This window comes from Rhineura floridana, chromosome 6 (genome assembly GCF_030035675.1).
Source record: "Rhineura floridana isolate rRhiFlo1 chromosome 6, rRhiFlo1.hap2, whole genome shotgun sequence".
Classification (NCBI taxonomy): Eukaryota; Metazoa; Chordata; class Lepidosauria; order Squamata; family Rhineuridae; genus Rhineura; species Rhineura floridana.
Window position 1 is genome coordinate 148944121 of NC_084485.1, and position 266719 is coordinate 149210839.

Below are 266719 nucleotides of genomic sequence, written 5' to 3' on the forward strand. Positions count from 1 at the left end.
AAAAGGGATCCAGAGGGGATCCCGGAAATTACAGGCCAGTTAGCTTAACTTCTGTCCCTGGAAAACTGGTAGAACGTATTATTAAAGCTAGATTAACTAAGCACATAGAAGAACAAGCCTTGCTGAAGCAGAGCCAGCATGGCTTCTGCAAGGGAAAGTCCTGTCTCAGTAACCTATTAGAATTCTTTGAGAGTGTCAACAAGCATATAGATAGAGGTGATCCAGTGGACATAGTGTACTTAGACTTTCAAAAAGCATTTGACAAGGTACCTCACCAAAGACTTCTGAGGAAGCTTAGCAGTCATGGAATAAGAGGAGAGGTCCTCTTGTGGATAAGGAATTGGTTAAGAAGCAGAAAGCAGAGAGTAGGAATAAACGGACAGTTCTCCCAATGGAGGGCTGTAGAAAGTGGAGTCCCTCAAGGATCGGTATTGGGACCTGTACTTTTCAACTTGTTCATTAATGACCTAGAATTAGGAGTGAGCAGTGAAGTGGCCAAGTTTGCTGATGACACTAAATTGTTCAGGGTTGTTAAAACAAAAAGGGATTGTGAGGAGCTCCAAAAAGATATTTCCAAACTGAGTGAATGGGCGGAAAAATGGCAAATGCAATTCAATATAAACAAGTGTAAAATTATGCATATCGGAGCAAAAAATCTGAATTTCACATATACGCTCATGGGGTCTGAACTGGCGGTGACTGACCAGGAGAGAGGCCTCGGGGTTGTAGTGGACAGCACGATGAAAATGTTGACCCAGTGTGCGGCAGCTGTGCAAAAGGCAAATTCCATGCTAGCGATAATTAGGAAAGGTATTGAAAATAAAACAGCCGATATCATAATGCCGTTGTATAAATCTATGGTGCGGCCGCATTTGGAATACTGTGTACAGTTCTGGTCGCCTCATCTCAAAAAGGATATTATAGAGTTGGAAAAGGTTCAGAAGAGGGCAACCAGAATGATCAAGGGGATGGAGCGACTCCCTTACGAGGAAAGGTTGCAGCATTTGGGGCTTTTTAGTTTAGAGAAAAGGCGGGTCAGAGGAGACATGATAGAAGTGTATAAAATTATGCATGGCATTGAGAAAGTGGATAGAGAAAAGTTCTTCTCCCTCGCTCATAATACTAGAACTCGTGGACATTCAAAGAAGCTGAATGTTGGAAGATTCAGGACAGACAAAAGGAAGTACTTCTTTACTCAGCGCATAGTTAAACTATGGAATTTGCTCCCACAAGATGCAGTAATGGCCACCAGCTTGGACGGCTTTAAAAGAAGATTAGATAAATTCATGGAGGACAGGGCTATCAATGGCTACTAGCCGTGATGGCTGTGCTGTGCCACCCTAGTCAGAGGCAGCATGCTTCTGAAAACCAGTTGCCGGAAGCCTCAGGAGGAGAGAGTGTTCTTGCACTCGGGTTCTGCTTGCGGGCTTCCCCCAGGCACCTGGTTGGCCACTGTGAGAACAGGATGCTGGACTAGATGGGCCACTGGCCTGATCCAGCAGGCTCTTCTTATGTTCTTATGTTCTTATGTTCTAAGCTGTGTATTGAACTCTTGGCTTTTCCACCCCAATGTGATGATCAAGCTGGTCCATTTCGGGATGAGCTGTGATATCCCCCGTTGGGCAGTATCCCTATACGCTCAACCCACATCTTCTTAAATTCACCAGACGTCAAGTAGTCATTTAGCTAAATCTTGTCCTACAAGTAATGTAGACTTAAGAGTTTGAAGGGAAAATAATTACTGAAACAAAACCTTTTTCAAAAAGCAAGAAACGATATGTGCTTAATCTGATCTGTACACAGGGATTGTTCTAGATGGAATAATTGTAGTATACTATTATGCTCTTTCCTAAAGTGGGCGTGTTGCTGTTTATCAGCTGGTCTGATAATATATAGCAATGGGTGCAAATTGACTTGATTGTTATTCTGGCCTTTTTATTTGTGACTTTAAATATTGGTGGTATGATGTAGCGTGACCTGTCTAGGAACCCCTAGCCTGGTTCCGGTTGCTGCCATCTCTTCTTTGAAAGATTAAATACACCTGGTAAAATGCCTTAGGTCTTGATATGGCTCTTTGGAAAAGCCAGAATCTTGTTGCAGAAGCCAATGTGGAAGTATCCTGATATGGATATTTCTGACTTGGCCCTCAAGGTGTGGTATACATGGGTATCCTTGGGGGGTCCTCTCAGGCACTGAGACCCACACTTACTTAGCTTCAGCAAAGATACTTTGTCATGTGTCTTCAGACCATGCTCTGGATCCTAGCCTGGTGTGGTTGCTGCATTTGGTCCATTGGCTTACACAATTCTTCCTGGAAGGCCAGATTATACTGTGATGATGCAAGTAAGTCAGAAATGCCCATGTCATATTTTCCTTTAAGAGTGTGTAGTGGAGGAGGGTGCATTCTTGCTCCTCCACCATGCTATGATTTTCAAGCCCCCTGACAAATTAATTGATAACTGGACACCAGGAGCTTGATTCTTGCATTCCCTCAGCAGTGTAACTGCTATTTCTGCATAAGCTGAGTTTATGCTGTTCACAATTGATGTTTACTTTCCATGCCAGGGAGGAAGAGTAACGATGTAGCCTGGACCGTTTTGGTATCCTGTGTATAGATGTTACTAAAGCAACATGAAACATAACCATTGACAAGTGCAACCATGCTACTGAAGTAATGTGAGACTTGATCCTAAGCTATCTAATTACAGCAGGGGCGGAGAATTGGCAACCTTTATGCCAGTTCCAGCCCGCAAAGCCTTCTCAACCAGCCCACAGCTTCCCACTCTCTTCTTGGCCCCCCACCTTCCTCCTTAGCAGCAGTGATAAAAAATGCACCCCCAAAAAAATGCAGTAACCTGCTCATGAAGAGAGAGACCGCTCTTTCTGCATGAGCAGGATACTTGCTTTGTGTGCTGCGAGGTGAGAAAAAGGCTCCCCTTTCTCACCACGCAATACAGACTTGCTGCAAACTGCTGTTTCGCCGGAGGCACAGGCAATTTCTTTCCCCGTGACTTCACTTTGCTTCCTTGGTATTTCTCCCCTCCTCCAGCCCCCTAGCCTTGGCCTTTGTGTCGGTGTTCAGTGTGATTGACTGGGTATGTTTTAAGAGTGTCTGATTGTGCCTGTGCATCTGGCCCTGTCCACATTTTGGACAACTGCTGCTGCTGCTCCCTGCTGGAATGTGGCTCCTGGCAGCTCTCGACCAGGGTAATGCAGCCCTCGGGCTGAAAATGGTTTCCCACCCCTGGCACAGACCATCCCTTCCAAAGCTACTCGCTGTCCTGTAATAAAATGATTTTGTCCTTGAAGGATTTACCTGTCATCACCATTGTGCCTGAACGTTTCCAAATATCCTTAATGCACGCTACTTGAGTTTCATCCATCTAGCTGCTATGTTGCAGCCTACCCTGGCTCTGGGTATGCGCTCCAGTGTTTCCTAAAAATGAAGTCACAAACTGAAGAAAGCTAGCTGGCATTCCTGCTACACTATAGTGTCCAAAACCAGGCAGATAATGCCCACGGAGAGAGAATGCGGAAGCCCAGACTATAGTGGGGCTCTTTGGGCAGACTTAAAACTGCAGCAGGGAAGAGGAAGCAGGGTTTGTATTTCCTAGGGCATATTTAGGGAGTGATCAACCTTGTTCTTGGTAAAACAAGCCATGCACTTGATTTACGCTGTGGTTTCTCTGTTTTCATCCCGTTACAGTTCATCACAACGGTGGTGGGTGAAAGTGGTGGTAAAATAGTTTTCTGGTATGGTGTAGGATTATTTAAATGCAGCACAGGTTTTTGGAAGGGTACAAATAAAATGAGGGAGAATAGGACCATGGTTCTCCCCCCCCGCCTTCTGGGGTTAATGAAGAATAGCTGCTAGGCACACTTGTATTCTATGATATAGTCTTGTCACTAGATGAGTTTTTTAAATAAAACAACTTTTGTTTTCCTTAACAACAGATGTTACTAAAATCTTAGCACAATATGTTTTCATTAAAAAAAATTACTGGGAAGTGATGTAGCAATTTTCATGGCCAGCTTCTTGGGCGGGGGGGAGAGTAAAGTTTCAATCAGTAGCCAAATACATACACAGTTTAATGAAATAGCTGGTGGTTTGCATTTAACAATAAACAATTCTGAGTGGTTCCCTGTTTGGAAAATAGCATGTTCCTTTAATTGATGACATTAAATGGAATTTTGTGATATGGGAATGATGGTGAAATGCCATTCAGAGAATGAAGCTCTGCCCTTTGTGGAGGAGAGAGAGCTCAGCTCAGAAATGGCAAGCAGATCTTAGGACTATGTGGTAGTGGGGAAGCAGAGAGAAAACGAAGAACTTAAGTCATGTCTATGAGCATGAACATCTATAACTGTGCTATACTACTACAGTAAAAATTATCTGAACTCTAAGACAGCTTGATTCATTTTTAAAAAATGAACTGCATATTTTACCCAGACTGTGTAATACATAAAAAGGTAAAGGTGTCCCTGCACTTGTAGTGCAAGTCGTTTCTGACTCTTAGGGTGACATCTTGCGACGTTTACTAGGCAGACCGTATATATGGGGTGGGATTGCCAGTTCCTTCCCCGGCCTTTCTTTACCCCCCAGCATATGCCGGGTACTCATTTTACCGACCACGGATGGATGGAAGGCTGAGTGGACCTCGACTCCTTTCACCGGAGATTCGACTTCCTCCTTCTGTTGGAATTGAACTCCGGCCGTGAGCAGAGCTTCAGCTGTGTTACCGCCGCTTACCACTCTGCGCCACGGAGGGTCTTGGCTGCTTGCAAATAGCTAGTTTGTATGGGCCAATCATACTGACTTATAAGAAAGTCAATGAACTTAGATGTGTCTAGCACCTGGGGGGAGAGAGACAGAGCTTCCTCTCTATAACATGTAGGAGAAGTTGTGTTGTGAGATAATTTTGCATTTCCCCTACACTACACATCACTGCCTGCCAGTGTGGGTGGGAAATATGAACAGTGATGTCATAATGCCATGCTAATTTCTACTAGAAGTTAATGATAGAATGAGGTAACGAAACCTTGGAGAGCTGCTGCCAGTCCGTGTCAACAATATTGAGCTAGATGGATTAATGTTCTGACTCTGTATAAGGCAGTTTCCTAGCTTCTGGTGGTTTTAATACTTAATATGAATTGTGACCATGATGGATTGCTGATATTTACTATTTGATAGCTTATCAGAATTCATTATTTGACACCTGCCAAAATTAAAACAATTAAGACTCTAGTAAGTCGGGAACACTTGAATTCAAAGATAATTTTACATTCAAAACTCAATGTAAATTTGAAATTCCACATCCAAAATTTGGATTGTGAAATTAATGTGAATTTTGAGTATTTACAAGGATAGGTTGCTGAAAAACCCCCAATGGTAGGTTAAAATATCTGCTCATTGGAAATGGTATATATTAGAACTTAAATAAATAAAAACTCTTTACTCAGCAATTGTTAATAATTCTCACTTTTGTTTAGAAATACTTTTTATCATCACAAGCTTAACAATATAAAAATCTAGCTGATTCTACAGATATATACAGAGTGTGAGTATGTGCATATACTTACTCACACATGTAACACATTCATTGCATTGCTTCTTTTACCAGAAAACAAATAGAATGGACCTTGGTTGTCAGAAAATCCATCCTAACTCTGGACACTTTTAAGGCTCAGTTTTGAATCTCCTCTAGGCAATAACACCATGCAGGGATTAAGTTACATAAACCAAAACAGAGTGTGTTTTGAAACAGAAAAGTTTCACATAGTGCAAAATGCATTATCTGATAAAACCAGATGGATTTTAAAAACACTTAACTGGTGAGTTGTTACCCAGGGCCGTGTATACTCTGCTAAAATAAAGTTCAGTGCCAGAGTAACCAAAGTTCTGCAAAAGAAAAGCTGTATTCTGCAATCCATATGCATGATTCCTCTTACTTTACAGAACTTGCTTAGTGTGTTTCTACTGGCGCTCATTTGGTAATTCCTCTGGCTTCTGAAATTTCACTAGGCATTACCCATACACTTTTCCAAGCATATCTCTGTGACCATAAGGCCACAAATTGGCTTTTTTATTATTAAAATGAAAACATATTTTAGGAAGCTGAATTCTGCACCCAGTTTACTTTTTCTTTGCTTCTGCAGAACTGCAGTGTTTACACGGCTCTGATTATGATCATAGTGCCATGGCTTAATAGATGCGCCAGGGTCCCAAGAATTGTGAAATCACTGCCATGAGCCCAAGGAGACATTCAGTTTGTTTTTCTCAAACAGCAACACTTCCCTACTGCAGGGCAAACCATATTTGGAATTGATAATTACTAAAACGTATGATGGGAAGGAGTAACGAGTGCTTTGTGTGAGGTCTTTGGATCCAGGCCCTGGTTTTTAATTAGTGCTACAAATGAAACAAAACCTTGCCTTCCATGTGTAACTATGGCTGCAATCATAAGCATTCTCAACAAGGAAGTAAATCCTATTGGCCTGGGTGCAACTTGCTTCTGAGTAATTGCTTGGATAGCTGTGGTTCTGCTTGGCTTTTGGAAAGAGATATTCTGAAAAGCAACTGCAATCTGTTCTTGTAAAGGAAAAGGCTGTTCCAGCAGCCACCGCCAATGAGATGGGGGGGGGAGATGAGCTGGTAAGAAGTGGCCACAGGTGCTGAATGGTAACCAAGGGGGAAAGGAGCCCCATCTCCAAATCAACAGGAGAGAAAAGGCAGTAAAGAGGGGGAAGCCTACTGGGAAGGGTGAGAGCTCCTCTGCTGCAGCGTTTGCCAATCTTCTAGTTTGCAATCTTCCCAGCCACCATTTCACAATCCAGCACAAATGCCTCCACTATGGCTTTAATTTCAACCCTTCCTGTGATTATACATCAGTTTAGTGTGCACTCTGAAATTTTGTCACTGAATGTGTGACAAAATAAAATACCAATGGGGTGGAGGCAAAATGATCTATTCCTTTAAGGATATACCACATCAGGACATTATTCAGCTAAAGGATATCTTCTAAGAGAAGGGAGCTTCTGTAAATCTTTAATAATTACAAATTCCACAAGGCTGTGGTTTTCTCAAATGCTGGCTATTAGTTAAGTTTGGATTTTGTTTTTTAGACTATAAAACATTGCTACATTGTTTACTGTGCTGCCAATATGGCTGAATACAGGTAAACAGCTCCACACCTGGAAGGGAGTAAAATTGCACAGGCCAAAGAAATATACTTTGAGTTTCTTTTGATAAATAGGATAACAAAGCAGAAGAAAAACAACATCGTGGCATTAAGAGCAGTAGTGTGTGTTTGTACAGTAGGGCCCCACTCATACGGTGGGTTACATTCCGAACCCCCGCTGTAAAGCAAAAACTGCTGTGAAGCTGAACTCATTGAATAGAATGGTGCCCGAAAACCGCTGTAAAAGCGGAACAAGTGCCGTATGAGTGGGGCTTCAGTCTAATTGTGTCTAATTGAGACAGCTGTATTAGCAAATCGCGGTAAAGCGAAGCGCAGTAAAGCGGGGCCCTACTGTATTGGCTTTGCCTTGTCCTCTCTACCCAAGTGAATAAGGCATTCAACTGGATCATATTTTCTTAATGGTCGGGGGGGATGTATTTTTTCCAGCTAAAATCACAGAGCAGGCAAACCAACACTATGAAGCTGCATTGCCTGGGATGGCTCCAGAGATGGAGGGCGCAGGGATATTCTAGGACATGCTAATCTCTCCTGGCTTTCAGCAGCTGTGCTACCTCCTCTGAAATAGCAGTTGGGCAGGTAGGGAACAACCCATCAGCCCCTCTACACCATCCATCCAGCAGTGTTATCATTCAGCCAATGGGCACCCGGATGCTCTTCCTCCTCCTGTAAATACAGGTGGAACTAGTAAAATAGCTTTCTTCCATTTATTAAATAAAAAAAGGAAATCTCTCCAAATTAATACTGGTATAACAAAGGCTTGAGAATAATGGGGAAGGCCACAGTAAAGTTAAGATCAGGTGTACTGTTCTTTGACTTCCTGGTAGAAAATGGCCTTGTATTCTTGAAGACTGTGCAAAGAAAAAAAAAAGTGCCTGTAGGCTGTTTTTTCCACTCAGGTCCATTTTGTTTGCATCTCAATGCGTGTCTCTTTATACCAAAGGTTAGCTTTGCATTCCCAAAGCTGAATACTGACACATTCATTTTTAGAAGAGATTGCAAGACTGGATAGCCTCAGCCATTTTCTTTAAACCCCATCACTTTTGTCTTGGCTTATCCATTCTCAAAGTGTGATTTTACTGTTTCTGTTGCTCCAGCACCCCTTCTTGTTGGTCCTGGGAAGAGTCAAGCTGGAACGGCTTCTCAGTTTGACTTGCCCGTCGAAGGAGTTTTTCTTCCGCAGGATGAAGTCAAAATTCACCTGGCTGTTCATGGCATAAAAGACGTTGGCACTGTCCGGGATCACTAATTCTGCAAGTCAGGGAAACAGTCATGTAACAGCTTGTGACACACTCCCCTATTTCTTAATACTACCAATAGAAAGTGCTCTAGCACTTTAGCAGGGGCTTCCTATGAACTGGTTTGGGAGCAAAAGAATATTATACAAAGAACATGGGCGAGTCCTCCTGAACTCTCTGTGCTATGGAGCGAATAGGGAAATGCCCAACATAATGATGAGCAGGGTAGCCTGTGAATGGTCCCTATATTGCAGAGACCCCTGCTCAGCCAGCCCTCTAGGATCCCTTACCTTATGGGCACCTGCCTTTTTCCCCTCCAAGGCTGTTAGTGTGCATGTGTGTGAGATTTTAACTGAACAAACTACGTGGAGAAGGGTGTGTGGACTGTCCAGCACTGCAGTCCCAACGCAATTTGCCATTCCCCATACTTCGAACCTCTAAACAAAAGATCTCAAAACTACAGTGTGATCTCTTGCACCATATCTAGCTTGACCTTCACTCTGCCCCTAGTGACTACTGATTCTTTGAGGGGAGCAAGTTCTGCCTGCCTCCAGCAGCCCTGTCAATGGCAACACGTTTATTTTGTCTTACAGAGAGCCTGGCTGCCTGTTCCTTCATTGCTGCTGCTTCTCTGGCTCTCAACCCCTAGTGACACCTAGCCAGGAAATAAGAGGCATGATAAGCAGTGAGAAACGCCAGAATGAATGAGAAACGGGCCCAGTGGCCCATACGTTCCTCATTGTTTTCTCTGATTCCCTCCAGCCTCCTCTGACTGTTTCTAAAGGGGGAGGCTTCACAATTATCAAGTCAAACCAGTACCTACTTTTCAGGTTATGAATGTAACATGTAGTTATTCTCATCTGCATACCCTCTAACTAGAGTTCTCTTTCCTGGGGCATGACACAAGCCTAGAAATGGTCTTTTATACTGATGGATCTGTTCTGGAGCTCTCCTCTAGCCTTGAGAAGAAACCTTGATTGACTCTTCCCATGCATGACAAAGAGTAACATTTATAAGCATAGAGTTGATCAGCTCATCATTTTAGGTCATTTCTGTGATTGCATGAATTTGCAAGGCTGATACATTCCAGTGTGTGTCGCACCAGTGACTTCCAGGAGTGATATAGTGCAGGGCTGTAGCCCCATCACTTTTAAAAAATTATTTTTAAAAAAATCTCCTCATGCCTTCTATTTCCTTTGCCCTACCAAACATTGGAACATATGCACTATCAAAGTCTGAATGGTCAATTGGATATAATATAACAGCAGAGAGAGGCTGCATCTAGCTGAACTCTCCGGCAGCTGAACCCTCTGCCTTCAGAATAATGGGCAGGTTTTCTGAGGACCACGCAAAAGATGCAGTTTTACTTACCTTTGTCCTCAGAGATGATCTGCACCAGCTCATAATCCTCTGCAGGATCAGATTCCAAGTTGTGTTTCAACATTGCTCTCTGGATGACGGCTGGAGTCTTGTCTTGGCTGGTCAACTGGAAAGAAAATGTTGCATTCTTAATTCTCTGATCCTGAATTTCAAACAAGCTTTAACTGCTTGTTACTTAGGCTGTCTACACACCATGCATTTAAAGCACATAACTTCTCCCAAAGAATCCCAGGAACTGTTGTTTGTTAAGGGTGCTGAGAACTGTAATGTTGTGAGGAGTAAACTACAGTTCCAATTATTTATTGGGGGAAGTCATGTGCTTTAAATGTATGGTATGGACATGACCCTAATACTGGTCTATTAAGCTTGGTAGTTGAAAGAATAAATAAATTTAAGGTTTATTACAACAAAGAGGTAAAGTGATACATGCTGAAGCAGCCATGCAGCTTTTACTCAGGGAGCCATTACTAATTAACTGAGAACAAAGACAGAAAGAGAAGGGAGAAGAGGAGGAGCAAAGCCTGCAAAAGTAACAAACACTTTAGAAGAGGAATCAGCAGAGGGGAGAACAGATTCCCAACCCCCCACCCCCACTAGTTCAGGTCACTTGTAACATGCATTGGTGCTTTACTCCCAACAATATCAGTTATGGCTTAGTCTTCAGATGGAGTCCTGTGAAAGCACTTGTTGCGAAGGAATTATAACATTCCAACTTAGATACCCCTTACCTCGCCCAAAAGCATGTATCCTGAGTGAGAATTTATGGAAAGATATGATGCCAATCTAGCTATGAATTGCCCACATAAATGCATATTAAAAATGACATGAATGGGTGCTTTGAAAAACTAAGCTACGTTGCTGAAGGCTTTGTACAGCAAGGGTGGGAAACCTCCAGCCTTTAGACCAAATCTGGCCCATCAGGCCTCCCCATTTGGCCCTGGAGGCCATTTTTTCCAAACCTCACCCAACTGCCCCACACCTGACATCATATGTAATGTTAGGTGCAGGGCAGGTAGAGACACAGTTGGATCCTGCATGGTTTGGGTGCAGGAGTGAGTTCCCAGAGGAACCTTGCTAGCTCACTTGACCCCTGTACATGGCAGGACTGAACTCCCAGTGATGCACAGAAAATTCAATTCTGCTTGGTCACCGTGTCACCCCATCCTTGTGGGCCAGCTTTGACAGGTAGATGGGACCACCCACCTGTCTATCACCTGACACGGTTATGACAGATGTCTGATCTGTCCACCTGTCAAAGTTGGCCTGCAGGGGTGGGGAAATATAAAGATCTGGTCTGCCAAGCCAAAAAGGTTCCCCACCACTGCTGTATAGCATCAGTTCCCCTTGCCTCTGTTGTTACCTGGGCACTGTTATAATCCCATGAAAAGGAGCAGGGTTTCCCAGACGCATTGCCACTGCCTAGAAAGTACAGTCCCATCCCGGATTGACTGAGCAAAAGCGAAATGGGCCAGATGATAGGAGGCAATATTAAGTGAGCTGTCTTGCAGTTGCCCAAAGGACATCTGTCCCTTGTTCTGGGAAATGACTGAGAATAGATAAGTGAGCCTTCCAATTTCAATCTGGAAAAACACTACATCCAGGGTCTGGGAAATGCTGACCTATGCAAATTTCTGACTATTGCTCTGGGGGCATCAGTTAATTAGAAAGCTCTAACTAACTCTTACATTTGTTTAGTCCATGAAGTGGCTTTGTTTATAGAGGGCACAGAGCTTTATTGACTAATGAGTCCCCACAGATACACAGAGAGAGCACTGCCTTTCTTTACGGCTACTTTGGGCACTCCTCTTTTTAAACGACAGTCTTCTATGTACTCCAAACTGTTTGTTCAATTCTGTGGGGAGGGAATCACAAAATGTTTGTTTAAAGAGCTCAAAGTAAAGAAATGAGGTGAGTACTGAAATAAAAGAAAAATGCAGACATCAACTCTGCTCAGAGAGAGAGAGAGATCTCCCCCTCCCCCCCCTTCATTGGTCTTGGTGTGGGTGGATTCTGCTGCCAGCAAGAGGAAAAGCTGTTTTGCACAATCAGCTGGCGAGGGCATCAGCAAAGGAGGATACAGAAGCACAACTATGGGGATATTCACCCTGAGCAACTTGTATTTTAGCCAAAAGCCCCAATCAAAATGTTTGACTGTTATTTTAAGATGCCTACTCTTTTCATTGGGGATTTTTTGTTTTTACAACGTTGGCAAATATACCAAAGAAGAGACTCCAGCGTGTCCTACATATTGCCAGCATAACTTCAATAATTGTACAGACTTTGCTTGATCAAAAGGCTGGCCAGATGCCTGGTTCACATGCAACGTTAAACTGGTTTAGGGTTAAAAGAGCAAGAAGCAGTGAGCCTCTCAGGCTTGCCTGCTCCCTTCTTTGGTCTCCTCCTCTACTCTGGCAGCAGAGAGGAGACTGGAAATTTCCACTTCTGTTTTAGAGTAACCAGTTTAATGTTATATCCAAACCCTAAAGTGTGGTTAATGTTAACTGTGGTTCATTGGAACAAACCAGCTTCTTAGCTATGGTTTGTGGAAACAAATCTACTTCAGACCATAGTTTAAGATTAATCACAGGTTTTTGTGTTCAGATGACATGGTAAGCTGTGGCTAATAATCTAAAGCAAAGCTTCTCAACTCCTCATCAAGGCTGTGCTGGATGGGGAAAGAAGAAGTGCATGAGCCCAAGACTTGCCTTGTCTCATTCTCATAATGAGTCTGAGGGCAGGGAGTTAGTACTGATTTTAGTAAGTTGCTCTGGGATCCTTTTTGGGTAAGGGGTGGGATATAAATGCCTTATATAACAATTCATGCTGAACGACAGCATTGTGTAACTGCATATCTATCTGCACAGGTCTTTTTATGTCTAGTCTCCTTGAGCTAATTCAGTGTAACATCTCTGCAAAACACAGGCTGTACAGATTCCCCATGCCGATCTGCACAGCTGGTACAGCCCATTTTGCTAACAGGTAGCACAAAAGGTTGATAATGCAGTACATTTAGGACAGGCAAAAGAAAACATGTCTCTATTCATTGGGTCCCTCCAAACAGCCTTTTATTGTGCATTCATGATATTAGGGCGGTTATATGTGATCCTGCTCCCAATACTGTTTGCAGCTGCAAAAGTTCTGGGTTGGATATACTTCTCTGTTTCAGTCAATGCACGTCCCAGAATCTCCTGCTGAAACCTTCTAATCAGAAACGTTCCAGTTTATTTTTTGTCCTACGTAATGTGCTATAGCGCAACAATACCCCTCCAAACAGCAATAATGTGATAACATCAAGGAAGCACTGCGGAATAATAAAGCAGAATTATGGATGGATGGTCCAGGATAAATCCACCTCTAATCCACTTTTATTGCATCAATGACATGTTGCAGAATACACCCACAGAAAGCAAGCAAAGACAGTCTGGAGGGGCCCCTTCTGTAATGTTTGGAATTTTCTGCCACCAGATGTGTTGATGGCCACTAGCTTCACTGACGTTTTAAAAGGGATTAGAAACATCCATAAAGGACAAGGGCCAACCACAGCTGTTAGCCAAAAGGAACCCATGTTCAGAGGCCAGACATTGGGGACCAACAGTAAGGGAGAGCCATTACTTCCGTGATTTGTTTTTGAGCTTCTAGAGCAGCCTTTCCCAACCAGTGTGCCTCCAGATGTTGTTGGACCACAACTCCCATCAGCCTCAGCCAGCATTGCCAATGGTCAGGAAAGATGGGAGTTGTGGTCCAACAACATCTGGAGGCACACTGGTTGGGAAAGGCTGTTCTAGAGGCAATTGGTCTGCTGGGATGTAATCATAATACTGGACTAGATGGATGATGATCTGTTCTGGCAATGTTCATGTGAAACATTGCCATTTTCTCTTTTAGATAACGCTGCTTGCAATTTTATGGTAAAGCAATGAACCAAGATACCCTAAAACAACTTGTGTTTGTTAAGGGGAGTGGAACAAAGTTATGCCTAATAAGCAAATGCACACAGAATTACTCAGTTTAAATGAAGCACGGAATGTAGGAACATATATAGAATTAGCTGATTGGCAGCAGGTCTCCAAGGTTTCCCAGCTCTACCTTGAGATGTCAGGGATGGAATATGTGACTATTTGCATGCAAAGCACTAAGTCGCAGCCCTTCCCCAAAACAGGCTGGTGCCCTGATTGGATGGATAGCTACCTGGAAATAAGCCACCCTTAATATGCATTGCATACCATGATGCTCTTGTACATATTGCCATTATTGTCTTCTACACTGATACGAATGATGCAGGTGTCTTCGTTCTGCTGGTTGTAAACAGGAGGCGAGACGGTTGAGGTAATGGAGGTGACCGAGATGGAGCGTTTGTGGATTCTGGGGTTGCTGACCAGTGAAGGAGGAGACGAGAGGGTACTGGTGAAGGATGACAACCCTGATGAAGATGTGTCCATGGAGTGGATGGAGGAACAAGAGGAGGAGGACTCAGAAAGCTAAGGGGTGAAACACAAAATAAGAAAGATCAAAATATTCTGGCTTTACTAACGTTTGATACTGTGGGAATGATCAAAGGCTCACTAAGTGTTGAGGGCTGGGGGAAGATGAAGAGCAGATCTGAGATTCCTGCTCTTCATGTCTCGCTCAGCCCACCATGGGTAGAAGGTAATGACTACCACTGAATGCAGCGATAGGGGACAGTGCATAAGTCTGAGATTCATCTGTTCCAGATCTTGCTGCGTGTAGATTCAGGGCGAAAGTAGAATCTGAACAAGGCATGAGATTGTGCTGGGTCCAGAGAATGAAATACACAAAATGGGTGATGCCACATATTGTGGATCCCATCTTTCTATGATCCCATAATATACTGCATGAGCCATTCTGTGTACCATATTTCCATTAAAAGAATAACAAGGGCAATTAGGAATGTTAGAGCTTTATTTTCATGCTGTTCCATGATCATTCCAGATTTGCTATGGTTTTTTTCCTTTTTGTTTCCATCGTCTGAGGCAGGGATGGGCAACCTGTGGCTCTCCAGATGTTGCTGGGTTACAATTCCCATCATCTCCAACCAGGGGCTGATGGGAGTTGGAGTCCTGGAACATGTGAAAAACCACAGGTTGTCTGTTCTTGCTCTAAGGAGAGACTGTTATTTACTTCATTAAAAAAAAAAACCACTCCTCCTTTCATCAAGTCTGCGAGAATTTAGTACATTGTCACTCTAAAAACTCTTTCCTGCCAGCCCATCCCATTTTGTGAATATCACTATTTTCTTTCATGCATTTAGAAGAATAGGCCAGCAGATGGCAGCAGACTCAAAGTTGTTTTGGAAGCCTAGCAAAAAAAAAAATTCTTGCTGGCTTGCTTGCTTGCTTGCTTGCTTGCTTACTGTTTAAGCCTCAAGGCTCTCTCTGATCTCATCTGCAGGAGAGTGTTTTGCACAGTTTTTTAGGGATTTCAGTTGGCATGACTGTACTGCTAGAAACTCAGGGTTCATTTGTTGTACTTTAATGGATCTTACGATGCTCTGTGCATGGCAAAAAAGAGACAGCTCCGTGTCCCAAGAAGCGAATGATCTGAATATGGCACAGGGATAGCAACACATGGAGGAGGATGGAAGCAAGGGAAAACAGGGGGAGAAGGTGCTTTCAGTTCAGTTCCACATACTTCAACTGGGCATCAGCACAGGATGAGTTGTGCCAGGAGTGGACTCTGCTATGGCATCTGTATTCAATACGGGGTGTGAAATCTGGAACTCATAAAGAAAGAATAAAGGAGGTGCCCTTAAGCAAGTACAGAGCACATAACTATAGAAGAACTACAGGGATTGTTCACAAATCAGGGATTACGAGGAACTCAGAACTGCCAGATCACAGAACAGTGTTCCGGACAGACTTGAGTCCCATTACCTCTTCCTTCTAATCAGGGGTGGCTATCCTTTTTTGGCCCATGGGTGGCCCACTGTTCCAGGTTTGCATGGAAGTGGAAGGCGTGGACAAAATGAAACTAGGCACCACCAAAGTTGCCTTTCTGCAGCCATTCCTAGCCATACACACTGACTGGGAGACATACGGAACCTGTCTCACACACTCACTCACACACACACACACACTCTCATGCACACACACCACACATGTCCCCATCACAGCATTGGGCTTGCTGGAGATATTTAAACCTCATCCCAGCACTGTCATGGGGAGGGAGTTGGGAGCTGTCAGGCCTGACCCAGCGCACAGGCTCACCTGCCTCCGCTATAAATTAAGAACAGCCTTTTCCAGACATTGACAAATACATACTTTCTTCTGGGGCTCGTCAGGAGTGTCAGTGGGAGTGATGCAGATGTCCTCCGTCTCAGAATGGTTTGAGTCACAGGATGATACGCTGACAGAATCCATGCTTTCACCAGAGCTCCCACTTGGTGTAGACTTGGGCTGCTCTTTGGTAGGGGTGCTGTTGGCAATTACATCAGATCCCAGAAATAACCTGGCAAAAAAAAAGGGTGAGCTAATGAAAGGATGCAGGGTGGCGGTGGGAGTAGAGACACTGCACATAACCCAACAGAGCTAGGTCCAACGTTAAGGTTCCCTCCTCATAAGGCTCTTGCAGCAGTTTTATTCTTTGATGTATTTTTCTGTGTCATCAGTAGGGTATTTTGTGTTATTCAGATATATCCAAAAATACCTCTACACATAAGATACATGCTGCTATTATGTGTAAGCCAGTGTGCCGAAGTGGTTTGAAAGTTGGAGATCCGTGTTCAAATCCCCACTCAGCCATGAAGCTTACTGGGTGACTTTGGGCCAGTCATTGCCTCTCAGGCTAACCTACCTCACAGGGTTATTGTGAGAATAAAATGGAGAGAGGGACAAACGTACGCCATCTTGAGCTCTTTGGAGGGAAGGGGGATATAAATGCAAAAATAAAGAAATAAGGAAATACACTTTTGTATCCCAAATTTGTAAATTCAGAGGTGGGGTATAATATGTTGTGAACTGAAGCCATCAAACAGGTCAGCACAATTTGTAGCCTACCAAAACAGTCACACCCCTCAACAAACTATCAGTATCAGCCCTGAAGAAAAAAATTTAAACTCATTTTCAAACAGTGCCTAATCCTAGCTAGACTTAATCATATCTGTCAAGGTTCAAACAATGTCGGTGATGTAAAGCTATGAACGCTTTGTTGTTATGTGCCTTCAAGTCGATTACGACTTATGGCGACCCTATGAATCAGCAACGTCCAAGAGCATCTGTCTTGGACCACCCTGTTCAGATCTTGTAAGTTCAGGTCTGTGGCTTCCTTTATGGAATCAATCCATCTCTTGTTTGGCCTTCCTCTTTTTCTACTCCCTTCTGTTTTTCCCAGCATTATTGTCTTTTCTAATGAATCATGTCTTCTCATGATGTGTCCAAAGTATGATAACCTCAGTTTCATCATTTTAGCTTCTAGTGATAGTTCTGGTTTAATTTGTTCTAACACCCAATTATTTGCCTTTTTCGCAGTCCATGGTATGCACAAAGCTCTCCTCCAACACCACATTTCAAATGAGTTGATTTTTCTCTTATCCGCCTTTTTCACCGTCCATCTTTCACATCCGTACATAGAGATCGGGAATACCATGGTCTGAATGATCCTGGCTTTGGTGTTCAGTGATACATCTTTGCATTTGAGGATCTTTTCTAGTTCTCTCACAGCTGCCCTACCCAGTCCTAGCCTTCTTCTTCTTCTTCTTCTTCTTTTAATAATTTTTATTCAAATTTTTCAAAAGACAAACAAAACAAAGTCAAAAAACATAACAATACAACAAAAAAATAAAAATAAAATAGTTGACTTCCGATTTGTCGCAGATCAGCTATAAGTATATAATATACATCAAACCTGTCCCTTAATATATACATACAGGATCACTTTTCTCCATAGGCTATCTTAGTTAATCGTCAAATCCCAATATCATCATTTTATTTTCATCTTTCAACAAAAAGTCTAAGAGAGGCTTCCATCCCTTAAGAAATGTATCTCGATTTTTCTCTAAGTAGACATGTCAATTTATCCATCTCTACTAAGTCCATTAATTTCAATAGCCATTCTTCCGTTGTTGGTGTTGATTCCATTTTCCAGTCCTAGCCTTCTTCTGATTTCTTTACTATTGTCTCCATTTTGGTTAATGACTGTGCCGAGGTATTGATAATCCTTGACAAGTTCAATGTCCTCATTGTCAACTGTAAAGTTACATAAATCTTCTGTTATCATTACTTTAGTCTTCTTGACGTTCAGCTGTAGTCCTGCTTTTGTGCTTTCCTCTTTAACTTTCATCAGCATTCGTTTCAAATCATTACTGGTTTCTGCTAAGAGTATGGTATCGTCTGCATATCTTAAATTATTGATGTTTCTCCCTCCAATTTCCACACCTCCTTCATGTTGGTCCAATCCCGCTTTCCGTATGATATGTTCTGCGTACATATTAAACAAATAGGGTGACAAAATACACCCCTGTCTCACACCGTCTCCGATGGGGAACCAATCGGTTTCTCCATATTCTGTCCTTACAGTAGCCTCTTGTCCAGAGTATAGGTTGCACATCAGGACAATCAGATGCTGTGGCACCCCCATTTCTTTTAAAGCATTCCATAGTTTTTCATGATCTACACAGTCAAAGGCTTTGCTGTAGTCTATAAAGCACAGGGTGATTTTCTTCTGAAATTCCTTGCTCCATTCCATTATCCAATGTGTGTTTGCAATATGATCTCTGGTGCCTCTTCCCTTTCTAAATCTAGCTTGGACGTCTGGCATTTCTCGCTCCATATATGGTAAGAGCCTTTGTTGTAGAATCTTGAGCATTACTTTACTTGCATGGGATATTAAGGCAATAGTTCGGTAATTACTGCATTCTCTGGGATCCCCTTTCTTTGGAAGTGGGATATATATTGAATGCTAATAGAATACATATATTTTGGTCATGCCCTAAAATAGAATCTGGAGTGCTGTATTAGGTGAAATCAAGTGCATTAAGAAGATACACTACCAATAAATCCACAAACTGTGCTATTGGGTTACATAAAGGACCACATCCTCTTAGAAGAGAAATGATAAAACATCTCTAACTGCAGCCCGTATGGCAATTAGTTATAACTGGAGGAAAATTAATGCTGGGTGATTGGATTATAAGGATATGGGAAGGAGTCCAAGTGATAAAATTGACTAAAGTAGTTAAAGTAAGAAAAAGGAGACAAACTGACAACTGGATTATTGAAAACTGGAGTCTCTTTTTAATGATCTAGCACAACAAAACACAAGAGAATGCAGAACCATTACTAGGAACACTGTAAAATTAAGTAAAAAGCTGGACACGACTTCACCAAAAGGGAAAAATCATAAAAATGGATATCCCTCCCCATCCCCAGTAAGCATATACACTATGCATTTTCATTTTATTATTTGTTATTTGCTAAAATTGTAATAAAAAAATAATTTCTGGCCTGCCAGGCCAAATGCAGTTTGTGCCTGAAGCTCTTGACAACCCCCCTGTTCCCAGCAAGTAGAAAATAGACATTTGGTCTTATCATGAAACGGTCTTATCTGTGCATGTAAAGATGACCTCAGGTGGGTAACTAGCTCCACCCAGTGGTTGAAGGCACAAAGAGTGCTGTTTGATTTACAGAGACTACCTGCTCTCCCTGGCTACATTCCACAGTTCTTTGATGACAAACCAAATAGATGAGTAAAATTACAAACTGGAAAACACAAAGAAAAAGACACAGAACAGCACTCACACACCCTCTCCTAATAAAAGAAAAATAGAGCTTGGCATCCCAGCATCCCATAGAGAGTGGCTCTGACATTATCTTTACATGCACAGAGAAGACCGTTTCATGGTAAGACCAAATGTCTCTTCTCCTGTGCATGGAGGATGATCTCAGGTGGGACATACCAAAGCTGACCCATGTATGGCGGGAATGAAAGAAGATGGGCTGTAGAATACTACTTTCCTGGGAGAACATGCTGTAGAGCTCAACTCCAAAAGGCAGTCTTGGCTGATGCATCAGCATCTATTTTGTAATGCTTGATAAAAGTGTTAGGGCAAGCCCAAGTTGCTGCTCTGCAGATTTCATAAAGAGAAGCATTGAGGGAAAAGGCTGCAGATGTCGCCACTATTTTAGAAAGTGGTGTTAATTTCAGAGAAGTATATGCTAAGACAATGCATGCTTTAATCCACCTGGATAGAGTGGAAGTGGAAACTTTCTTCCCCAATGAAGCAGGGTGGAAAGAAACAAAGAGGGTATCCATTAGGCGGAAGGGTGAGTTCTAGATATATAAACCTTTAGAGTCCTCCAAACATCCAGGGAGTGCCATGCCTTCTCTATGGGATGAACAGGGAAAGGACAGAAATAAGGTAAGACGAGTTCCTGCTGACAGTGAAAATTAGAGACAGGCTTAGGACAGAAGAAAAGACTAGTGTGGAGAATGACCCTATGCTTATCAAAAACACAGCAACTCTTGTCAAAAGACAAGGCATTCAACTCAGACACTCTTTGTGCAGATATAATAGCTACAAGGAATACCACTTTAAAGGAAAGCAGATGGAGAGGCACTGTACTGAGTGGTTTGAAGGGAGGCTTCTGAAGGGCTGTTAGTACTGGGAAAGTTTTTTTAAAAAACCACAAAGAAATTACACTGACCAAACGTAGGGAAAAAACAATGAGAGAGTAAAGAACACAATAAACAGAGAACCAAAAACAAGACTGAACCAAAGGTAAGCAGAGAGCAGAATCAACCATCTTTGGTGAAGGCAGAAAGAGAACTGTGGCAAGTTGCCAGGGAGAGCGGGAAGTCTCTGCAAATCGAACAGCGCTCTTTCTGCCTTCAACTGCTAGGTGGAGCTAGTTACGCATCTGAGATCATCTTCCATGCATAGGAGAACAGAAGTATTTTATTGAGTCTCCAAAGGGCCATGGTAGGCTTAGCAAGACACAAGGCATGCCATATATTCATTGAGAAAATGGCAAAAGACTTCTGTGGGTGTTTACACAATTGGACCTCAATACACTGGGATTCCCAAAATGCTTTAAACACAAAATCTCTTTTTGAAGCAAATTTGTTGCATTAGGACATTGCCTCTCAGATCAATCCATTTAGAGCACAAACCATTCACATTTAAACACTTTTAAGAAGGGCTGTTGCTTGATCAAAAATACCTTAGTTGCATTTGGGATTATTAATCAATTGCAGCAGTAAACTAAATCTGCATATGCATGAAACCAATATTTATAATGGAAAGTAACATATCTCTGTTACTATAAATGCTATGCTTAATGCTCTTCTCAGAACATAAGAACATAAGAAGAGCCTACTGGATCAGGCCAGTGGCCCATCTAGTCCAGCATCCTGTTCTCACAGTGGCCAACCAGGTGCCTGGGGGAAGCCCGCAAGCAGGACCCGAGTGCAAGAACACTCTCCCCTCCTGAGGCTTCCGGCAACTGGTTTTCAGAAGCATGCTGCCTCTGACTAGGGTGGCAGAGCACAGCCATCACAGCTAGTAGCCACTGATAGCCCTGTCCTCCATGAATTTGTCTAATCTTTTAAAGCCATCCAAGCTGGTGGCCATTACTGCGTCTTGTGGGAGCAAATTCCATAGTTTAACTATGCACTGAGTAGAGAAGTACTTCCTTTTGTCTGTCCTGAATCTTGTCTGTCCTGAATTCCTGTAAACAAAATTGGTGCTTGTTTGGATAGCTGCTTGAAGCAAAGACTTGAAGACTGGTTGACATCATTGATATCTCTATCTTCAAGGCACAGCACAGGTGAAGGAGATTCCTAATTAATTGCGGGTCTTTTTTGATTCTTTAATTGATTTAATGACTTAATGTTGCAGTCCTACTTTTAAGCCCCTTTGTTTTGAAGGGAGAGTTAAGACCATGCTTAAAGCAGTGGGGTTTAAAAGTGCCTAAATTTGGTTGCATGGCAGCCTTAGTTTCGAAAATTAAACATACATCAAGTTCTGAGCCTTAGAGAGGCATAGATCAAAGCATATATTTTAAATGGAATGAACAAAATATGAATAACTTACGTTCTTCTACAAGCTAAACCATGACTTAGTGCAAATGCACAAGTTTTGTTCTTGGCTACAGATTATGGTTGAGAGAGCTTAACCATGATCCTGGAAGCCAAATCTTGGCTTAGCTGCCACATCACACTAATCTAAAAGGGACGGGAGGGGGGGGTAAAGAGGGTGTGAGCTCCTCTTTCGGGGTCAACACATTTGTGCTGTTCCTGTAAGTCATAATTTGGCTTACTGAAATGCACAAACCATGCCATTGTTTCTAATTCTCATCCACGCTCTCCCCTTTGATACTGATTTGCAACAATAATGGGGGAATTAAAAATCACATTTCTTCCTGTGAAAATGGAAGGGTATTTGTAAAGTCACTTTTATAAGAGAAATTCAGCTGTGATGGAGAAAGCAAATGGTTTTGGTGGAGTGTGGTTATTCATAGTGCCATTTGGAACATCTCTACCCCAAAGCCAAACCAACCCCTTTCATGGCGTACTCACAGGCTTAGCCGCTTCACCATGCTCTTTCGAGGTTTTGGTGAGGTGGTAGTGGGGTCGACAGCTGCTTCAACCTCGCAAGAGAGGGCATAGCTGCAAAATAGAGGTCACCTTGTGGTTAGGACTACAGAAAATCTTGCAACCATGAAATAAAATGCCTGAATCGAAGCAAAAATTTGGGTGCCAACTGTGAACGATAGCAGCTGCATAACTTCCTGTGTAGCATTGGTCAAAATTAAATTACTTGAGACAAATTGAATAAACACTGAGTTTTAGTTTTTGCTGCACAGATGCAATCAGTAATTACTTTTAAGAGTTATGATATATGGCAGAATCATAAAGAAAACCCTTCCTCTTTAAAATTAGGATATATCTTTGGCTTAGTCTTCTTGGGGGCCCAGGTTAACAGTTGGCCAGGATGGGGGCTTGCCATTTTGGTATGTAACCACGTAACCATGTAATCCATCCTAACCCCATGGGCAGAAAATATTAATTTTACCAGAGCAGAGTGGGAGCAACTATACTTGCTCAAGGTAACGTGTGAACCAGGCCTCATACTCTGGTATAAGCGTGTATCAGGAAGAGAGAAGCATCAGTTTTGGTAAATGCACATGCACGTGCATATAATACCCATTATTTAATGCATTTGTAAAAACATCTAAAACTTACTAGGTATTGTATTGCAGAAAGAGAAAAGAAAATAAGTCTCTGTTTGCAGGCTCACACTCGAAATTTAAAAAATGACACAACCAGGGGGGAAAGGAAAAATGTACATGTGTGTTAATCTAAAAGAAACACAGAAAATAATAAGAGTAAAAGGAAGTCTCTACAATAGCTAAACCCAAAACATGGTTGTGTCTTGTCATGGATGCTGGGTGACCATCCTTGGCTAAGCTGATCACTGATCGGACAAGCATCATATATGCACATTTCAAAGTTGTTACACTGTCATGTACTTTCACCAGTGGTTTCTAAACTCTATTATCTTGGTTAATGGATGGGAACATCTGAGAGAGAGGGAGAGGGAGGGAGAGGGAGAGGGGGGGAGAGGGAGAGGGAGAGGGGGGGAGAGGGAGAGGGAGAGGGGGGAGAGGGAGAGGGGGGAGAGGGAGAGGGAGAGGGGGGGAGGGAGAGGGAGAGAGAGAGGGAGAGGGAGAGGGAGAGGGAGAGAGAGAGAGAGAGGGAGAGAGAGAGAGAGAGGGAGAGAGAGAGAGAGAGAGGGAGAGAGAGAGAGAGGGAGAGAGAGAGAGAGGGAGAGAGGGAGAGAGAGAGAGAGGGAGAGAGAGAGAGAGAGAGAGAGAGAGAGAGAGAGAGAGAATGCATTTCTTGGGGGTGGGGTGGGAGGAATCCCACTATATTAATTATATAGAAAAGCGTCACCTCACCTTTCCTCCTCTGTTAAATGTCGTTGTTTCCTGAACCACTGGATGAATTTTCTGTCTGAAGTCATGCAATAACTATTACAGGAAGATTGCAAGAGCTTAATCTGAGCAATTACTTCAAACTCCTAAGAAATTAAATAAGAGAATTAGAATCTTAATAAGGGAACAAAGCCAAAGACAGAGTTGCTCACATGCCAGAATGGAAGACAACTACATTAGATAGACTGCATTATGCAGATTCACTTACAATGGCCTGCACTCTGGTTTTGAAAGGTGTCAAAACCGTGTTGTTTCAACTGAATTAATGGACCTGAGGGGCACTCCTGGCTCTGGGGGCTCCGCTGAAGTGTGGTGCACACATATGTGGGGTTTATCATGACAAGAGGTCGCCCAAGCTCTGGTGAGAGGGACAACCCCAGGGCTGCCTCCAACGCTGGAGCTACAGAGCAGGAGTGATGATCCTGAGCTCCAAGCATGGGTGCAACCAGAGAGCCAAAACAAACCTCTCTGGCTGGCTCCAAACAGGAGGGGGATGGTGGAGGTACAGACGCTTGTCCATGAGCTTGGAATTTGCACCCTTTTTGCAAGTTTTCACTGCCCTCACTAGCTTTGAGCTGAAGGGTAACAGCAAACATGCTTCTGTTCCTCCTTGACCTTCTGTGGCATTTCATAGATGCAGGGAGACAGCAGGGATAAGACCCCACCCCTTGGGGCAGGGCTATATGCCAGTGACAATGACAACATTTTAGTTGGCTACCGAAGCCACCCAACATACATCAACCCCTGCATATATTAAACCTTTTAAACAAACAAATAAAAGCAATCCCCCTGGCAGGCAAGACTAAGTAAAATACAATCATCTAAGGTCTATTTCAAGCATTAGAACTTCTTCCTTGCAACATTTTTTTTTAAGTATAAGGCATGCCCTAGAGGACTTCCGTAAGAGCTTTCTTACATTGTACAACCTAATTTTTAGGACGCACCTATAGATGGAGGCTTTTCTTCATGCAGCAAATCAAAGCAGTTTGGGAAAGGGGTGGGAATACACACAACTGCCCTCAAAGCATTCAAGTTTGGGTTAGGAGGAGTTGCATCTTCCCTAGCTAAAGGTGATGTCGTCTGAGGACTGCCTTGCAATTCCAGTATGAAGGGTTTATAAGCATTTGTGTCCTGCCTTCCTCTGAAGCCAAGAAATTAAATCCCTAGAGGATGAGTTGTGGATCATTAAAATGCCAGAGAATACTGGGAAGAAAAAGCAAGCTTACCCTCCTTCTCTTTTCAAAATTTATTAGCCCTCCCTGCAAGAAACATGGTGTACAAGGATTAGTTTCAAAATCCATTTGTCTGTATAATCACAGTTTAACAATTATACACCATGCTTTTGTCTTTTTGTAAAAAATGAGGTGCCTTGATATCATACCTTGATAAAAGTGCTGTGGATTGGCACATATCAACATAACATGGTTGCCATGGGCAGCAAAAAAAGAGGCAACAGTACTATGTACCAGTGAGTACAGTCACAAAAAAGCACTGATTATACAGTTTTTAACAGTGAGATAGTTATCTTCAAACAATTTTTAAAGGGATTACATCCTTTCCTTACTTTCCACAAGAACAAATATTTCAAGACTGGATTTCTACGATAGTGCTTTTTAACTTAAATATGCCAGGATGGCCAATATGGTGCCCTCCAGATGTTTTGGACTACAAATCCCATCATCTCTGGCTATTGGCCATGCTGGCTACAACTGACTGGAGTTGTAGTCCACAACATCTGCAGGGCATCATGTTGGCTATTTCTGTTCTATGCTAATCTACCACAAACTGAAAGCCTTCTTAACACCCCATTCAATTACCCTGGTGTTCCAGCGGATGATGTCATTGTTCCTGCTCTGAAAAAAGTCCCAGAATTGCATTCCCCCTCATTCCTCCTCCACTACACCACTGGTATAGCCTCTGTGTAGAGGTGTTGGTTCTCACAAACAGCACCTCCACATGAATGGACTCCAGCTATGAGCACTCCAGATCTTCCACAGCCTGAGGTGCTCATGTGAGGCCATCATAAATGTAAACTGGCTCTATGGGTGTCCAGAACTTTTATTTAGATACCTTCATGTACCTTCATCCACCCAGCTTTATATATACTACTGCAAAATACTATTCCACCTGAGTAACTTACATATAACCCAGAACTCTCATATCCTTTCTGAGGCTAGTTCCTAGTCTCTGGAACTGAATGTACTAACTTACTTATTTAAGTGATTTCTATACTGTCCTTCAACAGTTTTCAGTGGTTCAAAAATAAAATGATTTTTAAAAAATCAAAACAAAATACAATCAAAACATCAAAAACAGCAGTCTTGAGCACAAACCTACCTCCACATAGTCCTGAAGAGCTGTGTCAAGCATCGTCAGGTCAGTCAGAAAAGTACCAAGGTAAGGAACAGTGCCTTGCATTACACCCTGCACAGGATGAAGGTGGAAATGTGTTATTCATCTTAGCTCAGCTTGAATGGCTGCCGATTGGCTTCTGGGCCCAATTCAAGCCCTTCATTGCTGGGCCCAGCATACTTTATGGAGTACCTTCTCATATGAACCTTCTTGCCCTCTTAGAACTTGGCTACACGTTACAAGCTTTCCCCTATGTCAACCCAAGATAGTAGTGGGGAATCTGTGGGCCTCCAGATTTTGCTGGACTCCCAACTCCCATCAGCTCCAGCCAGCATGTCCAACAATCAGGGATAATGGGAATTATAGTCCAGTAACATCTGGACGGCCACTGGTTTTTCACCCTTGCCCTAAGATCTCTTCCATGTTTCTCTGCTATCTCTTAGATAGCTTCAGAATTCTCAACAATCGATCCTGGCTTACATGGGGCTGGCTTTCACATGAGAAATGTAACATGTAGCCAGGCTCTGAGTCTGGCTGGTGAAGCTGTGCTGTACCATTGATACATGGAGATCTGGCAAGGCATGGAGCGGAGCTTGTTGTGCTTTCACTTCTGTTTGACCTTCTATCGCCGCCTCCTTGTCTGTAGTAGCAGATGAGGGGGCATGTTATTTATTTCTACCCAATTATACTTTTATATAGCAATTCTGCTTTATTCCCTCAGCCCTTGCTATATCCACCAGCTTTACAGGCAAGCCTCACCCCCCTGTACCTCTTAGTATCCTTTCTTATGTTCACTGCTATGGGTTTGCTATCTCAACCTGCTACTGTACTCTGAGGTAATTTCGCTGCCATCGTCTGATACTGTTTCACAGTCATTGTTTACTTTGATATCAATCTTTATATGTTTTATAGTAGCTAGCCAAATAAATTTTGAACCAGAGTGATTTATTAAATAATACATGTGAACATGAATAAGCATACTTTGTGCTCAGATTCTTAAGCATATGGTTACAAATAAACGTTCTTTACTTCTACATGAGGTACATTCATTAAATTGCTCTATTAACACCAATAATTGTGTCCTGCTTAACTACCCACACTACATCCACTCTTCCCACCCTCTTCCTTTCAAGCCAAAACCTCTATCTCTTCACAAACTATTCCCTGTCTCCTGTTCAACTGCCACCCACTCAAATATCAAACTCTCAACCCCCATTCACTCAATCAATCATAAAACCAGCCTGCACCAACATTCTATCTCACTCATTCCCCCGTCTCAACACTCACCACTTACCTTAACCATTCTAATAAAACCCACTTAGCATAAATACCATAATACAAACACATGCAACATTTTACATAAAAGTGTGGAACATCACATAGCTCTTTCAGTGGTGGCACCTATCTTGTGAAATGGCCTCCCCTAGGATGTTTAGTGGGGAAACTTACTCTTTGGTTAAAGAGGACTTTTCATTTAGCAAGGCATATATCTAACTTTTAATATTCTGTTCTGTTTCAGTAGCTAGTATATATATTTTTTATTTTTTCTCATTTTATTGTCTGGTGCCGTTTTGAAAACTGAATGGAAAGAATGTGGGAAGGAATGCCTTTCCTACTTCCTCCCTGCTCTACTTTCAAAATGGCAGCTTGGAGCAGTTGTTTGGATTTTTTAAAGTAAAAAAAAAAGGCTGGGGAAGGAAATTTCCCTCACCACCTCACAACTGTAAGTAGTAGCTAATCCCCCTGCAAATATTCCCCCTAATGTTTACCCCTCCACCCCCACCTTCACCATTTCCACCCATCCCATCCACAAATATAGCCAAAATGTTCCTTCTGAGAACTTGGCATGACCTAATTTTCAACTATTCTACCCTGAGTGAGCCTTTTCCACACTAGCTTGTTTACCACTTCTGTATTGCAGAGAATTGCAAGGCATATTGCAAGGCACTGTTCAAACCTACTGGATGTCACTACTGCCTTGTGTAACCTGAGTGTAGTAGTTAGAAAGCTGTTTTCCAAGGAAGTTTGCCCACCATTCCAAATCTTTTCATGAGGTTCCCCTGATAAGCTTCATAGGAACCCAAGGTTGCACAGAACACAGATTAAAAACCTCTGCGGTATAGCAAAAGCCCAACAGCCTGAAGATTTAAAAGGTAAGGCAGGATCTCCAAGTTCTGGCTGGTGCCATTCAAGCCTAGACTTCCTGTGATCAGCACCCACACCCAGTCAGATTCAAAATCGACTGTAACATAGAACAATCTTGGTTCTAGAGTATATGTTTTAACTTCCAATACGTATCAATTTCTTTAAAAACATTAAAAAATCCTGATTCTAACTTGTTTCCCAAAGTTAGAGTTTCATATCCTGGCTTGTTCTGAAATTGCAGCTTAAGCAAACCACATTTCCTAAGTTCAGGTGTCACAGGGAACTATGGTGAGTTTAAAAGCATACACTTTTGATCGATTATATTACGTTACAATTATATTTGCACCAGGACTAGGTAATTCCTAAGACTGCTTCTGCAATAGCTCTATTTTAAACTCTGGCCACTGGGAGGATAATATAGACCACTCAACAGCCCACTGTCAAGAATTTGCACGGCACTTTGCAGATAAAAGTTGCTCAGATTCGCTCCGACTTGGACACTAAAATTGATACAGTCTCGCGATGTAACTTTGGCTCCTGCTTGTCCAATAATAATGGATTCCTTTCAATTTGTACAGCCCGAGGATGTGGACAAGATCCTTGGAGAGGTGAGAGCCACCACATGTCTGCTGGATCCTTGCCCTTCCTGGCTCATCAAAAGTGCCAGAGGGGAACTGGTCAAGTGGGTGAGGGGAGTGGTTAATGCCTCTTTACAACAAGGCAGAATTCCATCGTGCCTAAAAAAGGCAGTTGTACGGCCTTTGTTGAAAAAGCCGTCCTTGGATCACTCTATAATGGGAAATTATCGGCCAGTCTCCAACATTCAATTTTTGGGCAAGGTAATAGAGCGTGTGGTGGCCGCCCAGCTCCAGAGATTCTTGGATGAAACGGATTATCTGGATCCATTTCAGTCTGGTTTCAGGCCTGGTTACGGGACAGAGACAGCTTTGGTCGCCTTGGTGGATGACCTTCGCAGAGAGCTGGACAGGGGGAGTGTGTCCCTGTTAGTTCTATTGGACCTCTCAGCGGCTTTCGATACCATCGACCATGGTATCCTTTTGGACCACCTTGCTGGGATGGGACTTGGGGGCACCGTGTTATGATGGCTCCATTCATTTCTGGAGGGACGAACTCAGAAGGTGGTGCTGGGGGACTCCTGTTTGACTCCTTGGCCGTTGACCTATGGGGTCCCTCAGGGTTCAGTTTTGTCCCCCATGTTATTTAACATCTACATGAAACCGCTGGGAGAGGTTGTCCAGGGGTTTGGGGTTCGGTGCCATCAGTATGCGGATGACACCCAACTCTATTTCTCCTTTCCACCTAAAGCAAGGAAGCTGTCCTGGTCCTGAACCAGTGCCTGGCATCAGTGATGGACTGGATGAGGGCGAACAAATTGAAACTAAATCCAGACAAGACAGAAGTGCTCCTGGTCAGTCGAAAGGCAGATCAGGGAATAGGGATTCAGCCTGTGCTGGATGGGGTTACACTCCCCCTGAAGACACAGGTTCGCAGTTTGGGTGTGCTCCTGGACTCAGCACTGAACTTGGAGGCCCAGGTCTCGGCTGTGGCCAGGAGTGCCTTTGCCCAGTTAAGTCTAGTGCGCCAGCTGCGCCCGTTCCTGGAAATGCCTGATTTGACTATGGTGATGCATGCCTTAGTTACATCCTTTTTAGACTACTGTAACGTGCTCTACATGGGGCTGCCTTTGAAGACTGTTTGGAAACTTAAACTGGTACAAAGAGCTGCAGCCAGAGTATTAACAGGGGCTGGTTACAGGGACCATACAACTCCCTTGTTACAACAGCTCCATTGGCTGCCAGTTTGTTTCCGGTCACAAGTTCAAAGTGCTGGTTTTGACCTATAAAGCCCTATATGGCCCAGGTCCAGGCTAGTTGTCAGACCGTATCTCCCTATATGAGCCTGCCCGGGCCCTGAGATCTTCAGGAGAGGCCCTTCTCTCAGTCCCAACACCCTCGCAAGTGTGATTGGTGGGGACGCGAGATAGGGCCTACTCAGTGGCTGCTCCAAGGTTCTGGAACTCCCTTCCTAGGGAGGCACGAATGGCCCCCTCCTTGCCATCCTTCCGTCGGCAAGTAAAGACTTTTTTATTCCGACAGGCTTTTGGGATAGAAGGTGTTTAGGATTGGGCTTTACAAGGCTTGTTTTATTGTTTTATATTATTATCTGTATTATTTTAAATTGTTTTTAGATTTTTAAGTGCCTTTCACGGTTTTAAGGTTGTGCATAGTTTAATTGTATTTTAATTGTATGTTTTTCTATGTTTTTAACTACATGTAGTTCTATTTGTAAGCCGCCCTGAGATCCAGTTTGGAAAAAGGGCGGAGTAAAAATAAAGTTTCAATTCAAAATAAAGTTTCAATTCAATTCATATTCTTCAAAGAAGGGCAACTTCTGATCTGGATCTTAATTTCTTAAAATTCTGATCGTCTCATGGAGAAAATTGAAGGGAAAGACTCACCATATCTTTCTGTAGTTGAAGCCTCCTCTGAGTTCTCTTCTGGTTCTCTTTCACGTTGCTGTCCAAATTAGCAAACTTAGATGTTCCTTCCTACAGTGTGAATAAAAGGGCAAATAATGAAAGAAGCTACTGAACAGGCTTGCAAATATTTCTCATACCAATTGCAAACGATATACTCTGCTTTCAAATCCAGAGAACATGTCTTACGGATGAAAGAAAGAAAGAAAGAAAGAAAGAAAGAAAGAAAGAAAGAAAGAAAGAAAGAAAGAAAGAAAGAAAGAAAGAAAGAAAGAAAGAAAGAGAAAAAAGTTCATACTTCTGTGTTTCCTGGCACTGTGAAAGAATGGTCATTCCAAAATGCCAGAAGCAAGGTTTGTTTGCAAAATACTTCTAGGCCAGTGCATGCGTGATCCTGTCTTTTACCAGTCAAACACATCTGGTCTACAGCTTTCTCACTTCTAGACAATTAATGGTTCCTCACCCCTTAAAACATCTTGTCCCTAACTTATTTCAAAATATGTTATTAATAAACATTTTCTCCTATATTATGTAACACTATATTATGAAAAACACCAGATTTTTTTTGTACATTTGCACTGGGATATGATGACTAAAGTCTCTGGTTTGCTGACTAACTAGGAGACAGTCAGGAAATGAAAATGCTTGTTTTTACATTCCAGCAGCTTAGGCCCTGGAGATCACTTTTCCAATAACTGCATGAATGGGAGCCATATTTCACAACACTTTTTGAACTTTTGGCACAGACTGATTAACCTACTGCCATTGTTCCTTAGGCTGCTTTGATCTGCAATTGTAGGGAACAGCAGTTTGACATTCCTTCTAAGATGCCTCCCTGAAAACAATGGTTCAGATGTGGGTCTTTCTCCAACATCTCCCACAATGAAGACTAGTGCAAATAATTCATTTAACTTAACTGCATCAGTTCTGCCTCACCCTGGCATCTCCCTCATATGATATGCTCATAGACGTTAGTTTTGCTTTCAGCAGATCCTTGTTTGCAGCATTTTTTTTTAACATCCGGATCACCAAAGTGCAATAAAGTGCTTCAGAGTCCCGACTTTGGTTCAGGTCACCTTAGACACATTCAGGATCCCCCTGAAGTGCCTCATTTTGGTTCTGGATTCATATGAATCTGCTGCACACCCCAACTTTGTATGGCTCCCTTTACACTGCTATTTAACTATGCTGTCATCCTTTTGGATGTTTTCATACTCTCCCTAATCACTGGTATAAATTGTAACTTTTAAAAAATTTACAAACATGCTGAGGGGATTTGATCCTCTTGACTCTCTCCTTCAACTTTTTAAATTAATCAGCTCATTTTTATGAATGTACCTCCTCTGAAATTAAATGTGACTTTGCTGGTCTTTCTAGGGAATTCACCACTCACACTGAATTTCATAGTGCTGTGATCATGGTTCTTAAGCATTTTAGTTACATCTCCAAATCCTGGGCACAACTCAGTATTAATTCACAGGTTGCTCCTCTGTTATCAGCTCCATAGCTAACTGTTGTAAAGCATAAATATTTATCATATTAAGAAGAGTTGTTTCTTTGTTATGATCTGAATGTCCATTTACTCAGTTAATGTGAGGTTAAGTGACTTCATCTATTTTCACAACATTTTTGGCTGCCTTCCTGATTCCTTTATCAAGCTCAGAATCACTACCAGAGCTTTCTTACACACAGTGATTCTATCTTAATTTGTTTCACTCAATGCTCTCTTTGACATGTAGAGCAAAAGCACTGCCAATACAGCTTTCTCTTTAGAATTTCCATTCAGAAATAATTGTATCCGATTGACTATTGTCATTCTAACAAATTTCTGTTATTGCAAAAATTTGTATGTTCTCTTCTGCTAACTCACCCACCATTGCCTTTGAAGCTTCCAAGCACCTATAACTTTTGTCCCCCTTTCCACGTGAGGTACCGTTGAATATTTCACCGGCTTTCCATTGTCTCTGGATGCTTGTTATCGTCTTCTGTCTTATCTCAGTTGGACAGAATGGAATATTCAGATCATCCCTTTAAGGAATGAGTTGTCCTAAATCAGATGCACTTCAGATCCTGTTATTGGCTTTTCCCATAAGTACACTCTGCGTATGGCCTTTATGATTTTAAGTATGAGCAATCTGGCCTGATTTTGATTCAAGTGGAGCCTATCTCTTTTGTACAATGTAAAGAAAAAGCCGACAGCAGCATTCACAACTTTTAAAAAACAAATGTACAGTAGGGCCCTGCTTACCGGCGCTTCGCTTTCCGGCATTCCGCTAATGCGGCGGGGGGAAATTCCCCAATTTAAAGCCAGTTTTGCGCTTTTGCAGCATTTTGCGGCATTTTCGTGCGACATGCCCCATTATACTCAATGGGTTCCGCTTTACGGCGATTTCCGCTTTACGGCGGCAGTCCAGAACGGAACCTGCCGTATAAGCGGGGCCCGCCTGTATTAATGTACCACTGACATATCTACTACTTCTTACCCTCATTAGCAACTCCCGGCTTGTTAAATAGTTGTCGTGATCTGAGAAAATTTCTGACAGTTCTTCGAACATCAACATTCTGTCCCTGTGAGGAAGAGAAATTGAGTGAAACTGAGGTGCTTGGCTGGTGGTTGAAATTACACAGTGGTGTTGCTATTGTCTTGTCAGGACTTGAGCGCATGGCTAGAATCAGGACAAAACAGGACACGACAGTGGGAGATTTATGATCACAGATCACATCTCGTTTAATATCACCCACTGGGGGATGGGTTCCAATTCACATTATGCTGTTGGGTGAGGGGGTGTTAATCCTGTTCTCCATTAACATTTCCTGATGAAAATCCTCCACTCTTACAACTGTTATGTGACTGCAGGGGGAAATGTACAGGTGCCAGTCACAGATCTCCCAACGACTTGTCTATTTACTTCCTCAGTCTGGTGACCCTGGAGAGGTGTCAGGTGGGGTTCAGTTTGTATGCCTCCAACTCTGGCCAAAGGGGGAAACTGCAAGGAGATCAGCCACACTAGCCGAGGAAGCTTCCTTGTCCTCTCTATATAGAGGCTTTTGCGCCAGGCTTATTCACAAAAGTCTGGATAATTAAGAGTCTTGCTTTTACTGGCTATTAACCACCTTTGTGTCCCCCGCCTGACCCATCCCGTTGTACCGCCTCATCTTGCTATCATCTGTGCAGGAACTGGGTATGAGACTTCTTGTTCAGGACACCCTCACTGGAGCAGCAAGATTAATAACAGCTAACAAGGTTCCTTTTTATTCAAGTAATGGAGAAGAAAGTGAGAAAGTCTTACTTTGCGACACACGCCCAACACTTCTTTAACCGATAGATGGAGTTGGACTGTAGTGCTGAAACAATGGCTCTCAATGAGGAAAAATTCTTTAGGATCCTACATTCCTGCAAAGGGGGGTGAGTAAGAAACAGAAGAGGGTTAAAGATCAATATTACACACCAATGGGTGATTTCCTGTTTTAGGAGTATTGCAGCTGCTATAAATTCTGACTGCTACAAACACCTGAACAAACATTGAGCATTTTTTTAAAAAGTCTGTCTTGCTCTTTCCAGTGTCTAAAAATATTTTGTATAGATTTTGGCACTTTATTCTTGTTTTCTTCACTTTTAAATTTGTGTGTGTGTCTGTGGTGTTGATTCAGTTTTATATTTTTCAGCTTCTCTCATTGAAAGGATAGCAAAGGTGGGTCTCTGTAACCAAGTTAAAGAGAACTAAAGATAATTTATTCAAAAACATATTTATATTGCTGTCTCCCCTGGAAGCTTTCAAGTGACACAGCACTCTTCATCATTACACAGAACGTTCTGGACATGGAAAGGAGTGGAACTGTCAGCTACTCAAAAAGCAAAATACATATTCAGTTAGGGATGGAAAGATCTGCCAGTTTTGGTTCTCTCAGTTTCTCATTTTTCCAATCTTAAATTCAGTCCTCCACGTTTCTGCAGCAATTTGCGATTTTTTAAAAAAAAATCCTGATGAGAACCACATTTAGTATACAGCTTTGACTACACATTTTTTGCAAGCAGATTCTCCTAATATAATGCATTTGTGTATGTTATTTTCACTAATATATAATCCCTTTAGGAGGAAGGGCAGGACATAAATTATTGTTATGAGCATGGGGGTTGGAACGGATGATCCCTGTAAGTTCCCTTTCCAGCTTCTGATTTGGAATCCTGTGCCTTGGAATGAGGAACTCGCTCTGCTGGTCAGATGAGTCTCTCTTTTGTTAAGCTAACAGAGTGACCAGGTAGGAGAATGGGTCTATCAGTTGCCCAGCAACTGGTGAATGGGCCAGGAAGACCCTTTTGTCATTGATACTCTTCAGGAAAGCCTTCCCCCCCCCCTTCCTGGCAGCTAGCAGAAGTTTGTCCTTTGAGTGTTTTTAGAATTGTCTAGAGAATGGCTGGAGCTGGAGGCAGGCAGAGAGGATATCCCTCTGCACCATGGCTTTAGGATGCCTCCTGCAACCCAGATGGAAAAGCTGGATATTGGACTGCTGATGCATTGAACCCCTCCATCCTAAGCTCAGGTTGGAATGTGAGTAAATAAATAAACCATATTTCATAAAGACACCGCAGTCTCTGCTGACCTTCTTCCCAAAGGAAACCAAACCCTGGGTGAGCTCAGGGACCCCGGAAAACTCACTGCTCGGAGATTGGGGAGGCGCGCAACATTATATTATTATTGTTGTTGTTAACAACAACAAAAACAACAACATTTCTCCCTAACGTCTGCATTTTTGCTGCTAAGCACGGCATAGCAAAATTTAGAAAAGGGCAAATTTTGAAGGATGGCTATGTTTCGGAAAGTGCAAAATTGATACAACTGGTTTTAAATGGAAACTGAATTGAATTTCTCCCCCATCCCTAAATTCACTGTGCTTCTCTTAATGCTAGGCATATCACTGTGAAGACCTGAGAATATGGGGACAGTGCCGGGAGAGTTTCATAAGAAAATAGGGAAACTGTCCTATACCAAGTCAGACCATTGACCCATCTAGCTCAGAATTATTGACACCAGTGGTAGGGGAACCTTTTCATCCAGAGGGCCACATTCCCTTTTGGCAACTTTCGCCAGTGGCAGAAGAGCTAAAGGAAAAAATGGGTGGAGCAATGAATGTAAATTTTACCTTTGTGTATTTATTTTATTTAATAACATTTATATACCGCTTGAATGTAAAGACCTCTAAGCGGTTTACACAAAAAAATTCTATTATTATTATTGACAGGACAGTAGTACAAATCTTGAAATGTGAAACAGAAAAGGTTGGTTTATATACCTTATTAATTTTATTTTAAAAAAATTAGTATAGTAGGCTCTATCCTTCATTCATTCAGCAAGAGGCATTATCAGGATTCAAGGACACATTCCAGCTAGACAAAAACATTCCGTGTGTGAAAAAGGGACAGTGAGGGGTGTGGCTTGGGAATAGGGGGTGTGGCCTGGGGAAAGTTCCAAGGGCCAGATAGAAAGGCCTTTGTCCTTTGGTCTTGAGGTTCTACACTGCCTGGCAGTGCTCCAGGCCTTCAGACTACCACTTCAGACATTAAAATAAAGATGGTTAGAGAAAGCACAGGTGACTTAGAGAAAGTACAAGTCAGACTTGCAATGAAACAGGCAGGCTCCACCCTCACCTGTAATGTGGACCTTGTACCAGAAGAATCTCAAGTTATTCTGTTCCCTGTTATCTGCATGCCAATGTGGTGCAGCGATTACAGTGTGGGACACATTAGGGAGACCTGGTTTAAATATCAGCTTGGCTGTGAAGCTCATCAGGTGACCTTTGGCCATTCATAATCTTTCCACATAGACTACCTCTGAGGGTTGCTATGAGGATAACATAGAGTAATTGTATATATACTTCCTTGAGATTCTTGGGAAGAAGGGTTGGAGGAATACAAATGTGATTATTAACAACAGCAGCAACAACAACATCCAAAGCTACCCTAAAGAAGAAGACACATTGCCCACTGAAAAAAATGTAAAAAAAATTAGATCAAATGTACCACAGGACTTAGCATTCTTGTAATGAAAACAGATATTATTTTTTTCCAGGGAGACAATCTTAACAAAATGGATATTTACATGTGCAATATTGATCCACTTCTCTATGATCTTGGCTCGCTGCTGCGTTTTCAAGTCTCTACCATTCAAAATGGTTCGGACGACACATTTGGTGACTGCATTGAACTGTGCGATGGTGGCTCTGATGGTGGGGGCCAAGTGTTTGTTTTCTTTCTTATCCCTACGAGACCAGATGCAGCCCAAACAGTGATGTGGCACCATTCTTTTAAATAGTTTCTAGAACAGCACAAAAGAAAGACACATTATCAGCGCAGGAGTCTTCATATTTCCTATTGTTGTCATGAAATGCACATCTGTGCAGCAGACTTCCCCAAACTTGAGACAACTAAGACATACTTCTTCTGAATTTAAACCTGGAGGCACATTTCACCCTCAAACTTAAAAAGGTCTACCCATGCCTGTGCACGAGTCAGGGCAGTCAAAAACATTTTGCCACCTGAGGCAACCTCTCCTGATACCTCTTCCTGTTTCCCCCAATCTGCAGCAGTTCAACAATAGTTCAACAGCTGGAATCCCAGTTACCATGTTCATTCCATCCACCAGTGCTGACTTGCAGCTTACTGCTGTTGCTGTTCCTCTTGCTGTTCCCCCTCCTGGCAACTGTAGGAGTGCATTAAACCAGAGGTAGGGAGTCTCAGGCTCTTGGGCCAAATGAGGCCCTCCAAGACTCTCTATCTGGTCTTTGACTCTTCTCCGGCCACACCTCCCACCTGTTCTGTGCTCTCCCCCCAAGAGTTTCTGACTGGCTGGAACGTATCCCTGAGCTGTGATAATGCCCCTTGCTTGCCTGGAATGTGTGTAGAAACCTCTGACTTGTGTGTGTCTGGAATGTAGCGTGTACAAAAGGATCACATCCATTGTTCCACCCACTTCTTGAATCTGGCTCCACCCACCACTGACATGAGGCCGCCAAATGGCTGCCCACAAGAGAATGTGGCCCTCAGGCTGAAAAAGGTTCCTCGCCCTTGCTTTGAACAGCTTTTCTACCATGGCAAAGTGATGACAGGAGCGCCCCAAAGCACTCTTGTCACCTCAGAACTCATCCCACACTGCCTTGGTCTGAGGAAGGACAGCTCAGTTCAAACCCATACAAGGGCTTCCATCTGTCTTTTCTCTTGGGTGGTGGACAGACAGTAGTGGTGAGTGGCGCCAGCACTCCCTCCACTGCTCATCCCAATCTGCTGCCTGAGCTCCCTTTGGGTTATGGTACGGCCGGCCTTAATGAGTCACTATATCTGTGTGTAACTGCTACTTGGTTGGAGGCAAGTTTATAACATGCATGTCTCCTGAAATCTATGCACCCGTTATTTACTACCAATTTTTTAGTATCATAGTTTTACTATATATATGGTGTAGCTCTTTCCTGCAAATTCACACTCAGAATGGCAACAAAGCGTTTGCTGTGATCTGAAGTAGTGTGTAAGGGAATAATTATGGATATATCCCAAGCTTTATTTGATGCAGTATTTCCCACTTACAGAGAGATAAGTAACTGTTCAGTTTAAAAAGAAGCTTTATTCTTTGGCAGGGGGAAAGAACTGATGTGCCAAAGACCGGCTTGGTTTGCCACATTTGGTTTTATTTTTTTCTCAGCCATTTTTGTCTGGTTTACTCCAATACTGGGGAAGCAGACTACGCTTTCTAAACATTCTAGAAAGTCAGTCTGGAACCTATAGCCAAGCTGGGTCCTATTTGATATCTGAGATCATCAATTAAACAATAGTTCAACAGCTGGTATCCCATTTATCATGTTCATTCCACCCACCAGTGCTGAGAAGAGGAAGGGCAACATGCTCTGATATGGAATCAAATAACTATTTATTATTTATTTCACTTATTAACCTGTATTAGCAGACCAGACTTCCAGCAGTCTGATTTCATAAATGTTTTAATGCTTTCAGCTGGCCATGCGTTAGTGGTGTTTGGTCATCTGTCGAGGGCTCATACATTACTTAAAAATACAATAGAATCAAAGGAAGCAAGAAAACATCTCTTTTCTGCAGACAAACAATGCTAAATCAAGGTCTGCCTTTTTGTTTGGAAGCTCAAACTATGGTTTTACATTATTTCTGAATTCAGTCATCATCTCCTAATATGTTGCTGCTTTCCCGTACATTTTTTTTTGGCAGCTATTTCAATTCTTTTTTTGGTTCCAATGCATGGAAAGGCACCTAGTAACCAGTGCGCTTGGTGTCCATTGGGGATAATAGGGCAGAGGGCAGGGAGGCCAACAGTAGGTGGAGCCACAGCCAATGGCAGGCAGTGTCCACTAATTCTGTCGCCATCCTTCTCCCTGCTGAGTTCTACAAGGTTAACACTGAGACTTAGGAAGAGGAATCTGACAGCCAGTGCCACTCCCTGGGCTGGTTGTGAGAAGGTTGAAGCACTGAAGCTCACTGTGTGACTTTGGGCCAGTCACTGCCTCTCAGCCTAACCTACCTCACAGGGTTGTTGTGGGGATTAAATTAGAAGGGGGAAAACCATGTACACCACCTTGAGCTCTTTGGAGAATGGGTGAGATATAAATTACATAAATAAATAAGCTTGGCTGGGAGTTGGTGGGACACTTCCTAATGGACAAGCCTCCACTGTTAGTAACCTAGTACAGGTTTATGCCTACTAACACCATACAGGATGAACACCACAAAAGCCTCAAACTGGCACTAGTGGGCATTAAATAAATACAGACAGCGGCGTCACTAGCGGGAGTGCGGGGGGGTGCGGACCTCCGGCACGTGCCCTCCCAGGGGCATGGACAGGGGTGGCTGGTCTCGCACGCACGCACACGTGTGCTCACCACACGCTCCAGGCTGACGGTGGCAGGCCCGTGCAAGCTTCACCGTCAGCGAGCAGGCGCCTGCTTTCGGCGCGCACCAGACCGGGTGCCGGGGGGCAGCGGCGTCACTAGTGGGAGTGCGGGGGGTGCGGCTCTTGGTGTCACCCCCCTCATGGTGTCACCCGGGTGCGATCCGCACCCCCCGCACCCTGGTAGTGACGCCTCTGACAAAGGGCCTGTTCACACAAACCTTGTTGTGTGATGAGATGCGGCTCGTGAATACAAGTGTGCCTAAGAAGTAATTTACTTGCTTCACCATTTAGCTGGACATTATACAGATGAAACGAACTTTTGCAAAATTTTGAAGTTGGACACATTTTTAGTTACAGAAAGTTAAGATTTTGGATGTTGAAATTTTAATGTACATCTTGCCAATTGGACTCCGCATGCCAGTTGCACTCCCACTAACAGATCCTGTCAAATGTTGACTGGAAAATTTTTGGATTTCAAATGCAGTTGCAGAGTATTTTTTTAAAAAAAACCACCAGATAATACCCAGATATTCAGAGAATATTCACCAGCAAAACTTACAGAGAATTCTGAGGAGAGTTTGGAATGCAAATTTGTTTTGGCTCTCCCAACTGCGAAAAAACAAAATCAGCTTATACCATACAAAAAACACACCAGACACATGATTGGAAGTAATCTAACAACTGACATCACTATGTGGTCAGCTTCAGTAAGAACCAATTCTACCTTCATTTTAATAAGCAAGTGGAGCACTTGGGCTCATCTTCAGTCCAAAGAGGTAAGGGAAACAAAGGAAGTGAGCACAGTGCTTGCAAGTAGGTCTGAAGGGCTAAAGGCTTCAGAAGAACTAACTACAGATGGAAAAAAACTTTGATGAATAAGGAATCAACCTTTTTGGGCTCCGGTCTCAGCACAAATGAGGAAAGCACAGCTGCCCAAGTTGTGGGAACAGATGGGCATTCTGATTCCTGATCTAATGGAAGCTATCAACACAGAGTAGCCTGGGATGCATCCAACAGAAATCTGTGCCTCCTCCTCAGTACGCATTTCAGAATCACAGTCTGAAGCATATTTTATACTTACAGCATCCATGTAGGTTAGCTGTTCTGCCACAAGATCTTCCGGGAAAGAAGAGAACTCTTCTGAGCCACTGTCCTCCATTTTTTCTTCAAGGGCAAGGGTATCATGAATCCCATCTGTCCAGAATAATAACAGCGTGAGGAATGGCAAAGCACACCTACTAAGTCTATTCCATGGAGGCCCAATTGAAGGTGGCGCCCTGTTATGCTGAGTAGTATACTGAGACAAAAAGCAAGGTTATAGTTTCAGTCACTGAAAGAGGGAATAGGACACAGCTAAGTCAAATGACCAATGGCAGGTAAAAGGATTCTGCTTTAATGAGGTCCTGTGAAAAGTCCATTTCTCTAGATTAGGGGTTCCCAAACTATAGTCCACAGACCACCAGTGGTCCATGAACTTCAGTTAGTCCACAGCATGTCTGTAAAAACTGAATTAAAAACCATACAGCATCTGGCACAGTGCATTACAATTGCTACAACAGGCAGAAAAATGATTCAATGGTCCACCAAGACCCTTAGTAAGTTTTAAGTTGTCCATGGGGGAGAAAGGTAGGGAACCACTGCTCTCTAGATAAAGATTTCTTAGGCTGCTCTCAGACATAGGGTTTATTGCATTAGTTTCAATCAATCAAACATTTATTATGGTCGATGACCAGCGCTATTGCATTAGTTTAATGGATTAAAATGGCAGTGCTTCTGTCCTAATTTTTAAAATTCCTTTCATGCTGCAGTACCAATTGTGTTAAGAAACAATAGCTTTTTCAGCCGATATACTGGCATTTCACGCAACTATCTTTCACATGGCTGCAATGAACATCTTGTTTTCATCCCTCACCCATTATGCACATGCACACTGTGTTCCCCCTGTGTGAGAGGTCTAAGATCTCATCCCATCACCATGCAACCCCTCTCCCTTTAGCATCTGACATATATATATATATATATTAGTTGTATAGACACAGAGGTGTGCATGGGAAATGCTGCTGCTACCTGTGCCTATGTGGGGATACGGGTACGATTTTTGTCAGGCAAAAAAAAATAATGCACATCTAAAGGGTGGGAACACGCTGGATGCTGGGATGCCTGTCATGTGAACGACTGCAGCTAGCAAAAAACTTCCATTATTTTCCAGATTCCCAAGCTTGCAAATGGATTGTTTCTGGTATTATTTATCACAAAACTAAATCTCTGCTATATTCCACTAGTGCTAAACTTCTAGTATATTCCACTAGAAATCCAGAATTAGCTTGTATGTCATGAAATATCAAATATAATGCACAAATTACCAGGTAAGAAATTGTCAGAATAACACAATAAAGTGCAGTGTGAAAGCAGCCTTAAAAAGATGCAACAATGCTGACACCACAGAGGAGGATCACACAAGTATTGCATCAATGAGACTTCTATCTTTCATTCTGCACTAACTCACCCAAATGGCTGAGGGGGAAGCAAACAGATCTGCCTATGTGGGGCATGGAGGAGACTAAGGGATTAAAAGCAGCAGCCATTAGGAACTTCCACTGCATACGCTCCACTGAAATGCATGACAGCTGTGGCCTCACATGGATCATATTTATTTTCATGAGGTATTTTCAGGAGAACTTCCCAGTGGATGATGCCTAGAGACAACCCTGAAATTGACAGTTCTAGAAATAAGGTGTGTCCATGGAGAGGTAGAACTAGGCAATGGAACCTCAAGTAGTTATGGAACACAGATTCCCTTACATGATAAAGACTCTCTCTCTCTCTCTCTCTCTCTCTCTCTCACACACACACACACACACACACACACACACACACACACTCTCTCTCTCTCTTTCTCTCTCTCACACACACACACTCTCTCACTCTCTCTCCTGATTTTCTTCTAAGTCCAAAAATTCTTTCAAACACAGCAGAGCTTCAGGAAATCTTTGCTTCTAAGCCATATATTTCATAGTACAGAAGAGGTTAACTGTAAGACCCAAGCATGCTATTTCAACAGATTCAGTGCAGCAATGTACATGAAATTATCTGACTTTTTCCTCACAGTAAACCTGTGAGATCAGTTAGGCTGAGTGACTGACTTGCTGAAAAGCATCCAGCAAGCATCATTAGCAGGGATTTGAACCTCTTTCAGCCTAACCTAACTTGCAGGAGGAAAAAAGCCATGTATGCTGCCTTGAGGTACTTAAAAGGAAAGCAGAATATTTTATTTATTTATTTATTTATTTATTATTTTATTAGATTTTTAAACCGCCCTATAGCTTTCTAGCTCTCAGGGCGGTGTACAAAAGGTAAAAACAGATTAAAATACAGTAAACATGATAACAATACACTGTAAAATATAGAAACAAAATCAAGACAAAGACAAATTAAAATTAAATTAAATTAAAATGCCTGGGCAAAGAGGTAGGTCTTTACCTGGCGCCGAAAAGATAATAAAGAAGGCGCCAGGCGTATCTCATCAGGGAGGGCGTTCCATAACTCGGGGGCCACCACTGAGAAGGCCCTAGCTCTGGTTATTACTCTCCAGGCCTCCATATGCGTTGGAACCCGGAGAAGGGCCTTCAATGTCAAACGTAGTGAACGGGCAGGTATATAGCGGGAGAGGCGTTCCACCAGGTATTGCGGTCCAATGCCGTTAAGAGCTTTATAGGTAAGAACCAACACTTTGAATCTGGCCCGGAAACATATAAATGTAATAACCTGAACATTGACTGGATCTTTCCAGTCCAGGTCCAACATTCTAACCACTGCACCTCACTATAGCTGCCGACCTTTCTTTGTGGTGTTTCTGTTTTGCTTTCTCTTCCTTTTGGGGCCAATGACCTTGTAGACTGTGGGAATGCTGTGGACATACTATATCTCGACTTCAGCAAAACTTTTGACAAAGTGCCCCATGATATTCTGATTACCAAATAGCTAAAGTGGGCTGGATGGAACAACTATCAGATGGATCCACTGGCTACAGAATCATACTCAAAGTGTGCTTATCAATGGTTCCTTCTCAAACTGGGCGGAAGTAACAAGTGGTGTACCACAGGGCTTGGTCCTGGGCCGTGCTCTTCAACATTGTTATTAACGACTTGGATGAGAAGGTACAGAGCATGCTCATCAAATTTGCAGATGATACAAAATTGGGGGGGCACAGCTAATACCTTGGAAGACAGAAACAAAATTCAAAGGGACCTTGACAGGCTGGAGCATTGGGCTGAAAACAACAGAATGAAACTCAACAAGGATAAATGCAAAGCTCTACACTTAGGAAAAAGAAACCAAATGCACAGTTATAAGAAGGGGGTTACTTGGCTCAGCAATACAACTTGTGAGAAGGAACTTGGAATTTTCATTGATCACAAGCTGAATATGAGCCAACAGCGTGATGAGGCTGCAAAAAAGGCAAATGCTATTTTAAGCTGCATTAACAGAAGTATAGTTTCCAAATTGTGTGAAGTATTAGTTCCCCTCTATTCAGCACTGGTTAGGCCTCATCTTGAGTACAGTGTCCAGTTCCGGTCTCTGCACTTCAAGAAGGATGCAGACAAACTGGAACGGGTTCAGAGGAGGGCAACAATGATGATCAGGAGACTGGAAACAAAGCCCTATGAGGAGAGACTGAAAGAACTGGGCATGTGTAAGCTGGAGAAGAGAAGACTGAGGGGAGATATGATAGCACTCTTCAAGCACTTGAAAGGTTGTCACATAGAGGAGGGCTGGGATCTCTTCTCGATCGTCCCAGAGTGCAGGACACAGAATAATGGGCTCAAGTTAGGAAGACAGATTTTGACTGATCAACAGGAAAAACTTCCTAACTGTTAGAGCCATACGACAATGGAACCAATTACCTAGAGAGGTGGTGGGTTCTCTGACACTGGAGGCATTCAAGAGGCAGCTGGACAGCCATCTGTTGGGAATGCTTTGATTTGGATTCCTGCATTGAGCAGGGGGTTGGACTTGATGGCCTTATAGGCCCCTTCCAACTCTACTATTCTATGATACAATACATACAGAATAATTGCTGTAGATCCCATAACATTGCCAAGAGTAAGGATCCCTCCAGATACCCTTTTTATTGTGCATCCATGATTATTTGAGCATTCATGATGGTATCAGGGCAGCTATATGCAGTCTTGCTTTCAATACTGTTTGCACCTACAATACCTTCAGTGTAATTCTTGACTGGAGGTAGGAACATCTGCCCCTCACCTCTCCCATTCCTCTCGCAGAAACACCCTCATCACCAATCTCAAAACAATTCCCATCCTGATTTGTTCTATGCTTCTCTCACATCTCAGAGTTGAATAAGCCAGTGTGGGGAATGTGGTGCCAGTCACAAGATTAAAAAGCTACGAGAGAAAAAAAGGTCCCCAAAAGGTCTAAGCATGTGGATTGTTGGAGCCAATGACCAGGAACCAGCAAGCTATTTGGGTTCATGCTTGCCGAAACAAAATTGAATTCTCAACTTTCTCCCCCTCCCCGCTTTGAACAGCTGGTGCCTGCTCCCATACATATACACCCTATCAGAAGCTGCTTTGGAAACCCCCTAAGCTTCAAAAGCAGCATGCCACATGTGACAAGAGATTGGGAGCTGCTGTTCAAGGCAAATTAATATGTTGAACTCCCCCTCCCTCGTGGAATTATTTTCATAGTGATTTGTATCCTGACCTAAATTGCGCAGACTGCCTAAACTGACCATATTTCTAAAACTTTGGAAATGTTTATCATTAAATCAACAAGTTCTATTTATGAGCAACATAATATCCACAGTGTGGTGAGGGGGGAACCATTGATTCTATACTGTGATATGGACACAACCATCCAATACAGAAGGAATATACATAGCACCCTATCTTTTCCCCAAATTATCTACATTCTTATTTTATTGTTATGAACTTCCTTTAAGTGTTCAAGATCTGGATTAATTGTTCTCACTGAAACATCTGCAACTCAGCTGAGAAATGCTTAAATCTTTTTACAGAGGCAAGGCTTCTGTACTAGCCTATCTGCTACACCTAGGAGGTTCTGTGGGAACCATTGCTCAGACTGTAAAGATCTAATTATCTGTCAGACCGTATCTCCCTATATGAGCCTGCCTGGGCCCTGAGATCCTCAGGAGAGGCCCTTCTCTCAATACCTATGTCCTCACAAGCACGACTAGTGGGGACGCGAGATAGGGCCTTTTCAGTGGCTGCCCCGAGGCTTTGGAACTCCCTTCCTAGGGAAGCAAGAATGGCCCCCTCCTTGCAGTCCTTCCGTCGGCAAGCAAAGACTTTTTTATTTCAACCAGCCTTTGGAACTGAAAGCTGTTAAGGACAGGACTTGAAGGGTGCTGCATTGCTATTGTCTAATTGTATTATTTTAAACTGAGTTTGAATTATTTTAATTGTATGTATGAATGCTTTAGTACTGTAAATAGTTTAATTCAATTTTAATCTAGACTTTTGTATGTTATATGTATGCTTTTATCTGGAAGCCGCCATGAGTTCCAGTTTTGGAAAAAGGGCGGGGTAAAAATAATGATAATAAACAAACAAACAAATAAATAATTATAGATCTCAGTATTTAGACTTCCTTTGTTTGATCTGCTGGAACCAAATCCAGAAAAGAACATTCTTAGACATAAATTAGCAGTACTTGTAGGCTCCGGAATATCTGATGGGAAGAATCATTTAGGTTTAGGTTTAATGCAGTCAGCCTTAACATAAAATAATTTGGTGCCACATCTGATTAACAGCATAATTTAGTCATAATTTCTGGAACATTCAAGTAGGTGAAGTTTAAGGGGAAGAGAAGGACTGATCTTTATTGTATTCCTTTTTTTATCCTGTGCTATCGCTTCCTGTCCACTTCCTACTGCCTTTCTGCGAAAGCTGGACACTGATATTGTTACGTTCATTGCACATGTTCCAACAGCCTTTTAGCAATGTTAAGTTTTGCCCATAGGAAGCTTTCTGTCTCGGGAGATGGGAAAGACTATTTGTCAGGCTTGACACCTCACACAGCATTCCAGTGTCACTACTGTGCACAATGGTTCCAGTGGCCCTTTGACCTGGTAACGTAAATTTTCCCTTTGTCCTTGGATGTTAGAGGCACACCACTCAGACAGGAAAAAACAACCACAGACGCTTCCTTTGTCATGACAGCAGCTAAGAAAAGACGTTGCATGACACAAATGCTGTAGGTGAAAAAAGCTTGCTTGATCAAAGGAAAGTAATGTTAGATAGAAGACTATGAAAGAAGTGAAAAATCTGATTAGGGAGCAACTGTGAATTGACTTGCAAGTGGGAATGAAGCCAATGGTCATGCCAACATCTCCTGAACAGTGTAGTTTTTAGAAATGCCGGCGTTTATAATTTTCAATGAAGAAACACTAGGCATGTGACTTGGTGGCGCCTGCTTGGATTCTTACTCTCCCATGGAGAAGGAACAGATAAGTGATTTACCACACACACAGTGCAAAGTATACAATCCACTTGGCCACTGAAACCCCACTGATATCAGAGCATATACAGCATTGATTGTTTCTTTTTAACATTCTGAGATAATATCGTAAACCGCCCAGAGAGCTTCGGCTATGGGGCAGTATATAAATACAATAAATTAATAAATAATAAACAAATAGGAGACAATATACTTACTGTCTTTTACCAGTTCTTGCTTCTGAAACTGCTCCAACAGGTGTCGTGCTCTTCTCTCTGGGTCTGACCCTGGCATGATCCGTGTCAGATAATCCAACAGTTTCCTCAAACAAAGGTAATGGGGTGGCTCTTGGAAGTCTTCAGAGCACTGGTCTAGCCAGGCCCTCAAGATGGAGGCTATGGCGCTGTAAAGAAACACATAGGAAAAGGTTAGATTTATCATCAGGGTTCCAGCTAGGTCCCAGGTATACTGCACCTATCACTTCCCTCAGTGGAACAATAAGACCAAGGTTTTCTCCTTTTTGAAAAACAGGGCATTAAAAAATCATGTAAATCTGATTGGCTGCCATTGGTATTCATCAGAACCTCTGAGAATTCCCCTAGCAATGGCTAAAGATTAGTTTTAAAACTAGCGTTAAAGACATCCCTATGCACATTGATATATCTAAATAAAGACTTTCAGGCCCTCTGGGTTGAGCTATGGGGGTTTGGGGGATGGAAGAGATTTTTGTATCAGCTTGGGGGTTCTTTTTTAAATATTTTTGTTTTGGCTTTGTTGTTGAGCTTTATGCTCGTTTATGCTTTGATGTATATATTTTTCTTAATGTAGTGATTATACTTTTTATTTTGTGTTGTGTTTTGGCATTTTGACTATTTGTGTGAACTGCTTTGAGCATGTGTATTTGTGGAAAATGTGGTATATAAATAAATTTAATAATAATAATAATAAATAATATGAGGGCTTTTGCCTTGTTGGAATGTGTCCTTGAATTTTGATTGCGCTTCTTGCTTGCCTGGATGGAGAGGTGTGTATGTGAGTTTGAATGCACACGTCTTACTTTTGTGTGGCTTGAATGAAGACTACTGTAAAAAGGTAAATGTCACCTCTGTTGCTCTGCTTACTTTGGCCTCTCACCCCACATACTGCTGCCCCGTGGCCCCCAGAACGCTGCCCCTTGGACTGAAAAAGTTTTTCCCCCCCACTACCCTGCTTTAAAGAAAGTCATGGACGTTAAACCGTAACAAAACTCTTTCCAGTTTAGACAGGCCCCTAAAGGCACTTTCCAATGAAAAGGAAGAAGGGAGGTGCTGAAATAACTTATCATTCTTTTCTCACGCAACACTGAACCTTTAAGCTGTACTGTCACTCTGATACAGACTCCCCCCCCCAGTATCTTCATGCTACCCAGTTCTCCTCCAAAATTTAGGGGCTAAATCTCATCCTAGATATCAAGTGAAGGCTCGTCCAATGTTTTCCATCAGAACTAAGGTTCAAATCCCTTGTGTAACCATAAATAAAAAGCATTCAGTGCACAGTTACACTTATAGTAAGGAAGTACCACTGAACCCAAAAGACTGACTTTTCTTGTTATTCTTAGAATGGAAAACAAAGTACAAAAAAAAGAGCCATATAAACCCAGGAGTTTTAAATACTTTAAGCTTAAAAGCTCCCCTCACAAGGATACAGGCATTGTAAAGGACAGCAGAAAAGCACTCGTTAAACAAGGGGCCCATCAGCAAGCTGGTGCTGCTGGCAAGATGATGGGAAATATTTCATAGTTGTCCAGCAGAGGAGTGGTTCAACTTTTGCTCTCTGACAGTAAGCCCTAGTGGGAGTGGGACTCATCACAGCACAGTCTGGAGGCATGCTGTCAGAAACACAAATGAAAGAAAGGTTTGCCCTTCCATTTCCAGCTTCCCCAATTCATGGGAAGGGAAAGATAAAAGGGTGGAACATTCAAAGCTCTTTCCTTGAGTTTTTCTATTTTCATTAAAAAAGGAAAAAGAAAGTTTCCAGCACTTTTACACGCTGAGATATAAGTCAGTCAGCCACATTTATTATCATATGTAACCAATGACCGTTACAATATAAATCACGAAAAACAAACTAGACAATCCCAAGAGTAAGTTAAAACACAATTTTCAGGAGTCAAAATGATCAAAACTTAAATTGTCAAGTTTCCCATGTCATTCAGATTAAAAAAAAAACACTTGGCAGTCAACACTGTTGTGGGTCAGTTAAGAAGCCCATTCCTTTCTCATTGTTAATGCATACAACACTACCCTATAGATATACGGGGAAATGTGTAGGCAGCTCCCTGTTTCTGATAAGGATGGGACCTTTTGGCTGATGCCTCTTTGAAAGCATGCCATCAACCTAACAGGCAGTATCGATTTGAGTTCAGTTTTTCCCCACTATTCACCTTTTACCGGTCTGATTTTTTTTGTTCCCCAAAATATTAACAATACTTTTGGGGGTAAAACAATGAGCTGACGGTACTCATACCTTGATAAAATGCTGTGGGTGCCAGCACGCAATAGTTGCCATAGGCAGCCAAAAAAGAGATGCTGGGACTACATACCGGTGAGCACCACCACAAAAAAAGCCCTGGATATTAATATCAATATTTTAAATGAAGTATCAATATTTTGAAAGAACTGAGCCTGGTCAGTTTTCATGTTAGCAAGTGAAAAGCAGCTTTCAGTGCCCCCCATCCCCACCTGCTCCTCGGCAAGCCTAGAGTCCTTAATGTGGGAGACTCTGTAAAAGGCTCGCCTTTTAATCTCTGTTATATGCTTGGCTTGCTTCCTGAATGAAATTGTAATTCCTGGTTTAAGAATATGATTGTTAATGCTATACCCTATTCTCTTTTATTAATGAATCCTTAATGCTCCCAAAGGCTTTGACAGCAAGTAATTTATATATCCTGAATAATGATTTGGTTTTACATAGTCCATTTTACAGTGTGACTTCACATGCTACACAGAAGCACTGACAGAGGATGAGTAATGCTGGAGACAAATAATTGCGTTTAGAGCAAGGATGGGGGACCATACAGAGGAGGAAACCATGTGGCAAGGTCATAGCAAAATGCATGTAGCAGATTCTAATGCATTTTACTACTGTGGTTTTTGTGTGATTTCGCTCTTCATACTCTACCCTGTAAGTGTGGGGGAAAGTGTGGATGTTACTATTTACATAAAGAACAGAGCTGCACTCACAGCGTAGTTGAAAAGTTCAAAGCTTCCAGAGTCTGTTTTCCCAACATAATAATGTCAGTCTGTAAGGACTTAAAAAGACAAGCTATGCAGACAGCGCTTGTAGCCCACTGACCTATCAGCTGACTATTTAATCAGTATATTAGGGAGGGACACTTTCTGGAAAAAGTTTGGACAAGGGCCCAAACCTTGCAGCAGCTTGAATGTTTGATGTCCCTGAGAAGAAACCCCCTGTTCCTGCCAAGTCAAAGACACAGATACAGCTAGGAGGCTTGATCTCAGACAGAAAACTGACATCATTGATTCTGTTCTTCATGAGCAGAAGACTGCTTTCTGCCAATTTAATGTACCTCACTATTATGAACTGTTCATTTGTTTAAAGTGTAGTTTATAGTATTTGTCTTGGCCACTACACATGGTTGATTCTTGGATGTGAGAGTTCTAGCTTGCAGATGTAGGCCTAGAATCTTGGGCTTCAGATTTTACACCTTAATTCCACCCCTTTGTGAGCTGAGGTTCACCTTTTGATAATGCCCTCTATGGGCAATAGCAATCCAGGCTGAGGAAGGGAGGAAGAAGAGGTCACTTTCTGCAAAACTGGAGTTCACCTAGCTTTAACCCATATTTTGTTTGATATTTGATGTTTTAACGCAACCAGATCATGAACACTGATACAAACAAGACACAGCCCCATTTCTTAGGGCTAGGCTGAGCAATGAGGGGTGGTCAGCTTGTGGAGTATCAGGAGCCGCATACTTTGGCACCCATTGGATCCAGAGGCAATTCATTTGGGCACTCTGTACCACTCAGAAAGGCATGTACAGACTGCCTTTTCCTTCCCAATGAACTACCAGAGTTTCAGTTTGTCTCCATCACACACAGATTAGGGTGAATTCTCCATGGCACATGCACATGCACACGTGCGTACACACACAAGTGATTTCCCCCCAACACTGATACTGAAATGTAATGGAAATGGACTGCCTTCAAGTCGATCCCGACTTATGGCGACCCTATGAATAGAGGTTTCATGGTAAGCGGTATTCAGAGGTGGTTTACCATTGCCTCCCTCTGAGGCTAGTCCTCCCCAGCTGGTGAGGGCCTGCTCAGCTTGCCACAGCTGCACAAGCCAGCCCCTTCCTTGTCTACAACAGCCAGCTGGGGGCAACTGGGCTCCTTGGGACTATGCAGCTTGCCCACGGCTGCACAGGGGGCAGGGCACATAACCCCTGAGCCACTCGCTGTGGGGGTGATCTTTAGCTGGCCCTTGACACCCAGGAGACACGAGTGGGGATTTGAACTCACAGACTCTGGACTCCCAGCCAGGCTCTCCTCCCCACTGTGCTATACCAGCTGTTATACTGAAATGTAGGGAGATTAAAATGCAGGACATATTGGAGGCAAGACAGCCCACAGGCCACCATCACTATTCTGACTGTGAACATTTTAAAAGCCTTCACGTAATCCAATTACAGGTTGTCATTTTGCCAAAACACATTCCTAAGAGTTGGGTCCTATGGAGCATTACCAGCGTCAACAACAGCCATACTGCAGAGAAACACCATGAATTGAATCTGGGACACTATACATGTACAAAGCATGTGTTCTACCCCAGAATGGTGGTCCTCGGTTTTTATGTGGGCATGCATGAAAACTAAAGCTCCATGAAGCATCTGGTTTCCCCATAATCTTAACCGACGGCACACATAGGTCCCCAGGGTGCAATGTTGAATGTTGCGCTAGGACTCTCAAGTTTCATGATTTTTGCTTTTATGTTGACCATGCCACACTGTTGCCATTACTCACTTTTTCTCCTTGTTTTCCCATTGTGCAAATAATTTGGCTTGTTTTTATAACCTTCCCCATTTTCCAGTTCTCTTAATTGCCACCATTTGGCCCTTTGTCTCCTCACTTCAACCACACTGGTTTCTTTTGTTATTTTACCCTTTGCTGGAATGAAACTTGATTGCATTCAACTCACAAACAAAACATTCAGTGTATCCCACTGTGGGTTTCCCAGGCTTTAAAGAACTTCAGCCAATATTCTTTCACTCATCTCACATTCATTCAGTGGCTGCTTCTCTTAAGTCCATTCCTTTGGTACAAGTATTTATGTAACACTGAAACAAGACACTGTGCTTTACTGGAACAATAATAATTGAAGAGGAGACAAAAGGCAAAAAAAAAAAAATCCTGCCCACAAAAGAATCTGTGAGCTGCTGCTGCTGCTGCTGCAGCAGATGATGATTTTAAAAACGACAGTTAGGGTGGCTAATTAGGCATTGCCAAGAAAGAAGAAATGAATTTCCAAAAACAGGACACAGGTTGAATACATTTGGCTACGCCAACGTATATGTCTAAATGCCAATGTAGAAATTATTACTATAATGTACATAAAAATACATGTCACCTGTGTAGAGACTGTGCTCAGGTGATCAGTCTGCTCAGTCTGATATCCAGGGGCTAACTGTTGATGGGTAGATTTGAGACTTCTTTTAGACCACCCTTCAGAGAAAGGACTGTCTTCTGACAGCCCATCAAATAGAGGATTCTTCTCTAAAGTAGGACACATGGCCACCTTAACCACCATTTTTCATTAAAGTAGCCCAAATGTTCCATTGCAGATTTGCTGTTGCAGGCTCTAATATTCTGCAAGATGATCATTAACATGTGAGAGCTAAGACCCTGTCTCCTGTCTCCTTGCAGTATGCAACTATATGACAGTATTATTTGTATATGTTTTATTTATATAGCACCAAATAATAACAAAAAGAAAAATCCCTGCTCTGAGGAGTTTACAAGCTACACTTTTATACCAGGAAGGCAACTTTAAGTAGGAGAGGAAGAAAGATTGTGCCCTCAGTCCATTTACAAATAGTAGGGACCAAACTAGATGAGATAATGGTAATCTCCTGTCTCTTTCTTGTAAAAAAACCCAATTGTGATGGAGGAGAGGGCTGATTCAAATTGAAACCCTCTCACTTGCACTGTTTTCCTTTGAAAATCCCATCCCCCAGCAAAGCTGCTAATTGCTCCATTAAGGAAAATGTAGAGGTCACTCTGCAACCTGTACATGCAGGGGAACAAGACTGTGGTCAAAACATCACCAAATATGAGTTATTTTCTTAAAACCATTTCAAATCTTGGTATTGCATTCTGCAACAAGCCCACATCACCAAGTTTCATATTTACAACAACTTTCCCATGAAATTTAGCAAAACAAATATTCATTGTGTTTGAGAAAGAGGCAGGGGGAAACCCTTTGACAACACTTTAGCTCAGAATTATAGCTGGATTGACCAAAACACACAAAGGTCAAGAGACAAGGCCAATGTCAGAAGAGAATCAATGGCTCAGGCTGGAGCCATGCCCAGGCCCCTTTTGGCTGTCAGCCAGTTTATCTATCTACCATATTATGCTACAGTCTCCTTGGCATATCTGACATAGCTTAAATTGTCTTTTGAAATACAAAGTACTTCATGACAAAAGGGCAGAGGGAGAGAATAGAGCTAGTCAGAAAGTCAATCTAAACTGGAAAACTTCATGTAGATGCCAAGGCGGTACATTTCTCAAGACCTGAAAGGTTATTCAGTTCGGCTGGAGCCATACTACTCTTTCTGAAAGGGCAAGGAAGACAGACTACAGGACTCTTCAAGTGCTGGAATACAACTCCCCCAAGTTTTATCCTTACTGTCAGGATTTTAAGTTCAGTGGAATCTAGCAGTTAGACTGAAACCTGGATAGGTGAGGTTCAAATGCCTCCTCATTCTAATCTATTTCACAAAGTTGTGAGTAGGAGTGTAAGATGGTATTTGTTCCATGCAGCAGAGTTTCCATCTTGCCTCAGTTCATCGCCCACCCAACTACATGATTTGCCTTTCTGTTTGCTGTGGTGAAATACTGTAACCTTCGTAATTAATTACATAAATTATGTAAGTTACAATTGTCATTATGTTATTCCATCCCATTCATTTCAAAGGAACTGCAATGCAAATGTGGGGAAAACATAATCAATTACATTATCCTTTCTGGTCTGAAAGCAACAACAGTGAATACTAAGTGTATTCAATGGACTGATTTCATTTCTGGATATGGGACAAAGAAACAAACAATGACAATTTCCACTCCCACTTCTGTTTTCATTGGACTTCGGACTGTTTTCCTCCGACTTTTTACCCCACTCCTAGGAGTGAGGTAAAAAATCAGAGAACTGCATGCAACCTGCCTTGAGTTCTTTAAATGAAGGAAGAAGTGTCCTGTGCTACAAGATTTCAAAACCAGCAGCCTTATTTATCAGATGCTTCAAAGTGGACCAAAGTATGAAATGAAATGGACTGCCTTCAAGTCAATTCCGACTTATGGCGACCCTATGAATAGGGTTTTCATGGCAAGCGGTATTCAGAGGGGGTTTACCATTGCCTTCCTCTGAGGCTGAGAGGCAGTACTGGCCCAGGGTTGCCCAGTGAGCTTCATGGCTGTGTGGTGATTCGAACCCTGGTCTCCCAGGTCGTAATCCAACACCTTAACCCCTATACCACACTGGCTCTCCCCAAGGAAGAAGGGCACACTTAAATGGGATGAAAGTTAACATTGGAAAAATGGACATGGACTGCCTTCAAGTCGATCCTGACTTACGGCGACCCTATGAATAGGGTTTTCATGGCAAGCGGTATTCAGAGGGGGTTTACCATTGCCTCCCTCTGAGGCTGAGAGGCAGTGACTGGCCCAAGGTCACCCAGTGAGCTTCATGGCTGTGTGGGGATTTGAACCCTGGTCTCCCAGGTCGTAGTCCAACACCTTAACCCCTACGCCACACTGGAAGTATTCACAGAAATGTAGCTTAAAATCACCCTGGCAGCTAAACTATTATTCCTACCCTCCTTTCTTCTCTTCCAATGTGACTGAAAGGAAAATGGAAAATTTCACTTCCAGTTTCAATTTACCTCAGTAAATCTTAACTATGGTGCATTGAAACAACCCATGGTTTGAAGTTGCCTTGTTTCAAACAAACCATAGTTTAAGATTAACTGCAGTTAGTCAGGTTTGAACAATATAACAAGCCACGGTTAATCTAAAGGTAAAGTGAAAGCTTTCAAATTCCTTTCCTTTTGGCTGCTCAGGAGGAGTGGGAGGGAAGAGCACATGAGTCTGGGAGGAGGGTAGGTTGGATTATTGTGACTTCCAAATGCAGCCTTAAGGGCTGGAGTATAAACATTAATCCAGGCACCGCCTCAACATTTAGCATGACTATCCAAAGGTAAAAACATCAGTTCAGACAGTAGCACTCAGTTGATGGTCCAAGTCAGCAACCAATTTTATTGCTTGCAAAGTAGACGGGTGGCAAGAGCCATGGTTGCAGCCACCCCTTCCATCTTTTCGTTGACAACAGGAGACCTAATCTGGTCCAGGCCTCGAAGGGCAGGTTGAATATGGCAAAAGGAAAACAGCAGAACCCTGTGAGTCGGCAGCAAACATTACGGAAAAAAACCAGACCAAAACGATGACTCCGACACACTTACGCCCAGCAGCAAACATCCCCAGAACACGTGGGTGCTGCAATTCTCCCAGGTAATCCCGCCCACTCATTTACTGTGTGGAGATCTTGGGAGAATATCAGGCATGCAGCAATAGGCGGAAATAGGCTTCTGGTACCAGAAGCAAAATTGCTAGATTATGCTCAGGTGAAGACCAAACAGGTGTGGCAATAGAGACCACCCACCAAAACATCACAAACATGACAATAAACCTCATCCTCCCACCCCAAAATGTGGTAACAAACTTCCACACATGCAGTGGTTACAGATGTACTATGGGTCATTTTTACTTATTAGATTGTCCACAGTAAGGGGAAATCTGGATCAAATATAGAAAAAAGTGGTGTCTGGCATTTTGATGATGACAACATTGTCTGGATACTGCAAGAAAAGCTTGTCAGCATAAGCAGCACCAATTCCCATCTGGAAAATGGAAATGGACTGCCTTCAAGTCGATCCCAACTCATGGCGACCCTATGAATACGGTTTTCATGGTAAGCGGTGTTCAGAGGGGGTTTACCATTGCCCTCCTCTGAGGCTGAGAGGCAGTGATTGGCTCAAGGTGAGCTTCATGGCTGTGTGGGGATTCAAACCCTGGTCTCCCAGGTCATAGTTCAACACTCTAACCACTACGCCACACTAGCTCTTTCCCATCTGGAAGCACCCATATTTTTACGTATTTTAAGACGGGGTACAACTCACAATAGCATTATCAGTTTTTTTCAAAAAGGTTCCACCAGTGCACCCTGCAAATTACTCTGCCCATTCAAGATCTATTCAGGCCTTCAAGCTTTCCTTAACTCATGCTGCCCTCGTCTGCTCCAGTGCACGAACTCTCAGCCAGGTTTATGGCTGAAAACTATTAACATCCCACAAATAAAAATGCCCAGAGTTCACATCATCCTCTCTCCAGAATTGTTATTGTCTAGTTCTGTTGAGGGAGTAGGCATCCTACTTGAGCCAAACTCTGCACCCAAACACACAAAGAAAAATGTTGTAACACTTCACTATTTATTTTATTTATTTATTTATTTATTTATTTAATCTGTATCTTGCCCTTCCTCCCAGCAGGAGCCCAGGGCGGCAAACAAAGCACTAAAAAGCTTTAAAACATCATAAAAACAGATCTTAAAATACATGAAAACAAGACAGCATTAAAAACATTAAAAAAACAACTTTAAAAAAGGGTTAAAAACATTAATAAAAACATATTCAACAATTCTGACAAAGATGCAGACTGGGATAGGTCTCAACCTAAAAGGCTTGTTGAAAGAGGAAAGTCTTCAAAAGGCGCAGAAAAGATAGTGGAGATGGCACCTGCCTAATATTGAAAGGGAGGGAGTTCCACAGGGTAGGTGCCACCACACTAAAGGTCCGTTTCCTATATTGTGCAGAACGAACCTCCTGATAAGATGGTATAGGCAGGAGCCCTCACCTGCAGAGTGCAGTGATCGACTGGGTATATAAGGGGTAAGACGGTCTTTCAGGTATCCTGGTCCTGAACTGTATAGGGCTTTGTACACCAAAACTAGAACCTTGTACTTGGCCCAGTAGCAAATGGGCAGCCAGTGCAATTCTTTCAGCAGCAGGGTGACATGTTGGCAATACCCGGCTCCAGTGAGCAGTCTCGCCGCCGCATTTTGCACCAGCTGCAGCTTCCGTACCAACCTCAAGGGCAGCCCCACATAGAGCGCAATACAATAATCCAGCCTGGAGGTTACCAGTGCATGGACAACAGTGGTCAGGCTATCCCGGTCCTGAAACGGCTGCAGCTGTCTCACCAGCCGAAGCTGGTAAAAGGCACTCCTAGCCACTGAAGTCACCTGGGCCTTTAGCGACAAAGATGGATCCAGGAGCACCCCCAGGCTACGGACCTGCTCTTTCAGAGGGAGTACGACCCCATCCAAAGCAGACAACTAACCAATTATCCAAACTTGGGAACCACCAACCCACAGCGCCTCTGTCTTGCTAGGATTCAGTTTATTGGCCCTCATCCAGCCCACCACCGAGTCCAGGCAGCGGTCCAGGGCTTGCACGGCTTCTCCTGATTCAGATGTTACGGAGAAATAGAGCTGGGTATCATCAGCATACTGCTGACACCTCGCCCCAAAGCTCCTGATGACTGCTCCCAAGGGCTTCATACAGATGTTAAACAGCATGGGGGACAAGATGGTACCCTGCGGCACCCCACAGCACAGCTGCCAGGGGGCCAAAAGACAGTCACCCAATGCTATTCTCTATATTTATTATTTTTGGAGTATTTAATCCTCACCTACTAACCAAAAAGTCTCAAGGCAGCTTACAATATATTTAAAATACAATAAAATAGACAATAGTACAACAGATACTAGGATTGGGCAAAAGTGTACAGAGGCTCCCCCCCCTTCCCCCAGTTCTCTGATGTTCTAGCTGCCACTGTGCAGCTGAATCTCTTGGTCTGGAACAGATTATAACATTTTAAATAAGACTTTGAGAAAAATGATGGTTTTAAGTACAAGACTGAGCATATGAGAACATTCAGTTGCATTTAAGGAGGCATAATATACAAGATGAAATTATGCTTCACTGTGAAGATGACGCCTCCCCCCGCACAATCCTGCTATATTTTTAAAAGCCCATTTATTTCAATGGAGATTTAAGCATATACTTAAAACACCTGTGGCAATAAATGGGACATAGACTGCAATCCTATACCCACTCACATGGGTGTAAGTCCCACTGAATTCAATGAGACTTACTGCTGGGTAGACACGCATAGGACTGTGCTCTTACTTAGCTGAATTAAGAATGCCATTTTACTTTTTTAAAATCCTACTCATTGTGGTCCTTCTGTTTGGTCTCATTTGTGACAATTACCTTCTCTCTTCACCCTTCTGATGTTTGACCTTTTGTACAGTTGTGACAAATTTGCTGCCTTCCTTTATATAATAAGTAGATTGATGCAGTTTACTAAGGACGAACCGACCACATCCTTTTCTTAGTATTCAATCCTGGCTGTGATTTTTGCTGTTCATAGAAAAGCGACACTTACTTCCTGAGTACTGTTTTGGTCTCGGTAGAGTTCTGGCTCCCATCTTCTTCACAGTTTGAGATCTCCAGGTTTCCATATCTAAATAAAACAGGAAGACGTAAACTTCAGACAGTAATTAAAAACAAAAAAGGGGGGGAAACACATTTAAGGAGCTAGATATTAAGAGTTGAGCATAGTGCCCGGCTAATAAATAACAGGAAGTACAACATTTCTTGGAAACCTGCAGCCATAGAACTGGCTAACAAGTTCAAATACGTATGTGAAATTCAGTCTCTCCTCTTTCCCCATCTCCCACCAAGTGATTCTTGGTCCCCAATACTTCCTGAGGGTTAACAGTCCAGGTAGAAAGTTCCGAAGAAAGCTCTACATGTGAATTCTCTTTCATGTAACAAAGATTGTAAAAAATTGATTATGCAAAACTGTCCCTCGGGAACATGAAAACATTCATGTTTTCTAGAGCTCCTTTTATAGCATTGTAATATTCATTTATAAAATATTGCCCACTCTGTTCCAAGGGCTCCAGGCAAGCATCAACGTTTCAAACAAAACTTGACTAAAACAAGTACTTAAAAGTCTCCTAGAAATTCCATCATGTTTCAACTCTTTACCAATATACTCTTCCTGAAGCTCCCCAACAAAGTTCCGTCTGTCATTTACCAAAATGCTTATACATTTAGAAATTTAAACTTTGAACATATTTCACCCCTTCTCTGCAACATCACTTTTCTTCTGTTGTAAAGTGTCAACACCGCATTGGGTATGAATCAGTGTTAAATTTGGCTCAGGCACTTGTATTAATTGGTTTGGTGTTATCTGTGGAACGACAGCACAAGCGTGTGACTATTGAGTTGAACAATTTAGTGTGATCAGGTGCTTCCTGGTGTGAGAAGATTAAAAGGAGCAAAATGGCATGCTTTGCTTTGGGCCACTCAGCCATTTATGGGGGGGAAAGTGTCACATTTCACCACATTTGTATATGAAACAAATAATGCAGCATACAATCAGAGAAGCTGCTACATTGTGAAGAATCTCCCAGACTAACCAGAAAATTATCTTTATTAAGGGTTGCTTCAGAAAGCAGGTACTGGCTGTGGTTCCCTGTGAAGGGTTCCTTTTCTAGTTTATAGTCAGTGGTGTACCAAGGTTGCTACATGATGTGTGAAGCAGCCCTATTTTACATTGGGATGCCTATGAGAAAACTTGGGGCAGGATGAGATGAAAGAGAAGTATTTTCAGCTGAGTGCAAATAAAATATTACTTGATAAGAGAGGAAACTCCGGGAGCATTGTTACCCACTGTCTGCAAAACAAGCCCATTTTTCAATCCCAGTCTTCTCAGTGACTGACTCACCTCCTTTCACTCTGATTGGCTCCAGTCACAAGGAAAGGACAAGGAGGAAGCATGTTAGAAGACTCTTCCCAGTGGCTTACAGACTCCCCCTTTCATTCTGACTGACTACTGACTGTGAGGGGCACTGAGTAGAACTTTGTGTACTTTTAAAATTTCCTTCTGAATTGTTTGACATATATACCTTTTGTAGCGTACTGTAAGCTATATACATATCTTGCACAGGAACATTTTTCACCAGGGTCAAACTCAGGGGGAATCAGTTCTATGAGTTTGCAACAGATTCCTGCTGTGCACAGCTGGGACTGGCTGGCACCTGTGGCATCATGAATCTGCTTCTTCCTCCTTTTATTTTAAAAGATAAGTAAATGTAGAAAGGATAAGTAAATGTACAAGTGGCACAAATGTACAAGACATATAGTTTTAAAAGTGGACAGCCCACCTAGGCTTCCTACTAGGAGGAAGGGTAAGAAAGATGACCGAATCTGAACCTGTGTTAACTGCCTTGCAAAGATAGCAACCCTTGCTTTTATGCCACTTTTGTATATAAGCTTAGAAAGAGAAATGTTAACAAGCTGCACATGATTGTAATCACACATCTCCCTAAAGCCTGTTCTACCAAATAAAGCCTCACATTTGGGCAATTTTGATTTTCAGATTTGGAATTATATACAGAGGAAGAAAGCAGGTTTGTAGTGTGGACACTTCCAGGTACATAGATGAGCCTTGGTAAGTCAATGTGAAACATCAAAAACTTTGATATGTTCAAATCAGTTTACAACATGAACCCAGAAGCAAACCTCATTGGGCACTTATTCCCTCGTGAATACAGGATTGCAATTTTAATCAGTTAAGTTTTTAAGTGCTACCCTGGTGCTCATCTAAGCCCTAGAACCTACGGTGATCACTGATTAATTCCATTCAAAGCTGACAAGTTATGGGTGTCCATCCAATGTCTAACAAAACAATTTTTGCACTTCGCTAACACAAAGCCACAACCTTATTAGCAATAGTAATGATGTTTTATCTACCTATAGTCTGTTCTCAAAAGGAGATACAGCAGAACCCCACCTTCCCCCAAGTCAGACCTTCTGATACCAGGTAGGTAGTGTTAGTGAGGGGAAGCCATTCTGCACCTGATCAAGGGTACACTTGTCAGTTGCACTGTGGCAATAAGAGCAGAGCTTCCCCTGGCATAAAACGATTTAGATCTCTTCCAAAGTTCTTTTTCTGTAGTTTAAGGTGATACAACTTGAGGCAAACTCCCCACTGCAACACAGAGGGGGCAACCCCAAAAGAGTGTACATCTCTACATCTCACTCAAAAATTCTGCCCAGTGCTCACATTTGTTGCTGCTGAAGTAAAGCAGGAGAGGAAGCAAACAAAAAAGAGGAAGAGAAAATAGCCTATGGAACAGGATATACCAGAATGAATTCAGTCAATAAGGGGTTAAACTGATTCTGAAGCAGAGCAAGCCTCAGGCCCAGCCTTCTTGCCTTTTTCCCTCCCCCATCCCTTAAGAGGGAAGGGGGGGGGAATACTGCTTGCACAGTTCCCTGTTACAAAAAGCATAGGTAGCTGTGCTGGTTCTCTAGAAAAACAAAATCTACAATAGGAAAATACCATTCTTAAGAGTAACAAAAATGTCACACATTGGAGAGCAAGCTTTTGAGTTCTCCAGTACTCTTCATCAGGCAGAAACTTCTTCCATCTGAAAATGGGGCTTTACGTTTAAGTATGATATGTCCTCCAACCCCTAGATCAGCCTTTCCCAACCAGCGTGCCTCCAGATGTTGTTGGACCACAACTCCCATCAGCCTCAGCCAGCATTGCCGATGGTCAGGAAAGATGGAAGTTGTGGTCCAACAGCATCTGGAGGCACACTGGTTGGGAAAGGCTGCCCGAGATAATGCTACCCAATTTGGTTTCAATTGACTTTTACCTAGTGCTCCATCTAAAATTTAATATCCAGCTATGCTAATACAAAGACCACCACATAGCTTTTTACTTGTGCTCCCTGTCTCCCAAAGGACCAGTGCATTTCTCTTAGGACTGGAGGCCGAACTGAGTAACTACTAGATGTTATAGTCTCAAAACATGGGGGAAGGCATCCTTTTTTCTTTTCTTTTCCTTGTTAAACACCTCAATAGCCCTGGCTGCATCTTAAAGTCTATCTTGCATCTTGAGAAGCGAATCCAATCATGTCTGCAAAACTCCTGCATTCCAGCTCAAGAGTGTTATAAACTCCATCACTCCCAGGGCTGGTGAGGGTGTGGATTGGGAGGGTGTGTGGCCTGACAGTCCTGACGGCCAGCCAAAGAGAGAGATGTAAAGAGCTGCATTTTGCCCCCTGGGTCCCAGGTTCCCCATCCCTATTTTCTAAGTCCCCATAGGCCCCATGTAGCTAAGGGCCAGGAAGAAAGGCAGATGGAAGCTCTATAACTGAAAATGGTTCTTGACAAGCCCAGTACATTAATACACTTTCACAGCTTGCCAATGGCTGGATTGGAATTGTTCCTCTGAACCAGGTATAGCTAATGTAGCACCCTCCTGATGTGGTGGGACTACAATTCCCATTATTCCTGATCATTTGCCAGGCTGGCTGGGGCTGATAGAAGTTGCAAGCCCAACTATACCTGGAGGGCACCATGTTGGCTATCTCTGCTCTATATACTGTTTTTGATAAACCAGTCTCACTGTTTCCAAAACGTTTGATACATGGAGCACAGTCTTTTTCAGGACCAACTCTGGAGAGGTATTTCACTTGTCTGCATAAAAAGATACATGTATGTTTTCTCAGTCAGTTCCCAAAACAGTGGGCAGGAATCAGGGCCGGATTAAGCTGAGGAGGGCCCCTAGGCTGATTCTGAGCTGCCTGCCATCCCGTCCCATCCCATCCCATCCCCCTCGCTTCACCTAACTTTCCACTTTTTATGGGGTTGTGCACACTGCGCGAGCAGGTTTGCCATCAACCAAGATGGCGGCAGAGGCTTCAGCCCCTTAGGGAAACCTCGGCCGCCATCTTGATTGATGGCAAACCGCAAAAAACAGCGGAGAAAAAGGTAAGTGAAGCAGGGGGATGGCGGGCGGTTCGGAAGCTCTTGTCCTACTATCTGCAGCTCCTGTCCTGCTTCCACGGAGCGTGGGCCCCCAAGAGCTCCGGGCCCCTAGGCTTCAGCCTACTAAGCCTAATGGATAATCTGGCCCTGGCAGGAATCCTCTTGCTTCTCAGGTGCCCCACCCTCCCCTTTGCCAGTCCGGGCTCAGGGACATGACTGTGCTGTCCAGGAAAGGTAATGCTTCTGGGTAACCATGCTCTGGTAACCTCTAAATTAGATTACTGTAATGCACTCTACGTGGGGCTGCCTTTGAAGACGGTTTGGAAACTGCAGCTTGTGCAAAATGCAGCGGCCAGATTGGTAACAGGGACCAGATGGTCCGAACATATAAAACCGATTCTGGCCCGCTTGCACTGGCTGCCTTTATGTTTCCGAGCTTGATTCAAGGTGCTGGTATTGACCTATAAAGCCTTACATGGCTTGGGACCACAATACCTGATGGAACACCTCTCCCAACACGAACCCACCCGTACACTACGTTCAAGATCAAAGGCCCTCCTCTGGGTGCCTACTCCGAGGGAAGCTCGGAGAATGGCAACAAGGGAGAGGGCCTTCTCAGTGGTGGTCCCCAAATTATGGAATGACCTGCCTGACGAGGTGCACCTGGTGCCAACATTGTTATCTCTTCGGCGCCAGGTCAAGACTTTCCTCTTCTCCCAGGCATTTTAGCATGTGTTCTATATTGTTTTTTAAATTTTTAAATTGTGTTTTAAATTGTTTTTTAAAAGATGTATTTTAAATTGTATTTGTTTTTAGTTATTGTAAACCGCCCAGAGAGCTTCGGCTATGGGGCGGTATACAAGTTTAATAAATAAATCTGTCAGCTGAGTCAGGGAATCTTTGTGTGCCCTTCCCATTCCCCACCCTGGATGGTGTCACTATGCATATAACATGAAGAGAGGTGGAGGATCAATACAGCATTGGGCAAGGTTCCCCATATGAAAAGCACAGAGTAAAGTAAGGGCTCATCCAGACGACTGTAAAATGTGTGACATGCCCGCTATGTGTGTTCATTATTTTTCGGTCGTCCAAATGACATCTCGCGCTGTTATGCATTTTCGCGGGTTAAATCCGCTCCTTGCAATACCGGCAAAAATGCTATTTGCTGTTTAAAATCGGGAATCATCTGCTGTGCCTTCAGGAGTTAGGATGCAATACCGCGGACTTTACAGCTGATGGGTGGTTCTTGGGCGTTTCCCCTTGCCCCTTCTCCTCATTCCAGCCAATCACGTATCTGCACTTTTGCACATGTGCGAGAATAAGCCTGGGAAAATTGAACCAATCATCGCAATGGTGGGGTGTGTGGCGGGGTCTGCAACTACTGCACAGATGCATTTTATTTTTTGCCAGCCTGCAAACTGGGCTGCCACTCTGGGTGAGATCTGCAATGCACAGCAAGCGAGAAAGGGGTGGTGGTCGGTTTCAACCTGCCTCCGCAAGCTTTGTCAATTTCATTCTACTTGCTGGGGTTTTTGCTTCAAATCAGAAAAGCATACATTGGTTTAAGTGTAATATCCCAAATACAAAGAAGAAAAGGTTTGCTGGTTGGTTTCAAGCCTGCGAAAGCTTTGTCAATTTCATTCTCAGTGGGAAGGAAAGGGAGAAGGAGGGGGGGTGACACGTTTCTTGCTTTTTTGGAGAAATAAGTGCAATTGCCAGTGTGTGTATCTCCTTAAATATCAATAAAGGCAGAAAAGCATACATTCGTTTAAGTGTAATATCCCAAATACAAAGAAGAAAAGGTTTGCTGGTTGGTTTCAAGCCTGCAAAAGCTTTATCAATTTCATTCTCCCTGGGAAGGAAAGGGAGAAGGAGGGGGGATGACTCGTTTCTTGCTTTTTTGGAGAAATAAGTGCAATTGCCAGTGTGTGTATCTCCTTAAATATCAATAAAGGCAGAAAAGCATACATTCATTTAAACATAATATCGCAAATACAAACAAGGCAGGCGTGAAACTGACCAGCAGCCTTTCCTTCCAGGTGAGAACTCCTTTACAGCCATATTGTGCTTCGTTGCAAAGGGGGAGAGGAGCATACATAATTTTTTTGCTGACCAATTGGTTGATAGGGGGAGGTTTTAGAGGCGGAGCTTGAAAAAACAAAAAGAATGTAGGGGTCTTACCGCTGCGTGTGCGGGTGCAAAAAAACGTTTTTTTTAATTGGGAAAGAGCGAACTAAAAGGCAAAGTGAGGACTATCAGATGACAAACTGAATATGGAAACCGTGGATTATCCCGCTCCATTTGGATAAGCCCTAAGAGATATGGCGGCCAAGTTTTTCTTCAGCCTCTCTTAAGCACAAACAGCTTAGGAGTCACTCTGCAAAACCCGCAATCATTTACAAGTTCAACAAAAGCTGTCATGTTCTTTTACAGTCAATTTCCATCTTCTTTTGACAGAGACATAACTGCATCTTATGATATAAGCGGAACCCCAGTTCACCATATTTAACAGTGTAGCTTGTAATTAACAGTGGCCAAGGGCAGCAAACGCTTCAAAGAAAATCTAAGAAGTGTTCCTCTACAATGGATTATTGGGACTAACTGCATGAACTTCAGAAGACATACTTGGTGTGGGGGGGGAGGGGGATCTGATACAGGGGAATTTGGGGCAGATAATATGAAAGTCAGCATATCTCTAACCCTTTTCAATTTATTCTGCTAATTCTATTCTAATGCACATATCTAAATTGCTAGAGTTTTCATTCTAGTACACATTTTCCCAGTCCTTAGTGGTGTCTGTGAGAGGCTTCTCCCACTCTCTGCTGAGATATTTATGTTCCACATAAACACCTGCAGCTCCACATCATAAATTTCATTATCTCTTTTGTTCCAAGCTATAAAATTCTGGGTAACCAACAATATATAAAATGTTTGAAAGAAAACATCCAAGGATTTCCACCTTTTGATTTTGCAACATTCATGAGACAGGGATAAGTGGTGACTTGCTAGGTCTTCCTGAGGATTCGAATGTTTATCATAAAAGCTAGAGAAAATCAAAATGTTCCTGTGCAAGGTATGTATATCTTCTTGTATACTACAAGAGGTATGTACGTCAAACGAATCAGAAGGAAATGTTACAAGTACACAAAGTTCCACTCAGTGTCCCTCACAGTCAGTAGTGTAGTAGCAAATTCAGAAGTGAAGGGTCCCTTCATGTTAGTCACAGCCACGCTCCATCCCCCCTTTTTGCTCCTGAGTTGAGAATGAGATCCTTATTAATGCCTTTTCCCACAACAACAGATGTCCCTAGGAGGCAATCAGAATAAAAGGGGAGCAATCAGCCACTGAGAAGAGTCTTCTCAGTGGCTGACTCACCTCCTTTCACTTTGATTGGCTCCAGTCATGAGGAAAGGACAAGGAAGCACGTTAGAAGACTTTTCGCAATGGCTAACACAGTCCCCTTTCATGCTTGCCTCACAGGATGCTGGAGATATAGGGACAATGCTGGGACCTTGCTCCCAAAAAAGTAAGGGGTGTAAGACACACACACCCAGACCCCAGATGACTACACCCCTGCTCACAGTATTTTGCACTCTTCTGGTACTTATGTCTCCACAAAGCAAGACATTAGCAATATTTGCCACAAATATCTTCTCATGAGGAATCTGGTAACTTCTGCAGAATTCTGCAGAACCTCAGCCCATTCACATGGAATTCACATGAACAGGCAAAGCATGTTAAAAGGGGCTGCATGGTTCCATCTTTAGCCCCTGCCCCTGATGTCACATGGTACCTCTGGGCCCAGGCCCTGCCATCCACGTTAATGTGGATATCTGAGGTGGAAAAGCCTTCACATGTAGACCTCCTCGCATATAGACTTCCTTGCATCTTGGAACCTCTAACAGTGCAGGGCTCCAGGATCTGGGATGCAAGACAGAGACAGGAGAACCCATGTGATGTTAAGGTGGGCTAAAGGTGCAGCTTCGCAGGCCTTTTCAGTTAGGTATGGATGCATCAGTCTGTTTCCAGTCTGACTCAATTTTGCGTGTGTTCATTCATAAATCCATTTTGTTCCATTACCACACTGAACTATACATACATACATACATACATACATACATACATACATACATACATACATACATACATACACATATATATATACAACATTTATAAAACACATCTGGTACACCAAAAAACACATGCTCAAAAAAACCCAAAATGACCAGCCCCACTATAGCAGAAGCCGGCTTCAGATGGTCCTTCCCATAGGAGGTTTCCAGAAGCTGGCTCTATGGAACAAGGAGAAGAGACAGTCCAACTGAAGTGGGCCCTGATGTGTAAACATTATACAGCCATGAGAACATGGATTTTTCACATTCCGCAATGTTAAATTGAAAATACCCCCATGCCATTCTGATGCTGCCCATAAGCTCATTTCAAAACAAAACGTTACAAAACTTATAGTCCTGAACTCAGAAACGCTTGCTTAACAACCCTCTAAACTTTCATTGCGATACACAAAACAAAGAGAATTGAGAGTTCAAAGTGTAAAAAGAGAGAGAAAAAAACAGAAGCCTGAGTTGAGAGGTGCTGATGCTGAGAGGAGGCCCCCTGACAGAGCTCCAGTGGCCAGAGTGGTTTAACAGTCAGCTGCTCTGATTGAAGCTCTGTGCATGGAAAGTGTAAAAAGAGAGAGAGAAAAACCAGACCCTTTTTGGACTTTTTACTGTCAGAGTTCTCATAATTGGTTGAAATTAATTAAAAATCAGCCATCTTCACAAAGTACCTGTAATTCTGTTACTGACCTTGTCCCATACTCTAACCTTCATCTTCTGCAGTTTAAAAGATAAAAAAATGCCTGGCTGATGTTTAATTAATTTAAGAAATTTAGCATTGAATTCAATGCTAAGTAAGAACCAACTGACAGTGTTCTAAAAGCCAGACTCACAGCTGCTTGGCTTGCCTAATCAGGGGGCCACACCCACACCAGACTTTGATTTCACTTGAGACAGTCATGGCTTCCCCCAAAGAATCCTGGCAAGTGTAGTTTGTGAAGGGTGCTCAGAGGAGGCTCCTATTCCCCTGACAGAGCTCCAGTGGCCAGAGTGGTTTAACAGTCAGCTGCTCTGATTGAAGCTCTGTGAGGGGAACAGGACATCTCCTAGCAACTCTCAGCACCATTCACTACCTACACTTCCCAGGATTCTTTGGGAGAAGTCATGACTGTCTAAAGTGAAACAGCAGTGTGGTGTGCATGTGGCCAGTGACAGCTTTGGTTTAAATTTGGATGGGAGGCTACATGTGCTTGCTGTAGAATAAAAAGGTGGGGGAAACCCTGACAAAGAATGATACTGTTCACAATGTTTTCCTTTTGGAAAGGAAAGGGGCTTCCCCTCTGCCCAGTGCCCACCCATCCAATCTCCCCTCCCCATCCTGCCTCTCCCCAAGGTCAGTTTCACCTATCCTAAGCATGATTGTATGGGAGTAAATCCCACTGAACTCCATCAGCATTCAAATGAACAAATCTGCCCTCCTCCTCCCATCACCTCCCTTTTGCCCCTTCCCTCCCCCTTCCTTCCCCCCTTCCTTCCCCTCCCCCATTGCCTTACAATCCCCACCTTCCCCCTCCTCCTTCTCCCCCCTCCTTCTTCCCCCTCCTCCCCCTCGGTCAGTTTTACCTATCCTAAGCACGACTTTACGGGAGTAAATCCCATTGAACTCAATAAGCACGCAAATGATCAAACCTGCCCTCACCTCTTCCTCCCTCCCTCCCATCACCTCCCTTTTGCCCCTTCCCACACCTTCCTTCACCCCTCTCCCTCCACTACCAATCCCCTTCTCCCCCTCCCCTTCCTAAGTCCTCTTTCCTCCTCCCCCTCCTTCTGCTCCCCTCTCCCCCTCCCTCCTTCCCTCTACTCTCCCCTCCCCTTCGTCCTCCCCCATGGTCAGTTTTACCTATCCTAGCCATGATTGCACGGGAGTAAATCCCAAGATACATTCTTAAATCGCAAGGTTTTATTGCCTATTCGTGTATATATATTTTATCTTAATACAGTGCCTTAGAAAGTAGTCAGACCCCTGACCAATGCTCTCATATTACTGAATTACAAATGATACATTGTAATTTTGTTCTGTATGATATTTTAGTCTGAAACATTGAAACAAAATCAATTATTGTAAGGCGACTCAAAAAGTACCATCTGAAAGCACATCTGGAGTTTGACAGAAAGTATGAGAGTGCCCCAGCTGTGAAGTGGGAAAAGGTTTTGTGGTCAGAGGAGACCAAGATAGAGCTTTTGGTAAAAACTCAAAGAGCTATGTGTGGCGCAAAGTTAACACTGCCCATGCCTCAAGACTCCATTCCTGCAGTGAAGTATGGTGGTGGCAGCATCATGCTGTGGGGATGCGTCTCATCAGCATGGACTGGGAATCTTGTTAAGATCGAAGGAAGAACGGATGGAGCAAAATACAGGGAAATACTGCAAGAGAACCTACTTCAATCCACTAAAAAACTGATGCTTGGGAGGAGATTCACTTTTCAGCAGGACAACGATTCCAAGCACAAGGCCAAAGCAACATTGGCATGGCTCAAAAGCAAACAGTTGAATGTCCTACAGTGGCCCAGTCAAAGTCCTGATCTCAATCCCATTGAGAATCTGTGGCGCTCTATGAAAATTGAGGTCCACAACCGACATCCAACCAACCTGAATGACCTGGAGTGAATCTGCCAAGAAGAATGGGCCAAAATCCCTCCGACACTGTGTGCAAAGCTGGTACATATGTACCCCAAAACCAGAGCTTGGAAAAGTTACTTTTTTGAACTACAACTCCGATCAGCCCAATCCAGTGGCCATGCTGGCTGGGGCTGATGGGAGTTGTAGTTCAAAAAAAGTAACGTTTCCAAGCTCTGCCCAAAACACTTAAAGCTGTTATTGCAGCGAAAGGTGGCTCTACCAAATATTAATGTGTGGGATTGAATACTTATGCAAGCAACATGTTTCAGTTTTTAATGTTTCTTACAAACATTTCCCAACATAAAACCAATGTCACCTTACTATAATTGATTTTGAGTGTCACTGTTTCAAAATAAAATATCATACAGAACAAAATTACTATGTACCATTTGTAATTCAGTAATATGAGAGCATTGGTTAGGGGTCTGACTACTTTTGCAAGGCACTGTATATGTATTTTTAAACATATTTTATCATAAAATGCACATTTTAAATGCGTTTTGGTACTTTTTTGAGATGAAAACTGTGTGGCAAAATTCAGAGAAATGTAAAATCTGGATAATTACATTCTGATTCATGCATTAGTCCAAAAGGTACAAATTAGTTTGCTGAAAAAGGCAGACCAAATGAAATTCTCCCCCTTCCCTGTTTTCAACACACTTTGCCCCTTTGCACATGTAATGTTTTAAAAGTGCTCTCATTTAAAATAGGAAATATGTTTCTAGTCACCATAGCTAGATATCAACCTAGAAATATGTGGTCAATTTTTACCAAATACACAATGAAAAGGAGCCTGGGCATTACTTCCAGTTTTTCAAATGTACATTAACGTAGGTGGGAAATGTACCAACTGCTCTTAGCTCTGGAAGTCCTTCAGCAAATCATACCTGCTAAAAAGCACATTTAAAAATATTTTGAACGCATTTAAAAAGCGAAAGAACTGCCCCATTGGTACGATTGTATTTATTTTTTCTGACCCAGAGGAATTAAAGGAAAGGCCTTACTGCACACTTATGTTAGAGACAAGGTGGCGACATGCATCACAAAAAAGGACAAAGAGTCCACAGATTTGCATAAAATTTGCATGTCCAATTTTGTGTGTGTGTGTGTGTGTGTGTGTGTGTGTGTGTGCATGTGCGCTATCTATAAAAATAATTAGTATAATTTAAATAGAAATACTATAATCACCCCATAGTGGAGAGGATTGTGGCAAGGTGACTTGTGGGCCTGCTCAATCACCAGGTAAGTGGTGGTGATGGACAACATCAAGGCTCCTGCTTCAAGGCTTCTCTTGGATCCTATTCATACCTTCACCTGTTTTCTCCCTATTTCAAAATCCTGCAGCAATCTTGGTTTTTCTTTTTTTCCTTGCATTACTTATGTTTTTCCTTTTCTTTCAGCATGCTCTGCATTGGTTTGATTTCCCAACAGGGTTTAATCTCAACTTCTTTTAACTTACAAATGTTTGCAAGCTCTGGTTCCTTATCGTTTGTCTCCTTTTTACTTTCCTCTCACTCTTTACATTCTAATGATACTTGACTTCTTATCAAACCCAAAATCTCATCTGTTATCTTGTTTCTGCCCTTCCTCTCCTGTTTTCCTTATCTCTGGAATGCCCTGCTTCCTGAGATTAGAACATCCCCTCAGTTTTGATTTTGAAACTGTATTTGAAAAAATGTTAGTTCTTTCTGGTTTTTACCCATCAGTTAATTTATCTTCATTTCATTTCGTACTGTGACCCTTCCCTTTTCCCATTTTTTTTGGTCTATTTGACTGTAAGCCTGTTTTCAATTGTATTTATATTACATAGTGCTCTGTTGTGAAAATGCTTTGGAAGTAATGATTATTGCTATTAACCATTTACCACAACTTGATTAACATTAGTTAGGGCCTTGTAAAATTGCTCGAGGTCTAGATTTGGGCAGCAGGCTAAGGACTGACCATCCCAGCTCCACAATGATAAAAATTTTAAGGATAATTTTTTTTTAAAAAAGGCATCATGCAATCATTGAGGTGTCCTTACTTATATTGAGCTGGGAGTTGGACTAATGATGTCCAAGATCCCTTCCAACTCTCCAGTTCCACAACCCCGGTGAAGAGCAGCAAAAATACACCAGGGTTTTGTGGATAAAAATGATGCTGTTTCCTAGGGTGGATATTGATTGATCCCGTCTTGATAGTTATATGCTGTTTGCATATTTGAGCTCCTACTGGGAGAAAGGGCAGGATATAAATCTAATTAATATTATTATTATTATTATTATTATTATTTTCTTTTCTTTACTGGTTTTCGGCACGCATGAAAGGGGGCAGCAAGCACTGGTGGGTTTTTCTGGGGGGCCATAGTAAGGCCTCCTTTGCGGTTTGCCCCCCCCAGGTGGTAGTTGTTGGGGGAGTCATGCCACCACAGATGGTGGGAGGCAAATAAGGGGCGCTTGCTCAACAGGACCCTGGGCCACGCCAGCTCCAGGGCCGGGTGGCTGATTAGGCACCAGGCCTCACCCCCCCTCGTTAGGCCAGTTTGGCCACTTTGGCAGCCGGGCCCAGGGATCCAGGGACTAGTGAGAGGCACTTCCATGTCAAATCTCCTAGGCCACGCTAGCGCTTGGTTTTAGGCCCGTTTGGCTGCATGGGCAGCGGGACCTATGGGTAGGGTTGCCATATTCCAGTTCCACAAATCCGGGCAGGCTAATTTGCATATTATGTAAATTATTTGCCTATTAAGCAAATATTTGCATATTAATGTTTGGATTGTCCAGTTGTTTTGTTTTTGTGCCTAGGAATTACCACCAAGAACTGGGGAAAGATGTGAGAAATCTTTTTTTTAAAAGCAACATTTTCAACCTTAAATGCCTAGAGTCTAGTTTCCTTTTTTTTTTTTTTTTTTTTTTTCAATAATTTTTATTCAGATTTTCATAAAACATACAAGACGAAATCATAAAACATTCAAAGACAAAAAACAAAATCAAAAATAGTTAAACAAAAAGAAAAAAAGAAAAAAAAAACAAAAATAAAAAATAAAGAGTAAAATATTGACTTCCCATTTGTCAAAGATCAAATCAGTTATAAGTCTATAATATATAACAATCCTGTCTCTTAAGTCATATTATAAAATCACTTTCCTCCAGTAGTTATCTTACTTAATCATCAAATCTCATAAACATTACTTTATTCTTTCCACAAAAAGTCAAAGAGAGGTTTCAATTCTTTAAGAAATATATCTATCAATTTTTTTTTCCAGATAAGCATATCGATTAATCCATCTCATTACTAATTATGATAATCTTATTGTCATAACCATAGTCAAAATAAACATTTCAATTAATCCATCACATCAGAATCTGTTAGGTTCAGTAATTTCAGTAGCCATTGTTCTATTATCCCTATTAGTTCCATTTTCCATCTTCCATCTTCAGTAGTCTTGTTAAGTCCAGTAATTTCAGTATCCAATCTTCCATTATCAGTATTCCATAATAATCTTGCTGTCAAAGCCATAGTCATATAGTAAGAGTCTGATGGGAATTACCTCTATCCCAAATATTTTCTTGCCATCCATTCTGAATAGGTTGCTGAAATACTGCTGTAAAATCATATCTCTGTTCTTTTTTTCAAAATACACTGGGTCATCTCTTGAAAGTTTTTCCATTGTCACATGGCTGCAGTTAATTCCATAGATTTTCTCTATATTGGGCTCCATCACATCATTCCAGTCCAGAAGATTATCCATGCCATTGATAACTTTATCTCTAGAATCTTCATTAATTTCTTCAGAGATAACATTGAGTTCCAAACAATAGATTTTATTTCTAAAGTCCATAGACTCCAAATCTTGTTCCTGTTCCACGTTTGTTCCAATCTCCGGGATCTCCTCTCTCACAGGGACCCCTGTTCCAGTCTCCAGGGTCTCCTCTCTCACAGGGACCCCTGTTCCAGTCTCCAGGGTCTCCTCTCTCACAAGGACCCCTATGTCTTTAATCTCCTGTGTCTCCAAACAATAGATTTTGTTTCTAAAGTCCATAGACTCCAAATCTTTTTCCTGTTCCACGTTTGTTCCAATCTCCGGGGTCTCCTCTCTCACAGGGACCCCTTCCAGGGTCACCTCTCTCACAGGGACCCCTATATCTTTAATCTCCTGCTTCATTTTACTCAATTCAATTTTCAGCTCCTTACAACCCTGTCGCAGGTTTTGTTTCGTTATCTCAATCTCATCCATTATTTTCTGAAACATAGTTATTTCCAGATTCTCAGCCACTTTCTTAATTGCCATTTTAAAAGAAAAATATAGGAAAACCACTTCTTATTTCAGCAACAATTGGGTTAATACTCCAAACTTGGTGACATCACAGTATAAACAGAGCAGACAGCCTTATCTCTCCATGCTTAAGTAAACAAAATGCAGTTCCCAGGATCGAAACAATTAATGGCGGTCGTCAGGAAACAGATTCGTCAAAATAAAATAGACCAAAAAGAGAGTAGTCTCAGACAATATAATATTCTTCAAAATAAAAATCTGGAATAGAAATCCCTCTTCTGTGTATATCTTTAGAATGCAAATCCAGGACAGCTTTTTGCAACAAAAACAGAGATAAGCTATTAATTAGTGAGTAGCAGAGAGAAGTTATGGCTCCCCAGTGAGATGTCAAAAACCGATCAATCTGGCAAATCTCTTTTAAACAGCAACAATTTAAGTCAAGTAAAAGAAAAATATAGAAAGAAGGGTGCTTGCCTGTTAGTGCGTTCTCTCTTAGAAGATAAGATGAACGTTCGCTTTATCAGATAGAGCTTGTTGTTGAAAATCCGTCCCACCTTCGTCGGCTGGACCTCGTCCCATAAATTAATGAGATCTGGTCGTCCCAACAAAAATAGGCTTTGAGGTTAATCTCTTCGTTTCTCCCTACCCGGGAGAAGTTTAATCAGTCAAAAAAAAAAAAAACTGACTGATATATCTGAATAAGCTTCTTTTGAGGCAGGAGCCCGTCTCAAAAGCAGGCACAGGCTAAGTCACCCTTCCCGGAAGTCCCTAGAGTCTAGTTTCCAATACTATGGAGTATTGATTGATTGATTAAGTCAGTCAGTCAGACTTTATTGCGGTCATTGACCAAAAATAAATAAATACAAAATATATCCATAAGAACAAAAGATACAGTATTTAAAAGCTTATCGGGCGATATTAATTTTCTAAAGTTCGTAATTTCCTTAGATTAATAGCTATGGCACAATATTTAGCCACCATTTCAGTTATGTGTGGTGTCTTGTCCGCAAGCAGGTAATTTACATAGAAAGCTTCGCTTCTCCCCGGTAAGTGGCTGATTAAAGGTGTAATTAACTGATGCCTAGATTCACAATAGTATGAACAATGGAAAAGGACGTGAGTTAGTGTCTCTATCTCACCATCACCACAAGGGCACTTTCTAGCAGAATAAGGTGTTTTATTGAATCTGCCTTCTAAAATTGCAGATGGTAGACAGTTGAATCTTGCCATTGTAAATGCCTTACGATGTTTCGGTAAGGATAAATTTGTTAAATATGGCATGGCAAGTTGAGGGTTGGCATTGTAGATGTGTTTTTTAACAAGCATCCAATGATGCTGTAAATCTATATCATTAATACGTAGTAAAATATGCTCCTTGGCTTTTATATATCCCATTTTCAGAATTTCAGAGATTGAAAGGCCTAGGTGAGTCAGTTTGCTGGTAATCATCTTATTCCATGGGGAGTGAAATTTGTCTTGTAATATCTGGGGTGCTAGGCCAATCGGGTTGAACGTCAATTTAAGCCATGTATTTATCCTGAGTATCCATACACGTGACTCTATAGAGGGGAGACCAGCTTCTAGTCTCAACATGAAGCTGGGAACACAGGTGGGTACTGCTAGAATGGACCTAAGAAAGATATTTTGAACTACTTCTAAAGACGTAAGTTTATCAGTAGTTAATACCTGGGAGCCATACAATAGTTGGGGAATTATTTTCGCTTTGAAAATTTTTATGGCTGCAATAGGGATTTGGCCTCCTTTATTATAATAAAAAGATAATAAAGCCTTCATGGTTCTTTTGGCATTTAAAACTACTTGTTTTACATGAAGAGACCACGAACCTGAGGCTTGGAAGGTCATTCCAAGATATTTATATGCATTTACTTGCTCAATTTGATGGTCATTTATACGCCAGGTATGTTTTATTCTTTTATTAGTGAAAATCAAAGCCTTTGATTTTTCGTAGTTAATTGATAGGGCTTCTTGTTTGCAAAATAGGGCTACTGAAGACAGCAAACGCCTGAGACCAACCTGGGTTCTTGAAATTAGGACGATGTCGTCAGCATATAACAAAATAGGTCTAGCAGTCTCCATTAAGATGGGCGAATGGGATGGTATTTGCGATAGTCTTTGGACTATTGGATTAATATATATATTAAATAGTAATGGAGCAAGGATACATCCTTGTTTAACCCCTTTATAGGTGGGAATGGGGTTCGTTAGTTGTCCATTATTACTGCATCTGACTCTAAGAGATGTATTTTTATATAAAGCTCGTATAAGAGACAATAAACGAGGGTCGATGTTAGACTTAGCAAGCTTATTCCAAAGCCTCTCTCTAGAGATTGAGTCAAATGCTGTTTTTAGATCTATGAAGGCAGTATACAGCTCTCTCCTAGATTCACTTTTGTATTTATTAACAAAGTGTTGGAGAGTCAGTGCATGATCTATAACTGAGCGGCCTGTCCTAAAACCAGCTTGTTCTGGGGCCAGTATTTCATTTTGCTCCGTCCATAAAATTAGTCTATCATAAAGGTGTGCCGAATATAATTTAGTGACGATGTTTAGAAGGCTGATAGGACAAAAATTTGCTGGTTCATGCCTCGAGCCTTTTTTATGGATTGGCACAATTATTGCAGTGCCCCAATCGCTAGGTATGTTCATTGAATCATCAATGTGCGTAAATAGAGCAGCAAGTAAGGGGGCCCACCAATCTAAATTTGATTTGAATAGTTTGGCTGGGATGTTATCCGAACCAGGGGCTTTGTTTACTTTTAGTTTGTTAATAAGTTCAACTATTTCGTTTACACTAACTGGATATCACTTATGGATACGTCGATCTCTCTGCAGTTACTATCTTGTTTATAGATTTTAGAAAAGTAGTTTTCCCATTCCTGTGGAGGAACATAACAACCCATATTGGGGCAAGATCTTGGCCAATTACATGTCACCATTTTCCAGAACAGATTTGAATTTTTTAGTTTGGAAGCATACAGAAGATGTTGCCAGGTTTGGTGAAGTCCTAATTTCTTTTTTTCTTTTATTAAATATTTAAATTGCTTTCGTTCTTCACAATAAACTTGTAGCGCCTCTAGATCTTGATTCTCTTTATACTCCTTATATTTTGAAATCAATAGTTGTTTTTTTTTGGACGCAGTCTTTATCAAACCATGTTTTGGAATTTGATATTACATTATTTGCTTTAGATTTAGATTTAGCAATTGTTAATATTAATGTTTTTAAAGAGGTCATTACTTGGTGGAAGGATTTTAGGACTGTTAGAGATTGAGTGGAGTTTTGTATTACATCCTTTAAAGCAAGTAAATCTGGGGCAATCAGTCTTTCCTTCATCTCACTCGCAATTTTAGGAACCCACTTGATTCTGCTTTTAGAAATCTCATATGAATCCCTAGAGAATGTTTGAGAATGGATTTGAGTTGGAGAGCAATTGTGATTTATTGTCATCATGATAGGGGAATGGTCGCTTTCAGGTCTATCAATACATTTAAAAATATTTATTAGATGATACAGTTCCTGAGAAACAATTGCTAGATCTATGACTGAAGCCCCTCTGGTTGATAGAAATGTAAATTCCCCTTCTCTATCATCGTTGGTACGGCCATTTAATAAAATTAAATTTAGTTCTGCGATCAATTGGGCGAGACAAAGTCCTGTATAAGATATGCCTTGGTCTTTAGATTGTCTGATGGATATGGTGTTTAAACCATCTAGAGAGGGGGGCACCAGCCGGAATTTAGCAAATAGAGCCTCATCTGATGAGCCCATTCTGGCATTGAAATCTCCTAGTAAGATGAGCTTTGCTTCCGGATATTGTGATGATAAATCTAAGAGGTAATTTTTTAACTTAGTAACGTTACTGCCACCCGATTGTTTGTCTTTCACTGGGGGTAAATATATATTGATCAATAATAGATGGTGAGGCTTCAATTTTAAACTAACAGCAAGAGCCAAATCCTCTAGAGGGTCAACAGGAGTAATTGTACAATATATCTCAGTAGAAATCAAAGTGCAGATACCGCCTTTCGGTCGGCCATCCCTTTTACTGGGAACAGCCTTAATATAATAAGCCATAAAGCCATCTAGATCCAAATCATTCGTTGACCAAGTTTCCTGTAGGCATACCATATGATGTTGTTTTAAAAAAGAGACATAAGAAGGGTCTGCAATTCTGGTTCTCCATCCCGCAATATTCCATGAGAGAAACTTTAGGGAAGAAATGGAGAAATTTGATTTTTGTCATTTTTTTGAATTACATGTAGATTTTGACGAAGAAGAATTAGGTCGAAAAGGACTTGGAAATTTTCCCACTGCATCTTTGTGTTCATCTTTATACACTATTTTAACATTTGGAACAATATGTGTTATAGTAGTGATTGGCTCACATTGTAGATAGATGTTCTTTAAGTCGCTTTCGTCAGTATTCACATTGGTTAGTGGATTAGAAACCTTGGGAGTTGTATGTTCTGAGTCGACAATTGGATTAAGCTCCGTTCTTCCTATATTCTCTTTTGTATAGTTCAACTCGTTTAGGGTAGATCTTAGCATATCCAATCTGGTTGTAATTTCATCTTGCGCCTCTATGGAAAGTGTGGTAAACGTGTCAAGGAGCATGCGTTCTTCAGGCAAAAATTGAATTTCATCATTAATCTTTTCTTTTCTTGTTTCTTGTATTTTATTTAGATCTTGTTGAGTTCTAGATGAGAAAAAGACGTCCGTTATAAGGCAGTCTTGCTGGACAGATGGATTAAGGCTCTTTTGGAGATTGTCTATTAATAGAGGGGGGAAAGCCCGATTGTTTTTAACATATGTCTCTAATTTTATCGGATCGGCTGTATTTTCAAAAACCCTTGTGACATTTAGGTTCAGAGATAGTAGCCGATCTTTTAATGCAAAGCAGCTTTTTGTCTTAGCTTCATCGTAAAATGTCACTATCGCTCTAGCATTATTATAGTTGAAAAATAAATATTCAATATTTGCAATGTCCCAAGAAAATATAGTTCCAGGCGCTATCTTAGACAGGATTTCCACAAGATGCGCACTTCTTTCCTTTTTGGTAAGCACGCCTTTTATTTTGGGATAATTAATGATGGCTAGCTTTTTTGGATTTAAAACCAGATCCCATGAATTTACTAGTCTCTTTAAAGGGAAGTTTGAATTTTCTGTTTGCTGTGGGGCTATTTGATTTAAAATGGCGTCCTTAGATTTAGGGTTAAGGGGTTGGTCCTGTTGACTGTCAGCTACAATCGGCTGTACCAAGGAAAGATCTGTCCTTGGTGATATACACTGGTTTGGAATCACTTTTTCTTTAGAAGTATCATTTATCAGACATTTCCTTTTCCTTTTCCTATTTTTCTTCTTGTTGATCGAAGCAGAGTTTATTGGTTCTATGAGCCTAAAAAGTTTATTGAAGTTCATCTGTCTTTTGATATGAATCTTAGAAGTTTTAATATTTTTGCTTTTTTTTGTTTGATTTGATTTATTATTTATATCTTTTTTCTTTCTTTTTTTCTTTGTAGGGAGATGCGATGTCTGGGTGCCTTGGGAAATTTTGCTGTTGACAATTGGCCTCATGTTTATTAATCCAGATTTAAGATGAGAGTCCATATTTATAATAAGATTTGTTAGCATTGTTAATAGAGAATTTGACTCATCCACGACTTTAAATAATTGACTTAGAGATTGCGTCAAAATTTGTGACCATTCTTGAGTCCTCCTAGATGATCTTGGGCTAGAGGTCATCGAGTTTTTTGTTTCCTTCTCATGAATCACGTTGCTTTGTTCTCTTCCAGTGTTGTCTTCCAGATAGAGCGAGGACTCCAAAGATGGCATTGAGGTGTAGTCTGTTAAGTGAGGCAATTTTGGCTCAGACTTCATTGAGGATTCCCGTAGTGGAATTAAATCTGGGTCATTTGGATAAGATCGGTCTGAGTTATGGTCTGGATAAAGTAAGTCCGTCAGAGCATCTCCTCCTAAAATCTCCGCCATTTCTTGCGCCAAAGAGGGGGATGCTCCCTTGGAGTTATGAGGTGAGTGGAAAAAATGGTTATTTAATGTCCATTCATTTGCATCTATTTTAGATGTATCATTTTTTGATGCCGCCTCATTCATTGGGGGGGCTTCCAGATGGTTTGTCAATTCATTTGGCTGGTAGTAATTTGTTATTTTTGATTGCTTCATTTTGCAAGGGAGAGTATGGTCAGAGATCAGTTGAAGTCCTAGGTCCTTATAATTTTTCCTTGTTAGGACCATTTTATTTATTTATTTATTTATTTTGATACTGTCACTTTAAATTTTGGGTTTGAGTAAAGGCTTAGCAGTATCAATCTCATCAACGCCAACTTACAGCAGTTAGAAACAGTTAAAATCACTTCTGCTTAGATTTTACTGACTGTTGAGCTTAAAAAGGAGAATACACTGAGCATTTAAAAACAACATTTGTCCAGTTAAAATATTTGGTTAACAGCTGAGTCTTCAAGAGATTACAGCTTGTAATTTACTCCCAGGCCGAGGGAAAGTTGGTGAGTTTTCAGCAAAACTGAGTAGGCTTAAACAAGTATCAAGGTCGGCTTTTCTTAGAAAATAGAGAGCTTCCTATGTAGGCTTTAATTATTAAAAGACGGGATAAACTTACTCAAAGTCCCGCTTGTCTTTTACAAGAGTAATTTGTTTGTTTTCCTGGGAGCTCCGTTTTTTATGACTTCATATGAGCTCCGCGGCCATCTTCTGCACCTGATTGATTCAGAGGATTTATATCCTGCCCTTCTGCTGTTAAAAACAGAGCTCAGCACAGCTTACAAATATAATAAAAACAATAAAAATACACAATCAATATAAAAACATAATAAAAACACAAAATAGCAACAAACATAAAGTAAGTTAGGGCAGCAGTACGGTTAACCATATACGATATATTTCAAAGATGTGGTGGGTGGAGAAAAACAAGAAGCCAAAATGTTAGGAAAAGGAGTCTTTCACAGCACATGCTCAGTTGTAAATACTGTTGCAGCAAGTTTTACAAGTTCCTCCAGTATTCCACTGGTGCAGGCACTCAGACATTCAAAGTATCTGTATGTTTCTTAGGTTTTATAAAAGCAGAGCTTTGCTTAACTCAAAATTTCTTCTCCCTCTGATCAACCACATCTACACAGGTTCCACTTCCATACTCAAAATGAAACTGGGCCTGGAAGTGTACAACAACCCCACACATACCTTGCTAATTAGATTACCAATGCTAGGATGTCTGTCTTATCGACTACTCTCCTGCTCTCCCCCCCCCCCCACCGGGCATCATGAAAGACCCAGTCCTGGACTCAGAAAGAAAATAAATACCTGGCCTCTTCAAAGTACTGATAAGCCTCTTGTTTTAATTAAAATAATAATTATAAGTTCTTGCTCTTATCACTAATGGGAGTTAATTATCTTGCATATGCTGCTGTTGCTTCTATGGCTGTAATGGAGTGAGGTTAAAGATAAGTGAAATGCAGATAGGAAAAAAACAACACAAAAGGCAGTAACACTTTCCTAAATGTAATACCATACCAACCACAACAAGATTCCTATGAGTAAGGCAGAAAACTCAGCATCCCACAACCAGTCAGGATTCATAACCAAAAACCCAAACTAAAAAAATCCTAGCAGACAGTCAGCCAAGGTCACAGAAATCCCCATGCAGCACAACCTGACCTGGGGACTGCAGTTAATGCAGAATGCTGCAGCACAATTGCTGACATGAGTGAGATCCTATCAGCACATAATACCTCTGCTGTGAAATCTGCATTGGTTGCTGATTTGCTACCAGGCCAAGTTAAAGCTGTGCTTTCCATGTTATGGATGCCACATAGTACTTGTTCTGCTCTTGTAAGAAATCAGTCCTGTAAAGTGGCAGCACCTACACTTTGGAACTCCTTGCCTATTGACATTAGGCAGACGCCTCTTTCACCACCTGCTAAAATCACTTTTCTTGAGGCAAGTCTCTCCAGGCATGTGGAAGCTATTGTGTTTTTAAATCTGTTTTTAACTCATTGTTCGTTTTATTATTTTGAATGTTTTTAAGTATCTGTCCTTAACTCTTCTGCCAATAATTTTATTGTTTTAATTCTTTCTGTAAACCACTTTGAGATTTTTTACAATAAAGCGGTATATAAATGTTGTAAATAAAAATAAATAAATGTTGGAGTCACTGTGGCCCTTGAGTCTCTTCCCACTTTTAGGAACCAAGGATACTGATTATACTGATTCAGGCCATTTCGTACCATGATTTCTTAAATGCAATACCATACCAACCACAACAAGATTCCTATGAGTAAGGCAGAAAACTAAGCATCTCACAACCAGTCAGGATTCCTAACGAAAAACCAAAAATATGATAAATGAAGAAATATTTATATAAGCATGACTATCAAATATATTTATTATTTACACAAATTGTAAAGATATTTATAGTGCAATCCTAAGTTTATTTATTCAGAAGCAAGTCCCAGTGTATTCAGTGGGGCTTGCTCAAATAGGGACAGAAATGCAACTTCAAGTGATAAGCAACTTCATTCACACAACCCAAAATTCCGAATCATGCCACTTTACGCTGTTTTGCAACTGTTTATACTTGTTTTTATGGTTATTGGATTTTAAATGGCTTTATTTCTTGTGAGCTGCCTTGGTTTCCAACCCTACCTCACAGGGTTGTTGGAAAGACTCCATACACGCACACGCACACACTGCAGATGTATAAATACATACAGCCCATATAATAGTTTATTGCCAAACCAGTTGGTCATTGCAGAAAAATCAGTATTAGTTTTAAAAAAATCAGTATTACTTTCCTACAGAATAAAAACTGTAATACCTAAGTAAGCCCTGCCTACTTGCTTTAAAATAGGACTGGGGGGGGTACAGAAAGAGTTAGAACACAAACACAATTCTTTTTTACATTCACTCCAAAGTCCCATTGATTTTCAGCACATTCATAACCGTTGGTAGCTGGGCCTCGGGACCTACTGAGGAGCGTGAGAGGCCGGACATGGTCAGGCCTTGGGGAAGTGAGAGGCCCTTTAGCAAGCAGGCTGCATCTGGGTACTAGGCCTAGTGCCGGTTAGGCCACTGGGGAAGTGCTAGGCCTCCTGGTCAGTTAGGCCACATTCCTACACCAAGGGGGGCTGGTGGCAGGGCCTTAGGCCTTGGGGCTGTAGAGCTTTGGGGGGTGATTTAGACCTCAGAAGGGCGCTAGGCCTTTAAGCTAGTCGGTAACATCCCAGTGCCAGGCCTTGGGCCTGTTTGGATGGTGTGGGCCCAGGACTTTGAGCCAATTTAAGCCACACAGGGGCTTGGGACTATCTCGTTGAGGGTTGTTGAGGTGCCAAGTTTGGGCTCGGTGGTCTGCTAGGGAGAGCAGCCAGAGCTAGTCCCCTATAGCCAACCTTGGAAATTAAAGATGCCACCTAAAAAAAGGCAGGGTGGGACAAAGAGAAAAGGCAAGGCCCTCAAGTCTGCAAATAAGCACCCCCCTATGGCCCCGGGAGATGGGGAAGAGAACAGGCCACCTTGGGTGGCCATCCGGGCCCGATTGGAAACTTGGGAGGGTGCTGCACCTCAGCAAGCTGCGCTTCCTGTATGGCTGGCACAGGCAGGATCACAGGGGCCATCAGCTAAACGATCTCGGGTGCAGGAGCAATGTGTGGCAAATAGGGTTAACAAGGCTGCTGTCGACTCCATTCTGGCTCGACTGGATGCAGTCGAGGCTGGGCCCAGCAGGGCCGATCTGAGGATGCCCAGCACAGAACCAGGAACAGCTTCCACTCTGCAGTTATCACGGGAGCCTACAGCAGATGGTTTTTCGGGTAAGTCTCCTTTGACCATGTGCCAATGGGGTTGGCCACAATGGAGCTGGCCCCCATGGGGGGTTCCCAGAGCTTGGAAGATTACTTTTAAAAAGTAATAAATTACAGTTACAATTACTTGGCCAAAAAAAGTAGTAATTACAGTTACAATTACAATTGCTCTGAAAGTAACTGATTACTTTACTTTTTCTCAAAAGTAATCACTACAATTACATTTCAGTTACTTTTTTAAAAAAAATGCCTACAAGGTGCTGGCCTTGGCTGCTTCACATCTAAGTAGCCTAAAACAATATTAAAACTAAACACACACACACAGCGGGTAGTAGAAGGGTTCAAATCCCCACATAGCCATGAAGCTCACTGGGTGACCTTGGGCCAGTCACTGCCTCTCATGAAAACCCTATTCATAGGGTCACCATAAGTCGGAATCAACTTGAAGGCAGTACATTTTTTTTATTTTGAAGATGATGATGATGATAACGGAGCATTTCAAATTAATTCTGTATAACAAGCATTCCATGCCAAGCTTGGAAAACCAAGGAGGAGGTATAAAATGCAGACAAAAATACTTTTGACAAAATGCCATTTATCCTTTATATCTATATCTATAATTAACTGAATGATGTATGTAAAGTATTTTTTATCTTTCCCTTTTTTATTAGTATTTTAGTACTACTGCTAAAGTTCTGATGAAAGAATCAAGCATTCATTAGCCAAATTCAAATGATTAGAACACATCACATAAATTCCACTGAAGTTGGAGTTTTTGCCATAGAAAAGGCAAAAAACACATACCCTATGATAGCCTAATAGACAATCAGAACTAATATAAAACCCTATTGCTTCCCATTTGCAAATGTTGCAAGATCTAAGGTAACTCTAGATCATGTGAGTTCAGGTGATGCATGTTATGTAAATTTGTATAGATATTAGCAGAGATTGTCAACAATCTGAGATGTGTGTGTGCCAATGTGTGCGTTTACCTAAGTGGCAGGCTTTTACCCTGCACTGAGATCACTGAGACTTAAGAGTAAAATAAGAAAAGCTATTTTATTTATAGAAATACATAGTAGATAGGAAAGGCATACCTAGTTCTAACTAACTTGGAGGCGCAACACTCAGGTTTGGGAGTTGCCCTCATGGCTCAGGAGGGAGAGAGCAGAGACAAAGGTGTCTCCTCTCTCTTGGATTACTTTATTGCTTAACTGCATTCTGTGTTTGCCTCTGTAATTCTCACTTTTTTTTACCCACTGTTTGAATGTCTTTTGGGAATGCCTACTGATTATTTGTTATCATTTTGGGCTGATTACCTTCAGGTATTATCTCACCAAAGTTGCATACACATGACAGATTTAAAGCACATTTCCACCACCACCCCAAAAAAAGAATCCTGGGAACTGTAGTTTGTTACGGGTGCTGGGAATTGTAGCTCTGTGAGGAGTAAACTACAGTCCCCAAGATTCTTGGGGAAAAGCCATGTGCTTACATGTATGGTGTCTACTGGGAGACTCTTACGGATTGATTCTATACTCCCAGAAGTAAATCCTATTTACTGCTATGGGAATTACTTCCAAGTAAGTATGCTTGGAATTGCAGCTTTTAGGTCATGCTTAATAGCCACCTTGTATCAAATTGAACAGTTTCCAATCAGATTTAAATACTAAGCACTTAAACTGGTCAGAGTGTCATTCCCTCTATTTCTGAAGCTCAGGCTGGAAGTGTTGTTGCTTATGTGGCCATGGTATCACCATCCATACCACACATAATAAGGAGTATCAGTGGGCAAGAGGGAACCCCAAGTGTTGCAGAATATTAAAAAGTGAGAGAGAAAACAGAAAGGGGATGACTCCCAAAACAGCCCAAATGAGTACTGAGCATGCTCTGTTATGGAATGCTCAGTGGCTGTGTGAGTGAGTGAGTGAAAGAGAGAGAGAGAGAGAGAGAGAGAGAGAGAGAGAGAGATGTCTCAGCTAACAGAAAATTATAGAACAGTAGAGTTGGAAGGAACCTTTAAGGTCATCGAGTCCACACCCCTGCTCAATGCAGGAATCCAAGTTAAAGCACACCTGACAGGTGGCTGTCCAGCTGCCTCTTGAATGCTTCCATTGTTGGAGAGCCCACCACTTCCCTAGGTAATTGGTTCCAATGTCATACTGCTCTAATGACTGACAGTCCTTTTTTGAGTGTTGAAAGGTGTTTCAAATAAAATTCTAACTTTTATAATAGTCCAGATTTTTTTAATGTCCATATGATTGATGGGCAGGCTGGAAAGAAAAATGACTCACTAAGGCTACATCCACACCAGACATTTATTCCACTTTAAACAGTCATGATCTCAGAATCCTGGGAAGTGTAATTTGTGAAGGGTCCTGAGAGTTGTTAGGAGACCCCAATTCCCCCCACAGAACTCCAGTCACAGAATTGTCTGAGAAGAGGGGCTGACTGTTAAACCACTCTGGACATTGGAGCTCTGTCGGGAGAATAGGAGTCTCCTAATAACACTCAGCACCCGTCACAAACTACACTTGCCAGGATTCTTTGGGGGAAGTCATGACTGTTTAAAGTGGCATAAATGTCTGGCGTGGGTGTGGCCAGAAGGTCATCCAGCGAGTTCATGGCTGTGGTAAGAATGTCCCAGCTGCACCCAGCATGGAACTACACTTTCAGCAGCAAATACCAGAAAACCAACTAAATGTGTGCTGTCAATGTGCAAAGCATTTGCTGGGGTGCATTTGGGTAGGTGAAGCAGGAGATAGATGGAAGGGGCTGTTTTCCATGCCTGCCACTTTACCAGTGCAATGCCCCATATTTTTCCTTATTGACCTCCATCAGCTAGGGGAAAGTGGCCAGGGAAGGGGTTGCAGATAAAAAGTTTCAGCAGCAAATTACCCCGTCTCATCACTTCTCCCTAACAAAATGCCCCCCACATCAGTAGCAGACACCAGCAGGGAAGTTCTTGTTTGAGTTGTAATTCAGCTCTCATTCTGTTAATTCCCAAACTACACCAGTTGTCATTTTGACCTACATGCATAGGGAGAAAGACAGTGTAAAGGGTGTGCACAAGGGGGAGGGGATGACAAAGGATTTAGGACTTAAAGATTTAATATTCCATGAGCAGAAAAAAATACCCTATGCAAATGTCTATATTATTGCAGAAAAGTTCAGTTCTACATATGTTTGCCATCTTTTCCTCAAGCACAACTGTTTTTGAGATAACAGTCTTATTCTCTCTTGCTCTTCACCAAAAAGCCATGTTAGTTGTCCAGTATGTGAAATGACTGCAAGTAGGTGCAGCCCAAGACATTTTGCTACTTGAAGCAGAAGAGCAAATGGTGCCCTGCCCCCAAGTCAAGGTCATAGTACCATAGCTTGAAAAGTTACGTTGGCATTTGAGGCAGAAAATCTCACAAGTACCTCTTCCTGACAGTAAATATACAACAACCAAAAATTAAAATAGCTAATAATTTGTTGCATGGTGCCCTAAATTAGTTGCTTGGGGTAGTCATCTCTTGCTGCCTAGTGAGAGTCGCTCTATGAGAGGCACATAACTGAAGCAAAACACACAAACAGAAGTATGAGACTGCACCTACCTCCTAGTCTCTTGCCAGTTCCCAATTTTCACTCTCTCTGGAGGGGTGCAAGGACAAACGGAGGGGATGCAAAGAGGATGCAAGGACAAGCGGAGGGGATGCAAAGAGAGTGCAGGGACAAGCGGAGGGGATGCAAAGAGGGTGCAAGGACAAGCGGAGGGGATGCAGAGAGGGTGCAAGGACAAGCGGAGGGGATGCAGAGAGGGTGCAAGGACAAGCAGAGGGGATGCAAAGAGGGTGCAAGGACAAGCGGAGGGGATGCAAAGAGGGTGCAAGGACAAGCGGAGGGGATGCAAAGAGAGTGCAAGGACAAGCAGAGGGGATGCAAAGATTGTGCAAGGACAAGCAGAGGGGATGCAAAGAGGGTGCAAGGACAAGCAGAGGGGATGCAAAGAGGGTGCAAGGACAAGCGGAAGGGATGCAAAGAGGGTGCAAGGACAAGCAGAGGGGATGCAAAGAGAGTGCAAGGACAAGCGGAGGGGATGCAGAGAGGGTGCAAGAACAAGCGGAGGGGACGCAAAGAGGGTGCAAGGACAAGCGGAGGGGATGCAAAGAGAGTGCAAGGACAAGCGGAGGGGACGCAAAGAGGGTGCAAGGACAAGCGGAGGGGATGCAAAGAGGGTGCAAGGACAAGCGGAGGAGATGCAAAGAGGGTGCAAGGACAAGTGGAGGAGATGCAAAGAGGGTGCAAGGACAAGCGGAGGGGATGCAAAGAGGGTGCAAGGACAAGCGGAGGGGATGCAAAGAGGGTGCAAGGACAAGCGGAGGGGATGCAAAGAGGGTGCAAGGACAAGCGGAGGGGGTGCAAGGACAAGCAGAGGAGATGCGAGGACAAGCAGGGGGTGCCAGGAAGAGCAGAGGGGGCGGGCGAGCAGGCTGAGGGAGGCAGGACGAGCTGGGGGAGGCAGGGAGAGTAGGCTGGAAAGGGTAACACATACACTCACCTCCACAGCTCTTCACTTCCATTCTGCTGCTTCTGCCTTCTACTCCTCCTTGCCCTCCAGCGCTGTCTGACTCTCCACTTCCTCCCTCGTGCCTTCATAGAGCACGAGGGAAGAGCTAAACAGCGCAGAAGCCCAGTTTGAGGCACATATCTTTCCTCCACCATTCCACCAATCACAGCAGCAGATGATTTCCCCTGCTTTCCCCCCCAGTAACGTCCAAATATAACGCAAAAAAGTTACATTTGCAGCTCAAAAGTAATGAAATTACCTCTCGTTCTGTTACATACAAAATGTAACAAAGTTACCCACTCGTTATGCAAAATAGTAACAAATTACAAGTAACTCGTTATTTCTAACGAGTTACTTCCAAGCTCTGGGGGTTCGCTATGGGGGACTGGGGCTGGCCTCGCCCTTTCCCCCCCAGCCAGGAACAGAAGTAGACCAGCAATCAGGGCCATTGCCTGGCTGGGGATAACTTGCCACACCAACAGTCTCTTTTATTAGGGGACAGGTTTGGCAGTCCTCTCCAGGAACATCGGTGGAGGGGGGACTCCGTCCTCCCTGTCCACCACTCTTCCTGCAGATGCAGCTGACCCTCTAGGTGCTGTCCAAGAGGGTGCTATATTGTTTGGGGAGACTTCAGCCCCCTTAGGTTTTCACCTACTTCCCGCTACCAAGGAAAAAAACTGGAAAGGGAAATATGTGGACCCCTTTTATATAGGGAGCCAGTCAGGAAGGATAAAGACAAGGGGGAGGATAAGGACTCGGACAAACCCAAGCGGCAGCACATAGAGTGCACCTGGGCCAACTGTCTGCCTGCGTATTTGACTTATATGGCAGTAGTGATGCAGAAGCAGCCACAAAGGGGCTCAATCCTGATTAAATATTTGGACATCATCTATCGCAACTACTCTGAGTTCGAAGGGGGAGCATGGCTCGCCTATGATGAGGTGTTTTGTATGAGGGCAGCTTCCGATGCTGCCCTCCCCTGGGATACGAAGGATGCTGACCGGTGGCTGCAGTTTATGTCACACTCCAGGCCTGTGGCTGGGGATAGGACAGACAGCGGCCACCTCGTGGCTAGACAGTCAGCAGCAACTCCTTCTTGTGAGCCTGCAGGGCAGGGGGTTCAATCCTGCCTGTTCTGCTGGGAGTTTACCTCCCATGGCTTCTGCTGTCGGTCCGTTGCAGATTCAGACACAAATGTGCAATGTGTGGGGCCCCCATGCTTATTCTAGTTGCCCCAGGGGCCAGCTTTACAGGAATGGTAACTGGGACACCGCTAGCCCAAAGAACAGGGACCTGCTGGGGCAGCTCAGGGAAAAGGGCCCCAGCCCAGTTAAGCTCCTGGAGCTCCAATGATTATTCAATTATTACTCCTTAGTTCAGGATGCACAGTTTTTGTTAGAAGTCTCCATGGTTGGTTTCCAGATCCCCCACTTCAGGAAGGGACCGCCATTTAGAGACAGAGCTACAGGTGCACTGCAATGCCTTCGGCTCTTTTGGTTTTGTAGTTATTTTCAACAAATTCTGGTGCCATAGCAGCTTGCCGCAGGGCTGGGCTCAGGCTGGGTTAACCCGAGACCTGACCTTCCTGGAATTTTTCCCATTGTCGTGGCAGTGCACCTCTAGCTAGACAGGTTGTGTGATTCCACAGTCCACTTTTGGTGTGACAACCTGGCTGAAGTACATGTCATCAACACCCTGTGTTCAAGAAACCCCAGTGTCATGTGCCTCGTGTGTGCTGCAGTGTCTCCTCTATAATATTCTGTTTCTGGCATGCCATGTTCCGGGTACTGATAACAGTATTGCTGATGCTCTATCACGGAACTAGATGGAGAGGTTTCACCAGCTGGTGCCATTTGCAAGGGCCCAGACGGACATGGTGCCCCCAGCATTATGGGAGATTGGAGGCTCAAGTCAGAAAGGGCCATAAGCCTGTCTGTTGCACCCAGCACTATGTCCAGCTATCAGAGAACAGGTAGGGAGCTATCAGTCTTCAGGAAAGCCAGGGGCTACGCCTACGATTGGCCCATCCCCGTGGAGCATCTTATTGAGTTCTGTGTAGAGGGCAGAAGCAGGGGCCTTTTGGTCAAGATCGAGGTAAACTCTCCAGCCTCGCCTTTCTAGCCAAGGTGCAGAGCTTCCAGGATTATTTGGGCAACTTCTGAGTTTGCTGAAAGTTGGAGGGCTGGACTTGCGAACACCCAGGCCCCCCAGATGCTCGCCTACCCTTTTCCCCAGAACCATTGCTTGGGCTACAGGGACAGTGGAAGGACTTACATTCTTCCCCCTTTGAGGCACTGCTATATCACAAGGCTGCCCTCACCCTGTTTTTGGGGCCTTCTGGATCGGGGAGGTGGTAGCAGGGTCTAAAACGGACCATTCCCTGCAGGCTCTATTGGTTTCTGACCTCACCTGGAAGGAGGAATGGACACATCTGCAACTGCGTTGGTCCAAGACCAACATTGTAAGGGATGCTTGATTGTAGTATCCCCCAATGGGAAGAACTCTGCCCAGTAACAGCCCTATGGTGCTTCATGACAGTTTGGGGGCTGCAGACCAGGTACCGATTTACACAAAGGGATGGCCAGCCCCTCACCAAATACCAGTTCTGGGCAGCAGCCAAGGCCATGCTTCGCAACATGGGTGTGGACACCAACAAACTTGGGATGCACTTCTCCCAGATAAGTGAGGCTTCTACAGCCGCCTACCTGGGTTTCTCGCAAGAGAGTCTGCTTGCAGTTGGCAGATGGCATTCTGACACCTACAAAGCTTATATTAGACCACTTACTGGGATCTGGAAAGCCAACTGTTGAATTGTTATTGTGCTTGTGCTAAGCTGATGTTTTTGACAGGCTGCTGGAAGGGAGCAGAGCGGGTGCACATCCTCCTCTGCGGCCACAGTATGGTATTCTGGGCAGGCTGCAGGTTGGTGAAGTCTCATTTTGGTATGCAGCTGGGGCTTAGTCAATGGGCCTCAGTGCAGTGGCTCAGCCACCGAGGGATGCGCTGGGATGGGCTCCTCCCCATGTTGTTCCAGCGGGCTTCAGATCAGGCTGTGCCCCAGTTTCTTGTCGTTCACCTCGGGGGAATGACCTGCATTTGTTGAAGGGCAAGGCCCTTATCTGGCAGGCTTGTTGTGACTTCCAGACCATTGGGCGGCACTGGCCGGGAGTACACTTAGTGTGGTCTGACATCCTAACAAGCAGGAAATGGAATTGCATTGGGGACCGCAGAGGGATAAATAGGACCCGCAAAAAAGTTAATAGGCAAATACAGAAGGCTGTGTGGGACTCTGGTGGTTTTGTTATTCATCATCCAGAGATAAGACATGATAAGCTGGAGCTATTCTTGCCAGACGGTGTTCACCTGACCAATGCAGGTAATGACATCCTGCTAGCAGACCTGCAGAAGGGCTTGCATGAGATTCTTCTCAGCTGTGGGGTAAAGGGAGACAAAGCTGAGGCTTGTCCCCTTTTGTGGCAAGGAAGTGCGGGAAAAGGTTAAAAGGGGAAGGACAACTAGGTGACACCTTTAGGCACCTTTGGGGATGACAGGTGGCTCTGGAGGCCTGCAGCTCAGGGCTATACGACCCGGGGGCAGAATATGGACTGCTTTTGGGGTCAACGTGCCTCATCCACTCAGAGTTTCAGGGCACCGAGGGGCGGTGACATGATTTGGCCCCCCTACACACCTTCAGGGTGTGGCTGGGGCAGGGGTTTGGCAGATTGGCAGGCCCTTGAGCCAACAAAAGTTGGTCGCCCTATAGCTGCAGCAGGCTTTGCCTGGGTCATCAGGATGCTCCCGCACTTAAGTTCCCCTCTGCAGGTTCATTATTTTAATTGAATTTGGTTTAATAAAAGTGGCCCATTATTTTAACCCAGCAGCTGTTGTCCGTGTCTTATTTCGGCCCTAGGCTGCAAAGCTCAGTCCTTATGCAGAGGTAAGCATTAGATTCAGACAAGTTCTGAATCCCAAGTCGAAGGGAGGTGCCTTAGAGCAATTTTTGGCTTGTCAGAGGTGAAGCAGGATCTATATGAGGCGGTACAGGTAAAAGCAGAGACACCACTTCGTGGTGTCTCAGTGATCCAGATGACACAAAATGCTGCAGACAAGTATCTAATAAAAGCAAAGCTAAATATCTTTAAGCTTCCCATATATGGAATAATGCTTGTGCAAGGTGATGAGGGAAGGGAGAACAAACAGCAGAGTGCAGAGAGAGCAAAGGGAGAGCTCAGTTGTGACTGACAAGTCAAGCTTGTTATCAGAGGGAATGATTTTATGTGGAAAGCAAATCCCTTTCAGTTCTTCCCATCCCTCAAACGAATATTAAAAAATGCCTAGCACAGAAGCCCTGGATCTATTCGTTTGCAATTTGGCAGGTTCATACCCATGGGCACCTCTCTTAAGTCTACCATTTTCAGACCAATTCCCCACAAAACACGTGGGGAGATTGTGATTCCTTTTTTACTCACACCGTAACTGTAATTATGTCCTTGCAGAAAAATTACTGCAGCCATCCAATTCTGACCCCAAATAAAAAAGTTAGACTACTTAAAAGCATTATAAAGGTGACCAGCAGAAAAATCCCAAGGCCAGTTGACTGTAATTTAGCCGGCTTTACCCACTTTTGAGAGGCAACTATGCCTGCAAATTTTATCCAATTCTGTCAAAAGGAAAGTAAGTTATAGCCATTAAAACACACACACAACCCAATAATGATTGGAGGCAGGATGAAGCAGACTCATTTGGACCCTGAGGCAAATCAGGCACTCTATAAAGTGCCTTTTACTGAGGTGGGGTATTTCCCAAAGTGCCGAATTGGGGTCAGATACAAAACCTGTAGTCAGTAGTCACCCCTATTATGATGTAAACTATATATAAATAAAAGGGGTGTCCTACTTTTTCTTTTAAACCCTTCGGGCATCTAGCCCCAGGACTATTGAAGACATTTTATAGAGCAGGTTTAAATTATGATTAGAAAGAATGTAAATTAAAGGGTTCTGTACTTCATATGTTTTGGGAGTATTTGTTCAATGTGATAATATAACTTGCAGTGCAGGCCTATACATGTCTACTCAGAAGTAAGTCTCACTGGGTTCACTGAGTCCTCCCAGGTAGGGATGGAGGAGATATTCAAGTCCATACATATTTAAAAGCAAATCTACCTAATTTGCACTTTCTGAAACAATATATGAACTGAAACACAGCCATCTTTAAAAATTCGCACTTCTTTGGGGATGGCATGGATATCTATGGTATGACAAAGTAAAAGTAAATGTAGACTTTAATAATCATTTTATAAGACGTCCTCTGTTGAAAATATGGAATAGATATAAACCAAGGTTTTATTCGAAAATACCATTATGTGTCTCAAGTCAAGAAGCGTTTTACAGAAGAGAAATGGCTGGAAAAGAGAAATGGTTAACTTATCAAGAACTATTAGAAAATGTACATGGAGAATATATAATGAAAGAGAGAGAACAACTGACAAAGGAAGGATATAGTTTTCAATGGTTTGCCTATTTACAATTGTTAGAAAGATATAAAATGGACAAGAAAATGTATGGGTTTGAAATAAGTAAATCTGATTTTGAAATAGGATTGTGCACAAATGATGAAAATATAATTGCGAAAATGTATAAACTCTTACTGAAAATGGATATGGATGAAGAACAAGTAAAAGAGTGTATGGTAAAGTGGGCAAAAAAATTTGGTTATAACATACAAATGGATCAATGGGAAAATATGTGGAAAAAAGGCTTGAGATTTACACTATGCTATAACCTTAAAGAAAATTTCTATAAAATGATGTACCGTTGGTCCATGACTCCAGAAAAGTTGTCAAAAATGTATAGTAATGTTTCTAATGTTTGTTGGAAATGTAAACAACAAGAAGGATCATTTTATCATATGTGGTGGCTGTGTAAAAAGGCAAAATCATTTTGGGCACAGATAGGTAGGAAGATGCAAAAAATTCTAAAGATAAATATTCAGTCAAAACCAGAATTTTTTTTATTGGGTTTTATGGATAAACAAATAGAAAAGAAATATGGAAGAATAATATTATATATGATTACGGCAGCAAGATTATTATATGCACAAAAGTGGAAAATGGAATCAACACCAACAATGGAAGAATGGCTATTGAAATTAATGGACTTAGTAGAAATGGATAAATTGACATGTCTACTTAGAGAAAAATCGACAGATACATTTCTTAAGGAATGGAAGCCTCTCTTAGACTTTTTGTTGAAAGATCAAAATAAAATGATGATATTGGGATTTGACGATTAACTAAGATAGCCTATGGAGAAAAGTGATCCTGTATGTATACATTAAGGGACAGGTTTGATATATATTATATACTTATAGCTGATCTGCGACAAATCGGAAGTCAACTATTTTATTTTTATTTTTTTTGTTGTATTGTTATGTTTTTTGACTTTGTTTTGTTTGTCTTTTGAAAAATTTGAATAAAAATGATTAAAAAAAAAAATTCGCACTTCTTTTAATTTTCCAGTGCAGGTCTCCAGCGAAGTAATGTATACCAAAGTGCATATACGAGGGTAAAGTGTGCATAAATATCTATATCTATATCTAATCTCAATCTCTATCTATCTATCTATCTATCTTGGAGAAAAGGATATACAAAATTAGGGGAAACTGGTATGCCAAAACGTGTGTATTAGGAGAAATTGCATACAACAATGTATGTATTAGGAGAAATTTGAAGTAAAATGCTGGTGAATTATCATGAGGCCTTTAGAAAAAAGCACACTGATGTGAAAATGTAGAGAACTGAATTTAAGATTGGGAAAATGAGAAACTGAGAGAAGCCAAAATTGACAGATTTGCCCATCCCTATTCCCAGGTAAGTGTGTACAGGATTCTCTACAGATTTGATTATACCATCAAGAAGGAATTATTTAAAGGGACACAGATTTTAGTGTTACATCTGGAATCAGAAGCAGGGCATTTATTGCTCATTCCTGGAAGACCAGGAGACATGTAGAGAGGTGAACATTAGGGAACATTCTCATATCAACAACAGCCAACCAACAACCAAAAACCTCAACCTCTCACTATACAAGATTAAGGTTCTTTTAAAGAGCGCTTTTATATTGATTTTCTGGAATGAAAAAGTCAATTCTATTTAAAATGTTAATTGAATAATTGTGGTTTGGCCTATTTTGGTGTTTCCTCTTTTTTTCCTAAATCAAATTGATTATATTCTAAGGGTTTGCAGTTATGTACATACTGTTATATTATTAAAAATGGGGGGGGGATAAAAACAAAATCTCCCAGTAAAACAAAGGCAAGTTTACTACTTGGTAACTTCCTCAACTGGGAGTACAAACGAGTCTTTAGTTCTGCTGACAGAGGCCATACATCTACAACCCCATTTTAAACATACAACTTCATCGTATTTGTCACAAGAAGAAAATCCTAATAACACATGCTACCATCTTTGGTTTGGACCCAAAGCAATCAAACCCACAGCTGTTCGAAGGTTGCATCGGTTCCTGTCCAGTCACTGGAAAAGCACTTCTCTTTTCATCTTTCCACTGACAGTCCTTAAACCCTGATTGAAGGGAGTGAACATACTATATATAGCTCTGTGTTTCATGAAAGTGCTGGATTGACAGTCTGCAAACTGATGTTCTTTGTTAAACTACAAAGGAGGAACAACAATGAACAGCTGCAGTACAAGCACCCCTCTGCCACCCCCAGTTCTGTGCCTCAGCCAGCCAGCCATGACTAAAGCAGACCTCCCCACAGGAAGCTCAACCTTGCTCAGGAGGACAGCATACAAATCACTCCCCTTGCTTTGCAGCATAAGATACCCTTTAAAAGGAAACTGAAAGCCACAGCTTGCAATGAAAATTTATCCTTTTACAATATTTGTAAGGGATTGGTTCCTGGTGTTTGCTTTTAAAATTCTGTTCACTTTCATCTCTGGATTTACAGTACAAACTCCAGGAAAACACATGGATTGTGTGAAGCTAGCAAAGCAGGCTGTATGAAGAGACAAATTCAGTTTTCCTCTTTGGCCATGAGATTAAAGTATGCTTGCTTTGGAAAGGACAAACCAAATAGGATCATACAGCTTCCACTGTTTGGACACTGACCTTCATAAAAGCTCTGTTTCCTTTCAAAATTATATTGGTTTCACAACACTTGAAATGCTACAGCTGCACCTGAATCATCATGGGAATTATGGAGAGTTGATAAGCATGCTGTGTTAGAGATCCTTACACACACACATACACAATTGCCTTGGTATTTTGGAGAGGGCAAAGTGTGTGGCTATTCCCAGGAGCTCTATTTCCTTGCAGAACCATGACTTGCTTGTAAAAGACCAAGGGCAGATGTACCTTATTTATTTCATATATCAGTGGCACCATTACCATCAGACCAAGGGGTATAAGTACAGTGCCCCCAAATAACTGGCAGTGGGCAGCAAGCATCAGTGTGCTACAAAGTGCTGCTCCTAGTACCTGCAGCCTGTCATTGCTTTACTTTAACTGTAAAACGTGGCCTGCCTGAACTCAGTGAGAGTGGCAGTCGAGTTCAGCCACTCAGATGTCACCTCTGGGGTTGCTAAACCAATGAGGGTGCCAGATAAGCGAGGGGGCCTTCAATATCTTTGCAATAGGCTCAGAGGTGGCATCTGAGCACCTGAGTTCACTGCCACTCTCATTGTGCTCTGGGGAAGTTAAGTTTTAAAGTAAAGTGGTAGCAGGCTCAGCTTCAGTAAGCTCACTTGCGAACCTGAGTTAGCTGTCCTGCTGTCTAGGTCTGCAAGTGTGGTAGAGAAACTGAGGTTGAGATACAAAACACATTTGCTGCAGAGTCTCAGGTTCTGGCATTCAGTAACGACATCATTGCCATAGGTCAGGGCCCAGAAACCCAGCAAAAGCATTTTCTCCCACAGAGCCATGTCCTTCATCTGGACTTACCTGCTGTTTTTGAACCCTGACATAGAAGCAGAAGTACTAATAAGTTTTCTGGGCAGCATCAGATTGTAAGCCACCCTGAGAACCTTTTGTTATGACGCAGCTTATACAAGCAGTCAATAAATAAACATAACATTGACTTCTAAACCCGTGGCAAGAATCCATCTACCGTGGCAACCCATCTACAATAATCCCCTAAATCTCAATCCAAATCACTGGCTGGCAGTGGCAGGGCTTGATGGAGCAGAATATCCACTACCACATCCACAGCCCCAATACTCATGGCCTTTGGGGGGAGAGGGAGAGGAAAGAGTGCCTCTTTGCTGTGTCAGCTGTTAGGCTGGTGCAGCGAAGAGACTCGTATTGGCTCTGTTTCCACCGTGTAACGCCAGCAGTGCTGAGTCAGAATCCAGTCTTACCCTGCCCCTGAAGCCCCCATTTCGGGAGTTTCTACTGGCTACTGTTGGTGAGGATCCCACTGGCAGTAGCACCCGCCCACCATTTGGGCAAATGCTCCTCACCAGCAGAGGCAGGTAGGTCTGGACCAAGGGATACCTCCCTTCATCCAAACTCCTCCAGCACAGCAGATCCTCCTGCCATTTGGAAAACTATATTATTATTACTACCAGAAACAGACATTTGGGTTATGCTGACACACCGCCCTGCCTAGAATGACCTATCAGCCTCTTCAGCATGAAGTTGAATCAAATTGAAAAGGAGACATATGGCTGGATCCAAACTTAGGCTGCAATCCAGTACATGTCCACTCAGAAGTAAGTTTCATTGGGTTTAATGGGTTATTCTCAGGTAAGTGTGTATTGGATTGCAGCCTAAGTTAGTTGAACTTAGTTCCTATTGAAATCAATGGGACAAGTTAATCATGACTTAACTTTTCAATGGGAACTAAGCTCAACTAACATACAGTGGATCCAATCCATAAATATTAAAGACAGATGAGCAGGAGGGATATGGGGAAAGGAAATATTTGAGGACTGAATCATGCAGAAGGATACTGCACTAAAGCTCCACCCCAGAAGCAGAGTTATTTTTCCTTTTTCTTTTGCTAAGATGAGGGCTAGAAACCTGTATTTTCAGAATAAAAGCTGATGTAACTTGAAGGCATGAAGTAGCGCACCCAGCCCTGATTATCAAACTGGAATGTCAGGCTGCAGACCCTTCTTTTAAATTCATGTTAAAAGCCCATCACGTTAGCAGTAATTCAGAAAGCAAATTTTACCTCATAAAACAAATCTACAAATCTGTATGTCCCTGCATTTCTTTATGACAGTTTGCATGACATCAGTTACAACAATTTTCCTCTCATCTAGCCACCGAGTCTTACCTGTCAAGAAGAAGTTCCAGAACTTCTTTTGTAGATGCAAAGCCCCTGTATGTTGACAGAAATATGCTGATATAGGTGAAGTCATTGTCCCCAAAAGCTGTTAGAAGGTTCTCCACAAGCTTCTCCAGAGTGCCAGCTTTTATTGTCCTGATCTTACATGTCTCATATTGGCTGATGGTATGACCTGGGGGCAGTTGGTCCCCTTCAACCTATACAACAAACAAGAAAAACAAAAGGGGAAATTAATCACCCCTACCAAGAAGGGAGTGGTTGTACTGAAATACTTTTCACAGGAGATACCCAGGAATAGTCTGAAGGCACACAGCACAGCTTTACTGATTACACTAAATAGGTCTGGCACTTCAAGATGTCTAGGTGGGAGATCCCCTGGGAACCATACAGAAGCCACTCTGAGCTCACAAGAGCAAGTGTAGGGAATAAATAATGACAGCAGAGCTTTTGAGCATTATTAAATTCTCAAAGATCTACTGATCAAGTGCTGGCTCTGGGTTTTGTGGAGTCCTTAGACAAAATGCCCTCAGCAGGTCTCCCTCTCTGACTTCGGTCCACCTCCTCCTCACTGCTCTCACCACGGGCTGTTCCCTTGCTCTCCCTCTGGGCTCAGTCTGTGCCACTGTCCAGATGAACAGGGCAAGAGGAGCAGAGGCTGCTGTTCTACCTTCTTGTTGCTCTCACCTGCTTGGAGAGGGCATGTGAACAGGCAGCAATACATAAAAGGTGAAGCAGTAAGACAAGGGTGCTCTGGGAGTTGGCAGTAGGCCCCCGAATGGGATGAAGGCCTTGTGAGGTGCCTGACAATGCTGACCCTTGAAGCCAGTCCATATCTGAACATTCAGTATACTGTCATATGCTATGACATGTATGGCATGAATATTTCAATAAAATGGAAAAATAGCCTACATATTACCAAAAACACATAATAGATAGCAGCCCCATGTCTGGTGCCTCTTCTGAAACCTGTAGTAATGTAGTGTATGACATGACATCCTCATTCCATGTGTTTCCCCATGTTGCAGCAGCCAATGATGTAGAGCAGGGGTGGGGAGCCTGTGGCCCTCCAGGTGTTGCTGAACTACAACTTTCATCATCCCTGGCCATTGGCCGTGTGGACTGGGGCTGATGGGAGTTGGAGTCCTATAGCATTTGGAAGGCCACCAGTTCCCATTCTTGATATACAGCCCGGTGGGGAAATACATGACATTGTGATGTCGCATCACACAGTTTGTGTTCTGGCGGACCTAGACCTTGGCTGCTGTTCTTGGCAATGGCCACGTGTTTTTAGTAAACGTAATAATGTAGTAATTTATGGGCTTAGTCCTGCTGAAAGACTATACGTTATTTTATTTTCACAACAGGAGGATTGGAAGTAAGCTTCCTCCACATATGCTCCAAAAATGTAACCAAACTTTTAAAGGAAAAAACCAGAATTGGCTGCACCAATGAAGATGAAGCCAAAATCAACACAGGCAACAAAAGCTTGACATAATATCAGTCTAAAACAGAAAAGTCTTGAAAGCACCCAACTGTAATGCTAAGCAAGTATGAACCTGGGCAGTCTTGGATGGGAGACCACCCAGAAACCTGAGATACCAATGTAACAAACAAGGTATTATTATTCAGATATTTTGTTGTTCTGTGGAATGGTGTTCTCTTTTGTTCACACATCTCACAAGGAACGGATGCCATATTTTGCAATTCCTGTTTTATTTTTGTTTAGCCGTTTGCCATGACCAAGACACATTTTTTAACTTCTTGAAATTGAAATTGAAACGTCAAGCTTTTCTAACTGTTTTAGCCTGCTGAGATTCTCATCCAAAAGTTACTAAAGTTAATGAACTGAATATCAAGGATTTCAGTGACTTTGGCAACCAGCCTTTGTAGAACTGACTATTACAGAGAAAGTGGGCCCTTTAGCAAATCACAGGGACAGGAGCACCCATTTTGACAAATGCAGGCACTTGCACAGAGGCCCATAATCAATTTGTACATGTGCAAAGGAATGATGTTATTGTCCTGCAGGAATCTGAAACTATTAAGCAGCCTCTTGTGTAAGAATCTCCTCCCGGTAACTAGGCATGGAAGCCGTTAGAGATGCTATTTCCCCCCTATTTTACTTTACACTCCAGATGGCTAACGTAGGGATCTGAATACAAGCGGATTAGAAAAAAATAAGAATGAATTAGTAACTTTGTTTTTAGGATGGCTGGAGAAGCCAGTCCTCCAAACTCAAGCATCTAACAAAATGCACTCAGAATCTTGCAGAACAACAGAGCTATGGAATCTGAAAATCTCAATATCAAGCTTATCTGCAGAGGTTTTTTTCTAATTCTCATCTCGCTCCTTGATCTTGACAAGAAGCTAGTTCTTTTTTACCAGTTTTGCTAAAACTGCAAACAATTATTGCATATTGTGTGCATTATTATTATACATATAATATTATATGCTTATATACTACAAGTTTCCTAAAGTGATCAGCCCATAAACAGATACATAAAACAATGCATAACTGTATAACATACTTACATATTCACACTAGTAAACTTATGCTGCAAAAAATATAGTGTCACATGGGCTGAATTCTTTTATAAGTATTAATACATAATTTTGGTGTATAATTTTGCATATAATTAGTCAGGCTTTTAAAAAAAGAAGTCAACACATGAGCAAAAGCACTTGATGCAAGAGGCAGTGTGATGCAGGCAAAGCTCAACTGAGGCTGTGTACACACTAATCACCAGATCAACGTGTTTCCATTACCCACATCTGGAGGAGGAACAGGTTGATCTGCCGATCAGTTGCAAAATCTTTTTGAAGCTGAATTTTTAAAAACACACTCTAGCTGTTCCTACCACGTTTTACAGTAAAAAGGGGCAGGGTTTGACTAGTGTTGTGTGCCCCTCTTTTCAGAAGAGAGAGGTGGAGACGCACTGGAACCGGAAGAACAGAGAATGTGTTTCTACCTTGAGTCAGAACTGCCAAATTTAATCTGACATTAAAAACGGATTCCTCCTTCATACCTAGAACAAAGTTGGGGCAGGTATGATCTGGCCCAACCATGTGAGCCAAAGTCACCAAAGCATCAAAGGTTAGTGGTAGGAGGTGGCCTCTATCCTCCTCTATTAAGAGGCTCAGTGTATATATGTGTGCATGTGTGTGGGTAAGAGAGGGAGAAAAAAAGTAACTGTGCAAGTATAGCGAGAATGTGTTTGTGTGATTATGACAGAGAAGAAAGGCTGTTCATAGAGAAGCTGACCTGACAAAGATATCATGTGGGCAGACATTTATATCAACAGCTATGCATGTGGTAGGGCCTTCATGCAACTCAAGTTTTCCAGCATGGTAGTTTCCACAGAGATAATGAGCAAACCAGTACTCTGTGTGGGAGTGGGAAGCGGAGAACAGGGGAGTGGAGAGGAAGAGAAAAAGGATGGATAGGTACTAAGAAGTTTGGGTGGGGAATATATGTGGTTTTTTTCCACTTCTTAATGTATCAAGCTATGCTAGAGATGATTATTTCATATGCACTATTTGGAATAGGAGGCATGTGTCAATCTCTCTTATCAGTAATGGTTTACACAAAGGGAAACATTATCAGGCAACATTTTTTAGCGATGAGGTCTATAAAACACTAGTGGTCTCCCAAGAGGAGTTTCATCACTTACATTTACACTATGAAAACCATCGATGATTATGGTACAGAGAGGGTATGCCAACTGAGGATGGCTCAATGACTTCATTGTTTATTCTTCTTCAGATCCTCTTACAGGATCAAAATGGAATGGGAAGTGTTTAGGCCTTTCTCATCACTGAGAAATACAGCCACTCTCTGACGGATCTCTCTGTCAAGATGAGGCTATCACATCACCAGCTGGTACAAAGGACTGTGGTCCTTTCTATTTCCATCCCACTAGCTTGTACCCAGCCTCAGCAGTTCTTAAGTGTAACACTGTCACAACCCACAGTTCTTTCCCCTGGCTATCTTCTTTTGCAACTAAGATTCTTCAGCCCTTTGCAAAAAATATTTTACTTTCTGCATGTAACTGCTGTAGCAAAAAGGAGGAAGGAGGAGTGCAGTAGACTGTGGTTTCCTCTCTATAAAAAGTGAATCAGAAAGGGGCACTCTATCACTTTGCCAGGTGGACATTAGGCATCAGTTTGCATTTTTTAAAAGTATTTTAATACTAATTTCTCCTAATTTACACATTTTTGTATGCAATTTTCCTTATACATGTTTTTGCACAACAGTTTCCCCTAATATATGCATTTTAAGGCACACTTTAGTATTCGTATTTTGCATGCAATACTGGGCTGAAGAACTGCATTACAAAATTTGGAGAAGTGGGAATTTCAAACGATTGGCTGCATTTCAGTTCGTGTATTGTTTTGGAAAGTGTGAATTAAGTGGATTCACCTTTAAATGTGTACTGAATCAAAGTTCTCCTCCATCCCCACTTCCAAGTAAACATGCAAAGGATTGCATACACACATCACCAAAAAGTCCTTCCTTGTGGCAGTGAAATCCTGGGTACAGCAGAGATGGAAGTCATCAGTGTGTCAGGTGTGATACATAGAATCCCCTTTGAGGCACAGGGTGTGTGCTCAATGAACTCTACTCAGAGAGGTAGGGTAGTAGTCAATGCTAATCCTACTCAGAGTAGACCCATTGAAGTTAATATGTATGACTGACTTAGGTTTATTAATTTCAGTGGGTCCACTCTGAGTAAATAGAGCCGGTGTGGTGTAGTGGTTAAGGTGTTGGACTACAACCTGGGAGACCAGGGTTCGAATCCCCACACAGTCATGAAGCTCACTGGGCGACCTTGGGCCAGTCACTACCTCTCAGCCTCAGAGGAAGGCAAAGGTAAACTCCCTCTGAATACCACTTACCATGAAAACCCTATTCGTAGGGTCGCCATAAGTCAGGATTGACTTGAAGGCAGTCCATTCATTCACTCTGAGTAAGACTTAACTGAATACAACCCATATACTGTAGCCACTCTAACAGGCTTAGTCCCTACTGCTTTGTTATCCGTGTGTGTGCGTGTGTGTTATGTGCCTTCAAGTTGATTACGACTTGATTACGACTTTTGATTATTACCATTACAACTTCATTTTTCTCTCGTCGTACATGAGAAGGAGCCACTATCAACTGAACCCATCCCCCATGTCTCTGCATATATCCCTTCAGCTTCTTAGCTCCACTACATGTTGCATATACTGATGTTTTTAAGAAAGGCCTTTCCCCTTTAGACTTCCTCCTTAGACATATGATGCATGAATCCTCAGGGCACAACCTTGAGGTATATTGGCATTTAGCAAACAATTATGAATGGGGAACAATTTATAATTATTTTTTCAGCTGAGGAATCAGGGAGGAATTATTTCAACAAGGTGATCGGTTTAAATGACAGAAAGTCACATTTAGAGAATACAACCCCCCCACAACTTCCTAATTTGTTAAGAACAGTACAGAAATAGAACCAGTAACCCAGTTTGTCAGTCTTCCTTAGAAGTTTTCATGAAAAAGGTTTTAAATATAATGTTTGTATATTAAAGGCTTACCATGAACGAGTAGCATGCTAGTGCGTGCTGCTAAATCATTCCCACTTTGCTCTTTCCTTCCTGGAGCTGGGAGCAACAAACCTTGGCTTACTGTGGCATGTGAATCAGCACTCATGGTTTATTCTTCTCCAAACAAACCATGATGTTAAACCAAGGTTTGTTCTTGACTTTCTGACTGTGGTTTGTTTGAGAGCAATGAATCACAAGCATTGGTTCACACACTGTGGTAAGCCAAAGCTTGTATTATTGCTCCTGGCTCAATAAAGGGAGGAACAAAATGGGAGCGATTCAGCAGTGTCCACTAGCATGCTGCTCTATTCACAGCAAGCCGTGGTGTATGGCTTGTTATGCTGTGTAAATGCAGAGAGAGTATCCTTTGAAGCAGAAGCCTACAGAGAACAATTCTTGGTGCCTCACCCTCAAGTCTATCATCATTTTTCATTCACTGACTTCCTAAAAGAACAATTAGATCATGCTATTAACAATCGTATTTTGTTCTAAACTCTGCTACTAATGCAAAAACCACAGCTATATTAAGGAAACATATTGCACAACTTGGGATCTATGAAACTGAAAGCAGGCCCGCAGCCATGTAACATATTGCCTGCCAAGTGCCTGACATCCCTGTTTTTGGAGTCCTAAGCAGGCAGCAAAACCAAGAGGTTCATCAACATATATGTGGGCTGCTGCCTTATGTGGCTATTTAGTGGATCACACTTTGTGCAGGCTGGATAGTGACTTAGACCAACCTGGTAATTCTCTATTTCCAGTTCTTTAAGCATTAACTCCAATTTAGTTATCTCTCTGTACAATTGGCTTTAACAATCAATTGTTCAAAATGCACTTTACTCTACATCCTATTTAGGGTCCTCCATATTGTCAGTATTTTGCAGGAGGAATTCAAGTGCATATTGGGAAATTCAGGGTTGTTCAATTAAAGTGGATTAAAGCACTCTGTCACCCTTGCGGAACTAATCCAATGTTAAAAAGAAACTGAATTTTTGTAGCTAGGAAAGTGATGACGAAATCCGTTGAAAAGTTTGGAACGAATCACTAATTGGCAAAAAAAACACCTTGTGGTTTAAGAACATACCTATAGCTAACAGATATTTCTATCAAACTTTAAAAAGCAGGGAAATTGTACAGCTATAGTGAATGCACTATAATAATAATAATAAAATTTTATTTCTAAGCCGCCTATCTGGCCGAATTAACGGCCACTCTAGACGGCGTACATAATAGGATAAAATACAACATATAAAATACAACATATAAGCAAAACATCAACTGTAATCAATCTAAAACCACCCACAAACTGCAACAAGATAGGGGAGCAGAAGACCTGACCTCCTCTCTGAGATACTGGACTGCCCTACAAATTTGTAAAAATGCAAACACAATTTGGGTTGGTCTTTCACAGTCCAATCCACTTCCTGTATAGCTTAAAAAAATGGTAACATGTGCCTCCATGCAGTCATGCTTAGGATAGGTGAACCTGACCATGAGGGAGGAGGAGAAAGGGGAGGGAGGGAGGGAGGGAGGGAGGAGGAGAGTGGAGAAGGGAAGGAAGGAAGAAAGGAGGGGAGGGGAGAGGGAGGAGAGGGGAGAAGGAGGGGATTGGAATGTGTGGGGGTAAGGGGGAAGCAGGGGGAAGGAAGGGGGAGGGGAGGGGCAGGAGGGAGGGTTTAGGAGGGAGGAGGAGAGGTGGGTAGGTTTGATCATTTGCATGCTTATTAAGTTCAATGGGATTTACTCCTGTGCAATCATGCTTAGGATAGGTGAAACTGACCTGAGCGGGAGGCAGGGAGGGGGAGAGAAGGGGAGGAAGGGTAGGGATAGGGACCAAGGAGGAGAGGAGGGAGAGGAGGACAGGAGGAGATTGCGTCAGTGGGCACTGGGCAGAGGGAAAGCCCCTTTCCTTTCCAAAAGGAAAATATTGTTAACAGTATCATTAATTTTGGGGGCTTCCCCCACCTTTTCATTCTACAGCAGACACATGGAGTCTCCCACCCAAATTTAAACCAAAGCTGTCCCTGGCCACATCCATACAAGACATTTTTTCCACTTTAAACAGACATGGCTTCTCCCAAAGAATCCTGAGAAGTGTAGTTTGTGAAGGGTGCTGAGTCGTTAGGAGACACCCTATTCCTCTCACAGAGCTACAATCACCAGAAGAGGGGCTAACTGTTAAACCACACTGGAGCTCTGTCAGGGAAATAGCAGTCTCCTAATAACTCTCAGCACCCTTCACAAACTACACTTCCCAGGATTCTTTGGGGGAAGCCATTACTGTTTAAAGTGGAAAAAATATCTGGGGTGGGTATGAGATTAGCCAAGCCAAACAGCTGTTAGTCTGGCTTTTAGAACACTGACAGTAGGTTCTTACTGAGCATGCCTGACACTATAATAGATTTCGATGTTAAATTTCTTAGATTAATTAAAAATCAGCCAGGCATTTTTTAAACTTTTAAACAGCAAAAGATGAAAGTCAAGAGTATGCGGCAAGGTCGGTAATAGGATTACAGGTACCCCATGAACATATTTGATTTTTAATTAATTTCAACAAATTATGAGCCCAGTGACAGACAAAAGTCCAACAGGGATCTGGATTTTTTCCCTGGTTTGAACTCTAGATTCTCTCTGAGTGTTTTGTACATTGCTTCGGCATGAAAACCTAGACAATTGTTAAGCAAGTATTTCTGAGTTCAGGACTATAAGTTTGATAAAATTTTATTTTGAAATGAGCTTATGGGAAGCAGCAGAATGGCATGGGTTTTTCTTTCAATTTAACATGGCAGAATGGGAAAAATCCATCCTGGCAATAGTATACAGCCACTCTCGTGGCTGTATAAGGAATGATTAAAGGCAAGCAAATCAGGATGAATGCTCAATAAAGACCAGATATAATCTATCCTTCACATAAGCATTGTGCAAGAAAATTAGGACAGTCAATAAATAGATCAACTGGAGGAGCCCTAAATTAATTAGTTCTGTTTTAAACCTCCCTCTTCCCAACAACTCATGGCAACTAACTACAATTAGAAATAAAACAACACAAACACATACCACCTAACTAAATTAAGATTATCCCACACCTGTCTAAACTTGGCTGTTCAACGCCAGGTCAAACAAGAATGTTCTACGGATCTTCCAGAAACTATCCAGGCTTGGACTTTGATGAATCTCTAGGGAAAGGAGTTCCAAAACTGTGGGGAGGCCAACAAGAATGCCTCTGCACATGTGTGCAAAACAACAACAACAACACAAACACATTTATCAGCAGCCAACGCCAGCATGCTAGAAATCATTTTAAGGAACTTCTGGGGTATAATTTTTTGTTTGAATTATTTCAGTAATTCTTCCTTCAGGTCTTTAAAGAGACTTGGCAGGCAACCATTCAATAACACTGACTTATGGAATAAGACACTGCGGGCTGAGTTAGCACGCTAACAGGAAATAGCTCAATCTGGATTCAATCAGAGACAGTCTCTTTTCTGACATGATCAAGATCCATGAAAAGAAAGAAGAGGTTTTGGGTTTTGCTTTCTGGCCAGCTGTCCGCATACTACAAAACTATACTGCTTTTCAAAGGGGTCTTCTGTAGCTGATGGGCAATTTTCCATAAGGAGCACATAGGGCTTATGGCCATATGATACCTACAGAGGTCAGGAGAGGTCATATAGGGAGACTTGGAGAGATGTTTTCAAAATATTATCCTCTTACATACACTTTCACGCTTTACCACTATTTTTTAAAAAGTACCACAGGATGTGCCCTTCACCTATGTGATTTTCTGCATTACCCATTCAATGTTAAAACAGATTTTGCTAATGCTGCAAGTAGCCATTTAAAATATCCCAGGGGAAATCTTTCAGGGAAATTTTAGTATAAACGTTTTGGCAGTAAAGGAATAACTGCAGCTTTCCTTAAAGGAATGTTTCCTTAAAGTACTTTTCTTAAAGTAACATAGACTCACAGAGATGAAGGGTACTCAAAGGTCATCTGGTCCTCCTGTATTACAAACGCAGGAAATTTGTTTATATAGCATTTCTGATAGGTCTCTGCTTATACGTTCTAACAAAAGAGAGGCCACCACTTTCTGAGAGTCTGTTCCACTGCTGAACAGCTTATACCATCAGTATGTTCTTCTTAATGTTTAGTTGAAACCCCCTTTCTTGTAATTTGATCCTGTTGGTTTGGGTCTTACTTTCTGAATCAACAACCACCAACATTTGCTCTACCCTCCATGTGACAACCCTGTAGTCAGACATCCTCTAGATGGGCTAGGTCTCCATCTGGCATCAGAGACCTTTACTCTTGAGGAGTTCGGGCCTGTAGTTGGGCACTCCTCCAGATGTGCTGGGTTCCAATTTGGTGTCGGAGGCAGCGCCTCTCCCTTGAGCTCAGGAGTTGTTTAGCCTTGATGTCAGAGGCCAAACATGACCCAGGTGCAGACAGCCTGTTTTGGACTTTGTCATAGGACCCTGGCCCTTCATCTTTAGATGGAGCCTGAGTCCAAGACTGGAGCTTCCTGGTCTTCGATGAGGACTCCCCTGGCTGGGACCTGACAATGATGCAAGGGTGTTTTCTGATAAGAATATACATGCCACTCAATTATATATAGCATTTATACCACATTTTTTAGCCAAAAAGGCTCTCAGAGTGTCTTAAAAAAACATTAAAACACTCTCTGCCCTCAGGCTTATAATCTAAAAAGACATGGCACATGAGGAAAAAGGAATGGGAAGGAGAAGGGAAAAGCAACCTCAAGAAGAAGTTCTGAAAGTTACAGTTCTGAAAGTTACAGCTGATATCGGTGGTGGTTCTGTCTGTCTTGGCCTATACAGAGTGACAGAGAGAACACTAATTGGCATTTGGAGGCCCTGGAGTCCCCCCCCCATGCCTACCAATATTCACTCCCTTTCTCTTCAAGTGACAGTGGGCTAAAAAGTGGCAGGGAAGAGGAGGTGAGACACACAAATAATGAGTGCACCACATAGTTCTTTGCATTACTTTAGAAAACTCCATGGTGCATTGTCACTGACTTAGCCAGATTGAAAAGAGAGGTGACACATATTATTTTTGATTCAGCCAATTGCTCCACATGAAGTGAGAGCAGAGCTTGGAAGTAACTTGTTAGAAATAACGAGTTATTTGTAATTCGTTCGTTTTTTGCGTAACGAGTGAGTAACTTCGTTACATTTTGCTTGTAACAGAACGAGTGGTAATTTTATTACTTTTCAGCTGTAACTATAATGTTTCCCACGTTACATTTGGACGTTATGGGGGGGGGGACAGGGGAAGTCTGCTCCTGTGTTTGGTGGACAAAAGACATGTGCCTCGCAATAGGGTTCTGTGCAGTGTTGCTCTTCCCTCATGCTCTGTATTAGGAGGCATGAGGGAGGAAGTGGAGAGTCAGACTGCGCCAGAGGGCAAGAAAGGAGAAGGCAGAAGCAGATGAGCTGAGGTTAGTGATGATGGTGTGTGTGTGCACTCCCACTGCTTGTCCTGCCACCCCCTTCCCGCCTGTCGCTGCCTCTGCCGCCACCTGTCACTGGCTCTCACCACCACCGCCACCGGTCGCTGGCTCTCCCCCGCCACCGCCACTGGCTCTCCCCCCAGCCGCCTGTTGCTGGTGTCTGTCGCTGCCTCCCATGATGTGTGGATCAGCTTTCACTGCTACCTTCAGTTTTTAAGGCTACATACTGTCTTTGGAAGTAAGTCCTAAACTAGTTTACCACCTCAGGAAACCTGGTCATGACTGAGCTACAAGCCTTGCAAGCTCCTTTCATGTGTAAAGCACAGATAATTTCTCTGTCCCAGCAGTATTGTACGGGTTCCTGTTTGAGAAGCACTATTTAAGGGTTGCGTCTAGAAGTGGTTTCTGTGTAAAATGAAGCTCCGCCTATGGAAAGCAGACTTCAAAATACCTGGACAGCAGCCCAAACCTAAATGGTGTTCCCCCCCTCCCCCAGGACTGGCCTCCTGTTCCCTCCTGGTAGTCTGTTTGGATATTGTTGGCCTTGCACAAGATTCACTTCTTAGGATGCAGCATGTGCTGTCTTTGTCCTTTCCAGAAAAATAAGAAAGTGTAACGGTGCCATTAATAGACTTTTCTCACTCTTAAAAGAGCCTCATCCAATTCCTTTAAATCTACCACATGCATTTCATTGTCAACTTGAGGTGGTTGTTGTGCAAAATAAGTGATTCATAAGGGGGGGGAGAAATAAAGTTGGTATGAAACTACAACTCTCTATTTTTATTAATTCATGCAATGCCAGTTTTCCTGGGAAGTGATTCAACTGCCTTGCAAGGCAGCCTTTCTGTTATCAATATTCCTCTGCAACGTGCTGCTGCAGAACAGAGCTGGACACATCTGAGGTCCTGTTCTCTGTTCACAGTTGTGACAGCAAACCCCTATAGATTATCCCCCAAAATAAGCAATTGAAAGAAAACATTAACCACAGTCTTTAGTCAGTTTACAGAGATCTCTTTCAGGATAAGTCGTTGCAGACACATTCCCCTGTTGGCGCACTTTATTCCTGATTGAAACCTCCTGAAAACTATCAACAGAACACTGCAGCATCACTATTTGGCTGAATAAAATCTTTGAATAGCATTTCCAAGAAGCTCAACATTTTGCAGAAATACAAACTACTGGAGCAGTGTTCAGCTTTTTTTTGGTTACATCTACAAAGCTTAGAATATTGCACTAACAGTGCAATCCTCTGTGTGCTTATTCAGATGGACTAAATTCAGTGGAACTCCCTGGCTGTTATTATTTATTTAATTAAATGTATTAGTCGCTCTTCTTCACAATAGTGAATCCTAAGCAGCTTACAATCAAAAAATTATATTGAGATTGGAATGCCGCCTGAAAGAGCACAGCTCTTGTGACTGGGAAAGGGTTCTAGAGCATTTGGTTTGCATGCAAAATATGTCAGGGTCAGTCCCTGCATTTTTAGATAGGGCTAGGAAACACCCATATCTGAAAGCCTGGAGATGCACTTTGAGCCAGGACACATAATACTGAACTAGATGGACCAGTGGCCTCACTCAGTTTAAGGCAGTTTTGCTATGTACCCAAGACTAAAACAAGTTTTGCGGGCAGAAAATACAAATTCTGTATTTGGAATCCGTTAAAAAACTGGGAGATGATTCATACATACATGGAGAGGGGTAGGCAGAATATAGACTTTTGGGTTTGTTATCTGAGGTGGGGGGGCTCTTTGCCAGTTGGGTGGAATATATTTCTTAAGGTATTGTGCCAATCCAGAATTCCCCAGACTTGATTATAATAATCTGATACATGTGCAGGTAATACAGCAAGTGCACCAAATGTCAGATAAGGGGCCAGATACACCCATTGGTGCTGGGGTTATCAGGAGGCTTCAGCCATCTTTTCTAGTATGAAATGAATACCTCTTGGCTCATCATGGTAAACTAGAAGTGGGCAGACATTGCACCCACTTCTCACTTGAGGATCTGTCACCAAAGGAAACCAGTGCCTTCTTAGTTCTCTCACGAAGCCAATCTGGCCCTCCAGCTGGTGCCCATTCCTGTCATGAAACAGCTTCTCTTCATGCTCAACTAGTAACTGACCAGGTCTGCAGACATTCTTTTTATTCCTTGAGGCAATGCCTGCAGCTATATTCTCCACCATACTGTATGGGTTGACCGTCAGCCATCCTTGAGGACCATAAAGGTACCATCTTGTCCCCCATACTGTTTAACATCTATACGAAGCCCTTGAGATTTGGGGCAAGGTGTCAGCAGTACGCTGATGATACCCAGCTCTATTTCTCTGTAACATCTGAATCAGGAGAGGCTGTGCAAGGCCTGGACTAGTTCCTGGACTCTGTGGTGGGCTGGTTGAGGGCAAATCAACTAAGTCTGAACCTAGCAAAACAGACACGCTGTGGATTGGTGGTTCCCAAGTTTGGATAATTGGTCAGTTGCCTGCTTTGGATGGGGTTGTACTCCCTATGAAAGAGCAGGTCATAGTCTGGGGGTACTCCTGAATCCATCTTTGTCACTAGAGGCCCAGGTGACCTCCATGGCTAGCAGTGCCTTTTACCAGCTTTGGATGGTAAGACAGGTGTGGCAGTTTCTGGACAGGGATAGCCTGACCACTGTTGTCCATGCACTGATGACCTCCAGATTGGATTACTGTAATGCACTCCATGTGGGGCTACCCTTGAGGTTGGTTCGGAAGCTGCACCTGGTGCAAAATGCAGCAGCGAGACTGCTCACTAGAGCAGGGTGTCACCAACATGTCACTCCACTACTGAAAGAATTGCACTGGCTGCCTATTTGCTACTGGGCTAAGGTTAAGGTTCTAGTTGTGGTGTACAAAGCCCTATACAGCTTAGGACCAGGATACCTGAAAGACCGTCTTATCCCTTATATACCCAGTCGATCACTGCACTTTGCAGGTGAAGGCCTCCTGCAGATACCATCTTACCAGGAGATCTGTTCCGCACAACATAGGAAATTGATCTTTAGTGTAGTGGCGCCTACCCTTTGGAATTCCCTCCCCTTAAATATTGTTGTTGTTATGTGCCTTCGTTGATTACAACTTATGGCAACTGTATGAATCAATGACCTCCAATAGCATCTGTCATGAACCACCTGTTCAGTTCTTGTAAGTTCAGGTCTGTGGCTTCCTTTATGGAATCAATCCATCTCTTGTTTGGCTTTCCTCTTTTTCTACTCCCTTCTGTTTTCCCCAGCATTATTGTCTTTTCTAGTGAATCCTGTCTTCTCAGTATGTGTCCAAAGTATGATAACCTCAGTTTCATCATTTTAGCTTCTAGTGACAGTTCTGATTTAATTTGTTCTAACAACCAATTATTTGTCTTTTTTGCAGTCCATGGTATCCGCAAAGCTCTCCTCCAGCACCACATTTCAAATGCGTTGATTTTTCTCTTATCCGCTTTTTTCACTGTCCAACTTTCACATCCATACATAGAGATCGGGAATACCATGGTCTGAATGATCCTGACTTTGGTGTTCAGTGATACGTCATTGCATTTGAGGACCTTTTCTAGTTCTCTCATAGCTGCCCTCCCCAGTCCTAGCCTTCTTCTGATTTCTTGACTATTGTCTCTATTTTGGTTAATGACTGTGCCGAGGTATTGATAATCCTTGACAAGTTCAAAGTCCTCATTGTCAACTTTAAAATTACATAAATCTTTTGTTGACATTATTTTAGTCTTCTTGATGTTCAGCTGTAGTTCTGCTTTTGTGCTTTCCTCTTTAACTTTCATTATCATCATGATCTGTGGGTGGGTAGGAAGCGACAAGGGAGGAGGTGGAGAGTGAGACAGGGTGGAGTGGAGAAAACAACTGTTTTAAAAAATGGAGTGGAGGGGAAAAGGAACCAGAGGGCAAGAACATGGATAAAGGAGGAGGAGGAGGAAGAAGCAGAATGGAGATAAAGGACTGTGGAGGTGAAAGATGACAATGTGTCTCTAGCTACTGTGCTGCATTTGCAGTTTTTTAACTTTTTTGCATCTAAGGGGAAAATGTTTGCTTGGATAAGTGTCCCTTAGTTGGTGGCAGGGCAGGATCCGGGAAGTGGTTAAGTGAGAGAGATTATGCTTGCTGGCTGAGGGGGGGGGTTGCACTTGATTTGACATGTAAAGATCTGAGTAGTGGCCTCTGCCTCCCTTCCCACCTCGCTTACCAGTGGAGAGCCCACCACTGCTATCTTATGGATAAAAAGAATTATTCTACTACCCCCTGTATGTGTGTGTTTATTTTTAATGTTGTTTTAGGCTACTTAGATGTGCAGCAGCCAAGGCCAGCACATTGATACCATTGACCATGGTATCCTTCTGGGCTGACTTGGTGAGATGGGTATTGGAGGCACTGTTTTACAGTGGTTCCAATCCTATCTCCAGAGTCGCTCTCAGAGAATAGCACTGAGTTGACTGTCTTTCAGCCCCCTGGCAGCTGTGCTGTGGGGTGCCGCAGGGTACCATCTTGTCCCCCATGCTGTTTAACATCTGTATGAAGCCCTTTGGGAGCAGTCATCAGGAGCTTTGGGGCGAGGTGTCAGCAATATGCAGATGATACCCAGCTCTATTTCTCCGTAACATCTGAATTGGGAAAGGCCATGCAAACCCTGGACCGCTGCCTGGACGCGGTGGTAGGCTGAATGAGAGCCAATAAACTTAGTCTCCATCCTAGCAAGACAGAGGCGCTATGGGTTGGTGGTTCATAATTGGTCAGTTGCCTGCTTTGGACGGGGTCGTACTCCCTCTGAAAGAGCAGGTCTGTAGCCTGAGGGTGCTCCTGGATCCATCTTTGTCACTAGAGGCCCAGGTGAGCTCTGTGGCTAGGAGCGCCTTTTACCAGCTTCGGCTGGTGAGACAGCTGTGGCCGTTTCTGGACCAGGATAACCTGACCACTGTTGTCCACGCACTGGTAATCTCCAGGCTGGATTACTGTAATGCGCTCTATGTGTGGCATGCGCTCTATGTGTGGCTGCCCTTGAGGTTGGTCTGGAAGCTGCAGCTGGTGCAAAATGCAGCAGCAAGACTGCTCACTGGGGCAGGGTATCACCAACATGTCACCCCTCTACTGAAAGAATTGCACTGGCTGCCCATTTGCTACCGGGCCAAGTTTGAGGTTCTAGTTTTGGAGTACAAAGCCCTATACAGCTTGGGACCAGGATACCTGAAATACTGTCTTACCCCTTATATACCCAGCCGATCACTGCGCTCTGCAGGTGAGGGCCTCCTGCAGATACCATCTTATCAGGAGGTTCGTTCTGCACAATATAGGAAATGGACCTTTAGTGTTGTGGCACCTACCCTGTGGAATTCCCCCCCTTTGAATATTAGGCAGGCGCCATCTCTGCTATCTTTTCGATGCCTTTTGAAGACTTTCCTCTTTCAACAAGCCTTTTAGGTTGAGACCCATCCCAGTCTGCGTCTGTGTTGGAATTGCTTAATATGTGTTTTAACAATGCTTTTAACCCTTTTAAAAAGTTTTTTTAAATGTTTTTAACGCTGTTTTGTTGTAATGTATTTTAAGGTCTGTTTTTATGATGTTTTAAAGTGTTTTTGATGCTTTGTTTGCCGCCCTGGGCTCCTGCTGGGAGGAAGGGCGGGATACAAATTAAATAATAAATAAATAGAATAAATAAATAAACATCCTGTGCTCACAGTAGTCAACCAGATGCCCATGGGAAACCTGCAAGCAGGACCTGAGAGCAAAAGCCCTCTCCCCTCCTGTAGCTTCCGGCAACTGGTTTTCAGAAGCATCCTGCCTCTGACTATGGAGGCAGAGCACAGCCATCATGGCTAGTAGGCACTGATAGCTTTGTCCTCCATGAATTTTTCTAATCCTCTTTTAAAGCCATCCAAGTTGGTGGCTATCACCGCATCTTGTGGGAGTGAATCCCACAATTTAACTATGCACTGCGTGAAGAAGTACTTTTGTCTGTCCTGAATCTTCTAACATTCAGCTTCATTGAATGTCCACGGGTTCTTATGTTATGTGAGAGGGAGAAAAACTTTTCTCTATCCACTTTCTCCACGCCATGCATAATTTTATACACTTCTGTCATGCTGCCTCTGACCTGCCTTTTCTCTAAACTAAAAAGCCTCAAATGCTGCAACCTTTCCTCGTAAGGGAGTCGCTCCATCCCCTTGATCATTCTGGTTGCCCTCTTCTGAGCCTTTTCCAAATCTCAGGAAAGGAAGTGGAATGCTTGATGGGACATGGCTTTATAAAAATATGTGGTTCACACCTTAATTCATACAAAAGTGCCATCATAATTGCAACATTTTCTTTTGTGACCTTAATAAATAAAAAAAGGTATTGAGAAGAACATTTAAGTTAGCCACATGTTTCTCAGCTTTTTAAAAAACAGCCAATATGATTACAATTGTTTTTAAAGAAATAATTGTTTTTAAAAGCAACCATAATAATTAAAAAATTTGAAAGCCTTATTTTTCCAACACATTGTTTTTGTCAGTTTTCCAGAAGAAAATGGTCACACTCTAAGATTTTATTCTTCTAGAAGTTCTTGTAGGTTGGTGGGAATCTCTTGCTCCATGAAACAACGCCCTTCAGTCTGCTCATGGGATTCCTAGTAACCGGTATGCCCATGGTTGAGAAAGGTTGCTTTCCCACCCTCATCTAATCTACTTTGACTCTTGTTCTGATTTTCCATATTTTTGGCTGTCATAACAAATCCAAAAAGGCTTCCAAGGTCTGGCTCTTCCTGAGGCAAGAAAAAAGTAGTTTTATAAGAGTTCATTATAACCTTAGAAACGTGGGTTCTCCACTGGTTTAAAGCTTCTTTCTTTTTGATTTGACTCTGTATTACCATATACTTACACTACATCCAAGCATTACAGCTTTTCTATTTGCGACTAAAAGGAATTCAATGGCTACTGTAATTTATATCTGCAGAGCTGAAAGACGCCATCTATATATAGTGGGACAATTAATGCATAGGGAGGGCATTTGCTTAAACATCTTTTGATGTCACAGCACCTTAAGGTTTCCTTAGAGCTAACAAAGGGAGAGTTGCCACCATTAAATTTTCCTTTGTGAGCCTAATAAATAAAAAAGGGTGTAAAGAACATTTACTTTACTTTAGCCATGTGTTTCCCAGATTTTTTTTTATGATTGCTCCTCCCAGTGAATTGTAGTTCTGTGAGAGGACTAGGGGTCTCAAAGGAAGACTTCACAGTATACTTATTATTCTTTCTGGAGGGTCATGACTATTAAATTTATTTTATTTTATTTATTTATTTAATTACATTTCTAAACCGCCCTATAGCAATAAGCTCTCAGGGCGGTGTACAACAAGATAAAACCACAATTAAAATACAAAAATAAAATTGGTATAAAACAAATATAAATTTGTGATCTAGACAAGCCCTGTTTAAAATCAGGCTTGACAAGCAGCCAGTATTCAGACCAACAAATACAATTAACACATATCAGTACTGAGGTCTGAAAAGCCAGTCAGTTTCAGATTCTGCCCAGGTTTTGCTACTTCTCTTTCCAAAGGACTGGTACTCTTGAAATAAAAAATAGTCGGCCCTAATTAGAAGGGAAAGGAGCTGGTATAGCACAGTGGGGAGGGGAGCCTGGCTGGGAGTCCAGGGTCTGTGAGTTCATATCCCCGCTCATGTCTCCTGGGTGTAAAGGGCCAGCTAAAGATCACCCCCACAGGGAGTGGCTCAGGGGTTACGTGCCCTGCCCCCTGTGCAGCTGTGGGCAAGCTGCATAGTCCCAAGGAGCCCAGTTGCCCCCCAGCTGGCAGTTGTGGACAAGGAAGGGGCTGACATGTGCAGCTGTGGCAAGCTGAGCAGGTCCTAGCCAGCTGGGGAGGACTAGCCTCAGAGGGAGGCAATGGTAAACCTCCTCTGAATACCGCTTACCCTATTCGTAGGGTAGCCACAAGTCAGGATCAACTTGAAGGCAGTTCATTTTATTTTCATATATATATCTAAGAACAGTTTAAAACATTTTACCATGTCCTCTGGACAGTTTACAAAAATCCCCCTCACAGTTAAGAGGTAGCACTCAGCCAGGCCAACTCAAGACATTTTGGTGCTTTATATGGAAAATACAAATACACACACACAGTAAAAGTGGTAAAAAAGTTAATAACTGATCATTTGTTGACCTACATTGCCACCAGAGGCAGCTGCCTCAATCTGCCTCATGATAAGGGTATGCCTAGTAGCACTCAGAAGTAAAAATTGTATGTATCTCTTCCTCTGAGAAAGGGGTGAGAAGCTTCTAGTTCCTGAGGTACTTCTGTGTGGTCTGCAAGCTCATCTTAGAAGCTGGAGAATTGAATTCCAGCTTTCATTTTTAATCCAACATAAATACATTATATGTGCATTTTCTCAGAGCTCCATACCTGTGTGAGTTTCTGCAAGACCTGCTCCCTGCATTTCTGGCTGATTTCCACCTGGCCTGGAAGGGTGGGGCCCTGTCTCTCTCCAGCTGCAAAAGCAGCAACTGCTGAAGGGGCCAGAGACCATCTACCTGTGTGAGTTTCTGCAAGACCTGCTCCCTGCATTTCTGGCTGATTTCCACCTGGCCTGGAAGGGTGGGGCCCTGTCTCTCTCCAGCTGCAAAAGCAGCAACTGCTGAAGGGGCCAGAGACCATCTACCTGTGTGAGTTTCTGCAAGACCTGCTCCCTGCATTTCTGGCTGATTTCCACCTGGCCTGGAAGGGCGGGGCCCTGTCTCTCTCCAGCTACAAAAGCAGCAACTGCTGAAGGGGCCAGAGACCATCTACCTGTGTGAGTTTCTGCAAGACCTGCTCCCTGCATTTCTGGCTGATTTCCACCTGGCCTGGAAGGGCGGGGCCCTGTCTCTCTCCAGCTGCAAAAGCAGCAACTGCTGAAGGGGCCAGAGACCATCTACCTGTGTGAGTTTCTGCAAGACCTGCTCCCTGCATTTCTGGCTGATTTCCACCTGGCCTGGAAGGGCGGGGCCCTGTCTCTCTCCAGCTACAAAAGCAGCAACTGCTGAAGGGGCCAGAGACCATCTACCTGTGTGAGTTTCTGCAAGACCTGCTCCCTGCATTTCTGGCTGATTTCCACCTGGCCTGGAAGGGTGGGGCCCTGTCTCTCTCCAGCTGCAAAAGCAGCAACTGCTGAAGAGGCCAGAGACCATCTACCTGTGTGAGTTTCTGCAAGACCTGCTCCCTGCATTTCTGGCTGATTTCCACCTGGCCTGGAAGGGTGGGGCCCTGTCTCTCTCCAGCTGCAAAAGCAGCAACTGCTGAAGAGGCCAGAGACCATCTACCTGTGTGAGTTTCTGCAAGACCTGCTCCCTGCATTTCTGGCTGATTTCCACCTGGCCTGGAAGGGCGGGGCCCTGTCTCTCTCTCCAGCTACAAAAGCAGCAACTGCTGAAGGGGCCAGAGACCATCTACCTGTGTGAGTTTCTGCAAGACCTGCTCCCTGCATTTCTGGCTGATTTCCACCTGGCCTGGAAGGGTGGGGCCCTGTCTCTCTCCAGCTGCAAAAGCAGCAACTGCTGAAGAGGCCAGAGACCATCTACCTGTGTGAGTTTCTGCAAGACCTGCTCCCTGCATTTCTGGCTGATTTCCACCTGGCCTGGAAGGGCGGGGCCCTGTCTCTCTCTCCAGCTACAAAAGCAGCAACTGCTGAAGGGGCCAGAGACCGTGTGTGTGTGTGTATGTGTGCGTGAACCTGCTGCTCGGGATGTCTATAGACTACTGGGGTTTTGTTTAGTATTATATGTTATATTTTACTCTATGTTATATTTTAGTCTATGTACGCCGCCTAGAGTGGCCGTTAATTCGGCCAGATAGGCGGCCTAGAAATAAAATTTTATTATTATTATTATTATTATTATACTGGGAGTGACTGTGACCTTGTCATGATTATTATCAAGATTAAAACTCAAAAGGAAATCTAAAGCAAGGGAAAAAAAGGATTAAAATTATGGCTTGTACGCAGTACAAAAATATACTGATTTGTGTTAAAGGTTTGAAGAAAGTTTGGGTAAGTTCTGCATGTCTCTGCAGACTGCAGCTGCAGAAGTAATTTGTAGCTAACATATTGGTGGCACTAAAAAAATGAAGGTACAGTTGGCATACCACTGGCTTAGTGGGTGGAGTGTTTGAAACTTATCACCCTTAGCCTGCAACAATGAAACTCCTTCAGAAGGTAGAGGAGGACATTACTTCCTTCATGGTGTTCCAGCTATAAGGGCTGGGCCACCCAATATTAGCAGGATGGCCAGTTAGGCATTGCAAAAAAGAGAGCAAAAGAGCATAGCAATTTGTTAAAAATTTGCATATTATATATATATAAATTTAGAAATACGATATACTTCACCATAGTGCAGAAGACACCAAGTGACGTGTGAGTCTGCTCAGTCTGTCGACCAGTCTGTCAACCAGATGCTGCTAACTGTTGATGGACAACTTCAAGTCTCCTGGTCTTCCTTTTTATAGTTCCTTATCTTTAAACAGTGTGGTGTAGTGGTTAGAGTGTTGGACTAGGACCTGGGAGACCAGGGTTCAAATCCCCACACAGCCATGAAGCTCTCTGGGTGATCTTGGGCCAGTCACTGCCTCTCAGCCTCAGAGGAAGGCAATGGTAAACCACCTCTGAATACCGCTTACCACGAAAACCCTATTCATAGGGTTGCCATAAGTCAGGATCAACTTGAAAGCAGTCCATTTCCATTTTCATCTTTAAACCAGACTTGAACAGGACAGCACTCAAATGGAGGCCCTTCAAATACAGAACTGTCTTCTGACAGCCATTCAAAATAGAGGACTGTCACCTGCAAAGCAGAGCACATGGCCACCTTAAGTGTCAGGGGTAGTGAGCAGGTTGTGAACCCATTGTGATGTTATTCCCAAGTGCAGAGTGTCATGCCCAAGCTAGACAACTCCTCTTCCGTGAAGGATCTGACCGAGTAGGATCGGGAGCCCCCCCGAAACTGGAGGCACTCAATAAAGTACAGCACTATGGTCAAGGAGGATACAGGATTCTTGCATAATCTGCCATGGGTCTCTTTCTGCAGAAAAAGGAGCTTGGTCTCTGTAGCAGAGGCAGAACACCAGGAGCTATGGTGCCTCAAGAGGCAGACTGAGAACCTCATAGTCAGGAGAAGTGTTCAGTTACAAAGGAGGATTCCTTGTGAGTAAAGGCTACTCATCAGTAGAAGCCTCCTAACGAGGAGACCTTTCTGCAAAAAACTCTTAAGGAGCTTCAGCTTGACCATGGGTTGGGTTCTGACAGTTCTGGCTTAAAGTTAAAAGCCTTAGCACAAAGCTGGGAGAGCTGCTAGAACCATGTCTTTCACCAGCTTTATACCATGCTCTTGGATACCTAGCTGGAACGGTCATTGTGTGATCACACTGTGGGCTACTTCTTGACCTTGCCTTTGCCTGAACTTCTAGCTGTGTGCCTAGTCCCTGGACTGCCTGTGGGTCTAGCTCTAGATCCTTGCCAGCTTGGGCCTGGCCTGAAATGGGACACAGATATATTTTCTTCACAAGAATGAATGGCAACCATTCACATGGAATAAAATAAAGGGGTATTCTGGGCTAAACCTATTCCCTGTTCCTTATGACCCTAGACCAGCCTTTCCCAACTAGTGGGCCACCAGGTGTTGTTGGACCACAACTCCTATCAGCCTCAGCCAGCATTGCCAATGGTCAGGAAAGATGGGAATTGTGGCCCAACAACATCTGGTGGCCCACTATTTGGGAAAGGCTGCCCTAGACATTAAGAATCAAAGCTGTTCATATCTACATAGTCCCACTCTGGGTTCTGTGTCATGGTCAAGCTAAAATGGGATAGAACGTTGGAGTGAGACAGACAAGCTGACTCTTTCATATATAACGGGTAGGGTTGCCAGGTCCACGGCCTGAGACTGATCCTGTATCTTTAGGAAAAGAGAAAGTCAGCCAAGTGCAGGTGTTCTTGCAACCCTGTAATGGGGAAAACCACAAGGTGGAATTCTCCCTTCCCCCTGCACAACTTTTAAAGATACAGAAGACCTCTTGGAGGCTGGGCCTGGCAACCAAGAGGTCTTCTGTATCTTTAAAAGGAAAAACAAGAGGGATTCAGAACTGCTGCAACTAACAAATCGCTTTCAGCGTCTCTCGGCAGACAGCACCCCTGAAGAGCCTCAATAAACTCACCTGCATCAAGAGACACTGACTGCAATGGAAGACTCCACACCCCAGAAGAAAGAAGCTGATGCAACCACCGCTCGCGGCAAAAAGAGGAGGGTGCTGGTGGTTGGAGACTCATTGCTCAGGGGGGTAGAGGCACCGGTATGCCAGCCAGACAAAATGAATCGGGAAGTCTGTTGTCTCCCTGGGGCATGCATCTGGGACGTCGCTGACAACCTGCCGAGGCTCATTGGGAAACAAAATAGGTACCCCTTTCTCATCCATGTGGGCACGAACGACACGTCCAGAAACACCTTGGAACAGATCACCTCGGACTATGAGGCTCTGGGTAGGAAGGTCAAGGATTTGGGGGCGCAGGTGGTCTTCTCGTCAATTCTTCCCGTGAAGGATAGAGGACTACAAAGGGAAAGGAAGATACTGCAGGTCAACGACTGGTTACGCAGATGGTGTCGACGGGAGAGGTTTGGATTCTGGGACCACGGTCTAAGCTTCTTGGAGGGGGGACTGTTGGCAAGAGATGGGCTGCACCTCACGAGGACTGGGAAGAATCTCTTTGGCAGAAGTATGGCAAAACTCATCAAGAGGGCTTTAAACTAAAGCCTCTGGGGGATGGAGATGATAGCTTAACTACCAATCCAAACACAGCGGGTTGTAAACACATCGATTTGAAGGGTACAGCAGACACTGGGAGAGAGAAAGGGATGCACGGCAAACCTCAAGGTATATTAACGGAGGAATCCAATCACGACAAAAGAGACTTCTGGTGTCTATATACCAACGCGCGGAGCTTGGGAAACAAGCAAGGGGAGCTTGAAATCTTAGTGCATCAAGGCAAATATGACATCATAGGGATAACAGAAACTTGGTGGGATGACTCCCATGATTGGAATATAGCCATTCAAGGATATAAACTCTACAGAAAGAATAGAAGCAACAGAAAAGGAGGGGGAGTAGCGTTATACGTCAAAGACAAATACACCTCTATGGAAATCCAAGAGAGCCAACAAAGGGGTCCGGTAGAGACAATTTGGGTAAAAATAAATGGAGAAACAAATAAAACCGACATGGTAGTAGGTGTCTACTACAGACCCCCTGGCCAAGAAGAGGTGGTAGACGAGGCCTTTCTCAAACAAATCTCTGAAATCTCAAGGAGGCAAGAAGTAGTAGTGATGGGGGACTTCAACTACCCGGATATCTGCTGGGAGACAAGCTCTGCGAAGCACAAAGCCTCCAACAAATTCCTGATGGGCCTTGCTGATAATATCCTCTTTCAAAAAGTAGAAGAAGGAACAAGGGGATCGGCAATCCTGGACCTGATCTTAACTAACACGGACGAATTGGTCACGGGAATTAAAGTGGTCGGTACCTTGGGGGAAAGTGACCATGTAATGCTGGAATTCAGGATTCTGGGGAAAGCCAAAGAAGAATATAGTCAAACATGGACCTTGGATTTCAGGAAAGCCGATTTTAGCAAGCTCAGGGAAATGATGGGTAGGATCCCGTGGCTAGATAGACTAAAGAAAAAAGGAGCCCAAGAAGCGTGGGAGTTCATGAAGAACGTATTACAAAAAGTGCAATTGCAAACAATTCCAAAGAGGAAGAAAAATGGAAGACATCGGAAAAAGCCAATGTGGCTACACGGAAGACTGGTGGAGGAGGTAAAAGTAAAAAAGAGCATGTATAAAGAATGGAAGGAAGGACGCATCACCAAGGAAGAGTACCGACGAGCGGCTCGGGCTTGCAGGAATAGCGTAAGGAAAGCTAAAACCCAGAACGAGCTGAGACTGGCGAGGGAAGCGAGGAACAACAAAAAGGAGTTTTTCAGATATGTTCAAAGCAAGAGAAAGACCAAGGAAATGGTGGGACTGCTGCTCAATGAGGATGGCAAAATGTTGACAGATACCAAGGAAAAGGCAGAACTGCTCAACGCGTATTTTGCCTCCGTTTTCTCCCAAAAAGGGAACAGTGTGCAACCTTGCATCAGTAGCAATCTCAGTAAGGGGTCAGGATTGCAGTTCAAGATTGATAAGGAGATAGTCAGGAAATATCTAGTTAACCTAAATGAGTTCAAATCTCCAGGGCCTGATGAACTGCATCCCAGAGTATTGAAGGAACTTGCGGATGTACTCTCAGAACCTCTTGCCATCATCTTTGAGAAATCATGGAGAACGGGAGAGGTGCCGGAGGATTGGAGACGGGCAAACGTTGTCCCGCTCTTTAAAAAGGGTAAAAAAGAAGATCCGGGGAATTACAGGCCGGTCAGTCTGACTTCAATACCGGGAAAGATATTAGAACGGATAATAAAAGAGTCCATTGGCAACTATCTAGATGACAATGCTGTGATTAGAAGGAGCCAGCATGGGTTTGTCCAGAAAAAATCCTGTCAAACTAATCTCATCTCTTTTTTTGATCAGGTCACTAGCTTAGTAGATGGTGGAAATGCTGTAGATGTCATCTATCTAGATTTCAGCAAGGCGTTTGACAAAGTCCCCCACGACCTTTTGATTAGCAAACTAGTCAAATGCGGACTACATGGAAATACTGTCAGGTGGATTCACAACTGGTTGGAAAACCGTATTCAAAGAGTGGTCGTTGGTGGCTCTGCTTCGGACTGGAAGGAGGTCTCGAGTGGAGTGCCACAGGGTTCTGTCCTGGGGCCGATACTCTTCAACATTTTTATCAATGACTTAGATGATGGAGTGGAGGGAAGCCTTATGAAGTTTGCGGATGATACGAAACTGGGAGGGATAGCTAACACAATGGAAGACAGGAATAAAATCCAAAGGGACCTGGATAGACTAGAAAATTGGGCTGAAATTAATAAAATGACATTCAATAAAGACAAATGCAAGATTCTGCATTTAGGCCACAAAAACAAAATGCACGGGTACAGGATGGGAAATACCCAGCTTAGCAGTAGTGCATGTGAGAAGGACCTTGGAATTGTAGTGGACCGCAAGTTGAACATGACCCAGCAGTGTGATGCTGCGGCAAAAAAGGCAAATGCGGTTTTGGGCTGCATAAACAGAGCTATAGTTTCCAGGTCAAGGGAAGTAATAGTCCCACTATATTCTGCATTAGTCAGGCCTCATCTGGAATACTGCGTTCAGTTCTGGGTGCCTCATTTTAAGAAAGATATAGACAAGTTAGAGCAGGTTCAGAAGAGGGCGACGAGGATGATAGCCGGTATGGAGAACAAGTCTTATGAGGAAAGGTTGAAGGAACTTGGCATGTTCAGTCTGGTGAAGAGAAGGCTGAGGGGTGACATGATTGCACTCTTTAAGTACCTGAAGGGCTGTCACATAGAGGAGGGTACAGATTTGTTCACTGCTGCCCCAGAGGGTAGGACTAGGTCTAATGGTTTTAAGTTGCAGGAGCGTAGATTCAGATTGGACATTAGAAGGAACTTCTTGACAGTAAGGGCAGTTCGGCAATGGAACCGACTGCCTAGGGAGGTGGTGGGATCCCCTTCGCTGGATGTCTTCAAGCAGAGGCTGGACAGCTATCTGCGGGAGATGCTCTAGCTGTGGATTTCCTGCTGTGAGCAGGGGGTTGGACTCGATGGCCTACAAAGCCCTTTCCAACTCTATGATTCTATGACTGAATGCCAGCAAAAGTGAAACGGGACAGAATGAAGTTTCTCAGTCCATCCCTAGCTCCCACTAGTGCCTTGGTCATGAGAAGTAAACTAGCAAGCCATATTCTCCCAAAACTGATAAAGACCTGGTCCCAGTTGAGGAAAGATGTCCTGCAACAGCAGAAGATAATCATCAGTGCCTCAAGATCAGGCTCTATGGACAATTCAGTTCTGGGAGAAGATCAATCAAATGACATCATCCCTGGCTGGCCTTGCAGTTCCATCCATGCAGCTTGGGTTCTGTCCAGATGAAAGACGGTAACAGTAGTTCAGAGAAATTCACAAAAAATATTCTAGTAGGTATTCGGTTTCAGATGGTTTTTATTTTGATTTACCTTTGTCAGAAAGAAATCAATACATGCTACAGACTTAAACTGGTCTAATGTTTATTTTCTCACTCCAAGAAACTGTAGTTCTGAGAGAATGGACTACAACCTAGGAATCTCTCTCAACACGCTTATTGAAATGACCAAGATTCTTTGGGGGAAGCCATGATAATTAAACCCGTCTGAATCGAAACCCATATAAGCATTAAGTGTAGATCTGTGCTTAGTGCAAGTATGAAGCTGAGCAATTTGCAGTGAATTCTCATGGTACTTGCATGGCTAACTTCAATCCTGCTTCTATGCAATGGGATTGAAACAGCACATATAGAGTAGTCGAAAACAATGTACAGGTAAACAGGATGCTTCCACACGTCTACTTTTACCATTTTTATTATGTATGCATTTTTATTATATCATTATATATATATATTTAAAATCATTGAGTTTGTGTGGTGGTTAAAAAGGACTGTGAACTGCAAAGTGCTCCCCTTGAAGCTCACCTCGTCATTCATGAACTTACTGGATATGCATGGAAGGGAGAAAACTTATCTAGGCTCCCTTCTCCCTGACTTCTATATGTAGGGAACTTTTTATATGGAGAAGCATTTGCTCTTGTGAGCCTCCATGTGCAATCTGAACTGGTAGTATAGCTCAGATACAGGTTTAGCATCTTATATATGGTGAGCATTAAGCCTCATGGGATAATGGATGTGAAGCATGTCGTGCATTTAGGGGATAAAACTATACATGCGCTTAAGTGTTGTCGTTGCTGAAAAAGCAGGATTTGCAATGCATATGTGCTTTCTCATTAATAGCTCCTTTTTTACCAAATGTTTTTCAAGATAAAAACTGGGTGGGTTGCATGTAAAAGGATGCAAGTGTGCAGATATTCTTTCCCATATTGTGCTGTACAAGTAAGCCAGCAAAATGAAAGCCAATCCAACAGCAATTGGAGCACTCAATAGTAGGATATGGAGGCTCTGAAAACATTAGAGACCAGATTTTCATCTGAGGCATCTCTATGCTTCCCATAACATACAATGAGGTGCCACACAAACAAGAGAGCCTAACAGTTTACAATGTAAGGCAACAACACAAAACTAAAGGGTTTGAGGGGCCAATTCGGATTTTATTTATTTTGATTTATTTATTATTTGATTTATATCCTGCCCTTCCTCCCAGCAGCTCCAGGTCTATGGGAATGCAGCTCCATTGCAATGGGCAGTAGGCCAGGGTTCTCTTGGTCTAGACTCCTGATGGCATTGCTCTCAGTTTCTTCAACACTCTCAAACCTCCTCACCATGTTAAGGTGTGCATCCTAGAGTTCAGTATCACTGAACACCAAAGTCAGGATCATTCAGACCATGGTATTCCCAATCTCTATGTATGGATGTGAAAGTTGGACAGTAAAAAAGGGGATATGGCAAATGTGCCATTCCTGGGCAAGGTTCTGGAAAGGGTGGTTGCATCCCAGCTCCAGGCTCTCTTGGATGAGCCGATTATCTGGATCCATTTCAATCGGGTTTCCGGCCCAGTTTTGGCACGGAGACGGCCTTGGTCGCCCTGTATGATGACCTTTGTCGGGAGAAAGACAGAGGGAGTGTAACCCTGTTGATTCTCCTTGATCTCTCAGCGGCTTTTGATACCATCGACCATGGTATCCTTCTGGAGAGGCTTGCGGATTTGGGAGTTGGAGGTACTGCTTGGCAGTGGTTCTGCTCCTATCTAGCAGGTCGTCTCCAGAAAGTTGTGCTTGGGGAGCACTACTCGACGCCCTGGGCGCTCCAATATGGAGTTCCGCAGGGATCGGTTCTGTCCCCCATGCTCTTTAACATCTATATGAAGCCGCTGGGTGCTGTCATCCGGAGTTTTGGAGTGCGTTCGCATCAGTACGGTGATGATGCGCAGCTCTACTTCTCCTTTTCATCTTCTTCAGGTGAGGCCGTCAAGGTGCTAAACCGATGCTTGGCCACGATAATGGACTGGATGAGAGCGAACAAATTGAAGCTCAATCCAGACAAGACTGAGATGCTGTTAGTGAATGGATCCCCTGACCAGTTGGATGTTCGACCTGTTCTGGATGAGGTTACACTCCCCCTGAAGGAGCAGGTGCGCAGCTTGGGAGTCCTTTTGGACCCGTCCTTGTCACTTGAGGCGCAGGTGACCTCGGTGGCACGGAGTGCTTTTTACCAATTTAGGCTGGTGGTCCAGCTACGCCCATATCTGGACAGGGAACATCTTACTTCAGTTGTTCATGCTCTGGTAACCTCGAAATTGGACTGTTGCAATGCACTATACGTGGGGCTGCCCTTGAAGACGGTTCGGAAACTGCAGCTCGTGCAGAATGCAGCGGCCAGATTAATAACTGGGACCAAGCGGTCGGAGCACATAACACCGATTCTGGCCCGCTTGCACTGGCTGCCTATATGTTTCCGGGCCCGATTCAAAGTGCTGGTTTTAACCTATAAAGCCTTATACGGCACAGGCCCGCAATACCTGATGAAACGTCTCTTCCGATATGAACCTACCCGTACACTGCGCTCAACAGCGAAGGCCCTCCTCCGGGTGCCTACTTATAGAGATGCCCGGAAGGCGATTACAAGAAAGAGGGCCTTCTCGGTGGTGGCCCCCGAACTTTGGAACACCCTTCCTGACGAGGTTCGCCTGGCGCCTACACTACTATCCTTTCGGCGCCAGGTGAAAACCTTCGTCTTTGCCCAGGCATTTTAACATGTTAACATTTTTTTAAACATTTTTAATATTTTGTACTTAATGTTCTAACAGACAGTTAAATTGTAATCTGATGACCAGGTCGTTTTTAAATTGTATTTGCTGTGTTTTTACTTGATGTGCACCGCCCAGAGAGCTTACTATGGGCGGTATAGAAATTGAATCAAATAAATAAATAAATAAATAAATAAGAGAAAAATCAACTAATTTGAAATGCGGTGTTAGAAGAGAGCTTTGCAGATACCATGGACCACGAAAAAGACAAATAATTGGGTGTTAGAACAAACGAAACCAGAACTATCACTAGAAGCTAAAATGATGAAACTGAGGTTATCATACTTTGGACCCATAATGAGAAGACATGACTCACTGGAAAAGACAATAATGCTGGGAAAAATCAGCAGGGAGTAGGAGGAAGGCCAAACAAGAGATGGATTGATTCCATAAAGGAAGCCACAGACCTGAACTTACAAGATCTGAACAGGGTGGTTTATAACAAATGCTATTGGGGTTGCTGAATCATAGGGTTGCCGTAAGTCGTAATAAACTTGAAGGCACATAATGCACACACATTTGTAGGATCCCAGGATGGCATACAATAGACATGAAAATAACTATCAACAATTAAATGAAAAACAAATCAACATTATAAAATTAATATCACAGATAAAACAGGCAGCAGCAGAAGAAATAAAATATAATCATGTACTCCCCAAAAGCCTGGGCAAAGAGGTGCATCTTTAACTGTCAGTGGAATAAAAATGGCACATCTCAGAGAGGAGGCTTTTTCAAAGCTGCAGGGCCACTGCAGAGAAAGCACTCCTCTGGGTCCCTGCACCATGAAGCTCACTCCCCAAGAGGACTGCAAAGAGGGCTTCCTCTGCAGATTTTAACAAATAGGCAGACAATGTTCTCCGCTGCAGCCATCCCAGATGTGGGTGTACAGATTCTAGCAGCTGGTTGTACAGGTTCACTACACGTTTAAGGTTAACTCCAGGATGTTTTGCAGGAGGGATTCAAGAGCTTATTGGAACTTTAGGTTTGCTTAATGAACGTGGATTATCTGTTATCCTGGCACAACCAAGCCACTTATTAAAAACAACAGACTTTTTGAAAGTAACAGGGAAATGCACTGGAAAGTGAGGGATGAACAAATTATTAACTGGAACATGTGTAAACACCATGCAAGCAAATCAGGATGAATACTCATTGTCGTATAACCTCCCTGCAAATAAACTGGAATAAATGCCAACACAGACTGCAAATCAGGATGAATGTTCAATAAATAGGTTGTCTGGAGGAGCCTAAAGTTGCTAAAAGATTGGTTACAAGTTATATGCAAGGAATACAGCTGTTACTAGATGTTCTGGTAACCTGGACACCTAGCAACATATGCACATAACCCTCACTGTGTACCAGTTAAAACTGAGTAGAATAAAACAACCACTACCTTCCTTTAAAAAAAAAGCCTCTATAATGTGCAGTTTAGCTTTCAGTAGATCTGGCAGAATAGGCTGTAGGAGATTTCCAACCTCTGAGCAAGAGGCTATGGAATGGAAATGGACTGCCTTCAAGTTGATTCCGACTTATGGGCAACCCTATGAATAGGGTTTTCAAGGTAAGCGGTATTCAGAGGGGGTTTACCATTGCCTCCCTCTGAGGCTGAGAGGCAGGGACTGGCCCAAGGTCACCCAGGGAGCTTCATGGGGATTCAAACCCTGGTCTCCCAGGTCATAGTCAACTCGCTAATATCCTGGCTGTCCAAATAGTGGAAAAATGGGGGTGGGGTGGGGGGAAGAGACCTGTAAAGTATCTACTTGCCAAGGATTATCGTATTAGATTATTGCAATGCCTGAACATATACAGTACTTCTGTAAGGAAGTGCTGGGTGCTGGATACCCCTGTATAGAGTATGAAGAGGAAGAAAGAGCCTAGTATATCAAACAGAAATGAAACGGGGCTTGGGTAGGAAACAGCTGCACAAAGTATATGAGAAAACAAGAAGAAACTAGCACTCAAGAGTCAGCTGTTCTCTGTTCAAGGAAAACAGAAGAAACAACCAAGAGTAATAATATTATTCAAAGGAAGCGCTTGAAATACACACACTTAATTAACATAACTACAGTTCAATAGGTAGCGGTATTGGCACTGGGCTGCTAAGCTGTGGGGTTCAAATCTTCTGCCAGCACCTTGATCTCGTCCCAACTGCTGATGCTGCAGATCCTATTTCTCAGAAAATATGTTTTTGCATGAGAAACCAGGTTTCTTTTTTTATTGTTGTTGTTGGATTTTGGGGGGTGTCTGACTTGGTGGAAAAAAGAAATTGCAATCCAGACTCCAAAAGGTCTTTATGTATGGCTTTTTAAAGTAAGTGGGTGTGGGGATATGGATAATGATAAAGTGCACAGATGCAGAACTCTGCAAACTGCTAGAGTTCAACAAGCAGATCTTGGTTTCCTTGAGGATATTTCACATGGAAAAAAATTCCTAGAAGATTAGCCATGTTAGACTGTTGCATCAAAAACAGTATCTTGCATCTGATGAAGTGAGTGCAAATGAAAACGAAAACCATTTTTACTATATCAATATGAAGGGGTATTGTGGCTGAGAAAGTGTAGGTCACATTAGCCCTGCAAAGTAGTCTGCTGTTTCTGTACTCATATTGTGAAGGGGGTGCTGAGAGAGTAATTTATTTATTATTTATTTATTTATTTATTTATTTATTTATTTATTATTTGATTTATATCCCGCCCTTCCAGCAGGAGCCCAGGGCGGCATTTTTTTTAAAAAAAAGCTTTAAAAACATCTTTTTTTAAAAGGGTTAAAAACATATTGTTTTAAAAAAACATATTAAAAAGTAATTCCAACACAGATGCAGACTGGGATAGGTCTCAACTTAAAAGGCTTGTTGAAAGAGGAAAGTCTTCAAAAGGTGCCCAAAAGATAACAGAGATGGTCAGGGCTGGCCCTGGGCATGCCAGAGCCCTTCGGCATCAGCTTCCCTCCGGCCCTGGGGTGTGTATGTGTGTGTGTGTACACGTACAAGCATGCCCCCAACCTACCTGTCGCCTGTCTTTTAGCATTGCCATTAACCAAGATGGCAGCCACGGTTCCCCTAAGGGGTGGACGCCACCGCCGCCATCTTGGTTGATGGCATGCATGCATGCTACATGCGTGCATCTCTGCCATCAACCAAGATGGTGGCAGGGGCTTCAGCACCTTAGGGAAACCTCAGCCACCATCTTCATTAAGGGCAATGCTAAAAGGCAGGAGACAGGTATGTGGGGCAAGGGAATGGTGGGCAGGCGGAAGCTCATGCTTTGCGATCTACGGCTGGTGCCGTGGATCGCGGAAGGTGAGCAAAGGGGTCCCTCAGGGGCCCCTCTAGCTCCAGCGGCCCTCGGGCCAGTGCTCCACCTGGCCACCCTTTAGAACTGGCCCTGGAGATGGTGCCTGCCTAATATTCAAGGGGAGGGAATTCCACAGGGTAGGTGCTGCCACACTAAAGGTCTGTTTCCTATATTGTGCAGAACGAACCTCCTGATAAGATGGTATCTGCAGGAGGCCGTCACCTGCAGAGTGCAGTGATCGACTGGATATATAAGGGGTAAAACAGTATTTCAGGTATCCTGGTCCCAAGCTGTATAGGGCTTTGTACCCCAAAACTAGAACCTCAAACTTGGCCTGGTAGCAAATAGGCAGCCAGTGCAATTCTTTCAGCAGCAGGGTGACATGTTGGCAATACCCTGCCCCAGTGAGCAGTCTTGCTGCTGCATTTTGCACCAGCTGCAGCTTCCGTACCAACCTCAAGGGCAGCCCCACATAGAGCGCAGTACAATAATCCAGCCTGGAGGTTACCAGTGCATGGACAACAGTGGACAGGCTATCCCGGTCCAGAAACGGCTGCAGCTGTCTCACCAGCCGAAGCTGGTAAAAGTCTCTCCTATCCACGGAAGTCTCCTGGGCCTCTAGCGACAAAGATGGATCCAGGAGCACCCCCAGACTACGGACCTGCTCTTTCAGAGGGAGTATGACCCCATCCAAAGCAGGTAACTGACCGATTATCCAAACTCGGGAACCACCAACCCACAGTGCCTCTGTCTTGCTAGGATTCAGACTCAGTTTATGGGCCTTCATCCAGCCCACCACCAAGTCCAGGCACTGGTCCAGGGCTTGCACGGCTTCTCCTGATTCAGATGTTACGGAGAAATAGAGCTGGGTATCATCAGCATACTGCTGACACCTCGCCCCAAAGCTCCTGATGACTGTTCCCAAGGGCTTCATATAGATGTTAAACAGCATGGGGGACAAGATGGTACCCTGCGGCACCCCACAGCACAGCTGCCAGGGGGCTGAAAGACAGTCACCCAGTGCTATTCTCTGAGAGCGTCCCTGGAGGTAGGATCAGAACCACTGTAAAACAGTGCCTCCAATACCCATCTCACCAAGTCGGAGCAGAAGGATACCATAGTCAATGGTATCAAAAGCCACTGAGAGATCAAGTAAGAACAACAGGGTCACACTTCCCCTGTCCTTCTCCTGATAAAGGTCATCCATCAGGGCGACCAAGGCCAATTCAGTCCCATAACCAGGCCTGAAGCCAGACTGTGATGGGTCAAGATAATCTGTTTCATCCAAAAGTACTTGCAATTGCTGCACCACAACCCTCTCAATCACCTTCCCTAAAAAGGGGGTATTTTGAACCGGTTGGCAGTTGTCACAAACCAATGGGTCCAGGGTGGGCTTTTTCAGGAATGGTCAGATCACCGCCTCTTTCAAGGCAGCTGGAACCACTCTCTCCCACAACGATGTGTTGACCACACCCTAGATCCACTCGGTCAAGCCCCCTCGGCAAGCTTTAATAAGCCAAGAAGGGCAAGGGTCGAGAGGACATGTTGCTGGCCGCATCATCGCAAGCACCCTGTCTAAATCATAAGGCTGCATCAACTGAAACGGTTCCCAAGAAGTTGCAGCAGACGTTCCACTGGACACCTCATTGGGGACTACAGTAGATGTGGATGGGGCATCAAGATTGCTATGGAGGCGAGCAACTTTATCTTCAAAGTGCCTTGCAAACAATTCACAGTGGGCCTCCGAAGGGTCTAAAACTCCATTTCCTGGAGTTGATGTCAGTAGACCCCTGACAATATGGAAAAGCTCCACTGGACGGCTGCTTGAGGATGCGATGGAGGCAGAGAAGTGGGCCTTTTTTGCCACCACCACCGCCACACAGTAGGCACGGTTGAGATGTTTTACTCATGCCCGATCAGCCTTACAGCCCATCTTTTGCCACTTGCGCTCTAGCCGTCATCCAGCCTGTTTCATTGCCCTTAGCTCACTGGTGTACCAAAGTGCAAACCGGGCTCCACAATGCCGGAGAGGGCGCTCAGGGGCAACTGTGTCAAGAGCCCGATGCACCTTGCTGTTCCACAGTGTGACAAGGGCTTCAACATGGTCACCTGCTCTATCTACAATCATAGAATAGTAGAGTTGGAAGGGGCCTATAAGGCCATCAAGTCCAACCCCCTGTGCAATGCAGGAATCCAAATCAAAGCATTCCCGACAGATGGCTGTCCAGCTGCCTCTTGAATGCCTCCAGTGTTGGAGAGCCCACTATCTAGGTAATTGATCTACTGGGAACTCTCCCATTCAGGAATCCAGTGGATTCCATTAGGCTCTGGGGGCGGGCCATCTTAATCTGTCCACCCCTCCTGCAGGGGAGGATCGGAGCCATAAATCTAAACTTCACCAGGAAGTGATCTGACCATGACAATGGGGTGACATCCACCCCCCTATCTCCAGACCACCCCCTTCCTCCATCTGGAGCAAAAACCAAGTCAAGGGTGTGACCTGCCCTATGTGTTGGGCCGGTGACAACTTGAGACAGCCCCATGGTCGCCATGAAGTTCCAAGCTGGAACACTAGAGGCAGCCTCAGCATGGACATTGAAATCACCCAGCGTTATCATTCTGGGTTGCTCCAATACCACAGCCGAGATGGCCTCGGTCAGAGAAGCTGCCAGGCAACAGGGTGGATGGTACACCAGCAGCAACCCTAGTTTCCTTTCTCCTCGGCCTGACACCAGGTGTAGGCCCTCACAGCCAGCTCCAAGACAGAGTGGTTTCCTGGTGACAGAGATGGAAGTTCTGTAGACCACAGCAACTCCTGCCCCCCCCATCCCTGCAGCCTATGCTGGTGTTGCACCGAGAATTCAGGTGGGCAAAGTTGGGTCAGATCAACTTCTCTCAGCTCACCCACCCAGGTTTCGGTAATACACACCAAATCGGCACCTTCATCCACAATCAAATCATGGATGAGAGTGGTCTTATTGTGTACCGATCTGGCATTAAACAACAGCACATGCAGGCCAGCGAGCACAGCAGATGAACAACGAGGAACCCATCCATGAGAGGAGTGGGAGAGAAGAACAAGGCGCAGATAGCATTGCCCTCGTCTTCTATGGTAATTCACCACATCCCCATGGCTATATTTCCCTCTACCCATGATCACTGAAATTGGGGTGGCATCACCCATGTTCCTCCTTACTAAGACTCTTCCTAAAAGTATTGTGCAACAATCCTTCAGTGTCATCCAATGTTGCTATCCAGCTTCTTGATATGTTGCAGGGATTTGTTTTGCGGTTAGTGGGCTGTTAAGTTGATGATAGCAACAACGGAGGGTGGTGAGTTGCTTTCTCTCCCATGGACAGGGGGAAGAGGGACTCTTAAGGGTGGGTTGTTGCTGCTGGTATAAACATTTAAATGGATATATTTGTGTCATATTCTTTTTGCTAAAAATGGGGAAGGAGACTGGTCCTTGTTGATAACATTGTTCTAGTTATTATGAGGTATACATAATAAATAATGACGTGCTCTTAGAATAAATGGCTTGCTTTTTAACAATTTAATTTTGAATTTATCCAAGCATGGACATCTGACCCTTGGTTGCTGTCAGTCTTAAAACTCATTTGACACCCTCACCCCCTCCCATCTGAAACAGTAGTACCACATCTGGTATTGCACTTAAAGTAGTATTGCCTGCCTGAGGGTACTTCTAGACTGTCATTATTTTGGGGTGAGTTTCAATCTCATACTGGCAAATTCAGGTTGTACAATTAAAGTTGATTCAGAGCTCTTGTACAACAAACCCGCCCCCCCCTTGCAATAAGGAAAGTGACGGGGAAAGGGTGGGATAACACTTGCTTGATTAAATGTTCCCTAACCTCCTTGCAAACAAATCAGAATTAGTGCCTAATAAACACCTGACATTGTCTAACCTCCTCACAAACTTTGGGCAAGCAGATCAGGACGAACGCTCAATAAACAGGTAATCTGGAAACGACCTAAGATCTACTGATGTAAGACCTGCAATAACATAACCAGTTTACAACTTATGACATATGAGTTCATTGCACAGTTCTGGGTTGGCATTGGGGAAAGCAGAGATCTAGTGCTTGTAACAGCTGTGTAGCAGGCAGAAATTCAACAGGTTAAGTCCTTTCTAGTATGGAAATACAATTATTGGGGAAAGCTTCACCTGTTGACATTCTGTCAGTCAGATATCTTACAGATATCTTATTACTTGCATGTGGCCCCTGATTTTTTTTTGTATCCTGTACCCCACCTGCAAAAAGAGGATACAATTTGCATATGAGACAAAGCATATGCAAATTTCATGCAAGGTTTTGTCCTCTATTAAGTGGGGCAGAGGACACAATCCACATACAATGTACAGAGTCCAGGAAATCCAGCTGTCAACCCTGTACTGAACTCTATGGTTGAGCAGGAATATGAAATGTCATGCCTGTACCCAAAGTCCAACACTTTATCTGCTAACCATACTGGATCCTTAATACAATATAATGCAGCAATCAAGAAGGTGAGAGAAAAGAAGATGCTATAAAACAGACTGTGCCATATAGTGCTCATAACAGTGAGCTGTTATGCCAATGATGGGCAGTTTAACTCTTTTCTTTTTTAAAATTCCCACAGTGTGTGAGAATTCCACAATGGACTCAGATCGCAGTAAATTTTATTTATTTATTTATTTCCATTTCTATACCGCCCTTAGCCTATGGCTCTCTGGGCGGTTCACAGCAAGGAATAAAATACAATACAGTAAAATGAAAATCAGGTAAAATCACTAAAAACATACAGCTTGAGCATTTAACAACTTGGTATAGAATTAACTTAACAATAAACATTAAACATTAAAATTAAAATGCCTGGTAAAGCATCTCTTTCCCTAGCCCATTCATGTTAAAAGTGAAAGTACATGTTACAAGATCAGAAATAGCATGCAGAATATTAATAGAAAACAGCTACTATCTTTCTCATATAATAGAACATGGGGAAAGATATGAAGTTAACAGAAAGCAGGTTTATAAAAACAAGAGGAAATACAGCTGCACACACTGTACAATTGTCTTATGAAAATCATTGCCATGGAACAGCAACCCCTTGCTAACTGCTGCTGTTAGCATTTCAGGGCAGAGAGCCAGGTTGCCAAATATCTGCAGTTCAGCAACAGGCCTTGCTCAAAAGCTGTAACCTGGATGTAGATTCCATGGCAATGACCAGTCAAGTAGCCTCAAATAAAATCAATGCTCTACAAACAACAGAAATACGATGTGAACAAAAGAGAGATGGAGGTAGGCAAAGACAACACTAGACCCTTGTTCCAGCTGGACTGTCTCCTTCCCCACCTTACATCCATCTGTCCTGTGTGAAGGGAGACAGGCAAAGACAACATCACATGGCTGCTTCTGGGGGACTGTTCCCTACCCCACCACAGCACCACGTGTAACCAATTGCCCTGTAATTGCCTAGTGGGATATACAGTATATCTCCTAATATATATATATATATATATGAAGTAGGGTTGCCAGGTCCATGGCCTGAGACTGATCCTGTATCTTTAGGAGAAGAGAAGGTCAGCCAAGTGCAGATGTTCTTGCAACTCTGTAATGGGAAAAACCACAAGGTGGAATTCTCCCTCCCCCCTGTACAACTTTTAAAGATACAGAAGACCTCTTGGAGGCCGGGCCTGGTAACCAAGAGGTCTTCTGTATCTTTAAAAGTTGTGGAGGGAGAAGGGAGAATCCCACCTTGTGGTTTTCCCATTACAGTGTTGCAAGAACACCTGCACTTGGCTGACTTTCTCTTCTCCTAAAGATACAGGATCAGTCTCAGGCCAAGAACCTGGCAACCCTAATATGAAGAGTCCTGGGTCCCCTGCAACATCTTCCTTGAATCACTGGTACTTTGGAGACCAAATATAATTTTCCGCAGCTTGTTCCCCCCTCACTCAAACGGTTTAGTTGCAGGATAGACAATCTAAAGCAAAAAATCTACTATGTGCCTTGAGTGAACTGGTAGCTACGCTGTAAGAATAAATTAAAATTAATTGATAAAGCAAATTAATTAAAAGGCTCCTGCGGGTCCCAAGTACTCATCTGTAAAGGAGGCTGCCCTGTCTATAATCCACTGGAAGGAGACAAGGCCAGAACAATCTATTTCCACAGGGGTAGGTAATTTTACTGTGTCTCCAAATTGGGTATGATTGGATCATTCAGTCACTCAATGCAGCAGCACAGTAAAGTTGTCCATCCATAAAGGACGCTGCCAATAACTTCTCTATCCATCAAGTCACAGGCTGGATAGAAAAGGCTGGCTCATGCATCATAGGACCCTTCCAGACTGATGTTCTTTTGTGGGTATATTCTGTAATATGTCATTGATGCAACAATAGTGCTTTAATGGAGAATTTATACTGGACTGTCCATATATCATTCTGCTCTGTTAGTTGTTCTGCAATGCTTCCCCAATGTTATTGCATTATTGACATTTTTCCTCTTCTCCCAGGCATTTTAGCATGTATTTTTAAATTGCTTTCTAAAACGGTGTTTTTAAAATTTGTATATTTGTTTTTAATGTTTTTAATTGTTGTAAACTACCCAGAGAGATTTGGCTCTGGGGCAGCATATAAATGCAATCATCATCATCATCATCATCTGGAGGGGCATTTTTGGACTTTAGCCCAACAAACGTGGGAGGGAAATAAACCAGAACACATGTGGTGTAAATAGTTAAAGGATTTCAGCAGGAAGTTACAGGGCATGCACTGACTGGAAGCAAAACCATATGTACACGCCAAAGGTTTTGCAGGTGCAAACAGTACTGAAAGTGGGATGGTATATAACCACCCCGATGCCATTATATAAGAACATAAAAACAGCCTGCTCGATCAGGCCTATGGCCCAACTAGTCCAGCATACTATTCTCACAGTGGCCAACCAGATGCCTGTGGAAAGCTCACAAGCAGACTAGAGCGCCAGAGCACAAATCATAATGAATGAACAATAAAACAGGCACCTGGAAAGGCCCATTGTGAGGCACACCCAGATCAGTGTCTCATAAAGTACAGCGTGAGGGAGGGACTCTGCTGAAGTTGTCATGCTTATTCATCCAAAGGGAAATCTTTTCAGCTGGAAGAGTGAAGATTCTCTCCAGGTTGCACAGGGGAATGTGCTTCACACACACTTTGGAAACACTAGCCTAATGATACAATGCAACAATCACAGGAGTTTTAGTGCTTCTATTACCTATTAAATACATTTTGAAATGTTGATGGAAGTTGTAGTGGTTGAAGTCTAAGAATTACCAACTCACAATGCTAAATCACTCTTTTGAGCAGATCTACTGCAAATGGTTGACAGCAAGAAGAGAAGTGGAAATACTGCCCTACTAAAGTGCAGGTGGCAATATGTAAATTGATCTTCTTAGACTGGTTTCTGAGATTATATATAAAATGTTTATTTTGTGTATTCTCTCAGCAGAATTTAAGGTGTGGCTCACAAAACCAGATCTGCATGAGGAGGGTAAGTAACTGTTTTCTTAGGAATCTCTGAAAGCATGTTGGAAAGGTAAGGAAACTAAGGCTAAAATCCAATATCCACTTATCTGGAAGTAAGTCCTATTGAACCCAATAGAGTTTACTTCTGAGTAGATATGTTTTGGATTGCAGCCTAAGGCTGCAAACCCATACCCAGATACCTGGAAGTAAACCTCATTGAATTTAATTTGGCTTACTTACTTGTTCGTATTTTAAAATGTGGTTATCTTGTTGTACACCGCCCTGAGAGCTTGTTGCTATAGGGCGGTTTAAAAGTGCAATTAAATAAAGAAAATAAATGATACTTCTGAGTAGGCTTGCCTAGGATTGCATTGTGAAGGTATGTAAAGTAGGCAAGGAAAGCAGTGAGCACTTAACAGCTTGGAGAATTTATAACATTCCAAGCTCCTATGAACTTCTAAGCTAAATAGATCATGAAATAAAAATTTCACAAAATTTTCTATTCAGTGAATTAATTAACCCCGATAAGAACAAGCTGTTTTGTTATTTGCAAGTGTACATACTTCTGATGATGAAAATGTAGCAATCCAAGGAGACCGGTTGTACAACAGTACCCTTAGGTTACAGCCTGAGCCAAAATGGTGACAGGATTCAAATCAAGAGCTTGGTTTATAGATCAACATATGCTAAGGCCAAAAAGGTCTGTTGGATTTTAGCATGGAAGGCTCAAGACAGAGGATGAGTGCACCAGATAGAGCAGATGCTGTTCTGCATATCAGCACTACAGTGAACATGTTCACACCTTGGTGGCAACTACCGAATTTCCCACGTTTCACTTTGGTTTGAAAAAAAAAGATAATCAAAGTCAAAAGGGCAGCAACATTCTAATAGGCTGAAAGAAAGGACAACAGATGGGTTTCAGAATGAAATGCAGAGAACTGCAAAGGGTTAGAGGGACGCCTGTTAAAAAAAAGAAAAAGGGTTACCCTCAATAGGTTACACACTACTGAACACAGGAAGGCAAGGAAAGATCTGAGAGGTTAGAAGAGGCACCTCTTTAAATCTTGCAGCACAATGCTTCACAGCAGAACAGAAACAATTCAAACAGAGTCCCATAACATAAAAAAGAGGGCCCTGAAGACAAATCAAAATGGACATTATTCTTTTGCTGCATAACGAACAGGCAAGGCTCCATGTAGAAAGCACTGCACTCAAATCCATCTGCTACTTTTATATTATTTACTATATTTATATACTGTTTTTCAGCCAGTTTTGGCTTCCAAGGTGGAGTGTGTGTGAATGAGAATAATCTATTGTGTAGTTCATTAAGAAGATTGGCTAAGAGAAAGTAATGGGTGGCATGATTCTGAAAGTTTTCAGAATGTTGGGAGAAGCCGCTGCTCAATGGAAGAGCCATAGGCTTTGCATGCAGAACTTAGTCTCTGGTTCAACCTCTTGGGGAGGGGGGCTACGGCCAGTCAGAGTAGACAAGTGGTCTTCCAACCTTCTATAATTGGGCCCCACCTCGTTTGGTAGGGGGAGGGCAGAAAGCCTTAGCATTGTATCCAATATTAGTCATACTCAGAGGAGACACATTGAAATAAAAGGGCATGACTTATGTCTGTTGATTTCAGTGGGTCTACTCTGAACAGACTTTAATTGGATGCAACCCATTGCTCAGGTGTGGAAAACTACAGCTCTCCAAACTTCGTTGAACTATAACTTTCATCTTCCCAGGCCACTTGCCATGCTTGCTGGGGCTGATGGGAGTTGTAGTTCAACAATCCCCAGAGGGCCAAATGTTCCCTATTCCTCCCATAGCTCAATAGAGCAGCCCCTGGTTTAAACATGGAAGGGCTCAGGTTCAGTCCCTCGCATCTGCAGCCAAACAGATCTTGAATAGCAGGGCTGGAAAAAGCCCGTCCCTGAGACCCTGCAGAGCTGCAAGCAAGCTTAGATGGACCAGTGGTCTGATGCAGAGTAAGGCAGCTTCATATGTTCAACTCCACTTGCAGCAATCTGACTTTTTTTAAAAAAACAAAACTGTATGAATATAGCTATAGTGGAACATGTGTACACATCTAAACAACTTCAAACAAGAGCAAAGTCTTGGAATCCTAGCTACCATTTCTGGGAATCTTGGACAAGAACAAGAAAATCTAGAGTAGACAGACAAGACTGAAGTTACATATATGTTATGAGGAGGAGTGTTATTCATTTTATCTGTGGACTAAATTAAAACATCAACAACTCATATGTCTGTAGGACCAAGAGTTTGGGATGGAGAAACGAAAGGATTTGTAGGGGGTTCAGAGGATACACTGTTATGGTTTATTTACAAAAATGTGAAAATCAACAAAGTTGTTGTTTTTAAAAAGCAAGAAAATTAAGGCTTGGCTTTGGGAGGTACTCTCAAACCAAAAATTGAAACTAAAAAAGTGATGGTACGTCAGTAGAAGAAAATCAGGTCCATAATAAGGCAATACAGGTAGGCAGCCACACAAAAAACAACAATATTGTCTGATCCTGAAAATCTCTCTGGCTTTTAACACGTTTGGGAGACATGAGGTGTGGTGTTCTCATTATAAATCCATTCTGCTTAGCTAAATTACTAATTCAGAACTCACATGTCTGTGTGTGTGTGTGTATGAGATGAGACAGAGCTTATACACACACAACACCAAAAATACATACAAAAAGAAAGAGAAGCAGAGGCCAGATTTAAAATGTTTCAAAGAAAAATACAGAGATTCCCATGACAAGCAATTACAGCATCACTCGAGAACAAAAGATGTTTCTAAATGGAGAAGTAGAGTAATTAAGTTTGATGAAGGACTAAAAAGCCACAACTGCAATTGTTACAGAATCGTGGAGCTTGCTGCCTTTCACCATGGAAGAGCACTTTGCTTTACACTGCAACAGCACTTGGAAGTTTATAAAACATGGCCAAGAACTTTGGATCTGGATTCTTCGCTAACAACACCCCAGCAATCTGTACGGGTGAGGGTCAGCAGAGGCCTGGTTCAGAAGAACCGCTAGAGCAGCCTTTCCCAACCAGTGTGCCTCCAGATGTTGTTGGACCACAACTCCCATCAGCCTCAGCCAGCATTGCCAATGAGGCTGATGGGAGTTGTGGTCCAACAACATCTGGAGGCACACCAGTTGGGAAAGGCTGTGCTAGAGACTGCCCTGCTACAACCTGTTTCCTACCCAGTTGGATGCAGAACCAAGGCTCCATTCCACTAGGGTTGCTGGTACTGATTCTGATACAAAACAGCTGGAGTTAGATACAGCTGCAGGGAATTACACTGAAAATGCCTCAGAGCCTTCTGTAAAAGGAGCTGTGGAAGAAGGAAGAGGGGTAACAATAGAGGAACAGATTGGAGTTCCTATCAGGCCAGAGACAAACCTCCGGAGAAGGAACCTAAGTGCCCGGTGGGCTATAATCCTTAGGTGAAGGAAGAAGCCATCCTGAGTCCCTGAAGGGGGCAAGTGCAAACTAAGGGCTTATACACACAGGAGCATACTTTCGTACTAAAGACACTGCTTTTACCATTGTGATAGATTTGCAAGGTCCACACTTGGTAGCTTCAAATTTGCAGTTTTCCATCCACGCTAATAGGTGTTCCTCTGGGAAGGATTAGTGTTGCTATTTCCTTGTGGCCCCGCCCTCTGATTTTACATGTTTACTCCCTCCAGTTCAAGGAGGAGTGTAGCACAGCTGAGATGGTTTTTCCTTTCCTTTTCACATTATCAGCGGATTGGGTTAAGAGATTTAAAGGGGAAACTGCATGATAGCGTCTGCTTGCCTGCAAAGTCATGTGAACCGTACGAATTACAAGGGGATGCAAGTAGCACCACACACACACTAAATCGCCACGTGGGTGAGCCTAGAGAAGTAGATCTCAAAGGTCCTTGAAAAGAACAGCAAGGGGCTCTTTCCCTTCTTCATAACTGCCCTAGAAAAAGGCTGAGTCAGACCTGTCAGGAACGGACAAGCAAAGTAAGGCCTGCACTTCCTGTTTGCAGCAGAGCTCTTGAGTGGGATCACTGGCATGGACTGAGCTAGTTAGAGTGTACTGTAACACCTAATGCCTAATGAAAGCTGTTGAGTTGTGCATTCCTTGTAACTGTTTCCATTTGTATACGGAAGAGGAGGACAGTGGGAATGGAAGCAGGTCCTTTTCATGTGTCCCTGCCCATGGATGCCCATGCACTGCATTTCTCAATTTTTGTCCAAAGTCCAGTCTGAGAAAAACAGTATCCATGCATGCCCATCCTCCCCAAAGAGGACCTGATGATTGACTGCCCCTGTAGCTTGTAGTCAGGAAACTACAGCCATTACCTTGCGACATCAATCAAGCTAGAGTTGCTGGACTCTAGCTTCCATCAGCCAATGTTGATGGAAAGTGTAGTTCTGCAACATCTGGAGGGCTAGACGTTCCCCATCCCCATTTTGGACAAACCCCAGCCCCCAGGACAGGGTGTGCTGTAGATCAGCCTTGCAAATAGGTTCACAAAGGTGAATAGCCCACTAAATGTTTTACTGGCCTCACTTCATGCCAGCCCTGATACTAATAATTTATTATGACTTAAAGGGGAACCCCAGCTGTTACATAACCTCTGTGCCTAGTCATGATTCTTACCACAAGAAACTAAGCAAGCATCTGCTTACAAGCCAGTTATAAATCTAAATGAAAGAAACATGATTCTCAGTATGTTCCTACTAGACTTCTTACATTTTACTAGGTAAACAGAATCAAAACAAAAGGCTGAAACCAAAGGCTGCCTCTAAGTTTGCAGAACCGCATTACATTTCCAGCAATATTATTTGCCACATTCATTGTACCAGCTTTCTGCTGGTTTTCTTGGATGGTTTATTAACGAAATTTTGATAGGCTGTCTACTTAGAAGTAAGCTCCACTGGGTTCAATGGGACTTACTCCCAGGTAAGTGTGTATACTCACTATACTCACTACTTGGATGTAAGCCCTATTGAGCTCAATGGGAATGAACAGATTAGTCTATTTCCAGTACATGTCAGTTTCGCATATCTTCACTCATATGTCTATTGCATCCTGTACAAAAATTCATGTTATGAGGATTTAAATAAGAATTTTGTCTTAATATATGCATTTCTAAGCATTTTATCCTAAAATATAGTTTTAATTCAGTTTTGGTACTGAGCAGTGTGGTAAAATTCCAAAAAGTTTGAAATCCAAAAGATTAATTATGTTCTGATCCATGTATTAGTCCAGGTGTTGTAGATTTGGCTAGTTTGATCAAAACCAATTCTGCAGACCAACCAAAATTCTCCTCCATCAGTACAGTAGGTATATGTAGGATTGCCCTGCTAGAATCCATCCATGATCCAGCTTCAAGAAACCAGATGGTTAGAAAGCTATCCCTCTTATCTAAGATAAACCACCGTTTTCTATCAGCTTCTCCCAGGAGATAGATATATATATAGTTAAAATCTCAGGGGTGATGTTGGCAAAAGGTAAGTAACCATTTCTTGTCATTTTATAATTTTTACCATTTAGGGATTAATATTATAGTGTGCTGATATGCTGTAACCTGCCTTGGGAAGGTAGACACTCTAAAAGGTGGGCTAAAATCCATCACTTTTTTTAAAAAAAAACTAAAGTGGGAGAGAGTCATGTTAATAAACTTTATTTGTAATAGTATGCTGCTGGTAGCACTACGCCTTGGGATAGGGCACTGTAGGTGCATAAACAAATAAATCTTGCACATCATTACACAGGCAAGCACAGCTCAGGATTCATCTAATGGTATGATCCAGTCTTTGGCCCCATGTGCAAAAGAGCAGGGTGTAGAAGCCTCCATATGTCAAAATGGACAGTGAGGCTAAAAAAACACAGTGCTGCTGGCTACTGCGACCAGCTCCTATGAGAAGCACAGACCACAGCTGTGTCTTGCATGTACCACCACCACATGTGGCAGTGCAGCAATGTCCTTCTAGAAGAGCCTTTGGCTGGCCTGACCACTCACACTCCAAACAGAACCAAGCTGAGGACAGGGCATGCTGCGGAGGCAATCAGTACCAGAGCAATGGGTATGTTGCAGGTCTTACTGCATCCTGGGAACTAGGGAAGACCAGGCTCCACAGTGGCCTCCTGGGTCCTATAAACATGTCTTAGTTGCTTCATCTGGGCAGCCATGGCACACTGGTCTCCTCAGTTCCCACTTCTTTCCCATCTCTTCAGAACATGGCTTGGCAAATTGGGGACTTCCAATAAATGCAATTACACACACCTCCCTCTCTCCCTTTGGACTATGCCCCGCATAGTGCTTGAACATAAGACTTTATTATTATTATTATTATTATTATTATGGGGTTTTACACCAAAATGACTTACAGGATAAAAATTGAAATATCAAGAAACACTTAAATCAAATGTAAAATGTAAAAATAAGCGGTGGTAACGCAGCCGAAGCTCTGCTCACATCCGGAGTTCGATTCCAACGGAAGGAGGAAGTCGAATCTCCGGTAAAAGGGGTCGAGGTCCACTCAGCCTTCCATCCATCCGTGGTCGGTAAAATGAGTACCCGGCTCATGCTGGGGGATAAAGAAAGGCCGGGGAAGGAAGTGGCAATCCCACCCCATATATACGGTCTGCCTAGTAAACGTCCTAAGAGTCGGAAACGACTTGCACTATAAGTGCGGGGACACCTTTACCTTTAAAAAAAAAAAGGCCACAGCCACACTAGTTACCCTCAAATTAAGGACCAAAGGGCTTGGTAAATAAAAACCTTTTTTGTTGGCGCCTGAAAACAGACAACAATGATGCTAGGTGTGCTTCCCTAAGGAGGGCATTCCACAAGCGGGAAGCCAACACTGAAAAGGCCTGTCCTCGTATTACAGTCTGTACCTCCCTTGGAGAAGGGCCTCAGGTGATGAATACAGCATCAGTGTTGGTTCATGAGGGGAGAGGTAGTCCTTGAGAAATTAGGGTCCTGCGCTGCATAAGCCTTTATAGGTCAAAACCAGCACTTTGAATTGAGCCCAGAAGTAACTGGTAGCCAGTGCAGTCACACCAAGATTTCAGATCATGTAGTGTTGATCAGCAGTTAAAGTGTTTACCCTCCCAAGATGGGGTGGGTGGGTTATAGCTTATCAATATGCTATAATATTAACTCCAAAATGTAAAATGGCAAGTAACATAATTTAGTTTTTGCCTTGCACTCAATGCTAGTTCCAGTGCAAAAACTGAGTAAGTGCCCTTTGTGGCCCATGGAAAGAAGTGCTGGACTGTGCCCTAAAAAGGCTCATTGAGAGGGATGTGCTTGAAAATATGGACCACACAGCACAAACACAGAGAAGATGGACTTGGAGCAGATTGGTCTTACAGGAGAAAAACCTATCAGAAAAAAAATCCGGACAAAAATTTAGCTGTTCCTAAAAATAAAGGAGTTTAAATTCCTTTCCTTTCTCTCTCTCTATTTTTTTAATGATGTGCAATAAATTGGATTAAGAAGAATGCTCATTTAACAACTGATCTTAACAGCCATGAAAGGAAGCTAATCATCATCCTTATTAAAACTAAGACATTGAAAAACACAGCTGCACGATAACTTAATTTGCATCTGTCTTAAGAAATAAAGAAAACTATGACCTTAAGTTTCCACCCTCAACAGTAACCGACCAGTTACAGCATGGGAGAAAATTATTATCCATATTGGTCTCTATTTCCAGAGAGAGAGAATACAAATCTGAAAAAAGAAGAAAAAAACTCTTTGAAGAATAAACCAAAAGAATTGTCTGTGGCTGTGGCTAAAACAACAGCTCAGGAATTTGACATTTATGTATCAACTCATTTATTGGGGAGAAGAGGAAAGCTGTAGCTTGCAAACATTTTTGCTCTTGGCAGGCCTTATAGTTACATGACCTCAGCTAAGGAGTTTCCTAACAACCACAAGGAAGAAAAAAAAGTTCCTTCAGTTGTATGGATGTAGACGTGGTTAAGATAGTTCTCTATACACTTTTTGCAGACCCTTTTGCCATAATGAAACCACTGGGACATCTCTCTTTGGATGCTTTCTGAAGGCGGGGAACTGTATTGAAAAAAGAAAGCATCTCAATCCAAGAGCCAAAAGACAAAGCTGGCCAAATTCATACACAGCCAACACACAAATACCTGTGCTCTCATTCCAGGGACAAAACAGCTCAGCTATAAGCTTTTCAATACTCAGGCGAGCACACTCTACTAGGATTAAAATGGAGCGTGGTGTTATATAAAAGCCCATTCTCGACATTCTATCACACTCTAGTGTGACCGAGAAACAGAACCCAGGATAGGGCTGTGCAGATAGGGGCAAGAAACAATTTTAGCCTCTACCCTCTACTTTAGTGTTGCCCGTGAGTATATCTTAATTTTCTCCTATAGAAGTGAGTGACTGCCATTAATTACTATGGTATTGGGAGGGGGGGGGAGAGTGGTAGCAGAGAGCTAACTCCAGAGCACTGTTCTTCAACCTTGGGTTCCCAGTTGTTGTTGGACTACAACTCTCATCAACCCCAGCCAGCTTAGCCAATGGCCAAGGATGATGGGAGTTGTAGTCCAACAACATCTGGGGACCCAAGGTTGAAGAACCATGCTCCAGAGGGATTTGTGAGAAGTGGGATATGAAACTAACCACTAAAGGGGTGTTAGAGGGTAGAAAGAGCACCAGGGAAACTCTATAGTAGGGTGGCCACTTCTGCATCACCAAAAAACAGAGGGCAAAATTTTGCAAAAAAATTGCACATGCCAATTCATATGTATAGATGCAAATTTAGAAAATCGTTACTATAATTTCAATAGAATTATAATACATCTCACCATGGTGGGATGAGTGTGAGCAGGTGACCTGTGTGCCTGCTCAGTCTACTGTCCAGATGCTAACTGTTGATGGACAACTCTCCCTTTTGACCATTCTTTACCTTTATACAGGTCCTTGGACCAGACAGTTCTACAGACAGAGGACACCTTCAAAGAGAGGACTATCCTGTGACAGCCTTCAGACGAGAAGACTGCCCTCTGTAAAGTAGGACACGTGGCTACCCTAATTTGTAGCAGTGAAGGAGACTGAGAAGATGGTTACTAGTCTACATTCCTTATTTTCTATTCACACAAAAGGTTGAAATAGAAGTGAATGAGCATGTCCTGGGAACTAGTAATCTCATCAAGGGAGGGAGGATAATGAATGACAAGGGGGTAGGGCAAAAGAAAGGACAGACTGCAAAGGAACGGAACAAGGAGGCTGGAGCCTCCCTTAAACTGAGCTTCCCCTCCAGCCCATATGCCATTTGACTGGCCTTTCATGAGTGCTCCCCATAATGAAGCCCACATGAAATTATCCTGGAGGGTTAAACTATTGTTGACATGGGAGAAATATAAGCATGACACAACTGTGATGTAGACAAAGTTGGGCAGAATCACTAACATCAACTTTTCAGGCATTCCCCCATGTCTATGAAAAGGGGCAGAGCACATTTAATACCCACTCTAAGAAATTTACTTCTTTATAGCCACAAAAGGAACCTACCAGTTGTTACCAATTGTCAATGTCAAAGAAACTGAATGTCTCAGCAGAAAAAGCAAGGCTGAGTCAACTCTAAACAGGGTTCTAACTGGTATGTCCAGGAAGTCTAGAAAAAACAAACATAGGGACACTAAGTTACTAACAGGCAAATCTGGTTGTTATTCTCATTGGCCAGTATGGAATGGGGGGGGGACACAATGGACTGGGGAGGGAAGCAATGCACTCCAATAGTTTTGCACAGATAAAAACTGGGATGCTCTTGTATATTTGAAAACACTTCCCTCCTCACAACGATGCTCCCCTCTTCTTTACACACTGCAAAAGGGCAGGCTCTCCTCCTCCTCTGAATGCCCTTTGTTCAGTCTACAAGAGGGTATCTTGGCTTCAAAAGCTAGTACCTGCAGATTTCATGAGGGCATGGAGTTTACAGAGGGGGGGGGAAGAGGGAGTCCCATTGTGCAAGTGGAAATCCTTACCCGGTTATATTTGTTTACAGTGGAACCACCTGCCTTGACGTTACCAACATGGTAGCATTAATATTGCTCTTCTGCATAACTGACACATCATCAACCCATTTCCATTATTTTATTTTTTTATTATTTGATTTATATCCTGTCCTTCCTCCCAGTAGGAGCCCAGGGCGGCATTATCTGATGAGTTCTGTACAGCAAATTTTTTCACAGCTTTGTCAATACAGATCAACAAAGTATATTCCCACAGATATTCTGCATATGCAATGAGGGGGAAAAGATTCTATTTATTCTAACATCACAGGAGAAAGCAGCTGAACAGCCAAATTTCATAGACTGGCTAAAACAAAAAGTTAGAATGTAGGGCTGGAAAAGGTGCAAATAACAAAAAAGGCAAACAAAATGACCAAGTGGCTGGAGCAGCAGAGGAAAGGTTACATGTGGGGTTTTTTTGTTTGGAAAAAAGGTGAGTCAGGGGGAGCATGATAGAGGTGTATAAAAGTATACGTGGTACGGAGAAAGTGGATAGAGTGAGGGTTTTCTCCCTCTCTCATAATTCCACAGCTTGAGGTCATCCAAAGAATGGTTAGAAATTCAAGACTAGGGATGATGGCGAAATTCAATTCAGTTTGTATTTAAAGCCAAATATATCAATTTTGCACTTTCCAAAACAATATGGTAACTGAAACACACACTTATCCAAAATTTTAATGTTAACAAAAATATACATATTAGGAGAAAGTGTGCATAATAAGGAACATATTAGTGAAAATAACATACATTGTACATTACAGGAGAAATTTCTTGCAAAAATGCGTACACTAGTCAAAATTGCATACAAAAATGTGCTTATTAGCAAAAAATCACACAAAAATGCTGAAGAATTTTCATGATGATTTTTTTTAAGAAATCACAAATTGCTGCAAAATGTGGAGAACTGAATTAAAGGGGGAAAAGAGAAACTGAGTGAACTGAAATTGACAGATCCTTCCATCCCTATTCAGAGCAGACAAAAATGTGTGCCTCTTCGCACAGCATGTAATTAAAGCTATGGAATTTGCTTCCGTGCTGTGTAGCGATGGCTGGCTTGCACAATCTTATGTTATTTGTGAAGGATATCAATGGCTACTAGTCACAATGGCTACATATCTCCTCCAGTATTAGAGGCCATATGCCTCTCCCAGTTGCTATGAAACATGAGTAGGAAAGTGCTATTGTGCTCATGTCCTCCTTGTGGGCTTCCTATAGGCATCTAATTGGCCACTGTGTGAACCAAATGTTAGACCTTTGGCCTAACCCAGCAAGGCTCTATCCATTAAGTTTATTTATTTTTTATCAGACTTGGCAAACAGATCACCATACACAAGACAGAAAATGGATTGAGATGTGGGTGGGGAGGGACAGAAAAAAATAAGGAAAGCTCAAGTACAGGTTCTTAGTTACAAATGTTCTTAGGACGATTGTTTCCTGAGTCTAGCAGAATCTGTCTTGTGACCTAAAAAGTGAAACGTTCGAAAGAACCAACCACAAATTTCAAAGTACTGAAAAATATTCCTGCTGACTGATGTAAAAACTAATCGTTCCCGTTTTGAAGCTAGATTTGCTGACAGTGTGTAAGTATTAAGTGCTAAATTAGCTGTCCAAACCAGCAACAAGCCTTTAACTGCAACGCTAGTAAACAAGAAGTTTTACCAGAGGGCCACTTTGAGAAGGGTGTGGAGAATGATGGGGTAGGCCTCCATTACTACTCTCCACTGGGGCTGGACTGTCCCTTTGAGAGAGCTAAATTTTGCTGAGGGGCTGTAGATTGCTGATCCCATTACTTATCATTCTGAACTTGTGTTGCTCTTACTAAAAGTTAACTGTAAGAGAGAAGGAGTTGGGTTTTCTATATAGTCAGCAGAGCACAAGGTAATCCCTATAATGAGGTAGTCTGCTTCAAATGGCAGATTTTTTTCCTAGAAGCAGCTGCTACTTCAGCAAACTGTGATTCGCTTCGTCATTTTCATCTCTTCCTCAGCACCATCCTGGCATGCTATTCTGCTCTTCTCCTTCCCACGGTACAAACTAGCATTCTGTCTGCTTTCTGTTTAGTCCTTACAGGTCTTTAGAGAAAGGGAAGGGTTTCTTCTCCACAAAGCAACATCACATATATATACAAAGCCAATTAGGGCTTCCCATGTCTGTCGCAGTTCATGTTCTGTCACGCTTGCTGCATGTCCATGAAATAGAACCCACACTAGCAAATGCATCTCTGTTTAGAATAAGTAAACTACGCAGAGCAACTCCTGCCCCCAACTAGGAATACTGCTGCCATTGCTGCAAAGGATACATGCCATTCTGTAGCTCCCATGTGTTCGCCAGGCCAACCTCCTTTCTTTCCTTTAGGGAACACATGCAACCTGGAAGAGCTGTAGAGCTCAGTGGTATTGCTCATGCTTTGCAAGTGAAAGATCCCAGGTTCAATACCTGCTGTCTCCACGTAGGACTGGAAAGACTCCTGCCTGAATCCCTGGGGAGCCACTGCCAAATAGTGTTAACAATACTGTTATTCACTTGACTTGAAAAAAAATACAAAGCTATCTGGACCAATCGTGTGACTTGGCATAAGGCCGCTTCCTATGTTCCTATGAAATCCAGGTGCTGTGTAGGCAGGAGGAATACAAGTGATCACATTTTGACTGTATGTGAGGAACTGAGACACCTCCCCAACCTACCGTAGATTTTGTGATCCATCCTCTTTCTCCCACAGAATGGTCCCTGTCAACGTCTCTGATATGTTGTTGAGACTACCATTTGGAAGCCTGCTGAAGTGGATGGGCTTCCTCCCTCCAATACAAAAACCCTGAATTAATGATTTTGAACATTTGATTCAAATGTTGTTCAATAAGTATGTAAATTAGCTATAATCCTCTGCCTCAAGATGCTTTTCCAACATAGCCCTTGATGCTGAACTAGCTCCACATTCCTGGGCTCTCACAACTCTGAATTAAAAAAGACAAAAACAGTCTTCAAAAATTCCTTCCTCTAAGAATTTTTTACACTCAGCTTCAGGACAGAGTGTCACTCTCAGTGGCCTTTTACCCCAGCAAAGACTGCCATCTGTGACAAATATTCAGATATTTTATTTTCTTCCCCATCACTAATCCCTACCACAGACAGGAGGCATAGATGGGAAACCTGCCGCTACAAAGGAAGCAGATTTGAAGTCATCTGTTCTGTTGGGAACATAGTGTACTTTTTAGGAATATGAAGAGAGAGAGACATTCTCAGCACCATCTTAGATGCACTGGGCAACATTTGCTAATCTTACCTGACCATGCTGCTTCACAACGATACCTACTTGACAAGGATTCTATTTAAGTTCCATCTCAAGATGGAGCTATTCCATAAATTGTCAGGTCGAGATTTTTTTTAAGAGATGCCTTGCCAAACAGAACTGACAACTCAATTTAATTTTGTTGTGCTTCCCCACAGAGGGCATTTTCATATCCATGATAAATTGATTTTTTAAAAATACTGTAGTTTTAGAATTTCTGAACTGACTTTATGTTATACTGCACTCAGGGCAACTTCCAAGTTATTACGTATGTATTATTTGATTTATTTATAGCCTGCCTTTTCCTGCAGTGGGCATCTTGCAGCTTACAGCAACAAAGCCTCTATACCCTTCCAATACAAAACAATAAAGATATTGATATTACATATAAACAAACAATACCACCACATTCCATGATGGAAATAATACAAATCCCACAGTAAAACCTAATGTAAGCCATATTCAGACATGGCTCTTTGTAGAGCCTATGTGGTTCGAAAGATGTTGTTGTAGTAAAACTCCCATCATCCTTGAGCGTTGGCCATGATAACTGGGGCTGACAGGCCCAACTATAATAATTTATGCATTTGATGCCTCTTTCTAATAGGGCGCTACATGCATAGAGCCAAATACATGTGGCATGTTGCCCTGCCCTGCATGAATAAGGTGGTCAAACCCTTATTTGAGCATGGACATCCAACATGTGGATGTCAGGGGGGTTCAGGGTGGTAACGAAGGAGTGGAAGAAAGGCAGATATGATCTGATTCTTTAACTGTGAGTAGTCTCTACTCAGATATAGCCATGTCTGGATAGGGTTCATTCCAAAACAACCAATCCTTTGGGTAGATCCTATTTTTTTGTAAAATTATCGCTATAACTGAAGAGTGGTAATATAGACAGCTGCTGCCTTGTTAATACCAAAGGGCTAAGAGACATTAAGAAATGGAGATGATTCTAGGGGGGGCTGTGTCCCCTGCTCACTCTGCTTGCCACCCCCCACTCCCCAGGCAACCCCACTCCTCTCACCAACCTGCTTGCCTCACCTGTTCCTCTATCGCTGCTGCCCCATGCCGCCCTGGACAAACACTGCTGCTATCCAGCACTCCTGCCATCGCTGCCACTACTGCCTTCCCGCTGCCTCACCTGGAGAGTATCTGCCACCCTGTAGGCTGCACACCAAGCCGCTGCTGCCACCACCGTGCGTAGGCCACCTGTTCACTCACCAAGTCTGCTGCCACCACTGCCTTGCCTGCTTGCCGAGGCAGGCGGTGTGAGCGGCATGCAGGTGGGGGTGAATCTGTGAACCGGCATTGCAAGCTGCACTGTGTGATGCTTACATTTTTATATAATATAAAATATCCTGAATGACCCAGAACTCTAAACCACTTCTGCATCTAGCGTGTTTCTAAATCAGAATCAATTAAGGCTTCTGATTAACTTCTTTCACATAAAAAAGCTCTCTCATACAAAAAAAAAGTTGGCCGAATTATAAAATATATTTCCATATTTAATTATTTTGTGTCTCATCACCACCAGTGAAACTCCTGGGACCTAGTCCTGTAGAGCAGGGATAAGGATCCTAAGGTCCTGCCAATGCTGTTGGACTCCACACTCCATCAACCTGACCATTGGCCATACATGCTGAGGGTGATGGGAGCTGGAGTCTAGCAACATCTTGAGGGTCACAGGCAACCCATCTTTCCTGTAGAAGGATAATAGAGCTTAGCACACGTAGTTACTACTTGTGTACTTGTACTTGTTTTAATCTGTCACAGAAGTACAGCCTTCTCTATATAGCAGCTGTATAACAGTTAGCACAAAGTAAAAATGCCCAACTGTGCAGGATAGAAAGAACATAGGGAGATGCACATATATCCAATCTTCTTTCAGAAAAAAAGAAAGAAGCTCAGATTAGTTCCCAGGGAGTTCCCCATCCAAATACTGGCAAGGCTGAGACCTGCCCAGCTTTATCAATGTGCCCTCAACATCATTATCTGAAGGAATGTGCTGCTCTTGGCCAACCTGTTGCCCTCCAGTTGTTTTGGACTACAACTCCCATCAGCCCCAGCCAGCGCATGTTGGCTGGGGCTGATGGGAGTTGTAGTCCAAAACAGCTGGAGGGCAACAGGTTGGCCAAGGCTGCAGTATCCAGTCCAAAACAAATAGGAACATCTTTATAACTGGCATTTGGTCTATCCAGCCCAGAAATGTCTACTTGGACTGGCAACAGCCCTCTAAAGTCTCTGCACTGCTCTTTCCCACCCCTGCCATTAGAGATCCTTTCAACTGGACATGCTAGGCTCTGAGCCTGGGATCCTCTGCATGCTATGCCCCCCATCTCTAAAAAGACATGCAAAAGTCCCCATATTTAAATCCCTATGTGGATTAAAACCTTGGTGACATTTTTTTTTCAATTGCAATGAAGCTACAACTGGCCAAAATCCTTACATTTCAGGTCTTGTGCTTAGAGATGAAGAACCAAATGGAAAAGGAAACCAGCAAGCACTTTAATGTTAAAACTAGTCTTTGGCACAGTTTCTCAGAGTAGCCACTTGCTCGGAATTCAGCTCTTTCAACCAGGACTCCAAAGTCCACCGAGCATTTGTACAAGATGCCAGTCTTTTTCTTTTTTTTACTCACCCCTAGCCATCTTGCTCCTTTATTAGCAGCCTGTTGGATCTGCACTCTTTTCAGGGTGACATGGTAAACTGCTCCTTCTTCTACCTCTTCACCCCAATCCTGAATTGAGCTCTGCCACAGGAGGAAAATAAATATTTGTCTTAAAACAACAACAGTTATTTCCCCTTCCTCCCCACTAACACAAACTTAGACCAGCAGTTGTAGAACTTGTTACAGAGGGCTCACTGCACAGGACAAGTGGTACAAAGTAACAAAATATTATACAAAATATAACAATCCCCAAAGAAGACAATATACTTTTCAACAGAGGCAGATCTGGGATACACTTGGCAAGCTGCCCTTGCCTGTGATTGTGATAACAGGATACCATGAGTTTCCATTTAGCTTCCCCCACCCCACAAACTCTGCTAGGACTTGCACATATTTCAAATAGTTTTACAGTGCCTTTTCATAAGGAAATACTCCCTACTTACCACCAACTAGTATTGTCATTATTTTTACTACTGCAGAGATAGGTGCCCTTTTAAAATGATGACTTATTCAGGCAGATGGATAATACTCAAACAGACATTTAAATCACAGTAGATCTTCACTTCCCCTGAAATTATGATCTGAAATTATGTCAGGGATTTTGTTTAAAACATCTTTTTTTCAGGATATGAACGTGTTTTAACATTTTAAAGATGTCCATAAAGTTTTTTTTAAAGTTATAAATGTCAGAAAACTAAGAGGGAAAGCTATCATAACACCTCTTATGAAACTTGATTGGAAATCTGTTCTGCAACAAGCCCCTGGATGCTATTTCCTAAAGTAAGTTCATATATATATATATATTAAAGCACCGCTTTGTGACTACCAGAGAAGACAGTATTCACAGTTTGTCAAAACGTTTATCCAGTTATCTTCCTTTTCTTAACTCTTTCCACCACCTCCCCATTCTTTCCCATACCGAGCGCGTGTACAGAAAAGTCAATTAGTTTGCACCAGAGAAGCATAGTTTTTAAAAATAGCAATTCACACTACGCAGCAATAGTGGTTAACGTTTTAAGAAAGATACGTTGAAATCATTCCCTTGAGAGTGTCAGCGGGGGCGGGGAGAGGGAAAGGAAATGTACACAGTTTCCCTTCAACAAGCAAATCCCATCCTGAAAGAGAGATTCACCACCTAAAAGGGAAGCCTTTAAAAAAAGAAGCAGCAAGGAAGCGTTCATTACCATTTTAGCTCTCCAAAGCAATTTCATCATTAGATTTCTCTTCGGCACATCGAAGGGGCATTGTGGGTCCTGGGAGCTGCGTTCACAATCCTCTCACACGCACTTCTTCAACTCACAGTAAGGCACCACTCTGCTTTGTGCTGCTTTTCGCTCTACAGTGAATTCATGACCACAAAGAGCTGTGAGTGGTGTGTGCAGAGACAGACAGACTCCTCCCCTACACACACACACACACACACACACACAGAGCGATGCACAGTTTTCCTGTTTATGCTTGAGAACGTAAGCTCTCTCTCTTTCGAGGCTTCAAGTAAAGAAATACTATCAAGTAACCTCTTGGCACTCAGAGACTCCAAGTCTGTGCTAAGCCTCTGAAGTTTATTATCTTATGTTTCCTGATAGGCACCAGGTGCCAAGACAGAAATGGGGGCTCCCTCCCCCCATTCCTTAACCAAAAGAGACAAAGGGAAAGGAGTGGTGAAGGGAGAGAGTCAGCTAAACTTCTATTATCTCTGCATGTCGACTCCTCTGAATAATTAAATCTGAATGACCCTGGAGAACTATTCACAATGGGAAGTGGCCTTACGAAGAGGAAAAGGAATACCCTCCTCTGCCAAGTGTATAGAAAATGGTACCTCAAGCTCTGAAAAGCCATTACAACTGAAAATTCACCTGGTGAAATTGGCTGCAGTCAACAAAAGCCATGTTAGCTTTTAGGGTCCACAGGCCCTTGTCATTTTTTAAAACCTGCAAACTATTTCTCATCCAAATAGTCTAGAGTCATGACTTTACCCAAACTAGCATAGGGAAGGTGGCAGGGGTGAGGGAAAGTTAAGAGCATTTTCACAGATGAAGCTAAAAGTGCCATTAAACTTTTTTCATGCAAATATGGCTAATGTGCAACAGAACAATGAACAGAGGTCAAACATATACTGCAGACAACAAACATGTATGTTTTACATTTGCATTAAGGAATAGTCCATTCAAGCCTCACATGGGAAAATGTTGTTAGACCCATGATTTTAGGAGGAATCAAACTTCCCAGAAAGGTAACTTAGGAAATGCAAAAGTAACAATAGGGAAATACCTTTATTAGGACCAGCTGAAATGTCATGCAAAGGTAGTGAGCTCTTTTGAGCTCTCTGGAAGTCTTCTTCGGGCTGGATGATAACCTTCCCCATCCAAAAGAAGGAGAGGAAGAGATAAATAGTTGTTCCTGTCTGTGGTTGAAAATATATTTATTTTGCAGCATCAACACAACATCCTCCCCATCTAAGTGATAGCTCATATGTTCCCCTGTTAAATTTGGATTTTCCTGTTCTGTGAACAATCTGATATAAGGCAGTGGCTCCCAGACTTCTTCCTCCATGGACCTCTTGAAAAGTGCTGAGGGCGTTGGGGGGCCACTTAATTATTTTTCTGCTTGTTGTAGCAATTGTAATGTGCTGTGCTAGTTGCTGTATCATGCCACTTTAAACAGGGGCTCCCCACCCAAAGAATCCTGGGAACTGTAGTTTGTTAAGGGTGCTGAGAGTTGTTAGGAGACCCCTATTCCCCTCAGAGATCTACAATTCCCAGAGTTCCCTGGGAATAGGAATTGATTGTTAAACCACTCTAGGAATCGTAGCTCTGTGAGGGAATAGAGGTCTCCTAACAACTCCCAGCACCCTTAACAAACTACAGTTTCCAGGATTCTTTGGGGGAAGCCATGACTGTTTAAAGAAGTATGATACTGTTTAAAATGTATAGTTCAGAATTTAGAGATGGGATCCATGGCTGGTGCTGCTTCGAAAGCATTCCATTGACTTAACAGGCCATTATCAATTCCAAGTTGCTATTTGTCCACTATCTGCTGCTTTTATCAATTCAGTTTTTATCTTCCCCACAAAAATTGATATTAATATCGATATTTTGAAACAAAATCAGGATATATGAGAGGGAATATCTATAAAATTATCTTTCTTAATATTGATATTTTAGAGGCAGGTTTTTTTTTAAAAAAAGGCATTTTCAAAAAGTCATGGAAAATAGCTACATAAAAATCCAATCCACAACAGAGAATAAGCGAATTAATGAAAATTCAGTTCCAAATCTGAATTGGCAGCATTTTAGCACATCCCTAGTTCAGATGGGGCCTAGGTTAGATCTCTTTATGTGACTGTTATGTCTCAGATAATTACACATCTCTTCCACTACCTCAGGTGGCAGAGGCAAAATTGCCATGTCGAATGAATGGACTATGTATCACTGGGACCATGCCATGGGCCTTCCAAAGCTTATAGGTGGTATTCAACTACATTTTTATACTAGCGCAAGGATTAGCGCTAGTGTAAGGGGATTTCCCCCTCCTTCCCTGTGCACACTCCATACCATCCCCAAATCTGCTCTGGAGGATTGGGGAATACTCCAGAACAGATTTAGGGGGTGTGCAGGGGGAGGACAGGGGGAGATTTTTCTGTTGGGCATGGAGAAATTTGCTTTGTGCTATGTTGAATACAACCCTATGAGTTTATTTCAAGCAACTTCAGGCCCAAAATTCAGCTACCACTGGACAAGAGAGTAAGTGGTGCTATCAAATCCAGCAAGGGAGACAGGACACTTCTACAGCAGCACACAGTCAGAGACGAGCTCCAGTTCCAATTTTTGCCTTCTAGTATTTTGTAGACTCTTTCCTCAGAACCTGAAAGCAAGCCTCGTTGAACTCAGTGAGGCTTACTTCTGAGTGGATATGTAGAAGATTGCACTGGAAATGATTAAGTAACTACCCAATGATGGGTTTATAAGAAATAAAATACATGGGAAGAAGGTTGTACTTTGAGAAAACAAACTCTGTCAACAGCTCAGTCATAGTCAGTAGCCTTACTTGTTGCAGTAGGGTACCATAAATCCAGATGGATCTAGACTCCTCGGTAAGTTCACATCATACTTGAAAATACATGATTTCTGTCTACTTTCAAGCTTCGAAAGCCTGATAGTCATTGCATAGAGATGATTACATAAGATTTGTCTGAATTAAGGAAAGTTAGGATAAGAGTTTGTACATATTTTGTTAAAGCCAGAAATTTAGAGAATATTGTCAATTTGAAAATATCCATTTTCAAGACAAAATAGCTGACAAGATGACAATATAGGGAGGAGGACTTAGAGTCAAACTACATGTTACACTGCAGTGGGAGGGGAACAATTGCTTTGAACCAATGATGGGAGAGAAATGAATGCTTCTCTTATTCCCTAGTACCACTTTCCCCTTGAAACCTACCTCCAACCTACTTTTATGCCCATTGTGCTCCAGATCTCTGTTCACTTAACAAACTTTGGTCTGGAACTCTGTGATGAGATATGCAGCTGGGGACAAGTTGCAGAAGGGAAGGATTAAATCCCACATTCCCCGCCTTCTTAATTGCAAAGCACTCCCTCCTTAAGGCAGGCCAATTTAAAAAGAAATTTTAACAGGTGACCCAATGTCCACCCACAGTGTGACCATGTTTCCTGTCCTTTTCCTAAAATTCCCATTCAGGAAAAATACTTTTCACACGAAAACATTTTTCAAGGAAAAACCAACAACAATCCACTCTTTTTCATGAAAGTAAAAACAAAACAACGCAAATTAGCAAACACTGAATGCAGGCCATTGTCTCATACAAATTTACATAGCAATAGTATTTTTCATCTCACTTTTGGCATAATCCTGATTCTCTTGCACCTCTCAAATTTGTCCCCATGTAGGCCAAGCTTCTTGCAGGAGATATTTGTTTGCCTACCCACTACATTACCTTCCCCCTGCAAGGTTGCAAAGGTTTCGGACTCTCCTTCTAGCCAATGAGGTGGGGTGAGCAGTCAAGCGGTGGGAGAGAGACAAAGAGAGGTTGTAAAACACTACAGTCCAGTAAAAGCCTTTTAAGCCTTTTAAGTTGAGACCTATCCCACTCTGCGTCTGTGTTAGAATTGCTTTTAATACGTTTTCTTTAATATGTTTTAACCCTTCTTAAAAAGATGTTTTTAACGTTGTTTTGTTTTAATGTATTTTAAGGTCTTTTTATGATGTTTTAGAGAGTTTTTAGTGTTTCTGTTTGCTGCCCTGGGCTTCTACTGGAAGGGTGGGATATAAATCAAATAATAAATAAATAAAATAAATAAAAAGACAGTAGTATGCATACAGAAAACCAACTTTCCCAGGTTAAGTGGCTCATCATACAAATGGAAATCTTAAAACACAAATGAGCAACCTGTGGTCTCCAATCTCATATTATACAATTCCCCCTCCCAATGCATCCCAAAGCTGCCCCGTTTTTTCAATCCCATCACATTTCCTTCCTTCCTGTTAATTTCCTGCTTATTTCCCTGGCTTTCAAAAGTGTTTCTCCCCTTCTTTCTACGTAGTTTCAGAACTGGGCTCCTTCTGGGAAGAAGTTATGTGCCTTCAAGTCAATTATGATTTATGGCGACCCTATGAATCAGCAACTTCCAATAGCATCTGTTATAAATCACCCTGTTCAGATCGTGTAAGTTCAGGTCTGTAGCTTTCTTTATGGAATCAATCCATCTCTTGTTTGGTCGTCTTCTTTTTCTTCTCCCTTCTGTTTTTCCCAGCTTATTGTCTTTTCCAGTGAATCATGTCTTCTCATGATGTGTCCAAAATATAACAACCTCAGTTTCATCATTTTAGCTTCTAGTGAGGGTTCTGGTTTAATTTTTTCTAACACCCAATTATTTGTCTTTTTCGCAGTCCATGGTATGTGCAAAGCTCTCCTCCAACACCACATTTCAAATGACTTGATTTTTCTCTTATCCGTTTTTTTCACTGTCCAGCTTTCACATCCATACATAGAGATCAGGAATACCATGGTCTGAATGATCCTGCCTTTAGTGTTCAGTGATACATCTTTGCATTTGAGGACCTTTTCTAGTTCTCTCATAGCTGCCCTACCCAGTCCTAGCCGCCTTCTGATTTCTTAACTATTGTCTCCATTTTGGTTAATGACTGTGCCAAGGTTTTGATAATCCTTGACAAGTTCAATGCCCTCGTTGTCAACTTCAAAGTTACATAAATCTTCTGTTGTCATTACTTTAGTTTTCTTGACATTCAGCTGTAGTCCTGCTTTTGTGCTTTCCTCTTTAACTTTCATCAGCATTCGTTTCAAATCATTACTGGTTTCTGCTAGTAGTATGGTATCGTCTGCATATCTTAAATTATTGATATTTCTCCCTCCAATTTTCACACATCCTTCACCTTGGTACAATCCCGCTTTCCATATGATATGTTCTGCGTATAGATTAAACAAATAGGGTGATAAAATACACCCGTCTCACACCCTTTCCGATGGAAAACCAATCGATTTCTCCATATTCTGTCCTTAAGGTAGCCTTTTGACCAGAGTATAGGCTGTGCATTAGGACAATCAAATGCTGTGGCACTCCCATTTCTTTTGAAGCATTCCATAGTTTTTTGTGATCTACACAATCAAAGGCTTTGCTGTAATTTATAAACCACAGAGTGATTTTCTTCTGAAACTCTTTGGTCCGTTCCATTATCCAACATATGTTTGCGATATGATCTCTGGGACCTCTTCCCTTTTTAAATCCAGCTTGGGCATCTGGCATTTCTCACTCCATATATGGTAAGAGCCTTTGTTGTAGAATCTTGAGCATTACTTTACTTGCATGGGATATTAAGGCAATAGTTGGATAATTACTGCATTCCCCGGGATCCCCTTTCTTTGGAATTGGGATGTATATTGAACATCTGTGGGCTATGGTTTAGTTTTCCATATTTGGTGACAATTTTTTGTCAAAATTTGGACAGATTCAGTCTCAGTAACTTGTAGTAACTCTATTGGTATGCCATCTATTCCTGGTGATTTGTTTCTTCCAAGTATTTTAAGAGCAGCTTTCACCTAGCATTCTAGAATTTCTGGTTCTTCCTCATACAGTTCCTCTGTGAATGAATCTGTCATCCTTTTATAGAATTCAGTGTATTGCTTCCATCTTCCGTTTATTTTATCTCGGTCAGTCAGTGTGTTCCCCTGTTGATTATTCAACATCCCTACTCTTGGTTTAAATTTCCCTTTAATTTCTCTAATCTTTTGGAATAGGGCTTTTGTTCTATCCTTTTTGTTGTCCTCTTCTATTTCTATACAATAACTATTGTAATAGTTCTCTTTGACCCTACATACTAGTCACTGTATTGTTGCATTTAGGGTTCTAACCGTGTTTCTTTCGCCTTTTGCTTTCCTTCTTTCTTTAACCATTTTAAGAGTTTCTTCAATCATCCATTGAGGTCTTTCTCTCTTTTTAAGTAAAGGTATTGTCTGTTTGCCTTCTTTCTTGATAATGTCTCTGACTTCACTCCATAGTTCTTCTGGTTATCTGTCAATTAAGTTTAAAGCCTCAAATCTGTTCCTTATTTGATCTTTATATTCTTCTGGGGTGTTATTTAAATGGTATTTTGGCATTATGATTGCTTTGTTCTTCTTCTTTAGCTTTACTCTGATTTTTGATATTACCAGTTCATTATCTGTACCACAGTTTGCTCCTGGTCTTGCTTGCCAAAAAGTATGGTATTTCTGCATCTTGTGCTACCAATTATACAATCAATTTGATTCCTATATTGACCATTTGGTGATGTCCACATGTACAGTTGTCTTTTTGGTTGCTCAAAAAATGTGTTTACAAGAAACAAATTATTGGCTTCACAGAATTCAATAAGTCTTTCTCCTGCTTCATTTCTATCTCCTAAACCCCATTTCCCCACAATTCCTAGTTCTTCTCTGTTCCTTACTTTTGCATTCCTATTCCCCGTGATTATCAGCACATCTTGTTTTGGTGTGCCTGGGAAGAAGAGCAGGATAGACATTTCATAAATACATAAATAAAAAAATAAACTGGAAAGGGCACTATTTGTCTGATACAAATAAATTGATTTCCTCCCACTTTTTTTTAGTTAGCTTGAGAAAAGAACTTTTGCACTCAGTTGTCTGAGAACAAACAGGCAGGCTTCTGCCATATAATGCACGCATGTGCATGTGTATGTAGTGCACTAAAATCAGAAAGAAATAACTTGCACTTGAATTTCAGGACAGGAGCGGCAGCAGTCTGTTGTACTTTCTTTAAAAAAAAACCCACTGTACAATATACTTTGAGGATAATCCCATCAAACCTGAGGCTTACTTCTGAGCAGACTTGCATAAAATCAGGAATTACTTGTATAAAACCAGGAATGAAAACTGAAAACTGGATTAGTCAATCCAGAACATTTTTGTCTCTGGCTCCACCCACCATTGTTCTGGGTCTACCTACTGTTGGCATGCAGCACCCAACGGATTACCCCCAATGGCATTCAGCCCCCAGCAAGAAAAAAAGGGCTGTCCACCCTGCCTTAGCAGGTAGAATGGCATTACCAAATACTGTGTTGTAGTATTTTGCAATACCAGCTATTAGCTCAAATAAATTGATTTAGCAGAAATGCATGATTATACAGCCACAAGAGAGGCTGTATACTATAGCCAGCAGGGATTTTTCGCATTCCACAATGTTAAATTGAAAATACCCCCCATGCCATTCTGAGGCTTCCTATAAGCTCATTTCAAAACAAAACCTTACAAAACTTATAGACCTGAACTCAAAAACGCTTGCTTAACAACGCTGTCAATTTTCATGGTGATACACAAAACAGAGAGAATAGACAGTTCAAAGTCTAAAAAGAGAGAGAAAAAACCTCAGAGCCCTTTTGGACTTTTTTCTCTGAGAGTTCTTGTAATCTGCTGAAATTCATTAAAAATCAGCCATGTTCACAGAGTACCTGTAATCCTAATACTGATGTTGCCCCATACTCTGACCTTCATCTACTGCAGTTTAAAAGTTGAAAAAATGCCTGGCTGATTTTTTTAAAAAATAATAAATTTTGGCTGGGGCCCTATGATAATGCGGAGCATGCTCAGTAAGGACCAACTGTCAGAATTCTAAAAGCCTCTCAGCTGCTGGGCTTGGCTAATGAGGGGGCCACACCCACACCAGACTTTGATTTCACTTGAGACAGTCATGGCTTCCCTCAGAGAACCCTGGCAAGTGTAGTTTATGAAGGGTGCTGAGAGGAGACTCCTGTTCCACTGACAGAGCTCCACAGGACAGACTGGTTTAACAGTCAGCTGCTCTGATTGAAGGTCTGTGAGGGGAACAGGGCATCTCCTAGCAACTCTCAGCACCTTTCACTAACTACACTTCCCAGGATTCTTTGAGAGAAGCCATGACTGTCCAAAGTGAAATAAAGGCCTGGTGTGGATGTGGCCAGGGACAGTTTTGGTTTAAATTTGGGTGGGAGGCTACATGTGCCTGCGGTGGAAAAAAAAGGTGGGGAAAAGCCTGAAAAAGAATGATATTGTTTACAATGTTTTCCTTTTGGAAAGGAAAAGGGCTTGCCTTCTGCTCAGTGCCCACACACCCAATGTCCTCCCCCTCCTTCTCTCCTCCCTGCCTCTTCACTGGGTCAGTGTTGGACTACGACCTGGGAGAGCAGGGTTCGAATCCCCAAACAGCCATGAAGTTGACTGGGTGACCTTGGGCCGGTCACTGCCTCTCAGCCTCAGAGGAAGGCACTGGTGAAACCACCTCTGAATACCTTTTACCATGAAAACCCTATTCAAAGGGTCGCCATAGGTGGGGATTGACTTGAAGGCAGTCCATTTCCATTTTCAAACATGATTGCATAGAAATAAATCCCATTGAACTCAAAAAGTATGCAAATGATCAAACGCACCCTCCCGTGTCCTCTCTCCTATCCCCTCCCTCTTGCCCCTTCCCTCCCCCTTCCTTTGCCTCTCCCTCCCCATCCCCATCCCCTTCCAATCCCCTCCTCCCCCTTCCCCCTCCTCCCCTTCCCATGGTCAGTTTTACCTATCTTAAGCATGATTGCACGGAAGTGAATATCAGTGAAGTCCATAAGCATGGAAATGATCAAATCTGCCCTCCCCTCCCCCTTCCTTTGCCCCCCTCCAATACGTTCCTTCCCACTCCCACTCCTCCTCCCCCATGGTCAATTTTTCCTATCCTAACCAAGATTGCATAAGAGTAAATCCCATTGAACTCAATAAGCATACAAATGATCAGATCTGCTTTCCCCCTCCTTTCCCTCTCCTCCCCTCTCCCTTCCTCTTCCTCTCCCCTCTTCCTTCTTCCTCCTCCCCTGCCCACTCCAGCCCTCCCTTCCTCCCCCCAGTCAGTTTTACCTATCCTAAGCATGATTGCATGGGAGTAAATTCAATAAACATGCAAATGATCAAACCTGTCCTTCTGCACCCCTCCCCCTCCTGCCTGCTCCCATCCCAGTCCTCCCCTCTGCATTTCCTCCCCTCCCTCCTCCTCCTCCTCCCCTCCCCATCCTCTGTGGTCAGTTTCACCTATCCTAAGCATGATTGCAGGGGAGTAAATCCCATTGAACTCAATAAGCATGCAAATGATCAATCCATTCTCAGCAAACTTGGACAGGATCCCATTTCTTACCTGCCGGATTAAAAAGCAGGGAAATTCACTCATAGGTAAAAAAAAACCTTGCGGTTTAAGAATGTACCTATAGCCCACAGCTATTTCTATCAAACTTTAAAAAGCAGGGAAATTGGGCAGCTTTAGTAAATACACCAGGGGAGCAGGAGACCTGAGGTCCTCTCTGAGATATTGTACTGCCCTACAAATTGGTCAAAATGGAAACACCATTTGGGTTGGTCTTTCACAGTCCAATCCGCTTGCTGTGTAGCTTGGAAGAATTTGGTAACATGTGCCTGAGCATAAGCCGAGCTGTCACCTAGCGAACCCCCACTGTTGGATGGGCTGTCAGAGGCTCACCCCCCCTCACCCCATGCGAGATGGCTTGAGAAGAGGGACTTTCAGAGGGTGGAACTTCGGAGGAGCTGGCATTTACAGGTGAAGACCTTCCCTATTTAAGCAGGTGCCCACCCAGACTCTAGTGCTGAGTCAATTTTCCCCACAAGCTGCAGAGACTGTTTAGGTAGCTTAGCTAGGGAAAGTAGTGAGCCATAGACAATTTCATTCATTCATTCATTCATTCATTCATTCATTCATTCAGGAGAATGGGCTCCAGGAGGAGCCCAGGGCAGCAAACAGAAACACTAAAAACACTTTAAAACATCATAAAAAGACCTTAAAATACATTAAAACAAAACAACATTAAAAACATTTTTAAAAACTTAAAAAAAAAACTTTAAATTTTTTTTTTATGAAGCACACTGCTTTGGATGTAAACATCACCCCAATAAAACGAGAATTAAACTAAGCCTCGCCTCCGTCTCATGTCTCGGGCAGGACAGCTTGACTCAGTCATCACCTCCCTTCACCGACGCTCCCATGACTGACACCATGGAGGCTAGCGGTGCCACCAAAGGGAGACTTCAAAGAACCGCCGAAGCCTTGTGCACTGAAGTCCAGAATCTCCAGGCAGTAACCCACAATTTCTAGCCTGAGAATCAAAACCTTTGAGCCTTGATTGCCCAAGGAGGCACAACACCAGCAGCCGCGCCACCCGTCAGAGTCAAGGTGCCAGTGGGACTACCTCCTCGCTATGGTGGCCAGAGTGACCAGTTTGCCACATTTTTGCCCAGTGTGAACTATATATTTGCCTACGTCACACAGAGTTTCTGAATAATGTGAAGGTGGCGTTTATCATCAGTCTTTTGGAAGGAGAAGCAGCCAAGTGGGCTACCCTGTATCTGGTGAGAAATGACCCTGTCTTGGGTCAATATGCCGCCTTCATCGCAGCCATGACCAATATGTTTCCTGACCCTCAGTGTAAAGAAACGGTTGCCCGCCAGCTAGGAGTCTTGAAACAGGGGAAGGGCTCCATTTTGTGTCTTAGCTCAGGAGGTGGAATACAGTGACCCAGCTTTGATGTACTTCTACTGGAACGGGCTTAGCCCAGAGATGCTGAACGAATTGGCCTCCCCACCCGGCAGAGCTGATCCAGTTATGTCTGCAGATAGACAGTCGGATTGAAGGTTACCACTTGGAACGCAGGGCAGAATTTCCACGTTCTCAGGCTCCCACACCTCTCCCCCGCGTCTGTTTCCTGCCTAGCGTTGGGGGTGGAGCCCATGCAAATTGGAGGGGCTAGACCATGCCTGTCGGAGGAGGAGGAGCAGAAGTGCAGGAGGGAGGGGTTATGTCTGTACTGTGGGAAAGGGGGACACCTGGCCCAAGGATGCCCGTCCAAAGGAGAGAGAGCTCTGGTGCAGGAAAACTTCCAATCCCAGCTCTCATAGAGGCCCAAGAGTTGGGAGCAAAGCAGGCACTGCGGCCTCGCTAGCAACCCCTCCCATCACAGGCCGCCTTTCACTTGCTGGTTCAGCTGACTCTTCCCTCAGGGTGAAGTCTCCAGGTCAGCGCCATGATCAACAGTGGGGCTTTGTCAAGTTTTATGGACTGGAATTTCACTCAGGAGCATGGCATGCCCACCCAAATGCTTAAGCAGCCCTTGTCCATCGAGACCATCGATGGATGGTCCCTAAAGTCAGGAACTGTTACCAGGACAACGGAGATGCTGGAAATGGAAATCCCGGGACAAGTGGAGAGACTGTCATTCTATGTGGCTTCCCTGCCCCGCTTCCCAGTGGTGTTGGGAATGCCATGATTGGTTCAGCACAACCCCACAATTTTCTGGGATGAAGTGGTGGTAGTGTTTACCTCGGGATATTGCCATCATCACTGCTAACTGCGGAAGAAGCCTGATTGTGTATCTGGACGATATCCTAATCTATTCACACTCCCCAGCTGAGCACGATGGACACGTGCAGGTGGTGCTACAGTGTCTCAGGGAACATTGTCTCTATGCCAAGCTGGGGAAAAGTGGCTTTGACTTGACCACACTGGACTTTTTGGGGTATCACATTTCTCCCACTGGGGTGGAGATGGATCCAGGCAAGGTCCACTGCGTCCTCACGTGGCAGCCTCCCAAAACAAAGAAGGATCTTCAGTGGTTCCTGGGGTTCGCAAACTACTACCATCAGTTCATCTCTAATTACTCTGACAAGACTGCACCCCTCACAGACTGCCTAAAAGGCTCGGGTCCCTTTCACTGGACTCACCCCGCATGAGAAGAGGGACTTTCAGAGGGTGGAACTTCAGAGGAGCCGTCGTTTACGGGCGAAGACCTTCCCTACTTAAGCAGGTGACCACCCAGACTCTATTGCTGAGTCAACTCTCCCCACATGCTGCAGAGACTATTTAGGTAGCTTAGGATAGCTCGGGAAAGTAGTGAGCCAGAGTAGACAGGTTTATGAAGCGCACAGCTTTGGATGTAACCATCACCGTAATAAAATGAGAATTAAACCAAGCCTCGCCTTCTCAGGCTCTGGGCAGGACACAGAGGGCACAAGCTTTCTTCCATTTAAAATATATTTATCTGTCTGTCAATATTATTTTGGATATACCTTACCTAGGATCATCCATTCTTAAATGCTTACAGGCACTTCATTTACTCATAAATTTATACAAGGTATTTTCTGCCCTAATGGATTTCCAAGAGACGTCTGAAGGCAAGGGAAACAGAGAACAGGACATTTCGTTACTCTGTTCTCAAATGCCCTCGGTCAGTTGATCCTAAAGGAAGTGTCCGAATTGCCTTGAAGAAAGAGCTTAGAATGATTCTGTGATATTAACTATTGCATTGTAGAGGAGAGAGCAAGCGCAGAACAAGATAAAAAAACATAATAGTCTTATCTGATAATCTGAAATGTTTACTTGTTTTAGATAGCTCTGGTTTATCCATTTCCTAGAATTACTTTTAATGATTCTTTGAAATAACCCTGGGGAAAATAGTAACAATAAGAACATACATGTCTCACAAAATTGCTAGACCCAAAGCCAACAGTGTAATTACCAGAGCAGTTAGAGTAAGGAAATCACAGAGCTTTTTTTCCTATTCCAAAAGGAAAGTCAGAAGGATAAATTTACCAGTATCTATGCAGGAACACAATTTGAAGGCCACTGTGCTCAGGCATAGGACATGTCATGGCCTCAGTCTTATAAGACTCCCTCTCCAGGGAGGCCTGCCAGAATCCAACATTGCAAATATTTATTTCAAAAAAGGAAGGAAGGGCTTTTGTATAATCCATTATTATGTTCAATTTGGAATGAATGAATTCTGGCACTTTTATATTGAACAAATATTCAGATATCATATCCCAGAAGACCCTGTTAGAATCCTTTGAAACTATTTGAAGAGCTTTGTGGGGGAAAGTGGATTTGTAATTGAGATTTTAAAAGCGAAGAAAGGAACTGGAACTTTCACACAGAATGCATGTTCTGAAACTAGCTAGAGATGTCACCTAGCTGTTCTTTAGTGGATCTAATCAGTAAAGCAGCATTCTCGTAAATAACCAGTCTCGGGGGCTGAAAAGCTGATAAATATTAAAAGCATCCCCTAGATCTGCCAATGTTACCTGCTGGCTTGCATCCCAAGCACCATCAGAAGTGATGGCTAATGCATCTGAAAGTGGGACAGCAACGTTCCATCTACTCTCCATCACACCTACCCTTGACTCCAATCACATAAAATTCCTCCTACCTTCCCCAACCCAGCTACGCCCATAGAATCCATTCCTCTCAGTTATGATAGTTAAAAGGTACTTCCATGTTCAGAGCTGCCTTTGAATACCAGCTGCTGGGGACAAACAACAGAGGAAGGACGTCATTTGTGAGTTCCCAGAGATGCATCTCGCTGGCTGCTGTTAAACAAAATAGTGGACCAGATGGTCTTTGGTTTGATCTTCTTATGTTTTTATGCAACAACCAAGTCCAAGGACTCCTCTACCCCTTCCCCGCGTACTGAAAATATTTCCTCTACACATTCATTTCCTCTTACAAAAATTCACTGCCCTGGTCAAATTTCCCCTTACAAAAATTCCTTACCCCTAGATTCTCCTCAATAGTCCCCTCTACTTCCCTCATCCAAACAGGCAGAGAATGGAGGGAGGGAAGTCCACATGAAGCTGTGGAGTTATTGTTGCAAAGCATCATTCAAATGTTACAGAAGCTGACATAATTTTGGGACCTACACTGACATGAAATACCTGTGCCGAATGACATAATATTTAGATCATACATTACAGACACATTTCAGGTACGGATTCTTAAAAAGAAGGGCATCCCTGCAATTTCATCCATGATTTGAATTGTAACAGGGGAAAAAAGCCTTTGATATATTACTTACTACCATGCAGAAAACTCTCAGAATCCCAGTTCAGCATCCAGGTTCAAAAGGTGAGAGAATGAAGGTGTGACATTTTAAAATGACCCACCACAACAAGGCAGCCTGCCTCATCTCCACTCCCCTTCCCTTTCTTCACCCTGTGAGGAAAGGAAACCAGGGACACAAATTTCTTTTTGTGGACACCTGGGCCAAAAAGTGAGAGCAGCACCCCTATACATACACACACATTATTTAATGCCCACCATTCAATGTATTCCTAATCCAACAATGGCTGCCCTAACTCCACCCTTGCAGATGGTGCAGGGTTAGGGACATAGTACTGCCTTCTATGTTGCTAAGACTGGAATCAGAAAGCTTGGCTGAAGTCTTTAGGGCAGAAGTAGGCAACCTGTTGCCCTCCAGATGTTGATGGACTACATCTCCCACCATCATCCTTGACCCATAGTCATGCTGGCAGAGGTTGATGGGAATTGGAGTCCAACAGCATCTGGAGGACTAAAAGGTCCCGTCCCTGCTCTAGAGCAACAGGTATCAGCCTTCTTTCCCTATTTTGCAACAGAGAATGAGGTGAGCTATGCATGCAAGCACAACTTAAGTTGCACAGTATACAAGCTCTGTGAATAAAGTCTAAATTGCATTCTCAATACAGGATTTTCCGAGGCTCATAAATTGTTTAATTCAAAGCCAGAACTCCTGGCACTTCTCAGTGAGAGCAGTTTCCATACCAAACTTCAGAATGCGACCCCCCCCCAACCACTGTGGCAAAAGGAGGCAGCAGTACAGATGCTGTGAAGTGGGTAGGGGGAGTTTTTCTCTCTCCCCTGCCAGAACCACTCTTTCCACATTACATTGCTTGCTCCAGCTTTCCAAAAATCTAATGAGTGAATAGCAGTGGAAGGGCATGATGCTGCTCTCAGGGAATGTTTCTCTTTTTAAATTTAGGTCACCGCTACAGCCTTGGGAGATGCAACAAAATGTACCAGGACCAGAGCTAGCCTATCCATGGAATAGCCATCTCCTGTACATAATGCCACATAGCCCTTCCACCTCATTCGAACTGTATGGCTCATTCTTACATTATCATGGCAGCAGTGGCTCCATCACGCACAATTTAAGGTGACATCAGATGCTCAGCTCAGAGAAGCCCAGAAGTGGCGAGACCAGCTCAGGGGAAAAGCACAGTACAGGCTCCTTTACATGTCCTGCAGCATCCAATTTCATTCTTCATGTCGCAGTAATTGTTCAAGAGGTTCACGCTACAAAGCAGATGTTTTCTGATTTTTTGATGACAGCGTTGGCCACTTTCTTCTTCCTGGCCGCTTATTACTGGCCCTGCTTCTGTGCCTTTACCAGCAGTCTGATATGCAGAAATTTAGCAGGTGGAGGATAAATGAATGGGAGAGCTTAACCTATTTATAGCACAATCCTATACATACCTATTTAAAGGTACTCATTGTTTTCAATGGAGCTTACTGCAAGGTAATGCACAGCAGACCAGGTGGGGGCTTAGTACTGTACGGTCATCCAGGTTTTGCAAATAGATTTGTTGGCAATAGGCTTTTAAAACTTACTGGATTTTCCCCAGAAAGGGTAAAACAGGATTAAATGGGGGTGGGGGGGATGATACGGGCTGGCATTTTTATAGTTTCAGTATGCCGCCCTGGGCTCCTGCTGGGAGGAAGGGTGGGATATAAATCAAATGATAAATAAATAAATAATATGTTGGGTTTATTCTTAAAGGCATAGCTCCAGGGCCAATTTTTCAAAAACAAAACAAAATGTGGAACATGTTTTTCATTAATATATTATACAAAATTGAATGATGTACAAGTTTCTCTTTAGTTTAGTTGTACACAGATATATTTGCATATTTACAGAGTAGTCATCTATCCTACCTAATACAGGAAAAGACCTTCATGGATGCACATAGAGTTGGATGTGACTCTGAGTCTCACCTGGTCCCTGAAATTTTTCATTGGTTGTGGTCCTCTTCCTACAGATACGAGCATAAGTGGGGGTGGCAGGGACAAAGCAGCCTTCACTGATACTGGTGCGGAGTTCTCATGCTAGAAGTCTTCCACTAGAGTTGCCTTGCTATCTTGTTTTCTTGATAGACCTAGGGATTAAGAAATCCCTCAATTTCAGTTTCTCTCCATGTCTCATTCTTAAATTCAGTTTTCCACATATCTGATCGGTTTGTGATTGACTTTTTAAAAAAAGTTCTCATCAGCATTTCAGTGAAAATTTATCCTAATATACGTATTTTTGGATGCAATTTTGCCCGATATACACATTTTTTGCAAGCTATGTTCCTTAAAATAATGAATTGTATACATTATCTTCACTAACATATGCATTTTATGCACGGTTTACCCAATACACGCATATTTGGAGAAGTGTGAATTTTGAATAATAGCTGGTTTCAGTTGGCATATTGTTCCAGAAAGTGTGACTTAGGTAGGTTCACATTAAAATCTGAACTGAATTTCTGCCCCATCCCCACTCTGGACTAACAGTAAAGCTAGAGAAAGACAATCACTTTTCAGAGAAGAGAAGGTGGCATGATGAGCTATTGTTGCTTGTGACTGGTACATAAAACCCTGTAAAACCTGTCTGACTATGGGATGATAGTGGGACAAAAGAAGCGACTGTATACCATCAGCAGTGATGGCTCCATCATACTGCCTATCTTCTTAAAAGAACAATTGTCAGCCTCAAAGATTTCATCAAGTGTCGTTTCCACACACCCTTCCAGCTACTGTAGCAAGCTACACCCCTTGAATTTCTGCAGGAAAGTAACAGAGCACAGGTATAAGAAGTTACTATATTGCCATACTCTCATAGGCCATGCTTTCCCTCATGCAGTTTGAACATAACTGTAAGTTAATTTTTAGCAGCTTTTCTGTCAGGAACCTGTTTCTTGCCTTCTCTCTACTCAAGAATGGATTTTGCCCGCATTTCTTACACATAGCTAGTTCAAAGCCCCTGGACTTTGTCCCTTTCCATCAATGCAGGTGCAATCACTCGGCTCCAGTTTGACTCCATCAGTTCCAGTAACCACCAATTTCAAAGGCATTAATCCGGTCATGTAGCTTTATTGCTTTCAAAAGATTAGTTTTATACCTGCTGTAGAGTAGGCAAAGCCCTACTGGCTTTTCAGTGCTGAAATGCTACAATTAAATTCTGTCTCTTCCAGTAGAAGTCCAGATTCAAACATATATAACACAGACATTCTTGGGTGTTGGATAGATAAAATGGTACCAGCCAAGATCCATAAAACAATACCAAACATCCCTTTTGACACCCCTATCCATTTGCCTTTTACATTACAAGGGAACATATTAGGGTTTGTGGGTTTATTAAAAAGCCACCCTCAAACTGTTTCTTCCGCTCCCCTGTGGCATAATACTTTTTCCTACTCAAAGTAGTTTAATGGTTCTTTTAATAATAATAATATACTTGAGTAGAGCCCCTCCAGAAGAATCAGGACCCACTCTCACAAAACCAAGTGTATTTGTGTTAGGAGGACTTGAACCCATTGGGGCCATCAGGCAGGGATTCAACCTGTGTGCCAAAGGATGGAACAGCAGAGAGATCAACCCAGGAAATCCCCTTCCATCAATAGGCAGGAGCTGGTCAAGTGTCACGCCTCGCCCTATTTTGGTGCCAGACACGGAGTCCTTAGAGGGCAAACAAGACATCCCGCAAGAGAAGGACCTTGAGCAGTAGCGAGGGCCTCCCAAGTCCAATGTGGAGGATTCCCTTGAGGGGCCCTTTGGGTTGGTACCAGATGAAAAGCCCCTGGACATGTTAGAGGAGGACATGGAGCAGCCTCCCAGTCCTCAAGTGCAAAGCGCAAGAAGCTTTTGGTCAAGGCTGAAAAGCAGTGACACATTATGCATCCATGGGCTCAGAGTTGTTGGTCTACTCATGAGTAAGCAATCCCTGCTACTCCTTCACGGCCAGCACCTGTGGTTAGATCTTCCCATGCAGCAAGTGAGGAGGGGCACTCCAATGTTTATGCACAACTTTTAGTGCAATATCAGCATGTGTTTGTAGATCTTATAGGCTGCCCTAGCACAAAGTAACAATGTTCACCGAGCATAACAGGAAGCAAGTGTACTAATTTCCTTTTCACGTAAAAAAAGAAAATCCCATTTTAACACAATTTGTTCTTAAACTACCTATACAAATAAGAATATACATTTTAAAATAAAAAGCTGACATAAAGAAAAGCAGAAGAAGCAGGAAAACAAAATAGGGACTTGCAGCCTTCAGCACTGTAAAAATAATCAGCAGCAACTCTTTCATATAATGCCCATTTATATTAATTTCTGCTGTAGCTGCTGCTTTGCCACATTTTACTGTGCTAAAGGTACCGGATTTTACTGAACCAAATAAATCTTTTTCTTGACATCACCCACCTGTCAATCACATGACGTCATTATGGCATGAGGGATACCCATCTGTCAAAATCCTTTGTGCTTTCCTTTTACATCTCTGAGATTGGGGACTTAAAGGGGGAAGCAGGGAGACTTGTAAAAGCCTTTTCCAAGTCTTCACGTGCTGTTCTTTCAAGTCTCTGATCTCGAAGTCAGGATTCAATAAGAGGTCTGCTCCTGCTGCCTGCAGACTGCCTTACCTCCCCTTCTGCCTTAGCTCAGCTGAACGAGAGCTCAATCTAAGGGTCAAACTTGGATTCTAACCTTGCTAAATGTGTTGGGATTTTTTTTTAAGTTCTAAGCCTGGGGAGTGGGTGATTTCCAGTCTTCTCCAACCTAGTGCCCTACAGATATTTTAGACTGCAACTCCCATCATCTCTGACCACTGGTCATGCTGGCCGGGACTGATGGGAGTTGTAGTCCTAAACATATGAAGGACGCCAGGTTGGGAAAGGCTAGGTTAATCTTCCCCCCACAACTTCTTCCCCTTCAGTGCCCTCCCTGCCACAGCCTGGTATGGGAGAGCATAGTTCTCAAGACAGAATGGTGCAGAATCCGGCTGCGTATTCCTGGCTTTCTGGCTCCTGGCAGGTCTGTGATACTGTAGTGCGTTGTTAGTGGCTTCAGTATGAAACCACTGGGGTCAAAGGAGTTCATCTTATTACAGGAAGAGGGAGTTTAGAGTTCAACCCAACCCAATGTTAGTTGAAATCAGCAGAAACTACTTGCAGTCTCCAGTGGAAAATTGGCAAGCCATCCCTGGGCCTTTCCCATTCCAAAATCTTCAGCTAACTGAACCAGTCCAGCAACAGTGTCATCTTTTTGCTGCATTTCAGTTAAAGTCAAAGTGTTGTAGCCAATGGTGTCACTCGGCTGACAGTAAGCCTTCTGTCAGTGGCAATTCCCCTTTCGATTTGCAGCCTCCCACACTCCCTAAATTTACCTCCAGAGATTTTGGGGGAAAGGCCTCCAGGAACATGGGAAGCTTCCTTATACCGAGTCAGACCATTGGTCCATCTAGCTCAGTATTTTCAACACTGTCTGGCAGTGCCTCACCAAAGTTTATTCCCAGCCCTACCTGAAGACATCAAGGATCGAATATGGAACCTTCTGCACGCAGAGTATCTGCTCTACCATTGAGCTATGGCTGTTCTCCGAAGATTTAGGTGAGCACAAGGAGCTGCAAGGGGTATGGGAACCACCGAAAACTGCTTTCCTCCCTGTTCGACTGACGGAGGCCTTACTGTTAGCTGAGCGACAGCACTGGGTACCACCCAAAGGGGTTAGAATCCCTTCCACACCTGGATCTTTTTTTCAGTATGGAATCAACTTCCATTTGCTTTAATTTCTCTTGTAGCTGTATCAATCCCATACAGCTGAGTCCCGTGTTTACTGTTATTTTTCAGAACATTGTTTTGATTGTTTGTGGTTTGTATGAACTTTTCTACATTTGTGGGGGGAAACTCCACTTGACTAAACCAGCTGCACCCCAGCCAAGGACTGGTCCTCTGTCCACAACCACACTCTCTCCATGAGGGATGGAAAGATCTGTCCATTTCAGTTTCTGTTACTTTCTCATTCTTCCAGTCTTAAATTCAGTTCTCCACATTTCTGCAGCTATTAAAAGAAAAATCCTCATGAAAAGTCTCCAGCATTTTAGTGTGAATTTCTCCTAATAAACACATTTTTGTAGGGAGTTTTGACATACACATTTTTGCAAGCTATTTCTTGTCATATAATGCATTTTTGTACGTTATTTTCACTCATATATTCATTTTTATGCACACTTTCCTCTAACATATACTTTTTTTGTAAACATTGTTTTGTTAGAGAACTGCTTTGCAAATTTCAAATAAGTGCGAATTTCAAAGGCTGGCTGTGTTTAGGTGCTCATACTGTTTCGGAAATTGTGAATTTGATAGATTCAGTTTGAAATGCGAACTGAATGGAATTTTGCTCCCATCCCTCTCTTGCTCTAAAAAAGTCATTGAAGGTGCTTGATTTAAGTGAGTTTAAAACATTAAACATGCACAAAGTATTCCTTCTGGGAGGAAAGGTGGGATATAAATTTACTAACAACAACAACAACAATCTTTTCTTTCTTTTTTAAATAAAGTTTGGCAAACTTTGTTTTTTTGTTCAAACACAGGAATGCAGAACCTGCAGCCCTCCAGATGTTGGACTACAACTCCCTGATGATTGGCCATGCTGACTGGGGCATGCTGGCTGGGGCTGATGGGAGTTGTAGTTCAAAAAAGTAACTTTTCCAAGCTCTGAATTATAAAATGACCTGAGCCCACCACTGCCACCCTAAATCAAACTGCTGAAATGAAGTAGAAAGCTTGGTGTAACCTGGAGAGGATATTTTGTGTGGGAAGATTGTGAGCTATGTTCATTTCTGGTACTCAAAGCATATTCCTGGGCACAAAATTCTTTCTTTCTTAATGTATGTCTTTTGCACTAAGCACTGGTTGATCAGTCTTGGGGTTCTACTACTAGAAAACAAAGTAGGTCCCGCAAGCTTGAAATCTGCCCACCCCATTTAGACTATTTGTACACTGGATATGCAATGTTTCACCCTCCCCCAGCCACTTTAATTGGGGTATGACTCTAATATTACTCTTGATGAGTATATTTTTAAAAATGTGCGTGTAAGAGAACAGATGGAGTACAGACAGGTCCTGCTTATACGGCAGGTTCCGTTCCGGACCCCCACTGTAAAGTGGAAATCGCCGTAGAGCAGAACCCCATTGAGTATAATGGGGCGCATCGTGTGGAAATGACGCCAAAATGTTGCAAAAGCGGCAAAAGCGGCTTTAAAATAGGTAATGAAAGCCGCCACGTTAGCGGAATGCCGGGAAGCGAAGCGCCGGGAAGCGGGGCCCTACTGTACGTAGTAGCATACTTCAAAGGGAAAGTTTTACACACATTTTCCAACAGGATTCAGCTAGGCCTCAAAAGCATGCAAGGATTAGGGCTGAATCCTATATCCATTTAATGGGAGTAAGCCCCATTGAGCTCAGTGGTATTTACTTCTTAGTCATTACAGGATAGTGCTGTAAGACACAGTTCTTTGTTCCTGTTTTCAGACCCAAGCAAAGGAATTGTGAATCTACATTAAAAATTAAGTGTCATTACACTCTATTATAATATCCTTTAAGCAGCACATATGCTGCTGGTTTGCCATCAACCATATTCATAAGCCTTATCAGATAGCACAAATTCTCATGTTAATAACTAATCACATTCAGTTATCTTACCTCCCGCGTCACTAATATATGCCATACTGGTATGTGATCATCCATATACATCAGGACCATATGAATTTTTTTGGTTTTAGATGCTTCAGGACCAGAGTGCCAGACAGCCTCCCAGGAAACCTTTGGAGAACCAGACAGTTGTAGGAATCATTATACACCTCCTATATGAAAGGAAAAGTCATCATGTCAGTAAAAGCAACTTTATTTTTAAATCTCCATATACTTTTTATTTATTTATAATAATAATAATAATAAATAATAATAATAAATTTAATTTTTGTGTCACCTATCCGGCCGAAGCCACTCTAGGCGACGTACAAACTAAAATTCAGTAAATTACAATACAATACAGATAAAATACAATAAAATCAGAACGATCATTAATCACAGCAGCATGAAATCAGTTAGGGCGATCAATAGATAATAAAATATCCCAAAAAAGTAAGCCCTCCCCGGAATTCCTGAAAGCCTGTCCAAAAAGCCAAGTTTTTAATGCCCGGCGAAATATATCCAGGGAAGGGGCATGGCGAAGATCGAATGGGAGGGAGTTCCAGAGAGTGGGGGCCGCCACTGAAAATGCCCTCTCTCTAGTCCCTACCAACCTAGCTGTTTTCGTTGGTGGGACTGAGAGAAGGCCCTGTGTGGCTGATCTGGTTGGGCGGCTTAATTTGTGGTACTGGAGGCGCTCCTTCAGATAAACTGGGCCGAGACCGTATAGGGATTTAAAGGTTAATACCAACACCTTGAATTGGGCCCGGAAAACAACTGGCAGCCAATGTAGGTGAAATAATACTGGCGTGATGTGATCACGGCGGCGGCTGTTTGTAAGCAACCGAGCCGCCGCATTCTGCACCAGTTGTAGTTTCCGGACCGTTTTCAAGGGTAACCCCACGTAGAGCGCATTGCAGTAGTCTAATCGAGAGGTGACCAGGGTGTGTACCACCAGTGGGAGCTGATGAATAGGGAGGTAGGGTTGCAGCCTCCGTATGAGATGTAATTGGTACCAAGCTGCCCGGCTCACTGCCGAAATCTGAGCCTCCATGGACAGCTTGGAATCAAGAACCACCCTGAGGCTGCGGACCTGATCTTTCAGGGGTAAACTCACCCCATTAAACTGTAGGTCAACAGCACCCAACCTCCCCCTGTCACCCACAAGTAGCACCTCGGTCTTATCAGGATTGAGCTTCAGTCTGTTCCTTCCCATCCATCCACTCACGGATTCCAGGCACTTGGGCATTAAAATGGCAAATGCAATCCAATTTAAACAAGTGTAAAGTGATCCACATTGGGCAAAAATCCAAATAATTCACTTGTACAGTTATGAGGCTCTGAGTGACCAGAAAAGAGAGCTAGGGATTTTGGTGGCTAGCTCAATGAAAATGTTGACCAGTGTGTGGCAGCTAGAGATGGGGGGGAAAACGTGATTCAGTTCGCATTTAAAGCCAAATATATCAAATCCACACCTTCCAAAGCAACATGAGAACTGAAACACTGCCATCCTTTGAAATTCACTTACCCAGATTTTGCAATGTAGTTCTCCAACCAAGCAATGTTTCCAAAAATGCATATATCAGGGGAAAGTGTGCATAAAACTGGATATATTATTGGAAATCATATGCAAAGATGCATTATATTACGAGAAATTGCTTGCAAAAATGTATACATTAGTCAAAACTCCATACAAAAATGTGTTTAATAGGAGAAATTTGCTGGAGAATTTTCATGAAGATTTTTTTTAAAAAAAACCACAAATTGCTGCAGAAATGTGGAGAACCAAATTTAAGATTGGAAAAATTAGCATCTGAGAGAACTAAAATTGGCAGAGCCTTCCATCCCTAGTGGCTACTATGAAAAAGGTTAATTCCATGTTAGGATTCATTAGGAAAGGGACTGAAAAGAATACCTTTACACTAATATAATAATGTCATTCTACAAACCTATGGTGGAACCGCTGTTGGAATACTGTGTACAGTTCTGGCCAAAAAGAATATTGTGGAGCTGGAAAACGTTCAGAAAAGGGCAACCAAAATTATTAAGGGGATGGAGCAATTCACCAATGAGGAAAGAAAGTGGATAGGGAGATGTTTTTCTTCCTCTCTCGTAATACTCGGGGCCATCCAATGAAACTGAGTATTGGAAGGTTCAGAAGATATAAAAGCAAGTACTTCTTCACATAGCATGTAGCTCAACTATGGAATTCACCACAAGAGGTACTAATGGCCCCCAACTTGGATGGCTTTAAAGGAGGGTTGGGGAAATTCATGGAGGATAGAGTATGAGCGGCTACTAGTCATGACGGCTATCTCTTACCTCTAGGATCAGGGGCAATATGCCTCTGAATACCAATTGCTAGAGAACACAAGTGAAGAGAGTGCTCCGGTGCTCATGTCCCGCTTGCAGGCTTCCCATAGGTATCTGGTTGGCCTCTCTGAGAACAGGATGCTGGAACAGATGGGCCTTTGGCCTGACCTAGCAGGACCCTTCTTGTGGCCTTAGGGTAGTAGTGAACAGACTGTGGTTAGTCCTCTCCTTTCACCCAGAAGATGGACTTTGTGCTTATATTCCTGCCGACTTGTATCTGCCCAACTACGTGGACAGAATAAATAACTTCTGGATATTGAATAAAGTGCTGACCCATTTCCACCCCACCTTAATACTGCTTAATACATTGTGTTGCTAGACTATATGCCTAAGATGCTTTTTGTGCACCTTTGAAGGACAAACAGTAACATTGGGAAATATATGTACTGTAATAAGCCCTCTTCATGGGTTTGCCTGAATATGCAAGGGTTGGAGGTGTGCAGGATAGAGGCACACATGCAAGCCTCGCCCCACTGTCCTTGCACATGCGGACTCCTTGCAGATATGCAAAGGTCTGGAGGGAGCTTCTATATGCATTGACTGAACACACGTAGAAGCCTCTGTGCATGTTCACCCTCGCCCCTCGACATACTTTTAATCTCTGCCTGGTCAGGAAAGATGCCTGAAGAAGGTGACAGAGATACACTCATTAGAGATCAGGGATTGGCTACTGCCTAGGTTTGTTGCATGATGTGGAAGAGCCTGAGCTCTCATTCCTCCTTTCCAGCACTTACTGTTAGCTAGGGATGGGCGAGAAATCCAATTCAGTCAGCATTTAAAGCAAACTCATCTAATCTGTGCTTTCCAAAACAATACGAGAACCAAAACACCAACATCCTTCAAAATTCTCACTTCTGTGAATTTTGCAATGCAGTTCTCCAACCAGTGTTTACAAAAATGTATGGATTAAGGGAAAGTGTGCAATCAATATATTTGTGAAAATAACATATAAAAATGCATTATAGAGAAAATTGCAAAAAAATGGTACATTAGTCAAAATTTCATTAAAAATGTTTAGAAGAAATCTGCACTAAAATGCTGATTAATTTTTATGAGGTTTTTTTTTAAAAAATTGCTGCAGAAATGTGGAGAACTGAATTTAAGATGGGAAAAATGAGGAACTGACACTACCAAAACTGACACATCTATCAATCCCTACTGTTAGCACAACAGAAAGTTTTCTCTATTGAGCTCTTTCCGTTGCTATAGCATCTGAACATTTCAGGGAGGCACAACTTTAAAAATAGGATCCAATCTGAAATATAGATAAAGCTGGTAAGGAATATATTTTGAATGTTAAATATTAGTTTTGAAACACAGAACAACCCATTCCCTCAATCCTGGGCAGGGATGTAGCCATCTGGGTCTCAAGGAGGGTCTTAGACCCCTTCCTTTATTGGGAGCAGGGTTCCAGCAGAGTTCCTATGTCTCCAGCATGCTACGAGCCACTCAGCATGAAAGGGGAGTGTGTTAGCCACTGAGAAGAGTCATCTAACATGCTTCCTTGTCGTTTCCTGCTGATTGGAGCCAATCAGAGTGAAAGGAAGTGAGTTAGGCACTGAGAATACTTTTTTTTCAGGAGCTCAGACTCTCCCCTTTCATGCTGACTGGCTCCTAGAGGCGTCTGTTGTTGTGGGACAAGGCATTAACAAGGATCTTATTCTCAACCCAGCAGCAAAGGAAAAAAGGGGAGAGGAGGTGTGGTTGCGACTATCATGAAGATACCCTACACTTCTGAATTTGCCACTATACTACTGGATTCCGTGGCAACAATTTTTGTTTAAAAGAGCAAAATGTTTCTTCAACTTTCAGTGGTCTTGTGCATGTTATAACAGCACAGACAGAGCACCAATTTCAAAGCCTCAAACCTATTCTAAGACCAAATTACTTTTATGGCCATATAAAATCCAAGTCTGTACACAGACTCCCATGTCTTGTTTTTCTTTCTCTTTCCTTCCAAAAAGACTTCACTGTCTTTCTGTAAAATAATAATGTTACAAGCTTAACAGATTTTTTTTAAAAAAGTGATAATGAAATTTAAAAATGAGATAATGTAAACAGTCACTATCACATTAAAATAGCACACAGCTCCTTTCTGAAAGGGCAAAAATCTTCTTGTTTCAGGGAGTAAGCAAATTAGCAAAAGGCCAATTCTGATGCAATGTTTGGCTCACATGGGATGAATTCCTGAAGAGATCTCATGAACAGAGAAGAAGAGGACCAGATGTATATCTGGCTAACGTGTCCAAAGAATCCTCAAGAAAATCACAAGCTATTCATGAATTGTGGGCCCCAGTGAAAAGATTTATAAATGCAATGCATCTAGTTCAAGAAAATAATATGTACTATGACTGAAGGTTGCTTTAGAGTCACATTACAAAATGTCTACCGAGAAGTAACTTGGGGCTGGTTCACATGGCGATTTAATGTGAGATTGGTGCTACTTGCATGCCCACTTAATTTGCAGAGTTTACATGACGTTGCAAGCAAAGGGAAGGTGTGTCGCTGCTTTTCCCTTTAAATCCAAATTAAACCAACCCGCTGAAAATGCAAAAAGTGAGGAAGAAAATTATCCATTTCGCTGCGCTCCTCCCATGTAGGCACTTTGCTCTAATGTTTTTTGCTGGGGGGTGGATTTTCTTTCTTTCTTTCTTTCTTTAATTTTGGCACGGTTCGAACTCTTTCAACCCAAACTCCCTCGGGCTTTGCAAAAGCAAAGTTGAACTACCCCTGCGACTTTCTCGCACAGCACTGCCAATCTGCAGGAAGGAAGAGAATGTTGGGCTGTGAAGCATGTGGGGGCATTGTTGTTGTTGTCTACTTTTCATTGCAGCATCGGTTTAGTCTCTGTCTCTCTCTCATACACACACACAAAACCTGTCTCCAACTACCAAATTTAAAAAAAGAAAAAGGAAGAAAGGGTTTTGCTAGGAATAGGAGAGGGTGGTCTAGCCAGTGTCATGTCAATTTCATACCGAGACGTCTCCTGGCTTCAGCCTTGAAGCCCGAACAGTCATGGGGATTGCACCCTCCACTCCATTCTGAGTTCCATAGTCTCTTCTTCTGACCACATTGTGTGTGTGTGTGTGTTATTTAACAGTCTCCTGCATGATGGTCGATGAAACCCCCTCCAATATTGTTGTATCACCCAATTACCGATGTGAGAGAAGGTGCATGTGTGCACGCACACACACACTCCCAATTGCATTTCATAATTACTTAATAAAAAGGGGGTTTTGCTGTAAATATTTCAGGAGGAAATGAAACTAACAGAAAAAAGTTATTCATGTCAATTGCACCTCCCAAACTCTTTCCCCTCTTCAGTGTGCAATTGACAAGAAACAATGAAACAAAAAAGCCCTCCCTTCTTCATTAGCAATGCTCCGGAGGGAGTAAACATGTAAATTTGGGGGACGGGCCAGAAGGAAACAGTGATACTAAATGTGAATGGAAAACAGTGGATTAGAAGGTAGTGGAAAGCAGCGGATTGGAAGGTGGCATGAACGTTCCAAATTTATTGCAATGGCAAATGCTGTGTCTTTAATCTGAAGTTCACCTCCTGTGTGAATCATCCCATATTTGTATAAATTAATGGGCAATCAATTTGAAGACTGCTGCATGTCACAATAGTATCTATGGATTTGTTTGATTTGTCTTGTATATAGCTCCAACACATGCATCCAAGAAGAAAGTGAAGAAATTGTTATAATAAGGTGAAGTCCTTTGCTTGGCTAATCTCTGAGACTGCAATTTTGAATTTAATCCCACAGTGAGGCCCAGATCTTTGATCACAATGCATCAAACGAATACCAGTATGCAGTTTGAAAAATAAGATTATATGCAGAATCAGTAATAATACATAATTCATTTCACACTATCAACATAACAGTTGCTAAGAAATTAGATACAAGCCTATTCTAGATCAAGAGCAGATTTCTCTGTGTTTTTTTCCAGTTGGAAAGTTAACCTTAATATGCATTTACTTTTTAACATTTGAGTGGCAGCCTTTTCTGGAACAGACACACAGATTGGGAAGCTGATAAAGCTGAAAAAGACACTTCCTGCCATTCAACTACGCAGAGCATTGTGTAGAAGTTTACAACACTCTATATATACTCCATGCAAGTATTATTTTAGAGTGGAGTGTTATATCTGTATTGTGAGGAGACAGAGAGGGAAAACAAACAATTAATTATTTTGAGTTGTTAATTTTTAAAAAAAACTCCAGGGTGGAACTATGGGAGGGAAGATCTTGTAAACTAGACCTGTGCATGCTCAGGAATTTGTATGAGGAACCCAGTTCCCAACAAAACTGGGGGTTGGGGGTGGGGAGAGGGAGAGAGAGGTTACTCCTCTAATACACATGAATGGCCCCAGCTCCTATGATCATAAGCAGTGACTTAGAGAGCAAACTAGAATAAAGCATAGCTTGGCCTGATGTATAAAATTGTCAGTTTGGCAGCCATCGTAGAGAAGGAATTTCGCTTATTGTTTTGTTCCACCAACTGCTCCAAAACCATTTGAAAAGTTGCACGATCCTTCTTCAATTCTGTCTCTGTTGAGAAGTAAAAGTCAGACAAAAATCTCTTTTGAGTGTGTGCTCTCCCCCCCACCCCCACAAGCCTTTTCTGACTTTGTCATTACATACTGGAAAGTAAGAGTTTGGAAGAGTGGAATATTCCATTGCTTTCTAAGATAGATTCTTCTCTTCCAGGGGGACTTCATCTTTTTCTTCACCCCACCCTCTAAAAAATAGTATTTGTTACTGGGATTTAATTAAAAAATAGAAACCAGACTGCTTTTGCATTACTTTAGTGAATCTCTCTTGGGAAATTATGTTCACTGCTGAGCAATTCCTATGCAGCACTGAGTTCCAATACTAAAGACAACAGTTACAATGATTTCCCTTTTACCAGTCAGGCCCGGTGGCTCAGTTCTTGAGAGCCAAAACATAGTCTCCCACCCCCACCCTCATCAGCAAAGCAAGCAGCAGCTTTGGCCCCAATGACTACATGCACCAGGGCAATGCCTTCAGTAGAATGGAGAACCCATGGCCCTCCAGAGGCTGGCATGACCAATGATCAGAGATTATGATAACTGTAGGCTACAGGTTTCCCATCCCTGCGCCAGGGTGTAACTTTAGCATGTGACAAGGAAATAAAATGTTGAAAACTGGCCAATTTCAGATATTTATGATGTGAATACAAGACTGGCAGCATTTGCTCATGACTGACAATCTCTACTTTTTGATATTTATTGCATCATTATATTCCTAGGGATAGCCAGCTCTCATCATCACTAACCCTTGGCCCTGCTGGCTGGGGCTGATGGGAGCTGGAGTCAAGCAACGTCTAGAGGCTTCACATTTGCTACCTCTGACTTAAGGAGATACCCACGTATATACCCCTTTATTGAACCAAAATACCAGTAACAGCATTACTGTCCAAACTCTATTCTTCATAATGCTTTGGTATAAAAGATGTATGATGCTATTACTGAATTCAGTATACAAATTTCAGTTACATTTATCAAATCAACAACATGCAAAACAGAAGTCTCTTCCTTGTTGTTACGTACATACATGTTGTATATATATATTACCGGCTTGATAACAAGTGATATTCAACCATGCTGTTTCCATTTTTTAACATGATCCATTCCCAGAGCTTATTATGGCCTCTGTAGACAAGTATAGTGCAGTCCTTAAACAATGATAATACAGTGACCGGGATCAAGTTACTCACAATTTTCAAATCCGTACTGCAGACATGTGGGAAGTAGGGAGAGGGGAAATAGAACTGTGAGCTCTGTCAGTGCAGAGCAAAAATAACCCTCCAGCTAGCTAACTATTCATTAGCATCAAAAACAAAAGTCTCTACATACCCACAGATATTGTGGAGGGGAGACAGACTGTGTTTGCCATCAGAGGATGGCTGCTTCCAGGAGCCTTCATTGGGGAGCAGCTGCCAGAAGGACTATGCGGGGGGGCATTGGGGGAGCACTGGCTTTTGGGGTCTAGGTATAAAAGTTAGAGAGGGGGTTGCTAGTTACTGCTGTGGTTAACTTTGGTTTATGGGCGGGTAGTGGAGGTTTCTCATTTAGGCCAGTGCCCTATTCGAATTCTGAGTCCCCTTCCATTTTAAGGTACGGAATGTGGAGACATCACTCTCCAACTTGTTTCTATCAGGCTTCTCAAATCAGCCAGTGCATTCTTTTCAACTCTTAGGGCCCATCCAAAACCCACATTTTCCATATTCAGTTAGTGGCCTTGAGATCCATACATGTCCTGTGTGTGGTCAGATTATTGTGAAAACCCAATTATCAAGCATCCATGTGTGTGGGCTTTTTTTGGTCTAAATTGCTTTAGCATTGGCCACTCCTCTAAGTCCACCCCTTTTCTGTGATTGGTCCATAATGACCATTTGCTTCTCCTGTGCATTTTCGGAAGAGTGCAGAAACATTTCTTTTTTTTTTTTATTCCCATGCATGTGCAGGTTTGTGGATGTGGTATTGGGTGGGAAGGAGACAGGGGGCTTGGCATATGACAGAGGATCACCTATTGCAGGAAAGTCCGTGGAATTGTGTCTGAGTGCACGGACGTTAATGCAATTGGTCATCAATACAGGAAAGCATATCGGGTTTTTGGTGGTTTCTAATGCGGATTTGTGAATTGCAAAGTCATATGGACGACAGTGAATTAATGAGGACACAAAGCAATAACATTGCAGATTATACAGTCGCATGGACTTAGTGCTTTTGCCTGACTGGAACAGGTCCTTGAACTGTGATCATGTTCCTTGCTTGCCTGGGTGGAGAGACAGGGGTGTGAGGATGCCTCTGGCTTTTGTGTGGCTAGACTGTAGCTTACTGCACTAAGGTAAGTATCACATCTCTTGCTCCATTCATTTTTGCCTCTGCCTCCGCCCACCACTGGCATGCAGCCCAGCCTATGAGGAAAGGTGGCCCTTGGGCTGAAACAGGTTCCCCGCCCCTGCTTCAGGGCTACTTTGGGACATTAACTGGCTTGTGGGTAAGCTTTTATGCTCACTTAATTTTCTTTGATACATTCTTAAAACAAATAATTGTTAAACCATTAGCGCTGTGGAAAATGTGGTATAAACACAGAATTGACTATGACTGTACAATGGGCAATGGTGAGCCTGTCCCCCACCCACCCAGCAATGATTTCCTCAATGGTGAGGAGACTATTTGGAGCCACTGCAATCACAAGAATCAGTGCAGAAAACTTGAACGTAACGTTTCTTCACATGATCCAGAACTGGGTTGGTACAGAAAAATCACCCCACTTATGTATTTTCAAGAGCAGACGTTTATGGCAAAATTCCGATGGAATTTCTCCAACGCACTAATCAGGAAGGGTTTACTTCAGGCCACTGATTTTGCCTGAAGTCCAATTGATCATTTACAGCAGAGTGGCTAACTTGTGGCCCGCCTGATGTTATTAAACTACAGCACCTATCATTCCTGAACAATGGACATTCTGGCTGGGGCTGATGGGAGTTGGAGTTTAAGAATAGCTTGAGGGCCACAGGTTAGCTCCCCCGACATATGAAGTGTAAGATGGGTGGGGGGGTGTCTCTCAGACGTTTTGAAGAGCAGCTTGAATCCCACACCCACAGTAAATGTGCTTCTACTTTTTTTTTTTAATCAGATCAGTTCCTCTCCTTATGCTCCTTTCCTAGTTTTAATCCTGAGGTGGGGGGGTGTTCTAAGGCTGCCACACCCCAGTACTGACATTCTGACTTGACTTCCAGTCACAGTCAAGCTGAGAGTTGGCTCTAGACAAATATAACAGAACACTGGTGAGTACTCATTATCGTGCCTCCTCAACGGCAGTGAAGGCAGGAAAGAAGGCGTACTTTGCTGCTTCCATTACATACTCATTACGCCGTCCAGCAGAGCTTTTCCAGGTTGTTTGGGGCCGTTTGCATTTTGGTGAAAAGAGGTGGTAGAACCAACGGTGGCTCGCTGTGACCTGTTTACAAAGCATTTTGAGGGTAAGATCGCTTGTATCCTCCACGACCTTGACTCCACTGTTATAGCAGATGAGTCTCAAGGAGTGTCCAGTACAATCTCTTGTTCTGTTGGGTTAGATGTGATCCAGTGAGTAAGGCTTGAGGATGTGGATAAGGTGCTTGGTTCTGCCCGAGCAACCACTTGCACTCTTGCCTCTTGCCCCTCATGGCTGATGGGCCAGGGAGGTGATCAATGCCTCCTAGTGAGGTGGGGTGGTCCCTGCCTGTTTAAAGGAGGCAGTGGTAAGACCACTCCTTAAGAAACCCTCCTTGGATTCAGAAAATCTAAGTAATTATCGACTGGTTGCTAATCTCTCCTTTTCAGGCAAGGTTCTTGAGTGTGTGGTTACAGATCAGATAAGGGTTCGCTTGGATGAAAACAGGGTTTTGACCTGGTTTTGGCATGGAAACTGCCTTGGTTGCCCTGTATGATGGCTTATGTCTGTCATGTGCCCCATGGAGAACATTTAGCAGAATTGAGAGAATCGGGGGGGGGGGTTGCAGATGTGGGAGAAGGGGCTGGTGAGATTATGGAGGAAATGCTTCCTGAAACCCCTGTCAACTCTGTGCCCAGTGGTTGTATTAGTGTTTCTGCCAAGGGAGGCCTCAGCAGCCCTCCCTCACCTGCGGTGGAGAATGAGGAATGCTGGCAGCTGGGCCCAGACTTATTCATAGAACAGCCAGCCCTTAATGAATCTGCTGGGCAATTCCAGAGATGAGGGGGAATCTCTCACAGTCAGAGCTGACAGTTTCCCCAAGGTCACACAGAGAGAAGAGACAGTTACAACTTGAGAAATTATCCTCTTCTCCCAGGAGAAGACCCTGCTTTGCTTCAAAGACAGGAAAGTGCTACATTTAGCTCGTGCAAATATGAGTGCCTGTCCTGCTCTCTGTTATTTGGAGTGTCTTGAGGACAGAGCTTCGTTGCAACAACTTTCCATTGTTTCTACCACATAGTTGCACATGCTGGTATTCGGTATTCTGATTCATGCCTAGTGTGATTTGATGCTACGCTCCTGTGCTGACCTCTCAAATAAAACTTTGTGCAAAACTGAGTCTTCGAGTCCTGAGTCTGCTTCTCTGGTCAGGAGCTAGGCCAATGGTAGGAGAGAGACAAGGGGAGGAACAAGGGGAGCGTATCCATATTAATTGTCCTTGAGCTCTCAGCAGCATTTGATAGCATCAATCATGGTATTCCCCTGGAACCACTGGCTGAGTTGGGGTGGTGGTGGTTCTGCTTTGCAATGGTTCCACTCCTACTTGGATGGTTGTTTTCATAGGGTGATGCTTGGGGAATATTGTTTGGCTCAGTGGAACCTTCAGTGTGGGGTTCTGCAGGGTTCAATATTTCCCCCTATGGTATTTAACCTCTATATGAAACCTCTGAGTGGGATCATCCAGAATTTTGGAGTATGTTGTCACCAATATGCTGGTGGCACACAGCTCTACTTCTCCTTTACATCTGCAGGTGTGGTAGTGGATGCGCTAGATTGTCTTGCTTCGGTAATGGACTGGATGAGAGCCAATAAACTGAAACTTAGGACTCATCCATACTTCCATTTAATGGGTAACGTCAGCCCCTTGTATCTCCATTAATTCACCCTCTCATCCATATGACATTCTCCTCCAGTCATAGCCTCCCTTTCCCCTCCCTTAATCCGGATTTCCTCATACCAGGTCTACTCCAAAAAGGAGAGAATGCGATTACAACCCATTGTTAAAGTGGGAGCCCAGGTGCTTTGACCTGCTGTTCCCATGTGAGTGGCACTAATTCCACCTCCTTCTTTTGTTGGCTTCCCTCTGTTAGCTGAGCCAAAACACAATGAGATGGGAAGACAGCAGCATCTCAGGGGCTGCCTTCTCTTGACTATCTCCCCACACCCATTTTGGCCACTGTGAGTGATGGTCAGCTCTGTGCTGGATGGGGAGGGAGGAGGGAGAGGGAATTTGTAAACAAGCCAAACACACACTGTTGACTCACGGAAGGAGGAGTGGGGGGAGCAGATGCAGGCAAACAGCAAAAGAGCAAAGTAAACAAAACACACCTACAAGTACGGATGGTTGGGGGGGGGGAATTAATTAAAATATGAAGGATCAAGATTGGACCACCAGGGGACAACATGGAATAAGAAAAACACGGATTTTTAGCAATTTTACACAACAGTATGAGTGAGCCAATACAGACAAGACTGAGGTACTGATAGTGGCTGGTTCCCTGGACCAGATGAATGGGATGTAACCTGCTCTGGATGGGGTCACACTCCCTCTGAAGGAGCGGTACATAACTTGGGGGTACTCTTGGATCCATTACTATTGCCTGAGGCTCAAGTGGTTTCAGGGGTGCAGAGTGCCTTCCATCAGCTTCGGCTAGTGACCCAGCTGCGCCCCTATTTGGACAGGAATAGCCTGTTGTCTACGCTCAGGTAACCTCTAGGTTAGACTACTACAATAAGTTTTGTGTGAGGCTGCCTTTGAAGACAGTTCAGAAACTGCAGCTGGTACAGAATTCAGCATCCAGATTGCTGACCAGGGTAAGTCAGTGTGAACATACAACACCAATTTTGGCAAGTTTGTACTGGCTACTAATTAGTTTCTGGGCTCAATTCAAAGTGCTGGTTTTGACCTATAAAGCCTTATGTAGCTCAGGACCCCATACCTCAAGGACCACCTCTTCCCATATGAACCAACCCAGACCCTGCGATCATCATCGGAAGCCTTTTTTCATGTTCCCACTCCGTAGGAGATTCAGAGCTGGCAACGCAAGAAGCAGCCGTTTCACTGGTGGTACCCCGGCTGTGGAATTCTCTCCCCAGGAAGGCACACCTGGCACCATCTTTATCCATTTTTAGGTGGCAGGCAAAGACCTTCCTCTACACCCAGGCCTTTGGCCCTTGATGACCTCTTTTAGTGGGGCAGGACTAGTATACCTGCCCTTATTTGTATTGATTGTGTTTGTTTTAATTTGGTTTTAATTGTCAGAGGATTTTTTTATATTTTATGGATTGTTATTTTAATTGGTTATGTAAGTTGCTTTGGGTCATCCGGTGAGAAAAGCAACCCATAAATATATATAATAATGATAATAACCACAACAGTAATAATTGTGTTTGTTTTAGATGGGGCCAGTTGTGCCTCAGAAGCGCTGGCCAGAGCCCTAAGAAACAAAGTGTTTCAGCCACATTAATCTATAGTATTCTTTGGCCAGAAATAATTTCTCCAAAACTGTATCTTTAATTCATGCTGGCTAAGGAGAACATTTCATGAAACTGCTGGCAGGAGCATCTTTTAAGCTTCATTAAGCTACAGGGGAGTAATTCTCTCACCACAATTTGGAGAGAGCCAAAATCTGAAATCATACTCTGATTAAGGTTAGCCATGAGGCCTTGGTTTTGGAATATGTGCTATGCGTTTCTTTTCCCTTTCGTTTAAGCCTTCATAGATAAAATATCCAGCATATACATAAGATCTGGTGGAGGAGACCCAGCATCTACCAAATCTGTCCTGGGAAAATCTGGCATAGCTGATAATAATTGGGTTCATACAAGGATAAAAGAAATTGTATTTTGCTTACTACTACACTCTTAGTTGTCCAAAGTCCCCCTATGCTTTTAGTTCATTCTCCTCATAGTATATGCATTCGTTTAAGAATGCAGCACAATTATCTTAATCACCAATCCCATCCTTACTCACACACACCAGTCCCGGCAAGGCCACATCAATGGTGGGAGGAGCTATACGACTTTGGGGTGTGGACCCAAATGTGGAGCCCTAGAGCCCCTGCCACCACATTTACCTTCTCCATGCAAGTCATGTATGAAAAGGGCTTGGGTAACTGGAGAAACCAGAAAGCAGAATATTCCATCTGTTGCATTCCACAGTGATACAGACATGGAGGCCATCTCACCAATTCTGCTACCAAGTGTATGTTTAAATGTGGGTAGGTGGGTGAGAGAAAAGGAGCCAGTTAGATGGTGACAAGATCTGTCAAGATCTTAACTTAGCATCAAACACAGACAGACAGCAGACATTGCAGAAGGCATCCCAAACTGCCTTTGAAAATGCCTTTCTGCATCACAAGGTATTCTTAATTGCTGATTTCAAATCCAGAGCCAGTCTTGTGAAAAATATTTCATGGACAGCAATTAGACTCTTCTTTCTTTTTCTTTTTAAAAAAATCTTGTTCCTGTACAACCCAAGTTAAGCATTTCTCTTTCTTCTTCTGTATTCATTTCATTTATAACAGCACATTCTTACGCTGTGCTATTTGTAGGCAAAAATAAAAAATAGGCAGATCCTGCAGATCCTTTAGACACAGCAACAACTGCATCCAGATGTCTTCTGCTTATTGCACACAACAACCCATGTCAACAGCCCACCCCCACCCTAAGCACATCCCCAAGCCTGGAAGTTATTGACTGAACTGACTGATACTACTCGCACCTGTTTGGCAATCTTTATCAAAGGAGCACAAAACCACATCAGAAAATAAACCTTCAAAGCAGAAAATCAAAAGAGCCATTACCAAACGCCACAAGAGGCAGAATTAATTTGTGACTGCACCATTGGTGTGTGTCCACTGCAAAAGCCCACCTCCACTGCAACAATATTTCCTTAATGGAAAAAAAAGGGGGGGGGACTTGAAAAGTTAACAATTAAATGCTTCTGTACCAATCAACAAAGCAGACTGGCCATTGCATTCCCCATGATTCTCTGCTTTGGTACTCCTTCCTTCCTCCCAATCGGCCTCTACTGAGCACAGATTATTTTGTTGTGTCTGTGCACGAGACATAACCAAGTCCTTCAATTGCTCCCCAACAAGAGACACAACAGAATTGTTGGCTCTACAAGGAGCCTGTTCATTGTCTCTGTGCATGAGTGACTGTTCTAGACTTTCCTGCTTCCATTAGGAGGCATGGCCAGAACTGAAATACAGGAACAGGAAGGGCATTCTTCTCAAGGAAGGCCATTCTTATGCTTATAAGTACAACTGCCAGAAAATAAATGTTCTTCAGCTATCCAGAAGTTCTGGGAAATATCCCCTTTCAGTGCAATCTTATCATTAAGTTAAGTCAGCTTAAGGATAAGATTCAGGGACGGCCCTATCATTAGGCAGAGAGAGGCACCTGCCTCTGGTGGCAGTTGCTGGGGAGGGGAAGCAGTGGTGAGAGATTGGAGGACAGAGCTGTTTGTGCTACACAGCCTGCCCTGTTTCCTCTACACTGCCCTCAGATGCAGCGGAAAATGGTGTCCAGCTGCCAGCATTGAAGTAAGATTCAACTGTCAGTCCAATTGGCTTTTGTTCATAGAATGGGAGGGAGATCACCATTTTGTCCTCTCCCCAGGTAGCAAAATGTCTTCAGCCAGCCTAGCTAGAATTGCAACTAAATCTGTAATACTGGCACAGCTCATAATCATGATGGCATAAATTGAATCTGTGTGAGCAATACTTCAATCAAAATTAGGCAGGAAAAACAGGCAGCAGGGAGGCAAACTTACTGCGACACCATTCATGTGGGGTTTTTTTAAGTGTAGACCAGGCATGGAGAGTCTGATTTGGACTGGGACCCAGTGGAGGAAGAAGCTTGGTTTTAACCTTTTGCCCCCTATTGCAGTCCTAAACCACTATTTGTCCTGGAAGGAAAGTTTCCATTGGGGAAGTATCATGAATCACAGCATGGGGCAACATTGCTCTGCCCCATATCTGAGCATCCTCCAGCCCTCCCCCACTGAGCATCCTGAGGAAAAAAATGGGTATGCAACACTCAATCCATTGCCAAAGCATGCCTTGTCCTCCCCTCGTATATGAGGGAACCTTCTGCTAGCTAAACAACTCTCACTTACTCAGCAAGTCGTATCAGTGTCTTCCACAAAGGGGGTTCAGAGCAAGTATGTAGTTTGCTAATGCCCATGTCCAAACCCAGACAACCCCCTACCATGCACCTGGATCTGGGGAGCATGGGCTCGGGGGGGGGCTTACTCTTTGCCCCACAGCTAAGGCTGACAGTCAGAAGTGCCACTGAAAAGGGAAAGGAAGGGAGGTGGGAAACGATCATGAAGACTCTTGCTGTGAGGATTCTAACTACCATCAAGGCAGCCAGCCATCTGCAGGAAGGACTGTGTGGCAGTGGTAGCTGATGCCCATTGGGACTGGTTTGGTGGAAGGCAGGAATACCAACAGCAGGTGGAGCCAGCACCAATAGCGGGCAGAGCATACTAGTTTTGCCCCCATCCTCCACCCTGCTGAGTTCTACACTGGGGCAATAATATGACTAAGGAGGAAGAAGCTGACTAGTACCACACTCCGGATATAAGAAGGCAGGCAGGTGGGGCTGGTTGAGGGGACACACTGAGGTTGGTAGGCAGTGCCCCATTTGCCCTAATGGATGAGCCTCCACTAGCGACAGGCATATTATATACAGTAGCCATGCTGGCTGGGGCTGATGGGAGTTGTAGTTTAAAAAAGTAACTTTTCCAAGCTCTGCCCAGTTGATCACTGCACTCTGCAGTGAGGGCCTCCTGCAGATACCATCTTATCATGAGGTCCGTTCCACATAACATAGGAAACAGACCTTTAGTGTGGTGGCACCTGCTCTTTGGAATTCCCTCCCCTTAAATATTAGACAGGCACCATCTTTTTGGCACCTATTGAAGATCTTCCTCTTTCAACAAGCCTTTTAAGTAGAGACTTTATCCCAGTCTGCGTCTGTGCTGGAATTGCTTTTTAAGATGTTTTTAAAACTTTTTAAAAAGATGTTTTTAAAGATACTTTGTTTTAATATATTTTAATAACTGTTTTTATGATGTTTTAGAGTGTTTTAGTGTTTCTGTTTGCCGCCCTGGGCTCCTACTGGGACAAAGGGTGGGCTATAAATTTAATTTATAATAATGATCATGATAGCCCTGATCATGGCATTGTTAGTTTCTCCTAGGCATATGCTTTGGGGAGGGTTTACTCTTTGTCTCACTGCCACAATTGTGGCATTGTTGGAGGACAGCACAAGAGGGTACTGGCCTACTGGAATGGTCCTCCAAAGCAGGCACTAGGTATTGGGGGGGGAGGTCCCGTTACGTTTGGTTCTAGGGTGGAAAATCTACATGCAGAAGCCTGTGCTTGCTGAGACTGAAAACAAATAAGTTTCTAAGATACCTTTCCTTTGAAATAGAGAAAAGATAGTGTAAAAATCTGTTTAAATAAATACACAAAGAAAGCAGCCCATTTTGAACTAGAAAAGCCACTTCCAGTGGGTACAAACAGAGAAGTGGTGTGGGGAAAAGGTGCTCAATCTTTTCTTCAAGTGTTTTCCTGCTCCAAAATGCCTCACCCACACACACATGCGTGCATGCACAGACTATACTGTAGACAGAGGATTTTGCATATGAGCTGCATATGCTTGCTCTTTTTAGGAACATCACCTTATTCCCAGGAAAATTAATAAAGTGGACATATATCGTACATGCATATATCAGACCACATAAATCATCAGAATCAAAGACTTAACGTGATTCTACATATGAACCTAAAGGTGAACATCTAACCTCATTTAAAAATTGAGTTATCTGGAACTTAAATAATTGTGTGCGTGTGGAAGGTTAGATAAGGAGAGCAGTCCTTGTAGCAAAAAGATTTACATGTGGAAGAGCGAAATGGTGCCTCACATACATCACTACTTCCTGGGCCTGATAATTATGGCAGCCTGCTACCTATGCAGAAGTCAAAATAGCATGAAGAAATTGAGTTTGATGTGGTCGGGCCTTCTCAAAACTGTGTGAACAGCTAACTAATGAAGTGGGCATATATCATACAGGACTCATGCACACATAACACTGCCCGATGTACTAGCCACAGTGCCCTGCAGGCTTGCACACTCCTTCCATCTCTTCAAATAAATGTCCCCTCTCTTTTCATTTTCAGAGTTAACCATGGCTAGCGTTACAGCTACACAGGCATTTCCACTAACCATACGTAGCTTCAACCCACAATTTGCAACTATGGACAGAAGAGTATTTACAAACTATGGTTTGGAGGACCAAACTACAGATGTAATCCTAACCATATGCTAGCTCAAGAAAAGGAAAAGAAGGGAGGGAATTTGCACAAGAAAGGAGAGGAAGGGGGAAGGACCACAAAAGCCTGTGAAGCATTTCTAATCTCCTAACCATGGTTAGGAGATTTGACAGCTGCACAAGCAAAAAAAAAAAGTAATGCTGTGAAAAAGGAAAATTACTATACGTTGAGAAAAATATGTGTTCTATAGCCAATTTCTTTATTTTTAAAGGAAAGCTAATAACACATAATCAAGAAATAAAAGTACTTATAAAGATGTTTCTGATCTGGCAACTCTACATCTCCTGCCTGTGGTCCAATAGACTGGGGAGACTTGGGTTTAAAATGTCATTAGATGGTGGCATCTTTGAGGAGGAGGTAAACCAGGAACTTCATGCCCCCCCTCCAAGCACAATAGTGCAATGTCAGGTCTGGGGAGGAGCCCAAACAGGAATTATCATCCAGAAGCAGCAAGCAAGTGCAATTCGTACTGACAGGGAATGTTCTGTTTGTTATCAATAACAACAACAGAATTTATATACCAGCCTTCATTTCAGGAAGAAATACTAAGGCGATTCAGAAACAAAGGCCAACAGTTCACAGTACAATAAAGACCAGCAGACATGATTGTGATGCACAGAATAATGTGGACCTCATGAGAAAATATCAGCCAGCTGGTCAGGATCCCTCAAAGCAGGAGAACTTTGAAGCACCACTGAATGAAACAATACATACCTGTACCTGACAGTGTGAAAGCATCCAGCTGTCAATTATTTCTGCTTTCCCCTTCCTTTCCTCCTGAGCTGTACAGAACCCATTGCTCTGCACTATAGTCTTCAAATCTCCATATCCATCCTCTTCATGCAGTTTAACAGACTGGTCTGTGCATGCAACATGCACTTTTTTTTAAAAAAAAGGAGCATGCACTGCATTGCAAATGGAGCCGTTTCTCTCCACTGTGTAATTGCTTGGAAGGAATTAAAACTGCATGTGTGGTAGATTATTACAGCAATAATGTTATCTGTTTATTTACACTTACATATAGAAAATGGGATCAAGCTACTCACAAAGTGAACGGAAGGGAAGATCTCCTTTGCCGCAATTTGATCTGACTGCATTCAAAACGGAGGCTGCAGCAAGCAGGATCGGCAAGCTTGAAATGCTTGAAGAGACAGACTCACATCCGCAGCCCCTTCGCTAGGAGGAAGACTGTTGAGGACTGTGTGTCCTCTTGCTTTGGGAGCATCAGGTAGAGTCCTGCACAGTGTCAAGGAGAACAGCATTCTTTGAAGCATCTGATGCTGGATTCTGCTAGCAAACAGCTAAGAATGAAATCCGACAGGTCCTTGATCTAGTCTCGGGTACCCAAGGGAAGGCATCTACACAACACAAAACAAGAAAGAAATGGGATAAAATTCTGTTCAGTGTGTAAATCCAGCTTTATGTCACGTGCCAGGGTTTTTTGGGTGAGAATGGTAGAATAGTTACATTTGTGGTCCTTCTGTTTTTTAAAAAATAAATATGTATTTTTATTTTTAAAATTCCATCCTGCCTTTCTCAAAAAAAGCAAACAAAACTTTTATTCAAACTGATAAACAAATGCAAACAACTAAAGCAAGCCATTAAGACATGAACAATAAATTGAACATGATAACATCAAGAAACAATGCAAAGAGTGGAAGCAGACCAAGTACACATTCAAAAAAGCCTGTTGGGAAAGAAAGCTGTAGTCTGCTCACCAAAGGCTGAGCAGTAATGGGGCCACGTATGACATTCTGCTGTCTCAATCCCACCACAGGGGGGGAAATACTGTCCCTTGTGCGGATGACACAGAGCACAGCTTTCAGAATGCTCTCAAGGTCAGGCAAATTCCTATGGATGTAGATGATTCTCTAAATATTCTGGGTCAGGCCATTTAGGGTTTTAACACTTTCAATTAAGCATGAAAATGAACTGACAACAATTGCAGATGGGCTCCTCTGGAGGAAAGCGCAGGATAATACTACTGGAATTACACATTCTGACCCACCAGATATATATATATAGTCACATGAAAATTTATTTGCATTTTCATGTGTTCTACCTAATATACACATTTTTTGCCATTTTCCCTAATACAATTAATTAGAAGCAGTTTTTCTGTCATAGTGGCTAGAGTATTTGACTACAACCTGGGAGACCAGGGTTCAAATCCCCACACAGCCATGAAGCTCACTGAGTGACCTTGGGCTAGTCACTGCCTCTCAGCCTCAGAGGAAGGCAATGGCAAACCCCCTCTGAATACCACTTACCATGAACACCCTATTCATAAGGTCACCATAAGTCAGAATCAACTTGAAGGCAGTACCTTACCTTAATATATGCTGTTTTTACTACAAAGTTTTTGTGGAAAATTGCCCTATAAAATTTAGAGAAGTATGAATTTAGAAGAAGAGTGGTGTTTCAGTCCACAAATTGGTTTAGGAAGTATGAACTAGGTAGGTTCACAATAAAATACAAACTGAACTAATTCCTCCCCTATCTCTAGCTGAGTCCCTCCATCTCTTCCTGGTTCTGTTGCAGCTGGACCAGGTGATTGGGAGCCCTGACACTCATTGCTGATATGACACACCCTTGCTGGGTGCCTCCTGGCCCAACTGGTGGGTGGCTGGAGCCTGGCTAAAGACAGAGCCACGGCACGGCATGGCAAGGAAACCAGGTCATTTAGATCGCTTGATGAGACCAACAGAATAAATAAGGAAGGTGGTGAGGGAGGACAGCAGAGCTGGCTGCTGGGGAAGCAGTGGTTATACAGCAGGGAGGGCAGCACATACCCAGTCAGGACTGGATGCTGCTAGGGTCGGACGGAAGCAGAAGGAGAGTCACTCCATCAGGCTGCTCCTTCTGGTGCTGCCTCACAGCAGCAGAGGGAAATATGGGAAGCTGAAGCTGGGCCACTCTCAGCTGTAGTGAGGGACCAATTATATCTAGCTCCTCCTCTCCCTGATGCTCATTATAGAAACAACTGTGTAACTTTAAAAATTGGTGCCTGCCTTTCTTTTCCTCATCTCTTTTTCCTTTTGTGCCATGTCTTTTATATTATAAGTCTGGCTTTTTGTTGATTTATGTAAGCCACTGCCAGGAGGCTATTGCCCTGTGGCTCCTCCGTTTAGACAAGCAAATGAACAAGCTAGGAAGTTTTTTTTTAATCAACTATAGCTTCCCATTCCATCCAAACAATGAGACTAGAGTTAAATACTTCTCAACAAATTAGGATACAAAGCCAAAGTCAGAAGGTAGCTTAATTTCCAACCTAATTCCAAAGCAGTTAACCATAGTCGTGCAGTTTTGATGAAATGGGAAACTATTGTTAACTGAAGATTTCCTGGCTTGTCAGCTTCCACAAAGCTCACAAGAGCATAAAGCTGATTCTTATTCCCGTTTATTACACCAAGATATGACTGTATAAATCAGCTCTATGTGAAGCTTCCCTTGGACTGTTTGGAGACTGCAACAGGGACATAATTTTGACTGGCACTCACTTAACAGCCCACCTGGATTGGACAAAACCAGATGACACCAGGAAGCCCACATGTAGAGTCTAAAGGCAATAGCTCTCTCTTGCTGGTGATCTCCAGCAACTAGGGTTGCCAGGTTCTTGGCCAGAGACTGATCCTGTATCTTTAGGAAAAAAGAAAGTCAGCCAAGTGGAGGTGTTCTTGCAACACCGTAATGAGAAAAACCACAAGGTGGAATCCTCCCTCCACAACTTTTAAAGATACAAAAGACTGCTTGGTTGCCAGGCCCGGCCTCCAAGAGGTCTTCTGTATCTTTAAAAGTTGTGGAGGGGGGAGGGAGAATTCCACCTTGTGGTTTTTCCCATTACAGAGTTGCCAGAACACCTGCACTTGGCTGACCTTCTCTTCTTCTAAAGATACAGGATCAGGATCAGGCCAAGAACCTGGCAACCCTACCAGCAACTGGTATTCGGGGGCATGCTGCCTCTGACCATGGAAGTTCCATACAATCATCAGGTTAATAGCCTAGACAGACCTATCCTTCATGAATTTATTTAAATACCTTTTAAAAACATCTAAACCCATGGCTATTACATCATATTGTGGCACTGGAGTCTATAAATTATGCATTGTCAGACTTTATACAGCTTCATTTATCTGTTAGCACCTTCCATACTATGGTTGAAAGGTGAACTGGCTGTCATCAGCATATTGATAGCACCCCCAGTCCCAATCCCTAGGATAACTCTTACAGGAATTTTCTGTGAATGTTAAATAGCATGTGGGATGCAATTAATGTATTGTCTTTAGGCTTCATTAATTGGAAATGTTTATATTAAGCAATGATTTTCTCATAAATTACTGTTTATAACGAACTGGGCTTTTTGTTCTTGTATTTCTGACGTGTTACTGTTTTTGGTACTATGTTTGTTATGGTTCTCGTTGCACTTTGAGCTCAAAAATCAAATTTTAAAAAATGCTATTGTTACAGACGTTGGGAATCTATCAAGAACATGCCCTAAACAGATTTGAGAATTTGCAAACTCTCTCTCCCCCACACACAATCCAAAGTAAAGAGCTTTGCACTGCACGATTTATGGCCCCTTATTGTTCCAAGCACAAAGTTGTTACATTTGGTCTGAAAGCTGGACACTGACAAATTATGTAACAAATAACCAATCATTCCAACAATAACATGTTTATTGCTCTGCAATCCCCCTTGTAAATATGTACGAAGGAGTCCAGTAAAAATGCTGTAGATGAGTTAAGGAAACCATAAAGTTCAAGACTACTTTCTTGTACCATAAACTAAATGATATGGCATCCCAACATTTATCTCCCTAAGCAGTAGTAAAGTACATATTTATTTATTTTATTTTATTACATTTATATCCCTCCTTTTCTCCAAGGAGATCAAGGTAGCATACAGACATGGGTCTCCTCTTAATTTTATCCTTACAACAACCTTGTGAAGTAGGTTAGGCTGAGAGAGAGTGACTGGCCCAAGGTCACCCAGTGAATTTCATGGCCGAGCAGGGATTTGAAACCTGGTCTCCCAGGTTCTAGTCCAACACTCTAACCACTACACCACACTGGCATAATTTAGCTTATGGTACAAGAAACTTACAATTACAGATACTGTGCAGAAAAAAAAAGATGTAAATTGTGTACAGAATGGAGCCAGGCGAGCAGCTCTCAAACTGCATCCAGGGACCACCATGATGACAATAACAGAGGAAAACGCTGACGTGCCAGGTTTCTTTAAATTTTCCATCGCACATGCTGAAGAACCAGCACACTTTCAGCATTGAGACTACACTCCTATACAACTTACCTAGGAGTAAATCTCACTGCCTCAGTGGAGCTTACTTCTGAGTAGACATATATAGCATTGCACTGTTAGGTGACAAACAGCTTGCTTTCAGCACTGCAAGCAGCTGCAACTATAATGTCAAAGGACACTGTGACGCTTCCTTCCCTGGCTCTCCCTGTCAGGTTCCTACCTGCTCATGGTTACTGCCTGTCACTAGGCACCACCAGGGACTCCACCAGTCCGGACTGTCCTCTCTTATGGTTTCTCTCCCCGCTCTAGCACAGATCTCAACAGATCCCCCTGCTAGGCAACCACCAGTAACGTCCCAATACTAGTATTCCCAGAGACTCTGAATACTGGTATTGTTATTCTCTTCACCGCTGCCACCATTTGTTACAGTTCCCCTTCAGCCTTGGTCATTACCTTACCCTCCCTTCTGGTCTGTGAAACCCCAGCCAAGGATCAGGCCTTTGGTAAACCAAATTAAGTATTTATTACAGATAACAAAGCTAACAAGATTAACAAGATTTCTTCTTAAGGCACATAAGCATATGGTTTTACTCAATACTAATCCGAACTCCACCTCCCTCCTTCTTCACGCTCTCCTGGTAAACAACTCTCTAAACCCCACCAAGCAACCCACTCCTTCTCTTCCCCCCCCCGATTCCACTCTCACTCTTCCTTTTATACATTCAGCCATTTTAAACACTCAGCCAATCATCTCGCATTTTACTGCCCATTCACTCCCCCTCTTTCACTCCACTCTAGATTACTCTAGATGATGTTCCTATATTAATGTATATATGGTAAGTGTTGTTGTTTTAGAAGATACATGGTAAGTCTCAGAAGAGAAGAAAGACCAAGGAGGAGGTGGCAAGCTCTTATTATCCCTGAATCATTGGAGGGTTGACAATTTTACACAGGGTTTGGTGGGTGAGAGAGACTGATGCTTGAGGCCAACTTCAGAGCTCTGGTTGGTTGGTTGGTTTATTTAATCAATAGGAAGGGACAGAGAACGGGAGGTGTCTTCTACAATGACTTTCATACAGAAAATAATTCCATATGAATATCCATTTTAGGCCCATTTGATATGGATCCAAAACTGGCAAACAAATTTAATTTCTCATCAAAACATTATAGTTTAACTGAAAATAATGTAGGTTAATTTTAACAGTCAGTGCTGGAGTTAGTTTACTCTCCCATTTTTGTGCAAACAAACTGTGATGAACAGATTCATTCTATTTTTGTCTTGTTTCTCAGGCCCTCCAAATATGATCACCAAATAATACATAGGATTGTAAATGTCTCTCACTTTTTATGGTTTTAGTAATCGGTATCCAACTGACATTAATTACTGAACTAGATGGGGAGAAGAAAACCAGCATTCTGATCTCCTCACCTCCAGCAATCTGCATTTATAATCTCCCCATCTGCTTGAGCCTCCAAGACAGCATAAAACAACAGAACAGAACCTTAAAATTTATTTTTAACAAACTTAGCGTAGGATGATAGTCTCATACTTTGTTCCTAAAGTATTCCCAAACTCTGGTCAGAGTTTTGCTCCATACATGTTGATTATTATCCCTATAGCCAAAGATTTCCTGAACAGTTCCAGTATCACAGTTGAGAATCAGCCATTACACACCAAATCATTACCATTAACAAATTTTAAAAAGCAGTAACCAATGACACTCCAGTATCATAGGCACTTCCTGTCCATTTCCCCAGGTCAAAAAGACTGCAGTTTATAAAGAGAGCTGTTGCTTCATCAATGAAACAGCTCGGACTTCCCAGGAGGATCGCTCCGCCTGTGCTGCCTCTAAGATGGGCTCCTGTCTTAGATGAAACTTTTTCAGTTTTAAAACTAGTCAGAAGGGTTTTTTTGACTGGGAAAAATTTCTTCCAGATAAGGAAGAAACATAGAGATTTTCCACAGAGCTTTGTTGTGTTTGTTGGAGACTGGAATTCATTAGAATTGTCTGTGAAAGAAGGTCTTCCAGCAGCTCGGACGGAGCTAGGATTTCTAACTAGCTCAACTGATTAAGTGAGACTTTTTTTTCTTCAAAGAAAAACGGATTAACAGGCAAGCATTCTCCTGTCTACTTATTATTATTTTGTTATCAATACAGCTAAAGAGATTTGTCAAAGAATCAGCAATTAAGAAACCCTGGGTGAGTCATAACTTTCTCTTTTATTCACGGAACTAAGGGGAAGAAAATAGAAATAGCTTATCTTTATTTTTATTGCAAAAAGCTGGCATGGAACTCAGCATTATAAAGATTACAAACGGATGAGGGGTTTCTAATTTGAAGAGAATTTTTTTTTTTGATTTATAAGACTTTTGAGTAATATATGTCTGGGACTATTTTTTCCGGTCTACTTTTTGTTTTGTTTTTTTGTTTTTTTTGACGAATCTGCTCATTCTTTCTGCCACTAATTATTTGGATGCTGTGAACTAAAGTTGTTTTTGCACTTCTGGACATGTAAGAGATAAGGCAGTTCGTGCTGTCTAGAGGGTGACGTCAGCTGGCTTGAAAGATTAACTCCTTTGTAACTGGATAAAGAAATAAACTGTTCTTTGCTTGGGATATTAGAAATTGAAGGGGTTTTGTTCTTTTGGTTTTCAGAATGACAATCAAGAAGGTGGTTGAGATCATGGATGTACAAGAAGGGACTTTCTCTTTAGATATGTTTCAGAAAATAATGAATGGGATTAAGCTAACAAAACAAGAACTGAGTCATAACAGACAAGTGATGAAAATTGAATTTGGCAAAATGAGACAGGAGCTGAAAGAAATTCAGGATTCTATGAGAAAGGAGAACAAAGATAAATCTGGAAATCCAAAAAAGGATGAAAGAAAAATTAAAGGGAAGGTTCAAACTATGGAGATTGGATTAAATATGGACTTGGAAAAAGATTTGGATTTCCTGGCTGTGATGGATCCTGGAGACAAATATTACTGTTTGGAACTCAGCGCTGTCCCTGAAGGAATTGGTGAAGAGATTGGAGATAAAGATATCATCGGTTCGAAAAAATTCCTGGACTGGAAGGATTTAATGGAACTTGAAATGGAGAAAGTTTACAGAATTAATTCTTGTTTTGTGACAATGGAAAAACCTTCAAGAGATGTGCTAGTGCATTCTGTAAAAAAGAGGAACAGAGATGCGGTTTTGCAACAATACTTCAGTGATACATTCGGAATTGATGGCAAGGAAATATTTGTGATGAAGGAAATTCCTATCAGACTCTTATTATATGACTATGACAGCAAGATTATTGGGTGCGCAAAGATGGAAGATGGAAGATGGAATCAACACAGATAATGGAAGAAGAGCGATTTGAAATTACTGGACTTAGTAGACTTGATGAGTTGGATTAATTGACATGTCTATCTAGAAAAAAATTGATGGACATATATCTCAAGGATTGGAAACTTCTCTTTGACTTTTTGTGGAAGAATAAAATGATATGATGTTAATGAGATTTGATACCAACTAAGATAACCGCTGGAGGAAGGTGATTTTATAATCTATTAAGAGACAGGCTTGTTATATATTATAGACCTATAGCTGAACTACGACAAATCGGAAGTCAATAGTTTTTTTTCTTTTTTTTAAATTGTATTAGTTTTTTTTCTTTTATTGTATTAGTTATTAATTTGTGTTTTTTCTTTTTGTATTGTTTTGATTTTGAAAATTTGAATAAAAATTAATTGAAAAAAAAATCAATGAAACAGCTCGGACTAGGAGCTTAATATAGGAGCTAGAAGCTCCAACTCTTTCTGGCTGTTAGCCAGGCCCTGATCCACAGAGGTGCTTCTATGAGCTTCCCTCTCCTTCTACGTAACCTCACACACAGGTAGCTGAGTACTTGGGTGGGAGGTAGGGTTGCCAGGTCCATGGCCTGAGACTGATCCTGTATCTTTAGGAGAAGAGAAGGTCAGCCAAGCGCAGGTGTTCCTGCAACACTGTAATGGGAAAAACCACAAGGTGGAATTCTCCCTTCCCCCTCCACAACTTTTAAAGATACAGAAGACCTCTTGGTTGCCAGGCCCAGCATGCGTGCCATCAACCAAGATAGCGGCAGAGGCTTCAACCCCTTAGGGAAACCTCGGCTGCTCTCTTGAGTGAGAGCAACCCTGGGCGCGCAGTGCATGCAGCTGAAAAATCAGCACAGAGAAAGGTAAATAGAGCAGGGGAATGATGGGCGGGTTGGGAGCTCCCGCCCTGCGATCCGCAGTACCAATCCTGCTGCAAATCACAGAAGGGGAGTGCCGGGGCCTGGGGCAAGCTGGTGCCCAAGGGCCCCGGCATGCCTGGGGCCGGCCCTGATGTTCTTGCCCTGCAAAACAGATTTACATAAATCATTGTCCCAGTCAATAGTCCCATTCATCTTCTTATTTAGCAATGGCAAGGTTTTGTTGCTATTAAAATAGATGTTCATCTGCTACAGTGTTCCGTCTCCAACAGCAGTCAAATAGATGTCCATGAGAAACTCATATTTAGAACATCATTTTCTGTTGCATGCCCTCATTATCTGGTAATCAGATATACCGCCTCTAAATGTGGAGATTAGATTTGGCCATCATCATATCTAAAGCCACTGATAGATACATCATTACTGATTTTGCCCAGTTCTTTTAAGAGTTATCTACTCTAAAGATGATCACCACAACCTTTAATAGTTATGAATTTCACATTCTGTATTTTATATATATATTAAAATATGTTGATTTAGAAAGTGGTGGACAAGAAAGAGAACTTGTCTGTAATTAACTTGTCTGATCTCCTAATGAAATGAACAGGTACAGGGGATGTTGGGCACATTAGAGCACTTTCTATTAGCATGGGACAACAGAAAGGACCAACTTCGCCTTGCTAACATCACACATGGACTAAAAGTGCACCCCAGAACACGTGGCCCAAATTTATGTGAAAAGAGTTCCATATAAAAGTAAATTTGAAAATCGCAGCACAAGATCATTAAATAACACATATTTAGCGCTTTGAAAACTAAGAATACTATATAAATACTCTGGATTATTGACTTTCATGTATACTTGACCAGGATTATTTTCATGAACAGATTTTTTTTTTTCTCCAGCATGAGAATTTTTACATTTGTGCAAATGAAATAAAATTGTTTTTTTATTTGTAAACCTGTTTAAAATAAAAAGCTGAAGCCCTCAAAATGCACTGAATGATCAGTTATATTCCATTGTGCTGTACACTTTTCTTGCCAGCTTTCTTCCTTTGTCCTGAGAATAGCATATGTGGCGAGTGAAAAACAGATTCTTCCGTTTATACTTGCCAGTTCATTTGGATTCTGCTTCCCTGCAGGCTCCATTCTTGAACGCTGGCAGGGGATTTGATTTGATGAGAATGCTGCATTCTAAAGGACTGGAGCATAGGATTCTTGTCGGTTTCAACTCCTGCTGCCTTGCAAGGATGGAGCTGGCAGAGGAGCAAAGGGCTAGCACAGCATGCAGATGCAAGACTTAGGTCACGTGTATCCACATCCATTCAAATATACTGTCCACTCCCAGATGTGTTTCTTTCAACAGTTAATGTACTGCATACCTAAGAGGCAGTGCTGGAAGACCTGTTATGTGGTATCAGAAAGATAATCCAAAAGACCTCGTTTTTTAAAAAAGTTCTTTTTACTTTAAAAGAACTTAAGTTCATTAAAATATGGGTAAATAGAGCTCTTACAGTTCTCATGGCCAATTTACAGTATATAAAACAGAGTATCTTTATTATGCTGCCATCCTGTGGCCATTTTGGCTCATTGCACATTAAACATCCTTTCGTCAACGTTATACCTCTTTACTTAAAGCTACATACACATCACAGCCTGAAAACACAGTGAAGTTGTTCTTTTCTGCTGTTTCTAAAACATATTTGCCTGTTGCTGTATACATTAGCACAGGTTCATTTGTCTCCAAGTCAGTGTTGCATTTGTCCTCACCATGGTGGAGACGGGATGGGGTTTGCTTCAACTAATATGGTTTCCCTGAATGATTTTCCCACTCACGCTCCTTTGTTAAACATGTGCGCATGCATCTGTTTTAATGACCTAAACTGCACAATTGTGGAATTGATGTCCCTGCCTTCACCATACCCTGGACACCTGCAGCTCCTTTATATTTAACTGTGAAGTGGAGGAGCAGCCAAATAGAGTTGTTCATAGTATTGTTATGGGTTTGGGGGTTGAGATAGATGATTTCTATTAGTCCCCTTCCAGCCTGAACCTGGAGGTGGGCTCTGCAACTGAGAAACCTGCTCCACTGGTCAGATGAGTATCCTTTGTTAATTTATTAGAGTGAGCAGATGGGCTAATGGGTCAGTCAAGTGCCCATTCACTGGTGAATAGGCCAGAGAGATCCTATGGTTACTGAAACTTCAGGAGAGCCCCCCTTCCTGGGGCCAAACTGAGGCTTGTGGTTTTAGTTGAGTCTGAGGAAAGGCTGTGAACTAGAGAAGCACAATCGATTGGTAAGTTTCCCTCCATTCACATTTAGACTGTTGCGAGGTCAGTCGGCCACCGAGAAGACTATTCTCAGTGGTAAACATACTCCCCTTTCATGGGGGGTGTCTCCCAGGGATGCCAGCTGTTGCACTAGTCGTGCCACCCAATCCAGTCCAGTCCAGTGCCAGAATTGGATCAGTTCAGTGAACAATTCCACACCAACACCAACACCAGCTAAATAATTTGTATGGGCACCAGCCCACCTTGCAGGGTTGTTGTTCCATGGTCCCAATTTTTTGATACCAAACTACACACATGTTAAGTGGACATCCATACAAAGTACAGAGATGAGCTTTCCTGTTTCACAAACACCAGGAAAGTGTGAGAAGGTCAAAATAAAGGCACCAACTCACATTTGTTCAGTCAAAGCTCTACATTTATTAGAGCAATGTTACATCACATTCTCTCGTGAAAGCCTCAGTTCTTTTCAGCCTCATACCTTTTAACAGAACTTTCCTTCTCAGAAAGATGCTTCCATCTTTCTGGGCTTGTAGATGAGTGAATTCCCTCTGTGAGTGTATTTTCCTACATGGCTGCAATCCTATGCACGTTTACTTTGAAGTCCATTGGAACTGTTGGGCTTAATTCCCACTAAATCGGTGTAAGATTGGTCTACACAGCACACTGATCAGTTTGGGACCGGCTTCCAAGTAAACGTGCATGGATCATGCTCTCTGCCTGCAGTCCCGGGAAATCTTACTTTTCAGTAAGCAGACGGGTGGGTTTTGAGAGCATGAAGAGAGATGCTGTAATTGGCGCTAAGGGGGTTAATGAAGAGTTTCACGAGGCATAAGCAGCCAGCCACTTCAAAATGAAACCTACGACTGATCAGATTGAAGTATTGGCAGGCGCGCTGGCGCCCCTTTTCTTCAAGTACCCGTCTGCCTGCTCCATACCAACACAAGCATCATTCTCCAAATCAGCCTCTCTGGGGTCTACAGTTCCACCCGCCACCCCCTCCTTTCCCGGGAAAACCTGGATTGAGGTTGCCCCCTGGTGCTCTGAGATGGAATATATTGTGCGGGAAGCAGCAAGAGCGGTTGAGGAAGTTTTCTATTAAGCAGCCGGAAACGAAATGACGACCAGGACAGCGCAAGTGGGCGGCGTAGGGGAGGATCCAAAAAAGAAGAAGAGAAACGTTGACACGCACTGAAGTGGATGCGGTTTTTCAAGGTAAATCCTGTTTTTAACCGCATCGATTAAACCTGGAGTTAAAAGGAAAAGCAGCACAATGCATGCGCTTTTGTTAAAACGTCGAGTAAACGGTCCAAATTTAAAGGATCTCCATTTTGGACCAGATGCAGATTTTCTTGCCGTGTAAAGAAGCCCAAGGTATACTCTCCACGGAAACAGCAGCTGGTTAAACCTCCAACTTCTCAGTGCTGCTTTAGCTATCCATCCTGAAAAGGACACTTCTCCACGCTCCTCATTGGACTCTACATTAATGGCCGTTTTTTCATTCATTATACACAGGGTGGTTACTCCTATGTCGGCAGCATGTATGTCTACCGGGCCCAATTCAAGGTGTTGGTGTTGACCTTTAAAACCCTGTACGGTTTCGGCCCAGTTTATCTAAAGGAACGCCTCCAGTATCACCAATTATGCCGCCAGACAAGATCAGCCTCAAAAGACCTTCTCTCGGTCCCACCAGTCAAAACAGCTAGGCTGGTACGGACCAGAGAGAGGGCATTTTCGATTGTGGCCCCCACCCTCTGGAACTCACTTCCTTTTGACCTCTGACATGCCTCCTCCCTGATAGGTTTTCCTCGAGCCTTAAAGACCTGGCTATTCAGGCAGGCCTATAGGATTTCTGGGGTGGATTAGTTTTTATGTTGTATTAATTGAAGGATGGTTTTAGATTAATTGATGATTGTGGTTTTTGATTTGTATACTGTATTTTATACCATTGTACGTCGCCTAGAGTGTCCGTTAGTTCGGACAGATAGGCGACTAACAAATAAAATTTTATTTATTTATTATTATAAAAAGTATTCAAAAATGACACGTCTTACTGACAGATAGGAAAGCTTGTGCTTTGGAGCACACGCATATCTGGGGGACAGAGGCGTGTGTTAAACAAACACTACACATTTTCACATAGATACAAACACAGGACCTCTCAGGGTGAAGTAGAGGTAATTCTCATGTATTTCATAATGTTTTAGAAACCTTGTGTCTTTGAGTAGAAGATCCTCCAATTTGACTTTTGTTGTCTAAAACCTGCAAGAACAATCTACTGCCTGTAGGGAAAAAGCTACTATTTTTATGTAAGCGGCTGCTGCTTAGAACTGAAAAGGGTGAACTGGCAGTCAGTGCTGTGTCCACTCACATCAGCACTTTTGCAAAGGAAATCTCCAGGCCTTTTTTATGCCTGGAGAGGCTGAGGCTATTCTTCTATACAACCTATGTTCAAGGCAACAGCTTTAGGATGTACAATGCATCACTATTTCTCTAATCTACTCTGTCTCTAGATATGCAGCTATCAGGTTTGTAGCTGATTTTTCCTCTCCACTTGGAAATTACCTTGATTCAACCAATTTATCTAGGAGTTAAAAATTAATGGGTGGCCCAGAAATAGTAGCAGAAGACACTGTCAAAAATGGCATCATACTTGTTTAAAAAACCCCAGCAGCTTTTGTTTACAAGTTAAAAAAGCATTAAGACAACTCTTAGGTTCAATATGAAGAGAGACTCAAATCATAGCAGCTTGCTCCATCTTTTTTTTTTTTAATTGGCACCTAGCTCTTACACAGCGAGGGTAAAATGTTAATAAGTAGACATGCTAAGTATTTCCATGTCCTTTTGTTCCTTTAGCTCATGTAGATAAGACTAAATACAGCAAATTTACAAATGAGATCCTGGCAATGCCACATCTGAGAGAGGCTTGTTTGCTTGGATGCCAACCAATTCTCTGCTTAGCCTGTAAATGGGAGGAGCTACCTTGGTTGTGTGTCATTGTGCAAAAGGCAAACAAATGTCAAAGGTTTCAAAAGCACAGATCACTAAAGGAGTATTGGCAGAGGTATACTTAGTTGGAAGCCCAAGAACTAAATGAAATGAATGGGGAAAGGGTGTAACTCTTCCCATCTACACCTCTTGGTTCACATACTCTTTGGAGTGCCTCCTGCCATGGTTCTGAGAGTTGTCTCCATGCTAAGATATGTGAATCTGCTTTGATTCAATATATCATGTCAAGTAAACCAGATTGCATATTAAGGCATCAGCATTCAAGCCTTGCTCATCTGTGTTCCCTTGCAGAAACACTGGGGTAGAGGGTGGAAGGAAGGAGAGGAGCTAGTATGCTGCACACCATGTTTGACAGTGGCTGTGTCCTACATGAGAAGCACATATAGGAAATCTTGGGAGTGGCAGAGGAGTTTTTAACATCCCATTTCAGATGTTCTCTCTGCAAAATCAACAGCTTCAGATAGTCTGTTGCTCTTCATACTCTTTCTCTACCCCCAGTGGAAAACATACACGCATATCTTTACAGACTCTGATGTTTAATTTTTGCACAAAGACTAAGCATCTCTATGTTTATAGCACATATACTAATGCACAAAGACAGCTTGTATGGATGTTTCTGGTATTTTAAATCCTATGGTAATGCAATCAGTGTAGCACTAGGCATATTTTTAACATACAAGTTATAAAATAAGTTAAAATAAAGTCCACATGCATACAAAACAAGTCCAGAATCAAGCACTGGGCATCACTCTTTGGTACATTACACTCTAATCCTATGGAGTTCAAGTAAGGACACTGCCAATACATTACAGTAGGGTGATAAACACAGGAAGAAGTAAAGGGACCTAACGCTTACATTTGAGCAAGCATTTTTTCCAGTTCTCGCTTGTCAAGTGTCTGAGAGAATCCTGAGTACCCATTTACTTAGCAGCAGCTGGTGGTTCACTAAGAGAATATAGTGGAGGAGTAGGAGAATTATACCAGCTTTTCATTCTGCCCAAAGGCAGAAGGAAAAAACTTTAGCTGATCACAGAACTCAAGGCCCTTCAGTTTTCCTTGCATTATCAAGTGACACTAAGTCTACATTTCAAGAGAAAAAGATGGAAATGAATGGAAGAACAGAACAAAACTGTATTGTAAGGAACAGATGTATGTTTGGGGAGGTAGTACAAATTATTAAGACAATTAACAAGATTATTATAATTAAAAAGAGACTAGAACAGCAGTTATTAAAATGAAGAACAATGTTTACTGATGACTCAGGGCTCATCCAAACTGACCTGGATAATCCACATTATGCATATTCGCTTTGTCATTTGAGAGTCCCCACTTTGCCTGTTTGTTTACCCTTTCCTGATGTAAAAAACACGCTTCTTTTGCGCCCGCACATGCGGCGGGAAGACCCTACATTATTCTCGCTTTTTCTCAGCTCCGCCTCTAAAACCACCCCTATCAGCCAATTGGTCCACAAAGGAGCACAATAATGCGCATGCGCTGGAATGTAGGAGCGCCAAAGTTTGAATCCGTGATGGAGATTACAGATCTCCATTAATGGAGTTCTCCGATTTTTTTGGCTCATGTACAGCACCAGTTACCGAACCGTGCCGCGCCTGCTGAGCATGGAAGGGGTGAGGAGGGATAGAATGTGCCTGTGCAGAGTGTGAGAATTGTGCCTGGAAGGTGGTTTTGACAGCGGCGGCAGCAAACAAGCTCAGCACACAGCTGCTTGAGCAGCAGCACCGGCAGCACCAGCAAGAGAGGGGAATATTTAGTGCTGCAGTTACGTTAATGTGTGGTGTGTGTGCGGGCGCATGTGTGAGACATATATACAGCAAAGGAGATAATGTTATACATAACAACCCTGCCTCTTGTTTGCTTGCATTTGCGATATATCGCTAAACCAAATGTACATGGTTTAGCCTTTTTGCATATTAAACTTTCTGGGGGCAATTTCACAGCAGAAGCAGCAGCAAGCAAGCACGATCTGGTGCCTGCTCTAGATCTCCATGTTGGACTCTGCTGTGGCACAGCAGCGCTTGGTGGCTCTCCTCGTCTTCCACCAGATGTCAGTTCCCCTCCCCGCCTCCTTGACAGCACTTTCTGAGGAGATTGGACGTGGCTTCTTTCAGCCATTCTGTCATTTCGTCCCAAAACTGCCTAGCTCTTTGCACAGCTGTGAAATTGCAGTCGGAGGAGGGAGAAAGGCGGGTGCCCCAGAATGCCACCCCCTCCCATCATGGTCATAATCGCCACCCCCCACTTTATTTTAAGGGTGCTTGGAGGGCGAGTGAGTGCGTGCCTCTGTTTTCCAGTGTTCCAGAGAACAAGTTGATCTGTATCGGTTGTCCTGAAACACCACCCCATTGCTCTGATTGGTTCAGTTTTCCCAGGCTTTCCCCGGTCATTCGCGCACATGCGCAAAACTGGAAACACATGATTGGCTGGAATGAGGAAAGGGGTATGGGGAAACGCCCATGGAACACCTCCAGCTGTAAAGTCTGCGGTATTGCATCCAAGCCCCTTCTGGTTCAGCGGATGATTTTTTGAATTAAAAAAGCATATCGCATGTTTTGCAATACTGCAAATCCGGTTTTAACTGAGTGAAAATGCGCAAAAGCAGACAGCGTCATATGGACCACCAAAAATAAATGGATACACAAAGCAATCATGTCGCACATTATACAGTTGTTTGGACGAGCCCTTAGTTTCCACGGCTGGGTGTCTGGAGCTCTAACCCAGCCATTTACAAAACCTGTAATGGACAGTCCCTGTAACAGGGCTGCCACACAAACACAACATCTCACACAGGTGTCAGCTGCTATACTTAGTGCTGAATTGGCAAAAAGCATTTATTGAAAAACATCTAGAACAAATCCAGTGTAATGTCTCCCAAGGCAGCATGGAAAGGGGGAGATGAAAGACCATATTGTACTCCGGTAACAGCATTGCTGTGACAAACATATAACTTCAATGTCACATAGGCAGCAGCTTCTCCTGCTTTTCGTTGATCCGGTTAAGAACATCAATTGTTTCTCTAATTAAGGCCTCAGAAATCCCATCTGCCAGTTGCATCTTCACATACAGCTCATCTTCATCATAGTTGACCCAATGAGCTTCTTCCTCATGCAGTTCCTGCACCTTAGAATCCACATGATAAATGCTTCTTTTTGCAGTGGGATTGATTTGGACGGTTCATATACGTCCGTCCTTGCTGCAGATTTTTGTTTTTGGTGTTCACATGCGCTCACGTTAACTGCATTCAGTTTTTTTCTTGCCGCACCCCCATATTTGTTGGAAGTGCAACTCCTGTTTTGTTCTTTTGTTTAAGCTCCAGAGGGAAGATAGGGCTAGGGTCCTCCAGATGGATAGGCTTGTTTACCTTTTATCTGTGATGCTCTGACTGACTTCCTTCTGTCGCTAGACTGTGACGCCTTTAGGGAAGCTTACCTGCCCCTCCTCCTTCCGCCCTGTTCCATTCCATTCTCCTCCCGCTGTCCATGAGAGAGGAGATTCCCTTTGTCTCTGCTCTCTCTCCGAGCATGGGGCTGACTCCTACACCTGGGCGTTATGCCTCCAACTTAGCTAGTTAGTTAGAACTAGGTATGCCTTTTCTATCTACTATGTATTTCTCTAAGTAAAGTAGCTTTTCTTATTTTACTAAGTCTCCAGTCTCAGTGATGCTGATGCAGGGTAAAAGCCTGCTTTCTTAGGCAAACACACGCACACGCTGGCACACTCGCATTTCAACATCTGCTATTACTCTCTGCTGCTGTGGTGCTGCTTTTAAACGAAATTAAGCAACACAACTACACACAGCGCAACAATATTAAAATGTCAATTGAAGGGGCGGTGTTTCCCTGTTTCCTGCAGGTAAAGTCTCTGGACACTGGGGGGTGCTATTCTCCTCTTTTCTGCTCTTAGTTTCATCCAGGCAAAAAACCCCTTTGCAGCGTTGCAGGCTTCTCCCTCCACCCTCATTCCGTGGTTGCTCTGGTGTCCTACTTTGAAAAAACCAAACAGCAAACATCGAACATCAAACAGGAAAAAAAACCAACCGCAAACAAAAAGAGGGGGCCTTTCGCTGCACCCCTCCCTGCTGGTCGCCTGGGCATTCTTGGGGGTCCCTAAGCAACTTTTGGGGGGTTGTGGGTCTCAGCGCTATGGAAGAAGAAACATGCTGTCAGGGAAAAAGCTCATCAAGTAGAAAAAGGGGATTTAAAAAAAACTGAAATAAAAAGAGGGGGCCTTTCGCTGCACCCCTCCCTGCTGGTCGCCCAGGCATGCATGGGGGTCCCTCTGCGACTTTTGGGGGGTTGGGGGTTTCGGCACCATGGAAGAAGAAACATGCTGTCAGGGAAAAAGCTCATCAAGTAGAAAAAGGGGATTAAAAAAAACAGAAACAAAAAGAGGGGGCCTTTCGTTGCACACCTCCCTGCTGGTCTCCCAGGGATGACCTTTCTGGTGATAGCCACGAAACACACCACACTATAGCCATAGAAAGAATGGAGCAATGAAAGGAATGTGGCTTAGCCACTGCAAAGAGTCTTCTGACAGACTTCCTGGACTATTCCTCCTGTCATGATAAAGGTCTCCCAGGGATGACCATTCTGGTGATATCTACGAGACCCACCCCACTATAGCCATAGACAGAATGGAGCAATGAAAGGAACGTGTCTTAGCCACTGTGAAGAGTCTTCTAACAGACTTCCTTGACCATTCTTCCTGTCATGATAAAGGTCTCCCAGGAATGACCGTTCTTGTGATAGCCATATCAAAATGTGACCAAATTACCTGTGCATTCCCCTCCCATTGTACGTGTTTGATATCTGCATTCACACAAATACATTACAGTCAGCATTATGACCACCAAAGGAATAATTCATTTGTATGGGCACAGGCCTACCTGGCAGGGTTGTTGTTCCATGGTTCAAAGGAGAGCTAGCAAGAATGAAACTACAGTAGGAGAGGAAAGGGAAACGAGGGAGCATTAGGCTTTCACTGCACCCACACCCAGCTGCTGTCGTGCAGTCTCGCTGACGGAGGGAGCAACCATGAAAGATTAGCATTTCGCTGCACCCCTCTGTGATCACCGCGCAGGCATGCTGGGGGGTCCCTCAGCCACTTTGGGGGGGGGGTTGTGGTTTGCAGCGCCGCAGAAGACCAAACAGGCTGTCAGGGAAAAAGCGCATTTAGTAGAAAAAGGTGATTGGCGGAAAAAACCACCCCATAGCTACCAGGAAAGATTAGCATTTTGCTGCACCCTTCCATGAGGGTTGCCCAGGCATACTGAGGGGTCCTGCAGCCACTTTGGGGGAAGTTGTTGTTTGCAGCACCGCGGAAGACCAAACATGCTGTCAGGGAAAAAGCACATTTAGTAGAAAAAGGGGGTTGGGAAAAAAACCCCACTAAGAAAGAGTAGCCTTTTGCTGCACCCCTCCGTGCTGGTGGCCCGGGCATGCTTGGGGGTCCCTCTGTAACTTTTTAAAAGGGGAAGTGGTTTACAGCGCCGCAGAAGACGAAACAGGCTGTCAGGGAAAAAGGTCTTCCTTGCCCGTTCTTGCTGATTGCATCTCATTGTAGTGAAATGAGGTCAGTCAGCCACTGAGAGGACTCTTTTCAGTGGTAAACACACTCCCCTTGCATGATGATTGTCTTCCAGGGATGTCTGCTTTTGTGATAGCCATGCGACCCAATCCAGTCAAGTGTCAGAATTGGGGCAGTTCAGGTTTTAATGATGTATATTTCAATGTCTGACTAACCCAGCGTTTCCCAACCAGTGTGCCTCCAGATGTTGTTGGACCACAATTCCCATCTTTCCTGACCATTGGCAAAGCTGGCTGAGGCTGATAGGAGTTGTGGTCCAACAACATCTGGAGGCACACTGGCTGGGAAAGGCTGGACTAACCTGTACCTGTTATTTCTTTGTAGGAGAAGCTGTTATTCTACTGTTTGTTTGCAGGTCTGGGACAGGCCTTTTTCAGAGAAGGGTGTCATGTTATGAGCATGGGGGTTGGGTAGGATGATTCCTGTGGGCCCCCTTTCCAACCTCTGATTTGGAGACTTGCACCTGGGGGCAAAGAAACTCTCTCTGCTGGCCAGATGAGAATTTCTTTTGTTAACCAGATAGAGTGGCCAGGTAGTTAATGGGCCTATTTAGTTGCCCAGCAACTGATGAAATGGGCCCGGAAGATACTTTTGTCATTGAAACACTTAAGGAGAGCCTTCCCCCCCTTCCTGGTGGCTAGGAGAAGGTTGTTTGAGAGTGTGTCTAGAGAAAGGCTGAGGACAGGAGGCAGGCAGAGAGACTGGCCCTCCGCACCATGGCTTTTTGGGTGCCTCCTGTAACACTTATTGAAAAACTGGATATTGGACTGCTGATGCCTTGAACCCCTCCATCCTAAGCTCAGGTTGGAATGTGTGTAAATAAACCATATTTCATAAAGACACCGCAGTCTCCGCTGACCTTCTTCCCAAAGGAAACCAAACCCTGGATGAGCTCAGGGACCCCCGAAATCTCACCACTCGGAGATTGGGGAGGAGCTGCCTGTGTTCCCCACCCTGGACCCTGTTGAAAAGGTAAATGGACAAAATGGTGCCCGTTGGCGCCAAAATTTAAATCAGCACTTGCAAAGAAAAACGATCCTATCCCTTTATTGGCTATTCCTACTGCCTTCCTCTGACGATAAGAGGCAGTCCTCCAAAGCATTTTTAACTGCACAAACAGAATTTGATGGTATGTTATTGAATCCCACTTGAAAATTGCAACTGCAAGGAAGCACCCACAGTGTCCTTCCATGTATGGTGTTGGCCTTTTCCAGGGTGATGGTGTTGGTGGTCATATACCCCTAGAATAGTGGACTTGGAAGTGGCCTATAAGACCATCAAGTCAAACCCAAGGTGGTGGTGTTCACCTTTTTTCTCTAGGCTGCTTTATAGTCCTGCAGGCTCCATGGAGATTGTGTATCTATTTATGTGGAAGTGGAACATACCACCAATGTTTGTCATGGGCCCCCCTCAAGCATCTACCCAAATAGTCATTGCTGTCTCCATATATGGGGTTTGTGTGCCTTGGATTTGTTTGTCGCCCCTCTGCCTAGAGTGGGACAACTTTATTGGCACTGTCACCAGTGACCATTTGCTTTCCCTCTGACACCACTCCGTTCCAGTGGGTCTTTCTATGAACTCTGCGGAATATTGCCTGGTTTAATTTTGTCCTCCTCCCTCTCCATCCCCTTTCCTTTTGTGCTGTATCTTCCAGACTGCAAGCTGGAGGGAAGGCATGTACTTATCACTGACATATGCAAGCTTGTCTGAGAAGGCCCCCCTTTTTTTGGCAGAAGATTAAAAAAAAGGAATCTGCATGGCCATCGACAGGAAGATGGCAAGACAGGTGCAGGCTCCTCCTTCCCTTGTCAACGTTTGCAAGGTTGGGGAACGCAGTTTAACAAGGCACAACTTCAAGGCAGAGGAGTTGAAGCAGTGGGAACCTTACTGGGACTGGGATCTTGGAAGATGCCTAGTGGTTTGACACCTGATGTCAGCCCCCTGACTTGTACCTTTCTTTCATTCCCACCCCCAGTGGTGTATTACAGCGGTAATGTGTGGAAGCGTAGCTACAATGTTTTTAATAGACATTCAGGTGTTCTGTTTTTTTGATTAGCTATATGTTAGAACAGTTGTACACTTGTCCTTCGATCTGTTCATAAACATTTCAAAATGAGCATGACTATCATGAGAAATGGCAGGGTGTATTCAAGATGGTACGTTGACATGGTTCAATTTTGTATCCACTCTTCCTTTCTCGAGGGACGTTTGTCATTCACACGTAGGTGTGGGTTGCCCCTATTTTATCTTCATAACATCCCTTGTTGTCTCATAACATCCATTCTTTTCTCGCTATGTCCCAAAAAGGTTTGCAACCGGATGTGACTGCACCTGAACATGTGGCTGTTGAAGATCCAAGGGGAACTTTCGGCAAGTTGTCTTTTTGGGGGGGGGATGGTATGAACTGGGCATGATAGTGACTTGTGCAATGCAAGACAATTTATGCATGCTCAGATTTATGCCATGGATCAAGGCATGCCATCATTTCGCATAACTCCTCTCACATATAATCTTGCATGCTCAACAGACCCGGCAGTGCACAACCCCACAGCTACTCTGTCACCAGCAGCTCGTCTGGCAGAACTGAGATGAAAGAAGCCAAAAGGAGCACGTTCAGAGACACTCCTGATGTCAATATTGGAAAAGGTAACATATTACTCTTGTAGGAAAGAGCAAGAGGCAGCAGCTGAGAAAGAGGCGTTCCTGTCACTAATGACAGTAAATAATGAACTGTTTCGTGAGAGCCTGGCCACAATGAGTGCACATGCAGAAAAAAACATGAGAGAACCATGTACCTAGAAACAATGACTGGCATAGTCCCTGCTGTTAATGGCATTGCGTCCAACTTTGAATCATTAACTCCCTCTTTTCTGGAGCATAACAGTAGCGCTGCAAGCATTGCCAGTGTCAGTGGAAGGGTGGGGAAGAAAAAACAGCAGAAGTGTGCCACTACAGCAGCTTTCACAACCGTCACCCAGCTATAACACCAAACTAAGTAGGAAAAGAAACAGACCTTAATTTGCCATAGGACAGGGAGAAAAGGCACAGACTCCAACATGGAACAGTTATGATTTGTACACGTCTTCACAGGCCCTCCTCACTGGCACCAGTGACTCTGATGATGACACAGTAATACACGAGAATATTTTTTCAGTAGTTTTACAAATTTGGGAACCACCAAGTCCCATAGCTGAATTAAATCCACTGCAAAGTTCAGAATTATGTGATTCTGAGTTAAGCACCCCCTTAATCCAGCCACTTACTGACACTCCACACTTTTCAATCCGTGCAAGATGTGTTTGAAAGTCACAACAGTAGAGCCCCTAGGGTTTGTTTTCTCCATGGTAAACCGCAGGAGAAATCACGTTGCGTTGCTTGCAATGTTGCTTTATGGGAATAGTTGCACAGAAACCAAATGTATGCCAAGAAGGGATGCCGGCATGTGCCGAAGAAGTGTTGTTGTGTTGTTTACTGTTATTTTAATGTGGAACTGAACCGTGGTGAAAGTATAAATGTAGCCTTCCTTTTCCAAATGATTATGCATGAATTCTTAACCATCACTTAATAGTAGGATCATAGTTTCAGAATTTTAAGTTAACAAATAAAAAGTTGTTTTTTCCAAGTGGTTTTTTAAAAATTATTAGTCCTAATCACACATGCGTTCCGGTTCTTATTGCAGTATATAGAAGTAGCATACACAAAGAAACACAGGGATGCTCAGTTAAAAAAATTTTTTTGAAAATTAAAGCAGGTTTACTTTCAAAAAATACAATTGTCCACCAAAAGGATGAGGAAAAAGTTTATAAAAACACTATTCCTCTCACTGACTGAAAAGTCCAAGAAGAGTGGATGACTGTGAAACCACTCTGGTCATTAAATGCCTGTGTGGTTAACAGCGTGTCTCTGAACAACTTCCCTGGGCTTTGATCGTCTACAGCCGTCTCCTGGAAAAAAGGAGGGATTCTTTTTCATGAGCGCCTTTCACCTCCTATGCCCCTTCCTCCTTCCGCGGCTAGCGCAGGGGTGAATGTGTGCTGAGAGTTGTTAGGAGACCTCTTCTCCTTACAGAGCTACAATTTGTGGTAGTGGTTTAACCACCATTTCCCCTTCCCAGAGAACTCTGGGAATTGTGGCTCTGTGAGGGAAAAGGAGTCTTCTCACAACACAAAGTACCCTTCACAAAGTACACTTCCCAGGATTCTTTGGGGGAAGCCATGACTGTTTAAAGTGGGATAATACTGGAATAAATGTCTGTGAATGTAGCCCTGATCTCAAGCTTGCATTCTCTCCTGTGCTTTTTTTGTAGACCTTGCCAGCTGGAGCCAACTGCTGAAAAGTGGCTTACATAGAATTAAATGACAAGGTGCCTCTAAGTTCGTCTACATTCCTCATTTGAGACCTTTGTATGCCACCTTGGAGGGAGATGCAGAGGGTGGCAACATGGGAACAGGCCCTTTCAGCGGTGGCTCCCTGATTGTGGAATGCTCTCCGCCAAGAGATGTTTACCCAGGCATTTGCACTTAATTGGGGATACCCAAGCCTGTACTGGTGTTCATCTTTTAACAGGGTGGAATGGAATGGGATTTGTCCTTTTTGTTATTGCAAGATGAGGACTTTTAGTAAAGTAATGTTCTTTTATCTTTTTGGTGTATTTTAAATCTTGTGTGTTTTTATAATTGTAAGTCACTTTGAGACATTCTTGTAGTAAGCAAAGAATAACTACACACACAGAGGGTTATAAAACGCCAATTTCTGCATCTTTCCCACTTTCATATAAAAACAAGAACAGAGGCACAGAGAGGTTTGAAGCCCCCTCTCTGCCAAGGAAAATGTGCTATTTGCTGCAGGTTGGTGAAACCCACTAAGAGTCCTGGGAATTCCTGAAAGATTTATGATTTTAACTTCTGTAAAAAGAAGGGGAGAAGAGTGGAGGGAGAAGAGGAGAGCGTCTCTCTTCCCCCCTTGGCCTGCGGCTTCACTTTAGCTTGTTGCTTGAATGAATGGTTCCCTTTGAAGCATGCCATGTCTCATAAATGTAACCCAGAGCATCAAAGGTACCCAGGCTTGGTGAGGCAAAACTGTTTCGCTCACCTCTTAATGTATAAGGAAGGGGGGGGAGAGAGATGCCCTTTTCTTTTTCCTATAGAAACTCCCTGAAACGTGGAGAATGGAAACTGGGGGTCTGGGGGCCAACTTTTCATTGACAGAGGTTTGGTGCTTTGCATAGCTGCACGACAGGCAGAAATTCAGTAGGTGCTGCTTTCTCTGGCATGGAGATGCAGTAATAGAAGAAGGTGCATTCTATTAAATTCCCAGGTGCAGCTGTTAAAGCAGAGGTAGCCGACATGGTGCCCTCCAAATCTCCTGGACTCCAACCCCCATCAGCCATAGCCAGCATGGCCAATGGTCAAGAATAACGGAGTCCACGGCATCTGGAGCTCACCATGTTGGCCACCCTGTGTAAAAGGCACAGACTATCAATCAGAGGAAAAGAGAGGAGGCTGCCATTCTAGTTCCACAGAGCTACTCAGGCATTTCCTTACCTAGCCACAGTCCCCAGATTTGTGCTTCTCTGGTTGCTTAGGAAGCAGGGCAACAAAGTCTATGGCTGGGCCTCCCACTGAAGCAGATCCTAGGAAATCTCCCCTCCTTGACTCAGTCAGCAATACACATGCGTACGTTTAATTACAATAAGTCACACCACCAGTAAATCGGGTGGGCAACCTGTGGCCCTCTAGATGATGTTGGACTACAGCTCCCATCATCACTAACCATTGGTCATATAGGCTGTGGCTGATCGGGCTTGGAGTCCAATATCTGGAAGGCCGCAGGTTGCCAACAACTACATTAATGAGTACACATGGAAATGCTGCTTAAACTTTACATTTTAGAGACTTTTTTAAGAAATCCAAAGACTTCCAGTACTTTTTTCTGGCATGATCCATCCAAACGTTTTCAACTACAGAAACAAAATATGTTGTCTTGCATTGTAGCCCATAGCTTAACTAATCATGACAATAACTTCCATCTTTTAGACTAGAACTAATATCCTACAATGAAATGGAATTATAAGCAAATGGCATTGTGCTTAAAAATGATGGATGGGTTGCTAGAAAAGTAGAAAACATGCTTGGGATGGCAATCTGATCTCATGTGCAACATTTGAAAATGTCATACTTCAGAATTTATGTCAGAGCAGAACAAAGAGAATGCCATCTAAAACACATACGATTTGGCAAATCCAACCAAGCTGTTCTGTGTTGAGATAAATGCTGAATTTAAAGAAGGTTGTTTCTTTAAATTGTACTTGAAGCCTTGAAGATGATTAGGTTTAAAAAGGTTACCAGCCCACAAATGTTTTTTCATCTGCCTGTGTTCCTGCCCTTGTGTGTTTTAAGTGTCAAAGGTCAGCTTGAGTGGTGGGTTTGGCAATCTGCATGATCAGAAAAAGTCCTTACTCGCTAAATGTGAGTGTGTGTGGCTAACTGCAAGGCTGGCTAATAATTGTAATCTGTTGGAAAAGTAAATATTTTGATCTTTATTGCTGCATAACAGTCTTATTTATTGCAAATCAGCTGTCCAAGATGTATAATCATAAACATCAAAGTACTGATACAGCTATTAAAGATTCCTGATGGATTTATAATCTGGCTTAGTGGTTACAGTGCTGGACTACGACCTGGGAGAGCAAGGTTCTAATCCCAGTGACCTTGGGCCAGTCACTGCCTCTCAGCCTCAGAGGAAGTCAATGGTGAACCCCCTCTGAATACCTCTTACCATGAAAACCCTATTCACAGTGTTGCCATACGTCGGAATCGACTGGAAGGCAGGCCATGTCACATTAACAGAAACTGAATTATTGATTCTTGCCCACTCTTTTTACTAAGGCTCACTCCACAGCTAATCCAATCCCTGATAAGAGGTCTGCCAAGGCCAGGCTTCCTATCAGGACGAACGTAGGGGCACGAAGACCAGGATTATGGAAGATAATAAGGACCACAACAGCATTTTCACAGGAGATCAGAGTTCCCGAAGTACACAAGCCAATATCCCAAGGGTTTACTATAAACTCTGGCTCTGGGTCACTGACAGGAATCAGGGAGGCGACTGCAGCCGTGACATTCTCTGTTGGACTGGCTTCTAGTGATCCTGAGGTAGTCATGTTAAATTAACCGTTTGGTCGATCATATTTAAAACCGTCCTTTTCAACGAATGGTCAATAGCTCATTTTAATGCTCAGATAACAGCACTTCTAAAGGAGTATGCAATAAACCTTAAGATAGCCTAAATCTACTGGGCGGACACTTCAGATAAAAATAAAAGGACAACGCATGGCTCCTGCCCTGATGAATAAATTGCCATACATAGGACTGTTTGAAATGAACATTTTGAAAGCACATACACATACACACATATATACACCCAAGTTTATTAAGCAGCAAGGTGCTTGAAGCATAAAATCAACACCCACCATTTCAGACATGATATAAATTTATTGAATCCCTAACCCTGCAAACAGGCATAAGAGCTTATTATCATGTAGGCATATAGATTAACAGAAGAAAGGGGGGAAAGTCTTCTTGTAACTACCAATACAGTGGTGACAGTCTATCAGCATCCAGAGCTAAACAGACGCATGGAGGAAATGGAAAGACAGCCAGCATAGTGGGCCATTTACTCTAGTTTCCCATTTCAGAGTGGCCAGCTAGATGCTTCCAGAGTGTCCTCTACCAGCTTCAGCTGGTGGCCCAGCTACACACCTAACTAGGGTTGCCAGGTCGGAACCATCCAAAAACCTGAGAAAATGGGGGCGGGCCCTAGTGACGTCATGGGGCGGGCCCTAGTGATGTCATGGGGCGGGCCCTAGTGACATCATGGGGCAGGCCCTAGTGACGTCATGAAGCATGATACATTGTATCAACCATGCTTGCGTGCAGCGTACCATTCAAAAAAAAATTTCTGATTGGAAATTAAAATAGAAATCTTACCTAAAAGAGGTCCAGCTGAAGTGACAAGGTCATTCCTTCTCACCATCTTAGGGAGTATGGATGGAAAATGGAAATGGAATGCCTTCAAGTCGATCCCAACTTTTGGTGACCCTATGAATAGGGTTTTCATGGTAAGAGGTATTCAGAGGTGGTTTACCATTGCCTTCCTCTGACTTTGGACACATATACTTTGGACACATAATGAGAAGACATGATTCATTAGAAAAGACAATAATACTGGGGAAAACAGAAGGGAGTAGAAAAAGAGGAAGACCAAACAAGAGATGGATTGATTCCGTAAAGGAAGCCACAGACCTGAACTTGCAAGATCTGAACAGGGTGGTTTATGACAGATGCTATTGGGGTCGCTGATTCATAGGGTCACCATAAGTTGAAATTGACTTGAAGGCACATTAACAACAACAACTGAATTAAAGATACAAAAAAGGAAAGTGGAAGGTGTTTTATTTTATTTTTTACAGCCTGGAGAAGTGGTAAGAGGTAAAGTCAGGAATGAATGCATTTTTTTAATGAACAAGATAGCATGTTGAACTATCTTGTAAAAATGAACTAAGAGTGCTTGCAGCAGCTATGCTAATGCAGAGTGAGCCAGTTGTTATCTGCATGGTGCTATGAAGTCAGTTGTATGTTAACTGTATGCTCATGCAACAGATGGTATAGCACAGTGGGGAGGAGAGCCTGGCTGGGAGTCCAGAGTCTATGAGTTCAAATCCCCACTCGTGTCTCCTGGATGTCAAGGGCCAGCTAAAGATCACCCCCACAGTGAGTGGCTCAGGGATTATGTGCCTTGCCACCTGTGGGCAAGGTGCATAGTCGCAAGGAGCCGTTTCCCCCAGCTGGCAGTTGCGGACAAGGAAGGGACTGGCTTGTGCAGCTGTGGCAAGCTGAGCAGGCCCTAGCCAGGTGGGGAGTACTAGCCTTAGATGGTAAACCGCCTCTGAATACCGCTTACCATGAAATCCCTATTCATAGGGTAGCCATAAGTCGGAATCGACTTGAAGGCAGTCCATTTCCATTTCCATGCATATAATTAAACAGATGCAGTCAAGTTTTTGGACTTTATTGTGATTGCTGGCCAAGCAGGATAGGGCTCATGGGAGTTTTAGTACAATATCTGGAGGATGCTACTTTGGCTGCCTTTGGGATAATAGATGGCAGCCTTACGTCTGAAATGGTGTTTGGAATTCTGTAGAGACCAGCCAGTACACATTATGTCATAAGGCCAATTCTTAACCATTTGGCTGTGGCAGTTACCTGAAATTGCTCTTTCGTGGGCTCTCACAAACACCACCAAGCTTTTTTTAAAAAACAGACCAGCTTGTTTAAGTACATACAAAGAATAAAAAAGGAAGTCAACTGACAAGAACAAGACACTTTTTTTCTAAGCAAAATTGATCAAAGAAAAAAAGTATGCTTGTGTGTGTGCCTGTGCGTTTGTGTGTAACACACACACACACACTTACATGTAGCATAGAATCACAGAGCTAGAAGGGGCCTTTTAATCCTTCTAGTCTAAGCCCCTGCTGGAAGTCCAAAACCCAGAACAAGATCAGGTCTGTTCGCTTAAATTGCCACATTAGAGACTTAATGAGACAACACGAGTCAGTTTATTGGGAACTTTCCTACAACAGGGTGACCATATGCTTAGATCTGATAGACCTGAAGCAGCTGACAATTTAGGGCAGACTTCCCCAGCTTGGTGCCCTCCAGATGTTAGCTGGTGGCAGCTGTATGCCCAAAGATATCTGGAAGGCACCAGGTTGGGGAAGGCTGCTTTGGGGAGATGGGAAATGTGCAGAAAAATGGAACAATGGCACATATTCCTATTTGTTGTCATTTCAATCTCACTCCCACATCCTGTCAAGAAAAGACAATTACATGATGATTCTGTCCGTTTCCAGCAGTGCAATTATCCAGAGGAAATAGTAAGAAACTGAGGATTAGGGCCAAACTCTCTCTTTCTCTCTCCAGCCTCTCTCTCTTTCTCTCTCTCCAGCATCTCTCTCTTTCTCCAGCATCGCTCTCTTTCTCTCTCTCTCTCTCTCTCTCTCCAGCATCTCTCTCTCTCTCTCTCTCTCTTTCTCTCTCTTTCTCCAGCATCACTCTCTTTCTCTCTCTCTCTCTCTCTCCAGCATCTCTCTCTTTCTCCAGCATCGCTCTCTTTCTCTCTCTCTCTCTCTCTCTCTCCAGCATCTCTCTCTCTCTCTCTCTCTCTCTCTCTCCAGCATCTCTCTCTCTCTCTCTCTTTCTCTCTCTTTCTCCAGCATCACTCTCTTTCTCTCTCTCTCTCTCTCTCCAGCATCTCTCTCTTTCTCTCTCTCTCTCAGCATCTCTCTCTTTCTCCAGCATCTCTCTCTTTCTCCAGCATCGCTCTCTTTCTCTCTCTCTCTCTCTCCAGCATCTCTCTCTTTCTCTCTCTCTCAGCATCCCTCTCTTTCTCCAGCATCGCTCTCTCTCTCTCTCTCTCTCTCTCTCTCTCCAGCATCGCTCTCTTTCTCCAGCATCTCTCTCTTTCTCCAGCATCTCTCTCTCTCTCTCCAGCATCTCTCTCTTTCTCCAGCGTCTCTCTCTTTATCTCTCTTTCTCCAGCCTCTCTCTCTTTCTCCAGCCTCTCTCTCTTTCTCTCTCTCTCTCCAGCCTGCTACCCACAGCAGCAGTGGACGCCGGACGGGGCCAGCTCCTTCTTAGCCCCGAGGACGCCCGGCCGCTTCACCCCTCGTGCTGTGGGCGGCGCTGGGCGGCAGCGGCCGCGATGCGCTCCCCAGCCAGAGATGCTGCGGCGGCCGCTGCCGCCGCCTCCACTTCCGAGCTCCATCGCGGCCACTCCCGCCCAGCGGCGCCCACAGCAGGAGGGAGAATGACAGCGCCGCGCTCGCCCGACTGGCCTTTTAAGCAGCGCCCGCCTCGCACGCCCAGGGCCAGCCCCTCGTTGCCGCTCCCGCCCGCCCCTGTCCAAGACAGGCTGCTGCCTGGGAAGACAGAGCCCGGCCCCGGCGGCACCAGCTCTCCCTGCCTCAATGACAAAGGGCGGGAAGGCGGCCAATGAAAAGCCGGAGATCATCCAGTTTAAACAAAGTATTGCCGGAGGCCGGAGACGGCCCCTTTTTCCCTGAAACTCCAGCCAAAAACCAGAGACCTGGCAACCCTACACCTAACATCAGTGCCCTTCACTTTGGTAACTCCAGGTTAAGATTACTGCAGTCTGCCATACGTGGGGCTGCCTTCGAAAAGAGTTCAAAATCACAACTGGGACAATATTTTATTAGTACAAGCGAGTACAAGAAAATGGAAGTGTCCATGAGACAAGTAGAGCATAGGATTTAGGAGGCATGACAGGAGGCGTGGCTCCTTGGGTGTCCCTGCGTGACCAAGCCTCACCGAGGCGCACCAACATCTAGTAAAAAAAGTGGAAGGACAAAAATGAATTGCAAACATTCAATGCCAGCAGGTGCACGCCAGGGAGCGCAAAGGGCAAGGAGGAAGCATTAGGCTTTCACTGCACCCACACCCAGCTGCTGTCATGCATTCTCGCTGCCGGCGGGAGAGCTCAAAAAATAAATAAATAAAAAGAACATCTAGTAAAAAAACTGGAAGAACAAAAATGACTTGCAAACATTTATAAGCTATTTCAGCAAATCTTAAGCATATTCCAAGCCATGTAAGTAAATTTGAGCAGATATAAATGACTTCGGCACATTTTATGCATATTTCAAGCCAATAGCTGGGCTGGCCCATTACAAGTAGTTCTCATCAGCATTTGGTGTCACAGCACACTAACCATCCCAGTCCATGCCAGTGATCCTGCTCAAGGGCTGTCTCGCAAACAGGAAGTACAGTCTTTTCTTCATTTGTTCAATCTATTTAACTGCCACTTGATAATTAAAGTGCAGTCCAATTTCCCTGTGGTGTGCTGCACCTCTGGGCCCACAGTCTTAAAATATCATGTCACCAGGGTGACACGATCAGCATGTGTGTAGACTTGGTAATGGTATGCTGAGATGCAGGACACTTTGGTAATGGATTCTGTGTAGTCATAACAGAATGCTTAGTTACAGCTTACCCATTTTGACATCATTGCCTATCTAGAACTATTTGATATTGATAGTTGAGTCAGATGGCTATAGTCATTTGGCTGTAGCCTGGCTCATATCTGTGCTCCTTATGCCTATGGAGGTGTTCCACATAGTTACACCGCTTTTGGCACTTTGGTAAGACTTTGGTGAAGGCAAAGCTGGAAGGTATGCGTATAGTGCTAAAAGTTTTTTTGTGTGTGTATATATATATGTATCGATCAGTAGAGTTCAGAAATACTCACCATATGCTCAGAGGCACATGTTACCAAATTCTTCCAAGCTACACAGCAAGTGGATTGGACTGTGAAAGACCAACCCAAATGGTGTTTGCATTTTGACAACTTTGTAGGGCAGTACAATATCTCAGAGAGGAGTTCAGGTCTCCTGCTCCCCTGGTGCATTCGCTATAGCTGCTCAATTTCCCTGCTTTTTAAATTTTGATAGAAATATCTGTGGGCTATAGGAACATTCTTAAACCACAAGGTTTTTTGCCTATTAGTGAATTTCCTTGCTTTTTAATCTGGGAGGTAAGAAATGGGATCCTGTGCAAGTTTGCTGAGAATGGATTGATCATATGTATGCTTATTGAGTTAAGTGGGATTTACACACACACACACACGGCAATCATGCTTAGGATAGGTGAAACTGACCACAGGGGATGGGGAAGGGAGGAGGGGGAGGAGGGAGGGGTGGAAAGGCAGAGGGGAGGACTGGGATGGGAGCAGGCAGGAGGGGGAGGGGAGAAGGACAGGTGTGGTCGTTTGCATGTTTATTGAGTTCAATGGGATTTACTCCCGTGCAATCATGCTTAGGATAGGTAAAACTGACTGGGGGGGAGGGACGGAGGGCTGGAGTGGGCAGGAAAGGCGGAAGAAGAAGGGAAGAGAAAGGGAGAGGAAAGGGGAAGGAGAGAAAAGGCAGGTCTGATTATTTGTATGATTATTGAGTTGAATCGGATATACTCCTAAGCAATCATGATTAGGATAGGTAAAACTGACCAGGTTGGGTCTGCCAACCAAGACGTCTTCTGCATCTTTAAAAGTTGGGCAGGCAGAAGGGAGTATCCCACCTTGTGGTTTTTCCCATTACAATGTTGCAAGAACATCTGCACTTGGCTGACTTTCTCTTCTCCTAAAGATACAGGATCAATCTCAGGCCCTGAACCTGGCAACCCTACCTCCCACCCAAATTTAAAACAAAGCTGTCCCTGGCCACATCCACACCAGGCCTCTATTACACTTTGGACAATCATTATCTATTTATCTATTTATTTAGTGTATTTATATACCGCCCCATAGCCAAAGCTCTCTGGGCGGTTTACAATAACTAAAAACATTAAAAACAAATATACAAATTTAAAAACACATCTTTTAAAAACAATTTAAAATAATTTATCATGGCTTCTCTCAAAGCCATGGCTCAAAGCCAATCATGGCTTCTCTCAAAGAATCCTGGGAAGTGTAGTTAGTGAAGGGTGCTGAGAGTTGCTAGGAGACGCCCTGTTCCTCTCACAGACCTTCAATCAGAGTGGCTGACTGTTAAACCATTCTCTCAGGGGAACAGGAGTCTCCTCTCAGCACCCTTCACAAACTGCACTTCCCAGGATTCTTTGAGGGAAGCCATGACTGTCTCAAGTGAAATCAAGTCTGGTGTGGGTGTGGCCCCCTGATTAGCCAAGCCCAGCAGCTGTGAGGCTTTTAGAACACTGACAGTTGGTCCTTACTGAGCATGCCCCGCGTTATATAATAGGCTTCCAGCCAAAATTTCTTAAATTAATTAAAAATCAGCCAGGCATTTTTTTTAACTTTTAAACTGCAGTAGATGAAGGTCAGAGTATGGGGCAAGGTCAGTATTAGGATTACAGGTACTCTGTGAACATGGCTGATTTTTAATGAATTTCAACAGATTATGAGAACTCGCAGAAAAAAGTCCAAAAGGGCTCTGAGTTTTTTTCTCTCTTTTTAGACTTTGAACTCTCGATTCTCTCTGACTGTTTTGTGTATCGCCATGAAAATTGACAGGGTTGTTAAGCAAGCGTTTCTGAGTTCAGGACTATAAATTATGTAAGGTTTTGTTTTGAAATGATCTTATGGGAAGCCTCAGAATGGCATGGGGGGGTATTTTCAATTTAACATTGCGGAATGTGAAAAATCCCCGCTGACTATATTATACGGCCACTATTGTGGCTGTATAATACTGGGTGACCATGTGCTACTCACCATCTCTCAGCCTATCCTTCCCTCAAGATGAAAACAACAGAGTACCATAACCACCCCCCAGGAAGAAGGGCACATGTAGAGAAAAAATCATCTACAACCATAGTGTGAAATCAAATACTTATTGGGACGCAGTATGAAGAAATATTTATATAAACATGACTATCAAATATGTTTATTAATTACACAATCTGTAAAGATATTTATAGTGCAATCCAATGTTTGTTTACTCAGAAGCAAGTCCCAATGTATTCAATGGGGCTTACTAAACTGGGAAGTGTGCAGAGAACTACAGCCTCAAGTGATCAGGAACTTGTTCTTTCAACAAGCCTTTTAAGCTGAGACCTTATCCCAGTCTGAGTCTGTGTTGGAATTGCTTTTTAATATGTTTTAAGCCTTTTCTTTTTAAAAAAAAAAATATTTTTAAAGCTTTTTAAAAATGTTTTCAAAGATGTTTTAATAGATTTTAAAGTCTGTTTTTTATGATGTTTTAAAGTGCTTTTAGTACTTTTGTTTCCTGTCCTGGGCTCGTACTGGGAGGAAGGGCAGGATATAAATCAAATAATAAATAAACTTCATTCACCCAACCCAAAATTCAGAATCATGCCTCTTTAGGCTGTTTTCCAACTGTTTATTCTTGCTTTATGGTTATTGGATTTTAAAGGGATTTATTTCTTGTTGTGAGTTGCCTTGGTTTCCAATCACCAACCCAATCACAGAGTTGTTGGAAAGACTCCATACACACACTGCAGATGTATAAATACATACAGCCAGTGGTGTGCTGGAGCTGGCTCGCACCAGCTCGCAAGAGCCGATTGTTAATGTTTTGAGAATTTTGCCAGCCATTTGTTAACAGAGGGAGCAGGGGAAGTCTTCTGCTCCTCTGATTGGTGGACAAAAGACATGTGCCAGAAGCATGGGCTTCTGGGCAGAGTTTAGAAAAGTTACTTGTTTGAAATGCAACTCCCATCAGCCCAATCCAGTGGCCATGCTGGCTGGGGCTGATGGGAGTTGCAGTTAGGGTTGCCATATTGCCCGGTTAGCCAGGTTTTACCTGGATTCTTTGCATGCCACCTGGTGCCCATTTAGCCCCTTAGGTGGCCCGGATTCTCAGCTTTAATTTTAAAAAAAATTAAGTTTCTAGGCGGTCCGGTTCTCGAGATATACATAAAAACGTCAGCCACCTCCCCCCCCCACTGTTAAATCTTTTTTAAAAACAAATCTGTCCTGTATAGCACTTCGTAGCTCAGTCTAACCCCGCCCGTTCAGGATTGCAGCCAATCAGTATGAAGCCAGTTTGGTTGACCTGTGCAGTGTCTAGAAAACAAAAATGGTGATTCCCCCCTCCCCATTTATCTGAAAATCTCATAAATTGGGTAAGTATATGCATTTCAGGTTTTTTCCCTCTTGTGTGCAGGAGTCAGATCCTGGGCAGTGTTTTCAAAACCTTCCCATACTTGCTTTTGTGGGGGTAAAAGCATGCTAATCCCATATGTCCAGAGTAAATCCCATTGAATTCAATAGGACTTACTTTTGAGTAGACATGGTTATGAATGTGCTGTAAATTAATGGGACTTTTGAGTGAATGTAAAAAAGAATTGTGTTTGTGTTCTAACTCTGTTTCTCTCCAGTCCTATTTTAAAGCAAGTAGGCAGGTATTACAGTTTTTATTCTGTAGGAAAGTCCCTTACCATTTGAGGCTGTAGTTCTCTGCACACTTCCCAGATTGAGTAAACCCCATTGAATACATTGGGACTTGCTTCTGAGTAAACAAACATCGGATTGCACTAATTCATAAACATATTTGATATTTATGTTTATATAAATATTTCTTCATACTGTGTCCCAATAAGTATTTGATTTCACACTATGGTTGTAGATGATTTTTTCCCTCTACATTTTAAGTGTGCCTTTCTTCCTGGGGGTGGTCATGATTCTCCATTGTTTTCATCCTGAGGGGAGGACAGGCTGAGAGATGGTGAGTAGCACATTTAAGGTCTCTTCACCTCCCTCCCTTTTTTATTTGTATTTATTTTATATTTCTCCAATATCTTCCCCGGGCTCTTTTTATGTATTTTAAATATGTTTAGATTAAATAAATAGGAAATCATAATTGTGAACCTCCCTAAAAGCAATTTACCTATCCTTATGTTTTGGCAAAGTGATGGTGTGAAGGCATGCTGGTAGAACAAGAGTCCATGTTTGAGGCATGTTATAAGGTGTTTGAGGACTTCGTCATACATTACTTTTTGAGACCTGTAGATTCACATTGGAAAGAACACGTGCACGTATTGAATGGTGGCTTGGGTGCTGTTTTTTCAGTCTACGCTGCATGCGTAGGGAAGGTGATACATCATCTGGCAGCTAGCTTCATAACTTGAGAATGAAAAACATTTGGATCACCATTCACTTGTTTACTGTTCTCACTATTGAGACCACTTCATATATTTCTTTTTCATACACAGAAATTTAATCTTTGTATAGGAAAAAATATTTTGTAGAATATGAAGGACAGTGGCTGCCCAGTCAGTATAACCACGCTACAAGATCTACTCAGCCACTGTAATTACCTTTTTGTCTGAGTGCCCTTTTATCTGGGTCTTGGTTCAGGTGTGTATCCAACTTTGATGTGCTTATGGAAGGGGTGTGCAAGTAGTGCTCCCCCAAGTGTGGAGGCTTGGACAAACATTGTGTTATGGAAAACCAAAGTCTGTGTGAAAGTACATATTTGGGAATGCCATCAGTGTAATCCTAAACACACTTAATAAATAATATCAAACTTGCACGTCACAAAATATATTACGGTCATGTCCATAAGCACCAGGAGTGTAGTCGCCCAGGGGGGTCTTAGTCCCTCTGCTGTTTTGGGAGCAGGGTCCGTATGTCTCCAAGCATCCTACAATCAACATGAAAAGGGAGTGTGTTATTCACTGAGAAGAGTCTTCTAATATGCTTCCTTGCCTTTCCTGCTGATTGGAGTCAATCAGAGTGAAAGGAGGTGAGTCAGCCACTGAGAAGACTCTTCTCAGTTGCTAACACTCTCCACTTACATGCTGAGTGGCTCCTAGATATGTTTGTTGTTGTGAGAGAATGCATTAACAAAGATCTCATTCTTAATCCAGGAGCAAAAAAGGGTGTATGTGGCTGCAACTATCATGAAGGGACTCTGCACTTCTGAATTTTCTACTAAACAACTGATAAAACCTATGTAACTTTGTGTCTGGAGACTTATTATTAAGAATCACTTTCCATAATTGTAAGGAGGTATGTCCACACACATGCATTCAAGGAACCTAAATGAGGGGTGAGAGCAGCATAGGGACATAAGCAGATGTCTTATACCAGGGGTTCCCAAACTTTTCTTCGACATAGACCACTTGAAAATTGCTGAGGGTCTGAAAGTATCTGAAAATTTACTATGGGCATATGCAAGATAATTAACTTATCTTAGTGATAAGAGCAAGAATTTATAATTATTATTTTAATTAAAACAAGAGGCTTATCAGTACTTTGAAGAGGTTGTTGTTGTTATGTGCCTCCAAGTTGACTATGACTTATGGCGACCCTATGAATCAGTGACCTCCAAGAGCATCTGTCATGTACCACCCTGTTCAGGTCTTGTAAGTTCAGGTCTGTGGCTTCCTTTATGGAATCAATCCATCTCTTGTTTGGTCTTCCTCTTTTTCTACTCCCTGCTGTTTTCCCCAGCATTATTGCCTTTTCTAGTGAATCATGTCTTCTCATTATGTGTCCAAACTATGACAACCTCAGTTTCATCATTTTAGCTTCTAGTGACAGTTCTGGTTTAATTTGTTCTAACACCCAATTATTTGTCTTTTTTGCCGTCCATGATATGCACAAAGCACTCATTGAACACCACATTTCAAAGGAGTTGATTTTTCTCTTATTCACTTTTTTCACTGTCCAACTTTCACATCCACACATAGAGATTGGGGATACCATGGTCTGAATGATCCTGACTTTAGTGTTCAGTGATACACCTTTGCATTTGAGGACCTTTACAGCATTGTTTTGAGGATTACAACTACATAATGAATGTGAAGTGTTAAAATCCTTGAAACACCCAATGTTCTTCTTTATTTGTTAATATGTACTATGTATTGTATTGTTCTATTTTCTGTTTGTATGTTTTATTAAATCTATAAAAATTACAAAAACCTTAAACTGCCATGCAAATATTAAGTGTTCTTTACAGCATAACTCTATATCAGTCAACAAAAAATTAAGTCCCACTTAAGAGGGGTTTACTCCCAGCCAGGTGGCTATAGGGTTGCAGCCTATTATATCAAGTTCCTGCTCCCCACCCTTTGTCATAGTCTTTTTTCCTAAAAATTGTTTTAAAAAACTCTTTGCTGATTTTGTGGAAATGTCCATTTACGCATTTGCCTACATTCATCCCCATTATCTTTGTCTCTCTCTCCCTGCCCCCCCTGTGATTGTGCCTCTTCCTTTCCTTCCCCCTTTTGTCTCCTGCCCTGTCATACTTGAAAGCTCTTTAAAGCAGAGACCTGCACTACTTGTTGTTGTTTATTTTACTCTGTAAAAGCATTACGTACATTTATCTCACTGTATACATTAATGACAATAGCAATCAAGCACAAGAGCTGATCTGGCCATTTTTTCAAAAAATCAATGAAGGCAAGTCTTGTGTTTATATCCGAGTATCCTAGCACTTGAAACTGTCAATACAGCCATGTTCCTCTGCTGAACTGCTGAAACTCCTATACTGCAGCAATATACAAGTAATCAAAATACAATCATATTTACTAGAAATAAGCTGAGGAGGAAGAAAAATAACTGATTTTCTTTTAAAGCAAAAGGTTGTTGACTTGAAGGGGGACACATTTTTACAACATTTACAATAGAAAACAGCAAAACAACTCAAGTAAGGTTGTGGCTATTACTGGCACTCCAATCTGGAGACGCACTGACGGTAAGTATAGCTCAATTATTAAATCTTGATACTATAACAGACTATGTTTAGCTTCTGCAACACAATGCATATATTATCTCATTTCTGGGAAGCAAGCAATGCCTTCATTGCATACTTTTGTCATTTTGTGGTTATGCATGTAAGAGCAGAAAGAGTTTTGGGACCAAACTACATGTTCCGAGTAGTCCCATGATTGCATTTCTTTTAAAGTCTGGGGGGAAAATAAAGCATGTCTGGGTGGTTTCAAGATGAACATTCTTCAGGACTAAATGTGAGAGAAGAGGTTATTTAATCCTTTCTTTGCCAGTTTATTCACTTGAAATCTCTAGCACAACCTGATTTTCTCACACGTGTGTGTGTGTGGGAGAAATACAACATTCCTATATCTTTTCCCTATGGGTCACACATAAGTAAACATAATGCCTGGCACCAAAATGGGAAATATGGCAAGTCACATTGCTAGAAATAACCAATTTCTCAGTGGCAGATGCTCCCAGCTGCTTTTATTGCCGTTACAGCAAAACTATGTGCCAGGGCACACTAGTATGCAGCAAGAAGGGTAAAAGTATAAATTGAAAATGAATCCACAATCACTAATCCCTTTCTACCCTACTGCCCACCAATATATTGGCAGCAACATCATCCTCACTGAGGAAATGCCGTTGTATAAATCTATGGTGCAGCTGCATTTGGAATACTGTGTACAGTTCTGGTCGCCTCATCTCAAAAAGGATATTATAGAGTTGGAAAAGGTTCAGAAGAGGACAACCAGAATGATCAAGGGGATGGAGCAACTCCCTTATGAGGAAAGGTTGCAGCATTTGGGGCTTTTTAGTTTAGAGAAAAGGCAGGTCAGAGGAGACATGATAGAAGTGTACAAAATTATGCAATGCATTGAGAAAGTGGATAGAGAAAAGTTCTGCTCCCTCTCTCATAATACTAGAACTCGTGGACATTCAAAGAAGCTGAATGTTGGAAGATTCAGGACAGACAAAAGGAAGTACTTCTTTACTCAGCGCATAGTTAAACTATGGAATTTGCTCCCTCAAGACGCAGTAATGGCCACCAGCTTGGATGGCTTTAAAAGAAGATTAGACAAATTCATGGAGGACAGGGCTATCGGTGGCTACTAGCCATGATGGCTGTGCTGTGCCACCCTAGTCAGAGGCAGCATGCTTCTGAAAACCAGTTGCCGGAAGCCTCAGGAGGGGACAGTGTTCTTGCACTCGGGCTTGCGGGCTTCCCCCAGGCACCTGGTTGGCCACTGTGAGAACAGGATGCTGGACTAGATGGGCCACTGGCCTGATCCAGCAGACTCTTCTTATGTTCTTATGGATCCCAATACAACCAGGCCTTTAGACTGAAAAGATAGCACAAAGGGATCCTAGAAGAATCACCACTGCCCAGAAATCAGTGTCCCATTCCAGAGCTGTACTCTCTGTGTGTGGGGGGGGGGGAGCAGATACCAGGAGAAACTTATAACTGCTGTCCCACAGTTGTATAGAGCATGCCTGCCCATTTTTCTTAGAGAAAATGCCCATCTTTTTACTGTAGAATAAATTTAAGAATTTTAACACAAAAAAAGTGGCCCAGCTATCAAATATTTGGAAGACACTGAGCCGGGAGTTAGTGCAATAGCAAGAACTGTGGTACCTGAAGTAGAGTTCCTCTGAATATGTGCAGAGTTCTTTTCCCCTCATTGGGAAATAGGTTGTTCAAATAAGAACTGAGTTACGAAGCATCCCTGGAAGTATGCAGAATGTATTTCCTTTATGAAGGAAATATTTCTTCATTTGTCTGCCGATTGTCTGGATGTGCAATAAAGTCTGGATTCCAGTGCTTCACCCTCAACCAGCCTACCTAAGGAGACAGTGATCCCACAGTGATTATGCTACCACAGGGACAGTAGGCAGGGAGAGGCCCAGGATTTACTTTGACTTTATTAGCTCATCTGCATAGCAGCTGGGAAACCAACAAAAACATGCATGCCGTTGTGCTGAATGTACCTTGCAAAATGACACCAGATCCCTCAGTGGTCCTCTATGTGGCAGCACAGTGTGAGTGTACTGGCATTCATAAATATGCATTACCACACCAATATGTGCACTACAAATGTGGCCACCACTTTCCTTGTCGTAGTTTAGTGTGTAACATGCAAAAAGAACACTCATATATGCACTATTAGCAGCAAGAACTGCTCAGCTGCTATTTTTTCTGGCACTGAAGTCTCCAATGCCAGCAACTGCACCAACTCAAGGTCAGTCTGGTCAGTCTCACTGGGTGGCAACCCTAGCAGCTTTCTTGGATCATACGTATATTACAAATATAAACTACTTTCCAACCATGGAACCTTAAAAATAATTAAGTCTGAGTTCTCTAACATGAAATCCTCAGTACAGAAAGAACTACTGTTTCCTAGAGTATAGAAGTCATGACAACTAACCCAGTTTCAAACTGGCTTAAAATTGTAATGTAGATGTGACTTTAATTTCAAAGATTCCAAGTACAGGGGAAAAATAACTAACTAGGAGTTTATTTTTGTGTGTTTCAGGATTGTCCAAGTTACAGGAGGATTTCCATATGCTCTGGAACTAGAAATGGAAACATTTTGCCAAGAATACTTAGCACATAAAGGTACAGTAGTGAAACCATATTACTGGCTAACAGTGAACCAAAGCTGTACCAAGTGTCCTTATCACATACAAACAGGCGAAGAAGCAAGAGTCCCTTATGCAGAATTTCATAAGGCCTTTGGATTCCCATATAGGTCAATGCAACCCCCAAATAAACACCTTCTGTTTTATGAGTTGAGGCACTTATCAGGGAAGTTAATTCAAAAGGGACATGCTACAAATTGCACATACTACAACATTCATCCAGAATCTATGTTATTTGAAATGGGCGGCTATCTAGACTCAGCCATGCACAATTGTGAGAATGCTGCATATATAATTCTTTATTCAAACTATTCCCCTTGTAACGAGGCAGAGCATGGCTGCATAAGCAAAATGTACCACTTCTTGAGGAAGTATCAAGACATTACACTCTGCATTTATTGCTCACAGCTGTATCACACAGAGGAGGATTTCCCAGTGTCCACATGGAACTGTGAAGCATTACAAAGCCTAGCTAGCATGTGGCCTCAGGTGACATTGAGCCCACTGTGTGGTGGACTTTGGCATTCCCTCCTCTACAGTTTTGTGACTAACATACCACAGCGAAGTCTTTACCATCCAATTTTGCCTGCAAGAGCACTGGCTGATAGACAAAATGTACAACAAATTAATAACATAACAGGAATGAAATTTCCTTTTATGAAGGCTCTGCCTCAACCAATCTATGGACCCTCAATGGCTGTACCAGATCTGCAAAAGTACTATTTGTCGAGTTCACGCTCTCAGCATCCAGCACAAACGATAAATGGCAGATTGCCCCCACTGAGGATGCTACCACGCCATTCAACACCTCCCATTGATATTTTTCCCACTGTTGGAAAGCAACCATTATATCCCAAGCCTAAAAATATCATCAGGCACTTTAAAATGCCAGATAAGTCATTAAGCAAAGGTAAACATTTGGAAGTAATTCCAAATGGAAAGTTTTTTCACGTGGAAAGAATTTTTGAAGACATCAAGTCTACAGACCATGAATTCCACAGAAAAAAACAGGATTAAATCCACGTCATCTAAAAATTGGACACAGGCTGGCAATTCTCCTGGCACAAATGGCTATACAGTATCTAGACTGAAAACTGGAGGTAATTTTCAGACAGCAAAACATACACACACGGTTTTCATATGTACTATGGATATCATGCCATCACATGGAACATCAACTGCCAGTAGCTGAAGGAAGAACTAAAGGCAATCCTCCTGGTCAGTGTGGCCACTGGTCATCATTTCCTAGCAGCAAAGGGGCTGCCCTCCATTTTCTGTTTGAGTATTTCTATCAGAAACTATATTGTGGAAAACTGAAACTATAGAAGCAGTTTTCTCATCTTAAGAATCTTTCCTTTATAATAACAACTTTGTATCAATTTGTTGACATTTTGACTGTGAACTAAATTGTGCTCATGGAAAGCTGGGATATAAATTTAATAAATAAATAAATCCAGTCAGCAGAGATGCTGCTTAGTGTGATCTTTAATTATTCTATCACCTCCAGAGCATACCTTAAAGGGAGCCCAGAAATCATCAGAATCAACAATTAATTTATTTTTGCTGCACCTCCTTGTTTTTTGAGCTTTCAACGAATATTGCAGGTAGCTTTTCAAGCTTCCCTCAGAAATTGTTAAGAAGACTTGCAAGTGCAATGGTTCAGAGGGGTAGTAGCCTATACATCTATGAAGTGGAATCTAAGTCCTCAAAAGCTTATGCTGCAACAAATCTGTTGCATGCAATCCTATACATGCCTACTCAGAAGTAAGTCCCACTGAGTTAAATAAGACCTACTCCCAGGTAAGTGGGACCTGATTTATCTTTTAAGGCACTACAAGAGCCTCTGTTTTTCTTAACTTAATAAAGCACTTAAATTTGTGGAGTATATATTAGCTGGTTTTAACAATTATGAGTCCACCCCATGATCTTTGGGATTAGGTGAAAGAGAAATCTATATAAGGGAAACAGTATACAAAAAAACCCCTCAGAAGATACAAAATTCTACTATAAAATTATATGACCACCTGCCTAACTAACCATATATACACTAATAGGCAAAAAACCTTGCAGTTTAAGAACGTACCTATAGCCCACAGATATTTCTATCAAACTTTAAAAAGCAGGGAGATTGGGCTGCTATAGAGAATGCACTCGGGGAGTAGGAGACCTGACCTCCTCTCTGAGATATTGTCAAAATGCAAACACAATTTGGGTTGGTCTTGCACAGTCCAATCCACTTGCTGTGTAGCTTCAGGGCCAGCTCCAGGCATGCGGGGGCCCTTGGGCATCAGCTTGCCCTGGCCCCCTGGTGGGTGGGTGTGCGCGCACGTGCATATGCATGTGTGCTCGCCCCCCTACCTGCCTAGTCTTTACCATTGCCCTTAATGAAGATGGCGGCCACAGTTTCCCTAAGGGGAATGAAGCCTCCACCGCCATCTTTGTTGATGGCACACATGCGTGCTATGCACGCACATCTCTGCCATCAACTAAGATGGCGGCAGTGGCTTCAGTACCTTAGGGAAGCTGCGGCCGCCATCTTCATTAAGGGCAATGCTAAAAAGCCGGCTGACAGATAAGTGGGGGGCATGGGGGGGTCACAGATCGCAGAAGGGGAGGGGATGGACCCCTCAGGGGCTCTAGTAGCTCCGGGGCCATCGGGCCAGTGCCCAACCTGGCCGCCCTTTAGAACTGGCCCTGTGTAGCTTGGAAGAATTTGGTAACATGTGTCTCTGAGCATATGGTGAGTGGTGGCTATACCTGTCATCTCCAAAGATGGAGAATTACATTTTTTTATGTTTGTTGGTGTTCTTCTTTCTTTGCTTCTTTTCTGTGTTACTACTGTTTCTTCAGAGATTCTAACCTAGAAAATTATATTAAATTAAATTGCAGTCATGGCTTCTCCCAAAGAATCCTAGGACGTGTAGTTAGTAAAGGGTGCTGAGAGTTGCTAGGAGATGCCCTGTTCCACTCACAGAGCTTCAGTCAGAGTGGCTGCCTGTTAAACCAGTCTGGCCACTGGAGCTCTGTCAGGGGAATAGGAGTCTCCTCTCAGCACCCTTCACAAACTACACTTCCCAGGATTCTTTGGGGGAAGCAATGACTGTCTAAAAGTGAAATAAATGTCTGTGTGGGTGTGGCCCCAATTAGCCAAGCGACTGAGAGTCTGCTTTTAGAATGCTAACAGTTGGTTCTTACTCTGCATGCAGGGGCTTATCATGGAGTTCAATGCTAAATTTCTTCAATTAATTAAAGCATTTTTGTAACTTAAACTGCAGAAGATGAAAGTCAGAGTATGGGGCAAGGATTACAGGTACTCTGTGAACATGGCTGATTTTTAATTAATTTCAACAAATTATGAGAACTCTGATAGAAAAAAGTCCAGAAGGGGTCTGTATTTATTATTTGATTTATATCCCGCCCTTCCAACCAGCAGGAGCCCAGGACGGCAAACAAAAGCACTAAAAACACTTTTAAAACATCATAAAAACAGACTTTAAAATACATTAAAACAAAACAACTTTAAAAACCTTCTTTAAAAAAAGCTTTGAAGACATCTTTAAAAAAAGGTTAAAAAACAGCTTTAAAAACATATTAAAAAGCAATTCCAACATAGAAGCAGATTGGGACAAGGTCTCAACTTAAAATACTTGTTTTTATACTTTGAACTCTCGATTCTGCCTGACTGTTTTGTGTATCGCCATGAAAATTTACAGGGTTGTTCAGCAAGCGTTTCTGAGTTCAGGTCTATAAGTTTTGTAAGGTTTTGTTTTGCACTGAGCTTATGGGAAGCATCAGAATGGCATGGGGGTATTTTCGATTTAACATGCTGACTATAGTATACAGCCACTATGGCATGTCAGGCCTCCTCTACCCATTCTGCCGATTCACTCCGTGCTACCATTTAGGACCAGGCTATTTTCACTACAACAAGAAGAACTCTTTTCTCTCTCCGTGGCCATTTCTCTGAGGTCGGACTAACAAAGTACTTGCTCACCAGTAGAGCTAATTTTTTTGCTGTCACTGAATAGGAGGTCGGTACCAGCTTAACTGTTTCTATAGGAACTGGTCGGAGATCACGTGGTTGCCAATCTTCAACTAACGGCATCCAAAGCGTACCTCCCACCAGAGCCCCGCAGTCCTGCGCATGTGCAGGAAACTACTAGCCCGTTCATGACGTGATGGGGAAGGGGAAATGGCTGCTGTACGCATGTGCATTAGAACAAAAGCTTTGTCTGGGTGGTGCGGCCAAAAACGAAGATTAAAACCTAGTACTACTACTGTATTTGCAGAGCTCGGGGGGGAAATCTCTCGTGTTTTTTTAAAAATATAACGTGGGAGTGGACAAAATACGTAACGGGGGCCTGGTTGACCGCGCAGAAGAGGGCGGGGAAAAAAACAAAAAACAAACACCCGTCAGCAGCGCATGCGTGGTGCCGGCTTCGGCGGCCGCCGCTGTTCCTCTGTGCTGCTTCCTCCCTACGTGAGGCCGGCCGCCGCCTGGAAGGGTGGGGTCTCGGCTACCGCTGCCGCCGCGTTTCTTTAACAGACTGACTAACTCAGGTGGGGCGCGGCGATGGCAAAGCACACGGTCTCGTCCGCGCGCTTCCGTCGGGTGGATGTGGACGAGTACGACGAGAACAAGTTCGTGGACGAAGAGGACGGTGGCGACGGCCAGGTGGGCCCCGACGAGGGCGAAGTGGACTCGTGCCTAAGGCAATATCCTTCTGCTCCGTTCGCTTCCTTGTAGGGAGAGAACAAAAGGAGACGGGAGCGTGCCTTTCTTCGTTTCCATGGAGGGGATGAGCTAGTGCGCTTCCTCCTCCGCGCTTGCCCTCTCGCCCACGCAGCCGGGCGGAGAATTAGGCGCCGTGACAGGCAGCAGCAGCGCCCTCCCTGCGCGCTTCTTAGCCTCTTTTCTGCCGCTTCCGGTCCAGCCATTTCTTGCTTCCAGCCCCTTTCTTGTGAGGCTGTGCCTCAGTCGGGCCGGGAGGAAGGGAAGAGAACCACCCGGCCTGCGGAAGCCTTTTGCTTCCCCACGCTTCCTATTCTCCATCTCTTCCGTGGACAGTGGAAGGAGGCAGGACTACGGTAGCCCTGAACGGTGCTCCCCCCCGCCCCGCACTGACAGCTTTAGTGCTTTGGGGCTCTGCTACAGCCCCAGACGGGGTGCAATTCAGTGAGGCTTATTTCTGCTGCCAACTCCCCCAGTGGGCTCGCGCGGCCTCAGCAAACCTCTCCCTACCAGTAGTATGGGTGGGATCTTATAGTGGTCTGCTTGACAGGGCTGTTGCAAAGATTACCGAAATAATGTATGAATCCATTTGAACATTTGTTTGTTTATTATTACATTTATATCCCACCTTTTCTCCAAAGAGCTCAAGGTGGTGTGTGCATCTTTTCGCCTTCCATCCGCAGAACTACCCTTGAGATAGGTTAGACTGAAAGACAAACCTACTACATACATGTTTGCTTTAGTATTACTTATTACTGTAATTTTAGGGTTGCAACCTGCATGCTTAGGATTATAGTATTTTTATTAGAATGAAAAGCCTTGCTGGTTGCAGAGGGATTTATTCCATGTAATTGCACAGGATTGCATCTTGGTTTTTAATCGTATGCATGTTTACTGGGGAGTAAGGCCCACAGTGAAGGGTGACTGCTATATATGTCACCCACAGCCCACACAGATGCTTTGCAGATGGGAATCAAAGAACTTAACTGACATATATCAGGCCCATTACCACAGTTGAGGCACTTAAGATCTCTGCATATGCTGTCCTGTAGCCCTTACTATTCCTCGCAACAATTCTGTGGAAGAAAAAAAGAATTGTGGAGTAATGTGGCAAATGACTTATCCAAGAACAAGTCGATAAGGCACTAATAGCTTTGGCCGAGCAGAGCCTTTCAGTTGCCTCTACCTGTAATACACAAAGTCTTATCCTCCTCCTCTCCTACATACACACATGCCTTCTCTCTCTTGTCTTTCCTTCATCTTTCTTAAGGTTCATTGCCCTCTCTTTTCACAAGTGGTCAGTCAAGAGGTAGGTCTAGAACTGTTTCTTGTTTAATATATTTAGGCCTGACAACATTAATCTTTTAAACACTTTATTAACTGCAGGCAAATAGTGAGGAAAATTGTTCAAACTTTTATTAGGAAATGCTCTGTGTGAAATGGTTTCATGACTGATAGAGGTAAGTTGTAATCGACTTGAAAGCACATAACAACAACAAGCTGCCTGCATGTATCTGTTCAGCCAATCATTTTTAAATGACTTCATCCATTTCCCAAGGAGTGAATTGTTGTCTGCATTGTATAGTTGAATCTTGTTTCTTAATCGTGTCAAAAATAGCCTATATCAAGATACTGTAGTACAATTTAATTAATTTAACAGTGAAAACCAAGACAGTTAATCAGCTGAAAATGTTTTTGATTGTATCCAATGTTCTACACAGAGCAGAACCATTGAAATGAATGTGTGTTTTTTTTAAAGTGATTTTATAATATAATTTAGGAGACAGGATTGTTATATATTGTAGACTTATAACTGATCTGCGATAAATCGGAAGTCAACATTTTATTTTATTGTTTAATTATTTTTGTTTTGTTTTTTGTCTTTAAAAATTTGAATAAAAATTAATGGAAAAAAAAAGAGATGAATGGGCATGACCAGCTAAGGTCCATTCATTTCAGTGGGTCTACTCTGAGAATTACTTGGTTGGATACAATCCTTAGTCCGTGGATATCTTTGATTTAGATTGGTGTTTATTTAAATTTACATGGAGCAGATTTTCTCTCTTCATTAGAGCTTCTCTTATAATAAGATTCAGGAGTATCTGAAGAAGAAAAGATTAGAGCAAGTTATTTTTACATTTGAATTAGTATGCTAGTAGCTTTGTACGTCAACATTTATGTGTCTTTTCTCCTAGGTTGCTTGCACAGTCCTAAAGCATGTATTTGACAGTGTTGCATCTAACTGAAGCCCAAGGGAGGAGTCTGCAAAGCAGCACAGCCTTCTAACTTCCTCCTGCCAGACTGAAGCAGTAGAGGAAGTACATGAATTCTGTAGGGACTTTCCTTTTATGGAAACAGTTACATCTAGTCAGTGACAGTTGGTAGTTGGTTCCATTTTGCAATCTTAAGCATGCTCATTTGGGAATAAAGCTTACTGAACACAGTACAACTTATTTCTGGACAAACTTTCATAGAATCAGGCTATTTCTTACGAGACTTGTAAATTCTTACAAGGAGACTGTTTAAACGGGCTTCAGGAAGTAATCAAGACGGGAAACGCCCATTTTTCAAAACTGAATTGCGGCAAATTAAAATATTGCTCTGCATTGTCAACAGGCTGACTGAATTTCCTATATTTCTTGAGACGTGTTAACTTTTTTTTTTTGCTTATTAGACATAGCTCTTTCAAATCAACCACGAAAGTGTTGATAAATTTTAGATGTATGCTAAGGTGCCAGGAGTAAAGGCAATACTAAGTATCTGGGCAAAATGTACTTTAACGTCAGCAAGCTCCATATGTTTAATAACAGATTGACTTACACCTTCATTGGTCGTATTTTTGAGTTTGTGTGCTACACATCTTCCCTGTAGTAGGCCTTTGTGTAAGAACTGAAATCATGGTGCTGATGTCTGGTGCTTGAAGGTAGCCGGCATTTAAGTTCTGCTTTTTTTTACAGCCAAGTATTGTGCTGTTGTTTGTATGTTTGTTTCAGGGAGAGTGTAACTGAGCATGGTAGTTTGATATTTTTAGTATCATGCCTGCTTGAAGGCACTGCTTTAAACTCTATACTGCATAGTGGGAAAGTATAAGGTATGAGCCAGAAAGTCTCCACTATATATTTAACGTCAGCTATCAATTCATGAAGTGAAATGGTCTTAGACAAGCTACTCTTCTCTCAGCCTCACTGCTCGTCTTCCCGCCCCCAGCAGCATGAGATAATAATACAATACAGGACTACTGTAAGGATTACTGTGAATGTATCTGAAGCATTTTGAAGAACTCTTGAAATGTGTTCCATAAATATTACCAGTTTATTAATTCCAAAGCTTGTCAAAATTGTATTGTCCTTAACTGCTCTTTACAGGGAACATGATGGCTGCATTACAAGCAGCTCTGAAAAATCCCCCAATCGATACCAAGAGTCAAGCCGTAAAGGTGAGATAACAAGAGAAATATTATGATATAATAATGACTGAAGCTCCTACTTTTCAGAACGTTTTAACTACATCTAAAAAACATTCTGTTGAATTGCTGTGTCACAATATCTCTAAGAACACTTCCATTTAACTAGCAGTTTCAGTAATCCATGAAATGTATGAACACACATTTAAGTATTAAAAGCAAGAATATTTTTTATGCTCTTGAGTGCCGTTATACCATATATTCATGTTATGGCCATTTGAAATATTTTTTCTAACTTCCAGTTGTGGAAGCTAATAGTGATATGTGGCAATTAGATCTTTCTGATATAGCCAGCATCATGTTAACAGTTCTGCAAGTGAATTTCTTGCTTTAATTATATCCATAAAATGTCAGTTGCTTTCCTGGAATTAGAGATTTACTGGAAAAGTACAAAAAAAACCCCACCAGTTTAGGGCAGATGCTCATTTCACAGTGTAACAAAAGGTCTGAAAATTTCTTTGCAACGAATAATAATGACACATTAAATAAAATTGATTCTATAGGGACACAGTAAAGTACAATAAGGCAGGGTATCTGCATGATAAATAGTTAGGGAAGCACATGGGTTTTATTATTGCAAATTAGCTCCTAATTTTTATTTAATTTAGCAAATGTTATTTCTGATTACCTTTTCTGTTATGGCTCAGTGAAGGCTTCCTAGACAAACAGCTTCGTTGCAAACATAGGCTTTCAGTGAAAGTAAGTCTTACTGTGGTCATTGGGACGTATTTTTGTGAATAGTAGACAGTAAGTCAAAGCATAAGTGAGTGCAAGATGCTCTTATAATGCAGATCTACACAAGCTGTAACCATGACATTGAACACAGCTCGCTATTATGTCTTAATAGATTATTTAAAGATCCTCCTGCTTTTTGTACTGCTTAACAGGCCAAGAAAAATATGTTTGCCAAGCCCTTCTCTGCATTCAGTGGGTCAAACATTGTGCAGCCTACTATGATATTTTAAGTTCCTTTTAGAAGTCAAAAGAGAAATTTGTGGTATAAAAGTAGAAATCCTTTGCATTCCTATTGCTTTTTAAGCAAGGCATGGGAGATGGTTTCACATTTTTATCCTACTCATAATTAATGCTAAACTGTGGTTTAGGTCACATTTATTTTGCTATTCTACTTTAAGCAATCATGGCCTCTCCCAAAGAATCCGGGCAAGGGTAGTTTGTGAAGGGTGCTAAGAGTTGTTAGGGGTGGGGTGCTGTAGTGGTTAAGGTGTTGGACTACGACCTGGGAGACCAGGGTTCAAATCCCCACACAGCCATGAAGCTCACTGGGTGACCTTACGCCAGTCACTGCCTCTCATCCTCAGAGAAAGGCAATGGTAAACCCTCTGAACACTGCTTACCGTGAAAGCCCTGTTCATAGGGTCGCCATAAGTCGGAATTGACTTGAAGGCAGTCCATTTCCATTTTTAATTCCCCTCACAGAACTACAATTGCCAAAGTGATTTAATAATCAGTCAGTCTTCCTAGAGGACTCTGAGACTTGTCACTCTATGAGGGGAACAGGGGTCTTCTAAAATCCTCAGCACCCTTCACAAATTACACTTCCCAGGTTTCTTTAGGGGAAGCCATGACTGTTTAAAGTGGAATAAATATATGGTGTGAATGTGGCCTTAGCGTTATATGAACATTCCTTGGGCTTATCAGCTCCCCTCTCCTTCTCCAGTGCAGCTATGCAGAGGAGATTGAAAGCTTTTGCTTCCATTCTTAACTAACTACAGTTTATTGTTATGTACAAATCCAAGCAAACTGTAGGTAGCCTTAACTAGGATTTAGGATGGGAAAAATATGTTCAAATCATGAATTGGAAAGATGCTTTGTTTCCCTATACCATAATTAAGAGGAACCATGATTTCAGGTTTGGACGTAATGCTAAACTGTGGTTAATTGAAAACGTCAGTGAAAGTTTCTCCTTTTATAACTCTGCTGGGGTTGGCAAGTTTGGAGGAGTGCACCATAGTTTACTGGTCTGCTTATGTCCAAAACAGGCCATTCTAATTTGAAGTTGTCCAACTGTTTTTGCCAAAGCAAAACAAAAATGTAAAGTGAGAAAAGTACAGCTTCAACCTTGCATACTGGTCTGGCAAAAAAAGGAGAAAAGGAACCACCTCTCCCCAAATAAACCTACTGGGACTGTGCATTTGATATCAGACACCCTTCTTTATGTGCCCCCTCCAAGGGAGATGCAGAGGGTGACAACACAAGATCGGGCCTTTTCAGTGGTAGCACCATCACTATCAACCTTTATGTGCCAGGTGAAGATGCTTTTTATTCCCCCAGACTTACTCATCTTTTCAGATGCTCTGGTTCATCTTTTAGTTGAGTGGGGTAGGATGTGTCCTCCTTATGTTACTGCAGGATGAGCACTGTCAATTAATGTTCTATCTTTTGATGTAATTTAAATTTTGGTATTGGGTTTTTTAAAAAAATGTAAGTTGCTTTGAGACAAAAAATAAGTAAATGTAATAAATAAATATAATTATAATCAGGGCTGTGGAGTCGGTACGCTAGACCTTCGACTCCGACTCCTCTATTTTTCTACTGTCCGACTCCTTCATAAATGGCAAATGTATATTAACTAGTAATAACAAATCTACTGTAGTAAAATGGTAGCACAAGGCATTTCATCACCACCACGTGAATCCAGAGCTTGGAAAAGTTACTTTTTTAAACTACAACTCCCATCAGCCCCAGGGATTGGGTTCATGGGAGTTGTAGTTCAAAAAAGTAACTTTTCCAAGCTCTAGATTCACGTGGTGGTGATGAAATGCCTTCTGCTACCATTTTACTACAGTAAATTTATTGTTACTAGTTAATATACATTTGCCATTTATGAAGGAGTCGGAGTCGGTACATTTCTTCCGACACCACCCAAAATTGCTCACTACTCTGACTCCACAGCCCTGATTATAATGAACAAGAGTGCCGGGAACAGGATATGAAATGGCATTAAACCTTTATTTGATCTTGCCTATTTTGAAAATTGCCATCTGTGGACTAGTTAATCTTTCACCATTTCACACCTAATGGAAGTATGCACGTATGAATCTCCATAATGAATTGCACTTACAATGTTCATGATTCCTTCTCTGTGCCACTTTCAATTTTTCACTAGGATCGTGCAGAAAGCATTGTCCTGAAGGTTCTCATCTCTTTCAAAGCCAATGATATTGAAAAGGCAGTACAGTCTTTGGATAAGAATGGGGTTGATCTCTTAATGAAATACATCTACAAGGGTTTTGAGAGCCCATCTGACAACAGCAGTGCAGTCTTACTACAGTGGCATGAAAAGGTATGTTAGCTTGGGACTGTTCCCTTGAGTCTGATGGTTGCATATTCTAAATTCCTTTCTTGGGATCTCTGAGTTGGGCTATTCCTCCCTTTGGACTTCTCCATAAAGCATATGCAAGAGGGGAGGAAGAATTGAGAGTCACATTTATTCAAATGATATAGCACACCTGAAAGTTATTTAGATTGGCACCCTTTATCTTAGTAAAGAAGTGTCTTGTAGGTTGGGGAACATAAGTAAAACGTTGGATGAGTTGGAAAAACAATACTTGAAGAAATACAATGGAATGAGCACACACTAAATGTAAAAGTAGCAAACAGTATTCATTTCCAAACAGTACACAGTTGAACTCACTGACTGATGTAGTGATTTTCTGAAACTTAATTGTGCTTTTTGCAATGAGAGGAAAATAAAGTTGTGGAGGATAGGAATTGCCCATGACAATGCTATTCCTTACGGCATGCATTCTTTTATCTTAATTGTATACCTTAGAGATGATTCAAACGTGCTTATTTATCATGTGATGATTGCAAGATCAAGTGATAACTTCTATGTGTGAGTAAGCCCTTTAAGATCTTGAGACTACAGATAGAGGGCAACATTCAACATCACATGAGTAGAAGAATGCTTGTAAGACAGGATTCCCCCTTCCTCTCCTTCCCTCCTTGCTGCAGCCTTCCACGCACCTCCAGCTCTGCTTCAGAAGGTTCCCCAACCCTTGGGGATGTATCAGGAGCTGCAGGGGGAAGGGGAATCTATTCTGCCAGTAAACATAAGAATGGCCTGCTGGATCAGGCCAGTGGCCCATCTAGTCCAACATCCTATTTTCACAGTAGCCAACCGGTTGCTCATGGGAAGCCCGCGAGCAGTACCTGAGCACAAAAGCACTCTCTCCTCTTGCAGTTTCCAGCAACTGGTATTTGGAAGCATACCATCTCCGACTATGGAGTTAGAGCACAGCCATCATGGCTAGTAGCCATTGATAGGCTTATTCTCCATGATTTTGTCTAATCCTCTTTTAAAGGCATGGGTATCTGTTCTGCTGGAGGAGGACACCATTGAATTTTCCCAAGGGTATACCTGATAACTGCATCTCAAGCTTGAAAAGTTTTCAGTGGAGTTGGTCACATATTCAGCTTCCAGTCATCAGTTGTTCAGTAATCAAAGGAATGAGAGATGAAGTGAGATGTATGCATATCACGACTTTTTGTATGTTCTTACACACTCAGTAGAAACACAATTTTTGTACTACTGTGGATTGTAGTGATAATTTGGCTAGACGTGTCATTACTTTGAGAAAAGTAAGATGCACTTCTATGTCATGAGATCCTCAGCAAAGCAAAATAACAAATCATTAATTTCACAGTTGAGCATGTTGTATGCCATAGACATACTGTCTGTTGTCATCAGAACTTGTGGTATTTTGCCCAATGAACAGAAGTAATTTAATATATAATAAAGCAGGAGATTTAGTTGAGAAAAGAAACAAGGAGAACATGATTTTGTGAGTTACTTGTGTCTTTATTCAAGTTGGTGTGCTTTGTAGAGCACCCCTCTAGTATGATGGATACCATGTTCCTAGTTCAGAGTCCTGATGTTTCTGATTTCTTGAGCCTCTTTATGATGGCTACATGAAACATGCTGGTAGATGTCCACCTAATTATATTTATTTATTTATTTTATTTAATTTATATACCGCCCTAAGCCAAAAAGGCTCTCTGGGCGGTGTACATAAGAGATAAAACAAGCACAATATATAAATACAATAAGTATAACAAAATCAAAGATCAAAACAAACAATAACAAAGAACCAACAACGTCAAAATACAACAATAATGAAAATACTGATAAAATACACTATAAAATACAATTTAAAATACATTTTAAAATGCCTGGGAGTATTAAAATGCCTGGGAGTATTTGTCTTTGATGTGTGCTTTAACTTCCTGTTCCTTGTCTTCTGTTTACAGGCTCTTGCTGCTGGAGGTGTAGGTTCAATTGTTCGTGTCTTAACTGCCAGGAAAACAGTTTAAGTCCAGCAAAAAGTGCCCTTCTGCCATGGGCGTGGGAAATGCTGGTACAAAGACCAAAACAACCAAATGCCATCACTGCCCTGTGGGTAGCAGCTCTCTTTCTATCTCTCAGCTTGCCTTCTTGCTTTTTCATATCTGTGGCATAATATACACGTCAGACTTTTGTTAAATGTTTGATAATTATATAAGTGCAATTTTATTTCTAAAAAGAGTATTTGGTACTCACAAACCATTTCAGTGACACATGTACAAGTGTTTGCATAGGATGACTTGCATTTTCAGAAAATCATGACAAGATACAGCCTTCCTTCCTTTTTTTTTTTTGCCAGACCTGTGCAGATGGTGAGGATTGAGGTCACTGTTTTAAATTCTTTAGTTGGTCAGGCAGCATTTCATGCAAATTGTGTTGAGAGTGGGGCAGCTTACAAATAACAAACTGAACGTTGCATTTTCTAGTCAAATCCTGAATGTTACAGCAGCCAGCAAGGATCTGTTGGAAGCCTGGTTGCTCATTACTGTATTAGTTTTCGTAAGTATCTCACACAATCTTTCCTTGCAATCCTTTATGTGGTGAGCCGCAAAGAAAGTGGCTAGGGCAATATTTTTCAGAATTCAGCATAGTGGTTGCCTCTGGATAACCAAACAAAATGTGGTGTTATACTGGTGTTAGAGCAGAATTACACATTACACTGGAAATGGGACTGCTGCCAAAAATAACATCTCTGTCTTGTTCCCTCCTCTCCCTGTAGCTTGTAGTCTCTTGACTCTGTCCTTTATATCATGTGTTTCCCTGCCTTCATCACATCATTGCCTGCTGTTGGCATGGAAATTTGGCATGATATTGGGACACAGGACAAGTGATCCTACATCTTAGAGGGAAGAGGGAGGTACATAAAATGAGGACGCCAGTTTTGGTGTTAGCCTCATAGCAAATCTAATGTATAGTTCCATTGTAAGATGCAGAAATTTAATCATCAGTGTTCAGGTACTAGGACCTAGAAGATCTTGATCTGTATTCCAATATGGGTATGTTCCATATTGTATTAAGGGAGAAAGTATTGACCAAGAAAAAAGCGCTTATTTAAAAATAAAAAGTGTGACTTTCCGGAAGATCTAGTGCATTCCAGACCTGGAAACAGCTTGAGTGTGAATAACGTAGGAGCAAAGCTGACCAGTGTATTTCATTTATACTTAATGCAGTTTTGTGTGACAAAACTGGTAAGGAATTATGGAACTGTTGCTCATTTTTATACATGGTTTTTGTAAAATGAGAAATCAAAAATAAAATGGTCACTGTTAAATATTTTAATTTGCAAGTGTAATTTTGTTGTTTCTTTCCACATTTAGATGGGTGGGCGATATTAAATGAACACCTAAGAATAGAGCTGTTTATTTATTTGATTTATATCCTGCCCTTCCTCCCAGCAGGAGCCCAGGGCAGCAAACAAAAGCACTAAAAACACTTTAAAACATCATAAAAACATACTTTAAAATACATTTAAAAAATCTTTTAAAACATTTTTTTAAAAAAGCTTTCAAGACATTTTTTTAAAAAAAAGGTTAAACTTTTTAACAAAAAAAGGTTTAAAAACATAGTAAAAAGCATTTCCAATGCAGCTGCAGACTTTATGTAAAGTTGAGCAGGGGGTTGGACTCGATGGCCTTTTATAATAATAATAATAATAAAATTTTATTTCTAAGCCGCCTATCTGGCTGAATTAACGGCCACCCTAGGCGGCGTACATAATAGGATAAAATACAACATATAAAATACAACATATAAGCAAAACATCAACTATAATCAATCTAAAACCACCCACAACTGCAACAAGATAAAAACTAGTCCGCCCCAAGAATCCTATAAGCCCACCTGAATAACCAGGTTTTCAAGGCTCGGCGGAAACTTGGTAGGGAGGGGGCATGGCGGAGATCATAGGTCAAAGAGTTCCAGAGGGTGGGGGCCACAATCGAGAATGCCCTCTCTCTGGTCCGCACCAGCCTGGCTGTTTTAACTGGTGGGACTGAGAGAAGGTCTTGTGAGGCTGATCTCGTCGGGCGGCATATTTGGTGATGCTGGAGGCGCTCCTTCAGATAAACTGGGCTGAAACCGTAAGCCCCTTCCAACTGTACAATTATGATTCTAAGTGTTAGAGATGTACTCAGTGTAGTGCTAAGGTGAACATTCTGCCAGTACAGTAGGGCCCCACTCATACGGCGGGTTACGTTCCAGACCCCTGCTGTAAAGCGGAACTCATTGAATAGAATGGCGCTCGATGCCTGAAAACTGCCGTAAAAGTGGAACAAACGCCGTATGAGGGGGGCTTTAGTCTAATTGCATCTAATTGAGACCGCTGTATTAGCGAATCGCTGCATAGCGGGGCCCTACTGTACAAGGAATTCTCCTTGGGCAACGAAACACTCTCCCCCCATGCACCCCCTAAATCTCTTTTGGGGGTTCCCACAACCTTCTGGAGCAGACTTGCAGATGATGCAGTGGACGTACCCTTGCTCTAGCGCTTTTATTTAGTTGAATAGTGCCCATAGTCCAAACCCAAGCTTCATAAGTTTCATAAGTTTACCCTTGCATTATTTTATGGATAGGAAATAACAAACGTAAGAAGAGCCTGCTGGATCAGGCCAATGGCCCATCTAGTCCAGCATCCTGTTCTCACAGTGGCCAACCAGATGCTTATGGTAAGCCCACAAGCAGAACCAGACTACAACTGGCTTTTAGAAGCATACTGCCTGACCGTGGAGGCAGCACATAGCATCATGGCTAACAGCCATTGATAGCTTTATCTGCCATGTATTTGCCTAATCCTCTTTTAAAACCATCTAAATTGGTGGCCATCACTGCCTCCTGTGAATTAAGAACACCATACTAAGCAGTATATAAATGCTTTTAAATAATTACAGTTAAAAAACAATCCTATGTATGAATAAACCTGAGGCTCCAATCCTGTGCTCACCTAACTGGATGTAAGCCCCATTGAACACAGTGGGACTTGTAAACATACATATGACTGCCTCGTTAATGACTTATTCAAGCAGGTCTTCTAAAATTCTGCATATCTTAAAGCTCTTCTGTGATTTTGAATTGTTCGTCTCCTGAGTGTTTTTTTTTTTAAATCCAGGTCCTTGGAAACTTTTTAAAAGGATACAGAAATCTGGAGTGGTTCGCAGGAGAACTTCCTAAGAATTCACCATTCTGTTTTCAGTAATGACCAGATGGATGCCTCTGAGAAACGAAAGCAGGGCATAAAGGCAATAGCCCTCTCTTCCTGTTTGAACTTGGAAGCTCCACTTAACTATCATTATTATTATTTATTGCATTTATATACCACCCCATAGCCAAAGCCCTCTGGGCAGTTTACAACAATTAAAAACATTACAAACAAATATACAAATTTAAAAAACACATTTTTAAAAAGCAATTTAAAACACGTGTTAAAATGCCTGGGAGAAGAGGAAAGTCTTGACCTGGCGCTGAAAAGATAACGGAGCCAGGCGCACCTCGTCAGGGAGATCATTTCCTAATTTGGGGGCCACCACTGAGAAGGCCCTCTCCCTTGTTGCCAGCCTCCCAGTTTCCCTCGGAGTAGGCACCTGGAGGAGGGCCATGAATACTGAGTATAGCGTACGGGTGGGTTCGTGTCGGGAGAGGTGTTCCATCAGGTATTGTGGTCCCAAGCCGTGTAAAGCTTCATAGGTTAAAACCAGCACCTTGAATCAAGCTCGGAAACATACAGGCAGCCAATGCAAGCAGGCCAGAATCGGTTTTATATGTTCGAACCGTCTGGTCCCTGTTACCAATCTGGCCGCTGCATTTTGCACAAGCTGCAGCTTCCGAACCATCTTCAAAGGCAGCCCCACGTAGAGCGCATTGCAGTAATCTAACTTGGAGGTTACCAGAGCATGGACAACTGAAGCCAGGTTATCCCTGTCCAGATAGGGGCGTAGCTGGGCCACCAACCAAAGTTGGTAGAAGGCACTCCGTGCCACTGAGGCTACCTGAGCTTCAAGTGACAAAAGATGGTTCTAGGAGAACCCCCAAACTATGAACCTGCTCCTTCAGGGGGAGTGCATCCCCATCCAGGACAAGTTGGACATCCACCCTCCGGTCAGAAGAACCACCCACTAACAGCATCTCAGTCTTCTCTGGATTGAGCCTCAGTTTATTAGCCCTCATCCAGTCCATTGTCGCAGCCAAGCACCAGTTTAGCACATTGACAGCCTCACCTGAAGAAGATGAAAAGGAGAAATAGAGCTGCGTGTCATCAGCATACTGATGGCAACGTGCTCCAAAACTCTGGATGACCGCACCCAACGCTTTCATGTAGATATTGAACAGCATGGGGGGACAGAACTGACCCCTGGAGAATCCCATACTGGAGAATCCAGGGCGTTGAGCAATGTTCCACAAGCACCACCTTCTGGAGCCAACCCGCCAACTATCATGGATAATGTTATGTGCCTTCAAGTCAACTACGACTTATAGCAACCCTATGAATCGATGACCTCCAAGAGCATCTGTCGTGAACAACCGTGTTCAGATCTTATAAGTTCAGGTCTGTGGCTTCCTTTATGGAATCAATCCATCTCTTTGGCCTTCCTCTTTTTCTACTCCCTTCTGTTTTTCCCAGCATTATTGTCTTTTCTAGTGAATCATGTCTTCTCATTATGCATCCAGAGTATGGTAACCTCAGTTTCATCATTTTAACTTCTAATGATAGTTCTGGTTTAATTTGTTCTGACACCCAATTATTTGTCTTTTTCGCAGTCCATGGTATGCGCGGAGCTCTACCACATTTCAAATGAGTTGATTTTTCTCTTATCCGCTTTTTTCACTGTCCAACTTTCACATCCATACATAGAGATCAGGAATACCATGGTCTGAATGATCCTGCGTTTAGTGTTCAGTGATACATCTTTGCATTTGAGGACCTTTTCCAGTTTTCTTACAGCTGCCTTCCCCAGTCCTAGCTGCCTTCTGATTTCTTGACTATTGTCTCCATTTTGGTTAATGACTGTGCCGAGGTATTGATAATCCTTGACAAGTTCAATGTCCTCATTGTCAACTTTAAAGTTACATAAATCATAGAATCATAGAATAGTAGAGTTGGAAGGGGCCTAGAAGGCCATCAAGTCCAACCCCCTGCTCAATGCAGGAATCTTCTGTTGTCATTACTTTAGTCTTTTTGACGTTCAGCTGTAGTCCTGCTTTTGTGCTTTCCTCTTTAACTTTCATCAGCATTCCTTTCAAATTGTTACTGCTTTCTGCTAGTACTATGGTATCGTCTGCATATCTTAAATTATTGATATTTCTCCCTCCAATTTTCACACCTTCATCTTGGTCCAATCCTACTTTTCGTATGATATGTTCTGCGTATAGATTAAATAAAAAGGGTGATAAAATACACCCCTGTCTCACACCCTTTCCGATGGGCAACCAATCGGTTTCTCCATATTCTGTCCTTACAGTAGCCTCTTGTGCAGAGTATAACTTGATCATCAGGACAATCAGATGCTGTGGCACCCCCATTTCTTTTAAAGTACTCCATAGTTTTTATGATCTACACAGTCAAAGGCTTTGCTGCAATCTATAAAGCACAGGATGATTTCCTTCTGACATTCCTTGGTTCATTCCATTATCCAACGTATGTTTGCAATATGATCTCTGGTGCCTCTTTCTTTTCTAAATCCAGCTTGGACGTCTGGCATTTCTTGCTCCATGTATGGTAACAGCCTTTGTTGTAGAATCTTGAGCATTACTTTACTTGCATGGGATATTAAGGCAATAGTGCAATAATTACTGCATTCCCTGGGATCCCCTTTCTTTGGAATTGGGATGTATATTGAACTTTTCCAGTCTGTGGGCCATTGTTTAGTTTTCCGTATTTCTTGATAGATTTTAGTCGATATTTGGACAGATTCAGTCTCAGTAGCTTTTAGCAACTCTATTGGTATGCCATCTGTTTCTGGTGATTTGTTTCTTCCAAGTATTTTAAGAGCAGCTTTCACCTCACATTCTAGAATTTCTGGTTCTTCCTCATACAGTTCCTCCATGTAATCCTGGCATCTCTTTTATAGAGTTCTTCAGTGTATTGCTTCCATCTTCCTTTTATTTCATCTCGGTCAGTCAGTGTGTTCCCCTGTTGATTATTCAGCATCCCTACTCTTGGTTTAAATTTCCCTTTCATTTCTTTAATCTTTTGGAATAGGGCTCTTGTTCTTCCCTTTTTGTTGTCCTATTTCTATACAATAACTATTGTAATAGTTCTCTTTGTCCCTACATACTAGTCGCTGTATTGTTGCATTTAGGGTTCTGACCATATTTCTATCTCCTTTTGCTTTTATTTATTCATTTATTTCATTTCATTTATATACCGCCCTAAGCCTGACGGCTCTCTGGGCGGTGTACATAAGAGATAAAAACAGCACAATATATTACAATAAATATAATAAAGTCAAAAACCAAAAACAAACAAATAACAACAAAAAGCAAACAGCATCATAATACAACACTAAAAAGTACAGTTAAAATACACTTTAAAAACAGATTAAAATACACTTTAAAATGCCTGGGAGAATAAAAAGGTTTTCACCTGACGCCAAAAGGATAGCAGCGTCGGCGCCAGGCACACCTCATCAAGGAGACTGTTCCACAGTTCAGGGGCCACCACCGAAAAGGCCCTAGATCTAGTCACCACCCTCCGAGCTTCTCGATGAGATGGCACTCGGAGGAGGGCCTTAGATGTTGAGCGCAGTGTACAGGTAGGTTCATATTGGGAGAGGCATTCCACCAGGTATTGCGGTCCCATGCCGTGTAAGGCTTTATAGGTCAAAACCAGCACTTTGAATCTAGCCCGGAAACAAATAGGGAGCCAGTGCAGACGAGCCAGAACAGGTGTTATATGAGCGGACCTTCTGGTCCGCGTCAACAGTCTGGCCGCTGCATTCTGGACTAGCTGTAGTTTCCGAATTATCTTCAAGGGCAGCCCAACGTAGAGCGCATTGCAGTAGTCCAATCTAGAAGTTACCAGAGCATGAACAACAGAGGTGAGATCATCACCGTCCAGATAGGGACGTAGCTGGGCTACCAAACGAAGATGGTAGAAAGCATTCCGTGCCACCGAGGCCACCTGGGCCTCCAGTGACAAGGAAGGATCGAAAAAAACTCCCAAGCTACGAACCTGTTCCTTCAAGGGGAGTGTAACCCCATTGAGAACAGGATGAACATCCACCATTTGGGCAGGGGAAGCGCTCACCAACATCGTCTCAGTCTTGTCTGGATTGAGCTTCAGTTTGTTCGCTCTCATCCAGTCCATTATCGCGGCCAGGCAACGGTTTAGTATGTTAACAGCCTCACCTGAGGAGGATGAAAAGGAGAAATAGAGTTGCGTGTCATCAGCATACTGATGACAACGCACCCCAAAACTCCTGATGGCACCCAGCGGCTTCATGTAGATGTTAAAGAGCATGGGGGACAGTACCGATCCCTGTGGGACTCCACAATGGAGAGTCCAGGGTGTCGAGTAATGTTCCCCAAGCACTACCCTCTGGTGACGACCCACCAAGTAGGAGCGGAGCCACTGCCAGGCAGTACCCCCAACTCCCAACTCCATGAGTCTTCCCAGACTCTCTTTAACCATTTTAAGACTTTCGTCAATCATCCACTGAGGTCTTTCTCTCTTTTTAACTAGAGGTGTTGTCTTTTTGCTTTCTTCCCTGATAATGTCTCTGACTTCAGTTCATAGTTCTTATGGTTCTCTGTCAACTAAGTTTAAAGCCTCAAACCTGTTCCTTATTTGATCTTTATATTCTTCTGGGATGTTATTTAAATTGTATATTATGATTGCCTTGTTGTCCTTCTTTAGCTTTACTCTGATTTTCTATACGACCAGTTCATGATCTGTACCGCAGTCTGCTCCTGGTCTTGTTTTCGCAGAAAGTATGGAACTTCTCCATCTTCTGCTACCAGTTGTATAACCAATTTGATTCCTATATTTACCATTTGGTGATGTCCACATGTACAGTCGTCTTTTTGGTTGCTCAAAAAATGTTTGCAAGAAACAAATTAGTGGCTTCACAGAATTCAATGTCTCCTGCTTCATTTCTATCTCCTAAACCCCGTTTCCCCACAATTCCTAGTTCTTCTCTGTTCCCTACTTTTGCATTCCAGTCTCCCATGATTATCAGCACATATTGTTTTGGTGTGTGATCAATTTCTTCCTGTACTTCTGTGTAAAATCTCTCCAATTCCTTCTCTTCTGCATTTGCTGTTGGAGCATAGACTCGGATGATGGTTTTGTTAATAGGTTTCCCATTTAATCTCATTGATATCACTCGCTCAGACCTTTTCTCTATCCACTTTCTCAATGCCATGCATAATTTTATACACTTCTATCATGTCTCCTCTGACCCGCCTTTTCTCTAAACTAAAAAGCCCCAAATGCTGCAACCTTTCCTGGTAAGGGAGTCGCTCCATCCCCTTGATCATTCTGGTTGCCCCCACTGAGAGACAAATTACTTTTTCAACGCTACACAGCCAGTCTTCAGATTTTAACTCAGCATTTCTAGGAGCAAATTGAAAACTCTTGCCCCTGGACCACATCACTCGTACATTATACATGTAACAAAAAAAGAAAATATTAAGGCAATTGATGGGTTCTTTCGTACTGCTTTTTGGTAAATATGTTCATTTTAAGCATAACCCCACCACGACGCACACACACAAAATCACAAAGATGCAGATTTATTTGGCCATTTAAGATGTTTAGTTTTTTAAATTTGACAAGCTTAAACCATTAACAAAGCATTACCATCATGACGGTCAAAAGGAAGTGCTTCTTCATACAACACATTTAATTCAGGAACTCACCGTCTCTAAGGGACCACTAGGTTAGTTGTGTTGTTAAAGATCCAGACAAATGTATGAAGTATAGATCTATTTGTGGCATTCACCATTATTGCAAAATGGAACTGTCATGTTCAGAAACAGTGTACCTCCAATGTAATCCAGATCTATCTGTTCAGCAGCTGTTGGAAATAGAATCCTGGCTTAGACTGACCATGGTCTGAACCTGCAATGCAGGAGTGTAGTGAGACCATTTTCATTGAGGGGTGCAGAGATAAAAATTGGGAGGGGAGAAGGGTTGGGGCACTGCTCACTATAAAAGAGGTTTCTGGGGGGGGAAGGTTTCATAGGTGATAACAAAAATAAACCCCAAATCAATGCATTTTAATTAGGAACTAACTAAAAGCAAATCAATTTAATTACAATATTTTCCACATGCAAAATAGTTGTGTAAACTAAGTAACAGTGACTAAGAAATATATATATATTGTGCAAGTCATCCTACCACAATGATCTGAACTGTTAATAAAGTCCACTGTGCCGTGATTTCTCTGCAAATGTGCAAAGGAACTGTTCACTTGAAATTCCTTCAAATATGTTACTTTCAAAAGCCAAGACTACTGTTTGCTTTTCTCTGATGAAGCACTGAACACCTCTATGGTGTCAGTGGATGGGTCAAAGTCAAGAATGAATTTTTGCAAACAGCTGTAGATGCACCAAAGGTGAGTCCTGCAGCATACAAAATGTACATGCGTGGAAAGGCTTCCTTGTAGAGCTACAATGTTTTAGTAACGTTGTGAACTGGGAGTTCAGTTCTCCTGAGGCAGCTTCCCAGAACTAACTACTCTGGTCTCCTTTGCCATGCCAGGAAAGCAATTAACAGAAGTTTCACTTTAAAAATTTAATACCTCTAAACATCACTTTTCATAAGGAAATGCTTGACAGCATCACACAGGAATAGGGTTATCAGCTATCTGGTTTTTGGCCAGAGACTCTGGATTTTTGGGGTCCTCTCCCTGTCTCCAGGTGACTCAGCTTAATCTCTGGACTCTTAGCTTTCATTTTTTTAAAAAAAGTTTTAGGTGGTCTGGTTCTTGATATACTCCAAAATGTCAGCTGCCCCCTGTGATGTCCCTGTATATATATTACTGTAAATATGGTAAGTGCGGGTTTATTAGAGTATATGTGGTAAGTAGACAGAGAGAGGGGGGAGTACATGGGTTGGAATGTTGAAGAATGTTGTATGATGATTGGCTGAGTGTTTAAATGAAGGTATAAATGAGAGGACAGTTCATTCAGAGGGTTCTGGAGGGTTGGTTGGTTTTGGTGAGGGTTGTAGGGTGGATTGGATTAGGCGGGTAGTGAGGCAGGTTACTGATGACTAAGAAACAAAGAGTAACGCATCTTATGAAACCACACGCTTGTTGACTAAACCTTTCAGTAATCTTGTTATTCCTTGTGTATATAAATAAATATTTATTGGTTTACCAATGCCTGATCCTTGGCTGGGTTTACAAAGACCAGAAGGGTGGGCAGGGCATATACCAAGGTTGGGAAACAGTATCAATGGTGGCAGCGGTGAAGAGATAGTGTAACATCATCAGGTATCCAGAGCAACCCAGGGCTGTAATCTTTATAGGCACAAAGATACAGGGGGCTTGAGGCATGTAAGTGCACCCAGACACAACATAGCAATAAGCCAGGAGGAGATGAAGGCACAGTCTCAAGGCATTATTGTTTACAGGAAGTGTCTGGTGGTGCTGCCTAGCAGTGGATCTTGAGAGATCTTTGCTAGAGCCGGTGAGAGAACCGTTAAGAGACCAGGACCCTGAGGTGGGACCATGCTAAGGCGGTCACCACAGGAAGGGGCCTGACACACACCCCTCTGCAACTTCCGTGAAATGATCTCTTAGCTGGCTGATCTAACCCCGCCCTTTCAGGTTTGTAGCCAGTAAGTGAAGTTAGGGTTGTGATTGACAAGCGATTTCAGGGCCTTTAGGCAGTACTTAGACTCCATTGCAAAGGTAGAAAACTATTGTTTTTTCCTGTTTATCTGAAAATCTCAAACTGAGTAAGAATATAGCTTTCAGCAGTACCAAAGACTTTTTTTTCTCTTGTGTTCACAAGTCAAACAAGTTTAAATTTTCCTGGGCTGTTGAAGATGGCAGTGTTTTGAAAACCTTCCCAATATGAAACTTTAATCCAATACTTGCTTTTCTGGGAGCAAAGATGCAATGCTAATCCCACATACCTGGAGTAAACCCCATCGAATTCAATAGGACTTACTTTTGAGTAGACATGGTTAGGATTGTGCTGTAAATTAATGGGACTTTTGAGTGAACATAGTAAAGAACTGTGTATGTAAATCTTTCTCTCCTCCTCCAATCCTATTTTTAAAGCAATTAGGCAGGGTTTACATAGATATCACTGCTTTTATTATGTAGGAAATTAAAACTGATTTTTTAAAAAATATTCTGCAATTATCTACTCATTTTGACAATAAACATATGGGGTCTATGTATTTTTACATCTCCAGTGTGTGTGTGTACATGGAGTCTTCCCAACAACCCTATGAGGTAGGGTTGCCAATTGGAAACCAAGGCAGCTCACAACAAGAAATGACGTCCCCTAAAGAATCCTGGGAAGTGTAGTTTCCCCCTCACAGTTATAGTTCCCACCACCCTTAATAAACTACAGTTCCCATGATTCTGTGGTGGGATTCATGTGCTTCAAATGGGTGTTGAATGTGCTTTAAATGAATGGTGTGGATCTGCCCAAGGTAGGATATGCATTCATTAGTGAATTGAAAAGAACAATTTTAAAATATACCTTTTTAATCAGGGAAAGGGCTGTAGCTCAGTGGTAGGACATATGCTTTGCATGCAAAGGTCCAAGATTCAATTTCTGGAAAAGACTATTGCCTGGAATCCTGGAGAGCCAATGCTAGCCCATGTCATCAGTACTGAGCTAGATGGTACCAAATGGCCTGAGTTGGTATAAAGTAGATTCTTTTGTTCCTAAAAGTGGGAAGAGACCCAAGGGCCACAGTGACTCCAAAATTTATTTATGTATTTTATTTACAAATTTATATACCACTTTATTGTAAAAAAAACCGTAAAAGGGCTTTACAGAAGGAATTAAAACAACAGAATTATTGGCAAAAACAGTTAAAGACAGGTATTTAAAAAATGCAAAATAATAAAACCAACAATGAGTTAAAAACAGTTGACAAAACACAATAGCTTCTGCATGCCTGGGTAGGCTTGCCTAAACAAGAATGTTTTTAGCAGAGGCTGAAAACAGTACAATGAAGGTATCTGCCTAATGTCAGTAGGCAGGGAGTTCCAAAGAGTAGGTGCTGCCACACTAAAGGACTGATTTCTTACAAGAGCAGAACAAGTACTATGTGGCACCCGTAGCACCTTGAATTTGGCCTGGTAGCAAATTGGCAACCAGTGCAGATTTCGGAGCAGAGGTATTATGTGCTGATAGGGTCTCACTCTTGTCAGCATTCGTGCCACTGTATTCTGCACTAACTTCAGTCCCAAGGTCAGGTTGTGCTGCATGAGGATTTCTGGCTACCAGGATTTTTTAGTTTTAGTTTTTGGTTAGGAATCCTGACTGGTTGTGAGATGCTAAGGTTTTTTGTTGTTTTTGGTATGGTATTACATTTAGGAAATCAACCCCCTTAAACTCACTGATGATGCACCGTGTTGGTTGCATGACAGTTTTTTTTCTTGCTCAATAGTGGCAAAAGAGAATTCACATACTGGGAAGTATGGCTGCATTTGTTCCCAAGCTGCTGTCTGTGAAGATCAAAGCATGTGTGTTTTCTCTCTGTCCATTATTACACACTGGAATTGGATTTGCTGACAAAGTGACTTTATAGCCCCATAGAACTCAATAGGACTTACTTCTCAGTAGATATGGTTTAGATTGTGTTGTAGGTAAAGCTTGACTAGGGATCCTCTGCAAAGACATCCATATCCAAGCAGGGTTGGCAACCCCCTGCCTGGAATGCCCTGCCCCTACCTTTTAACATCCAAATTTCTTTACAGACTTAGCCTTCACTTCAGAAAGAGGTCTGAGTAATGAGTAAGAAGATTCTCCACCCTTTTCTTTCTACCCTGTGGGCTTCTATAAACTCACTTTATAAGCCATCCCAATTCCAGTGAATATAACTGACAGAGAGAAAGCACACATGATTTGGTCTACCTTCATAGGCAGTAGCTTAGGAACAATACCAATTGCAGCCACGCTGCCCAGTATGTGAATTCTCTTTTACCACTATTGGACAAGAAACAAACAACAAGGTGAATCATCAGTGGGTTTAAGAAGGTTGAGCGGAGCGCATGGAACCACTGTTGTTGCTTCTATGGATGAAAGGGAGTGAGGATAAAGGTAAATGAAATGCAAATAGAAAAAGAACAAAAGACAGTGATGATTTTTTAAATGCAATACTATACCAACCACAACAAGATTCCTATGAGTAAGGCAGAAAACAAAGCATCTCACAACCAGTCAGGATTCCTAACCAAAAACCAAAACTATGATAAATGAAGAAATATTTGTATAAGCATGACTATCAAATATATTTATATATATTTATATATATATGTAAATATATTTATAGTGCAATCCTACATTTATTT

At 42.7% G+C, this 266719-nt stretch overlaps 3 protein-coding genes across 4 annotated transcripts; 2 read left to right on the forward strand and 1 right to left on the reverse strand.

Moving 5' to 3' along the window:
- Positions 1–5463: 5463 nt before the first annotated feature.
- On the reverse strand, positions 5464–200288 carry RGL1 (ral guanine nucleotide dissociation stimulator like 1). Of its 2 annotated transcripts, none has more exons than XM_061634056.1 (23): positions 200176–200288; positions 198430–198741; positions 178922–179082; positions 173175–173335; positions 158095–158179; positions 157008–157159; positions 155794–155904; positions 99017–99225; positions 58926–59003; positions 47361–47545; positions 40745–40857; positions 36856–37071; positions 34048–34151; positions 33241–33325; positions 30740–30829; positions 26101–26187; positions 24990–25022; positions 23728–23849; positions 22346–22435; positions 16093–16279; positions 14038–14292; positions 9806–9920; positions 5464–8447 (listed from the first exon to the last, which is right to left on the reverse strand). In XM_061634056.1, the coding sequence occupies exons 6-23, from the start codon at positions 157035–157037 to the stop codon at positions 8260–8262; spliced, it is 2298 nt and encodes a 765-aa protein (XP_061490040.1). In that variant the 5' UTR covers positions 157038–157159; positions 158095–158179; positions 173175–173335; positions 178922–179082; positions 198430–198741; positions 200176–200288; the 3' UTR covers positions 5464–8259. The 2 variants fall into 2 exon arrangements, with proteins under 2 accessions (XP_061490040.1, XP_061490041.1); XM_061634057.1 differs by lacking the exon at positions 200176–200288 and adding an exon at positions 199715–199895.
- Positions 200289–239621: 39333 nt separating this feature from the next.
- APOBEC4 (apolipoprotein B mRNA editing enzyme catalytic polypeptide like 4) lies at positions 239622–240698 on the forward strand. The gene has a single exon (XM_061630660.1). It carries the CDS (start codon positions 239622–239624, stop codon positions 240696–240698), a length of 1077 nt encoding a protein of 358 aa, XP_061486644.1.
- A 3155-nt stretch (positions 240699–243853) lies between these two features.
- ARPC5 (actin related protein 2/3 complex subunit 5) lies at positions 243854–254513 on the forward strand. The gene is made up of 4 exons (XM_061634061.1): positions 243854–244397; positions 247777–247849; positions 251004–251180; positions 253148–254513. Exons 1-4 carry the CDS (start codon positions 244255–244257, stop codon positions 253208–253210), a joined length of 456 nt encoding a protein of 151 aa, XP_061490045.1. The 5' UTR covers positions 243854–244254; the 3' UTR covers positions 253211–254513.
- Positions 254514–266719: the final 12206 nt, after the last annotated feature.

Coding starts and splice junctions, on each gene's coding strand:
- RGL1 (XM_061634056.1), bottom strand. CDS start 157,037: ATGATGAAATTGCTTTGGAGAGCTAAAATG. Junction 99,226..155,793: donor AAGGAGCAAGATGGCTAGGG/GTGAGTAAAAAA, acceptor TTTGTTGTATAG/GTTGAAGGGGACCAACTGCC. Junction 8,448..9,805: donor GATCATCTCTGAGGACAAAG/GTAAGTAAAACT, acceptor CCTGACTTGCAG/AATTAGTGATCCCGGACAGT.
- APOBEC4 (XM_061630660.1), top strand. CDS start 239,622: ATGGAAACATTTTGCCAAGAATACTTAGCACATAAAGGTACAGTAGTG.
- ARPC5 (XM_061634061.1), top strand. CDS start 244,255: ATGGCAAAGCACACGGTCTCGTCCGCGCGCTTCCGTCGGGTGGATGTG. Junction 244,398..247,776: donor GTGGACTCGTGCCTAAGGCA/ATATCCTTCTGC, acceptor ACTGCTCTTTAC/AGGGAACATGATGGCTGCAT. Junction 251,181..253,147: donor TACTACAGTGGCATGAAAAG/GTATGTTAGCTT, acceptor TTCTGTTTACAG/GCTCTTGCTGCTGGAGGTGT.